The 225,095-nt window shown below is 38.2% G+C and overlaps 1 protein-coding gene and 2 pseudogenes across 4 annotated transcripts; 1 reads left to right on the forward strand and 2 right to left on the reverse strand.

Annotated features, from left to right (window-relative positions):
* Positions 1 to 13,202: 13,202 nt before the first annotated feature.
* PIK3CB (phosphatidylinositol-4,5-bisphosphate 3-kinase catalytic subunit beta) lies at positions 13,203 to 211,224 on the forward strand. 4 transcript variants are annotated; one of them, XM_067033692.1, is made up of 25 exons: positions 13,228 to 13,444; positions 67,140 to 67,244; positions 102,558 to 102,647; positions 108,798 to 108,984; positions 112,005 to 112,230; positions 120,779 to 121,002; positions 123,767 to 123,946; positions 126,121 to 126,291; positions 127,254 to 127,331; positions 150,636 to 150,887; positions 152,490 to 152,586; positions 156,199 to 156,329; positions 158,854 to 158,904; positions 167,879 to 168,067; positions 172,402 to 172,523; positions 176,240 to 176,383; positions 177,624 to 177,723; positions 186,986 to 187,164; positions 187,990 to 188,099; positions 189,043 to 189,121; positions 201,927 to 202,094; positions 203,467 to 203,590; positions 207,904 to 208,049; positions 209,203 to 209,335; positions 209,705 to 211,224. In XM_067033692.1, exons 4-25 carry the CDS (start codon positions 108,814 to 108,816, stop codon positions 209,840 to 209,842), a joined length of 3,213 nt encoding a protein of 1,070 aa, XP_066889793.1. In that variant the 5' UTR covers positions 13,228 to 13,444; positions 67,140 to 67,244; positions 102,558 to 102,647; positions 108,798 to 108,813; the 3' UTR covers positions 209,843 to 211,224. The 4 variants fall into 4 exon arrangements, with proteins under 4 accessions (XP_066889794.1, XP_058921142.1, XP_066889793.1 ...); XM_059065159.2 differs by lacking the exon at positions 102,558 to 102,647 and having other exon boundaries at positions 13,213 to 13,444; XM_059065160.2 differs by lacking the exons at positions 13,228 to 13,444; positions 102,558 to 102,647 and adding an exon at positions 13,562 to 13,680.
* LOC131757627 (small ribosomal subunit protein uS12-like) lies at positions 28,869 to 62,437 on the reverse strand (annotated as a pseudogene).
* Positions 98,702 to 98,796, reverse strand: LOC131757886 (small nucleolar RNA SNORA11; annotated as a pseudogene).
* Positions 211,225 to 225,095: the final 13,871 nt, after the last annotated feature.

Genomic DNA, 225,095 nt, shown 5'->3' on the forward strand with positions numbered 1-225,095 from the left:
GAGAGAAAGAAGGAAGGAAGGAAGGAAGGAAGGAAAAGAGGGAGGGGAGAAAATGACCTAAACTCATAAATCTGGAACTCTTGAAACCTGGCATATTCCAGGCAAATTTCCCATTCGTGGAAGTACTGTGTCTGTGACGCCACAAACATTTTTATTCTTCTTTTAAAAAAGAAATCAGTTGGTTTTCTACCCATCCTTTCACACTTGCAGTCAGTTGCAAATAGCAGAGAACCAACTAAAACCAGCGATAGGAAAGTATGGAGTTAATAGCTCAAACAATTTTGAAGTGTTGCTGGTCTGCTAGCTTGAGGCCAATCTGGACCCAGAGTTTCACTTGATGTTCTTTCTCCCTCTATTGCTTCTGCTTTTAGCACTCTCTTCTTCTGTATGTTGGTTTCATTTTTTTAACCCACTCTCTTCACACAATGACATAGAGCTCTGGCTTTACTTGATCTTACAGAGAAAAAGAGACCCTTTCCACATGCCAATTATAAAGGTGACCTCGATTGGTCCAGTTAGAGTCACCTGCTCAGACTTCCCTGGTGGCGCAGTGGTTAAGAATCCACCTGCCAGTGCAGGGGACACGGGTTCGAGCCCTGGTCCGGGAAGATCCCACATGCCGCAGAGCAACTAAGCCCGTGTGCCACAACTACTGAGACTGCGCTCTAGAGCCTGCAAGCCACAACTACTGAGTCCATGCGCTGCAACTACTGAAGCCCATGTGCCTAGGCCCCTTGCTCTGCAGCAAGAGAAACCACTGCAATAAGCCCACGCACCACAGCGAAGAGTAGCTCCTGTTCGTTCAGTGCAACTAGAGAAAGCCCGCACGCAGCAACGAAGACCCAACGCAGCCATAAATAAATACATTTATTTAAAAATTTAAAATAAAGTCACCTGCTCCTCCCTGAACTAATTACATTCATCACTGTTGTCAGGAAGGTGCAGAGCTCTGATTGGCTGGGCCCCAACTCATGCGTGTGGGATAAGCGCAAATCTCCCACAGAACAGTCCTACCAGGCCCATGTAGAATAATCGGTCAGGGCTTTCAAAGGAAAAGTTGGGACACAAACAACACAGGTCCAGGCCTCTTTTTGCAGAGTGGGTATGGGGAGGGATTTTACATGTGCCCAACTCTTTCTTGCCTCTGTTCATTGACATGAGTGCTCTTTCCTTTGCCTGGAATGCTCTTCCCACTCACGTCCTATGTACCTAACTTCTACATGGACTTACCTATATCTGACTGACATTCTCATAGCAATTTTTTTTTTTTTTTTTTTTTTGCGGTACGTGGGCCTCTCACTGCTGTGGCCTCTCCCGTTGCGGAGTACAGGCTCCGCATGGCTCACGGGCCCAGCCGCTCCGCAGCATGTGGGATCTTCCCGGACCGGGGCACGAACCCGTGTCCCCTGCTTCGGCAGGCGGACTCTCAACCACTGCACCACCAGGGAAGCCCATCTCACAGCAATTTTTTTAAAAATTATTATTAAAGGTCCTTTTTATATGTAAGACTCTGACTCTGAGTATTGAATACCCACATCATGGAAGACACTATACCCAATGTTGGCTTTTTTAAAAAAAATTTCTTATTTATTTATTTTATTTATTTTTGGCTGCGTTGGGTCAGTTGCAGCATGCGGGATCTTTGTTGAGGCACGTGGGATCTTTTTTTGTTGCAGCGCACAGGCTCTTCTCTGTGGCGTGCGGGCTTCTCTGTAGTTATGGAGTGCGGGTTTTCTCTTCTCTAGTTGTGGCACGCAGGCTCCAGGGCACATGAGCTCTATAAGTGTGGTGCGTGTAGGATCTTAGTTCCCTGGCCAAGCATCGAACCCATGTCGCCTGCATTGGAAGGCAGATTCGTTATCACTGGACCACCAGGGAATTCCCTAAAAGATTATTTTTAATTTAATTTCATTTTGGTTGAAAGTCTGTCTCCCTCAGTAAGCTCCACCAGGGCAAGGATTCCCTCAGCTTTGGCTCTTAGTTTGCTCGTGATTGCATTCCTAGCTCCTGGTTCAGTTGCACATGGTAGGTATTCACTCCTTCATTTATTCATAAATAAATAAATAATATAAAAGGGGGTGTGTGATAAGTGTTAAAGATTCAGGTAAATAAGATATATGTATCCCTGACTCAAGGAGTAGCAACTTCCATATTTGCATTAGACCAGTGTTTTTCTTTTTTTTTTAATTTAATTTTATTTATTTTTTTATATGGCAGGTTCTTATTAGTTATCTATTTTATACATATTACTATATATATGTCATTCCCAATCTCCCAGTTCATCCCACCCCACCCCACCGCCACTTTCCCCCCTTGGTGTCCATATGTTTGTTCGCTACATCTGTCTCTATTTCTGCCCTGCAACGTGGTTCATCTGTACTATTTTTCTATGTTCCACATATATGTGTTAATATGCGATATTTGATTTTCTTTTTCTGACTTACTTCACTCTGTATGACAGTCTCTAGATCCATCCACATCTCTACAAATGACCCAATTTCATTCCTTTTTATGGCTGAGTAATATTCCATTGTATATATGTACCACATCTTCTTTATGCATTCACCTGTCGATGGGCATTCAGGTTGCTTCCATGACCTGGCTGTTGTAAATAGTGCTGCAATGAACATTGGGGTGTGTGTGTCTTTTTGAATTATGGTTTTTCTCTGGGTATGTGCCTAGTAGTGGGATTGCTGGGTCATATGGTAATTCTATTTTTAGTTTTTTAAGGAAACTCCATACTGTTCTCCATAGTGGCTGTATCAATTTACATTCCCACCAACAGTGCAAGAGGGTCCCCTTTCTCCACACCCTCTCCAGCATTTGTCATTTGTAGATTTTCTGATGATGCCCATTCTAACTTAGACCAGCGTTTTCCAAATTGCAGGACTAAATGGATGGTGAAATTAACTTGGTGGATTGCAACTACAATTTTTAAAACATGAAACAGTATAGCATAGAAAATAGAAATGGCCTAGAAAACATCAGAGTGCATCACACGTGATAAGGTTGTTATTCCATCACAGTTTTATTTCAGCATATAATATAAATACACACACACCTACACACACCTCCTTATGTATTATTACTTACTGGGTTGCAGTAAAATGCTTCTTTTACTAGAGGGTGAGTCAAAAAGTTTTGGGAGACTTTCATGAAGCTGCTTGGACTGTAGTGTGATAAGATAGTATCTTTCCTGTTCAGATCAACCCAGAGCTCCAGATGTTGTCATGTCATCACTGGAAAATAACACATGGGAAGCTCATTCTCATTCAAAAACCCAGAGTGGAAGTAGAGACACAATTTCAGGATGCTCTTGTAGGGTGAACTTTGGGTTTCTATGCTTTGGTTGGCTTGTGTTACATCCTCAAGGCCATTTAATCATATGTACAGTTAAGTGTGTTTTCTCTATTCTTTCTTTTTCAAATAACAGATGACTTAATGGTTTTCAAAGTTGAATACAAAATTTAAAAACCTTTTTCTTGCTGCCACATGTGGTTGGGCCATAAACTGCATATTCCTAGGAATCACTGAATTAATTAAGATCCTGGAGGAATAGAACTCAGGGAGACTGAGGTGATGTGAGTGTGGTGTGGAAGGAACTGGGGCTATTGTCCTGAACAGATTGGGCTTGAATCCCTAGCTCAGGACTTGCTATGTAGATTTGGGTGAAGGGATCTAATATGCATTTGCTAAAGACTCATTCAGAGCAAGGCCCTGTGTCAACTGTGGGAAGTATAGAAATAAACACTATACCATCCACTGTCTCCAAGAAATATACAATCTGGTAGGAGATACAAGTACAACTGAGCCTCAGTTTTCTCATCTGGAAAATGCATATCATAATAGACCTTCATTCGGTCTACTGGAACGTGAAATGAACAAATTCAGATATTAAGCGTGGTGTTAATAGACAGTAGAGGGGCACGTGATAAATGTTTTCTATTCAGCTTTATAAAATGAAAAAAACAGTCTTCAATGTTTATGACATCATATAGAAAATCAGATGCTGCAAATCAGGTGCAGTTTTGAAAAGCTAGATATGGAAATTCATAACTGTATAAAGGTCTGTGAAAGCAGATGAGATGTAGATATAGTTGTAGGTTAAAGAAAGTGTGTAAATTTTGAATTATTTTAGTGGTCTTCCTTTGGGTTATGTGTTTCCTCTGTGGAGTTTCTCAAATTTGGGTCTATATCAGTAAGATACAGGTTTGCTGCAGTTACAAACAACTCCTAAATCTCAGTGGTTGGATATGGCGATGGTTTATTTCTAGTTCACGCTCAGTTGGCTCCTGTCAGCTCTCCAGGGTAGCCATCTTTCATGTGTTGTCTCCAAGATCCACAGCACTGATCCTTTCTTGTGGTACCTTTACATCAGCATGTGGGAAAGAAGATCTGGAGAAAAACACACTCCATTGCTCTCTCTCTTTTTTTTTTTTTTCCCCCAACCATGCTGCAGCTTATGGAATTTTAGTTCCCTGACCAGGGATTGAACTCGGGCCTTCAGTAGTGAGAGTGTAGAGTTCTAACCACTGGACTGCCAGGGAATTCCCTCACACTCCATCTCTTAAATGCTACCACTGAGAGGTAGCAGATGCCACTTCTGGTCACATTTCATTGGCCAAAGCAAGCCTTATGGCTCTGGTCAACTGTAAGGATTCCATCTAACTTCAAGGGAGCAGAGAAGTACAGTCCTCCCAAGTGCTCTGCAGGGGAAGAGAACTGGAAGTATTAGCAAGTGGTGGTAATCTCTCCTGAGGATCTCATACTGTTACCAAGGCTGTTGCCCCAGAATCATACTCCTGCCCCTCCCTCAAATGCAAACCAATTATTCTTATCTAAGTTTCAGGAGGGAGCTGTAAAGAGAAAAAAACAAGAACTGGTTAGGCCTAAGATGGTGTAAGATTCAACTTCCAGTAGATCTTGAGCCTCATTATATGCTCATTGTGATGCATTAGCATGCTCAACAACACAGCCACCAGGCCATGACAGTTGACAATTGCCATGACAACAACCAGAAAAGCCCATACAAGGACTGAAAAGGAGATCTGCATCAGTTCCAGGTCCAAACCACACCCCTGTTCTAGGATAACTCATGAATATTCGCCTACTCTTTCCAAATTCCTCCCTTTTACTTTGACCCTCCAATATATTTGGTGTCTCCACCAGAATTGGAATGAGAAGTTGATTTGGGAACTAGGTTCCTGCTTCTCCATTTTCTGGCTATTGAATAGAGTTTGTACTCTTCTAGTCTCAGTATAGGTTTCGTTATTGGTTGTGGGAATCTGGTTGGAAAAAGAACCTCCCTGTCTGAGACAAGGGGTCTCGGCCTGGGTTAGGACCCTGGAACAGGTTCAGTAGACCAGTTTGGCAAAAATACCATGCTTCCTGCACTCCAGCTGGTCTTTTTGGTTTTTTAAGTGGCCGTGCACAGGACCCTCGCCTTGGCTGTTTTTTTCTGATTGCGATACTCTGGGCCCCCACTCTTTGCCTGGTCTCATCTTCCTTCAGACTGAGGCAAGTTTTCCCTTCCTTAGAGAAACTTGCTTTCTCCTCTCAGTAAATTCCTTCGTTATTACTTACTTTCAAAGTGTCAGGTGCCCCCCCACCTTATGGCACTTAGCTGTAATTTGCAGTTAATCACGAGATGACTTCATTAATGACTTTCTTCCTTTGCAGCAGATGCTGTAGGAATCATGTTGTTTTGCTCACCCCCATATCACCACCATTTAAGCAGTGCCTGGGACTGTTGCTGGTGAATGAAGAAGTGAATATTCTCTTGGGCTTCCCTGGTGGCGCAGTGCTTAAGAGTCCGCCTGCTGATGCAGGGGACGCGGGTTCATGCCCCGGTCCGGGAGGATCCCACATGCCGCAGAGCGGCTGGGCCTGTGAGCCATGGCCGCTGAGCCTGCGCTCCGGAGCCTGTGCTTCGCAGCGGGAGAGACCTGCGTACCGCAAAAAAAAAAAAAAAAAAGAAGTGAATATTCTCAAGAGTCTGGGACAATTTTTTTTTTTAACCGTCCAAACAGTCTGTGTATTATTGGAATTTAAAAACACTGTCTTCTAGGAATTTCTCTCTGTATCTATTAAGGAGACACTTGACAAAAACTTGCTGATTTCATTGTGGAAGTTCTGGCCGGATGGAACATCCCTGAACCTCTGAATATGTAAATCTTTTTTTAAACATAAATTTATTTATTTATTTTTGGCTGCGTTGGGTCTTCATTGCTGTGCGCGGGCTTTCTCTAGTTGTGGTAAGCGGCGGGCTACTCTTTGTTATGGTGAGTGGGCTTCTCATTGACGTGGCTTCCCTTGTTGCAGAGCATAGGCTTTAGGAGTTTGGGCTTCAGTAGTTGTGTCATGCAGGCTCAGTAGTTGTGGCTCACTGGCTTAGTTGCTCTGTGGCATGTGGGATCTTTCCAGACAGGGCTTGAACCTGTGTCGCCTGCTTTGGCAGGAGGATTCTTAACCATTGTGCCACCAGGGAAGTCCCCAGAATGTGTAAATCTTGATCCTTGTAAGAGGAACATTTATCCACCCCTTGACCAATCTGGGAGATTGAGGACTAGAGGAGTCATTTCACATTTTACTCTTATCCCCAGTCTTTCAAATTGAGCAATCCAGTTTCTGTTTTCCAGAGCCATCCTGTACCTGCTATTTTCCCCATTCATTTGCATAGGTATTTCAAGACTGCTCTAGACATGTGAGCTCGACTTGATTGAAGTACCAAAATTTGCTACAGGGACTTCCCTGGTGGTCCAGTGGGTAAGACTGTGCTCCCAATGTAGGGGGCCCGGGTTCCATTCCTGGTCGGGGAACTAGATCACCCATGCTGCAACAAAGATCCCACATGCCGCAGCTAAGATCCAGAGTAGCCAAAATAAGTAAAGAAATAAATTAAATTAAATTTTTAAAAAAGTTGCTACAAAAAGTCAAACTGTCTCTTCTACTTACATTTTGAAATATAGACTTGATTAAGAAGCAGAAGTAAAGGGATTCCCAGGTGGCGCAGTGGTTGAGAATCCACCTGCCGATTCAGGGGACACGGGTTCATGCCCCGGTCCGGGAGGATCCCACATGCCGCGGAGCAGCTGGGACCGCGAGCCATGGCCGCTGAGCCTGCGCATCCGGAGCCTGTGCTCCGCAATGCGAGAGGCCACAACAGTGAGAGGCCCGAGTATCGAAAAAAAAAAAAAAAATTAATTAATTAAAAAAAGAAGCAGAAATAAAAACTCTTTGGTTTGGTGTTTGCTTAAAGGAAAAAAGGCTCTGGTGAAGCTCATTTTTTTTAGCTAAAGGAATTCCCTTTGAAGTTAGTGATTTACTTTGCAAATATAAGGTTCTGTGATCTACCAAAGGAGTTGAGTATAGGCTCTCCAATAAAATTTCAGTAGTGGGTGAATCAGGGTGAAACTGTAAATAGGTCACTGGCCAGTTTGAGACATTTCTGCCTCTGATGCCTTCTTAATGGGCCAGAAATTTCTGGATTCCAGCTCTTCAAGGTAGCAGGTTATTTAAAATGTTAATTTAATTACATTGCATACTCTTATAGAAACAGGTTAAACTGCAGTTTCAGGTGGCTTGTCCACAACAACAAACAGGGCAGAGCCTTTGTTGATAAAGAGCTCACATTCCACGAGGCAGAGTCACACCCAAACCCCTTGGGAACCAGAACTACAATCTTTGATCCAGCTAACCCTGCATACCAGAGCTAATTGGTTTTAAAAGTGCCTGATTTATTATTTTTCAACATTCAACTTATATTTCTTTCGCGAATGACACCATTCTAGACTTGCAAGTTAATAAGGCTGAAGAAAAAAAAAAGGCTGAAGACAAATTGTGCTTAACATACAGTGTGATCAGCATTCTCAGTTTGCAAGGCTAGTCCTTGAGTGTCCTTCCTGTCCTTCTAGTACACCCATGGCCTCACTGGCTCCCTTACTAGGGCTCCACCCCTTCCTTTCTTGTTTTTTGTCTCTCCTTACTCAATGATGGTCAAACTTCTGGCTAAATGACAACTCTTTTATATGCTTTCTCTATACATATATTTAACTATCTATATTTATATAATAGGTAATATGTGAGCATGATAAAATTTCAAATAGCATAAGAGACAATAACCATAAAAATTAATTCTCCCTTCCACTCTTGTTTCCCAGCCTCTAGTTCTCCTTTTCCCAGGCAACCACTGATAGTTTCTTCTGTCTTTCTGATAATATTCTATGCATATACAAATCGTAGCTGACTTTACTGTTCTGCATCTTGCCTATTTCATTAAATAATATTTTGGAGACTGTTCCAGATCAGTTCATATAGAAACACCTCATTATTATTATTTTTTAAAAATAAATTTATTTATTTTATTTATTTATTTTGCCTTGGGTCTTTGTTGCTGTGCGCAGGCTTTCTCTAGTTGCAGAGAGCGGGGGCTTCTCTTGTTGTGGTGCGCAGGCTTCAGCAGTTGTGGCTCACAGGCTCTAGAGCACAGGCTCAGTAGCTGTGGTGCACGGGCTTAGTTGCTTCACGACTTGTGGGATCTTCCTGGACCAGAGCTCGAACCCTTGTCCCGTGCATTGGCAGGCGGATTCTTAACCACTGCGCCACCAGGGACTCCCCTGCCTCATTATTTTTATAGTTGTATACAGTCACATAATTCAGTTATGACCCGTGTGTATGTATGTGTGTGCTCACCTGTGTGTGTAATTGTTTTATTGAATTTCCCTTCAAAGCCTTATATATATCTTACTTTCCTTTCCAGGAGAATGTGTCTGGTTCCCCCTGAGTCCCCTCTGTCCTCCACTGCCTTTCACTTTCTGTCTTCTTTCTCCCAAGGTTCATGGCCTTGATGTGTGTGTGTGCGCACGCACGCATGTGTGCATGTGTGTGTGTGTGTATGTCTGGGCCTTTTTGAAGTGGTCTTTGAAGGCAGTTGGGGAAGAGGAGGGGAGAGAGAGGCAGCATGCCAATAGCTGTGGCAGGACAGGATGTTTGAGGCTTTGTTGGCTCTCTCTGATACGGAGACCAGCATCCAGGCCTCCTCCTTCAGAATTTGGGTGTGGTAAGTAACTTGTTCTAGGACTTTGTGCAACTCTTTTCATTTTTAAGGGCTTAGATTTCTCCCTGTGTAAGATGAGTAGGCTATACAATGTAATTTCTAAGTCTCCAAGCTCCAAGCTCTAAAATTCTAAGAAAATAAGCTCTCAAGTATTCTGCTGGTAGGAGTGTAAAGGGTACATCCCAGAGAGAGGGCAATTTGGCAATATCCTTCAAAATTACAAATACCTATACCTATTGACCAAATAATTCTAATTCTAAGGATTTATTCTGTGGTTACACTTGCATATGCACAAAATGATATAAATTCAAGGTTATTCATTGCAGCATTGTTTGTATATCAAAAAATTGGAAATAGTCTAAAAATATTCATCAATAAGGGACCAGATACACATAGTATTTATATATGCTTACAGTGGAACATTATATAGCCAGAAAATAGAATGCAGATACAATGAAATACTGTATCACAATGAGAATGAGCAAAATACAGTTATATGCAGTAGTATATGAATATCAAAACAATGTAGAGGAAACGTAGGGCAAAAGAAGCCAAACTCAAAAAGAGCGCACTCTGTATGAATCTATTTAATTAAAGTTCAAAAACAGGAAGAAGGAATCTCTAGTGATAGAAGCTGGATTGTGGTTTCCCCTGGGGGCAGGGCAGTGACTGAAAGGGATCACAAGTAGGTTCTGAGATATTAGTCATGTTCTCTATCGATCTGAGAAGTAATTACACAGGTGTGTTGCGTTTGTGAAAATTTATGACGTGGGCAGTTTTTTCTATTCTGTATAGCAGTAACAATGTAAAAGAATCATAAACTCTATCAGCAGTGATATCAAACAACCTGATAGATATTATGTGAAAAAAAACCAAGCATGAATCAAACACTTCCATATGTGTTAAAAAATGGAGAAATATACCTGTACTTGCTCATATATGTATACAATACCTCTGGAAAGATGCTCAAGAGGCTGACAACTTTGGTTGTCTGTGAAGAGCGAGTAATAGCTGAGAGAGAGACTTTTACTGAACGTTCAGTTGTACATTTTGGATTTCAAATCATGAATATTTATTACTTATAAAATGAAGAGGAAGCACTCAAATTCTAAAAAGGAAAAATAAAAAATGTTTGTGAGCCTAGGAAATACTCAGAAGTACTCATAAATAAGAAGAAGGAAAAAAGGGGGGAAACACCCCCTAAAAAACACCAAAAGATTATGTATTGAATATATAACTCAGAACTCAGTAGTGGGGAAGTAGAGAACATTTGAATCTTCTAAAATTGAACAGATAGAACCTTTTCTTTATGTTCACCACTTTAATCATGATTTAAAAACTAGTCACAAGTTTTTCTTTTTCTTTTAAAGCTATGTTTATTAAAGGCATAAGATAATACAATTTTTTCCCACATCTTTATTGGAGTATAATTGCTTTACAATGTTGTGTTACTTTCTGCGGTACAACAAAGTGAATCAGCTGTATGTATACATATATCCTGATATCCCCCAAACAATGGTTTTAACAGTAAGATATAAAATATCTATAAAGACATTTCAGCCCTCTGAGCTATCCAATGTGATCAGCCTAGTGTAAATTCTTCAACACCTTTCTCTATGCCCCCATGGATATATCTATAAATGGTCAGCGATATACTAACAGGATCATACCACTCTTTATCCCTCTACAATTTGCATTTTCCACTTTAGCAATATATCAAGGACATCCCTCTTGGTCAATACAGATAGATCTAACTAATTTTCATCATTGATCGGTGTATAATATTGCAGAGTATGGAGGGAGTACAATTGGTTCATATATTCCATTACCTATGGACAATCACATTGTTGCTAGTTTGTTTGTGTTTGTTTTGCACTTCAGGTAACACAATAAGCATCTGTGTTAGTTTCCCGTGGCAACTTTAACAATTACCACAAACTGAGTGGCTTAAAGTAAGAGAAATTGATTGTTTCACGGATTTGGAGTTCCAAGTCTGAAATCAATGTGTTAGCAGGCTCTGCAAACCTGTTCTGTGGCCCCCTCCTAGCTTCTGGTAGCTGCCAGCAATCCTCGGCATTCTTTAGCTTGTACATGCATCATTCCCAACTCTGCCTCGTTCTTCACATCCGCTTTATCTCTGTGTCTCTATCTCAAATCTTTCTCTGCTTTTCTCTTGAAAGGATGCCTGTCATTGGATTTAGGGCCCACCCCAAATCTAGGATGATCTCATTTCAAGATCCTTAACTTAATTACGTCTGTTAAGATCCTTTTCCCAAATAAGGCTATGCTCACAGGTTCCAGGTGGACTTCTTTTGGAGGGCCAACATTCAACCCACCACAGCATCCTTGGGTCCATCCTCACAATTAGTATTTTCTTTAGTTTTTTTTATAGGGCAAAGTTAATGCATTTTTGGGTCAATGGATAGGTATATGTATTTTAAATGTAAACAGGTATTCCCAGATTACTCTTAGAAAGTTTGTGGCAATTTACACTCCCATCAGAGCTTGTTTCCTATGTATTGGTCTTGTTAATGTTTGCCAGTCTAATGAGTGAAAAATGGATTACTGTTTTAATTTGCTTTCCCATGACTATTAGTGAAATAAGCGTCTTTTTAATGAACCATTTGCATTTTCTCTTCCATTAATCTCCTGCTCATAGTCGTTGCCTGTATTCTAAAAACATTGAACTATGTGGAATTTTAAAAATCCATTTATAGGGCTTCCCTGGTGGTGCAGTGGTTGAGAGTCCACCTGCCGATGCAGGGGACACGGGTTCGTGCCCCGGTCCGGGAGGATCCCACATGCTGCGGAGCGGCTGGGCCCGAGAGCCATGGCCGCTGAGCCTGCGCGTCCGGAGCCTGTGGTCCGCAACGGGAGAGGCCACAACAGTGAGAGTCCCGCGTACCGCCAAAAAAAAAAAAAAAAAAAAAAAAATCCATTTATAGGGACTCTCTTATGTTAGAGATATAATGTGTTTGCCATATGTTTTGTGCAGTTCTATTCCGTCTATTGTTTTTTGTTTTAACTTGTCTTAGTGTGATGTTATGCAAAACTTTCAAAATATTTAGGTAGAAAATTATTTTTCTTTGATGATTCTGAGCTTCCTGTCTTGCTTAAAGTTTCCCCTCGCTAAAGTTATACTACTATTCTTTAAAAAATTTCCTCTAAGTCTTTGTTTTGTATATTTTTAAGTCTTTAACTCTCCTGGAACATAGTTTTGAATATGGTATGGCTCTAGATTTATTATGAATAGTCAATTAGATCAGGATCATTGATCAAATAAACTATTCTTTTATCACAGGCTTGTTTGCCACCTTTGCCTTATATTAGGTTTACTTGAGATTCCATCCCAGCCTACTCAACTGTTTGCCTGAGCTATTACAGTAGCAATAAGTTACAATAACCTTACAATATAGTAGCTTTACAATAAGTTAAATTTTTGGTTTTCGGTAAGTGAAATTGAAGGGTGCCATTAAGAAAGAGGACCATGAGATTTCCCGGTTGAGGTCAAAAGATAACAGGAGATAAGGTATGCGAAAAGGGCTGGGTAAACTGTAAGCCTCTGCTGATAAATGTTAGTTATCGCAAAAATGAACACACAGAAAAAGAATCTTGGCTTGGAATGCTGGACTTTTGCTTTATGACCAGTGCAGGGATTGAAGGGCCAGCTGTGGGGCAGCCGACCTAGCGGCCCCACCCCCAGAAGAGAAGTGACACAGGGGGAGAGGGAAAAGCAAAGTGTAGGGCCCAGGGACCGAGATATCAGTTCAGAGTCGCAGAACTGGGGAGAGTGACTGGGAAGAGAAGGCCGCCAAGGAACTACGAACAGAGAAATCTCTCGGAGGCGGCTACGAAGGCCGGGGCAGGTGGTGGGTCTCTCCTGAAAGCGGCTTGCTGGGGATTCCCGATTCCGAGTCCTCCGGAGCCTCAAAGAGGAGCAGAACTGCCGCACAGCAGCGCCGCTGCTGGGCGGGGAGCCGGAGAAAACTAGGCGGCGGTTTAGCCTCCTAGCAAGCACCAACAGGAGAGGACTGGGCGGCGGTTCCCCTCCCAGCCGGGACCGGCTCTGCCTCGCCCAGCCCGCAGGCCTGGGATTGGCCGGAGCGGCTCGAGGGGCGGGGCGAGGGCTGCTGGGAGGCGGGCCCATGAGGCTGGCGCGCGCGCGCGCGGACACGGCGGCGGCGCGCGCGTGCTCCGTCGGTCGGTGCGGCGGCGGCGGAGCTGGCTATGGCCGTGGGCGACGGGCTGGTGTAGCGCTGCGCAGGGCAGGCGGGTGGCGACTGAGAGAAACGGGCATGGTAGCGCCGCAGCTGGACGGTCGCGGTGGCCTTGGCTGCTAACCGCGCACCTGGAGCCGAGAGCCGGCGGCGGCGGCGGAGCGCCGGGCAGGTGAGTGCAGTGGAGCGGGACCCGGATGCGGCGCGGCTGAGGGGCGGCGCGGTCGCGGGGCGGCGCGGTCGCGGCGGGCCTCTGAGGTGCCCCCGCGCGGGCCGGCGGCGCGCTCTTACCCGCCACAGCCTGCCGCGCCGGCGACTGAGTGGCCGCTCCGCGCTTCCTGCCGGCGCCGAGGACGCCGGCCCGCGGGGGTGCCTCGCTCGCCTGAGGCCCTCCCGGGGTTCTACAAGGTGAGAGGCTCTCCCCGGCCTCCGGGAGGCAGGGACGCAGCCCTTTGGGTCGCGTTCCTGAGGGGCGTCTCGGGAGAGGCGACGTCCTCGCCCCGTGTCTGTGCGGACACCCGCGAGCTCCTGATCCTCAGATGCCTTTTTGCGCAGGGTGTATTGTAGGGGCGGGGATCCTGCACTGTTGGGATAGAGTCGTGTTTTCAAATCCCGACACCGCCACTGAGCAGCCTTGGGGCCTTGGGCCAGAGTATCCAGATTTGTTAGTGGGAATAATTATACGTACTTCACAGGGCTGTTGTGAAGCTAGGATAGGATGATGTACATGACCGAAAAGCGAGTGCTCGGTCAGTGGTAGGCTGTTAGGAGTAACTCTGCTGCAGCATCTTCTCTTGTTAGCTCTTACTGATTCCTGGCTGCGGGTGTACTTTTGGGGGGCACATTTATTTCCAAAGCGCTTTGATGTTGCAGTAACCTCCACTGGAGTTGCTTAATACAGGAGCCTCTTATCTTAACAGTGGCCAAAATACGAATCCTATAGCCTCATCCTAGAATGCTGGCTAAGGCTGCCTTGGAATACTTGTCTCAGGTACCGAGTGATTGGGAATTGCTGTTTAAATAAAACAGCGAGTTTAGGATTCGCTTCAGATGCAAGGTGGTGGGATACGTTAAACTTGAAGTGCTTTGCTGTTTAAATAATCTTAAGTGACACTTAAACTGTCACTTGTTACAGAGTATAAACAGAGAAGAATATGGAAACAGACTCCTTCTTTTGCATTGCTACATACGAAGGGAGTGACAAGTGCTTTTGTAAACATCATCGTGGGCAGTGTTACTGTCTGGTGAAGTCATCATAGTTAAATTAGATGAGTACTTATTTTGAAGCACTGAATGGGTGTTTGGAAATATTCCTGATAAAATCATCTCCAACGAGTCAGAATTCTCAGCAGTTCATTAATCATTTGGGGATTTTTAGGTTACACTGTAATATTTTTATGGTAAAAGCAGAACTGCTTAAGTCATGATAAAGTAGCATAGGAAAGGGTGGTCAGGATAAAGATCTTAACCTAATTCCAGAAGGCAAGTGTGGAACAAAGTAAAAATCTTAAGCTTTAAAACTGGGATTGTATTCACTAAAGCAAAAATGACTGAAATCAAAAAACTGTTTTGTACAACCCCTGATTCACATCCTGATGAGGGTCTTCTACCTTCAGAGTGGTTTTTTAAAAAAAAATTATTTATTTTTGGCTGCGTTGGATCTTCGTTGCTGTGTGCGGGCTTTCTCTAGTTGTGGCGAGTGGGGGCTACTCCACTTTGTGGTGCGTGGGCTTCTCTTGTGGTGGCTTCTCTTGTTGCGGAACTCAGGCTGTAGGTGCGTGGGCTTCAGCAGTTGTGGCGGGCAGGCTCAGTAGTTGTGGCTCTTGGGCTCTGGAGTGCAGGCTCAGTAGTTGTGGCCCACGGGCTTAGTTGCTCCGCGGCATGTGGGATCTTCCCGGACCAGGGCTCGAACCCATGTCGCCTGCATTGGCAGGCGGATTCTTAACCACTGCGCCACCGGGGAAGACCCAGAGTGTTTTTTAGAAGTGGTGAAAATCGAGTTGGGTTTTGATTTATTGCCTTTTTTCACCTCTTGTCTGTATTTCTTGCTTTTCTTAGAGACATCCATAAAGGCTTTTGATCCAACTTGCTCTGTGAATGTAAACAAAATACATAGAAAAAAATTAAAAATTAACCTTGTAATCTAAATTATCTTCTTCCTTATAGTCTAATTGTGTTCTTTCTAAATTATAACCTTCCCTGTTGTCTCACTGGTGAACCCAACAGTAGAAGCACTGCTAGCCACTGTGAAAAGTCTAGGGGTCAGAAGTCACATCTTGGCTCTTAGGCCTGGTCCTGGGTCCCAGATAGCTGGGACTTTGGGGATGTCACCCAGTCTTCCTGGGCCTCAGTTTTTTTTTTTGTTGTTTATAGAATTTGAGAGTGTGTGGCCAGCAGGATGGGAGGGTGGTGGTGGATTAGAGTATCATATTATATAAAGGAACCTTCCAGGATACTCCACTTTTATGGTTTTTCTTCTCTTCACTCTGTTTCTCTATCTCTTTTGTTGACTTTTCCTTCTCTTCATGAATTCAAAACATCCTAATGCCTCAGGGTGTCCAAGCCCATCCCTCTACTTTTTTCTACCTGTATTCTCTCTGAGTGATCTCATCAAGTCCTGTGGTTTAAATACTATCACCGTGTTGTTGACTCTCAGATTTTTATCTCCAGTTCTGAACTTCACATTTCTTTTACCTGCCTACATATCTTCACTTCGTTTGTCTATCTTAAACTTGACATGTTCAAAGTGGAGCTCTTGATTTCCATTCTTCAACCTGTTCCTTCCCCAGCAGTCTGCATTTCATAAGAGCACCCCTCTACCCCCCTCTTCCACCTACTTAAGTGAAAAATCTGGTGTTCATCCTTAATTCATCACCTTGCCTCACTGCTCCCTCACTGCCCCACACAACCAGTCCTTCAGCAAACCCTGTTGATTTTGCCTCCATAATGTATCCCAAATATATTTACTTCACTTTATTTTTTATTAAAAAAAATATTTATTTATTTTTTGGCTGTATCGGGTCTTAGTTGCGGCACATGGGCTCAATAGCTGCAGAGCGTGGGCTTAGCTGCCCAGTGGCATGTGGGATCTTAGTTCCCCTGACCACGGATTGAACCAGCGTCCCCTGCATTGCAAGATGGATTCTTTTTTTTTTTTTTTTTTTTTTTTGCGGTATGCGGGCCTCTCACTGCTGTGGCCTCTCCCGTTGCGGGGCACAGGCTCCGGACGCGCAGGCCCAGCGGCCATGGCTCACGGGCTTAGTTGCTCCGCGGCATGTGGGATCTTCCCGGACCAGGGCACGAACCCGTGTCTCCCGCATCGGCAGGCGGACTCCCAACCACCGCGCCACCAGGGAAGCCCGCAAGATGGATTCTTAACCACTGGACCACCAGGGAAGTCCCTACTTCACTTTATTTTTATTGTCACCACCCCAGTTGTTCCTAGGTAGTAGCTTCCTAACTAGTCTCCTTGCCTCTGGCCTTGCTCTCCTACAGTCCATTTTCAGACAGCAGTCAGAGTGATCTTTACTTACTCTTCTGCTCCAGGGGCTTTTTATTGCACTAAAAAGTAAGTCCAAACTCTACCTGCATTATCAGCTAATTATCTTGCTTATTTTCTTGTTTATTTGTTTGTGGTCTTTTCCCTCCAACATATTATAATCTCTCTGATGGAAGGGACTTGGTCTTCCCTGGGGTATTCTCAGTAACCAGAACAGTGTCTGGAAAATTTAACTAATGTTGCATGAATGAATGTGTGAAAGAAATACATTATAAAATCTTCCGATTCCAAGTATAACATGTACTGAACACACTTGATCCTTTTTTGGTCCCAGATTTGTGCAAATGAGGAAGTGATCACAGGGCCTAGAGTTATTCTATTAGGTATTCTTACTTTCTCAGTCTTCATTAAGGTACTGTACCTCCTGAAAAGGCTAAACATTTAGACGTCAAGCCATTAATAACAAAAACAAATGTGGATTTTGTTCATTGTATATTGGATCATTAGTATTTTTGCGAATAAGAAACCATACAAGTTTTCCAGCCTTGTTTTGTTCTTTGGAAGCATTGAATTTTGGTCTTGACTGGAGGGGACTGGTTCTGTAGAATGTGGTAGTTTAATCCAGTATTGCATACCAAATCCTATAGGGTAGCAGTTGCAATTTTTACAGAGAACAGGTGTATTTATTTATTTCAGTTTTACTATTTTTTAGAAATGAGCCCCCCCCTTGTGTGCATTTATGTAAATATCCTCTGAACCATTTGATTCAGTTATCATATCTTACCATATCTTGGAGAGATAAGTCCCTATCATTTGGCTTCTGTTAACTGCTCACTTGCAAGCTTTGTCATGTTGTAGAAAGAGACATGTAATTTAGGATTTTCCCCCTGCCTGAGACTGAAGCCCCAAAGACTGTCTAGTAGGTTTGTGAAGAAAGAAGGGTATGGAAAAATCAAGGTGTAGAATTCCATTGTCAGAGTAGATAATAGAAAAAGATATGTTGGAGAAGGAAATCCTAGACTAGAACAACAATACTGGAAATTTAGTAGAAGAGAAGAAGAAAAGGAAGATAAAGGAGAATATTATAGATTTTCAGGCTTGTGTGGGGCAACTTTGCTTCTCACTCCTTTTACCTTCTCATCTTCCTCTCCAAATTTTGACACTTTTTTTTTTCCCTCTGCCTTCTCTCCACTCCCTGATTTGTATGGGCTATTTAAGGAGTGCCTATGTGCCTTTGGTAGTCTGATGTCTGCTGGGACACCTTGTGTGAAAGGAACTATCCTTTCTTGAGGCCTTTCTGCTTTCTCATAATCAAAGTCTGACTTCCTGGATTTTTCAGCCACTGGGTCCAGCTTTACCCTTTGGAGTGATTCTAAACTGATGTACTTCCTTTTTAAGTTGTTCTCTCATGTATTCCATGGTAACCTTTATGTTATCATCTCCAGGTTAAATAATCCTGAGTCACAAGCTTCCAGTTGAGAGAGGAAAAATGAAAGGCATTAGATGTATGGTTGGGTGTGTATAGTGTGTTACCTGCCAGTTGCTCTGATAATGCAGATTGCGTATCTCTAATTTAGACCTTTCTTTTTCTGAGTTGATAGTTTTGTTTCTTTTTAATAAAAAAGGCATTTCTAAAAGGAGAGTGACATTGAATTTTAAAATTTTACAAAAACTTTTTCATGTACAGTCCTATGAGTTTTAACACATGCCTAGATTCTTGTAACTATCATCACCACTAACAGTGTACAGAATAATTCCAACACCCCAAAGAATTCCCTCATGTTACCCCTTTGCGGTCAGCCTCCCCTTCATTTTATTTTATTTTTTTTTTGCGGTACGCGGGCCTCTCACCGCTGCGCCCTCCGCCGCCTCAGAGCACAGGCTCCGGACGCGCAAGCTCAGCGGCCAATGGCTCACGGGCCCAGCCGCTCCGCGGCACGTGGGATCCTCCCAGACCGGGGCACGAACCCACGTCCCCTGCATTGGCAGGCGGACTCCCAACCACTGCACCACCAAAGAAGCCCTTCCCTTCATTTTTAACACTTGGAATTATTTTTTTATTTTTTATTTTTTTGGACACCACGCGGCTTGTAGGGTCTTAGTTTCCTGACCAACGGTTGAACCCAGGCCCTTGGCAGTGAAAGCGCAGAGTCCTAACCACTGGACCGCCAGCGAATTTCCTGGATTTATTTGTTTTTTTAAAGGGAAAATCTCTCATGCATATAATATGTTAGAACTTGGAATAAGTGGATAATTGATCAACCTAATTGTTGGTTTTCTTTTAGAAATATAAATGAAAGCATTCCAGTCTTCAACAAAACGGGTTTACATGTAATAAAGTAATAAACTTTGTAGATGGAGGAATGTTTAAAAGGCTTTAAATTAAAAAAAAATTATTGTGTAACTTCTGGAACGTGTCAAGTGAGGCAAATCCCATAATGTCAAGTTACAATAGGGAGCATCTAACAAAGAAATTTGGAGGCTAAGTCTGTGATAAAATCATAAAGGATGGCATAACATATCTTCTCATGTGTCTTTGATAAACCCAGAATCCCATTTACTGCAATCGCAGGGTAAGCTAAGGTAAACTGGAGATTAATTTTGCCAAGGATTATTTTATGAAGTCTCAGCTTTTCTCTCTTCTCTCTCTAGCATTGTCACCTCTGCTAGCCTATCCATTTTATTCCAGCACTTAGTTGTTTCAGATATTCAACTCTCCTAGGGTTTGAGGGAAAGATGTGCTGTCTTTAGAGCTATGGTGTTTTGCAAAGGTAGCTTTCCATTATTCGTTTAACTTGTTTCCAGCCTAAAGCAGTCAATAATTTAGAAATTCCCTCATTTCCTCAAAAAATTTACATATCCTTCCCCTGAGTCCTGGCTCCATGATCTGTCTTTCCCCCACTTCTTCACCAAGAATGTGTATTTCCTTATTTTCTTGGTTATTTAAATTAGGTCACCTGAGGTTATTATCTGTTGAGCCTTTAATAGGGGGAATTTACCACCAAAATAAAGAAAGTTAATCTGGCAGTCCCCCGTGTTTGGTATTGTTAGAGCACAGGTCAGCAGCTCACAATCCCCTACTGCAAACCCCGGAGGGACTGCTGCATCCCTGACCCTGTAGCTTGTCTCCTGCTGCTCTGGCTACTTGGGAGACCACCAGGCAAATGCTCATTTGCCTTCAATGGAAATGTGAACCTGATTATCCATGCCTTCAGGAGGAGGATTATGTGGATTAAAAGAAATCCATGGGTAATCCAGAAGCTTTATTTAAACTGCAGTTTAACCACATTCCTGACCATAGTTTTTCTTTGCATTTCTAATAACTAATTTATAATATTTACCAATTTCATGTTTACCTCTTTGTACCATTTAGAAGTAATGGTAGTTATGAAGTAGAGAATATGTGGGAAGGGACAAAGGAGTTAGATAAGATGCAGGCATTGCCCGACGTAACTTGGTGTTGACTGGATGGTTTAACCAGTAAGGTTTAGTAATGCTTACTAGACCTTGAAGCCCTGAATTCCATGAATTCCTTACCTGCTGAGCCACTGGAAGAAATTTGAGGTGACTGTCAACAAGAGGCCAAACTCCATTTTGAGACATTTGTACTTTACTAGCTTAAATGATTGAGCTTTTGTGATTTAAATGAGTATTGCAGATTGTCAGAATTATAAATTTACTGCAATTTGAAGTTCTCTTTAATGTTTATTTAATTACTTAACCTGTTAAACATTTTCATAGGAGTTAAAATGAAGACCTGCTATTTGAAATAGAGGTGCTCATTTCTTGTAGCCAGGCCACTGTTTACTACCTCTGACATGTTACTTACATGTAGTTACACAGTAACTAGTTTCTATTAAATAATTGAAATGTGGTCATTTAAAATTGCTTTTTCTTGAACTACTGATTTAGTCTAGATCTTGTATTTAGATATCATACTATTAAAATCAGTGTTTTCCTCTGACTTTATAAATCATTACAAATTGCTGCCCTTATGTTATCTGAACACAAATTTATTTAAAATTTATTTCTGCAGTTGTATATTTTCAAAAGTTAGGTTCCATGTTTATCAGCTACATGGACATCATTCCTCCATTGAGATTCATTGTAGTTAATTATTAGAGCCATGTCCTGGGGAAAACCAACTGGAGTTCTCTCTCTCTCTTTTTTTTTTTTTTTTTACATCTTTATTGGACTATAATTGCTTTACAATGGTGTGTTAGTTTCTGTTTTACAACAAAGTGAATCAGTTATACATATGTTCCCATATCTCTTCCCTTTTGCGTCTCCCTCTCTCCCACCCTCCCTATCCCACCCCTCTAGGTGGTCACAGAGCACTGAGCTGATCTCCCTGTGCCATGCGGCTGCTTCCCACTAGCTATCCACCCTACGTTTGGTAGTGTATATATGTCCATGCCACTCTCTCACTTCGTCCCAGCTTACCCTTCCCCCTCCCTGTGTCCTCAAGTCCATGCTCTAGTAGGTCTATGTTTTATTCCCATCCTACCCCTAGTCTCCTCATGACATTTTTTTTCTTAGATTCCATATATATGTGTTAGCATACAGTATTTGTTTTTCTCCTTCTGACTTACTTCACTCTGTATGACAGACTCCAGGTCTATCCACCTCATTACAAATAACTCAGTTTCATTTCTTTTTATGGCTGAGTAATATTCCATTGTATATATGTGCCACATCTTCTTTATCCATTCATCTGTCGATGGACACTTAGGTTGCTTCCATGTCCTGGCTATTGTAAATAGAGCTGCAGTGAACATTTTGGTACATGCCTCTTTTTGAATTATGGTTTTCTCAGGGTATATGCCCAGTAGTGGGATTGCTGGGTCATATGGTAGTTCTATTTGTAGCTTTTTAAGGAACCTCCATACTGTTCTCCATAGTGGCTGTATCAATTTACATTCCCACCAGCAGTGCAAGAGTGTTCCCTTTTCTCCACACCCTCTCCAGCATTTATTGTTTCTAGAGTTTTTGATGATGGCCATTCTGACCAGTGTGAGATGATATCTCATTGTAGTTTTGATTTGCATTTCTCTAATGATTAATGATGTTGAGCATTCTTTCATGTGTTTGTTGGCAATCTGTATATCTTCTTTGGAGAAATGTCTGTTTAGGTCTTCTGCCCACTTTTAGATTGGGTTGTTTGTTTTTTTGTTGTTGAGCTGCATGAGTTGCTTATGAATTTTGGAGATTAATCCTTTGTCAGTTGCTTCATTTGCAACTATTTTCTCCCATTCTGAGGGTTGTCTTTTGGTCTTGTTTATGGTATCCTTTGCTGTGCAAAAGCTTTTAAGTTTCATTAGGTCCCATTTGTTTATTTTTGTTTTTATTTCCATTTCTCTAGGAGATGGGTGAAAAAGGATCTTGCTGTGATTTATGTCATAGAGTGTTCTGCCTATGTTTTCCTCTAAGAGTTTGATAGTGTCTGGCCTTACATTTAGGTCTTTAACCCATTTTGAGTTTATTTTTGTGTGTGGTGTTAGGGAGTGTTCTAATTTCATACTTTTACATGTAGCTGTCCAGTTTTCCCAGCACCACTTATTGAAGAGGCTGTCTTTTCTCCACTGTATATCCTTCCCTCCTTTATCAAAGATAAGGTGACCATACGTGTGTGGGTTTATCTCTGGGCTTTCTATCCTGTTCCATTGATCTATATTTCTGTTTTTGTGCCAGTACCATACTGTCTTGATTACTGTAGCCTTGTAGTATAATCTGAAGTCAGGGAGCCTGATTCCTCCAGCTCCATTTTTTGTTCTCAAGATGCTTTGGCTATTCGGGGTCTTTTGTGTTTCCATACAAATTGTGAAATTTTTTGTTCTAGTTCTGTAAAAAATGCCAGTGGTAGTTTGATAGGGATTGCATTGAATCTGTAGATTGCTTTGGGTAGTAGAGTCATTTTCACAATGTTGATTCTTCCAATCCAAGAACATGGTATATTTCTCCACCTATTTGTATCATCTTTAATTTCTTTCATAAGTGTCTTATAGTTTTCTGCATACAAGTCTTTTGTCTCCTTAGGTAGGTTTATTCCTAGATATTTTATTCTTTTTGTTGCAGTGGTAAATGGGAGTGTTTTCTTAACTTCACTCTCAGATTTTTCATCATTAGTGTATAAGAATGCCAGAGATTTCTGTGCATTAATTTTGTATCCTGCTACTTTACCAAATTCATTGATTAGCTTTAGTAGTTTTCTGGTAGCATCCTTAGGATTCTCTATGTATAGTATCATGTCATCTGCAAACAGTGACAGCTTTACTTCTTCTTTTCCGATTTGGATTCCTTTTATTTCTTTTTCTTCTCTGATTGTTGTGGCTAGAACTTCCAAAACTATGCTGAATAAGAGTGGTGAGAGTGGGCAACCTTGTCTTGTTCCTGATCTTAGTGGAAATGATTTCAGTTTTTCACCATTGAGAACGATGCTGGCTGTGGGTTTGTTATATACGGCCTCTATTATGTTGAGGAAAGTTCCCTCTATGCCTACTTTCTGCAGGGTTTTTATCATAAATGGGTGTTAAATTTTGTCAAAAGCTTTCTCTGCATCTATTGAGATGATCATATGGTTTTTCTCCTTCATTTTGTTGATATGGTGTATCACGTTGATTGATTTGCGTATATTGCAGAATCCTTGCATTCCTGGAATAAACCCCACTTGATCGTGGTGTATGATCCTTTTAATGTGCTGTTGGATTCTGTTTGCTAGTATTTTGTAGAGGATCTTTGCATCTATATTCATCAGTGATATTGGCCTGTAGTTTTCTTTCTTTGTGACGTCTTTGTCTGGTTTTGGTATCAGGGTTATGGTGGCCTCATAGAATGAGTTTGGGAGTGTTCCTCCTTCTGCTGTCTTCTGGAAGAGCTTGAGAAGGATAGGTGTTAGCCCTTCTCTAAATGTTTGATAGAATTCGCATGTGAAGCCATCTGGTCCTGGGCTTTTGTTTGTTGGAAGATTTTATTTTATTTTATTTATTTTTATTTTTTATTTTTTTGGTGGTACGCGGGCCTCTCACTGTTGTGGCCTCTCCCATTGCGGAGCGCAGGCTCCGGACGCACAGGCTGAGCGGCCATGGCTCACGGGCCCAGCCGCTCTGCAGCATGTGGGATCTTCCCGGATCGGGGCACGAACCCGTGTCCCCTGCATCGGCAGGCGGATTCTCAACCACTGCGCCACCAGGGAAGCCCTGTTGGAAGATTTTAAATCACAGTTTCAATTTCAGTGCTTGTGATTGGTCTGTTCATATTTTCTATTTCTTCCTGGCTCAGTCTCGGCAGGTTGTGCATTTCTAAGAATTTGTCCATTTCTTCCAGATTGTCCATTTTATTGGCATACAGTTGCGTGTAGTAATCTCTAATAATCTTTTGTATTTCTGCAGTGTCCGTTGTTACTTCTCCTTTTTTATTTCTAATTCTATTGATTTGGGTCTTCTCCCTTTTTTTCTTGATGAGTCTGGCTAATGGTTTATCAATTTTGTTTATCTTCTCAAAGAACCAGCTTTTAGTTTTATTGATCTTTGCTGTCATTTCCTTCATTTCTTTTTCATTTATTTCTGATCTGATCTTTATGATTTCTTTCCTTCTGCTAAATTTGGTTTTTTTTTTTTGTTCTTCTTTCTCTAATTGCTTTAGGTGCAAAGTTAGGTTGTTTATTCGAGATGTTTCCTGTTTCTTAAGGTAGAATTGTATTGCTATAAACTTCCCTCTTAGAACTGCTTTTGCTGTATCCCATAGGTTTTGGGTTGTTGTGTCTTCATTGTCATTTGTTTCTAAGTATTTTTTGATTTCCTCTTTGATTTCTTTAGTGATCACTTCGTTATTAAGTAGCATATTGTCTAGTGTCCATGTGTTTGTAATTTTTACACATCTTTTCCTGTAATTAATATCTAGTCTCATAGCGTTGTGGTCAGAAAAGATACTTGATACGATTTCAATTTTCTTAAATTTACCAAGTCTAGATTTGTGACCCAAGATATGATCTATCCTGGAGAATGTTCCATGAGCACGTGAGAAAAATGTGTATTGTGTTGTTTTTGGATGGAATGTCATATAGATATCAATTAAGTCCATCTTGTGTAATGTATCATTTAAAGCTTGTGTTTCCTTATTTGTTTTCATTTTGGATGATCTGTCCATTGGTGAAAGTGGGGTGTTAAAGTCCCCTACTATGATTGTGTTACTGTTGATTTCCCCTTTTATGGCTGTTAGTATTTGCCTTATGTATTGAGGTGCTCCAATGTTGGGTGCATAAATATTTACAATTGTTATATCTTCTTCATGGATTGATCCCTTGATCATTATGTAGTGTCCTTCTTTGTTTCTTGTAATAGTTTTTAAAGTCTATTTTGTGTGATATGAGAATTGCTACTCCAGCTTTCTTCTGATTTCCATTTGCATGGAATATCTTTTTCCATCCCCTCTCTTTCAGTCTGTATGTGTCCCTGGGTCTGAAGTGGGTCTCTTGTAGACAGGATATGTATGGGTCTTGTTTTTGTATCCATTCAGCCAGTCTCTGTCTTTTGGTGGGAGCATTTAATGCATTTACATTTAAGGTAATTACAATATGTATGTTCCTATTACCATTTACTTAATTATTTTGAGTTTGTTCTTGTAGGTCTTTTCCTTCTCATGTGTTCCTTGCCTAGAGAAGTTCATTTAGCATTTGTTGTAAAGCTGGTTTGGTGGTGCTGAACTCTCTCAGCTTTTGCTTGTCTGTAAAGGTTTTAATTTCTCCATCAAATCTGAATGAGATCCTTGCTGGGTAGAGTAATCTTGGTTGTAGGTTTTTCTCCTTCATCACTTTAAATACGTCCTGCCACTCCCTTCTGGCTTGCAGAGTTTCTGCTGAAAGATCAGCTGTTAACCTTATGGGGATTCCCTTGTGTGTTGTTTGTTGTTTTTCCCTTGCTGCTTTTAATATGTTTTCTTTGTATTTAATTTTTGATAGTTTGATTAATGTGTGTCTTGGCGTGTTTCTCTTTGGATTTATCCTGTATGGGACTCTCTGTGCTTCCTGGACTTGATTGACTATTTCCTTTCCCATATTAGGGAAGTTTTCAACTATAATCTCTTCAAATATTTTCTCAGTCCCTTTCTTTTTCTCTTCTTCTTCTTTGACCCCTATAATTTGAATGTTGGTGCGTTTAATGTTGTCCCAGAGGTCTCTGAGACTGTCCTTAGTTCTTTTTATTCTTTTTTCTTTATTCTGCTCTGCAGTAGTTATTTCCACTATCTTATCCTCCAGGTCATTTATCCGTTCTTCTGCCTCAGTTATTCTGCTGTTGATCCCATCTTGAGTGTTTTTAACTTCATTTATTGTGTTGCTCATCGTTGCTTGCTTCCTCTTTATTTCTTCTAGGTCTTTGTTAAATGTTTCTTGCGTTTTGTCTATTCTATTTCCAAGATTTTGGATCATCTTTACTATCATTATTCTGAATTCTTTTTCAGGTAGACTGCCTATTTCCTCTTCATTTGTTAGGTCTGGGGGGTTTTTACCTTACTCCTTCATCTGCTGTGTGTTTTTCTGTCTTTTTATTTTGCTTAGTGTGTTTGGGGTCTCCTTTTTGCAGGCTGCAGGTTCATAGTTCCTGTTGTTTTTTGGTGTCTGTCCCCAGTGGCTAAGGTTGGTTCAGTGGGTTGAGTAGGTTTCCTGGTTGGGGGGACTAGTGCCTGTGTTCTGGTGGATGAGGCTGGATCTTGTCTTTTTGGTGGGCAGGTCCATGTCTGGTGGTGTGTTTTGGGATGGCGGTAGCCTTATTATGATTTTAGGCAGCCTCTCTGCTAATGGATGGGGTTGTAGTCCTGTCTTGCTAGTTGTTGGGCATAGGGTGTCCAGCACTGTAGCTTGCTGGTCGTTGAGTGAAGCTGGGTCTTGGTGATAAGATGGAGATCTCTGGGAGATTTTCGCCGTTTGATATTACGTGGAGCTGGGAGGTTTCTTGTGGACCAGTGTTCTGAAGTTGGTTCTCCCACCTCAGAGACAAAGCCCTGATGCCTGGCTGGAGCACCAAGAGCCTTTAATCCACGTGGCTCAGAATAAAAGGGAGAAAAAATAGAAAGGAATGGAAGGAAGGAAGGGAGGGAGGAAGACAGGAAGAAAGGAAGGAAGAAAGAAAGGAAGAAAGAAAAGATAAAATAAAGTCGGGGGCTTCCCTGGTGGCGCAGTGGTTGGGAGTCCGCCTGCCGATGCAGGGGACACGCGTTCGTGTCCCGGTCCGGGAAGATCCCACATGCCGCGGAGTGGCTGCGCCTGTGAGCCATGGCCGCTGAGCCTGCGCGTCCGGAGCCTGTGCTCCGCAACGGGAGAGGCCACAACAGTGAGAGGCCCACGTACCGCAAAAAAAAAAAAAAAAATAAAGTCGGATAAAATAAAGTTATTAAAATAAAAAATAATTATTAAGAAAAATTTTAAAAAGGAAAAAAACCCGAAAAAGGTTCGGTCAGAGCCCTAGGACAAATGGTGAAACCAAAGCTATACAGACAAAATCTCACACAGCAGTACACAGATATACACAAAAAGAAAAAAAGTGGAAAATAATAATATATCTTGCTCCCAAAGTTCACCTCCTCAATTTGGGATGATTTGCTGTCTATTCGGGTATTCCACAGATGCAGGGCACTTCAAGTTGATTGTGGAGATTTAATCCGCTGCTTCTGAGGCTGCTGGGAGAGACCTCCCCCTCTCCTCTTTGTTCGCACAGCTCTTGGGGTTCAGCTTTGGACTTGGCCCCGCCTCTACGTGTAGGTCATCCGAGGGCGTCTCCTCTTCTCTCAGACAGGACGGGGTTAAAGGAGCAGCTGATTCGGGGGCTCTGGCTCAGGCCGGGGGGAGGGAGGGGCATGGATGCGGGGTGAGCCTGCGGCGGCAGAGGCCGGCATGACACTGCACCAGCCTGAGGTGTGCCGTGCATTCTCCTGGGGAAGTTGTCCCTGGATCCCGGGACCCCGGCAGTGGCGGGCTGCACAGGCTCCCGGGAGGGGAGGTGTGGAGAGTGACCTGTGCTCGCACACAGCCTTCTTGGTGGAGGTAGCAGAAGCCTTAGCGTCTCACACCTGTCTCTGGTGTCTCTGGTGTCCGCGCTGATAGCCGCAGCTCACGCTGTCTCTGGAGCTCCTTTACGCAGCGCGCTTAATCCCGTCTCCTTGCCACCAGGAAGCAAAGAGGGAAGAAAGAGTCTCTTGTCTCTTTGGCAGGGCAGCTCCGGGCAGCTCCGAGCCCGTCTCTTTCTTATTTCATCTTGATATGGTGAGTATTCCAGTGGTTTTGCATTTCCAGAATACACGATGATTTGTTGGAGGCCCTTGGGAGTCAGGCTAGGAGGGAGATGATGGAAAGATTCTCTTGTGTTGCTCTTCATCCAAACTTCATCTTTTGAATATTGGCTTCAAATCCTTCCTCTCCCTCTTATCTATTCCATGTCCAGTAGTTCAAAGCTCTTCAGTGCACTCACATCAGCCAAGCTCAGGGAGAAGCTGGACCCCGGAGGGAGGCGAGAGCAGCTTGCGGAGTGTAAAGCTGCTGTTTTCTCGATCTACACCCTGGAGTTCTTTTAACACGCTTGTTTTTTTGCACTGTGAGCCTAAGGAAACATCCATAGAACATGGTTGTTGATTTTGGACAATGTCATGATCAATTATAATTATTTTTGTTCTTTTGATGGCTGTGAAAATTTCACATTTTCATTGGAAATCATTAGTTGTCTTAACTCTTGATCTACTTCACCCAACATTCCATTATTAAATTATTAAAATTTTCTCTAACTGAGAGGCTTCTGGGTTTTAGATTTTCATTCTGCCTACAAGGAATGTCTACTCTGTGTGTGTGTGTGTGTGTGTGCAGTAACAATTGTTTTACCTTTAACTTATGAAGAATTTTACTATCTTCTCCTTGAGAGCCAGGCAGTTAATTTTTAATCAATGACTTCTTTAATTCTATGTATTCTGTTGTTACCTGCCTTCTTTTATCAATATGTTCTTTTGTCATTTAAAGCTGTGACTTTCAATATAGCCTATTAGAAAAACTCCTCTGTGTGATTTACTATATAGGATTAAACTATAACCAAAGTTAACATTTTTTTGGGGGGGCATATGGAAATTTATTGCTATCCTGCTTTCACCATCAAAACTTATGATCTTGGTCTTTCCTTCTTGCCTTTGTATAAGGCCAAAAGAGACATTGGCTACTTTGACAACCTTAAAGCGGACTCCAGGAATGTCACCAACAGCATGACCTTTGCGACCAAATCCAGCAACCACAACTTCATCATTTTCCTCTATAAAATTCAAACAACCATCATTGGGTACAAAGGCGGTGATTTTTTTGGCATTCTTGATTAGTTGAACCCTGACACACTTCCTGATGGCAGAATTTGGCTGTTTGGCTTCAACCTCTACTTTTTCAAGCACAATTCCCTTGGCATCAGAAGCACCTCCAAAAGGGTTGGCCTTCAGGGCTGTGCCCAAATGGGCTTTCTTGTACTGCTTATCGTGCCACTTCTGGTCTCTTTGGTGGCTACGGAGCTTCCTGGCAGTATGAAGACCACGACACTTGCCCCGGCCCGGGACACCTCACCCATACTACCGGCACCCCAAAGTTAACGATATTGAATGCTTACCTATGTGTCAGGTTATGCTAACTCCTCTTTGTGCATTATTCATTTTATCTTCATAACAAACTTGTAATGAAGGTACTAATGATATCCTTATTTAAGAGATGAGGAGGGCTCCCCTGGTGGCGCAGTGGTTGAGAGTCTGCCAGCCAATGCAGGGGTTACAGGTTTGAGCCCTAGTCTGGGAAGATCCCACATGCCGTGGAGCAGGTAAGCCCGTGCGGCACAACTACTGTCCCCACGAACCACGGCTACTGGGCCCATGTGCCACAACTACTGAAGCCCGTGCCTAGAGCCTGTGCGCCGCAACAAGGGAGGCTACTGCAGTGAGAAGCCCATGCGCCGCAACGGAGTAGCCCTCTGCTTGCCACAACTAGAGAAAACCTGCACACAGTAATGAAGACCCAATGCAGCCAGAAATAAATAAATAAGTAAACAAACAAATAAATAAATAAATTTATTTATTTATTTAAAAAAAAAGAGAGATGAGGAAACTGAAGCTTTGGGAAGTTAACATGCCAGGTGGCACACAGCTTTTAAGTGGGAGAGTCAGGTTTCAAACTCAGGTCGGTATGACTCTAGAATTTATGATTTTGCTTATTTATTTATTTTTAAATTTATTTTTTTATCAAGGAATAGTTGATGTACAATATTATATAAGTTTCAGGTGTACAACGTAGTGATTCACAATTTTTAAAAGTTATACTCCATTTATAGTTATTATAAAATATTCCCTGTCTTGTACAATATACTCTTGTATCTTATTTATTTTATACATAGTAGTTTGTACCTCTTAATACCCTACACCAGGAGTCCCCAACCCCCAGGCCACAGATCAGTAGTGGTCCAAGGCCTGTTAGGAACTGGGCCGCACCTTAGGAGATGAGTGGCAGGTGAGCAAGCGAAGCTTCATCTGCCGCTCCTCGTGGCTTCCATTACTGATGCTTCATCTGCTGCTCCCCATGGCTTCCATTAATGCAACCATCTTTTGCATTATGACCTGAACCCCCTCCTGCCCTCCCCCGTCCCTCCCCTGGCCATGGAAAAATTGTCTTCCACGAAACTGGTGCCTGGTGCCAAAAAGGTTGGGGACCGCTGCCCTACCCCATCTTGCTCCTCTCCCCTTCCCTCTCCCTACTAGTAACCACTAGTTTGTTCTTTATATCTGTAAGTCTTTTTTCTTATATTCACTAGTTTGTTTTAATTTTTATATTCCACATATAAGTGTTATCATACAGTATTTGTCTTTCTCTTCTGACTTATTTCACTTAGCATAATATCCTCCATATCCATCCATGTTGTTACAAATGGCAACATTTTGTTCTTTTTATTTATGATGGAGTAGTAATCCATTGTGTATATATATATATGCATTGTATATATATATATATATATATATATATATATATATATATATATATATATATACACACCAGTCTTCTGTATCCGTTCATCTGTTGATGGACACTTAGGTTGCTTCCATATCTTGGCTACTGTAAATAATGTTGCTGTGAACACGGGGGTAGAATTTATGCTTATAATTGATTGCCTCAATAGTTTTTTTATTTGTTAGGTCCTTCAGAGGAAGGATGAAAGAGACTATATATATATATATATATATATATATATATATATATATATATATTTTTTTTTTTTTTTTTTTTAAGAGGGCTCTTTTCTATTTCATTTTTAAAATTTATTTTATTTATTTATTTTTGGCTGTGTTGGGTCTTTGTTGCTGTGCGCGGGCTTTCTCTAGTTGTGGTGAGCAGGGGCTACTCTTCATTGCAGTGCGTGGGCTTCTCATTGTGGTGGCTTCTCTTGTTTCAGAGCATGGGTTCTAGGCGTGTGGGCTTCAGTAGTTGTGGGTTGTGGGCTCTAGAGCACAGGCTCAATAGTTGTGGCGCATGGGCTTAGTTGCTCCGCGGCATGTGAGATCTTCCCAGACCAGGGCCCAAACCTGTGTCCCCTGCATTGGCAGGCAGATTCTTAACCACTGTGCCAACAAGGAAGCCCGAGACTATATAAGTTTAAAGTGTTGTTTTTTAGTGTAATAATCACCACCTTCATTTTACAGTACCTGGGTATTTGAAAACAGGAAGCAATTTTCTAATCATTTAACCATTAACTTTCACTCACTACTCTTAAACAAGTTTTTATGTGTATAGTTCTGTTTTATGGATTAGAGTTAAAAGTTAAACAATGAATTAGTTATGTGATATAGTGTACCCTTTTTTTTTAAAAAAAAAAAAATTATTTATTTATTTTGGTTGCACCGGGTCTTAGTTGCGGCATGCGGGATCTTTAGTTGGGGCGTGTGGGCTTCTTAGTTGCGTCATGTGAACTCTTAGTTGTGGCAGGCATGCAGGATCTAGTTCCCCAACCAGGGATCAAACCCCTGCCTGCTGCATTGGGATCGCTGAGTCTTACCCACTGAACCACCAGGGAAATCCCATACCTTTGTTTTGAATGTAAGATGAGCTTTTCCTTTTCCCTTGGCTTTACAGTTGGACTGTGGTTTTGTGGTTTGTCATATATGTGTAAGTAACAAAAATACTTAATGTATGACTTCGTGTAGATAATCTTTTCAGAGTTTTTAAATAAGAAAACACAAAGTTTTTTTTTCCTCTTCTGCTTAGTTAATTTGTTTGGGTGGTATGTTAAAACATGTTGCTAAGCTTGATCCTAAATTATTGGGAATAGAGGAAGTTAGACATAAATTTACTTTTTTTTTTTTCCATAAATTTGCTTTTGAATAAATGACCCAATAGGCTATAGTTGTTAATCCCTTAACTTAAAAAAATAGTGAATTGAGAAGCATTAATACTATTTGGCCTTTTTTTTCATATTCATATGAGAAAGGAATGTGAGCATTAACATTACAGCTACAATTAGTAGTATTCAGACACATAGAAGATGATGCATAGGACACAGTGGAGGTTTTCTTTCTAACTCTGGAGCCCAGTTAACTTGTTTCAGGCAAGTTTCTAGTTGTGATGCCATTATAAGCCATTATGACAGCACATCCAATCTGCAGATGGGGGATTTGTGATTATTTTCTTTACTGCTGAAGAGTTGAACTCTTACTGAGTATGCCTCTTCCCACAGACAAGCCGTGAGTGGGCTCAAATTGCGGCAGGTGGGTCACTTTTCCCTCTTAGAAGTCTGAACTTTTTTCTGTTGACAGTAATCTCAGTGACTCACAAATGTTATTTTAGTTACTTAGTTCGCCTTTAACATTATTTCCCAAACTGTGCATTATTTTACAAAATAAAAAGAAAGCACTTAGAACAGGAAAATCCTATCTTATAAATTCCATAATTATTTTGAGCTAATCACTATTTTGAATTCATTTATAAGCAGTGGTTTCTATAGATGAGAACTGTGTAGTTACAAAATTACAGGTATTCTTTCGTCGTTCCTGAGTGGGTGTGGAGACCTAAAGCTACCAATGTATTATCCATTTTGAAAATCAACTATTTAATAACTTAAGAGAAGTTTTGGACCGACTACATCTAGTTAGTTGTATGCTAAGTTTGGGATCTGATTTTAGTAAAGGAAAATAGTTTTAAGGAATACAATCCTTTTTGAAGTCTTCATATATTATTTATTTAATTATTTATTTTTTAAAAAAATTATTTATTTATTTTTGGCTGTGTTGGGTCTTTGTTTCTGTGTGAGGGCTTTCTCCAGTTGCGGTGAGCGGGGGCCACTCTTCATCGTGGTGCGCGGGCCTCTCACTGTTGCGGCCTCTCTCCCATTGCGGGGCACAGGCTCCAGACGCGCAGGCTCAGTGGTTGTGGCTCATGGGCTTAGTTGCTCTGCAGCATGTGGGATCTTCCCAGACCAGGGCTTGAACCCATGTCCCCTGCATTGGCAGGCAGATTCCCAACCACTGTGCCACCAGGGAAGCCCTTTGATATATTATTGACAGTGTCAGTAATGTTTGCCTTAAAATGTAATCTTAAAAGGTAGCAATTTTTTTTTTTTTTTAGAAAATTGCTAAGGTCATTTTATTTTATTTTTTAAATTAATTAATTAATTTTATTTTTGGCTGCATTGGTTCTTTGTTGCTGCACGCGGGCTTTCTCTAGTTGTGGCGAGCAGGGGCTACTCTTTGTTGTGGTGCGTGGGCTTCTCATTGTGGTGGCTTCTCTTGTTGTGGAGCACAGGCTCTAGGCACGTGGGCTTCAGTAGTTGTGGCATGTGGGCTTAGTAGTTGTGACCCACAGGCTCTAGAGTGCAGGCTCAGGAGTTGTGGCACATGGGCTTATTTGCTCCGTGACATGTGGGATCTTCCCGGACCAGGGCTTGAACCCGTGTCCCCTGCATTGGCAGGCAGACTCTTAAACACTGTACCACCAGGGAAGCCCTAAAAATTTTTTTTTAAATTTTTGGCTGTGCTACGCAGGTTGCGGGATCTTAGTTTCAGGATCAGGGATCAAACTTGCTCCCTTGGCAGTGAAAAGGGTAGAGTCTTAACTGGACCGCCAGGGAATTCCCTGCATTATTATTTAAAATGGAAAAATTCTTTATTTTTTAATGTACAAAGTTATTTTTTTCAGGAATTTAAAAATACATACCAATTTAAACTGAATATACATTAAGTTAGTGTTTTATTTCCTAACTATGCAGTTGATATTATCAGGAACTGCTCCATTCAGTTAAAACCTAAAGAATAACATCAACTTTATCTGGCTTACTTTTCTGAAGATAATTGGTACATAAACATATAATTTTCTCCATTTATATATATATATATATATATATATATATATATATATATATATATATATATATATATATATATGCCATGTCCTGTGGCTTGCAGGATCTCAGTTCCCCAGCCAGGGATTGAACCCAGACCATGGTAGTGAAAGCCCATAATCCTAACTACTAAGCCACAAGGGAACTCACTAGATGCAGTCTTTCTGAAAGGATACCCCAAAACTGCTATACATTCGTTGCCTTTGGGGAGTGTAACCTTGGATGCTGAGAGACATTTGTGGTAGGGAGACTTTATTGTATATCCTTTTGTACTTTTGAATTATGTGCCTTTGAATTTCCTTTTGTGATTTTGAATTTATGTAATCAATGCATGTAACTACAAAGTAGGGAAATTCAGCTATTTTGGTGACTAAAAAGGTAATTTTGTAAGGTATTACAAAATTAAACACAGTGGACACTATAATGTTTAGTTTAAGTGTCATTAAAGCTTAAGAAAATTGTATTTATTCTGTCTTCTACATTGACTTGTATTATACCTGTACAATTAATGCATAGGTGGGTAAGATGGAGGTCTAACCCTGTGTTAGGCATATTAATAATGATAGCCAAAGTTTATAGAATGCTTACAGTACAGCAGGCACTTTGCTAAATCCTTTATGGTGGCATTGCTTGTTTGCTGCTTTCCCTCTGAGGGAAGGGCTACTATCAAGAATATTAATTTTTCATTTCAGTTGTTACCTCTTTCCTATATTGAGTTGTCAGAAGCAGTTTTAGGGCTTCCCTGGTGGGGCAGTGGTTAAGAATCCTCCTGCCAATGCAGGGGACATGGGTTTGAGCCCTCCAGGAAGATCCCACGTACCGTGGAGCAACTAAGCCCATGTGCCACAACTACTGAGCCTGCACTCCAGAGCCTGCGAGCCACAACTGCTGAGCCCACATCCCACAACTACTGCAGCGCACGTGCCTAGAGCCTGTGCTCCGCACCAAGAGAAGCTACCACAATGAGAAGCCTGCACACTGCAACGAAGAGTAGCCCCCGCTCGTCACGACTAGAGAAAGCCCGCGTGCAGCAATGAAGACCCAGTGCAGCCAGAAATAAATAAATAAATAAAAATTTTTAAAAAGTAATTTTAATATCAAATCCTCATTGTTGGCAGTTCTCAGATATATTCACATTTTTCTACATACCAGGGTCCAAAGCTATTACTGTCTCTTTGAAGGAGATATCAAATTGATCCAGGATGAGCAGGATAATTATTTTAGTCGATAGTTTCTACTCCAAACACTTCAACCTTTTTATCAGACTGCTTTAGCAGCTACTAAAATTTGTCTGAAATTTAAAAAATAGATTAATTTGGTTGCCTCTAATCATCAGATTATTTGGAGAATTGCTCAACTGTCCTTTGATTGCCTTTGTACAAGTAGCCCAAGATCCTTGGAGTAGAATTATAAAATATACTTCTGTGATCTGAGGGCAGACTTGGAAGGATTCCCTTCAAAGGTAGGGAGACCAGGAGGGGAGGTATTACAATATATGCAGTACAGAAGAGCAGTGAGGGATGCTTAACTATGACAGTGGGTTTGAGAAGGGGAAATTTGCATTAGAGAGATATTGAGCATTTTTTTTTTCCTTTTTTTTTTTTTTTTTTGCGGTACGTGGGCCTCTCCCGTTGTGGAGCACAGGCTCGGGACGCGCAGGCTCAGCGGCCCAGCCACTCGCTCCGCGGCACGTGGGATCCTCCCGGACCAGGGCACGAACCCGTGTCCCCTGCATCAGCAGGCAGACTCTCAACCACTGCGCCACCAGGGAAGCCCGAGCATTTTAAAAAATATTTATTTATTTATTATATATTTATTTAATGTATTTTTGGCTGCATCGGGTCTTAGCCACGGCATGAGGGATCTTCGTTGTGTTGTGCGGGCTTCTCTTTAGTTGTGGCCTGCAGGTTTTTGCTTCTCTAGTTGTGGTGCACAGGCTCCAGGGTGCAGGCTCTGTAGTTGTGGCGGGTGGGTTCCAGAGCACGTGGGCTCTGTAGTTTGCAGCATGTGGGCTCTAGTTGAGGTTGTGAGCTCAGTAGTTGTGGCATGTGGGATTAGTTGCTCAGCGACATGTGGGATGTTAGTTCCCTGACTAGGGATTGAACCTGCGTCCTCTGCATTCATTGTAAGGCAGATTCTCCACCACTGGACCACCATGGAAGTCCCGATATTGAACATTTTGCAAGTTACTGGGTTTCTAGAAGGAATAGAAACATAAGGAGGAACAGGAAAGTTTCCTTAATTTTGTTTAACAGGACTGTGTTTAGGTGCATATATGTGTGTGGTGTGTAAGAGATTCACATTTTGGGTAATTTCTTCTGTTAGGAAAAGTAATGCTTTTAGAAAAAGATAACACTTCTGCTACTTTCAGGTTTTATTAAAAAAATAAAGTTAATGGGAATTAGCTTTTAGGTACATTTCACCTTTCCTGAGATGTCTCTAGTTATTCAGTAACCATATGCTAGTTGTAAAAAATTCAAATAAAGAAGGAAAATACAGGAGAAAGTGAAAGTCCCCTTTCAGACCTTTCTACTCCAACCTCCTCTGTTCTCCCCATTCCCATTGCCCTCCTCAGAGATAATTGTTTGTTTTTTTTTAACATCTTTATTGGAGTATAATTGCTTTACAATGGTGTGTTACTTTCTGCTTTATATAACAAAGTGAATCAGCTATACATATACATATGTCCCCATCTCTTCCCTCTTGTGGTCTCCCTCCCTTCCACCCTCCCTATCCCACCCCTCTATGTGGTCACAGAGCACTGAGCTGATCTCCCTGTGCTATGTGGCTGCTTCCCACTAGCTATCTGTTTTACATTTGGTAGTGTATATATGTCCATGCCACTCTCTCACTTCGTCACAGCTTACCCTTCCCCCTCCTCATGTCCTCAAGTCCATTCTCTAGTAGGTCTGTGTGTTTATTCCCATCTTACCTCTAGGTCCTTCATGACCTTTTTTCCCCCTTAGATTCCATATATATGTGTTAACATACGGTATTTGTTTTTCTCTTTCTGATTACTTCACTCTGTATGACAGTCTCTAGGTCCATCCACCTCACTACAAATAACTCAGTTTCGTTCCTTTTTATGGCTGAGTATATTCCATTGTATATATGTGCCACATCATCTTTATCCATTCATCTGTCAGTGGACACTTAGGTTGCTTCCATGTCCTGGCTATTGTAAATAGAGCTGCAATGAACATTTTGGTACATGACTCTTTTTTCAGAAGGTATATGCCCAGTAGTGGGATTGCTGGGTCATATGGTAGTTCTCTGTTTTAGTTTTTTAAGGAACCTCCATGCTGTTCTTCATAGTGGCTGTATCAATTTATATTCCCACCAGCAGTGCAAGAGGGTTCCATTTTCTCCGCACCCTCTCCAGCATTTATTGTTTGTAGATTTTTTGATGATGGTCATTCTGACTGGTGTGAGATGATAAGAGATAATTATTGTTATACTCAGGCATATAGCCTTCATTCCTTTCTCTGTACATTTTCATATATATTATCTATTTATCTATCTATCTGTCTATGTATCTATCTATATCTATCTGTTTTCCTGGGTTATCTTTCCTTTATTTCTTTGGCACAAAGTAGTAGATACATGTATATTTTCTTAGTTCCTCTTTACAAAGAGTAACATATTACAGATATATAATTTATTTTAAATAGGATCATTTTATATTTTCTATAAGTATCTTTTATATTTGATTGAAGTTTACCACGACAGTTATCATTTTTGACTTTAACACGTATTTTTCCAGTTTATTATTTTTTAAAATTATTTTTTGGCTGTGTTGGGTCTTTGTTGCTGCATGCAGGCTTTCTCTAGTTGCAGTGAGAGGGGCCTACTCTTCATTGTGGTGTGCGGGCTTCTCATTGTGGTGACTTCTCTTGTTGCAGAGCATGGGCTCTAGGCACGCGGGCTTCAGTAGTTGTGGCTTGTGAGCTCTAGAGTGCAGGCTCAGTAGTCATGGCACATGGGCTTAGTTGCTCCGCAGCATGTGGGATCTTCCTGGACCAGGGATCGAACCCGTGTCCTCCTGCATTGGCAGGCGGATCCTTAACCACTGTGCCACCAGGGAAGTCCCCACATATTTTTCTAACACCTATTTATGTTTTCAGATTTGTGCTACACAGACTTTTTGCTTAAAGAGATTCTTTGAAATCTCTTCAAATCGGGGAGGGGATATGTGAACAGGGGAAACCTAGAGACACATGTGGTTGGCTTTTGGATTGGAAGAATCAACATTGTGAAAGTGACTATACTATCCAAAGCAATCTACAGATTCAATGCAATCCCTATCAAACTACCAATGGCATTTTTCACAGAACTAGAACAAAAAATGTCACAATTTGTATGGAAACATAAAAGACCCTGAAAAGACAAAGCAATCTTGAGAAAGAAAAACGGAGCTGGAGGAATCAGGCTCCCTGACTTCAGACTATACTACAAATCTACAATAACCAAGACAGTATGGTACTGGCACAAAAACAGAAATATAGATCAAAGGAACAGGATAGAAAGCCCAGAGATAAACCCATGCACATATGGTCACCTTATCTTTGGTAAAGGAGGCAAGAATATACAGCAGGGAAAAGACAGCCTCTTCAGTAAGTGGTGCTGGGAAAACTGGACAGGTACATGTAAAAGAATGAAATTAGAACACTCCCTCACACCATACACAAATGTGGTTGGTGAAATATCATTTAATCTCATAGGTTCTCAGAATTTAAGAGAAGACTTAGGGATCACTTAGTTGCTAGACTAGGAAACTGGGTCTCTTGGGTTTACTGTTCAGGAGGAATATCTCCAGTGTTCTGTGTTTCCACTTACATAGAGTTTCACTCTCTGGAACTCTGGTGAGAAGATGGAGATAGAAGAACGGACAATAGTACCATTGCATGGCTTTAGGCATGTTTTTTAACCAAGCAGCTATAGAGTAGTTGCTTAATGGATCTGTGTCAAGCTGGAGGGCTATCAGACTCACAGAAAGATATTTTTTATTCAAATTCTTAACTGTTTTGGTTACATGATAGATACTACTTTCAAAATTTGAAAGTACCCAGAACACCCTTCCTCTCTTCCCTACAGGCAACCAAAGCCATCAGTTTCTCATATGCCCTTGAGGGAGATTTTGCTTTTTCTAGTATATACCTGTGTATGTATTCTACTTTTCACACAGTTTATGTAAATATCATATTCCTTTCTTTTAAATTACATAAATAATTAGTAGAGGTTGGAATTAGGGAGGGAAAGGGAAACTGATGTATATTGTACCATGAATGATAGTTAGCCTTGACCTACAGAGATATATGCATAGCTCTTTAGTGGATCTGTATAAGGTATTCTAAGACCAGTTATTACTTCCTTCATCCATTTCTGTACTCAGTAGACTTGGTTCAGTTTTGCTTCTGCATTTCTGTCACTAGGTATATGTGAAAAAATTCTGTACTTTTTTTTCTTTTTTCTATATAAGCATTTAATCCTTTCACTTCATTTCTTTTTTTTTTTTTTTTTTTTTTTTAATTTTACTTTTTGGCTGCACTGTGCAGCATGCGGGATCTTAGTTCCCTGACCAGGGATGGAACCTGTGCCCCCTGCAGTAGAATCTCAAGAAGTCTGTTAAGTGCTGGGCTGCCAGGGAAATCCCCTCACTTCATTTCTTTATTTTTTTGTTATATATTTAGTAAGCAGTTACTGTCTACTATCTGTGGAGTCTACTGCTGTTTCCTTTTCCCCCCATTTTTTTGGCAGCAGCTTTATTGATATATAATTTGCATATAATACAGTTCATCCATTTCAGTTGTACATTTCAATTTTTTTTGTATATTCAGAGTTGTGCAAACCTACCAAAATCAATTTTAGAAAAATTTTATCACCTCAAAAAGGAACCTTTTAGCTGTCATTTTCCAATTCCATCCTTGCTCCCAGCCCTATGCAATGAATAATTTATGTCTGTATAGATTTGCCTCTTCTGGATATGTCATATAAATGGAATCATATAATATGAGGTCATTGTGAATAGCTTCTTTATCATGTTTTCAAGGTTCATCCATACTGTGGTATGAGTACTTCCTTTTAATTACTGAATAATTCTGTTTCCTTTTTCAATTTCACTAATAAATGTGTTTTGCTAAGTATTAGGGCTGTTAATCAGGAGTATCCATGCCCTAGGTTTTCCTTCTGTGTATCACCTAGTTGTTAACATTTTGCTGTGTATTGATAAATCTCTAGTAGTATTGGCAAAGAGAGGGAAAAGAGTGAGCTATTTGTTAATATCATTGGCAAGCGTTTTATTTTAAAGAGTGTGAAACTTGGGAATTACTCTTAGATTTAATTTTTCATGTTTTTTCCCACAACCCCTAGTATTTGTTTATTTTTCTTGGGAGAAGGATTTATTACTTGCACAAGTAAGGAGAACACTGGGGGTCTTTTCCAAAGCAGTGTGTCTTCTATTATCTATTATTTAATAAATTTATCATTTATTTGAGCTAATAAATACTATCTATAATATCTCCACTTGAACTTAAATTAAGGTGGAAGATAGTCAGATGTAGAATTAGAGTGTTGGAAAAGAGACAGTTTCATATCTGGAGCACTCCTATTGTGAAACCCAGTACAGACTAGTCTCCCATAACGAGTTTCACAGAACACCTTGAGTTGCCTTAATTTAATCTCAGGTATTTTGTGGTGTTCTGCCCCCCCGGACCTCCCCCCTCATGGCTTGCAGGATCTTAGTTTCCCGACCAGATATTGAACCTGTGCCCTCAGCAGTTGAAAGCTGGAAGTCCTAACCATTGGGCCGCCAGGGAATTCCCAATATTTTATTTTATTTAATTAATTTATTTTTTGTGTGCAGTACGCGGGCCTCTCACCGCTGTGGCCTCTCCCGTTGCGGAGCACAGGCTCCGGATGCGCAGGCCCAGAGGCCATGGGTCACGGGCCCAGCCACTCCGCGGCACGTGGGATCCTCCCGGACCGGGGCACGAACCCGCGCCCCCCGCATCGGCAGGTAGACTCTCAACCACTGCGCCACCAGGGAAGCCTCCCCAATATTTTAAATAATGATTTGAGTTAATCTATCAGGCATCAAAGAACATTTAGCATATGTTGTTTTTTATAAAGAGATTGGTTCCTGGTTTTTTTTTTTTTTTGGCTCTGATGGGCTTTTTCATGAATAGACAGGAGGTTCCCCCCCCCCCTCCATAAGTATTTTAAGATCTTTTTCAAGAACATGAGAAGTATCTCTTTAGCCAGATGATGTCTCTGTTGAATTTTGAGGAGATGGAACTGGTGTACTGGTGTGGTAAGAACTCATGAGTAGGCTTAGTTGTCTTGATGCATCACCACTCCAAAGTGTGATCCCAGTGCCCATTGCCATGCCCACTGTTACAGCCTTCAGAAATCAAAAGTTAATAATAAGAAAATGTGGGTTTGTATTTTGTCTTCATTTTTCTATTAGTTCTTTTTATTGTATTTTAGGAAAGTATTGGATTGCTTCAATTGCGGGGGAACCCCACTAGTTCATGACTACTGACAGTTTGAAAAGCACAAGGAACTGTCAAATGTCTAAGCTCCAGCTTTCAGGGAGCCTCTGGTTACGTGGATTTAGGTTTTCAGGATTTTATTTTATTTTTTTCAGGATTTTATTTTTAATTGAAATTTTAATTGAGATAATTATAGATTCATATGCAGTTGTAAGAAGTAATAGAGGTCTTTGTATACTTGACCAGGTTTCCCCCAGTGGTGACATTTGTAGAACTATAGTATAGTATCATAACCAGAATATTGACATCTATACAATCTACTAACATTATTCATATTTCTCCAGTTTTACTTGTATGTGTGTGTAATAAGTTCTACACAATTTTATCACCTGTGTAGATTTTTGTGTGCACCACCACAGTCAAGGAACCTAATAGTTCCAACGCTATAAGGATCCCTTGTGTTGCATGTTTATAACCACATCTACCTCTAGCACCAACCCTGCCTACCTCCATTCTCCACTGTGGTTCTTTATGTAAATGGAATCATTCAGTATGTAACCTTTTGAGATTGGCTTTTTTCACCTGGCAAAGTTCCCTGAAGATTCATCCAAGTGTTGCATGTATTAGTAGTTTGTTCCTTTTTATTGCTGAGTAGAAGTCCATGATATGGATGAACCACAGTTTGTTTAACCATTCACCTGTTGAAAGATTTGGATTGTTTCCAGTTTTTGGCTGTTAAAAATAAAGCGAGTATGAACATTTGTTTCTTGTGCGAACATAAGTTTTCATTTCTTTGGGATAAATGCCCAAGAGTGCAGTTGCTGAATTGTATCATAAATGCATGTTTAGCTTTTTATAAGAAACCACCACAGTCCCTTTTATCATACAAGAACTAACAGAGAAGCCTTCTCTAAACAGATGCTAGCTGCAATATATAAAGAAATCCTAGCTGAGCTGCTGTTCTGGTTGAAGTAAGCTTAGAGTTTCACCTGCTTGATCACCACCCAGGGACTGTGCCAGCCTTGTCTGCTGTCTTCACCCAGGCTGGAACTCAGAGCTGGACAGGTGAAGTGACTTTAAAGAATTAAAAAAAAAATTCAGAAGTGATTTTAGGCTTGTTACTGGCAAAACTGGTATTGGAACTCAGGTTTCTTTCTTTTTTAAAAAAAAGTTTTATTTTTATTATTATTTTAAAAATACGTATTTATTTATTTATTTTGGCTGCACCGCCTCTTAGTTGCCGCATGCGATATCTTTAGTTGCAGCATGTGGGCTTCTTAGTTGTGGCATGCGTGTGGGATCTAGTTCCCTGATGAGGGATTGAACTTGGGCGCCCTGCATTGGGAGAGTGGAGTCTTACCTACTAGGCCACCAGGGAAGTCCCTGGAACTCAGGATTCTTGATACCTAGTTTTTGTTGTCTTTATAAATCAGTTATACTTTCATATGTATGTTTTGAAGGATCAAATAGTCCTCCAAGGTTTGTTATCAAAAACAATAGCATTTTTTGAGGGTCTATACAGTATCCAAACAGTGTTTGAAAGTAATGATACAGTCCTGTCCAGTTGGTTTAAAACTTGTGTCTAAATTGTCATCAATGGCACATTGTAAGCAACAACATTAATAAAAGTATAACTTCACAAAAGACAAACAAAAACAAATAAAAAATAACATTCTGCTGCTCCACTCCCATCTGAAGTAATTGTACCAGAACATTTACCATTAACACACACACATATATATAAATATATATATTTTAAACATATATATATTATTTGGTACTGAATTATGTTACTTTTATTTCTACTTTATAATACTTAGGACTCTTCCTAACCTATACATATTAAAAATTATGTTTAATTTGCATCATCTGTAAATTATGTTTCAGAATGATAAAGAGATATTATCAAATAATTGTTATTTTTAAAAAAGAGAGCACTGGGTCTGACGTGACTAAGAACCCGAGGATAGGTGGGATGTGGTGGTGTGCAGCACAGGGGAAAACTCTGGTGGCAGGGAGCCTAGCATCTTGGAGAAATGGAAAAGGAGGCCATATATAGCTTGAGAGGAGAGGGAAAGGGAGAGATGTGTAGAATAAGGGATGTATAGGATGAGTTCAAGAGAGAGGTAGAGTCTGTGTTGGACCTTGTAGGAAGAAGCTTGGGATTTGTTTGACTAGAACAAAAGCTGGGGTGTTGTGAGGTATAGAGTTGTTTGACCAAGAGAAATTATATCTGAAATGGACTTTAAAGATCATGTAATTTAACCATCCCATTTTACAAATAAGGAAATGAAAGTTAAGGGAACCTTCCCAAGGTAAAACAATTACCAGATGAGCGGGAGCTTGAACTTGATGGTGTTAGTTCATTAGTTTGGGAGCATTTCAGATTTTGAGCAAGAGAATTCCAAGATGGAGGAGATGGCTGGATGGCTGTGTGCAGGCTGAAGGTAGTGGGGAATGGGCATCCACAAAGTCAGGCCCATGATTTTATCCTTTGGTTAAACAGAATCACTAAGTACGAGTTCGATCTTGACTTATGCTCAGTTATTTAATAGTTTTGTGTGTTAGTGTGCTTGTCTCCCCTTCTAGATAGTATGCCCTCTACTTTTACTTCCCATACATGCTGGCTCAATAATTTATTTTTAAGTAATGAGTTTTACACGTATGTTCCCCCAGCATCAGGTTATAAATTGGGCCACCAGCGTACTAGAATCTTCATTTCATCTTCCTGCATTGACTTTTTACCTATATATTTTGGCTCAAAAGAATAATGGTTACCTGCAAAGATTAGTTCATGTTCTCTATAGCAAAGCTCTTCTCTAGCAACTGTACTTTAAAATAATTCTGAAAATCAGGAAATAGGAACTCTGTGGTTGAGATATTGTTCAGAAAATTATTTTTATTTTTAAAAATTTATTTATTTGGCTGTACCGCATGGCTTGTGGGATCATAGTTCCCTGACCAGGGATTCAACCTGGGCCCTTGGCAGTGAAAGCGTGGAGTTCTAACCCCTGGACTGCCAGGGAATTCCCCAGAAGATTATTTTTAAAAAAGAGTTTATGTATACTTAATTCTCTGTAGTATTAGCCATGTTTTGGTCCTACACTGGTGGCATTATGTGCTCACCCAGATTGGGTGAATAAGCTCTCAAGAATCCCTGGTACTATTTCGTGACTCAGAGTGAATGCAGGCCCATTGTTACTAAGCAAGTAAGTAATAGTCTCCAAGGAGACAACCACCTTCTGGCCTTTAACTTTTATTTATTTTTTAATTAAAATTTTATTTATTTTTATTTTCGTCTGCATTGGGTCTTTGTTGCTGTGTGCGGACTTTCTCTAGTTGCGGTGAGCAGGGGCCACTCTTCGTTGCAGTGTGTGCGCTTCTCAATGCCGTGGCTTCTCTTGTTGCAGAGCACGGGTTCTAGGCACGCGGCCTTCAGTAGTTGTGGCAGGTGGGCTCAGTAGTTGTGGCTTGCAGGCTCTAGAGTGCAGGCTCTGTAGTTGTGGCACACGGGCTTAGTTGCCCCATGGCACGTGGGATCTTCCCAGATCAGGGCTTGAACCCGTGTCCCCTGCATTGGCAGGCCGATTCTTAATCATTGTGCCACCAGGGAAGTCCCTATTTTTAAAATTTTTAACAAAATTTAAAAAAATGTGTTGAAGTATAGTCAATATACAATATTATATGTTATAGATGTACAGTATAGTGATTCATAATTTTTAAAGATTATATTCCATTTATAGTTATTATAAAATTTTGGCTATATTCCCTGTGTTGTACAATGTATCCTTGTAGCTTATTTTATACATGGTAGTTTGTACCGTTTAATCCCCTACCCCTATCTTGCCCCTCCCTACTTCCATCTCCCCTCTGGAAACTGCTAGGTTGTTCTCTATATCTGAGTCTGTTTCTTTTTCATTATATTCATTAGTTTGTTGTATTTTTTAGATTCCACTTATAGGTGATATCATACAATATTTGTCTTTCTCTGTCTGACTTATTTCACTTAACATTATGCCCTCCAAGTCCATTCATGTTGTTGCAAATATCAAGATTTCATTCTTTTTCATGGCTGAACAGTATTCCATTGTGTGTGTTAGGTTGCTTCCATATCTTGGCAATTGTAAATAATGCTGCTATGAACATTGGGTGTGTGTATCTTTTCAAATTAATGTTTTTGGTTTTTTTCTGATATATACTCAGGATTGGAATTTCTGGATCGTGTGGTAGTTCTGTTTCTATTTAACTATTTTATTTAGATACATATTTATTTTTAATAGTTGATACATGCATATCATATAAAATTTAAAACAAATACAGTGAAATGTAAGTCTTCTGCCTCTCCTCAGTCTCAGGAGGAAATCACTCTTTTAAGTTTTTGTGTGTTGTTCCTTAGATAACCCATGCCTTTTTGAATATACACACATGTAAACCCCCACCCTCACAAATGGTAGAGTGGCATACTCATTGTTCTTTGTGTCTTTTCTTATTACTTAAAAAGATATTTGATATTATGGATCTGTGGTTTCAGAACTGCTTTATTCTTTTTCATGGTTTCTTAGTATTCTGTTATCAATATAACAAATTTTCTCTATTTGTATATGAATTGACATTGAAATTGTTTCTAATCTTTTGCTATAGTTTTGACTAGTTTTGAAGTGGCCAGATTTGAAATCAAGGTTTGCAAGGTATGTGTGGGCACAGAGAGAGAGAAGGGCCATTGTAATGATTGAGACAAGGGAGGAGGATGAGTAGGAGAAAATCTAGAGAGCAAGGAGAAAGAAGGAAAAGAAAAAGTGAAGGAGAGAGGAATAAAGGATAGGAGTGAAATAGCCCAGGTCTTTCCAAGGCAGATACTAAAGCCAGACTCAACCTTTCTATTACTGTCTTGGAACCAAACGGTTCCAAGTTATTAGCCATGTGATCTTGGGCAAGTTATCTATTCTCTCTGTGCCTCCATTTCCTCATTTGCAAAATGGGATTATAACACCTCATTATATGTTAATAACACATACATCTGTTGATACAGCATCCATCCACATTGAGAAAGCTTTCTGCTCCCTCCATGCCCAGCTTTGCTCTTATTCAGCCTTTTATAGCTCAAGTGTACTCCTCTCCAAAACCATCTAGGTTGCACCAGGAGCCCCACTTCTGTATCCTGTACCTTTGTCTTAGATTTCACTTCATTCCTTTGAAATTCCCATATCTAATTATTTACCCCTGTCTGAGGGTGGGGAACCATCTCTTGTAGTGTCTTGTATAATTCAGTTTCACCCTGCAAACACCACTAAAATACTTAGCACAGTGCCTGGCGTATAGTAGGCACTTGATAATGTTTGACCTAAACTGAAGAAAGCCTTGGGCTTTAGGAACATTGAACCTAGAGAAATGCTAATCTTTGCACCTTTTCCCCAGCCGCCCAGTTTTCATTCCCTGAGGCAACCATTTTTCCTCGGTTTATATAAACAAATATATATATATATATATATATATATATATATATATATATATATATATATATATATACCCCCACACATATTTATATATCTCCCCTTTTAAAAAGTAAAACAATAGCATACTCTAAACATTGTTATGCACGTTGTAGTCATCCCAAAAAGGAATGAAGTTCAATTCTGTGGGGACTTCATCCAAATGAAATTGTAAGCATTTTTAGGTTTTTGTGTAAGACTCTTGCTGGAGCGTGGATAGGTGTGATTGGTAAGTCTACCATCTACCAGTTACAGTGAGATTGTAACAGCATTTTTTTGTGCACAACAAAGAAGCTTTGTAAATAAAATTTTAACATTTTGAAAAAAAATGGTAGGCACCATTTAATTTTTTTTAAATTTTGAGATAATTGTAGATTCACATGTTGTTGTAAGAAATAATATGGAAGAATCCTGGTTACCTTTTACTCATATTTCCCCAGTGTTAACATCTTGCATAACTATAGAAAAAAATCAAAGCCAGGAAATTGACTTCGATACAATCCATCCACCTTATTCAAAACTTGCCAGTTTTACATGTACTTATTTATGTGTGTATTTAGTTCTGTGCATTTTCATCACATGTATAGATTTGTGTGATCACCACCACAGTCAAGATACAACAGTTAAATCACAAGACTCTCCCATGCTACTTCCATCCCTCCCACCCTTTTTAACCTCTGGCAACCAATAGTCTGTTCTCCATCTCTGTGATTTTGTCATTTTTAAGAATGTTACGTAAGGAATTCCCTGGCGGTCCAGTGGTTAGGACCCGGCACTTTCACCGCCGTGGGCCCAGATTCCATCTCCCTGTTTGTGGAACTAAGATCCTGTAAGCCGAGTGGCGGGGCCAAAAAAAAAAAAAAAAAAGAATGCTATGTAAATTCTCTAGTATGTATGTGACCTTTGAGATCGGCTTTTTTTCATTCAGCATAATGCCCTGAAGATCCATCCAAGTTATTGTGCATTATCAGTAGACAGACATTCTCTTACATAGCCATATTATAGTTATCAAATTTAGGAAATATAACATTGATAAAATATTATTATCTATAATCCATATTCCAGTTATACCAGTTGTATTAATTATACTCTTTACACTATTGCCACCATTGCCCAGTCCAGTATCACATTATGAGTATGATTGTCAGGTCTCTGTAATTTTCCTTAACATGGAACAATTCCTTTTTTTTTGTCTCTAATAACTTTGATATATTTGGAAAATACAGATCAGTTTATGTTGTAGAATGTCCCTTTTTTGGGTTTGTTGTTCTTCATGGTTAGATCCAGATGATTCATTTTTGTCAGGAGAACCTGGAAATGATACTGTATATCCCTCAGCATATGCGTGATGGCAGTTCATTCCATTGTTGGTCATTTTAACTTTGATTACTTGATTAAAGTGATGTCAGCCTCATTTCTCCATTTAAAGTTATTAATTTTTGCTTTCGTCATTGATAAGTATTTTCATGGGAGGATACTTTGAGTCCAAGTAAAGACCCTGTTTCTCATCAAACTTTCACCAGTGTTAGCATCCCTTGAGGTTTTTTTTTTTTGTACCTGAATTATTATTATCATGGTTGCAAAACGGTGATAAACTTTTAATGGCCAGCAAAAAGGCAAAGCTGACTTCCACTTCAGCATTCCAGTTAACAAAGTAGAAAAAACAATTCTTTCTTATATATATGTTAATAATATAAAAGCAAGCCTAAAAAGGCAAGGGGTAAATTGTATAGAAAAGGATAATAAATTTAGATCCTCTCCAAGAGTATAATTTTTAGAGAAAAATGTTACAGTAAGGGGTAATTCTTTTATTTTTTAATTTTTAAATTTTATTTATTTTTGGCTGCGTTGGATCTTCGTTGCTGCATGCAGGCTTTCTCTAGTTGCAGCAAGTGGGGGCTACTCTTCGTTGTAGTGCATGGGCTTCCCATTGCGGTGGCTTTTCTTGTTGCTGAGCATGGGCTCTAGGCACGTGGGCTTCAGTAGTTGTAGCACACAGGCTTCAGTAGTTGTGGCTCATGGGCTCTAGAGCGCAGGCTTAGTAGTTGTGGCACACGGGCTTAGTTGCTCCACGGCATGTGGGATCTTCCTGGACCAGGGCTCGAGCCTGTGTCCCCTGCATTGCCAGGTGGATTCTTAACCACTGTGGCCACCAGGGAAGCCTAAGGGGTAATTCTTGAGAAGTTAAGATCGGATCGTGAATTACAGAATGATAAAAGCATGTTTGAGAATCTGAAGGCAGAGGTAGTTTAAAAAATTTTTTTAGGACAATGTTAGGTTTACAGAAAAATTACAAAGATTGTCCAGAGTTCCCATATACTCTGCATCCAGTTTCTCCTATTATCAACATTACTGTGGTACATTTGTTACATTTAACAAACCAGTGTTGATAAATTGTTATTAACTGAAGTCCATATTTTATTCAGATTTCTTTGGTTTTTACCTAATGTCTTTTTTCTGTTTTTCACATTTTGTCTGGGATACCACATTGCATTGCTGTATTTCTTTAAAGGTCCTCTTAGCTGACAGTTTCTCAGACGTTCTTTGTTTTTGAACACCTTGACAGTTCTGAGGAATACTGATCAGGTGTTTTTGCACAGTATCCTTCAATTGGATCTCTCTGATGATTTAAAAAAAATGATTAGACTGTAGTTATGACTTTTTGGGAGGAAGACTACAGAGATAAAGTGCATTTTCATCACATACTATCAACATGACTTACATTGTTGATGTTGAGGGTGATCACCTGGCTGATCTGGTGTTTGTCAGGTTTCTCCATTGTAAAGTTATTGTTTTCTTCCCCTTTTCATCTTATGCTCTTTGAGTGAAAGGCACTGTGTGCAGCCCACGCTTAAGGAGAGGGGAGGAGTTGTGCTCCATCTCTTTGAGGGGGGTGCGTATCTACATAAATTACTTGAAATTCTTCTGCATGGGATATACATCTCCTTCCCAACTTGCATTTATTTGTTTGTTTAGTCATTTATATTAGTGTGGACTTGTGGATTTTTATACTTACTTTTATACTTTAGGTTCTAATTCAATACTACTTAATTTTGTTGTTCAAAATGTTACAGCTTGGCCACTGAGAACTTTTTCAGTTGGCTTCTGTGTCCTTTTGATGATGTTGTTGTTTTAGCACTTTCTTACTTTCTTGTACCACAAGACGTTCAGGGCTTATCTTGTTTATTTCCTTCTTCACTCCTAGGATCAGTCATTTCTCCAAGGGGCCCTGGTTCCTTTCATTGGAGGATGGTATTTAGAAACTAAGATCTGAGCATTGTGTGCTTATTACTACTAGGGTATTGTTGCTTCTAGGCCTTCTTGGCTGACAGAGCGAGGAAATATGTGAATATCTGAACCTGTGAATATATAATTTCTATGGATATTTCTTTTATTTTGTTTATTAGTTTTTAATATTTAAATTTTTGGCCATGCTGCGTGGCATGTGGGGTCTTAGTTCCCCGATCCGGGATCAAACCCATGCCCCCTGCAGTGGAAGCATGGAATCTTAACCACTTGACCACCAGGGAAGTCCCTTGTTTTTAAAATTTTAGTTATTTAAAATTTTAAAACATTTAAAATAAATATTTTTATTTTTAACCATCTCATTCCATGTTAAACTAAACATGAGTTTCTACTAATGTTTCCAACTCTAAACCATCCCAGCTTCTTGTTGCTTAACTGTCCCACTGCAATGGTAAGTAACCTGGCTTTTGGTTTTCTTAACAGTGTTTTTTCACAGAAGTTTTTAATTTTAATTAGTCCAACTTACCATTTTCCCCCCAATGGATCGTACTTTGTTTTTCTTTCTTTCTTTTTAAACATTTTTTGGCCATGCCATGTAGCACGTGGGATCCTAGTTCCCCAACCTGGGATCGAAACCGTGCCCCCTGCATTGGAAGGGCGGAGTTCTAACCACTGTACCTCCAAGGAAGTCCCTGGATCCTGCTTTTGATGTTGGCTGGAAAACTCATAGTGAAACCCAAGGTCACGTAGATTTTCTCCTGGAAGTTTCATAGTTTTGCATTTTATATCAGAAATAGCTTTTTGAGCTTCTTTTAAGTGAGAGATTTTTACTAGTTGAATAAGTAATATATTTTGGCATTTTTTTTCTCCCTCTAATTTTTTGGATGAGATATAGATGTCAGTCTTAAGTTTCATGGTTAGAAATGGTGAAATGAAATTTTAGAACTTCTTTAGAGGTGAATAAAAAGTTCTAATAATTTCAGAATTGAAATGTCATACATCATATGGAGAAAATAAATCCATCTTTTCCCAGCCATTACTCTGATTGAGGGTACAAGACATATATAGTAAAAATCAACATTAAGAGACAACATATAGGGCCTTCCCTGGTGGCGCACTGGTTAGGAATCCTCCTGCCAATGCAGGGGACACAGGTTTGATCCCTGGTCCAGGAAGATCCCACATGCCGCGGAGCAACTAAGCTCGTGGCCACAACTACTGAGCCCACGCACCACAACTACTGAAGCCTGCGTGCCTAGAGCCCGTGCTCCACAAGAGAAGCCACCGCAGTGAGAAGCCCATGCACTGCAACGAAGAGTAGCCCCCACTTGCCGCAAGTAGAGAAAGCCCGCATGCAGCAGTAAAGACCCAAGGCAGCCAAAAATAAATAAATAAATTTATTTAAAAAAAAAAAAGAGAGACAACATATAGGGTAATGTTTAATTGTGTTTTAAAAAACCCTGAAATTCTGAGGAGCCTAAGGTCAATGTGAGCTAGACTAGTAAGGGAAAGCATCCTGGAAGCCAGACTTGAATTTGGTCTTGAAGGACTTGGCAGTAAAACTTTCTTACTTGAGGGGTTGGACAAAATGTAGATTGTAGGCAGTAAGGGAGCTAGTGGGGAAAGACAGATGGAGATAATCTTGGCTGATGAGGAAAGGAGAAAAAGGATGGAAGGAAAGAAAGGAGACACATGTGAGGTGTGTGTGTTTGCATTCAGAGGTGAAAGATCCGATTGGTAGAGGGGATTGAAAATGCCCTTTCCTGTACTTGGCAGGAATCAGATGCCTCAAGTATAGGAATTAGATGCCTCAAGGTGCTGGATTTTGTGGTTTTTTAAAAAAAATTTATTGTTTTTGAACAAGTAGTACACTCCTATGATTCAAAATTCAAAAGGAAACAAAGAGTGTACAGTGAAGTCTCCTTTCTGCCTGTCTCCCAGCTACCCAATTTGCATTCCTTGACGCAACCAGTGATTACAAATGCATTTTTCCTAAGTGCTGTATAAGCAAATATATTTGTATTTATATATCCCCCTTCCTTTATTTAAAGAAACAAAAACATAACATTCTCTAAACATTGTTCTGCACATTGCTTCCCCCCCCATGCTTAGTGTACCTCTACTTAATGTAATGTGTCAACTCATTCATTACTGGGGTGCCTCTTTCTGCTGAGCATGTATAGTTATCATGTGCTGAATGAATGAAACAGTGATAGTCCTCTGAATGTTTCTTTTCAAGCCTGAAAATCGTTGAAGATTTTATAAACAAACCACATATGTGCTTATAATTGTGTGTTAACATATCTATCTCTTAGTCTATATAGAAACTGTTGCCCTGCTGATCGAATTAAGGAAATCCTGATTCTTTTTGTAAGGGGAAGAATCATTTTGAAAGGGGAAGTGGACTTCCTAATGCTGATTTTAATACTTACTGAGTTTTCTTTCTTTCTTTCTCTCTCTCTCTCTCTCTCTCTCTCTCTCTCTCGGCTTCCCTGGTGGCACAGTGGTTGAGAGTCCCCACAAACCACAACTACTGAAGCCTGTGTGCCTAGAACCCGTACTCCGCAGTAAGAGAAGCCACTGCAATAAGCCCGTACACCACAACGAAGAGTAGCCCCCGCTCGCCACAACTAGAGAAAGCCTGCACACAGCAACAAAGACCCAAGGCAGCCAAAAATAAATACATAAATAAGTTTATTTTTTATAAACAAAGAACTGGCTCTGGAGTCAAACAGCCAAGCTTTTTAAAAAAGATTTATTAAATTTATTTTTTTGGCTGCATCGGGTCTTAGTTGCAGCAATCAGGATCTTTCATTGTGGTGGGTGGGCTTCTCTCTAGTTGTGGCGCGCAGGCTCCAGGGCGCGTGGGCTCCAGAGCACGTGGGCTCTGTAGTTTGCGGCATACAGGCTCTCTAGTTGAGGTGCATGAGCTCAGTAGTGTGGGGTGCGGGCTTATTTGCCCCGCGGCATGTGGGATCTTAGTTCCGTGACCAGGGATTGAACCCGCATCACTTGCATTGTAAGACGTATTCTTTACCACTGGACTACCAGGGAAGTTCCCTTACTGAGTTTTCTAAAGGCTGGTGCTCAAAGTATGCTAGGAAAGAAATTGCAGAAATTAAGAATTCTTAAGGAATTGTGTGTCATGCATTTAATGACCAGATTTTAGCTAATTTTATAGAGATACTCTTAACAGTTGGTGAGAATATCAAATGAGAATAATAATCATTGTTGTATCCACTTAATTTGAAGGCCATATGAGGCTTTTCTTTTTTTTGGGGGGGGGTGCGTCAGGTGGCAAGCGGGATCTTAGTTCCCCGACCAGGGATTGAACACATGCCCCCTGCATTGGGAGCTCGGAGTCTTGACCACTGAACCGCTAGGGAAGTCCATGAGGCTTTTTGAATAGGTCACATAAAAAATAAATAAAAATGAGAATATGGTGAAATTGTAGTGAACATAATGGATAATAGTTTCTCTCTCCTTCAGAAAAAAAAGCCTGTTTTCTTTTCTTTTTTTGGCCATGCCACGTGGCTTGCGAGATCTTAGTTCCCCAGCCAGCGATTGAACCCAGGCCCAGGCCATGGCAGTGAAAGCACGGAGTCCTAACCACTGGACCACCAGGGAACTCCTGGAAAAGTCTGTTTTCTAAACTATGCCATTATTATTGTTCTGTGAACCTTGTTCTAAGAGTATGCCAAAGTGAATGTCTTTTTTTAAGATTTTGGTAGCTATTTTATTTATTTATTTATTTATTTATTTATTTATTTATTTATGTCTGTGTTGGGTCTTCATTTCTGTGTGAGGGCTTTCTCTAGTTGGGGCGAGCGGGGGCCACTCTTCATCGTGGTGCGCGGGCCTCTCACTTTCGTGGCCTCTCTTGTTGTGGAGCACAGGCTTCAGACGCGCAGGCTCAGTTGTTGTGGTACACGGGCCTACTTGCTCCGTGGCATGTGTGATCTTCCCAGACCAGGGCTTGAACCCGTGTCCCCTGCATTGGCAGGCAGATTCCCAACCACTGTGCCACCAGGGAAGCCCAAGTGAATGTCTTTGTGTGATACCATATTTACAGGTTGTGGTGCCAGTGAAAAATATGTCGTGATTTTAACTACTAAAAGTTTAAGTGATCTGCTTTTATAAAACATAATAGGAACTGGGAAATTATTTTAATGACTCTTTTCTAAAATAGTCACATGCCTTTTTCTCTTTAAGAGGTCAAGTAATTTGTCTAGAAAATGTGGTAACAGTATTAACCTGTGTTGTAAGTGATTTAACAGTAATTGAATGCTTTGCTAATATGATGTGGAATACTGGTGAGCTGACTCTGGTCAAAATTCAGACCTTTGGAATGTCAGATTTGTTCTTCCAGGAGGTTGGGGCTTTCCTAGGCACGCAAGGTAGAGACTTCCTGAAAATTATGGCAGAGAGCCTCTGCATTTTAGAGCTTTATTTTACAGTTGAGAATTGAGACCTAGAGAAGGAGGCTGCTACCTCCAGGGTGTGCAGGCTGCAGTGGCTTCCCTAGGGCCACAGGCTCCTTTAGCTCTGCATTGAATTTACCCTTCATGTATGAGAATTGTTCCAGGAGCTTTTCTCATCGACTTGGTTAGTGTGACATCCCACCCTAACCCCATCCCAGGCCTTACTTTAAAAGGATTTCTTTTTCCCTGGCACAAGTACTTCTTCAGATACCCAGTTAATGAACAAACCTAGAGATGTTGGTTGAGCACTGAGGTATTGGGCTAGGTATAAGTGAGAGAGGCAAATATGTGTCCTATCTTCAATGATGTTATGATGTTGTTGTTTACTTGGATTGGGAGGGTGATGTTCATTCATAGAAATGTAAGGAGGCATTGATTTGAAATCAATGCGAATAAAGACAGGAAAATATGTTTTTCATATTCTAATTTGCTTGACAAAATTTTAAGAAATTCATAAGCTGAGAATACCTGTTTGATCCATAGTCATCCATCACTGGCAGTCTCCCTACCTTGACACCAACCCCACCTCCCCCATTTTTTTTTAATACAGTGGTTTAATTGTCTTGTTGCAGAGGTGATACTTTTATTTAGTCAGAAGGCTGGAGCAGTGGGTATTTGTTTATAGTCTAAGATGCTTTTTAGGATGTTCTTTTCTTTTTCCCTCAGGGCTGAACTTTGTAAAGTTCTAATCTAGTATGATTATGCCAGGTCTGAATGTATCCTTTATTCTACTTCTAGCATTGCTGTCAATTTATCATAAGATTTTTCTTTTATACACTTCTGTTAGCTGAAGAGTTGGCCATGGAAAATCTGCTTCATTCACATATACCTTTATCTATTAGAGTGTGTGAATATTTTCCTATATTTACCATTTATTCATGGAATGTTTATTGAGAAGATATATGCTCTATGCTGTATGAGGCACTGGGGATGCAAAGTTGAAGAAAGCTCACGGCTTGAAGGAACTTTAAGAGAGACAGACAAATGAACAGATAATTCTAATACTGTGTGTTACCTGCAAATGATAGAGCCTCTTCAGGGTATTGTGGGAGGCATAGAATGGAGCAGTGGTTCTCAAAGTACAGTCTGGGGACCTCTGGAGGTCCCTGAGCTCTTTCTCAGAGATCTGCAAGGTCAAAACTATTTTCATAGCTTAAGACATTATTTGCTTTTTTTTTGCCCTTGTTTATGAATATAAGAAGGAGTTTGCCAGAGGCAAAATAAATTGTGATATCTCAATAGATTGGGTGCAAAGCAGAGATGAGAATCTAGCTGTCTTCTATTAAGGCAGACGTTAAGGAGATTTGCAGAAGTGTAAAATTGTATCTTCTCACTAAAGGTTTTCTTTGAAAAATATGGTTTTTAAAACTAAAATATGTTTAAAAATAAAATGTTTTTCAGTAAACATTTAATAGGTTTACTATTTTTTACATGACTAAAAATTTAAAATCCTTGGATTTAATTTCAAATTCAGTAAATATTGGTAGATATAACCTACATAGACAAGAGCTTTTTTTTTTAAAAAAAATCTTTATTGGAGTATAACTGTTTTACAATAGTGTGTTAGTTTTTCCTTTACAACAAAGTGAATCAGTTATACATATACATATGTTCCCATATCTCTTCCCTCTTGCATCACCCTCTCTCCCACCCTCCCTATCCCACCCCTCTAGGTGGTCACAAAGCACAGAGGTGATCTCCCTGTGCTATGAGGCAGCTTCCCACTAGCTATATAATTTACATTTAGTAGTGTATATATGTCCCTGCCACTCTCTCAGTTCGTCACAGCTTACCCTTGCCCCTCCCCATATCCTCAAGTCCATGCTCTAGTAGGTCTGTGTCTTTATTCCCATCTTATCCCTAGGTTCTTCATGACTTTTTTTTTCTCTTAGATTCTGTATATATGTGTTAGCATACAGTATTTGTTTTTCTCTTTTGAGTCCTCAGTAATTTTTGAGTGTGAAGGGAAGCTGAAACCAAAAAGTTTAAGAACCACTGGAATAGAAATTTCTAAACTGGTCCTCAGGAGAGAGGTGGGCAAGGAAATAGTCCTGTGGGAGGTGATACCAGGGCTTAGTCACAGGTGTTTAAAAAACTGCCAGCTGTAATGTAAAGAGGGAGGGAGTTTCAGAAGATAGGCAGGAAGAGGTGGATCACAGAAGGCCTTGTATGCCAAACTTAGAAGTTTGTTTCTTCTCCCATAGTCAGAAATAATAGTTTCTAAAATATGTTAATTTCTAACCTTACGTATGAAGTGCTATTGGAAGCTGTTTTACTATATATGTATTTTTAAATATAAGGAGGTTAGAAGATTGTGTTTTTGATTTTATTTGCTAAATTGGCTGTCAGCATTTTGTATATCAGGGGTGTTCTTTGCTTACAATACTATTTAACATTGACAACAGATGAATAATCTGTGACTTCAAGTCCTTAAAGAAATTATTATATTTCCTATAAAATGTGGGTTTCAGGTAACCATTTGTCAGTGATACCAAATTCTTGTAAACTGTTTTTAATATGTCAGTTATGGTTGTAAGTTAATACTGACAGACTTTCTTCTGAACCTAGAGATTAAGTTAATAAGAAAACTCAGAGCCTAATGTTCAAATAGAGGGCCAATGAGAAAATATTAGAAAAGCATATATCTGATAAGGAATATATATAATAATATAAAGAACATTTACAACTCAATAATAAAAATTTAAATAATCCAACTTAAAAATGGGCAAATAGGGCTTCCCTGGTGGCGCAGTGGTTGAGAGTCCGCCTGCCGATGCAGGGGACATGGGTTCGTGCCCCGGTCCGGGAAGATCCCACATGCTGCGGAGCGGCTGGGCCCGTGAGCCATGGCCGTTGAGCCTGCACGTCCGGAGCTTGTGCTCCGCAATGGGAGAGGCCACAACAGTGAGAGGCGCGCGTACCACAAAAAAAAAAAAGAAAGAAAGAAAAGAAAAAAAAAGGGCAAATAAACTGGTTTGAATAAATGTTTTTCCAAGGAAGATATAAAAATGGCTAATAAGCACATGAACAATTGCTCAACATTATCAGTCATTAGGGAAATGTCAATTGAAACCATAATGAGATGCGCTTCACATTACAAGTATGGCTATAATCAAAAGATGGACAATAACAAATGTTGCATGTGGATTTGGAATCCTCATACATTGCTGGTTGGATTGTAAAGTAGTGCATCTGTTTTGGGAAAGCAGTTTGTCAGTTCCTTAAAAAGTTAAACAGGGGCTTCCCTGGTGGCGCAGTGGTTGAGAGTCCGTCTGCCGATGCAGGGGACACGGGCTCGTGTCCCGGTCCGGGAAGATCCCACATGCCGCGGAGGGGCTGGGCCCGTGACCCATGGTCACTGAGCCTGCGTGTCCGGAGCCGGTGCTACGCAACGGGAGAGGCCACAACAGTGAGAGGCCTGTGTAAAGCAAAAAAAAAAAAAAAAAAAAAAAAAGTTAAACAGAATTACCATATGACACGGCAATTCCACTGCTAGGTTTATAGCCAGGAGAATTGAAACACATGTTCATACAAAAACTTGTACATGAGTGTTCAAAGCAGTCTTATTCATAATATCCAAAAAGTGGAAACAACCGAAATGTCCACAGCTAATGAATGGATAAGCAAATGCATTTTATCTATACAATGGAATAGTATTCAGTCTTAAAAAGGAATGCAATTATTTTACATGCTGCAGTATGGATGTTCCTTGAAAACATTATGCTAAGTCAAAGAAGCCAGTCACAGAAGACTATGTATTGTATGATTCCGTTTATATAAAATGTCCAGAATAGGCAATTCCATGGAGAAATATTTGAAACAATTTCAGACTTAATAGAAAAGCTTAAAAAATAATAGAGAGTTAAAGTTATATGGATTACAAGCTATCCTCAAGACTTTTCGTATTTTCCTGTGGAAGAAAAAAACATGTAAATAATAAATGAGAATTGCAAGTACTATTAAGTATTATGAAGGTAGTAAAGTGGTAGGGAATGAACCAGGTTACAATCTTAATTGTGGTGGTACACAGGAAACTTCTTAGAAGAGGTAACTTTTGAATTGAGACATGGTTGTTAGAAGGTGGCAAATGGCCTGGGGCAGAACATTCTAAACTGAAAGAATAGCAAGTATAACAAAAGCACTAAGTTAGGAACAAAGTAAGTGTGAGAGGAACAAAAAGCAAATCATTATGACTAGAAAGAAGTCAATGAGGAAGAATGGAAGACGAGGTAGAGGTAGACAAGTACCAGATCATAAAAGGTCTTTGTAGTGCACAATTGCAACTCAGGTAGGGTTACAGTGGGAAGTTTTGGAAGGTTTTAAGCAAACAATTGGAGTAATCTGATTTCTGCTCTGTGAGGTACATTGTAGTTACTCTGACACAGACAAACTGTAGAGCAGCTAGAGTGGAGGCAGAGACTGATTAGGAGGATGTTGAAGCAGAACAGCCCAGAAATGCTGATAGTGGCTTAGACCAACGGTCCCCAACCTTTTTAGCACCAGGGACCGGTTACGTGGAAGACAATTTTTCCACGGAGGGTTGGGGAAGGGGGTGGTTTCAGGATGATTCAAGCTCATTACATTTATTGTGCACTTTTTTCTATTATTATTACATTGTAATATATAATGAAATAATTATACAACTCACCATAATGCAGAATCAGTGGGGCCTTGAGCTTGTTTTCACTTGCCACTCACTGATAGGGTTTTGATATGAATCTGCAAGCAATTGATTTATTATTGTCTCTGGGCAGTCAAACCTCTCTCTAATGATAATCTGTATTTGCAGCCAGCACTAGCATCACTGCCTCAGCTCCACCTCAGATCATCAGGCATTAGGTTCTCCTAAAGAGCGAGCAACCTAGATCCCTTGCATGTGCAGTTCACAGTAGGGTTTGCTCTACTATGAGAGTCTAATGCTGCTGCTGATCTGACAGGAGGCGGAGCTCATGCGGTAATGCGAGCGATGGGGAGTGGCTCTAAATACAGATGAAGCTTTGCTTGCTTGACCGCCTGCCAGTGTGCAGCCTGGTTCCTAACAGAGCATGGACTGGTACCGGTCCATGGCCTGGGGGTTGGGGACCCCTGGCTTACACTGAGGCTATGTCAGGGACAGTGGGAGTGTTGGTTGAGTTTGATATGTTTTGGCTGGTAGAGTCAGTTGTTTTTGTTTTTTTGTCTGAGATGTTGTTTGAGGCGGAGCAGAACAGGAGGATATCAATAGTTTACATTGTTAAAATATTGGAAACAATCTAAATACCCATAAACAGTGGTATATCTACACAGTGAAGTACAGTCCAGATGTAAAAAAAGAATCAGGAAGATCTCTATGAACTGATACAAGTAATTTCCAGGATTGTTAAAGAAAAAAAGCAGAGTACAAACGAATAACTTTTATGTTAACTAGGTTAACTAGGATGTATTTAAAAGACACCCTTAAGGTTTGCTTTTCTCCTTGTTTCCCAGCTTTTGCCAGTATTTGATAAAATTTGAAAACCCGTTTTGAATTGTAAACACCTGTCTGTCGCACAATTCTTAGGTGTATTTGAATAGTTGATTATTCTGTTCTCTGCTTCCTTTTCCTCAAGCCACATGGGACAACCGTTATTGGAGTGTCTGTATCAGTTAGTGTTTGAGACTCTGGGAGAAATGCTTGGTCCGTATAACGCTGTCTACCTTCTTAGAAAATGTTATATATACTTATTTCTTGTTATCATTATATCTCATAATTTCTTTAAAACAAAAAATGAATAAAAGTTCATAAAAATTTAGGACTCCAACGTCAGCTGTTTTTCTACTTTATTACCATTTTTTTTGGGGGGGGTCATGCCACGTGGCACGTAGGATCCTAGTTCCCCGACGAGGAATCAAACCTGTGCTCCCTGCAGTGGAAGCATGGATTCTTAACCACTGGACTGCCAGGGAAGTCCCTTTATTAACTTTTAATAGACATAGTTAACTTTTTACATAGTTTTATGTAACACTTCTAAAGTGATTGAGATGTTTTCTTAATATTTTCAGTGATTCTATATGTATGAAAGCTTTACATCTAAGATACTGATATATTTCAGTAAGGAAAAGTGTTATTGGAGTTGCTGTTTTCTTCAAAACAGGGGCTGAATGAAGTAAAATGCCTTTGGGGTTAAGCAGAAAAGTGGGATTTTAGCTACACGTGTAGTTTCTTTAATTCATTCAGTGAACATTTTTGATTACCTGCCCTAATCAAAGGCATTTTGCAGGTACTTGGATTGTAAATATGAATATGACTCTCTCCTTGCTCTGAGGGACCTACAGTCCTGCAGGAGAGATAAGCAAACTAATATTTGTAATGCACTGTAATAAATGAGTTACATGCAAGTCACAGCAGGATCTCATGGGAGTAAGCTTTTGGGGGGTCAGAAAGGGCTCTAGAGAAAATTCCACCTGAACTGGTGTAGGTGCATAGGAGCTGGCCTGATGGACAGACAGCATCATCTGCACAGAGGCTTGCACGCCAAACTCTCTCATACTTAATCTTGTTACCAGAATTTAGTCAAATAGTGTCTTGCATTTTAGGTAAATGAGAGATGGATGATATAATTCAGTATGGAGGACAATTCAGTATGTTTTAGTTTAAGGAGGAGATACTATTGGCGGCAAACACTAGATGCTTCCTTTTTGTACATTCCCTTATTTATTAGACCATAATTTAGTTGTTGGGGTGAATTACTGGTGAGTAGAAAAGACTAACCCCTGGACTTACAGGTGAGAGTGTGAGAATACTTAGGTGAGGCTTTTGTTCAGAAGAGACATGAGGCTTTATATAACTAGGGCAGAGGAGGTTGGAGGAGATACTATTGGCGGCAAACACTAGATGCTTCCTTTTTGTACATTCCCTTATTTATTAGACCATAATTTAGTTGTTGGGGTGAATTACTGGTGAGTAGAAAAGACTAACCCCTGGACTTACAGGTGAGAGTGTGAGAATACTTAGGTGAGGCTTTTGTTCAGAAGAGACATGAGGCTTTATATAACTAGGGCAGAGGAGGTTGACCCTGACTCTGAGAGAGGCAAAATGGAATTTTGGAGGAAACATACTTTCTCAAGGAAACTAGTATTAGAGATCTTGGGCTGATGACTTAGGCCAGATAGATGTGTTCATACTACAGACTTCAGTGAGATGGATAATGTTGTTGCCTCAGTTACAGAGACAGTAAAAGAATAGTTTTTGTCATTGTGTGTGTATGTTGATAGTATTTGGACCCTATTTTGGTTTATTAACTTACTAATCTATGTATAATAGTAATAGATTCCCATGGTATTAAAAACCTTTTCAATATAAGAAAGTTAAACAGTAGAAACTCTCCCACCTCTAGCCCTCAGCCACCCTGTTCCTATTTACTGCATTCCTCCAACACTCCACTCTGTCCTGGAAACTATTTATTAGCCTCTTATGTATTCTTCTAGAGTTTCTTTACATAAATAAAGGCAATAAAATTACAGACACTTTTTCCTATCCAAAAAACTCACCAACTCCAAAGGGTAGCATATTGTACCTGTTCTGCAGATTGGTCTTCTTACCCTCCCCTTTGTACATTGCGTTTTTACTTAACAGTGGAGATCTTTACCAAAGGTCTTTCCATAGAGTATATAGTTTTGTTTTGTTTCTTAACTTGTATGATTTCCCTTTGGATAATTTATTTAACCAATTCCCTGTTGGTAGACGTTTGGCTTGTTTCTATTTTTTTATTATTGTAACAGTATTGCAGTGAACTACCTTGTACATATGGCATTTTGCCCATATGCAAGTATATAATTATGGAATAAATTCAGATGTGGTATTACTAATAAAAGACCATATATCTTTGTAATTTTGATAGATATTGCTAAATTGCCCTTATGTTTGGACCCTGACTCTCCCACCAATGAAAAATGTGTTTCTCTCCCCCTTCCCCAGCTTTATTGAGATTTAATTGACATATAACATTGTGTAAATTTAAGGTGTACAATGTAATGATTTGATACAGGCATAAACTGCAAAATATTTACCATAATAAGGTTACATAATTCACATACTTAACATTATGTTGTTGTTATGTTGGATGACGTATATCTCTTCACAGCCTTGCCAACAATGTACCATGGTAAACAGGTTGAAAATTGTGTAGTTAAAAAAATTTTTTTTTTGGCTGTGTTGGGTCTTCGTTTCTGTGCGAGGGCTTTCTCTAGTTGAGGCAAGCGGGGGCCACTGTTCATCGCGGTGCGCCGGCCTCTCACTGTCGTGGCCTCTCATTGTGAAGCAAAGGCTCCAGACGCGCAGGCTCAGTAGTAGTGGCGCACGGGCTTAGTTGCTCCGCGGTATGTGGGATATTCCTGGACCAGGGCGTGAGCCCGTGTCTCCTGCATGGGCAGGCAGATTCTTAACCACTGCGCCACCAGGGAAGCCCCGTCCCCCCTTTTAAACAACTATTTATTTATTTATTTATCTAATTTTTGGGTTTGTTGGGTCTTCATTGCTGCACACAGGTTTTCTCTAGTTGCGGCAAGCAGGGGCTACTCTTCGTTGCGGTGCACGGGCTTCTCATTGCGGTGGCTTCTCTTTGTGGAGCACGGGCTCTAGGCGCGCGGGCTTCAGTAGTTGTGGCACGTGGGCTCAGTAGTTGTGGCTTGCGGGCTCTAGAGCACAGGCTCAGTAGTTGTGGTGCACGGGCTTAGCTGCTCCGCGGCATGTGGGATCTTCCTGGACCAGGGCTCGAACCTGTGTCCCCTGCATTGGCAGGTGGATTCTTTTTTTTTTTTTTTTTTTTTTTTTTTTGTGCTAGGCGGGCCTCTCACTGTTGTGGCCTCTCCCGTTGCGGAGCACAGCCTCCGGACGCGCAGGCTCAGCGGCCATGGCTCACGGGCCCAGCCGCTCCGCAGCACGTGGGATCTTCCCGGACCGGGGCACGAACCCGCGTCCCCTGCATCGGCAGGCGGACTCTCAACCACTGCGCCACCAGGAAAGCCCGGCAGGTGGATTCTTAACCACTGCACCACTAGGGAAGCCCTAGAAGAGTACTTTTGCTTGAACAGGGACCAGAGATAGAACCTGTGTAGGGGTTTTGGTTTCATCATGTGCTGTTCTCAGTGCTTGGATGAGCTTTTGAAGTTCTCCCCCCACCCCTTTAAAGTTTAATGGATATTTGTCTAGAACTTTTTTCTTCTAATAAATGCTACTTGCTTTCTTTTCACAGTGAAGTTGTGAGTGGATCTTCATGTGTAAGGTTGTTAATAACATTGTTTTTACCTAAAGGATGATTAGGAACTTGAGGAATAAAGTTTATTGAATTCTGTGTTTGAAGGAATCAGAGTAATTTTGTTGACTGTCCAAGAAGACTAAGCAGTATACTTACATTCATTATTAACCTATATTGTGTCAAATTGGTTATTATTTTTTGCTTTCCTTTTCTCTTTTCCCTTTTAGATAGACATTTTTTTAGAGCAGTTTTAGTTTTACAGTAAAATGGAATAGGAAGCACGTAGAGTTCCCATTTATCCCAGTCATCCCCCCGCCCCAGCCTCCTCAGCTGTCAACATATTGCACCAGCAAGTTGGTTATTTTTGAGTTGACTAATTACCTTACTTTTGGGAAAGTAAACAGTCTGATACATTTTGACATCGTTCTAAAATTTGTTTTATAACATTCCTTTCACTTTAAAAGCATGTTATTGACCTTATTTCAAAAGAAAGGAAGCCAAGACTAGAATTAAATTATTTGCTTCCTAGCCAAATTTTATTTTGAAGGTTCCAAATGAAAAAGATTTTCAACTTTAGTAACAAAAATCATGCTCTTTTGATTCCTACTAATTTAATGAAACTTGAAGATTTTTCAGCCTTTTCTCCTTTTTTTTTAAACATAAAATGTTCTAACCAGATGGTTGAAATTTTTTATTAAAATTTCTGACTTGGAGTATTACTGACAAATGTAAACAATTCCAGACTTGGCATGTGGCACAAGTTCCAGTCCAATTTGGTTTTTAAAAATTAATTAATTAATTAATTAGTTTGGCTGCGTTGGTCTTAGTTGCGGCACGTGGGATGTTCCTTGCGGTGCGTGGGCTCTTTGTTGTGGTGAACGGGCACCAGAGCATGTGGGCTCAGTAGTTGCGGCATGCCGGCTTAGTTGCCCTGCAGCATGTGGGATCTTAGTTCCCTGACCAGGGATCGAACCTGTTCCCCTGCATTGGAAAGGTGGATTCTTGACCACTGGACCACCATGGAAGTCCCTCCAATCCAATCTGAGTGGGCTTAACCAGAAATGAATTCAATGATAATGATTAGGACGCTACTATCACAAAGGTCATAAAGTCCTGAAATGTTATTTGTGAAGAATGGGACATAATGGCTGAGAGGAGAGAGCTGTGAGCTCACTGATCCTTGGAAAGCACTCATGAAAGGGCTCAGATGAAAAGGCAAAGCCATAAAGTTTTATGAAGGCTATAGGATTTTCTCAGTGAGCCAGAAAAGTGACTCCAAAAATGATTGATATTTTTGACTACATTAAAATTAATGTCCATCTAAAAACACCAAAAGGAAGATGAAAAGATAAACCACAAACTTGGGAGGAAAATTGTAATATATATAATAGAGAATTAGTGTCCTGAACAGGGCCACCTTTATGGATGTACAACCTGTGCAGTCATACAGGGCCCCACACTTATTTTAATGCTAAGCTGTTACTGTCTTGAAATTAATTTTTGAATAAGTGGCCCTGCTTTTTTATTTTGTACTGGGCACTGCAAATTATGTAGCCAGTCCTGTTCCTGAATATACAAAGCATATTATTTCATAAGAAAAAGACAATCCAATAAAATTGTCTAAAAACTGTGAACAAAAGAATGCAGAAAGGAACATGGATCATTAATAAACTTGTGAAAAGGTCTTCAACCTTATTAGATCTTCAACCTAATCATGTACAAACAGATTACAGTGTGATACCATTTTATGTGTTCTGTATTGCTACAAATTAAGAAATCTGACTCTACCAGGTATTGGAGAAGATGTGTTAGTGATTCATATACTGCTGGAGAATTGGTAAGGTGATTCAGTTGAAGACATGTTGGCATTTTTGGTAAACTTGGGAATTTGGAGGTCCTATGTATGACTCATCAATTTTCCGCTTCTAGGTTTAAAGCCTTAACCCTAAAGAAATTCTTCTGTAGGTGTATACCTGGAGACTTGTATAGTAATGTTGATAAAAGCAAAAAACTAAACCATCCAAATGTTTGTCAACAGAGTGGATAAATACACTGTGGCATATTTATATAGTGAAATACCATATAGAGCAATGAAAATGTAACATGGATAAAGCTTAGAAAAATATTGAGTGGAAAAATTCAAGTCCCTGAAGACTTCATTCACATTTAGAAAAATATTGAGTGAAAAAATTCAAGTGTCCGAAGACTTGGTATGCTATGATAACTTAGCATACCAAATTATCAAGCTGAAAAAGGGAGCAGGGGACACAGAACTAAACAAAATATTGTTTAAGGACATAATACATATGTGACAAAGTATGTTTTAAAAATTAGTGGAATAATAAATATTTAGGATAAAGGTTGGGAGGAGAGGAGCATGTAGGTAATGTTACTCATGTTCTATGTGGTGTGGTGATTTACAATTTACAGTGTTCATCTTAATGCTTGCTTACATTCATCTTTCCATATATTTTGTGTGTGTCAAATATTACATTAAAGAAGAAAAGGGGAAAAATGAAATAAGTTACTCGTGGTTAGCAGCTTATGATGCAGATGGAGGAATGGATTGGGAAATAGAAAGAAAACTAGCATATTACAGAAAAGAGGTTTCAAGAAAGAGGAGGTAATCTACATAAGAGAATTCAGATAGTTGCACAGGACGTCCACTTAACTCCCTTTCAGCTGTAACGTTCTGTAACTTAAATATTGTGGTTTATGTGTTTTCTATATTTTCCCCAGATTTAAAAATACAGTTATAGGGCTTCCCTGGTGGCGCAGTGGTTGAGAGTCCGCCTGCCGATGCAGGGGACATGGGTTCGTGCCCATGTCTGGTCCGGGAGGATCCCACGTGCCGCGCTGGGCCCGTGAGCCATGGCCGCTGAGCCTGCGCGTCTGGAACCTGTGCTCCGCAACGGGAGAGGCCACGGCAGTGAGAGGCCCGCATACCGCAAAAAAAACAAAAACAAAAACAGTTATAAGCAATTATGTCATATAAGTAGTAAAATTATTTTTAATTTAGTCCATTTAGGTGTTAATATCTTTTATCTTCACCCTTTTTGGCAGCGTATCTTCTAATCTGAAAAAGTCTTCCATGAAAACTTCACTTTAAAAAAATAAGTAATGCCATCTGTTTTCCTAAAAGACTGAAATGGGGGCTATCATTTCAAGGTAAGTATCCAATTTCTTATCTTTAATTACTTATATTATTTTTTCAGAAGTTAAGTATAGAAGGAAGATGTGAATCTTGCTTAGATCCTAAATCTTTTAGTTATTCTGGGGTGGGGATGTGAAGGAAGTCCTAGGCCTTGTTTTAAGATAGTCAGGTACTTAGGATTATGTTTACCACAGATTAAACCCAACTTCATGAAGGAGAGAGGAGGGGTCAGTAGTGTTTAAAGCTTTTTAGAGAGGTTAATTGAAAACTGAGAGCCTTTTGGATTTGGCAGTTAGGAGGTCATTGCTGACCCCAGCAGAGGCCATTTCAGGACAGTGTTTGTGGCTGAAAATAAGTTTGCAGTAGAGTCAAGAGTGAAGAGAAGGTGGTAAAGTGAATATTTTAGCTCTTAAATGATTTATTAAACCAATATATGGTATGTACTTAGGATGCAGCAGTCATTTCTCCAAGCACTGGAGTTATAGTATGACAATATATATCTTTGTTTAAGCCTGTTGTAGATAATTTAATGCCCAAATATTTTTTCTCCAACTTTATTTAGATATAATTGACATACAACATTGTGTAATTGCTCAACTATCTTATGCCATTTTTTACTCTTGTCTTCTGTGTGATAAATTACATGGTCTACCCTAGTTATACTGTTAACGAGGGCAGATATTCCCTGCCTGGAGAATGTTAACTTGTGTGTTAGACTGGACTGATAGTCTAGCAGGCAAGTTAGGTGCTTAGCGGCACTTGTCACTGTGATAAGTGATGCAAAAGTGAAATCGTGACTACCTGAATGAGTGGTGGGAGTGGAAGCTGGTGGTCTGTGAGTTCATTTGGCAGGATAGATTTCAAAGGCAGATTTGGCAGGGAATATGGAAGAAAGAAATCATATATATGAATCCAAGACTTTGAGTGGATAGAAGTATGATGGTACCATAACATAAGTAAGGAAACCACAAGGAAAGACTGGTTATTAGGGGGCAAGTGGGTGGGACTATAACATATGAATCCTGTGAGACACATTTTGATTTTGGAGGTACAGGTAGAACTTTCAGAATATCTCCTTAAATGTGGAAATATGAGACTAAAATTTAGAAAAAAGATAATTTAGGGCCTGAAGATACAGATTTTGGAGCAATTCACATAGAGTTTAAGCAGTGGAAGTAGATAACATTTCCAGTAATCCTAGCAGAGAGAAAAAGGTAAAGCACAGAACTTTAAATGTTGTTAAAAATAATCAGTAAAGGAAAAATAAGAGGAAGGGTATGAAGGTATTGTGTCTTTCTTTGAAGCATAATAAAGAATTTCAAGGAGAGGTTCTTGAGAGGGATGAGATGCTTAGAAAGGTTAAGGATTTTAGTACCCTAGAAGGGCATTAAATTTAATTAAATTCAAGAACCGCTCTAGGACATTAATATAACCTAATAATTAATAATTATTAGGTTTATTATGTAATAAAATAAGATAATAATTATTAAGAGGTTCTTGATAACTGAGAGAACAGATTGAGTAGACCAGGATGAATTATAAGAGGTTAAGTAAATGGTTTTACAAAATACAAAAAAGCATGAAGTGTAAAATAGAATGTTTTTCAAGAAGTTTGTGCAGGAAATGAGACAGTGATCATTTTGAAGAGTTAGCCACATAGAAGATATTTTAGCATTAGCACTTGGTATATTTTAGGTGAAAGGGAATGATCCATCAGAGTAGTTTAAATAGGTAGAATAGTTTAAATATTAGAGTGATTAATTGCCCGAAGGAGGTAAGAAGGTTTGAGATCAAGGAAGGACCTGGGCAAAGGGCTTAACTCTTACAAAATAGTAGCAGCCATTCTGCTTAGAAACCAGAGGAAGGGAAGAGGGGATGAATCAAGGAGATTTTAGGCAAAGAGGAAGAAAACTGTAGAATTTCTTATCCTGCTTTTCAAAATAAGATGGGGATTGAGGTTATCTACAAGGCAAATAGTTAATCAGTGTTGGGGTTGGGATTCTGGAAGGAGAAAACATTTAGGAAAAATGTTGTAGAGTAATTTCCAACTTCAGCAGATATTCATTGAACACCTGCTTTGTGCCAGGTGTGTTTGTTGTGTCGAGTCTTAGTTGCGGCTCGCTGGCTTCTTAGTTGTGGCATGTGAACTGTAGTTGCGGCATGCTTGTGGGATCTAGTTCCCAGACCAGGGATTGAAGTCGGGCCGCCTGCATTGGGAGCATGGAGTCTTAACCACTCCGCCACCAGGGAAGTCCCGATAAGTCTTCTCCTGAAGCCGATTGTTGAAACGAACAATAAAAATACCAAATTATAATGTGATCTGAGGAGGGCAGTTGATAAAGTGACTTATTGGCTACTTCTTAGGAGGTGACTTTAAGGTAAGGTATGAAAGACAAGGATTCAGTCACTTGAAAATAAAGCTAACATAAAAATCTCAAGGAGAAATGAGCTTGATGTCTTTGAGGAATGGAAAGAAACCCAGTGTTCTGGAACAGAGTGGATGAGGACCATAGAGCCATGAGATGAAGTTAAAGAAGTAGGCAGGGCCAGGCAATGTTGGTTCCTATGGCTATGGTAAAGAGTTTAGACTTAAGGAAATCTTTTAAGGAAATGTTTTACACAGAAAAGTATCATGATATGATATATGTTTTAAAGACTCCTCTGTCTGCTTTATTAAAGACGGACTGTAGGAGTACAGGGGAAACAAGGAGATCAGTTAAGAGACTGTTGGAATTGACCAGGCCAGAGACCATGGTGGAGGAACTTAATATGATCACCAGGATAGGATTGTTGACCAATCATAAAGGCTTAGTTCAACATAAACAACTTGACACGGCAGGCAGTGTGAATTTAGCTATAACCTTTAAGATGGAAATGAGAAATTTGGCATTGGTGGTTGGAATAACTGTCTATGGAGATATAGGCTTGGTAAAAGGTAATGCACAAGGGACTGGAGGCCGTGATTGGTTCAACACATATTTATTGAATAATATATTCACCTCCTAATATACCAAGAACTGTGCTAGCTGCTGGGGTTATAACAGTCAACAAAAACAGAGGCTCCTTTCTCCTGGAATTGATGTTCTAATGAGGGTGGGGAAGATAAACAATAAGTAAATATATACTGTGTTGGATGGTAATGAGTACCATTAAAAATATATTAGGGAAATGTATTAGGGAAAGGTAGATATTGATGGGGGAAGGTAGGCTTACTGTTTTATAAGGTGTGATTAGGGAAGCCCTCTCTAATTAGGTGACATTTGGGCTCACAGCTCTAAGTGAAGTTAAGGGAGCAGACCAGGTAGATATTTTGTTTAGGGGTGGGGGAGCTGAGGGTGCACTGTACTTGATGTGTTCTAGGAGCAGTAAGAGGGCCAGTGTGACTGGAATGGAGTAAGTGAGGCAGGAGAAAGTAGAAGCTGACATTGTGAAGGTAGAAGAGCTAGAGTCAGGTTGTAGACTTTGGGTTTTTTTCTTTTTGATGGTGGAGGTGCATATCCAGGGGTGAGGATACAGGAGGGGTGAAAGGCAAGGCTGTGACTGAGCAGTGTGGCTTGTGGCTAACCGTGAGGCCAGATGTTTGAAGTGTCTGAGGTGATGATAAGAGAAGGGGATATACAATAAAACAGATTTTTTAATCCCACAGGGAAGTAGGAAGAATAGAGAAAGGTGGATTGGATGCATGAAGGCCTTATAGTTCCTGATGAATAAGTTTATTTTGATTTGGGTTTTTAAAATTAATTAATTAATTAAAAAATATCTATCTGTCTGGCTGTGCTGGGTCTTAGTTGCAGCATGCGGGATCTTTTACTTGCAGCATGCGGTATCTAGTTCCCTGATCAGGGATCGAACCCTGGCTCCCTGCATTTGGAGCATGGAGTCTAACCACTGGACCATCAGGAAGTCCCTGGATTTGGGCTTTTTAAAATTGTAAAATGTGCATAACAAAATTGACCAGTTTGACTATTTTTATTTTTTTATGATAAGTTAACACTTGCTATACACGAATTAGGTAAGCTTCTTGATGTGTACAAAGCATCTGAATGTTCAGTTTCATCCGCACAGTATTGCTGACTTTTCTTTACTCAGAGCGGATATAGGGGGACTGAGATGGATTGAAAGAATAAGTTGGCTCATTTCACATTGTCAAGGGGGCCTTCTCTTGCTGTTGCTTCTATCTGTAAATTGAGAAATGAAATACCCAAGAGTACTCCCTTTTAAGAAACTTTAATAAAACGTGGATTTCCAAATCACATCATGATTGATTGAGAGATGGTGTCAGAAGTACAGAAGCAGCACTTATGATCAGTTAAAGATCTTTCCCTGGGAATTCCCTGGCAGTCCAGTGGTTAGGACTCCGAGCTTTAATTGCCGAGGGTCCAGGTTCAATCCCTGGTGGGGGAACTAATATCCTGCAAGCCAAGTAGTGCAGCCAGAAAATAAAATAAAATAAAGACTTTTTCCTCTAAATTGAAGGAGGAGGTCTGGTTACTTTGCTCATTGACATTGAAGACTAAGAAAAACCCCCCCACAGCTATAGAACTCCAAATTGTCTCTAAATCCAGTGCTCCTTAGCTGCCTAAAGCTAGTGAAGTAAAAATACATTAGCCTCACCCTTGACATTTTCAGATTTAACATATTCAGAGATCCTATGTCATCTCCAAAACACATGATTCCAAATTGTGTCCCAGTAAAATGGCATTTATTACTAGTGCATCATGACAAGCACTCAGCATGAGTGAGCTTAAATAAATGTTAAGTATCTACAACTCTATGTGACTTTATTGTTCTTATTTTATCATAATATTTCATCCTATCAGTAACTTCCCTCTGAAATAAGTAATAAAGGAATTTTATAAATTTCATAAATGAAGGAATCATTAAATTTGGGATATGTACAAATGTGGGCATTTGGAAAGAACTCAATGTGTTCTTCCTGAACATTGACCATTTTAACTTTTTTTTTTTTTTTTTTTTTCTTTTTTTGGTAATATGCGGGCCTCTCTCACTGTTGTGGCCTCTCCCGTTGCGGAGCACAGGCTCCGGACGCGCAGGCCCAGCGGCCATGGCTCACGGGCCCAGCCGCTCCGCGGCACGTGGGATCCTCCCGGACCGGGGCACGAACCCGTGTCCCCTGCATCGGCAGGCGGACTCTCAACCACTGCGCCACCAGGGAAGCCCCACCATTTTAACTTTTAATTTTTGTTTTTTTTACTTATTTTTTATTTTTATTTTAATTTTTTGGCCGCGTTGGGTCTTTGTTGCTACGCACGGGCTTTCTCTAGTTGTGGCGAGTGGGGGCTACTGTTTGTTGTGGTATGCGGGCTTCTCATTGCGGTGGCTTCTCTTGTTGCAGAACACGGGCTCTAGGCACGTGGGCTTCAGTAGTTGCAGCACGCGGGCTTAGTAGTTGTGGTTCGCGGGCTCTAGAGCACAGGCTCAGTAATTGTGGCGCACGGGCTTAATTGCTCTGCAGCATGTGGGATCTTCCCAGACCAGGGATCAAACCCATGTCCCCCTGCATTGGCAGGCGGACTCTTTAACCAGTGTGCCACCAGGGAAGTCCCTAAGGGTTTTTAAATGTACAATTTCCTGGCATAAATATATTCACAGTGTTGTGCAATCATCACCACTATCGCTCTCCACAACTTTTTTATCAGCCCAATCCCTGATAACCATTATTCTACTTTCCGTTTCTGTGAATTTGCCTATTCTGGGTAGCTCATATAAATGGAATCATACAATGTTTGTTCTTTCATGGCTGGTTTATTTCACTTAGCATGATGTCCTCAAGGTTCATCTGTGTTGTAGCGTGTATCACAGTGTCCTTTTAAAGCTTAATAATATTCCATTGTATGTACATACCATATTTTGTTTATCCGCCCATCTATTGAGGGAAATTTGAGTTGTTTCCACCTTATGTCTATTGTTAAGAATACTGCTATGAACATGGGTGTACAAATATCTGTGTGACTTCCTCCCTGCTTTTAATTCTTTTGGATATATACCCAGAAGTAGAATTACAGGATCATATGGTAATTTTGTTTAAATATTTTAAGAACTGCTATGTTTTCTTCCACAGTGGTTGCACCATTTTACATTCCCACCAGTAATAGACAAGGGTTACAATTTCTCCACATCTTTGCCTGGATTTGGTTTATAGATTGTTTTTGGTTTTGAACAGTGGAATGTTTTAAGTATATTTATTTCCTTCAAAGAAGGTTTATCTTAGCTCATTTTCTAGTAGGTTTATTTATTTATTTATTTATTTATTTATTTATTTTTAAAAAATTTATTTATTTTTTGCGGTACACGGGCCTCTCACTGTTGTGGCCTCTCCTGTTGCGGAGCACAGGCTCTGGATGCGCAAGCCCAGCGGCCCTGGCTCACGGGCCCAGCCGCTCTGAGGCATGTGGGATCTTCCTGGACCGGGGCACGAACCCATGTCCCCTGCATTGGCAGGTGGGCTCTCAACCACTGCGCCACCAGGGAAGCCCTCTAGTAGGTTTAGAAGTAACACATCCTCCTGCTCTGGTATAAGGTCAGAACTGGTAAAGAAAGTTGTCACCTGGTTAAATTTTAGTGAGAGATCCTCACAGGAATTAAAATTATGGACCTTGAAAAGAATTCATTGCCAAAAACTTATGGTTATTCTGTCTATGTAACCTGGCTGTGGTGTTTAATGTACCAAGTACCTTCACTTGGCTTAGGAGAAAGCTATGTGTTTTGATTACTGGGCAGGAGTAACTATGATCTCCCAGGATTGGACAAGGTGACTAAATGAGATAGAATGCTTCCCCGCCCCCCAAAGGATACACTTGAAAGTTGGAAATTTTATAAGGAGGTGGAGAAATTTTCATCGTGCTGTTGTCTGTGTAAACAGTTGGGAAAAGACATTCCTTGTTCAGATGGATAATAGACTTATAAAAGTTATTAAGGGGAAAAAAAAAGGTGCTGATGGGATTACAGCTCCTGCAGAGAGGATTTTGAAGCTTTGTACCTTGTTTGCAATTGTCATTAAGATTTGGAAATTTTGAAATAGATCATATTCATGGTTCAATATTGTTATAGTTGTGCTTTTCCTTGGTAAATCACGTTTTAATTTGAAAAAGTTTACTTTAGAAGCTTCTTATCATGTTATATGAATATTACAAATAAACTGAGTGGTTTAAACTTGCCTTCCAGTTTTTACTAGTTCCTTTTCCCCCAGTTCTTTGTCTTTGACTTAGGATTCTTTTTCTTTAATATGCACTGGATGTTTCTGCATTAGAAAAATGTTCATAAAGATTATATTGTTGAGTGCCTACTGTTTCTGGTTCTTTGATAACATGCTTTTTGCTTTTACTCAGAAAATAACTGTGGTTAGATTGTCATATAGTCTACCACAGACAGTAAGGATATTGTGAAAGAAATTCTGGCTATCTGTGTAGCATGACCTTTCAAAACTGTTTTCTTTGCTGTAAGCATCTCACTTAGCCTTTTGACTGCCACATGACAGGGGCAGTAGTATATAAAAGGCAATATAAATGGCTGCCTTGTTGATCTCAGTACAATTTTCCAATATAAGAGCTTGCTAAAACAGTCACATGTTATCAGATATCATCGTTTCGTTTATGTAGAGGATGAACTAGTTTTATGCATTATACATAGAGTACATTTTAAATGTAATTTTAATTTAATTTTATTTATTTATTTTTTTTGTGGTACGTGGGCCTCTCACTGCTGTGGCCTCTCTCCCGTTGCGGAGCACAGGCTCCGGACGCGCAGGCTCAGTGGCCATGGCTCACGGGCCCAGCCGCTCCGCGGCATGTGGGATCTTCCCGGACCGGGGCACGAACCCGTGTCCCCTGCATCGGCAGGTGGACTCTCAACCACTGCGCCACCAGGGAGGCCCTAAATGTAATTTTTAAAATAAAATAATAGTAAATTATAATTGTAAAAATTGAAATGGAAAATCATTTATGTTACTTTGAAGAAGGATCTAGATTTTTTATTCAGAGTTTTAAGAATTATTAATGAATGGAGATTATTATATATAGCCGATGACTACACATCTACTATTTTTGTGGGCAGAGATTTTAAAGCAACTTTGAAATTGTCTTTCTGTTGTTCCTGAGCAAGCAAGAGAGTCTTTAAAACTGTGAAAGGGCTTGGAGAACATGAGGAAGCACCAGCCTGATTTTAAACTTTAATCTTATTTTCACTAGTGGCTTAGCTCTGCAGTGTATTTATTTACTCATAAATCAGCAAATAGTTACTGAGGTACTGTATCAAGCACTGTGCAGAAAGAACTGCAGAGATGAAAGAGCCTATACCTGTCATTCAGGAACTCACTATCTAGGTTTCAGCAAGGGTGGCAGGAATGGAGATGAGCAGGATGACAATTCCTTGCTGTAGATGCTAATGTCACTTCCCTCCTAGAATCTAGAGTTAAAGACACAGGTGATAAGGAGAAGTAGTTAGGGGCGTGAGGATGGTCAGGATTCTTAGGTAGGAATAGAGGAGAAGAAGCAACTATGGGTGATAGCAAAAATCTAGAACTTAGGTTTATCATTAACACTGTGGTCATAGTCACAGTAAAATGGGGAGTGGGTTCCCATCAAATGGATTCTCCACGCCAGATGCTGCCGAGGGACTTTACATCTGTTATTGCTGTTAATCCATTTTTAAAAAGTGTGAAATTTAGCATCTATACAGAAGAGCACATGAGAACTTAAATTTATAGTTTAAAGAATGATGAAAAATGAACAACTCTGCATAACAGCCAGATCAGTAATAAGTGCCTTCTTCGATCGTATCTCCCTCCCTTTCCCCAGCCTATACTTTGCTGAATTTTTTGTTATTTTCTTAAGCTTTTCTTTATAACTTTACCATCTCTGTTTGCATCTCTGATGAACAATATTTGACTTTGTTTATGTTTAAGTAAATGGAATCAAATATTCTTTTTTGATTTTACATTGTTAGTACGGTTCATTCATGGTGATGTGTATAGCTGTATGAATTTCCTGTATTGTAAAATATATAATTTATTGATCCATTCTATTAATGCATATTTAGGTTGTGTCTAGTTTTTGGATACTGTGAAAAATTTCACATTGAATACCCATGTACGTGTGACAACCTTGGATAAGAGTTTTCCTAGGATGTATACCTAGTAATGGAATTTTTTTTTTCTAATTTTTTAAATTTTTGGCTGCATTGTGTCTTCGTTGCTGTGTGCGGGCTTTCTCTAGTTGCGGTGAGCAGGGGCTACTCTTTGTTGTGGGGCATAGGCTTCTCATTGCAGTGGCTTCTCTCCTTGTGGAGCACGGGCTCTAGGTGTGCGGTTCAGTAGTTGTGGCACCGGGCTTAGTTGCTCCATGACATTGTAGGATCTTCCTGGACCAGGGATGGAACCTGTGTCTCCTGCATTGGCAGGAGGATTCTTAACCACTCTGCCACCAGGGAAGTCCACTAATGGAATTTTTGATGCCAGACTTCTTGGAAGAGGTTGAATCAATTTATTCTCCCTTAAGCAATGATCTATGAAATGGCATCTCATTGTGATTTTAATTTACATTTCTTTGGTGACTCATAATGAGGTTGAATATTCCACCCCCGCCCCATATGTTTATGGGACTTTTGGCTCCTGTGAAATTTCTATTTAATTATTTTGCCCGTTTTTCTGTTGGGTTTGTGTTCTTTGCCTATTCATTTTCTCACTGTAGTGTATAAAAATTAATTTATTCGATCAATTTTTATTCACTTGTTTAACATTCTTCATTGAGTCTCCTCTTGTTTTTTGCATGAAGAGCAATTCCTTAATGTGGCCTGCCAGAATGGAGATTTGGCCAGCCCCTCCACTACCATTCTGCCTGTTTTCCATCTCTGTTCCAAAGCATAATCTTTGAATTCCTCAAATACTTAAGGTTTCTTAGGTCTTTGCATATGTTCTTTTTCCCTTTGCCTAGCCAATTTCCTCTTCAAGTCTGTGTTAAAATATCCCCTTCTCTTGGAAAGCGCTCTTGGCTCTACTTGCCTCAAATTCAACATACTTTGTGTCTCTATACTTACTTATGAAAAATACAGTAATTTTGGCCAGATGACTAGTCAGGAGGAGAAAGAGAGCTGTCAACATGTTCATTTCTACCAGGGGATTAAAAAATATATGTTTAAAGTGATAAGCAAGGATTAAAGCTGTTGAGTTTAAATAGTGAATGATTTGGGGACATCATAATGTTAGTCTCATCTATGTTGTTGCCCACTCCTCTTCATAATTCTGTTTTCTGTTTGGTTGGAGAAGGGTGGTAAGGAAAACACTGGTAGAGTACACAGAGCATTGGACTGAATGTAACTGAGGGAGCATATATGAGGTTTTTTTTTTTTTTTTTTCTTTTTTTTTAATTGAAACAGTTGATGTACAATATTATGTTAGTTTCAGGTGTACCACGTAGTGATTTGAAATATGCATACATTATGAAATGATCAAGATAAGTCTAATAAGCATCTATCCCTATACAAAGTTATTATTGACCCTATTCCTTATGCTGTATATTATATACCCATGACTTATTTATTATATAACTGCAGGTTTGTATCTTTTAATACCCTTCACTTATTTTGCCCATTCCTCACCCCCCTTTCTTCTGGCAAACACCTGTTTGCTGTCTGTATGTATGAGTCTGTTTTCATTTTGTTTTATTTGTTTGGTTTTTAGATTCCACTTGTGACGGAGATCATGCAGCATTTGTTGTTTCGTCTGACTTATTTTACTTAGCATAATGCCCTCTAGATCCAGTCATGTTGTCAAAAATGGCAAGATCCCCTCCCCCCTTTATGGCGGAGTAATATTCCACTATAGATATAGATATTACATCTTCTTATTGATTTGTCTATTGATGGACACTTAGGTTGCTTCCATATCTTGACTGTTGTAAATAATACTGCAGTAGACATTGGAGTGCATATATCTTTCTGAATTAATATTTTGATTATTTTCAGACAGATTACCCAGAAGTGAAATTGCTGGCTCATATGGCAGTTCTATTTTTAATTTTTTGAGGAGTCTCCATACTGTTTTCCAATAATGGCTGCACCAGTTTACAATCCCACCAACAATGCACAGTGTTCCCTTTTCTCCACATCCTCGCCAACACTTGTTACTTGGTTTTTTTGTTTGATGATAGCCATTCTGACAGATGGAGGTGGTGTCTCTTGTAGTTTTGGTTTACATTACCCTGATGATTAGTGATGTTAAGCATCTTTTTAATGTGTCTGTTGGCCATCAGTATGTCTTCTTTGGAAAAACATCTGTTCAGGTTCTCTGCCCATTTTGTAATTGGATTGTTTGTTTTTTGATGTTGAGTTGTATGGGTTTATATTTTGGGTGTTAACCCCTTATTGGATACCTTGTTTCTAGGTATCTTTTCCCATTCAGTGGGCTGCCTTTTCATTTTGTTGATAGTTTCCTTTGCAGTGCAAAAACCTTTTTAGTTTGACGTAGTCCCACTTGTTGGTTTTTTCTTCTTTTTTTTGTGGTACGCGGGCCTCTCACTGTTGTGGCCTCTCCCATTGCGGAGCACAGGCTCCGGACGCGCAGGCTCAGCGGCCATGGCTCACAGGCCCAGCCACTCCGCGGCATGTGGGATCCTCCCGGACTGGGGCACGAGCCCACGTCCCCTGCATGGGCAGGCGGACTCTCAACTACTGCACAACCAGGGAAGCCCCCACTTGTTTATTTTTGGTTTTGTTTCCCTTGTCCGAGGAGACATACCCCCCAGAATATCACCAAGACCAATGTCAAAGAGTGTGCAGCATGTGTTTTCTTGTATGAGTTTTATGGTTTCAGACATTTAAGTCTTTAATCCATTTTGAGTTTATTTTTGTATGCTATGTAAGAAAGTAGTTCAGTTTGATTCTTTTTCATGTAGCTGTCCAGTTTTCTGAACAGCATTTATTGAAGAGGCTCTCTTTTCCCCATTGTATATCCTTACCTTCATTGTCGTAGATTAATTGATGTATAAGTGTGGGTTCATTTCTGGATTCTCTGTTCTGTTCCTTTGATCTGTGTGTCTGTTTTTGTGCTAGTACTATACTGTTTTTTTGTTTGTTTGTTTTGTTTTGGCCATGCTACATGGCTAGTGGGATCTTAGTTCCCCATCCAGGGATCAAACTTGGGCCCTTGGCAGTGAAAGTGTGGAGTTCTAACCACTGGACGGCCACGAATTCCCCCATACTGGTTTTTTCTTTCATAAAAATATTTATTTATTTATTTGGCTGCACTGGATCTTAGCTGTGACATGCCTGATGTTCGTCGCGGTGTGTGGGGTCTTAGTTGCGGCATGCAAACTCTTAGTTGTGGCATGTGGGATCTAGTTCCCTGACCAGGGATTGGACCTGGGCTCCCTGCATTGGGAGTGTGGAGCCTTAGCCACTGGACCACCAGGGAGGTTCCCCCCCATGCTGTTTTGATTACTGTAGTTTTATAGTATATGTAGTTTTATTCCAGGGGGCATGATACTCCAGCTTTGTTCTTCCTCAAGATTGTTTTGGCTATTTGCAGTCTTTTGTGTTCATATGTGATTTAAAAAAAATATTTTTTAATTTAATTTATTGATTTTTGGCTACATTGGGTTTTCGTTGCTGTGTGCAGGCTTTCTCTAGTTGGGGCTACTCTTCATTGTGTTGCACTGGCTTCTCATTGTTGTGGCTTCTCTTGTTGTGGAGCACGGGCTCTAGGCACGTGGGCTCAGTACTTGTGGCTCGTGAGCTCTAGAGCGCAGGCTCAGTAGTTGTGGCTCATGGGCTTAGTTGCTCCGAGGCATGTGGGATCTTCCCGGACCGGGGCTCGAACCCGTGTCCCTTGCATTGGCAGGTGGATTCTCAACCACTGCGCCACCAGGGAAGCCCCATATGTGATTTTTAATCAAGACCTTGCAGCTACCTAAACTATGTGTTTGACTAAATTAGTGAAGTCCAAATTGCTATAACAGACTGGAAATGAATACTATCTCAAACATAATATATGTTTATTTCTTACTCATGGAACAGTCCAAAGTGGATGGTCCTCTTTGGTAGGTGGTTCTATTCCAGGTGGTTTCTTTCGTCTCATGACTCTTTGTTCCTTTGTGACCAGTGGAAGAGGAAAGAGGAGGTATAGGTGGCATACAAACTTTCTTAAACGCCCTAACGTGAATTGACACAGGTCATTTCCACTCAACATTCCACTAAAGAGAACTTAGTATATGATCATTCTTATTGCACAGGAGGTTGGAATATCTAGTGTGCCAAGTGCACAGCCACAGTCCCATAACTGTGGAAGGAGATAAGCAGTCTCTGCCATAGTGGTCTTCAGAAAGTCATCTTATTTCTGTTGGTCTTAGTTCTTAATGTATAAAATAAAAGATCTGTATTCAGAAGATTTATAACACACATATCCTGCTTCCTTAGTGATTCACATTAAAAGGCACAAGGAAAGTGTTTCCATTGTTCTCCATTCACCTTCCTTATTTATTTGGTTGCACCGGGTCTTAGTTTTGGCAGGTGGGCTCCTTAGTTGTGGCTCCAGGGCCTCTTAGTTGTGGCTCGCCAGCTCCTTAGTTGTGGCAGGCAGGCTCCTTAGTTGTGACATTTGAACTCCTGCTTGCAGCGTGTGTGTGGGATCTAGTTAGTTCCCTGACCAGGGATTGAACCCAGGCCCCCTGCATTGGGAGCGTGGAGTCTTATCCACTGCACCACCAGGGAAGTCCCTACGTTCACCTTCTTCAAATGCAAATTTTAAGGAATATGAGGTGATAAAGCTGCTTTTCATCACTGTTGGTTCCTTGTTATCACAGCCAGGCTGCTTATGGTTCTGTAACTTTATCCAGGTCCTGGGTACAAACCTCATCATGGTCCTATAGTGAATGGAAGCTTATTATGGGAGATGAAATAATTCTGAGGTTATGTGTTCGTGCCAAGTTGTAGACAAATATATTAGTTGGTTTTGAAATATTAAATTAAGAACTTGTTTAACTATTCTACATTTTCTTTGGAAAACATAAGAATTTTACATACAAACATCTAATTAAGGAAGCTGACTAGAGCTTGTATCTTCTGTTCATAAATTTGGATTCTACTTTTCAGTAGTTATGATTTCAAGAAAATTGTCTTCATAGTTTTTGTAACTGAAGTTTGATAGATCAAAGTTGAGTAATGGAAATATACCTCCTTTTTTTGAGGGAAATGACACTAGATTACTAGACAAGATTATAACTGGTAATTTAATTTTAGCTTTTATTTCTCAGTTGCATTTAAATATCAATAAGATTTTGGTCTGAGTGATTATAATTTCAGAGGTTAACTTATTTGCTAATATAATGAAGCTATTTGTATATAAGTAGAAAAGATTTCTTATGAGAAATGCCGTTGAGAAAAATATGTATTTAAGGAAGTGTGTGTGTGTGTGTGTGTGTGTGTGTGTGTGTGTGTGTGTGTGTGTTTCAAAAACAAATCAGGGCTTCCCTGGTGGTGCAGTGGTTAAGAATCCACCTGCCAATGCAGGGGACATGGGTTTGAGCCCTGGTCTGAGAAGATCCCACATGCCGTGGAGCAACTAAGCCCGTGCACCACAACTACTGAGCCTGTGCTCTAGAGCCCATGAGGCACAACTACTGAAGCCCGTGTGCCTAGAGCCCGTGCTCTGCAACAAGAGAAGCTGCCGCAATTAGAAGCCCGTGCACCACAACTAGAGAGTGCTTGCAGGCAGCAACGAAGACCCAACACAGCCAAAAATAAATAAATTTATTTTTTAAAAAAAGAAACAAATGAATCAATTTTTGGCTGTAGTATAATTTATTCTCTTAACCTAGTATATCCAATTATCTATTGCTGTAACAAACTATCACAAAACTTAGTGCTGTAAAACATCCATTTTGTTATGCCTTTGCACTGTGGTCAAGAACTTGAACAAAGCACAGCAGGGTAAGCTTGTCTCTGGTTCATGATGTCTGGGCCTCAGATGGAGAAACTCAAAGTCTGAGGGTCAGAGTTTTAAAGGCCTAGTCACTAAGAAGTCTGGTTTTGGTGCTGGCAGTCATTTGGGGTTGGTCAAAACACCTATACATGGCTCTTAAAATAAGCATCTCACAAAGAAGTGTTGGAATAGATAACAAGTGGAAGCTGCCGGTTTCTTAAACCTGGGTCTACTGGTGTATTACCTCTGCTTTATTTAATTGGTCAAGCAGTCACCAAATTCAGATTCAAGGGGAGGGAACATAGCCCTCACTATTTAATAGGAGGAAGGTAAAAGAATTTGGGGACTTGTTTTAAATTCATTCCAGGTCATTAGGCAGAACTCTTTATCATGTAATTATAAGTCTTTTTGAGCTAGTTTTCCATGTTCTGTTAGATAATTTGAATTCTTAAAGCTCTCTTTCATTGCGAATGTTTTAACCAATACATTTTTAAATTCTGTGAGAGTATTCCCTCAGTCTCCACATGATGTCAGTTTTGAAGCTGAGAAGTGAAGTCAAATGGACCTCTAATGGTAGCTTTTACTTAAAAATTAGACAGCCTAAAATAAATGGATAAATTTCTAGAAACATACAACCTTCCAAGACTGAATGATGAAGAAATAGAAAATCTAAACAGACTGATTACTAGTAAAGAGATTGATTTGTAACAAAAACCTCTCAACAAACAAAATTTCAGGACCAGGTAGCTTCACTGGTGAATTCTACCAAACATATGAAGAAGAATTACCAGTCTTTCTCAAATTCTTGCAAAAAATAGAAGAGGAGGAATACTTCCAAACTCATATTATGAGGTCAGCATTACCCTGATACCAAAACCAGACAAGGACACCACAACAAAGGAAAATTACAGGCCATTATCCCTGATGAACATAGATGCAGAAATCATCAGCGAAATAGTAACAAATCAAGTTCAGCAGTACGTTAAAAGAATCATACACCATGATCAAGTGGGATGTATTTCAGGTATGCAAGATGGTCCACATTTGTAAATCAGGCAATGTGATAACACCACACAGACAAAATGAAGGATGGAAATCATGTGATCATCTTAATAGGTGGAGAAATTTGATACAATTTAACATTCATTTATGATAAAAACTCAACAAACTGTGTATTTAGGGAACATACCTCAACATAATAAGGGCCATATAGGACAAGCCCACAGCTAACATCATACTCACTGGTGAAAAGAAAAAGATGAAAGCTTTTCCTTCAAGATCAGGGACCAAAGTTGCCCACTCTTCCCATTTTTATTCAACATAGTCTGGAAGTCCTAGCCAGAGTAATTAAGCAAGAAAAAAAAAGGCATCCAAATTGGAAAAGAAGTAAAACTGTCCCTATTTACATGACATGATAGTCTATATTGTATATGGAAAACCCTAAAGATTTCACCAAAAATATGTTAGAACTGATAAATGAATCTAGTAAAGTTGGCAGATACAAAAACCAATATACAAAAATCTGTTGCATTTCTATATGCTAACAATGAACTATTAGAAAGAAAAATTAAGAAAACAATCCCATTTAAAATTGCAAGAGAGTAAAATATCTAGGAATAAATTTAACTAAGGAGGTCAAAGACTGAAAACTTTAAGACATTGATGAAAGAAAGTGAAGAAGACACAAATAAATGGAAAGATATTCCATGCTCATGATTTGGAAGAATTAATATTGTTAAAATATCCATTCAGTCCAAAGCAATCTACAGATTCAATGCAATCCTTATCAAAATTCAAATGACATTTTTAACATAAATAGAACAAAGAACCTAAAATTTCTGTGGAACCACAAAAGGCTGCAAATAGCCAAAGCATTCTTGAGAAAGAACAAAGCTGGAGACACTACTTCCTGATTTCAAACTATGTCACAAGGTTATAGATATCATAATAGTATGGTATTGGCATTAAAAACAGACATATAGATCAATGGAAAATAATAGAGAGCCCAGAAATAAATCCATGCATGTATGGTCAATTAATTTATGACAAAGGAGCCAAGAATATACAGTGGAACATGGCAGCCTCTTCAATAAAAGGTGTTGGGAAAACTGAACAGCCACATGCAAGAGAACGAAACTGGACCACCATCTTACACCATACACAAAATAAAGTGAAAATGGACTGAAGACTTAAATGTTTTAGACATGGAACTATAAACTCCTAGAAGAAAACATAGGCTTGTAACCTCATTGTTGCTGGTCTCGGTGATGATTTTTTGTATTTGACATCAAAAGCAAAGGGAACAAAAAGCAAAAATAAACAAGTGGGACTACATCAAATTAAAAACCTTCTGCAGGGAGTTCCCTGCTGGTCTAGTGGTTAGGATTCGGCACTTTACTGCCACGGCCCAGGTTCAGTCCCTGCTTGGGGAACTGAGATCCCACAAGCCACATGGTGTGGCCAATAATAATAATGATGATGATGATAATAATAATAATAAAATAAAAAATAAAAAGCTTCTGCACAACAAAGGAAACCAACAAAAAGAAAAGGCAGCTTAGCAAATGGGAGAAAATCCTAAATGCAGAACGAGTGTTGTATGTGGAGAAAAGGGAACCCTTTTGCAGTGGTGGGAATGTAAATTGTTGTAGTTGCTATGAAAATAGTTGGAGGTTCCTCAAAAAATTAAAAATAGACCTATCATATGATTCAGCATTTCTTCTGTGTATTTGTCTGAAGGAAACAAAACCACTAAAACATATATGCGTCCCCATGTTCATTGTAGCATTATTTGCAATAGCCAATACATGGAAACAACGTAAGTGTCCATTGATGGATAAATAGATAAAGAAATCATGGTGTGTCTGCATCTATCTATAGATAGATAGATATGAATACACACACAAAGGAAAATTATTCAGTCATAAACAAAGGAAATCTTGCCTTTTGTGACGACCTGGACGGCCCTTGAAGGCATTGTGCTATGTGAAATAATTCAGACAGAGAAAGAGAAGTACTGTTTGATCTCACTTATATGTGAAATATAAAATAAGCAAACATACAATCAAAAAACCCCAAAGTCATAGATATGGAGAGCAGGTTGGTTGTTGGTTGCCAGAGGCAGGGGAGTGGTGGGGGATGGGCAGAATGGGTGAAGGGGATCAAAAGGTACAAACTTCTCATTATAAAATAAATAAGTTATGGGGATGTAATGTACAGCATGGTGACTATAGTAATAATACTGTTGTACATTTGAAAGTTAAGAGAGTAGATCTTAAAAGTTCTCATCATGGGCTTCCCTGGTGGTGCAGTGGTTGAGAGTCTGCCTGCCAATGCAGGGGACGTGGGTTTGTGCCCCGGTCCGGGAAGATCCCACATGCCGCGGAGCGGCTGGACCCGTGAGCCATGGCCGCTGAGCCTGCGCGTCCGGAGCCTGTGCTCTGCAACGGGAGAGGCCACAACAGTGAGAGGCCTGCGTACCGCAAAAAAAAAAAAAAAAAAAAAAAAAAAGTTCTCATCACAAGAAAAAAAATACTGCCATTTTAGAAAAAATGCTGTTTGACGTTTTGGAAACAAAATGTGATTTATTAGATTACCTACAATGTAGTCTAGTAAATTAAATACAGCACAGTATCCAAAAGCCGAGTTTGAAGCATAAATAGATGAAGATTTCAGATTTCTTTGGAACCTAGAAATAGTGACCTATGATGAATTATTATCCTCCAAGCCGCGTAACTCCCAGTAAGGCAATGAAGGGGTTTCATGACAGTGATACTGTGGTGCTACCTTATCATTTCAGGTGAGGTCTCCTGATCCCCAGCTAATACTACTTTTTGTACCACTTTGTGAAGTTTAAGCAGATACTCCATACTTCCCCTTTTCAATATTCCATCCTCATCTCCTGTGGTTGAGATTCTGTGTGCGTTGAGGTGGAAAACACTGCAAGCAGTCATGTAAGCTTCAGTATCGGTCTTTATTTTATATTCCCCAGTAGTCTGAGAAGGAGGACCTTCTGAATGAAACAGTACACATACCTCCTCCCACTAGTCTCTCTCAGCAGACCTCAGTGCTCTGGTACACACTGGGTTGCAAACTTCTCAGTTTTATTTGTTTGATCCCCTCCTCCCCCAGTCAAGTGTGTGATATGGCATCTTAAACAGAACAAGTACTTAGTAAATATTTGTTAACTTGCATTCCAATCATTTTTGCTCTCTTCTCTCTTGATTGAGGCCTAGCACTGACATGACACTATCAGCCTGCCTCTCCTGATGTGTTCTGTAGAGAGAATAGGCAGTGAAAGAAAAGTTGGTACCAGGGACAGATATCTCTTCAATTTTTCCTAGGGGTTTTTTTTTTTTTTTTTTTGTATTCCCTGTTTACTGTCGGTAGTAAAGGGGCTGTGAAAACTACACACAGAAGCATTTTGTCATTCATGGCTGAATAGTTTACGAGGAAAATTGGTCTCCAAGGAAGAGTTTTAAAACAGACAAACAAGTACCTGCATAGACCAAACTTACACAAGTGTGCAGAAGAGTAATCCTGAAATGGCTTGGGAGAAATGCTAGCATTTTAGGACTCTGTTTTAATTTTTACATGTTCAAAGTGACAGCAGACGGAAATAACTAAATGTTTCAGAGCCTGGGATAGTGCTTTTTCTACAGCTGTAAGTTATTTAACATTCTTCTCATGTTACTGTTTGCCATTCAGATGGCTTTCTGGCACTGGATCAGTTCCTAGATGTTGGTTAGTTACTCACCAGCATCACTACACACTTGTACAGTCTGGCTCATGACTCACTCTCACAGCACTTATATGTGGATACCCTTTGCTATATAGTCATTGCTGATTATTTGATGTCACTTGTTATAAACAAGTACCAGGATTGATTGAATACCATGTCTTGAATGGAGGTTTGTTGTCATTTAAAAAAAACAAAAAAACAAAAAAACCCCACCCTCGTTAGTCTGTTGGTTCCATTGCTACTGGATTGAAAAACAGAAGCAGTTGTCCAGACTATGAAACTTTTGTCTAAAATATGTATCCCATGATAGGTACAAAATTGTATCCAGTAAGCCAGAATTATTTGCTTCACTTTAGTACTATTACCTAAAATGATTAAAATGCGAAAATGGGCTACACAGAAGTCAGAATTGCTGAGAGATGAGGGAGGGGGTTGGTATCTGGAACAAACATCCAAGGAGTCTCTGAGGTGCTGGCAGTGTTCTAATTCTTGACCTGGCTGGTGGTTTGTTTTACAGGGCTTTGTTTGTTACTTTTCTGTTTATATATTATTTTAAACAAGAAAAATATTTTAAAATAGAAAGAAAGTACTTGCCCATCATGTAGAATTCCCTTGGCTGTATCTTCAATGGCTACAGAAGGTCACCATATTTTATAGTAGATACTAGTAGTAAGTCTTTGTATGGTATGGTACATGGTATATTTAGGAAAATAATCACCCTAAAACATGGTAACGGTCTACCAGTGATTGAAGTAGGTTTAACAGTTAGTTCCCATGCCGCAAATACTATTCATTTGGAAGTGGAAGAGAAGGGATAGGGTGAAGGGAGAACATTGTGGGGATGAAATATATCTTTCTTGGTAATATACATCCAATTAGAATAATTTATTATTTCTTTCTTGTTGGTAAGTGTGATTGAACATTTAGATTAGAATACTGGAGAGCAAACTGAAAACTAGGAACACTGAAAAAATTAATTAGCATTATTTAATAAAAATTAAATATTTGAATCAAAACCACTTAAATAATTTTAAATTGAGTATCTTAAAGAGGTTAGCAGTATACAATCTATTGGAATAGTGGGGTGATGTGACTTTTTAAAAAATAATCTTTGTAGGAAGATTGTTAACATTTTTTAGACCTGAGAATCTGCTGAATTAAATTTTTTCATTAGCCCATTTGGTCTGAAGAAATAATACCAATAATGTCCTGTCTCCACTCCCCATTGGAGGCATTGTTATGGATTATGTATCTAAATTTCATTTTATACTTTTTTTTTTTCTTTTCTTTTCTTTTTTTTTTTTTTGCGGTACGCGGGCCTCTCACTGTTGTGGCCTCTCCCGTTGCAGAGCACAGGCTCTGGACGTGAAGGCTCAGTGGCCATGGCTCACGGGCCCAGCCGCTCCGCGGCATGTGGGATCTTCCCGGACCAGGGCACGAACCCGTGTCGCCTGCATCGGCAGGCGGACTCTCAACCACTGCGCCACCAGGGAAGCCCCTCTATTTATACTTTAATCTGACAATAATGACTTAAAAAGTTGTTGGGAACGTGGGAGTTATTTAAAATTCTCTACTATCTTTTAAATAATTCTAATTTATATGGCTTGTTTCAAACCTTATTATTTGTTCAGAGATTATCAGTGGAAGGAGCAAGAAAAAGGTAGGGTAAAAAGTATGAATTGTAGAGCATGCTGTGGTTTGACGTTCCATATGCATTTTGATATTCACTGCATTTCTAAACCCGTCTTAAAGCATAGACTATTGCTCAGACTCTGCTGCTCTGTGTGACCTTCAGGATAGTAAGTTCTCAGACGATAGGCTTCTGGGATTAGCCTTGACTGATTTTGGAGAGGCCTAAATTCTTACCACAAAAAAATCCTCAATAGAGAAAGAGATACCATACCAGTTAGAAATGAAAAACACTGACACTCCAAAATGGGCCATGGGTGACAACAGTTAGTTTAATTTGATTTAATTTATTTTAAAAACACAATGTCTTTTATTTGAATACTGAATACATTATGTTAGTACACAGAGTACGCTGAGAATGGAATTTTTTAAGTAAAAAATAACAGCAGCAATACAATTAAAATGGAAAAAACATAGTTCCTAGTAACTTTTTAATATAACATGAATGACAAATAGACATGTCAGCATTCTGTGAAGTCCACTTAGGGCATTACATTATCTGATAAACTGTAGTTTAATTTAAATTTACTGTAGATGAATATTTGGAATTGGAATGTTTTTGGAATTTTTTTTTTTCCCTTGGAAAACAGGATTTTATTGTGGGGTGTTCTATTTTATCACAGTAAGAATTATTCTCAAAGCAAATAATCTCTAAGATACTGAAGTATTCAGTTTATTTGGATAGTAGACTTTAATATATTAAAAGTTTCAAAGCCTAAGGTAAGCAAGCAACAAGTCAATAAAATCACAACTCAGTTCTAACATTTTCATGAGGTATCATTCACTTTGAAATGCAAAAAGACAATGTTGAAGTGAAATGACCTCTAACATAAATTACATCAGTGTGATCAAACATATACAGAAATACAAATTCTAGTAAATATAAAAAATTTTTGATTTTTTTTTTTAACATCTCAGGCAAATTTTATTTATAAGCCACATGCCTAAAACCAAAATATGGAGAGATTGAAAATAACCCTCTTCTCTTTTCAGCAGTTGCCCACTGCTTTGAGTGTATAAGGACTTGGGAGAGGGAGAGGGAGTCACGATGTTGTGGGTGGTCCCAAGTAATGCTTCTGTTGGGTCTCCTTCTTTCTCCAGAAGAGCTCTGGGGCAGCCCTCATGTTATCTGTCCACTCACCCCTATAGTACTGGGCTCAGTGTGCTGTGTTATTATTATTATTTTTTAAAATTTTTGGCCGCGTTGGGTCTTCCTTGCTGTGTGAGGGCTTTCTCTAGTTGTGGCGATCAGGGCTACTTTTCGTTGTGGTGAGCAGGGGCTACTCTTCGTTGCAGTGTGCGGGCTTCTCATCGTGGTGGCTTCTCTTGTTGCGGAGCATGGGCTTTAGGCACTCAGGCATCAGTAGTTGGCAGCACGCGGGCTCAGTAGTTGTGGCTCACGGGCTCTAGAGCGCAAGCTCGGTAGTTGTGGCACACAGGCTTTGTTGCTCCGCGGCATGTGGGATCTTCCTGGACCAAGGATGGAACCTGTGTCCCCTGCATCGGCAGGCAGATTCTTTAACCACTGCGCCAGGGCTTCCCTGGTGGTGCAGTGGTTGAGAGTCTGCCTGCCGATGCAGGGGACACGGGTTCGTGCCCCAGTCTGGGAAGATCCCACATGCCATGGAGCGGCTGGGCCCGTGAGCCATGGCCGCTGAGCCTGCGTGTCTGGAGCCTGTGCTCCGCAACGGGAGAGGTCACAACAGTGAGGGGCCCACGTACTGCAAAAAAACCCAAACCAAACCAAACCAAAACAAACTACTGCACCACCAGGGAAGCCCTGCTGTGTTATTGTATACTGGAATACATCAACAGCAGCAAGGCAAAGAGCAAGGCCTCAACTCAGAAATCTGTTGTAATACAGTTATTTGGGAATGGTGTCTTACCCTCCTACACTCCGCCTGTTCTCTCCCTCCCCGTGGAGTTCTTGTAGTCTTTAAAAAATTTTTGATTTTATAAGTAATCAGAAATGCAGATTAACTCAGATAATTTTAAATAATTGACTAAGATTAAAAAGCTTTATTACAGTTCTGTTGATGGATACTGTGTACATCCATTAATGTAGTGGAGATACAAATTGGTAAAACCTTTCTTTTTTAAAAAATAAATTTATTTATTTATTTTTGGCTGTGCTGGGTCTTCCTTTCTGTGGGCAGTCTTCCCCTGGTTGGGGGCGAGCGGGGGCTACTCTTCATCGTGGTGCGTGGGCTTCTCATTGTCGTGGCTTCTCTTTTTTTTTTTTTTTTTGCGGTACGCGGGCCTCTCACTGTTGTGGCCTCTCCCGTTGCGGAGCACAGGCTCCGGACCCGCAGGCTCAGCGGCCATGGCTCATGGGCCTAGCCTCTCCACTGCATGTGGGATCTTCCCGGACCGGGGCACGAACCCATGTCCCCTGCATTGGCACGCGGACTCTCAACCATGCACCACCAGGGAAGCCCTGTGGCTTCTCTTGTTGTGGGGCACAGGCTCTACACGCGCAGGCTCAGTAGTTGTGGCTCACGGGCTTAGTTGCTCCGCGGCATGTGGGATCTTCCCAGACCAGGGCTCAAACCTGTGTCCTCTGCATTGGCAGGCAGATTCTTAAGCACTGCGCCACCAGGAAAGCCCAAACCTTTCTTGAAAGTACCTTTCTAGGAAGTTTTGCAATATGTATAAAGAATCTTTTTTTTTTTTTTTTGTATAAAGAATCTTAAAGAAGTTTATAATAAAGATTCTAAACCCTGTTAGACCCAATCCCCCTTTTGTAGTATGTTTTATAATATTTGTTTTACTATACTGAAAAGAAATTTATAGGTAATATAATCCACTTACACACATAAGAAAAATATGCTTTAACTATAATATAAAAGAAGTTCATTTGTTATAAAAAGTGTGCTATTTACATGCTAAAAAATATGTAAACCCTCAGGTACAACTGTAGTAGACTGTAGTCAGATGCTTGTATCTGAAGTTAGATCACTTGTGTAAAGACTGACACAGGGATGTTGTGTTGGTAACTTAAATTCCATGAGAAGTACATGCAGCTGCTATTTTTGATTCTACATCATGGCTCACAAAATAACAAACCAAATGAAAAATCCTTACTCTGGTTGCATGGCTTTTCATTCACAAACAGCACAAAAAGTCACTAAACACTTCTCTCTCAGGAGCCGTGATAGATACTCCAGTGGTTTTGGGCTTCATAAAGTAAAATGTCTACTAATGTACACACAAGGTAGGAATTGCTTTGTCACATTCTATGCCATTGATATTTTGCAGTGCCCAGTGTGTAGTTTGATGAAGGAATTTTCTTTTTTGTTGTTGTTTTGAATTTTAGAATTTTATTTTTTTATACAGCAGGTTCTTATTAGTTATCCATTTTATACATATTAGTGAATATATGTCAATCCCAATATCCCAGTTCATGCCACCACCCCCGCCCCCACCACTTTCCCCCCTTGGTGTCCATTCGTTTGTTCTCTACATCTGTGTCTCTATTTCTGCCCTGCAAACTGGTTCATCTGTACCATTTTTCTAGGTTCCACATATATGCCTTAATATACAATATTTGTTTTTCTCTTTCTGACTTATTTCACTCTGTATAACAGTGTCTAGATCCATCCACGTCTCTACAAATGACCCAATTTCGTTCCTTTTTATGGCTGAGTAATATTCCATTGCATATATGTACCAAATCTTCTTTTACCATTGATCTGTCGATGGGCATTTAGGTCGCTTCCATGACCTGCCTATATTGTAAATAGTGTCACATTGAACGTTGGGGTGCATGTGTCTTTTTGAAATATGGTTTTTCTCTGTGTATGTGCCCAGTAGTGGGATTGCTGTATCATATGGTAATTCTGTTTTTAGTTTTTTAAGGAACCTCCATACTGTTCTTCACAGTGGCTGTATCTATTTACATTCCCACCAACAATGCAAGAGGGTTCCCTTTTCTCCACACCCTCTCCAGCATTTATTGTTTTATAGATTTTCTGATGATGCCCATTCTAACTGGGGTGAGGTGATACCTCATTGTAGTTTTGATTTGCATTTCCTAATAGTGACGTTGAGCAGCTTTTCATGTGCTTCTTGGCCATCTGTATGTCTTCTTTGGAGAAATGTCTATGTCTTCTGCCCGTTTTTTGATTGGGTTGTGTGTTTTTTTAAAAAATATTGAGCTGTATGAGCTGTTTATATATTTTGGAGATTAATCATTTGTCCGTTGATTCATTTGCAAATATTTTCTCCCATTCTGCGGGTTGTCTTTTCGTCTTGTTTGTACTTTCCTTTGCTTTGCAAAAGCTTTTAAGTTTCATTAGGTCCCATTTGTTTATTTTTTATTTTTTAAAAACTCATTTATTTATTTTTGGCTGCATTAGGTCTTCGTTGCGGTGAGTGGGCTTCTCATTGTGGTGGCTTCTCTTGTTGCAGAGCACGGACTCTAGGCATATGGGTTTCAGTAGTTGTGTCATGCGGGCTCAGTAGTTGTGGCTTGCTGACTTACTAGTTGTGGCTCATTGACGTAGTTGTGGCTCGCTAGATCTAGAGCACAAGCTCAGTAATTGTGGCGCACGGGCTTAGTTGCTCCACGGTATGTGAGATCTTCCTGGACCAGGGATCGAACCCATGTCCCCTGCATTGGTAGGCAGATTCTCAACCACTATGCCACCAGGGAAGCCCCCATTTGTTTAGTTTGTTCTTATTTCCATTACTCTAGTAGGTGGATCAAAAAAGATCTTGCTGTGATTTATGTCAAAGAGTGTTCTTCTTATGTTTTCCTCTAAGAGTTTTATAGTGTCTGGTGTTACATTTAGGTCTCGAATCCATTTTGAGTTTATTTTTGTGTGTGGTGTGAGGGAGTGTTCCAATTTCATTCTTTTACATGTAGCTGTCCAGTTTTCCCATCACCACTTATTGAAGAGACTGTCTTTTCTCCATTGTATATCCTTGCCTCCTTTGTCATAGATTAGTTGACCATAGGTGTGTGAGTTTAATCTCTGGGTTTTCTGTCCTGTTCCATTGATCTATATTTCTGTTTTTGTGCCAGTACCATATTGTCTTGATTACTGTAGCTTTGTAATATAGTCTGAAGTCAGGGAGTCTGAGTCCTCCAACTCTTTTTTTCACTCAAGACTGCTTTGGCTATTTGGGGTCTTATGTGTCTCCATACAAATTTTAAGATTTTTTGTTCTAGTTCTGTAAAAAATGCCATTGGCAATTTGATAGGGATTGCATTGAATCTGTAGATTGCTTTGGTAGTGTAGTCATTTTCACAGTATTGATTCTTCTAATCCAAGAACATGGTATATCTCTCCATCTGTTGGTATCATCTTTATTGTGTGTGTGTGTGTGTGTGTGTGTGTGTGTGTGTGTGTGTGTGTGTGTGTGGTACATGGGCCTCTCGCTGCTGTGGCATTTGCCATTGTGGAGCACAGGCTCCGGATGTGCAGGCTCGGTGGCCATGGCTCATGGGCCCAGCCACTCCGCGGCATGTGGGATCTTCCTGGACCGGGGCACGAACCCGTGTCCCCTGCATTTGCAGGCAGATTCTCAACCACTGCGCCACCAGGGAAGCCCGGTATCCTCTTTAAATTTCTTTCATCAGTGTCTTATAGTTTTCTGCATACAGGTCTCTTGTTTCCCTAGGTAGGTTTATTCCTAGGTATTTTATTCTTTTTGTTGCAGTGGTAAATGGGAGTGTTTCCTTAATTTCTATTTCAGGTTTTTCATCATTAGTGTATAGGAATGCAAGAGATTTCTGTGCATTAATTTTGTATCCTGCAACTTTACCAAATTCATTGATTAGCTCTAGTAATTTTCTGGTGGCATCTTTAGGATTCTCTGTGTATAGTATCACGTTATCTGCAGACAGTGCAGTTTTACTTCTTCTTTTCCAAATTGGATTCCTTTTCTTTCTTTTTCTTCTCTGATTGCCGTGGCTAGGACTTCCAAAACTATGTTGAATAATAGTGGCGAGAGTGGACATCCTTGTCTTGTTCCTGATCTTAGAGGAAATGCTTTCAGTCTTTCACCATTGAATATGAAGTTTGCTGCAGATTGTCATATATGGCCTTTATTATATTGAGGTAGGTTCCCTCTATGCCCACTCTCTGGAGAGTTTTTATCATAAATGGGTGTTGAATTTTGTCAAAAGCTTTTTCTGCATCTTTTTCTGAGATGATCATATGGTTTTTATTCTTCAGTTTGTTAATATGGTGTATCACATTGATTGATTTGTGTATTTTGAAGAATTCTTGCATCCCTGGGATAAATCCCACTTGATCATGGTGTATGATCCTTTTAATTTGTTGTTGGATTCTGTTTGCTGGTATTTTGTTGAGGATTTTTGCATCTATATTCATCAGTGATATTGGTCTGTAAGTTTCTTTTTTTGTAGTATCTTTGTGTGGTTTTGGTATCAGGGTGATGGTGGCCTCATAGAATGAGTTTGGGAGTGTTCCTTCCTCTGCAATTTTTTGGAAGAGTTTGAGAAGGATGGGTGTTAGTTCTTCTTTAAATGTTTGATAGAATTCACTTGTGAAGCCATCTGGTCCTGGACTTTTATTTATTGGAAGATTTTAAATCACAGTTTCAATTTCATTACTTGTGATTGGTCTGTTCATATTTTCTATTTCTTCCTGGTTCAGTCTCGGAAGGTTATACCTTTCTAAGAATTTGTCCATTTCTTCCAGGTTGTCCATTTTATTGGCATAGAGTTGCTTGTAGTAGTCTCTTAGGATGCTTTATATTTCTGCAGTGTCTGTTGTAATTTCTCTTTTTTCATTTCTTTTTTTTTTTTTGCGGTACGCAGGCCTCTCAGTGTTGTGGCCTCTCCCGTTGCGGAGCACAGGTTCCGGACGCACAGGCCCAGCGGCCATGGCTCATGGGCCCAGCTGCTCCGTGGCATGTGGGATCTTCCCAGACAGGGGCACGAACCCCTGTCCCCTGCATCGGCAGGTGGACTCTCAACCACTGCGCCACCAGGGAAGCCCTCATTTCTCATTTTATTGATTTAAGTCCTCTCCTTCCGTTTCTTGATGAGTCTTGCTAAGTGTTTATCAATTTTGTTTATCTTCTCCAAGAACCAGCTTTTAGTTTTATTGATCTTTGCTATTGTTTTCTTTGTTTCTATTTCATTTATTTCTGCTCTGATCTTTATGATTTCTTTCCATCTGCTAACTTTGTGTTTTGTTTGTTCTCCTTTCTTTAGTTCCTTTAGGTGTAAGGTTAGATTTTTTATTTGAGATTTTTCTTATTTCTTGAGGTAGGCTTGTATTGCTATAAACTTCCCTCTTAGAACTGCTTTTGCTGCATCCCATAGGTTTTGGATCGTCGTGTTTACATTGTCATTTGTTTCTAGGTATTTTTTGATTTCCTGTTTGATTTCTTCAGTGATCTCTTGGTTATTTAGTAACGTATTGTTTAGCCTCCATGTGTTTGTGTTTTTTACGTTTTTTTTCCCCTGTAATTGATTTGTAATCTCTTAGCATTCTGGTCAGAAAAGATGCTTGATATGATTTCAATTTTCTTAAATTTACTGAGGCTTGATTTGTGACCCAAGATGTGATCTGTCCTGGAGAGTGTTCTGTGTGCACTTGAGGAGAAAGTGTAATCTGCTGTTTCTGGATGGAATGTCCTATAAATATCAATAAAGTCTATCTGGTCTGTTGTGTCATTTAAAGCTTGTGTTTCTGTATTAATTTTCTGTTTGGATGATCTGTCCATTGGTGTAAGTGAGCTGTTAAAGTCCCCCACTATTATTGTGTCACTCGATTTCCTCTTTTATAGCTGTTAGCAGTTGCCTTATGTCTTGAGGTTCTCCTATGTTGGGTACATATATATTTATAATTGTTATATCTTCTTCTTGGATTGATCCCTTGATCATTATGTAGTGTCCTTATTTGTCTCTTGTAACAGTCTTATTTTAAAGTCTATTTTATCTGATATGAGTATTGCTGCTCCAGCTTTCTTTTGAAGATATTTTCTTGGGTCCTTTCTCTGTCTCTTCTCCCTCTGGGACTCCCATAATGTGAATGTTGGTGCATTTAATGTTGTCGCAAAGTTCTCTTAGGCTGTCTTCAATTCTTTTCATTCTTTTTTCTTTATTCTGTTCTGTGGCAGTTAATTCCACCATTTTTTCTTCCAGGTCACTTATCCGTTCTTCTGCCTCAGTTATTCTGCTATTGATTCCTTCTATTGTATTTTTCATTTCAGTTATTGTATTATTCATCTGTTTTTCTTTAATTCTTCTAGGTCTTTGTTAAACATTTCTTGCATCTTCTTGATCTTTACCTCCATTGTTTTTCCGAGGTCCTGGATCATCTTCACTATCATTCTGAATTATTTTTCTGTCAGGTTTCCTATCTCCACTTCTTTTAGATGTTTTTCAGGGGTTTTATCTTGTTCCTTCATCTGGTACATAGCCCTTTGCCTTTTCATCTTGTCTATCTTTCTGTGAATGTGGTTTTTGTTCCACAGGCTGTAGGACTGTAGTTCTTCTTGCTTCTGCTCTCTCCCCTCTTGGTGAAGGAATTTTGCAGTAGCTCGTTCTGCTTTCTCTCTGAGTATTGTCATTAACATTATCATTGGAACCTTTTCTTGCAGTTGTGAAATTGTGTTTGTCTTGTTACAAGGAATGTATATTTAATTTTTACCCCTCTGATTTTTGTCTCTTTGAATTAATTTTGAGCCACTGATCCTAAGGTGAATGATGCAACATAATACTAACAATAAATACTTAACAAAAGTAAATGCTGTAGCAGAAGTGAAGTAAAAATACATTTGCTAAGATTTGGAAGCATCCCATTAACTCTTACCCAAGGGAAATTGAACAACACACCTCTGCTAGCATAGAGTTGGGTTGTGGGATTTTTGTAGAAAACGTTATTAATTTTGAGAAATGCATGTGAGCAAATCACCTGTAGGTCCCTAGAGACCACCTTTTAAGAAATACTGTTTTGGCTTCTCTGGTGGTGCAGTGGTTGAGAATCTGCCTGCCAATGCAGGGGACACAGGTTCGACCCCTGGTCTGGGAAGATCCCATATGCCGTGGAGCAGCTATACCGTGAGCCACAACTACTGAGCCTGCGCGTCTGGAGCCTGTGCTCCATAACAAGAGAGGCCGCAACAGTGAGAGGCCCGCGCACCGTGATGAAGAGTGGCCCCCACTTGCTGCAACTAGAGAAAGCCCTCACACAGAAACAAAGACCCAACACAGCCAAAAATAATAAATAAATAAATAATTTTTTTTTTTTAAAGAAATACTGTTTTACTTTCACATCAAGCAAACAAGACTGATGATTTTTTAAAAAAATTAATTAATTTATTTTTTGTCTGTGTTGAGTCTTCATTTCTGGGTGAGGGCTTTCTCTAGTGGCGGCAAGTGGGGGCCACTCTTCATCGTGGTGCGCGGGCCTCTCACTGTCACGGCCTCTGCTGTTGCAGAGCACAGGCTGCAGATGCGCAGGCTCAGTAGTTGTGGCTCACGCTCTAGTTGCTCCGCAGCATGTGGGATCTTCCCAGACCGTGGCTCAAACCCATGTCCCCTGCATTGGCAGGCAGATTCTCAACCACTGCGCCACCAGGGAATATAAGAGTGAAACAAAGGTTTTGCTATAAACGTCTACCCTGAGTGTTAATTCTTTTTAAGACTTTTTTTTTTTAACTAAGGCTGAGCTGCACTGACACATGATAATCACCAAAGTCCCTAGTTCATCTTAGGGTTCTCTTTATGAAGTGAATAGTGTTGCACTTTCTGTGGTTTTGGAGAAAAGTATGATGACATAAAATCATTATAATGTCATATAAAGTATTTTCATCGCTCATAAAAACTTCTGTATTCTATGTATTCATCTCCCCTCCCCCCCAAACTCCTGGCAACCACTGTTCTTTTTATTGTCGCCATTGTTTTGCCTTTTCCAGAATGGCATATAGAAGGAATCTGTTTTTCTTTTTTCCTTGAAGAGAGGGGTTCAAAGGCTTTATGCCTATAACACCACTCATGGCCCAGCTACACATGGACCAGACAGGCTACAGGTGGCAAACACCGCCACTAAATACTGTAGCTTTCCTTCCAGTACTGAGCCCTGTCCCACTGGTCCTGCCCAGCAGCCATGTGCAGGTGAATGGGTATCTGTTGGGTATCTGTTCATAGGAAGGCCACAAGTTTTGTGCCCCTTGTCACAATGAACCCTGATTCCTGTCAGGTGTGTTGTAAACAGACGAGGAGACTGATGATTTATGCTGTGAATAGGAGGCATGGCTGTTCCTTTTGTTGGAAAGAAACTGGTCTCACTGTAAATTAATATGTCATCAATTATTGACATTTTGTGTTTTGTTGTTGTTTGTTTTTGTTTTTTGCCACACGGCATGTGGGATCCTGGTTCCTCAAACAGGGATCAAACCCATGTCCCCTGCAGTGGAAGTGCAACGTCTTGACCACTGGACCGCCAGGGAAGTCCCTTGAGTGCTTTTTTATGTGAAGTGCTGTGCAAAGTTCTTTTCTGTATGTGCTGTTTTATTTAATCCTTTAACTTTGCAGGGTGGAAAGTTCTTATTCATAAATTAGTTATCCGGGCTTCCCTGGTGGTGCAGTGGTTGAGAGCCCGCCTGCCGGTGCAGGGGACACGGGTTCGTGCCCCGGTCCGGGAAGATCCCACATGCCGCGGAGCGGCTGGGCCTGTGAGCCGTGGCCGCTGAGCCGCACGCCCGGAGCCTGTGCTCCGCAACGGGAGAGGCCACCACAGTGAGAGGCCCGCGTACCGCAAAAAAAAAAAACAAAAACAAAAAACCATAAATTAGTTATCCAAGGTTATGAAATCCAAGCTATACAAAAAATATGTTGGTGAAACAATATTACAAAAAGGACTACTTAGTGTTTCAATAATAAATCTTTGTGGATCTGGATATTAATGAACTTTATACTTGATTAAGGAGAATGACAGAATGATGGGTTCAGTGACTTAAGATTAGACTTTATTTTAAATATCAAAATAGAAAAAGTAACATTTACATACTAGATAATTTTATGAAATGATTCCTTTATTGAATTTGAAATTTATACTTTGGAGCTATGTCTTTTAAGATCTTAGGATAGTAATCTGGTTTTTGGAGGGGAATTTAATAATATTATATATTTTATTTGTACAATTTTAAAATTTAAAAAGAAATTTTATTTTTGCCATGCTGCTTGGCTTGTGGGATCTTAGTTCCTCAGCCAGTGATCGAACCCGGGCCCCCTGCAGTGGAAGTGTGGTGTCCTAACCACTGGACTGACAGGGAATTCCCTGTACTATTTCAGTTTTAGATATATACTTTCCTCTTCAGGATATTTACTGTGATTACCAGCTGTTTGTGCATTATAGGTTGCTTGTTGGGAAAAGTTTTGAAAGAGAGGAATTGCTTAAGCAAGACAGGAGTTAATCTTGTCAGTGTCTAGGTTAGACACAGAAACCGTCTTGGTATGTTAAGTGTTGTAGTTTTAAAAAAATCGCTCTGCATTCATAGAGATTGAAATAAATCTGGCTTATAAGAAATATACTTGTTTTACAGAGGCATATTAAGTATTTATAAATGTATTCTGTTTATATTAACATTAACTACTAAGAATGAAAATCTGACGTTTGGAAATGTCAGGTTCCAAACTGAGGAACACTGACATATTAAGAATAGCTATCCTAGGTCTAACCTGAGTTCTTCCTTTGGACTATTGGACTATTCTAAGTGTCTTGAATAATAGAACTTTTAAAAAAAGTGTATAATCTGTATGCTCTCATTAATGAAACATTGAAAAAAGCAAATATTTATTTATAGTTTCTTTTGAACTATATTAGTATATTTCCTTCCATCTTTAATTTCTTTCTTTCTTTTGTTCTTTCAGTTTTGTTGAGATATAATTGACATCCAGCACTGTATAAGTTTAAGTCGTACAACATAATGATTTGACTTACATACATCATGGAATGATTACTACAACAGATTTAATGAAAATTTGTTATCTCATATTGACACAATATTAAAGAAATAGAAAAAATATACATTTTTTCCTTATGAGAATACTTAGGATTTACTCTCTTAACAACTTTCATATATAATGTATAGTAGTGTTGTACATTATATAACACTACTATATATATATATAGTAGTGTTAACTACTATATTAACTACTAATATATAGTAGTGTTAGTTATTTTCATCATGTGTACATTACATCTCTAGTACTTATTCATCTTATAACTGGGAGGTTATACTTTTGACTAACTTCATCTAATTCCCCCTTCCTCCCTTCCCCCCCCTCCCATCCTCTGGTTTTCCAGCCTAAGTTTCCATGCATTAGATTGTACTTACGATTTTTTCCTTTTTACAGTTAACAGAATTCTAATTATACTTTTTGTACTGCTTTACATTTTACTCTATCCATATCATCTATAAACATGTCCATAGTATTGTACACATATGACAAACTTCAGTATAAATAGCTGCTTAATATGCCATCAAATGGGTATATTATTGTTTGTCTATCTATTTCTTGATATTTGGACCATTAGGTTATTTGCACGTTTGTCACGTTTGTATGTTTTTGCTTTGTGTATGAAAATTTTCCTGAATTCAAGTTTTTAAATAGGTAAATTACTGGGTTAGTAGGTTTAAAAAGTTTTCAAGGCTCAGTGCATATTTGCAAATATTTTCTGAAGGCTATTTAGAGTGCCCTCCCCCCCCCCCCCCCGCACGGGGCATCCAGGATCTTAGTTCCCCAACCAGGGATCAAAAACATGCCCTCAAAAAAAAAAAAAACAAAACCATGCCCTCTGCAGTGGAAACGTGGATTCGTAACTACTGGATTGCCAGGGAAGCCCCCACCTTCTATTTTAAGAGGATAAATTTGAATGTTATTTCGATACAAATGATAAGGTATATAGTACTGTTTTAGCAGTTATTCTTTAATAATTTGTAGAATTGGGCTTCCCTGGTGGCGCAGTGGTTGAGAGTCCTGCCGATGCAGGGGACACAGGTTCGTGCCGCGGTCTGGGAAGATCCCACATGCTGCGGAGCGGCTGGGCCCGTGAGCCATGGCCGCTGAGCCTGAGCGTCCGGAGCCTGTGCTCCGCAATGGGAGAGGCCACAACAGTGAGAGGCTCGCGTACCGCAAAAAAAAAAAAAAAAAAAAAGAATTACTTTAGAGAGATCTTTTACATGGAATTACAATGTAATTGTAATCATTACAATGATTCAGGTAAAATAACGATCTTTAACAAATGGAGTTCTATACTGTTCAGTTTGCAGTGTTCAGTATAATGCATACTTCATTGTAAACAAATCAGCAAACAAGGTTGATTTGTTGTCTTTGAACAGTAGAAGTGGAGGGATGGGAAGGACAGAAACCCAGATAAATCAAAATCCCATCACTTAAATTGTCTGTGATTGAAGCCTGAAGGTTGAGATAATAAATGTGGTGTTCATGATAAGTGCACTGCCCCTTCCAGTTCTTTTATGAACATTAACCTATTAGCTATATCTTATAATAGTAAAGAAATAAATACTAGGTAAATACTATTCCATTTAATATTTTTAAAAAATTCACTTTGAATCTCTCTTAAATTTTTTTTCCATGATTTTCCAAAGAAGTTTTTGTGTGAACTACTTGTTCATTTGTCTAACAAGTTTATGTTGATTTCTACTTATCACTTGATTGAAAGAAGTAAAATCCTGTAGTTCTGCTGGCACATTGCTAGGGAAGCTGAGAATGTCTAAACCCTTTCCTCTCTTTCTGCTAGTGAACAATTGACAGGATATGGGTTTGTAATTACAGTCTAAGTGTTTAGTTGAGCTAATTGTCACTACTGAAGTTCCTGTGTCCTCTGATAGCTTCCTTGAAAAGTTGTTTTCATAAGTAGTTTCATGCTTGTCCTCAGTCTTTGATCATTTGCTTAATGCTCAAACAAAAGAGTGATACCAGACTGAGGTACGGTCTTGTGTTTGCTGTACTAGGTTAACCCTGTGCTAGAGTCACCCTGTGAAGGATTGTTGTGCTAAGGCAACCCTGTGAAGAACATTTCCTTTAAAGAAGAAAAAAAAAAGGTAAAGAAGAAATAATTATAGAGTATGTTAATTGCTTGGAAAAAAGTCTTACTTCCGTCCTGGCTCTGCTTTTGTGTTACCTGGGTAATTTACTTGATTTATCTGGGCCTTAGTTTCCTTATCTTTAAAATAGGAAGGGTCTGTCACTCCTAAGGTACCTTCCAACCTGAAACTCTGAGTTACTTCTCAGGCTGGACTCTCCTGTGTGATGCTCCCTATAAAATAAGGGTGACTAAGGGAAATAGGAACCAGAATATATTTATTTTCAATTATGTAGCAGTAATTTCATTTTCTTCAGAATATCTTTATAAAAGATTTATCTGTTACCACTTGATTTGTTACCTCCTTTGTTTAGCAACAGTGTCAGTTTTAGATCAGATAAAGGACATACTATTTTAATTGCAGCACAGCACATTTTGTGAGTATGCCCCCCTCTCAATACTTACCTTAAAAGTTATGTGTATAGGGGTGGGATAGGGAGGATGGGAGCGAGGCTCAGGAGGGAGGCTCAAGATATGGCTTGATCCACTTTGGTGTACAACAGAAACTAACAGTATTGTGAAGCAATTATACTCCAATAAAGATCTATTAAAAAAAGAAAATATTGTACAGTACAGAGAAATACAGTCATTATTTTGTAATAACTTCAAATAGAGTGTAATTGAGTATAATATATAAAACATTGAATCACTATGTTGCACACCTGAAACATTATATTGTAAATAAACTATACTTCAATTTAAAAAAATAAAATTAAAGGTTAAAAAAAAGAAAAAAATGTATACGTATAGTTGATTCACTTCTCTGTACAGTAGAAACTAACACAACATTGTAAAGCCACTATACTCCAATAAAATTTTTTAAAAAGTGTTATGCAGGAAGCTCTTAAGTGCTACAAGTTACCCTGTAGTTTTTTAAAGGAATTTTAAAATTAATTTTTGCCTGAGTTGGGTCTTCATTGCTGTGCGTGGGCTTTCTCTAGTTGCGGCGAGTGGGGGCTACTCTTTGTTGCGGTGCGCGGGCTTCTCATTGCGGTGGCTTCTCTTGTTGTGGAGCATGGGCTCTAGGCACGCAGACTTCAGTAGTTGTGGCACACGGGCTTAGTTGCTCCACGGCATGTGGGATCTTCCCGGAGCAGGGCTCGAACCCATGTCCCCTGCATTGGCAGGCAGATTCTTAACCACTGTGCCACCAGGGAAGCCCTGTTTCGTTTTGTTTTCTTTAAAACTATGGACTTCATTTAATAATAGTACATTGGTTCATCAGTTGTAACAAATGTGTTGCACTAATGTGAGGTAATAATAGGGGAAGCTGTGGGGGAGAACTATCTTACTTTCTGCTCAATTTTTCCATAAACCTAAAACTGCTCTACAAACAATTGTCTCAATTATTTTTTAAAAACTGTAAATCATCAAGACATAGAGGAATGAGGCATCTCTTAACTTGGGGGGCCATTTTTTCTTTCTAAAATGTTAGAACTGGTGCACCTCTCTTTCTTTACTGATTAGAAAGGAACTAGGAGGAATTGAGGAGAGAACCATTATTCTCCTGTATCAGACAGAAGTAAAAGTGAATTGTAGCCATCTGTTCCTTTATGCACACTCCAAGCTGGGAGATACAGGAGAAAAAAGATCCTTCTTTGACTCTTCTGCCGGGCAATAGATAGCTTATGTTCTTTCTTTTTTTTTAAATTAATTTTTATTGGAGTATGGTTGCTTTACATTGTTGTGTTAGCCTCCACTTCATAACAAAATGAATCAGCCATACACTCCCCTGTAGTTTTAGTTAGATTACCCCATCAGTATGTTTAGTAAGGGTCTTGAAAACTAAGAGCCAATTATACTGGCCTTACATTCCTCTGATTGGTTAGGGGGCTAAAGTTTTCTTGACTTAGAGCTTCTTTTACCCTTCAAGAATTAGCCAAAGACAACATAGCCAAATACAAGAAAATCTATTGATTGTCAAGTAGAAATGTATGGGAAATTATGTTCATTATTTTTTTAAGTACAGACTACAGTTAGGTCTAGATGAATTGTGGAGACCCCATTAATCCTTTGAGAAATAGTAGGAATTGTCCTAGAGCAGGGATTCTGAAACTGGACAGTGTGAAATCCCCCCCATAAGATGCTTTTGGGCTTCCCTGGTGGCGCAGTGGTTGAGAATCTGCCTGCCGATGCAGGGGACACGGGTTTGTGCCCCGGTCCGGGAAGATCCCACATGCCATGGAGCGGCTGGGCCTGTGAGCCATGGCTGCTGAGCCTGCGCGTCTGGATCCTGTGCTCCGCAACGGGAGAGGCCACAACAGTGAGAGGCCCACCTACCGCAAAAAAAAAAAAAAAAAAAAAAAAGATGCTTTTGAAATTTGTAGGAGGTGATACTGTTGTACCTGTTGCTGATACAGTGATTGGGGGAGGTGCTACTATTATGTAATGGTTAAAAGTTTTATTATTATCTGAGCCTAGATCTGAACTTTATTTATTTACATAAAAATATAATACACAGCATTTTTACATGATTTTATTATTATTATTTTTAAATAAATTTATTTATTTATTTTTTGGTGTGTTGGGTCTTCATTGCTGTGCGCGGGCTTTCTCTAGTTGAGGTGAGTGGGGGCTACTCTTTGTTGCAGTGCACGGGCTTCTCATTGCGGTGGCTTCTCTTGTTGTGGAGCATGGGCTCTAGGCGCGCAGGCTTCAGTAGTTGTGGCACGTGGACTCCGTAGTTGTGGCTTGCGGGCTCTAGAATGCAGGCTCAGTAGTTGTGGTGCACAGGCTTAGTTGCTCCGTGTCATGTGGGATCTTCCCGGGCCAGGGCGCGAACCTGTGTCCCTTGCATTGGCAGGCAGTTTTTTTTTTTTTTTTTTTTTTTTTTTTGCGGTATGTGGGCCTCTCACTGTTGTGGTCTCTCCCGTTGCAGAGCACAGGCTCCGGACGCACAGGCTCACGGGCCTATCCGCTCCGGGGCATGTGGGATCTTCCCGGACCGGGGCACAAACCCGTGTCCCCTGCATCGGCAGGCGGACTCTCAACCACTGCGCCACCTGGGAAGCCTGGCAGGCAGATTCTTAACCACTGCACCACCAGGGAAGCCCTTTACATGATTTTAATACATTAATTTTGGAAGATATAAACTTGGAAGATAAAGATTTGTAAAATCAATGGCACCAGTGGCTTTTATGGCATTTGATCAGTCTGCATTTGTAGTTGTCACTTCCATGGTAATTCTTTGTATAGATTCAAACCTCTGACTACTTCATTGTGTAGGGGTATGGTTATGTCCAAGTATTCACATACTAAAATATACAATCTTATTTTTTTATTGTCCCTTTATATTATAATTAGGACATTATGTGAGTATAGTTTGAAATTGGCTATATGTGTATGTAAATTATATGAATAATTTCATTTCAGATTTTTAAAGTATTTGTAAATACTTATTTAGAAAGAATATTGACTATGAAGATTGAAAACCAGTCTCTTAGGTAGTATTTAACTTAAAGTACTTTGAAAACCTTGAGAAGTGGTCTAATAAAAGTGCTTTTATTAAAGTGACACACAAGTACAGCCTATATATCAGGCTGTAATTACATGGTATATGTCTATTTGTAGTGTTTATAAAGTCTGACAACCATTCTAACTCAGTTATTAGTAACTTGTTAATATGATAATATCAAGGTAGAAATTTATGTACCTGGATGTAACCTTTCATTACAGTTCACTTTCAGTATCTACAGAGGTTTGGTTCCAGGAGCTCTCACAGATACCAAAATCTGCCGATGCTCAAGTCCCTCATATAAAATGGTGTAGTATAATGAATACAGTCATTATACTGTCTGTGAAATTTTGATACGTGGTTGGTTGAATCTGCGGATGTGAAAGCCATGGATACAGAGGGCCTACTGTATTCCCTTTCATAATTCACTCCTTTTTGAGAAAAACATTTCTAGGTCTCATTTAAACACAGTATTGCTTTTCAAACATCATCAATATTTTGATGAATCATTAGAATCTTTCTGATGATTTTATGTCAAAAAGTTGATATTTTCAATATGAGAATTTTATCCTTGAAATAGAAGATAGAGGGATTAACAACAAGGTCCTACTATATAGCACAGGGAACAATATTCAATATCCTATCATAAACCATAAAGGAAAAGAGTATGAAAAAGAATGTACATATATGTATAACTGAATCACTTTGCTGTACAGTCGAAATTTATACAACATTGTAAATCAACTATACTTCAATAAAATAACTTTTTAAAAAATATTAAAGGTAGGGGTATTGATTTTGGAGATTGGTGTGATGTTGGCTTTAGTAAGCAAAGAGCATGGTTAACTGTAAAGCTAAGGGATTAAACTTTACGATGCATTTTGAGATGGCAGGAGAGAAGTACTTGACCCTTGCAATTTACTTTGCCAGTTACTAATGCTATTTATCTATTTATTTTTAGCTGCGTCGGGTCTTTGTTGCAGCCTGCAGGTGTCTCTCTAGTTGTGGCGTGTGGGCTCTGTAGTTGTGGCACGTGGGATCTTAGTTCCCCGACCAGGGATCAAACCCACATCTCCTGCATTGGAAGGCAGATTCTTAACCACTGGACCACTTGGAAAGTCCCTAAATCACTTTTTTTTTTTTTTTTTTGGGCGGTTCGCGGGTCTCTCACTGTTGTGGCCTCTCCTGTTGCGGAGCACAGGCTCCAGACACGCAGGCTCAGCAGCCATGGCTCATGGGCCCAGCCACTCCATGGCATGTGGGATCTTCCTAGACCTGGGCACGAGAACCTGTGTCCCCTGCATCGGCAGGCGGACTGTCAACCACTGCGCCACCAGGGAAGCCCAAGTTTATAATTTTTGATGTGAGATATGGATTGAGCTTCATTTTCTTAACATATGGATGGATGTCTACTAATTCCAGTACCATTTGTTGAAACGACTTTATTTTTTCTCATAGAATTACCTTTACATCTTTGTTGAAATCAGCTGCCCATTCACATTTTAAAAAATGGAATAATTTAAAGCAAATGCCAAGCATAGTGTCATTTTATCCCTATATATACTTCATTATGTGTCTCTGACTGATAAAGACTGGTTTTTAGAAATATAACATTCCATTATTATACCTCACAAAATGAACAGTTTACTTAAAATTATCTGATATTTAAATTTCCCAGGTTGTTTCAAATTAGTCTCCAAAGTTGACCAATAAAGGGTTTTTCTCTATCATTATTGTCTCACATTTGTATATATTTGATGTGTTTCAATCCATGGATGTCATTATTGTTTTTGATGCCCCCAAATGCTTCAGATTGGCGCCTGTCTCTTTTGACACGATACTTGAATGTTTTGAGTAAATGGAATTTGAACCTTGTTTTGTTTTTTTTTAACTTCAGTGCCCATGTTCTTCCAGGATTATTGTGCTTTCTTGAAGGAACCCCTTACGGAATAGATGAGACTTAAATGGCCCAGTTGAAGAGTGCATTTGTTGGAATAGTGGTTTGGCACGGGCAGTGTCAACATATCTGTGAACATAGGTCTAGCAGCAGGAGGCAAAAGGCACTTGTGGCACAAGAGCCTGGATTGTGGAGTAGTCAGAGAAGCAAAGAAAAACAGGCCAGGGTCATAGCGTAAGCAGCCTTGCCAGCTGGTTTGGGGGATTTGGTCTTTTTAATACTTTGGTTGTGGGTCATGGGACTAAGTTTATGACATTTTGTTTCTCTCGTGAGCTTGATAGAAAATTATTTTTGAAGGAAGGCCCTCTTGATTGCCATTTTTCATGGAGTTTGCCAAGAAAAATTTGGTTGAAGAGGCGGATATCAGTTCTCTAAGTAAAGTCTGGAGAGAATCCCCTGTTGAGTGGTTGTTAACTGGATTTCTCAGGAGCCTGTACTCCTTAAACCTTTCATCTTTCACATGTCATATACTTACTATGTTGAATTTAAATCAGTGTGGTATGTATACATAATTTATGTAGTGATAACCAAAAATATTTTTAAGTTATGGTGGCTTACTCTTGCTTAACTTAATTGGCCTCCTGTTACATTGTTGGCTATATTGAAATCCAAGGACTAATTATGGATTGGTAAGCTTTATCATGTTTTAGTATAAAATTTGGCTAATTAATCACTAAGTTTTACTTACTGATTTCTAGAGCCCCATGGTTATGAATGTGCTACCGCTTCATAATGCCTCCTGCTATGGCAGACATCCTTGACATCTGGGCAGTGGATTCACAGATAGCATCTGATGGCTCCATACCTGTGGATTTCCTTTTGCCCACTGGGATTTATATCCAGTTGGAGGTACCTCGGGAAGCTACCATTTCCTATATTAAACAGGTATGTTATCAGGCTGAATTTCTATAAACATAGCTTACTTACGGTTTATATCACTTAGGGGAAAATGTTCCTCCATTTTAGAATGTTATTAATGTAAATCATATGGTAAATTTGAGAGAAGTTTATAAGTCATTACATTTTAAAGATTTTGATCCATACTGTGTCTTGGATCTTGTTATTGGCTATATAAAACATTCTCATTCTCACTCCCACTCACTTTTAATTTTTAAAAAAATCCACGTGTGATACCTGAATGAAGACAAATTAGCTTATGTTAGCTAGTTCGAAAGGTTTGTTCAGGTTATCAAAAGGAATTTGACAGTGTTCTAGAAAGTTTTATTTTGAGGTAAGATCTTTGAACTAATTGTCTTTGAGCTTTTCAAGTTTTTTTTCCTCAAGTAATTTTTCGTTGGTTGTCTCTTCTCTCCTTTTCCTTCCCTTTCTAATCCCCATTTTCTGTCCCCATCCCCACTATTTTTCATCGTCACTCTGGGGAAAAAACGGTTTTCTGCTGTTTAGTAGATTTTCCCCCCAGTGATGAATGCTATGTCCTCATTTGAAAGCAAATTCTTTCACATAACAAGGCTTGCATGTTTTGTTGGATGATTTTTTTCAAGGGAATTGGTGAGTACTATTGATTTTTGAAGATTATGACTTATAAGTAAAATTATTTTTCTAAACTTTCTCTTTAATGTTTTTCAAATAGCTGAACCCAATATGGAAATTGGGGTTTATGACATATTTAAGAAAAAGTATTTATGACAAACCTGTTTAAAGTGCTTGACTTTGGACAGCCTTTTAACTCTTTTCCAAGCTTCTTCATCAGGGAGACATAAGAATTCTAGAACTGCATAATCCCTTAAGTGAAAAGGGATCACTTTTTAATTGTTTTGGGCACCCTACAGGGGCAGATAGTACACTTATTTTTATAGTCACAAGTGACAGGTATGGATGCTTGTGGCTATAGCTGAAGCTGAATTAACCATTGAAACCTTCCTCCTTTAAAAAAAACTTATTGTTGTAAAATATGTATAACATAAAACTTACCGTAAGAGTCATTTTTAGGCACACAGTTTCTTGGTATTAAGTATATTCACAGTGTTGCCCAATCCATCACCACTATCCATTTCCAGCACTTTTCATCATCCTAAACAAAGACTCTGTACTTAGTAAATAATAAACTTCCCCTCTCCTAGTCCCTGGTAGTCTCTATTCTAGTTTCTGTCTATATGAATTTGTTTATTCGAGCTACCTCATGTAAGTGGAATCACACAGTAGTCGACCTTTTGTGTCTGGTTTTCTCAATTAGCATAGTATTTTAAAAGTTCATTCATGTTGTTACAGGTATCTAAATTTTATTCCTTTTTAAGACTGAATATTATTCCATTGTATGGATGTACTACATTTTATTTATTCATTCATCTTTTGATGGACATTTTGGTTATAATCATCTTTTGTCTTTTGTGAGTAATGCTGCTCTGAACATTGGTGCACAAGTATCTGTATGAATCCCTGCTCTCCATATGTTGGATCATATGGTAATTCTGTTTTAACTTTTTAAGAAACTGCTAACCATTTTTTTTTTTTTTTTTTTTAACAATAACTGTACCATTTTACTTTCCCACCAGCAATGCAAAAGGGTTCCAGTTTCTCAAAATGCTAGCCAACACTTGTTTTCCTTTTTTTTTTTAAAGTAATAACCATTCTTAGGCTATGAAGTGGTACCTCATTTTAGTTTTTATTTGCATTTCCCTAATGGCTAATGATTTCAAGCATCTTTTCATGTTCTTATGGACCATTTGTAGAATTGTCTGTTCAAGACCATTGCTTATTTTTTAATTCAATTGTTTTTTGTTGTTGAGTCATGGGAGTTCTTTAATGTATTCTGGATGGTAATCTCTTATCAAACATATAATTTGAAAATAATTTCTCCTATTCTGTAAGTTGCCTTTTCACTCTCATAATAATATCCTTTGATACAGAAAAGTTTCTAATTTTGATGAAGTCCAGTTTACCTTTTTTTGTTATTTTTTTTTTGCCTAGCGTCAGTTTCTCTTGTTTGTTTTATATAACTGAATCTGAGGATTGGTCACGATTTTTATCCCTCAGCTGTTGGCTTTTGTCCTGGTTGCAGTTAAAATATGTAATCCACCTTGTGTTTGTGTGGTGACCTTTTATATGATCTCATCCAGGAGACTTCAGGGGAGATCATGAGAAATTGATTCTGCTCATCCTCACAGGACAGTGCTAGTTAATGGAGATAACTGGTGAATGGAAAAGAATTCAGGACAAAAATAATGTAAATTTTGTATGGAGGTGATAGATGATACATACTTTAAATGTTCTTTTTTTAAATTAGAAATTATTTATATTCACAAGGATGCTAAATATGGAAGTCTTCAGTGATTCTTATTCTTCATATATTTTCACGTTTAATACTTTTGTTTATATAAATGCATTTTACCATTATATTACTTTACAAAAATGGGTTAAATACCATTCATATTCTCTTGCAATTTGCTATTTTTAAAAGAAACCAACCAGGCTTCCCTGGTGGAGCAGTGGTTGAAAATCTGCCTGCTGATGCAGGGGACACGGGTTCGTGCCCTGGTCTGGGAAGATCCCACCTGCCGTGGAGAGGCTAGGCCCTTGAGCCATGGCCGCTGAGCCTGTGCGTCCGGAGTCTGTGCTCCGCAATGGGAGAGACCACAACAGTGAGAGGCCCACGTACGGCAAAAAAAAGAATTAAAAAAAAAAAAAAAAACCAAACAAAAAAATAAAGGAAACCAACCTTAATATATCTCGTATAGCTTTCCATGTTACTGTGTTTTTCTGTTTTATTTTCACAGTTCTGTAATATTCTGTAATTCACTTAACTGATCCCTTATTGCCAAGCATTTTGCTTGTCCTCAGTTTTTGAGTTTTCCAAAGAGTGCTGCAGTGAGCATCCTTGTAGGTATACTTTGTACACTTGGCAAGTATTTCCATTTCAGAAAATGTCTTATTACTTTTTCCTGCAGATGTTATGGAAACAAGTTCATAATTACCCAATGTTTAACCTCCTTATGGAAATTGACTCCTATATGTTTGCATGTGTGAATCAAACTGCTGTATATGAGGAGCTTGAAGATGAAACAAGAAGGCTCTGTGATGTTAGACCTTTTCTTCCAGTTCTCAAATTAGTGACAAGAAGTTGTGACCCAGGGGAAAAATTAGACTCAAAAATTGGAGTCCTTATAGGAAGAGGTAATTTAAAAAATTCTTATTATGAATTTTTAACACGTTTGTTGCTATCTGTATAAACATGTAGTAAGTATGATCTAAGACATTGCTTTGCAAGGTGTGGTCCATGGATCAGTCCTGGTCTGTACATTGTTACCAGTCTGAGATAAAGTAAGTATAGAAATCGAGAATAAACTTCTCTAGCGATGTGATATTGCCACAACATCCAAGGGTGTGTGTATTTTTTATCTTTTTCTTTTCCAGTGACTTATTTTTTAAAAATTTATGTTATTGAAGTATAGTTGATTTACAATGTTGTGTTAATTTCTGCTGTATAAAGAAGTGATTCAGTTATGCATAAATATACATTCTTTTCCATTATGGTTTATCACAGGGTATTGTATATAGTTCCCTGTACTATATAGTAGGACTTGTTGTTTATCCATTCTATATATAATAGTTTGCATCTGCTAATTCCAAACCCCCAATCCACCATCCCCCTCCCCTCCCCCTTGAAAACCACATCTGTTCTGTATGTCTGTGAGTCTTTCTGTTTTTTAGATAAGTTTATTTGTGTCCTATTTTAGATTCCACATATAAGTGATATCATATGGTGTTTGTTTTTCTCTTTCTGACTTACTTCACTTAGTATGTTAATCTCTTGGTCCATCCATGTTGCTGCAAATGGCATTATTACATTATTTTTTATGGCTGAGTAGTATTCCATTGTGTCTATATACCACATTTTCTTTATTCATTCATCTGTCAATGGACATTTAGGCTGTTTCCATGTCTTGGCTATTGTGAATAGTGCAGCTATGAACATAGGGGTGCATGTATCTTTTTGAATTATAGTTTTGTTTGGATATATGCCCAGGAGTGGGATTGCTGTATCATGTGGCAACTCTATATTTAGTGTTCTGAGGAACACTATGAAGAACCTCCATATGTTGTTTTTCACGGTGGCTGAACCAAGTTACATTCCCACCAACAGTGTAGGAGGGTTCCCTTTTCTCCACACCCTCTCCAGCATTTGTTATTTATAGACTTTTTAATGATAGCCATTCTGACCAGTGTGAGGTGATATTTCATTATAGTTTTGATTGACATTTCTCTAATAGTTAGCAATGTTGAGCATCTTTTCATGTGCTTGTTGGCAATCTATATGTCTAGTGAATTATTTTTATTTTCTAAAAGTATTGGTTTTTTTCAAATTTGAAATAAAAAAGTTGTTCCTTTGCCTCAGGTACTTTGAGAAGCCGTTTTTTAGAGATACATCCTCAGTTTCTTGTGAACTACCCCTGTAGTATGAATGTAACTTATGCACAACTCTCTATGCTAACCGAGACTTTAAGCTGATTGATGTTTCCATAAATTTTACTCCATAAGTAAAATTATCTTTTAAGTAGAAGTTACTTTTATAGCAAGTCAAGATATATCATGCCCACATTATTCTTTGCATATTAATTTCAGGGAGAATTGTGAGCAACACAATAAACACGGAGCAGTCTCTCTTGCTGTAGTAATCTTAAATGTCTAAAGGGCCAATGGTATCCTGCCTTAGACAAGGTATTAACTTGAATTGCATACTTCAAGGGATTACTGAGGAGGAGGCTTTGAAGTTTAAGTACAAAACCAAAAAAATCTGAAGAGTGTTGGATCTGGATTGGCTACCTGTATTGATCACATTCACTCTTATAGGATAATATAGTACCATCCCCTTTAAGATAGTAAGTACCTTTACAGTACTATTCTTTGATCTTGACCTGTAGTTAATTCAGGCTACCTAATGATTACACAGTGGGACTAAACTCTTCCTTTTGAGTACTTAGAACAGAAGCTTGTTTATTTACTGAATGACACCCTGGTATTTAAAAATGTTTGATTATTTCAGATGATAGCTAGTTTGCTTTGGCAATGACTTTTTCCCCCATTAAATAGGCTTGTAATTGTATACCCTACAGATTTTTCAAGAATATATTAATAGCTTCAATAGAAAGCATTCCTTTCTATTTTTTTAGAGCTCCAAAGATTTTTTTAAAACTTTTAATTATTCTCCATTAGTAAAAATTTTTCCTTTGAATTAAAGAGTATATGTAAAAGTAGAAAGAATAAAAAAATCACTTATAGTCTTATCCAGGACAAGAATATCCACTGATTAATATTTTGATATAGTTCTTTTTAAGCAGTTTTGTGTGTGTGTTTGTGAAAATATTGTTTTTCTGTATTTTTCTGCTGATATTTAGGTAAGCTTAAATATTTGACAATTCAAAAAGGTTAGCATCACAGAGAGAGTTAACTTTTATGAGAATATAGGTGTCTTTTTGAGATTTACCATCTTTTCAAAACTTAGATCACTGTGCTCTCTTTGGGTCTCGATCTCCAAAGCATATGGAATCATTAGCCACCATTATCTGTACCTAAGCTTGTCAGATTTACCAAATAAAAATACAGTAGATCCATGGGATACTCTTTTTTTTTTTTTTTTTTTTTTTTGCGGTACACGGCCCTCTCACTGTTGTGGCCTCTCCCGTTGCGGAGCACAGGCTCCGGACGCGCAGGCTCAGTGGCCATGGCTCACGGGCCTAGCTGCTCCGTGGCATGTGGAATCTTCCCGGACCGGGGCATGAGCCCGTGTCCCCTGCATTGGCAGGAGGACTCTCAACTACTGCGCCACCAGGGAAGCCCCATGGGATACTCTTAATGCCAAAAAGTCATTCACTGTTTATCTAAAATTCAAATAGAACTGGACATACTGTGTTTTTTGTTTTTTTTGTTTTTTAATTTGACAACTCTAACTTTACCCTACTAACAGCACAGAGATCTAATATATGTTAGAATTGAATTTCTCTTTCTATAAACAGTGTACCATGTATTTCGTATTTCATTTAGTGTATAAAGCTTATTGTACAAAAATTTTTTTATGCAATGTGCCCTGCAATTTGAATGACTAAGAAAATGCCACAAGTGTTTTATTGCATTGAATTAAACAGTTTATAAGCTTTTAAAATTTATAAATTGTACTTTAGTTCCTCAGCAGTTTAGGAAAGCTGGCCTTATGATCATATACACAAATTCAAATGTTAACATTCATTTAGGAAGTTGAGTAAGTCTGTTTTGATGTTTTAGAATGAAATTTTACTTTAAATACCTAACAAGTCATTTTTTGCAGTTGCTGATTTGTGTGTGATGACTACAACCGGGACTTTGTGAGGTCATGCCTCCTGGGAAAACAATGAACAATTATTTCAATTTAACTTCAGGAACAAGTTTGCTGCCTCCTCCTCCCCAGTGAAAACAATAGAACCTTTACAGACATAACTGCCCTGACGGGTCTAAAAATACCTTTTCCTGAAAGACGATATGCCTAATTATTTCATTTTCTGTTTATTCTCAATAGTTATTTATAGAGCTACTGCTGGGGTTCTGATTATTCTCTGTAGTGAAGGTACTTGTTCCTCCTGCATTAATTTCTCCAAATACCCAGTAGTAAATCTTGATCAGAGGATTTTGTCAGCATCCTGAAAAAAGTATTTGAACACTTCCTTTTTCTCCTCACCTATCTAAAGCTGTGGCATACCTTAAAGTGAAAGAAATACATAGTCTGTAGGATTTTAACAGTATCTTTAATATGAAGAAATTGTTCATTCAGTACTTCTTTAATATCAAAAATTTTATATTTGACTGTAAACTATACAGTACTTTTATCTTAAAATTTAAGCTTTGCTATCAAATTTTCATACCACAAGACATATAGGCAATTAACTAGGCTTAAAACTAAATTCCTTAGCCTAACTTTTTATTTTTGGCAAAGTTTCTATTTTTAAGAGATCTTTATAGTAGTTAGTTCCCCAATTCAGGCTTCATCCATTTCTTCCTCTTTCTTTCTTTCTTTCTTTCTTTCTTTCTTTCTTTCTTTCTTTCTTTCTTTCTTTCTTTCTTTCTTTCTCTCTCTCTCTCTCTCTCTCTCTCTCTCTCTCTCTTCCTTCCTTCCTTCCTTCCTTCCTTCCTTTCCTCTCTTCCTTCCTTCCTTCCTTTCCTCTCTTCCTTCCTTTCTTTCTTTCTTTTTTTGTTTTAATTTTTATTGGAGTATAGTTGATTTACAATGTTGTATTAGTTTCAGGTGTACAGCAAAGTGAATCAGTTATACATACACATATATCCACTCTTTTTTTTTTTTAAGATTCTTTTCCCATATAGGCCATTTCTGAGTATTGAGTAGAGTTCCCTGTGCTATACAGCAGGTTCTTATTAGTTATCTAGTTTATATATAGTAGTGTGTATATGTCAATTATAATCTCCCAATTTATCCCTCCCCCGCTATATCCCCTGATAACCATAAGTTTGTTTTCTACATCCATGACTCTACTGAATTTTGTAAATAAGTTCATTTGTACCCTTTTTTTTTAAGATTCCACATATAAACAGTATGATATGATATTTGTCTTTCTGTGTCTGACTTACTTCAGTCACTATGACAATCTCTAGGTCCATCCATGTTGCTGCACATGGCATTATTTCATTCTTTTTTATGGCTGAGTAATATTTCAATGTACATATGTTCCACATCTTCTTTATCCATCCCTCTGTCCATGGATATTTAGGTTGCTTCCATGTCTTGGCTATTGTAAATAGTGCTACAGTGAACATTGGGGTGCATGTATCTTTTCAAATTATGGTTTTCTCTGGATATATGCCCAGGAGTGGGATTGCTAGGTCATATGGTAGTTCTATTTTTAGTTTTTTAAGGAACCTCCATACTGTTCTCCATAGTGGCTGTACCAGTTTACATTCCTACCAACAGTGTGGGATGGTTCCCTTTTCTCCACACCGTCTCCAGCATTTATTGTTTGTAGATTTTTTGATGGTGGCCATTCTGACTGGTGTGAGATGATAATGTCATTGTAGTTTTGACTGCATTTCTCTAATAATTAGTGATGTTGAGCATCTTTTCATGTACTTTTTGGCCATCTGTATGTCTTCTTTGGAGAAATGTCTGTTTAGGTCTTCTCATTTTTTGGTTGGGTTGTTTGTTTTTTTATTATTGAGCTGCATGAGCCATTTGTATATTTTGGACATTAATCCCTTGTTGGTTGCTTTGTTTGCAAATATTTTCTCCTATTCTGAGGGTTATCTTTTTCTTTTGTTTATGGTTTCCTTTGCTGTGCAAAAGCTTTTAAGTTTAATTAGATCCCATTTGTTTATTTTTGTTTTTATTTTCATTACTTTAGGAGGTGGATCAGAAAAGATCTTGCTTTGATTTATGTCAGAGAGTGTTCTGCCTCTGTTTTTAAGAGTTTTATAGTATCTGCCCTTACATTTAGGTCTTTAATCCATTTTGAGTTTATTTTTGTGTATGGTGTTAGGGAGTGTTCTAATTTTATTCTCTTTCATGTAACTGTCCAGTTTTCCCAGCACCACTTATTGAAGAGACTGTCTTGTTTACATTGTATATTCTTGCCTCCTTTGTTTTGTTGTTGTTTGTTGTTTAAAATATTTATTTACTTTGGCTGTGCTGTGTCTTAGTTGTGGCGCACGGGATATTTGTTGTGGCATGCGGGATCTTTAGTTGTGGTATGCAGACTTCTTAGTTGTGGATGCAGGCTTCTTAGTTGCAGCATGCAGACTGTTGGTTGTGGCATGCATGCAGGAACTAGTTCCCTGACCAGGAATCACGTCCTGGGCTCCCTGCATTGGGAGCGCAGAGTCTTATCCACTGGACCACTAAGTAAGTCCACTTGCCTCCTTTGTTATAGATTAGGTAACCATTCATCAGTTTCTTAAAAAGGAGATTGTCAGAGATTGGGATTTAGTGAGTCTGGGATGTATGAAAGAAATCTGTACTTTTCAGTTGACTCTCATAGTTATGTGAAAAGAGTCCCTTATTTATATTATATTGAAAAATATTACCAAAACAATTGCAATTCAACAGTTTATATTGAGTGTTTATACTGGAGAACCACAGCACTGAACTTGGGTGATGTGGTCTTTGTCTGCTTGGAGCTCACAATCCAGTGGGAAATAATGGATCAGTAAAGAGTTACAATACAATGTATAAGCTGCTATAAGTCAAGGAGGGTCACTTAAATCAACTGGGTGAATCAGGGACTTCCTCTTTGCAGACAAACAGCTAAACTGAGACCTAAGCGCTCATTAGGAGTTGAGTAGGTGAAAGGAGATGGAAGAAGGAAAAGCAAATGGGAATGGCATATAGGAAGGATGGCCTATTCAAGGAATAAAAGAAATTGACTATGATTTGCTTAAGGGGACAGCTAGGATAAGCAGGAAGTCCAGAGAGACAACCGGCTTCAGAGCATGCAGAGCCATCCAGGCCATGTAAAAAGTAGAGATTTAATTCGTAAGAGCAATTGGGAAGCTATTGGAGGGATTTAAGTAGGGGAGTAACATTATCAGATTTTCATTTTAGAAAAATTATTTAGGTTGGGGAATGGAAATGGATTCGAGGGATTAAGATTGTGAGTAGAGAAATTGATGAAAAACTGATTTAATAATTAATCCATGGGAGAGATGATGGTAGCTAGGATTAAGGTAATGGCTATAGGACCTAAGAGAACTAGACAGAGTTGAGAGACATTTAGAAAGTGGATCAGACATGACTTTCAGTAGATAAAGGGAGATAAAGAGTTTGATTTTTGTTAGATATATCTTTTATTAGGTATTCATTTCCATTTCCTTATCTATAGTACCGATGATCTGTGAATAGAAATAGTTTGAACAGTGCAAAGGAAGAAGCTCCAAGATACTTAAAGTAGTTTGCTTAAATTACAGTTCATTCACATAGCTGATTTAGAGTAATGTATTTTATTCCAGATCTAAAACTATCCAAGAAATCATATTTTACCCTCCAGATTTTACCTTTGTTGTGTTATGGAACTTAAACATTTTAATTTTTCTATATTTAATACCTCAAATCGATGCTAATAATTATTTTAGAAATAATGACTGTTTTAATAGACGTAAATAGACAATGCAGGTAAGTCTGCTATCAAGATAACACTCACTGACGTGCATATATTCAAATGATATAGTATTTATTTGGCTCTACAGAATGAAAAGTAACAGCTTGCCCCACTGTGCTTCCCTCTCCAACACTATGAAATGCTGTTAATATTATCTCAATTTTAAAGGCAAAAATTTATATGCATTCTATATTCTTTCTTTTGAATTTGCATAAAAGGAATCTTGTGAGACCCATTGTGTCCCTGCTTTATATATTTAATATATCTGGGACTTTTATCCTGACAACACAGATCTATTTCATTCATTTTAGCACTTGTACCACTCTATCATGGTATATGGATGTATCTTAATTTTTTTAACCAGGTCTTAATGATTATCTTTAGGTTATTTCCAGTTTTTTATTTATTATAAACAAAGCTACAGTGAACATGCTTGTACTGATAATCATGTTATCTGTACAATTATTTCAATAGATTTGTGGAAATAAACAATCATGCAAATTAGAACAGACTTTTTACTCAGAGCTTGCTATAATAAAGGAATTTTGTGTTTGGCAGTGACTCAAAGTCAGGCAGGGGAGTGATAAAGTTTTATGGTAGAGAAAGTGGGTGGCTTTCATGTATGCCTGATGGAAGTTGCTGGCAGGAGGAAGCTCATGGTGGGCTCACGAGAAGCTGGGCATCTTACGTGGTTGGTTTGGGGAACATATTTGACTTTCACTGGTTGGTCCTGAGTCTCTCAGGTTGGCGTTCCTGTTGGTGGAATACCAAGGTCAAAACGTGTGTGTGTGTGTGTGTGTGTGTGTGAGTGTGTGAGTTCTAATAAATATTAAATATGTCTATTTCTCTTTTGTCCCTTCCAGCTTAAGGTTGTGTCCAACTTTAAAATGTTTGCCAATCTGATAGGTAAAAATTAATGCACATATAAAAATTTATACATGTTCTTTTATTATTTTAGATGTCTAGAATTATTTATTAGAATAATTATAAGCTTATGAACAGGCTGTTACATAGTTATCTTCATGGCAGAAGTGGTTCATAATTCAGTACAACAAAAAATAGTTTTATGTTTATGAGATTTTTGACTAATTGACATACTATAACCATTGTTGAAAAATCACAGTAAACTGAAAATTTATAAAATTTGTTTACTGAATTTTAAGTTAAGTAATAACTTGAGTTTAAGACTTATTTGTAAAGTTTTCAGATTCTTAGCCTTTCTTAAATATTTTAAATGTGATTTACTTGATTTGTAAAGAAAAACTGTGGCTCTTTCATATGTGGTTTTAAAATAGTACTGTGAATTTCAGTGATTATCTTTTTAAAATTGGTAACCAACTGTATTTCTTTAAGAGGTTTCAAGTTTGTATTCTTTAGAAATCTAATTGTATGTACATCTTCTATACATGAAGTTTGTTATTTTATCTTGAATATTCTTTTTATCTTTCATAATATTCTCTTTATCTTTCATAATATTTCCCTGCTCAGTTTTGCTTGGCTTCATAAAAACCACGCATCCAAATTATCTTTTTTTGAGTATATTTTGTATTCTCTTAGCTACTCAAAATGACACGTTTAAAATTTTTGTTTAGGTCTGCATGAATTTGATGCCTTGAAGGATCCCGAGGTGAATGAATTCCGAATAAAAATGCGCAGATTCAGTGAGGAAAAGATTCAGTCTCTTGTGGGATTGTCTTGGATGGATTGGCTAAAGCAAACCTATCCACCAGAGCATGAACCATCCATTCCTGAAAATTTAGAAGACAAACTTTACGGAGGAAAGCTCATTGTGGCTGTTCATTTTGAAAATTGTCAGGTAGTATTATATTATTTTAAGAAATACTTTATAATAAATTTGTGAATTTTACCAGAATGTAGCACCAATGTTAGAGGATGCTGTTGCTCACCTAGTAAACACTGACAAAGAGCATTTTTAGATTTAAGACGGAAATATATATAGGATTATATGTGATAACCTAAAGTGACACATCCTTTGCACATATATGGTTTTTTGATGCATTTTTGTCTAGATCGGGGTCCACAAACTGCAGTGGTTTTGAATGGTTTTTATATTTTTAAAGGGATGTAAAAAACTCAAAGAATTTTGGAGGATGTTAAAAAGAAAAGAAAGAAGACTATGCGACAGATACTCATATGTTGTTAGCAAAGCCTAGTTCTTTAGAGAAAAAGTTTGCCAACCCCTGGTATAGATAATGTTGTTTAGTGTAGATATAATTTTATTTTCTCATGTGATTTTTCTCTTGTCTATAAAATGAAAGGTTTGATTAAAGAGCTCTTTTTTTCCCATTTTCTTACATTTGCATTCTGTGAATATGTGAACTAAGTGCCATATATGGAATTGGGCATTATGATAGAGTGTATATACAGTTAATCTGTATCTGAATGTTATAGCAATTTTAGAAACTAGATTATGTTACTGCCTTTGTATGAAGTGTGCTCATTTTATCATGTAGTCTCTGGCCTTGGAATTAGGGTTAGGAGTACGAGGATATTTTGTTTTGTTCTTCAATTACTGTGATAACAATAACAAAACCTTTATCAGTAGCCATTCTGTATTGAGCACTTTACTATGCCAGGAATTCTAAAAGGTATTTTTGAAATATATTCTCTACTTCTCACAACAACCCAATAAAGTGTCGTTATTTTATCCCCATTTTCTAGTGAAGAAACTGAAAGGTAGAGAAGTTTGAGTTCTTTTGTGCCCTGCTTCATAGCTGGTCAGTGGTAGAGCCAGCATCTTTTCCAGGTGTTTCTCATTTTATCAAGTCGGCCTCCTTTCCAAAAACATGTTATTAAGTATTTGTTAGGTCGCATGTAAAAAAAGGATCTGCATTCAGGCATTTTGTAAAGGAAGTTTGTCTAGAGAAAAAAAAAAAAGAAAACAATTTGCCACTCTATACTGAGAAATGTTGAGACTCAAGTTCAATTTAAGCCAAGAATTGGATATCATAAAGTGTAAAGATCAAATTTAAAATACTGTTTAGGGAATTCTGCATTGTTGAAAGAGCTGAAATAGGGAATTTTACTGTTAAAAGGTGATTAGAATTCAACTTGAAAATACCTGCTCTGGGCAATTTGTCCATCTAGGTCAGTTTGAATTTCATCACATATGGGTCAAACCTCTACTGGATATAGAAATTTTAATGTGATCATCATTGTAAAAAAGTATATGTGAAAAGAAGTGTTTTGAAGTTACAAGAGAAATATAGATTTAAAATCTTATTGGATTCAAGCAGTCATAGAACTTAACGGTGAAAGGAGTTTAGACATCATCTAGGCAGACTCTTTATATAACATAATAATTCTTTTCACCATCCTTTATATCCTGTGTCTCTAACCAAATATATCCAGTTGCTGTGGGAGCCCTCTGCCTACTGAAGTAGCATGTTTTCACTGTGAGCAAGCACACATTTAAATTTTGAATTTAAAAAATAAATTCAAACTAGCTTTCTGTGACTTCTGCTCATCTGGTTATACTTTCCTATTTAATAAGTATCCATTCAATCTCCCTTTATTCTACGTGCCAGATATTCAGATAATTGGAATATAGCTATCATATGTCTCCTTAGTCTCCTTTTCTTCTGGCTAAATACTTCCCAGGGATTAAACCAAAAATTCTTAGCATTTTTGATCATATAGAATAGTAAACTTTTAAGTTATGAAATAATTTTAGGAAGTCACATAGAGTTTATAGATTTTTAAAAAAATAAATTTATTTTATTTGTTTAATTTTGGCTGTGTTGGGTCTTTGTTGCTGGGCGCAGGCTTTCTCTAGTTGCAGTGATGGGGGGCTACTCTCCGTTGTGGTGCACGGGCTTCTTATTGCGGTGGCTTCTCTTGTTGTGGAGCACAGGCTCTAGGCACGTGAGCTTCAGTAGTTGTGGCGCATGGGCTCAGTAGTTGTGGCTCGTGGGCTCTGGAGCTCAGGCTCAGTAGTTGTGGCACACGGGCTAAGTTGCTCCGTGGCATGTGGGATCTTCCTGGACCAGGGCTCGAACCCGTGTCCCCTGCATTGGCAGGCGGATTCCTAACTACTGCACCACCAAGGAAGCCTGAGTTTATAGATTTTTATTTAGGCTATTATTGCTTTAAAAAAAACCCAAACCCCATACCATAATTTATTGCCAACACTATATCATAAGTGAATAAACATTTTACCATCAAAAAATAAGAATGACAAAATCTCAGAATAAGATGTTTGGAAACCTACTCCATCATACATGCATCTCCCCCCCCCCGCCCCATCAACTTCTATAAAATTCTCATTTGGCCATTTCACCATCACTGCTGATAAACAGCATTGGGAAGCAGCATGTGCGAACACTAAACTAAAAATGAGATGAACTGTAACAAGGTATTTATTTAGGTTAAAAAATGATTTTCCAGGATTGGTAGGGGGAAAGAAAATTTACTGGAAATTAAATGTAAAGGATGTACATGTGTAAACATTATGTATAGTTGTATACAGTGTAGTACTTGATAATAAGTACAAATGTAAAGAGTCATTTTTTTTTTCAGTGTAAATACAAAATTGCTTCTTTTTTCTACCCCCCTTTTAGGATGTGTTTAGCTTTCAAGTATCTCCTAATATGAATCCTATCAAAATAAATGAATTGGCAATCCAAAAACGTTTGACTATTCATGGGAAAGAAGATGAAGTTAGCCCCTATGACTATGTGTTGCAAGTCAGTGGGAGAGTAGAATATGTGTTTGGTGATCACCCACTAATTCAGTTCCAGGTATGTGTTTTAACTATCAATTTACCATTTATTTACATTTAGTCATGAATTCTTTGAGTAGATGTTTTATGCAGGGAATTGATGTGCCTCAGGTTATTTTTGGAGTATAGTGGAGTTTAAATAAGATATGTGCATTGCGACACCCCTTCCCCCAGCATAAGGTATGCTATTTAAAGAAGCTTTGCCTTCAAGGAACTTGAGGATATTTTTGTTGAAATTACATTTGGAGACTAAAAATGGTTGTTACATAAAGAATACTGGGTTAAGTGCCAACTTAGAGGTAAATAGTAACAGAATTTTAGGAAAATATGTGATTACGCTTTCTTTAAAAATTTTATTTATTTATTTTTGGCTGCATTGGGTCTTTGTTGCTGCGCTCAGGCTTTCTCTAGTTGTGGCGAGCGGGGGCTACTCTTCATTGTGGTGTGTTGGCTTCTCATTGCTGTGGCTTCTCTTGTTGTGGAGCACAGGCTCTAGGCGCACAGGCTTCAGTAGTTGTGGCACGCAGGCTCAGTAGTTGTGGCTCATGGGCTCTAGGCTCACGGACTTCAGTAGTTGTGGCGCATGGGCTTAGTTGCTCTGTGGCATGTGGGATCTTCCCTGACCAGGGCTTGAACCTGTGTCCCCTGCATTGGCAGGCGGATTCTTAACCACTGTGCCACCATGGAAACCTGTGATTACTCTTATTTGTGAGTTTTGTTGTTTGTTTTAAGCAAGAGAGATACAGGCATGCCAGTTATTAAGTGATGTCTGTTTGAGAAGGAGCTCTGATTTATTACCAGGTAACGAGATTTTGTATCCTCCCGTTGTTCTTTTTTCAGATTTCTAGTGTAGCCCTTAATCCTTGGTTTAGTAGGTAGAAAGTCTAGCAACAGTTATAACCTCTGTGCACAGCTTTGGGATCTGTGGCATTCTGACAGTAAGTGCTTGAACTCTAGCCCATGAGAGGAAGAAGGAAGATGAAAAGTGCTTGGTGGTAATATCTAAGTACTGACTTCTTCCCTTCATGTTCTGTCATCTTTTAAGTAGCCTCCTGCTTCTTTAATTTAACACTTTTTTTTAAACCTTAATAAGGGGAAAGTATATTGTTTTGCTCAAACTGGAATTTGTTATTACAAAGAAAACTAAAGATGTGTGTGTTTTTTGTACAAGGTCATGTGAGAAAGAAAATATACGATGAAGGTGAAGGAACCTGAAGGAAATGAAATGATACATCTTTCATAGTGAAAAGTTTTTGAATGAATATATTTATCATAGTATCATGTTAACTCCCGCTTATAGGCCATTCTGGAATTTTGGTTTTTTTTTTCCAAAAGTGTATTTTCAGTGGTTCTGAATTGAATACAATATACTGAGTCACACTTTATATCTGTATAGGAAATTTATTATAGTGAGGAGTACATTGGATTTCTATTCATTATGTTAGGAATATTTGGTAATGTGAATAACCACCCCTCTTTTTATATGCCTCTGAAGAATCATCCTGGTTTCATGGAAATGAAACAGAGCATCAAGCTCATATGGCCAGTAAGTTTTTGATGGAAAGGCAGTAATGGATGCCTGGAGCCCTGTGCTGAAAAGGTACCAGGTCTGCCTCAGGGATCCATGGAAATGTGGCCACCTCAGGACGTATAAAAAATGGCCACATGTGTACTACATATTCACCTTTTCTGACTTACTGGTCAGAGCTTGCAGTGTGGTATCACAGTCTATGACAGTCAAGTCCTGCCCCTGGAACGGTGTGCCAGTTGGTCATACTGTCAGGTATTAAGTGCAAAGAAGAGAAAACAAAACATCTGTACTGTGGCACGTATTTCTCCAAGGTTTAGCAAACAGAAAAGAAGTCAGACAGGTGGATTTAAATCCAGGTGTTAAAGATGCTAGCTGTATAACTTAGCCTTCTGATTTTCAGTTCTTTAATCTATTAAAAGGAGAAAATCTGTCTTTTAGAGTTATGAAGATTAGCTCTACCATATAAGTATCTAGTTCAGTTCTCAATTAATTGTAGCAATTTTATGTTGTGATTTTTATTTCTCATATTCTTGACATTGAGTTGTTGTTTAAGATACACTTTCACAGTGCATTTGTTCTAGTGTTGTTCAGCTTAATTTTATTATTCTGTTGATTTAAGTTTTCCTTGAAAATCCTTACCTTATTCTTTCTTGCCACTGTAGTATATCCGGAACTGTGTAATGAATAGGACCTTGCCCCATTTTATACTTGTGGAATGTTGCAAGATCAAGAAGCTGTATGAACAGGAAATGATTGCCATAGAGGCTGCCATAAACCGAAATTCATCTAACCTTCCTCTTCCTTTACCACCAAAGAAAACTCGAATTATTTCTGTAAGTTTCATGTGTGAACCTTTGGTAACCCCAAAAGGCACGTGATTTTTTTGGTTAGGTTGTATGCTTAAGCCTCACACACGTATATTCTTTGCTCAGTTTTCCTTCTGTGGAAAATGCATATTTTCCACAGAATATTAATATGAATTAATATTAATATTCCACAGAATATTAATGCATATTTGCCAAAGATCCATCACCATTTATTAGTCATTATCTTTTTAGCTACCCTTCTTTTTCCTTACTCAGGCTACATATGATTGTAAACAGGCCATTTATGTTTTCAGTTATCTTTTGGTGCTAAAGAAAAATGCCCTCAAATGTGAGATATTTTGAGATTAGAGCTAAATGTGGGACTTCAGAGAGCAAGTTGAGCATTCTAGTAGAAAAGTTAGATGTGCAGAGACAGTTGATTTTCTGGTATATCTCATTTCTGTCAGTTTATCTATAATAGTGTTTTGGTATAATTTGTTTGTTTTCTTCTTTCTTTCTTATTGAATACTTTTAGACTTTAAATGTAACAAAGGCATCATTTTTTTCTAGAATGTAATATATTTGTATAAAGCAAATCTTAAGTTTGTATTCATTAGAACACAACAGTTTTAAAATAGTTCTTCAGTCTTAAGAAATTGCATGTTTAACCATTCCTTGATGATTAAGTTATTATCTTTATATTAATTTATTGGTCAATTGTTAATTTATGCAAAACTTCTAATACTATTTTTTAATGGTGTTTAGTGAATTTCTTAGCAATACTGGAATGCTGCCTGTTTTGCCTTGAGAACTAAGTGCTAGTGGTTGTGATGGTTAATTTAATGTATGTGATTTTCAGTTGTTAGTTCAGAGGTGTATTTTCATTATTTTACCAATGGAAATGAGAACTGATAAGGCGATTTCATTGCTAGCATAGAATATTCATTTCTTTCATTAAAATACTCTGTGTTTATTTCATTTTTTTACAGCATGTTTGGGAAAATAACAACCCTTTCCAAATTGTCTTGGTTAAGGGAAATAAACTTAACACAGAAGAAACTGTAAAAGTGAGTACTTGTTAAGATTTGAATTTATCTTCTGCTCCGTTATTTGAATAAGTCAGTGATATGCTCAGTGAAAGTCACAGTGGAGACGAATTTTACCCATATTGGTTAACTACAGGAGATAGAGTACGGTATATAGGACAATTAAGAATTTTTGTTTTAAAATATTCTTTGAGTAGTTTGAGATGTACTGGATAGATTGACATTTTCCCAGTGTATATTATGGAAAATAAGTTGGTTTAGATCAAGAATTTAGCAAGTGAAATTTAAGCCAAACCTATAGGTCACATGTTTCTATGCAGCCTTACTCTCCTTTCTCAGCTTTGCTTACAGCTGCACAATAGCCTCTCTTACTCCCTCCCCCCCTTTTTTTTTTCCATTTAAACTTGCTGAAAACACAGAAAATGTAATATTATTTCCTGAAATAAATAGATGACTCCATTATAGATCACAACTTGTTAACACACGAGGATTTATTGCACCCACCCCTACAGTTAAGACTTAACAAGGCATTTTGTCTGAAAGTGTAAAGCATACATTTTCCTCTATTTTGCTTGGCAGGAAATTAAGTGAATAGTTTTGTGATCCAAGAAAGAGATTCAGTTAGTTTGAGATGTTTGCTGGCATGAGGATATATTCAGGAGCACCTTGCCAAAGATTACCAGTGGCTTGCTTTTATAAATGGACATTAAAGAATCTTTGGGAAGCTGTCATTAAAATAAGGGATTTTTTTCACTTATATTCTTAGCTAGATTTTAATTCTTAATGAGTATGCTTATGAACAATTAGCCTTTGTTTTCTATATTAGTAGTAATTTAATTTTTCCCTTTAATTTAAATTTTCTTTATTAATTTTTTCCAATGGCAAAAGTATAACATGATTGTTGCAACAGGCCAAAAAAAGTACAAACATGATTTGAGAAGAAAGTTGCTGATCTCTCCTCACCATCTCTTTGTGATCATATGGGATTTAAGGTCAACAGGCCTTCAGTGACCTCCATGTTTATACAAATATATATACACATATGGTTTATACAAATATATATAAACCTATGGTTGTGTTTATTTTGTTGATTGGTCGGTTTCTTAAAAGGGATGATGTTATATATATTATTCTATAATTTGATTTCTTCACTTTATATCTTGAATGGTCCTCTGGATTATTAAATATTTAGTAGAGTTCCTCGGGAATTATGTATCTTTTTTTTTTGTTTACTTTTTATTTTATTTTACTTTTATCATGCACACACACTGTATTAATAATTTTTTTACAGGAGATAAATAAACTGACACCAAGCATTGTAAATGGATGACCACAACAAAAGCAACAATGATTGCAATTACCAAACATAAAACACACTATGTCATAATATTGACATTCAGCCCAGTAATCCTCCACTGTAACAGCACCTTTACTTTGCAGTGAAACTTGATTTGTATATTTTTGCCTCTGAGTCCTGGTGGGATTTTTTTTTTTTTATTCAAACAAAGTCACAAAAATTATAATCATCCTCATCAGTTCACTCAGTCCCATGGAATTATTTTTTTTTCATTTTGGTCTTTTGTTAGCACTTTTATGAATTCATCAGTTTTCCATTAGAGTTCTGAAAATGCTTATTCATTCAGTTGAGCAGTACAGTCAGTTACCAGAAACCTGTACTTGTCAGAGTCTTTTCCATGAATTCCTTGAAGATGAGACCCCTTTATAGGAACATTTTTGCGAAAGCATCAGAGTATACCCAGAACTGTCTGTAAATGACAAAAAACTTAAAAATGACCACGGTTAAAGATTTGATGAAAGTTCATAATAATGCAATTGACAAGGAAATTTAGTTATTTCTGAGATATACATTTTAAAGTAATAACTAGAATTATGACTTTTAACATTATACCAGAACATATAAGATTTTTAGAAATTTCATGTAATATCTGAAACATTTATATTAACATATTTCCATACAAATAAGCCAAAGAAAGTTTAATATTATTTGTTGTTTGTTTTATACTGCAGGTTCTTATTAGTCATCAGTTTTATACACATCAGTGTATACATGTCAATCCCAATCGTCCAATTCAGCACACCGCCATCCCCACCCCACCACGGTTTCCCCCCTTGGTGTCCATACGTTTGTCCTCTACATCTGTGTTTCAACTTCTGCCCTGCAAACTGGTTTCATCTGTACCATTTTTCTAGGTTCCACATACATGTGTTAATATACGATATTTGTTTTTCTCTTTCTGACTTACTTCACTCTGTATGACAGTCTCTAGATCCATCGATGTCTCAACAAATGACTCAATTTCGTTCCTTTTTACAGCTACGTAATATTCCATTGTATATATGTACCACAACTTCTTTATCCATTCGTCTGTCAATGGGCATTTAGGTTGCTTCCATGACCTGGCTATTTTAAGTACTGCTGCAGTGAACATTAGGGTGCATGTGTCTTTTTGAATTATGGTTTTCTCTGGGTATATGCCCAGTAGTGGGATTGCTGGATCATATGGTAATTCTAGTTTTAGTTTTTTAAGGAACCTCCATACTGTTCTCCATGGTGGCTGTATCAATTTACATTCCCACCAACAGTGTAAGAGGGTTCCCTTTTCTCCACACCCTCTCCAGCATTTGTTGTTTGTATATTTCCTGATGATGCCCATTCTAACTGGTGTGAGGTGATACCTCATTGTAGTTTCGATTTGCTTTCTCTAATAATTAGTGATGTTGAGTAGCTTTTCATGTGCTTCTTGGCCATCTGTATGTCTTCTTTGGAGAAATGTCTCTTTAGGTCTTCTGCCCATTTTTGGATTGGGTTGTTTGTTCTTTAATATTGAGCTGCATGAGCTTTTTATATATTTTGGAGAGTAATCCTTTGTCCATTGATTCTTTTGCAAATATTTTCTCCCATTCTGATGGTTGTCTCTTCATCTGTTCATGGTTTCTTTTGCTGTGCAAAAGCTTTTAAGTTTCATTAGGACCCATTTGTTTATTTTTGTTTTTATTTCCATTACTCTAGGAGGTGGATAAAAAAAGATCTTGCTGTGATTTATGTCAAAGAGTGTTCTTCCTTCGTTTTCCTCTAAGAGTTTTATAGCGTTCGGTCTTACATTTAGGTCTCGAATCCATTTTGAATTTATTTTTGTGTATGGTATTAGGGAGTGTTCTAATTTCATTCTTTTACATGTAGGTGTCCAGTTTTCCCAGCACCACTTATTGAAGAGACTGTCTTTTCTCCGTTGTATATCTTTGCCTCCTTTGTCATAGATTAGTTGACCATAGGTGCGTGGGTTTATCTCTGGGCTTTCTATGCTGTTCCATTGATCTATGGTTCTGTTTTTGTGCCAGTACCATACTGTCTTGATTACTGTAGCTTTGTAGTGTACTCTGAAGTCAGGGAGTCTGATTCCTCCAGCTCCGTTTTTTTCCCTCAAGATTGCTTTGGCTATTCGGGGTCTTTTGTGTCTCCATACAAATTTTAAGTTGATTTGTTCTAGTTCCGTAAAAAATACCACTGGTAGTTTGATAGGGATTGCATTGAATCTGTAGATTGCTTTGGGTAGTATAGTCATTTTCACAATATTGATTCTTCCAATCCAATAACATGGTATATCTCTCCATCTTTTGGTATCATCTTCTTCCATCAGTGTCTTATAGTTTTCTGCATATAGGTCTCTTGTTTCCCTAGGTAGGTTTATTCCTAGGTATTTTATTCTTTTTGTTGCAATGGTAAATGGGAGTGTTTCCATAATTTCTCCTTCAGATTTTTCATCATTAGTGTATAGGAATGCAAGAGATTTCTGTGCATTAATTTTGTATCCTGCAACTTTACCAAATTCATTGATTAGCTCTAGTAGTTTTCTGGTGGCATCTTTAGGATTCTCTACGTATAGTATCATGTCATCTGCAAAAAGTGACAGTTCTGCTTCTTCTTTTCCACTTTGTATTCCTTTCATTTCTTTTTCTTCTCTGATTGCCGTAGCTAGGACTTCCAAAACTATGTTGAATAATAGTGGTGAGAATGGACATCCTTGTCTCGTTCCTGATCTTAGAGGAAATGCTTTCAGTTTTTCACCATTGAGAATGATGTTTGTCATGGGTTTGTTGTATATGGCCTTTATTATGTTGAGGTAGGTTCCCTCTATGCCCACTCTCTGGAGAGTTTTTATCATATATGGGTGTTGAATTTTGTCAAAAGCTTTTTCTGCATCTTTTTCTGAGATGATCATATGGTTTTTATTCTTCAGTTTGTTAATATGGTGTATCACATTGATTGATTTGCGTATATTGAAGAATCCTTGCATCCCTGGGATAAATCCCACTTGATCGTGGTGTATGATCCTTTTAATGTGCTGTTGGATTCTGTTTGCTGGTATTTTGTTGAGGATTTTTGCATCTATATTCATCAGTGATATTGGTCTGTAAGTTTCTTTTTTTTGTAGTATCTTTGTGTGGTTTTGGTGTCAGGGTGATGGTGGCCTCATAGAATGAGTTTGGGAGTGTTCCTTCCTCTGCAGTTTTTTGGAAGAGATTGAGAAGGATGGGTCTTAGCCCTTCTCTAAATGTTTGATAGAATTCACCTGTGAAGCCATCTGGTCCTGGACTTTTGTTTGTTGGAAGATTTTTAATCACAGTTTCAATTTCATTACTTGTGATTGGTCTGTTCATATTTTCTATTTCTTCCTGGTTCAGTCTCGGAAGGTTATACCTTTCTAAGAATTTGTCCATTTCTTCCAGGTTGTCCGTTTTATTGGCATAGAGTTGCTTGAGTAGTCTCTTAGGATGCTTTGTATTTCTACAGTGTCTGTTGTAACTTCTCCTTTTTCATTTCTAATTTTATTGATTTGAGTCCTCTCCCTCTTTTTCTTGATGAATCTGGCTAATGGTTTATCAATTTTGTTTATCTTCTCAAAGAACCAGCTTTTAGTTTTATTGATCTTTGCTATTGTTTTCTTTGTTTCTATTTCATTTATTTCTGCTCTGATCTTTATGATTTCTTTCCTTCTGCTAACTTTGGGTTTTGTTTGTTCTTCTTTCTTTAGTTCCTTTAGGTGTAAGCTTAGATTGTTTATTTGAGATTTTTCTTATTTCTTGAGGTAGGCTTGTATAGCTATAAACTTCCCTCTTAGAACTGCTTTTGCTGCATCCCATAGGTTTTGGATTGTCGTGTTTTCATTGTCATTTGTCTCTAGGTATTTTTTGATGTCCTCTTTGATTTCTTCAGTAATCTCTTGGTTATTTAGTAACGTATTGTTTAGCTTCCATGTGTTGGTGTTTTTTACGTTTTTTTCCTTGTAACTCATTTCTAATCTCATAGCATTGTGGTCAGAAAAGATGCTTGATACGATTTCAGTTTTCTTAAATTTACTGAGGCTTGATTTGTGATCCAGGAGGTAATCTATCCTGGAGAATGTTCCGTGCATGCTTGAGAAGAAAGTGTAATCTGTGTTTGGATGGAATGTCCTATAAATATCAATTAAATCTATCTGGTCTATTGTGTCATTTAAAGCTTCTGTTTCCTTATTTATTTTCATTTTGGATGATCAGTCCATTGGTGTAAGTGAGCTGTTAAAGTCCCCCACTAATATTGTGTCACTGTTGATTTCCTCTTTTTTTTTTTAAGGTGTTGAGGGTAGGAGTTTTTTAATTAATTAATTTATTTTTGCTGTGTTGGGTCTTCGTTTCTGTGCGAGGGCCCTCTCCAGTTGTGGCAAGTGGGGGCTACTCTTCATCGCGGTGTGTGGACCTCTCACTATCGCGGTGTCTCTTGTTGCGGAGCACAGGCTCCAGACGTGCAGGCTCAGTAGTTGTGGCTCATGGGCCTAGTTGCTCCGCGGCATGTGGGATCCTCCCAGACCAGTGCTCGAACCCGTGTCCCCTGCATTAGCAGGTAGATTCTCAACCACTGCGTGACCAGGGAAGCCTCAATTTCCTCTTTTATACCTGTTAGCAGTTGCCTTATATATTGAGGTGCTCCTATGTTGGGTGCATATATATTTATAATTGTTATGTCTTCTTCTTGGATTGATCCCTTGATCATTATATAGGGTCCTTCTTTGTCTCTTATAACATTCTTTATTTTAAAGTCTATTTTATCTGATATGAGTATAGCTACTCCAGCTTTCTTTTGATTTCCATTTTCATGGAATATCTTTTTCCATCCCCTCACTTTCAGTCTGTATGTGTCCCTAGGTCTGAAGTGGGTCTCTTGTAGACAGCATATATATGGGTCTTGTTTTTGTGTCCATTCAGCAAGCCTGTGTCTTTTGGTTGGAGCATTTAATCCATTTACTTTTAAGGTAATTATTGATATGTATGTTCCTATGACCATTTTGTTAATCGTTTTGGGCTTGTTTTTGTAGATCCTTTTCTTCTTTTGTGTTTCCCACTTAGATAAGTTCCTTTAGCATTTGTTGTAGAGCTGGTTTGGTAGTGCTGAATTCTCTTAGCTTTTGCTTGTTTGTAAAGCTTTTGATTTCTCCATCGAATCTGAATGAGATCCTTGCTGGGTAGAGTAATCTTGGTTGTAGGTTCTTCCCTTTCATCACTTTAAGTATTTCATGCCACTCCCTTCTGGCTTGTAGAGTTTCTGCTGAGAAATCAGCTGTTAACCCTATGGGAGTTCCCTTGTATGTTATTTTTCATTTTTCCCTTGCTGCTTTCAATAATTTTTCTTTGTCTTTAATTTTTGCCAGTTTGATTACTGTGTGTCTCGGCGTGTTTGTCCTTGGGTTTATCCTGTATGGGACTCGCTGCGCTTCCTGGACTTCGGTGGCTATTTCCTTTTCCATGTTAGGGAAGTTTTCAACTATAATCTCTTCACATATTTTCTCTGGTCCTTTTTCTCTGTCTTCTCCTTCTGGGACCCCTATAATGTGAATATTGTTGTGTTTAATGTTGTCCCAGAGGTCTTGTAGGCTGTCGTCATTTCTTTTCATTATTTTATCTTTATTCTGTTCTGCAGCAGTGAATTGTACCATTCTGTCTTCCAGGTCACTTATCCGTTCTTCTGCCTCAGTTATTCTACTATTGATTCCTTCTAGTGTAGTTTTCATTTCAGTTATTGTATTGTTCATCTCTGTTTGTGTGTTCTTTAATTCTTCTAGGTCTTTGTTAAACATTTCTTGCATCTTCTTGATCTTTGCTCTTTGCCTCCATTGTTTTTCCGAGGCCCTGGATTATCTTCACTATCATTATTCTGAATTCTTTCTCTGGAAGGTTGCTTATCTCCACTTCATTTAGTTGTTTTTCTGGGGTTTTATCTTGTTCCTTCATCTGGCACATAGCCCTCTGCCTTTTCATCTTGTTTCTCTTTCTGTGAATGTGGTTTTTGTTACACAGGCTGTAGGACTGTAGTTCTTCTTGCTTCTGCTGTCTGCCCTCTGGTGGATGAGGCTATCTAAGAGGCTGGATGGGAGGGACTGGTGGTGGGTAGAGCTGACTGTTGCTCTGGTGGGAAGAGCTCAGTAAAACCTTAATCCACTAGACTGTTGATGGGTGGGGCTGGGTTCCCTCCCTGTTGAGTGTTTGGCCTGAGGCAACCCAACACTGGAGCCTACCTGGGCTCTTTGGAGGGGCTAATGACAGACTCTGGGAGGGCTCAGGCCAAGGAGTACTTCCCATAACTTCTGCTGTCAGTGTCCTTGTCCCCACGGTGAGCCACAGCAGCCCCCCCCCCCCCCCACCTCTGCAGGAGACCCTCCAACACTAGCAGGTAGGTCTGGTTCAGTCTCCCCTGGGGTCACTGCTCTTTCCCCTGGGTCCCGATGCGCACACTACTTTGTGTCTGCCCTCGAAGAGTGGAGTCTGTTGCCCCCAGTCCTGTCGAAGTCCTGCAGTCAGTTCCCACTAGGCTTCAAAGTCTGATTCTCTAGGAATTCCTCCTCCCGTTGCCAGACCCCCAGGTTGGGAAGCCTGACGTGGGGCTCAGAACCTTCACTCCAGTGGGTGGACTTCTGTGGTATAAGTGTTCTCCAGTCTGTGAGTCACCCACCCAGCAGTTATGGGATTTGATTTTACTGTGATTTCGCCCCTTGTACCGCCTCACTGTGGCTTTTCCTTTGTCTTTGGATGTGGGGTATGTTTTTTGGTGAGTTTCAGTGTCTTCCTGTCGATGATTGTCCAGCAGCTAGTTGTGATTCTGGTGTTCTCGCAACAGGGAGTGAGAGCAGGTCCTTCTACTCTGCCATCTTGGTTCCTTCCTCGGGTATTATATTTCTAAAGGCAGAAATCACATATAGGCAAATATACCCTCAAGTCATATGGAGTGTTTTTTTTTAACATATATGTATGATTTTGCTTAGTAGTTTGTATGTATATATGTATAATCTACATTCTAAAAATGGGAATTCCTACTTGTTCTTCCCATTTTTTATGTTATTGTATTTATTACTTATCTAATGCTTTTGTAGTTATTATTTCTCTACAGCCTTTTGTTGTTACTTAGTTTCTTCTTGAAGGAGACCAAAGAAGCATTCACTACATGCTTTATTTTTCTTGAGCATTATAATTTATTTTTGTCATTGACAGATAATTTTGAGTGACATTTTATTTACATAGGTTTTAACAACTTCCATCAGCTGTTTCAAACTGGATTGATTTTAGTGTTTGTGATCATATATTTATAGGAATAATGGCTTATTTTTAAGTACCCTCCCCCCCACTCCATCTAATTGTCTAGTTCCCCTCCTCCACCTTTTTCTCTTTCCAGTGGGGTTACATAGTTGAATTTAAGTAAATTAATGCAGTTATGGCATGACTTTCTTGCAGGTACACCTCATTCTTTTTAATTGCTACACAGGTTAGGAGTTACATTACAATGTGGAAGAGAAATCTGGGGGGAAAAAAGGCGAGGGGTAGATGTGGAGCAGGGAACTTTCTTTCTTTCCAAACTTTTTCCTTTTCTTAATGTACTGGCTAGGACTTTCAGTATGATGTTGAATAGAACTGCTGACAGTAGATGTATTAGTCAGGATTCTCCAAAGGGGGGGAAAATAATAGGGTGTGTGTGTGCATGCATGTTTATGTTCATACACACACACAGAGATTTATTTAAGGAATTGGCTCACATAATTAGTTAGCAAACTGGAAATCCAGAAGAGCCGGTAGTTTAGTTCCAGTCTGAGTCTGAAGGCCTGAGAACCAGGAGGCACCTATCATGAAGTTCCTGTTGAAGTTCTGTATGCTCAAGACCCAGGAAGAGCTGATATTAGATAGTCAGGAAAAAGTTCTTTCTTACTCTAAGTAGGACCAGTGTTTTTGTTCTATTTATTTCTTCCACTGATTGGATTACCACCATCTACTCTAAGGAGGGTAATCTGCTTTAGTCAGTCTACCAGTTAAATGTTAATCTTATGGAGGGGGGACACTCTCACAGAAACACCCAGAATATCTGGATGCCCCAAGGCCCAGTCAATGGGGCAAATGAAATTAACCATCACAGTAGACATTTTTTGTTGTTGTTGTTCTTAAAGAAAAGCATTGTCTTTCAACTTTAAGTATAATATTACCTGTAGGTTTTTCGTACATGCCCTTTATTCAAGAAATTCTCCTCTGTTTCTACTTAGCCAAGAGATTTTATCCTGAAAGGGATAGAAAAAGTTGCACTTTGTCCACTGCTTTTTCTGTATTTATTGAGGTGATTGTGTAGTTTTTATATTTTGATCAGTTAATTTGATTGATTTTCAAAAGTTAAGACCAACCTTGCATTTCTGAAATATGCACCACACATTGAAGATGTAGTAGCCCTTTTATATATTGCTGGATTTGATTTATTAATATTTTGTTATGAAGTTTTATGTCTGTGTTCATGGGGAATATTGGTCTGCACTTTTCTTTTTGTGTAATGTCTTCCTCTGGTTTTGGAATCAGGAAAATGTTGACCTTATAAATTGAGTTGAGAAACCTTCCCCTCCTCAATTTTCTAAACAAGTTTATGTAGGATTGGTATCATTTCTTCCTTAAATATTTGGTAGGATTTACTCCTAGCCACCTGAGCCTGGGGTTTTTTTTAATGGGAAGGTTTTTAATTAGAAATTTTAATTTCTTTAATAGATATATAGATAGTCATATTTTCTGTTTCTTTTGTGTCAGCTTTGATAATGTTTGTCTTTTGAAGAATTTGTTTTAAATTGATAAACTTACTGGCATTAAGTTCATAATAACCCCTCAAATTAGTTTTATGTTGCTGTGTAACATTACCACAAACCTAGCAGCTTAAAACAACACCTATCTATTAGCTCATATATCTGTTGTTCAGAAGTCTGGGCATGGTGTGGCTGGGTTTTCTGCTTATGGTCTTACAGGGTTGAAATCCAGGTGTTAGTTGGGCTACATTCCTTCCTGAAGCTCTAGGGAAGAATCTGCTTCCAGGATGATTCAAGTTATTGGCCACATTCGGTCTTCTGCAGTTGTAGGCCTGAGGTTCTCCTTTGCTTGATGGCTTTTGGCTAGGGATTGCTCTCAGTTAGTAGAAGCACCTTTCAGGTCCTAGCTGTGTGGCTCTCTCTATTTTCAACTCTAGAAACAGAGAATTTCTTAAGCATTAAATCCTTTTCTTGCTTTGAATCTCTTGCTAGAAGATCCTGGTCCCTTTTAAGGGCTCACCTGTGGGTCAGGCCCATGAAGGATAATCTCCCTTCCTTTATTTTGTTTTGTTTTGGACATGGAGCTCAGCATGTGGGAACTTAGTTCCCAGACCAGGGATCAAACCGGTGCTCCCTGCAGTGGAAGCATAGAGTCTTAACCACTAGACCGCCAGGGAAATCCCTCCCTTCCTTAAAGTAACCTATGTTATGTAGTAAAACGTAATCACGGTAGTGAAATCCATTGTAATTGCAGTCGCAGAGATCTTACTGGGCACATGATTCTCTGGAGTCTGTAATGAAATCCGAGGTGTTCAGTGAAGATTCACTAGTCTGCCCGGCTGGCATTTGAATGTCTTTCACTATTAAAGTGCTTAGAATTCTGTAGTATACAGCTTCCTGGTTGATTTTTCCCTGCCTCGTGGCATTTCCCTTTTCAGGTCTGCATCTTAATATTCAGCAGAAGCCTTAAATCAGTGCTGCTCAAAATCTAGAAGATGGTATTAGTGCAGACAGAGAGAAGTCAGAAAGCCGTCTAATTATAGCCCTAGTTGGAATGGGTTCTTCTAACTCTCAGAGAGAGTGGGGATCTCCCCATTTTCTCCCTCTTTTTTTTGTTTTCTGTTCTTTTCTCTGTTCGTATTTGCCCTAGTCTCCCAAGAAGTCCTGTGGCAGCAGTAGCAGAGCAGCAGTGGCAGAAGCAACAGCATTGGGGATAGGCCTAAAATGCAGAGTTGAACCTTCCTCTTTGACTAGAGGAGTTGTAGCCCTAAGAGAATGGGACATATCCTGATTGGCCTCCCCCCTTTCCCTTTCTGTCCTTCTCTTTTTGGTGTAGTTGTAGGAAATGTGGGTGAATAAAGCCTCAGTTTTCTGGCTAGGTGACAAGGAGAGGCGAGCCCCAGGCAACCAAAAAATACTTGGATGATTTCAGAGTGGGACGAGCTCAGGAAACTTCTAGGTTTATTCCTGAGCTGTACATACATGGATCAGAGTCATAACTGCCTGTATACTTTGAGAACTGAACTGTGGCCTAAACCACCACCCAGTTCTCAGACTGGTCACTGTATGGTGCACATGCAGGACAGACCAAGATAGCCCTGCAAAGGATTTGAAAACTGAATTGGTGTTGAAACCACAACTTACAGAAGGTTTGTTGGAACTTGCAGCCTGAACCTAACCATTGTCTCCTAAAACAAACATCAACATTCTCTGTAGAATATAAACAAAACTGAGAGTCTTATAATAGTCAAAATGTGTGGGATATATTTCAAAATTAATTGGCATAGAAAGAACCAGGAAAATCTCAAATTGTATGGACCATGAGAATCAACAGATATCAGTGCTGAGATGACATAGATGTTGGAATTATTCACAAAGCTGTTAAAGTAGTTATTATAAAAATGCTCTAACAACTAAGGGCAGAACACAAACAATGAAAAGGAATGGAAAAATAGAAAGTCTCAGCCAAGATATACAGTTGTCCATCAATATCTGCAGGGGTTTGGTTCGAGGACCCCCACAGGACACCAAAAGCCACAGAAGTTCAAGTAAGTTCCGTATATAAAATGGCATAGTATTCTTATACAACCTATACACATCCTGTACTTTATTATTATTATTTTTAAGATTAACTTATTTTATTTTTGGCTGCATTGGGTCTTCGTTGCTGCACGTGGGCTTTCTCTAGTTGCGGCGAGCAGGGGCTGCTCTTCGTTGCAGTGTGTGTACTTCTCATTGGCTGGCTTCTCTTGTTGCGGAGCTCGGGCTGTAGGTGTGCAAGCTTCAGTACTTGTGGCTCATGGGCTCTAGAGCGCAGGCTCAATAGTTGTGGCACAGGCTCAGTTGCTCCGTGGCTTGTGGGATCCTCCCAGGCTAGGACTTGGACCCATGTCCCCTGCATTGGCAGGCGGATTCCCAACCACTGAGCCACCAGGGAAGTCCCACATCCTGTACTTTAAATCATCTGTAGATTACTTATAATACTCAATACAATGTAAATGCTACGTAAATAGTTACTGGAGTGCAGCAAATCAGTTTTTCTTTTTATCACTTTCTGGAAGTTTTTTTCCGAAAATTTTTGATCAGTGGTTGGTTTAATCGGTGGTTGCAGAACCTGTGGATCCTACTCACGGCCAGGCCATAATGATTATTACTGTTTTGCAATTTGAAATGTATTCTGCTTGTTCTTCTGAATATGAAGACTTATCAAATGAATTTTAGATTCTTCTCCAAAGGAGATTTCTTCCTTGCTCTTACCACCTTTTCCAACAGCATTCAGCTGTTCGTGGAGCTGAGATGGAGAAGGGGACACCTGTGTCTGTTTAACAGGTAGCTCATAACTGAGGCTAGAGAATATTCTCTTAAACTCATGGAGAGCCAGCAGATTCTTGCCTTAGTGAGGTCATTGCTGTGCCACATGCCCTGCCGCCTCTCTTCATGCAGAGAACGTGGAAACAGGGGCTGTGTAATCCCTCTCCTCCCCATGTTCTCCATCTGATCCTTCTACCCCTGTCAGGGGAAGAAGGGGGCCTGGCATCTCAGGCAGATTGTTGAATCCCCATCCTGTCCCCTCTCCATCCCACCCTGCCTTGATAGTAGGTTAGCTCATACCACGAGTAACTGTCTATATTAGACACCCCCAGCCAGTTTCCTGCTGCCTTTCTTTGCTGCCATGTTCTTTTTTACAAGAAGAAAAGAAACAATTCTTGCTATTTTTTTTCATAATTTACTATTTATGATGTATTTAAGTGTTTTATTCAGGACAGAGTTCTGTAAGGGGTGGGAGGGAATATTTGAGGGAGGGTGGGTCTTAGGGAAGGGAATGGGGGAATCAACATTTTTATGAAGTGTCACTATTTGCCTCTACTTTGTATTGTTCAGAAATGGCAAATACAATATAAAAGTGATAAATACCTGGTTTTAATGTATTAAACTTTCATCAGTTAGTTAAAAAAAAAGAACCTGTGGATAAGAAGGGCCAGCTAATTAAAAAACTCTTGGGGGAAAAAAAACCCCTCAATGGACTCAATAATGGAAGTAGTGTGAAAGGAAAGAGTAGTGAACTTGAAGATTAATCAATAAAATTTTCTAGTTTGAACGGAGAGAAAAATGGTTGGAGGAGAAAAAACATCACAGTCTCAGATACCTGTATGACAATATCAGAAGGTCTAACATGTGTGTAACCTGCATCTCAAAAGGAAAAGGGAAGGAATGAAGCTGAGAAAAACTAAACTAAAGAAATCATCACTGGGAGCTTTCCAAAGTTGGCAAAAGACATAAATATAACATGTTTAAGAAGCCCAGCGAACCCTAAGCATGATAAACCCAGAGAATTCCAAGCTCAGATATATTCCGTATCAAAAATCATAACTTGAGGGCTTCCCTGGTGGCGCAGTGGTTGAGAGTCTGCCTGCCGATGCAGGGGACACGGGTTCATGCCCCGGTCTGGGAAGATTCCACATGCCGCGGAGCGGCTGGGCCCGTGAGCCATGGCCACTGAGCCTGCGTGTCCGGAGCCTGTGCTCCGCAACGGGAGAGGCCACAACAGTGAGAGGCCCGCGTACCGAAAAAAAAAAAAAAAAAAAAAAAAAAATCATAACTTGACTCTTCCTAGTTAAAAATCAAAACACCTCATAAGCCTAGTTACATGGCTCTCACCACTCCTAACCTGTTAAAATAGATATAACCTCAGGAAAGAAAAAACTACCTTAATCTTTTTATCTTCTTATTTCAGTACCTAGAATACTCAATAAATATTTGTGCAATGAATGAATAAATTTTAATGTAACTGTCTCTAACATCTTTATATCCTTAGTTAAAGGTAGCACAGGACTCCTCCCACTAAGCCAGAACAAACCTGCCTTTTTATTGTGATATACTTCATGAAACCCTGGGAATTTCAGCCTATTCATGTTACTGATCTTTTTTGGGGTGTCTGATTCAGAAGGGTAAATGTAGTGGATTTTGGCCATATCGTTGAACAAGAAGGAAACTAGGTGTTGATGTTGGGAAAAAGTTTCATATCTTGGTCAACACAACATTTTTAATTGGTGAGTTCAGGAATGCGGTCTCTGCAGGCTTGGCACACCCTTGCTGTAGCACAGTGGAACGTCCTTTACATAACAAAGCCTGCCTTCTCTCCATCTCCAAGTATTCTGGGACTTGTGAAAAAGTGTCTTTGGAAGCTTACTGAAGTTGGACAATGAAACATGTGACTGTAATTAAATTAAACATGATGGTCCTTTAAAAGTCTCAACTTTTCAGAGCCTGAAGGTGATTCAGACAAAGCATCAGAAAATGTGACAATTTTGACAAAATTTCCCATGATATAAATTTAGAGAATGGTTTTTCTTACTGCTTTTTCTGAAAACAAAACCCTTTTTTAATGTCTTCTACTAGGGGAAATTCTAAGCTCAGAAAACACAGATTTTTTCACTTTATTCTAAATGTAGATAATTGTTTCTTCTCTTGTTTGTTTTTAACCATGTATGAATTTCAATCATTTTAGTGAATTACCAGGAGATTTCTCAATCAGACATAGTCCTAATGACTTGGTCTTAAATATATCACACTTTGACTATTAAAGAATGATTGATATTTCAACAGTTTTCTTCAGAATGTGCAGGATCATTTTTATTGTTACCACACCCAAGTTAGAATCATTCTTTATTGTTATTCTTTTCCACACCACACCCTTGGCTGTTGCTGTTTACAGCTAGTATATGACTTTCCTAGGTCTTTATACTTGAGTTCTTTTTTGAGCTTTGTATCCAACTGACCCATAATTTTACTGTGTTCCATATATCTGAATTTTGCCAGAAGTTGGTTGATAGAACTATAACCAGCATTTTTTGTTTTGGTTTTTTAAGTATTAACATTTATTGTACTTATAATGTAGTGGGCTCATTTGTTTTTATTTTTCAAAAACTGTCAAAAACCAAGAGACGCAAACGTTTTTAAGCTCAGCAATTTAAGTAGCTTATTTTTATCACAAAAACATGGAAAAATATTTATTTTTAAACTTGTGATTTTTCTGAATAAACTATTCTGTATACAAAAGGTGATAAATTCATAAGTCTTTAATGTCACTGAGAGTAAGAATTGAATATCATTTTTATTCTGAAATGCCTGTCTTCCATCCTATCATACAAAAGTTTTATGTATGTTTTGTTTTATTTATGATTTATCTAATCTCATTTCACAAATGGTTTGAGGTAAGCTTGCTTGCGTGTCCCCCCCGCCCACCCATGCACATCCAGTCTTTCATATATACACAAAAATATACAAAGTGTGACTTTTAAAAAACTAATCGAGGATATTTAATAGTTGAAAAAGCCAAGAGCAAGATTTGCAGTAGGTAGTTATATAATAAGATCCTGTATAACTGCTTGATGTGGACTACCGATTTCACTCTCTGCTGGCAATATAGATAGTAGCCAAAGCAAAGGAAGCATGATCAGTTATAATATTTAGAATCTCTTGAGATAAAAATAATTTAGTTATTCATATAGTTGTAGTTCATCCTTATGTTGGAAATGGAGAGATGTTTAGCAGTTCCTTATGAAGGAGACACAGTGGGTGATAAAGTGTGCACCAGACATCACCAACATCATTATAGTGGGTAAAATAATGTTTCACATATCTGTCTCTTATAATATCTTTCACTGGGTAGACTTCAAATATAATATTGACAGTGCAATTCAGAAAAAAATCATTCTGTATGATACCAAAGTCATTCTGTGTAATTCAGTCTAAGTACTATACTCAACCATGTGAGTATTTAGTTGAATGGTAATATTTGGACTTTCCGAAGAAATAAATATATTGCATTACTTTCTGGAAGTTCCGTATATGTATTTTTACTCAAAAATAAGTTTTGGATAAAGATTAGGCAGCAGAGACTTTGTTGTGGCCATTTAAGCTCAAATATATATATATATATATATATATATATCTATCTATATATCTATATATCTGATATTGATTTTTTTTAATATATATATATATATATATATATATATAAAAGATCAAAGCCTAGAGTAGAATTAAGGTAGTCTTATAGATATGAAGTTCCTACGTGTGGTTTATGTATGAATAGATGACAACCCTATCCCGTCAGCCATACACCTTTACATGGAGATCTGTGGAGTTTCAGGTGTCTATGAAGTAACCTGTATTTTTCAGGAAGAAAATACACTTTAAGCCTTCTACTTCATGTAACATACACCCTATCCTCAATCTGCCCCACCCACCTGACTTCAGAATTAGTAACAATGATCTATCTGTAGTTGGTAAGTATTGGATTCTGATTTTTATAGTCGGTACATAATTTGGTCTTCCTCATTTATTTGTTTTCCTTATAAATAATAGTTGTTTAGTATTTTATTGCCCTAATGTTGCATAACTTCTAAATAGAGTAGCTTGACAGATAGGACATATCCTTCAGAACATGTCACCTTCAAGTAATAGACAACCTGACAAACAAGTAGCTTAAATAGGGCTTTCAGAGGAGAGTAAATCTGTGGAAGTTCTCAGCAGTGAAGGAAAGGTAAGAAATAGTTCTTGTAGTGATGAAAGAATAATTTTACATTTGGCTTTGGTCGGTCATGGTGCTGGTCTGCCCAATAATATTTGGCATGGAGGAGAGGCAGGTAATCAGTTTTATCCAGGACATGGGCCTCAGATGATTATGGCAAAGGAGAGACAGGCACTGCTAGAGGGTTTTGGTGAGGGTGAAGGCAAACAAAGCTAATGGAGAAATGGGGAGGTGTTGATTATTGAAATGGAGGCCTTAGTGAGGGCAGGGAAGTGTTCCTTTGGGAGTGTTGGAGTGAGTTGGAAGGTGAGATAGTTGGAGAGTAAGATGTAGGAATTACTGATTTGGAGGTGCTAGGGTGTGGTAAAGTCAAATTCAGGGTGTGATCGTGGATTGTGTGGCTGAAGGGAGTGAGAGAAAGTACTGTGGAGATTTTGATGGCAAGGTCCTCAGAGGTCAGATGGATTGTTTGCTTCAGGCATGTGGACCCTGCCTCAGTACCTCTTATTGGTTTACCTCTCGCTCATATTCTTCAGATCTTGGAAAACAATAACTAATATCTTCTTTGTAAGAAAATTGAAAAAACTGTACTGCCTTTGCTTATGGTTCTCAAGACTTTGCTTCCAGCCCAGATATCTGTTCAGTTCCAGTCTCTATTTTCACATGGTACATATACATTTTTAAAGCCAACTTATGTTTAATTTCCCCATCTCATTCTCTTCCCCCTGAGACTGCCGTTCCTCTTATATTTGGTAAGGTAGCTAGAGTTGCCCTTCCCCCTTACCTACCATCTATAATCAATTGATCACATAGTGTTGATCCTACTTCATTAATATTCTTTACTATCTATTTCTTCCTCTTTGCCTTCCAGACCTTTTCATAGTCCAGGCCTTTACTCTCTCTCCCTGAATTACAACAACCACCTCACTGCTCTCCTTGCCTCTATTTTCACACCTTTCCTTATACCCAAGCATCTCTACCCACTGAAGACAAAGTAGACCTTTAACTGTTTAAGTTGTATTCTGCTTAGTGGTCTTAAGTGGCATGGACTTTGCTGCTAGCCTCTCTAGCTCAGGCACCTGCCATGGTCCTCATGTGTATCTAGCTGTACTAGGTTGTTTTTTGGTTCTTCAGGCATGCCAGGGGAGTTTGTCTTTGCACAGACAGTAGGTTTCTCTGTTTTTTTTTTTTCTCTGTCTGTTGAACTCCTTTTGATATAATGTTTGGTACAACAGTGGTGGAACCTTTTTTAACCTCCTGATAAATTAAGACCTCCCATCCATTGCCTGTCTTCCTGAGGTATATTAGAAAGGAAAAGAAAACTTAGAAATCCAGGTTTGGTGCTCTCTCTTCTTCCTACCTTTCATATAATTTTACTAACACTAAATGCCATTTATTGAGCATTTCATAATGGGACCATTTCTTAATTGCTTAGGAGAAAGTATTGTTTTATAGTTCTTACAGGCAACTAAAATTTTCTTTACAGAATAGAGTAATTATGAAAATGAGAAATCGTGTTTCAGTATGCTTTTGCTTATTCCTATTCTGTCTTGGCTGTTAAAAATACTAGTCTTGTCAGGTTCTCATAGTTTAGATACTTAGAGGATAGCATAAAGATAGACACAAAGGTTTCCTAAAAGTACTGTTATGTAAATCATTCTTTGTAATTATCCTTATTGTGTTTTTCACAAACTAAAAATGAAAGCCCCCAGACTACTTTGCCTAATTTCAGGATACACAGGGAAATATCATTTAAGGTAGTATAGAGCCATGGACTTAAACGAAGGTCGGTTAAGGCTACGACTACTAAATCTTGAAACTAGTGGTTTAAAAACAAAGAGAGAAACCTGAATGGTTGTTTTAAAAAAGTAATACCAAGAAAAATCATTTCCATTTTCATTCATACCTTCATTAAATTTAATGAGTTTTGGATTGATCGTGTGCATTTGGTGTTATGTTGGTGTTTAGGATCTGAAATTTAGAGCATCTGTCTATTTTATGTGATACTTTCTAGAATATTAATCTTAAAATATTTTAAGGATAAAATTATAAATTCCATATATAAGTGATATCATATTTGTCTTCCTCTTTCTGGCATACTTCACTTAGTATGATAATCTCTAGGTCTGTCCATGTTGCAAATGACATTATTTGATTCTTCTTTATGGCTGAGTAATATTCCATTGTGTATGTATGTACCACATCTTCATTATCCGTTCATTTGTCCATGGACATTTAGGTTGTCCAAAATACAAATGAACTTATTTACACAACAGAAAGAGTCTTACAGGCATAGGAAACAAGCTTATGGTTGCCATAGGGGAAAGGGGGTGTAAATTAGGAGGCTGGGATTAACACATACTACTGTATATAAAATAGATAAACGACAAGGACTGTATAGCACAGGGAACTGTACTCAATATTTTGTAATAACCTATAAGGGAAAAGAATCTGAAAAAGAATTTTATATATTATAATATACATATTCAGTTATATATAATATATATATATAACTGAATCACTATGTTGTACGCCTGAAACTAACACAACATTGTAAATCAACTATATTTCAATTTAAAAAAAGATACTGTATGTATGTCAATGCTACTCTCACTTTGCCCCAGCTTCCCCCTCCCCACCTGTGTCCTCAAGTCCATTCTCTACATCTACGTCTTTATTCCTGCCTTGCCACTAGGTTCATCAGTACCATTTTTAAAAAAAATAAATTTATTTATTTTTAGTTTTGGCTACGTTGGGTCTTTGTTGCTGCACGCAGCCTTTTCTCTAGTTGCGCTGAGCGGGGGCTACTCTTCATTGCAGTGCAGTGCGTGGGCCTCTGACTGCAGTGGCTTCACTTGTTGCGGAGCACGGCCTCTAGGCACAGGCTCAGTAGTTGTGGTGCACAGGCTTAGTAGCTTCGCGGCATGTGGGATCTTCCCGGACCAGGGCTTGAACCTGTGTCCCCTGCATTGGCAGGCGGATTCTTAACCACTGAGCCACCAGGGGATCCCCCATTTTTTTTTTTTTTTTTTTAGATTCCATATATATGTGTTAGCATATGATATTTGTTTTTCTTTCTGACTTACTTCACTCTGTATGACAGACGCTAGGTCCATCCACCTCACTACAAATAACTCAATTTCGTTTCTTTTTATGGCTGAGTAATATTCCATTGTATATATGTGCCACATCTTCTTTATCTGTTCATCTGTCAGTGGACATTTAGGTTGGTTCCATGTCCTGGCTATTGTAAATAGTGCTGCAATACACTACCAAATGTAAAATAGATAGCTAGTGGGAAGCAGCAGCATAGCACAGGGAGATCAGCTCGGTGCTTTGCGATGACCTAGAGAGGGTGGGAGGGAGGGGATATGAGGATATATGTATGCATATGGTTGATTCACTTTGTTGTGCAACAGAAACTAACACAATATTTTGAAGCAATTATACTCCAGTAAAGATCTATTAAAAAAAAATCCTGTGCCATGCATTCAGTCACCAACAAAAAAGAAAGATAAAATTATGAAATATAATCCAAGATCACTTAAGAGAATGACACATAACGCCAATATTCTTGGTATCCTACTATAAACTACTTTTATTTGTATTCGTCTCTGCACACTGTCAAAATGTGAATATGCTTTTAATGAGTATATATAGTATTTATTATTACTTTTTCATTTAAGATTATATCATAAATAATTTCCTCCTTGTATACAGTGTAGACTTCATGATGGATTGAATGTAGGAGACATAGAGTGTCTAAGCTGTTGATGCTATTCTCATTAAGATTAGTTAGGTTCTAGGGAAGTTTTTTGGTTTTTTTTGTTTGTTTGTTTGAGTTTGATATGAGAGAGACTTACATAGGTTCATTGCCTCCTGGGGAGGAAGATTATTTTTCAATGTAGAGGAGCAAAGGAGAAAGGTCTAAGTACTTGGGAAGTTGGAGCAAGATGGAACCAGGGACCTTGAGCAGAAGGAATACCCCTTTTCCTGTGAAGTTGAGGGGAATCAGCTGTGTATTTAGATAAAAATTCCTGGTGGCCTGAGAGTTTGGTGAAAGTTTTTTTAGTAGTCCTTTGTAACTCCTATACTTTAATCTTTAGTGTTACAATGATCTACCTGTATTTGGAGTAAATAATCAATTTTCTTCTTCTTCTTCTTCTTGTTTTAATATTTATTTATTTATTTGGCTGCACCAGGTCTTAGTTGTGGCACACGGGAATCTTCCTTGTGGCACGTGGGATCTTTTTAGTGTCTGCAGCCAGGATCTTTTAGTTGTGGCTTGCGGGTTCTTAGTTGCGGCATGCAGAATTTAATTCCCTGACCAGGGATCGAACCCGGGCCGCCTGCATTGGGAGCTCGGAGTCTTAACCCCTGGACCAGCAGGGAAATCCTACAGTTTTCTTCCTTTAGTTTAAAAATGTTTTTAAAGGAAAATTCAAACATACACAAAAATAGAATAGTATAATCGACTTCTATGAACCCAGCTTCAATGATTATTCTGATAGCTTTTAAAATATTTTTCTTTTTAATTTGCTTTTCTGTGATTTTAAAATATTTAACCATTAATCCATCTCTTTATTTTGCAGGAGTTAGATAAATGAGTACTATTTATTAAAGTAAGGTGTCCTTTCCTTGTCACATTATGAAGAGTGTAGTCTACTAACCTATAGTTTTATTTATGCCAGTAGAGCATCATTTTAATTATTTTATAGGTTTAAAACTCATACTTGTAATATATTATAAATATTTTTAATAATTAAAAAAATTAAAGGTATTATCAACATTTAAAATTTTATGTTACTATAGAATATGTTTTACTATCTAGACATTTTTTGGTATCTACCTTTTCAAAATTAGGACAGTAACTCTTAACAAGTCAAAATTCTTATTGATAAGGTTTTTTAAAAAAATAAATTTATTTTATTTATCTTTGGCTGCGTTGGGTCTTTGTTGCTGCATGCGGGCTTTCTCTAGTTGTGGCAAGTGGGGGCTACTATTCGTTGCGGTGTGCAGGCTTCTCATTGCAGTGGCTTCTTTCGTTGCGGAGCATGGACTCTAGGCGCGTGGGCTTCAGTAGTTGTGGCACAAGGGCTCAGTAGTTGTGGCTCGTGGGCTCTAGAGCGCAGGCTCAGTAGTTGTGGTGCATGGGCTTAGTTGCTCCACAGCATGTGGGATCTTCCCGGACCAGGGCTCGAACCCGTGCCCCCTGCATTGGCAGGCGGATTCTTAACCATTGCGCCACCAGGGAAGTCTGATAAGCTTTTTTTAAACTAAAGAAAGACAAACCTAAATAATTCCACATATGTGTTTATTTCATCCATAAATATTTATTGAGTACTACTGTGTGCTGATGTCACATCTTTAATTAATTGATTTTAAAAAGTTTGATCTTAAAGTATTTCATTTTGTTTTTTGTTTTTTTTTTCCTTTGGCCGTGATTTGCAGCTTGCGGGATCTTATTTCCCCGACCAGGGATCGAACCCATGCTCCCTGCAGTGGAAGCATGGAATTCTAACCATTGGACCATCAGGGGATTCCCAGTCTCTGTGTTTTAGTACTGTTTTTAGTTCTACTTTTACCACTCAGTTTAAAATCGGAGATAATGATGTCATGTTGTTTTAAAAAAACTATATAAATGACTGAAAAAAAATTTCTGGGACATTTTACCTGTGTCCTGCATCACTCTGGACCTGAGTCTTTAGGAGAAAAACGAAAGACCGTAGTGTGTAGGATAATCATAAATATGGTTAGATAACTTTAAGTTGACTTTTATACTGACCAATTCATAAATTATTTGGAAGTAGAAGGAGACCTTGGAGACATTTTATCCACCCCTTCCTTCCCAACTATACAGATAACTAAGACAAGGCCCCAAGTAAATGAATTGAGTGGAAGCATATGATAGTAGTTTTTATATTTATGGTCTTGGTTTCTTTAGACCCATTTATACCATTGAGACCTTTGGCATTTTTTAGCTGGTCTGCTTAGTAAGTGAAAAATAGGTTATACTAATAGTGTGGTGAATTATATGCTGATGAATTATAGTCTAATGGTTCTGTGGACGAATAGGCTTTCCTAGGGTTTGTCTGCTTCTGCCAGTATGTGCTTCTTCATTCTCCCAAATAAAGGTGTTTTAGTGGTGCAGTATTCATGATTCTGTATTTGTTTTTATCTCCATCATTACAGGTTCATGTCAGGGCTGGCCTTTTTCATGGTACCGAACTCCTGTGTAAAACCGTCGTAAGCTCAGAGATATCGGGGAAAAATGATCATATTTGGAATGAACCACTGGAATTTGATATCAATACTTGTGACCTGCCACGAATGGCTCGATTATGTTTTGCTGTTTATGCAGTTTTGGATAAAGTGAAAACGAAGAAATCAACTAAAGCTATTAATCCCTCTAAATATCAGACCATCAGGAAATCTGGAAAAGTGGTAATTATATACTAACTTCTGAAATTTTTTTTTTTTTTTTGCGGTACGTGGGCCTCTCACTGCTGTGGCCCCTCCCACCGCCGGAGCACAGGCTCCGGACACGCAGGCCCAGCGGCCATGGCTCATGGGTCCAGCCGCTCCACGGCATGTGGGATCTTCCTGGACCGGGGCACAAACCTGCATCCCCCGCATCGGCAGGCGGACTCTCAACCACTGCGCCACCAGGGAAGCCCTGAAAATTTTTTATAATGGACTAATAATAACATAATGGAATAATTTAAAAACTTTGAAATAATAGAGTAATATATATGAAATTATGTCATATAACTTTTGTCCCTAAGAACTGATTTCTAAAAAAGACAGTAAGTCTCCATTTTATGTCCTTGTCATTTTTCTTTTGGCAACTTTATTTTAGTATATGTCATACTATAAGTGTTCTATTATAAATGTAATCCTTTTTAGAAAATAGTTTAAAAAGAATGAAGAGATTTAAAATATTACAGGTCCACAGTCCTTTAATGAAGTTTCAGGTGCCAGATATGTTTGAGAATTCAAAATTTTATGCATTTTAGAAAGATCATAGATCACTCAACACACCTTGTAGGGTCTGGGACACAACTCTAATCAAACACATCAGTTTCTAGCAGTGAAATATATGAATATTCACACTAAATGAGACAAATGAAGGCTGTCATTTAGCTTCATGTTATTTCTGGTCATGTTTTACTGTTAAATGAGTTATGAACAAACCTTTAGTTGCCAGAGTTTCTTGGACTTTGAAATTGTGGATAAAGGATGGTGAATGTGTTCTTATGTTCTCATCTTCCATTTCATATTTTTATTTAAGTCTTTTTAATTTTCTTCTTACTTTATGGAAAGTTTTTTTTTGGAGGATGGAGACATGAATTTTATGCATTTTAAAAAGTCTGGTGACTATATTTATCTACATGAATTTGCATCCTTTTATTCTTAACATGAGAATATAAGCCTTTCCTCTGGTTATTATCATATAGTTTTTTAAAAAATGAATTTTGTCTAAAAAGTCACATAAGAGTTATTTCCTTAGTTTTTTTCCTCCACCGGTAGAGAATTTTACTCAGAGTGTTCAAGTATTTATAGTTTTTTCATAGACTGCGACCAGATTAATTAGTCTGAGTGTCTACATAAAAGTCCTATTAGCTTGGTGCTTCCTTTTTAGAAATATAAATAAATTCTACAATGCCTAGAGAAATTGCCTTCTGCTAAATTAAGATTTATATAGACTGAAAGATCTTAAAACATAAAATCTAACATCACACATATTTTCTTGAATCGTTAAAAATTCCTCATCATTTGCAATGGCTGCACAATAAATATTCTACTTTTTGGATACCGTGTTTTATTCTGAGACATTAATTGGCTTTTAGGATTTTCTTTAACCATTATAAATATGTTGAACATCTTTCCATGTACATCTTGTTTTTGTATTGGATGGTTTTGGGGGAAATCATCTAGAAAGCTAGAAACTTCTAGAACTAACATTATTGAAGCAAAGGGTATGTGCGTGTTCACACCTTAAAGTTTATTCTTAGTATATTTATGCAGTGGTATCTTTTTCAACAGGATTATCCTGTAGCCTGGGTAAATACGATGGTTTTTGACTTTAAAGGACAGTTGAGATCTGGAGATATAATATTGCACAGCTGGTCTTCATTTCCTGGTAAGATTTACATCCTAATCCTTAGTGTTAAAGAATAATTTTTGGCATGTGGACTAGTTAACATTTTTTTATGACTCACTCTTTTTTCAGTCCAGTAAAGAAACCATCTTTTCATATTTTTATTATTTATTCTGAAACAGATTTCCCAAGATTATTTTAATATACTTAAAAGTGATTTGTATCTGAATATATTTATTTTGATGACTATTTTCTCACTTTAAATGTTTTATTGTTACAGGTTTTTGAGACATTCTCCTAAGGAACAATGTCTTCTTTATAATCTGTATAATCTCTGTGGTTCCTAGTTGTAGTAAATTTCTGCTTCTGCACTATAAGGAACATTAACTAACATGGGAAGGATAGTAAAGACACTTCCTCTTTAGTTGGCGTTATCTTGAAATTTGAGCTAAGAGGAACACCTTCCACAAGCCTATATTTCTCAAATACTACTCAGAGTATCCCTGTGAGGTAGATGGCTTTGTCCCATTTTATAGATGAGAAGAGTGAAGTTCAGCCATAAGTCAGTCTTACATAACTGGTTCTTCAAACCTAGGATTTGTGCAAAAGATTGCTTGACTCTTTCCATTGTTCCTGCTGCTTTCCAAATGTGGGAAATTTTCAGTGTTATCTTTGCATTATAATAGTGAGGGGATTTTTTTGGTCTTCATAGTTGGTTAATATATATAGTAAAATTGTGCACGCACTTGCATTTAAAAATTCTTTTGTGGGTGACAGACTTTTAAAAATGTTCTATTTTAGTAGTTACTACCTGAGAAATTTTTTTTGGATAATCAGTTATCCATGAACATATTTATAAACTGCTCACATCCTAGCATTTTATTTGTATATATTCTTTTATTCCTACCCTTTCCTGCATATACCTCCAATAATTTTCACTAATCACATTATTCCCCAAATATAGGAGAGCAGTGTGCTCTTCTTAAGAGGAACTGTAGTTTCACAGTTAGAGTAAAAATTATTCATTTCAGCAGTAAACTTTTTTGAAAATCTTAATTTAGACTCACACATGTTCTCCAAAATCAGTAAGCAACTTAACTGATATTTTTAGAAAAATTGACAATTTTTTGCAATTAACTTGGCATATCATGGACCTGAATTTATCTGTAACAAAATGTTAGAGATGTTTGTTCTGCATGTTTGGTTCTAGAATGCACATTTATCCTAGTAGGAGCAAGCCAGAAACATAGGAACTACAAATACTCTAATTTCTAGAGTACCTACGTCATCATTAGAAGGTTTATAATCACATTTATTGGTTGCTTTTGTATTTCCAGAATTCTTCATGTATATAACAGAAAATACAAATATAAATTTCTACTTTTCTCCCTATTCTTAAATAAAATAGCATATTCTGTGCAGTGTTCTATTCTCCATATATTTGGGGCAGATAATACTAAATTGCTACACTTGACTTTAGATAGGTTGCATTTGATAGGACTAATAAATATAATGCTACTAGATAGCACAAATATAGTGTATTAATTTGCTGAGCAATCAGCTTCAGAAGTGTAAAAATTATGAGAATTCCTTCAGTCCAGGTCAAAATGGAATCTGTAAGATGTGAGAGTATTAAACAAGATAAGCAAAAGGTTGATTAAGGAGCTGAAACTTGTAAATATTGGATGGGTCAAAAAAGTGCCTTCAGTTTTTTAAGTAAAAATAAAAGACACATTTTTCATTTTCACCAAGAACTTTATTGAATAACATATTCACCTTTTTGTTCCACAACCTTCTGCCATTTTTCAGGCAACTTCATAATTCCATCTTCCCCTAACTTTTTATCTTTTTGAGAAAAGAACTGTGCCAGGTGCCTTTTATAGTCTTCCAGGGAATTGAAATTTTTTCCATTAAGAGAATTTTGTAAAGACCATAATCAATGGAAATTTGAAGGTGCAATGTCTGGCGAATACAGCCGGATGAATCAGAACTTTCCAGCCAAGCTGTAACAGTTTTTGCCTAGTCATCAAAGAAACATGCAGTCTTGTATTATCCTAACGGAAGATTATGCGTTTTAGATCAGTCTGTTGACTAATTCCAGACGCTTTTTGTCGAGTGCCGCTTTCACTTGGTCTAATTGGGAGCAGTATTGTTGGAATTAATTGTTTTGTTTTCCGGAAGGAGCTTATAATGGATGACTCCCTTCCAATCCCACCATATGCACAACATCACCTTCTTTGGATGAAGACCGGCCTTTGGTGTGGTTGGTGGTGGTTCATTTCGCTTGCCCTGCGATTTCTCCCATTCCACATTGTTGTACAGCATCCACTTTTCATCTCCTGTCACAATTTGTTTTAAAAACGGAATGCTTTCATTACGTTTCATTAGAGAATTGCATGCGGAAATATGGTCAAGAAGGGTTTTTTTTTGCTTATGTGGAACCCAAACAACAGAGCAATTCACATAACCAAGCTGGTGCAAATGATTTTCAGCACTTGATTTGGATAGTTTGAGTATGTCCTCTGTCTCCCATGTGGTATAACGTTGATTGTTCTCAATTGATGTCTCAATTTGATCGCTATCAACTTCCAACTGTTCCACCCGACCGTGGAGCATCGTCCAGCGAGAAATCTCCGACACAAAACTTCGCAAACCGCTTTTGACACATTCGAACAGTCATAGCACCTTCTCCATACACTGCACAAATCTTTTTGTGTTTCAGTTGCGTTTTTACCTTTCTTGAAATAATAAAGCATAACATGCCGAAAATGTTGCTTTTTTTCTTCCATCTTCAATATTAAAATGTCTACACAAAAATTTACCAAGTTTGATAAGTCTTTTTTTTAATGCACTCTGATATGACAGCTGTCACATACAATCTAACAAAATTGTTTCGAATGAAGTTAAAGACAACTAAGTGCTATTAGAACCATCTTACAGAAAAAACTGAACGAACCTTTTGGACCACCCAATTTTCTAGCTTTGGGAAATAATTCTCAGTGTGCATACTACCTGGACATTAGGCCTAGACAGAATGTACTTTTATCTTTTATTTCCTTAGGAAGTACAGAAGAACAACTGTGCAAAAACTCTTGTTTTCTCAGAGTTTAATGTCTCTTCAACAGTTTACTTCTCTGTGAAATGAGAAAGTTATATGAGCTCTAGGGTTTAAGATAACATTGAAATTCTGCTTCCCATGCCCAGTCTGTGAATGGAACACATTTAGGGTGGTAGAGAAGAGGAAGGAGTGCCTTGGAGAATGTCACAGTTGGTGAGGTTAAAGAAGTACTACTTGGATGGAATGTTTGAGAAACTACTGGAGAAGGTGTTTAACTACATCAGCAGTTATGAGATCATAGAGGAGCATTACCAACATTAGGTTTGTTAAAAGGAATGTTATTAATGACTCTCAAAATATCAGTTTGGGTACTGTGAGGTAGCTATTAATTTTTGTTAACTTTTTCATTTTAAAGATGTATATAAACTCATATTCAAATTTTGTGCCAAGCATTAAGAAAATTACAGGCTTACTGATACTGTCTGCCAAACTTCCTTAGGTGACACACTTTTAAAGTAATGGATTGAAATCCATTAAAGTTTTGTTTTAGTTTCAAAAACATTTTCCTAAGAATCAAAATTATTTGCATGTTTTAGATGAACTTGAAGAAATGTTGAATCCAATGGGAACTGTTCAAACAAATCCATATACTGAAAATGCAACAGCTTTGCACATCAGATTCTCAGAGAATAAAAAACAACCTTATTACTATCCTCCCTTTGATAAGGTAAGCTAATTATTTAAAGGGCCACTGTGTATGAAATAATTGGATTATTAGTTTTCGGCTCTATATGTTTATCATTTAAGCGATATATGTCTTTCTCTTTCAAGACATCATATACATTTACATCTTGGTTCAGTGGAAAGACCACTGAGCAGGAAGCCAACTGTATTTAGTACTGGCTTTATCACTGACCGAGTGAGACATGGCCCCTCTGGAGTTCAGATTCCTCATTTATAAAATGAGGAAATCATAATTGTTCTCTGAGGTCCTTTTCAATTACAAGGGCTATAAATGCATTCATATGTAACTCTAATAAACATGTGAAACGTGCAGTGGAACGTGCCCAGGATGTTGGTTCAGATTAAAGACAATCACTATTGTGTTAGAGTTGGTATTCAAAGAACAGATTATTTATGTTGAGTATTAATATAGTAGGACTTCCTAAGGTGCTATTATTTTTGTAGAATCTATAGCAAGGGCTTCTATTTCTCAACACATTTCCTTAGTCTACAAGCTGCATGTTTTGAGGATATGGAGAGTGTCTGGTGGGAGTTGAAAACTGGGCTGTGATCATTTACATGCTAAGAGAGCTGAGCTGTCATATGTTGTACCTTCAGGTTTGGCCTTTTTGTTTCAGGTATGATTGATGCTGATTTTCGTGAGAAAATCTTTGAGCAAATTCTCACATAATAAACAGGAATTTTATTTGATTTACTTAATCCATGTGAGACCAAGCTGCCTTTAAAAATTGGTATTATACTAAAATTTCAACTAATCTACCTATACACTTAATTGTATTTAACATTCAGCACTATCAGACCTATACAGAGTAGATTTAAAATATAGTATGTAAATTAAATTAATGTAACTCAAATGTTTCTTTACTTTCAATTTAGTTGAATTTTATCCATGTTAGAAGTAATTTTTCATTTCATTTTTTAAAAAAAATGTTCTTCCGATCAGTAATATACAGCAAAATTAAAATTTGATTATTACAACAGTAGAAATCTCACATGTCAAGAACCATATACCTTAGTGTTACACTGAGTAGAAGAAGGTACATTTTGATGCATCCATTACATTTCTGCTATGGCTTTATTCCTTAGAATAGGGATTTATCCATAAACTATAGCTACTTGTGATACAGTTAAAAGTCCAAGCTCTGACTTTTTTTTGTGTTCAATTATGGTATGTGTTCAACAGTCATTTTTAGTTTCTTTTGGATCAAATGAGTTGCTTTTTCAAGTGTTTTTACAAATATAACATCTTGGGCAAATTTAAGTATTTTTAATCTAATATTTCAAGATAAGTCCAGTTTCTTTAAAATGTTCTGTTTCAGCATAGTTGTCAACAGAGTCGTCTACAACTGGCCACTAAACTTTACTTTTGCCTTTCTGATCCCTTGGAAAGTCTGTCTTTGAAGATCTACTTGGGATGGAGATTTTCGTCTTTAAATATGTATAATATATTTATATTTATTGGTTTTCTTTTAATTGTACGATTTTATATATGATCATTAAAAAATATAATGCAGATATAAAAAGTGAAAGTTCCTTGTATTTTTATTTAGTGTTTTTTGCTGTACTTGTATACATTTTGCTTTTCAAATCAACTTTTATGGTTATTACTTAATTTTATTAAATATAATCTCATTTTATCACATAACAACCTTATGAAATAGGATGGAAATTACCAGTACATTTACACATAAGGATTCAATTAAATTATTTGTGGAGAATTAGTCAACTCAGTAACTGGACATGGATTTTCAGATTTTTTTACCTGCTGAACCTTCCCAATAGACTAGTGGGTTCCCCATCTTTTCAAAAATCAGAGCCTCTTTTTTTTTTTTTTTTTTGCGGTACTGCGGGACTCTCACTGCTGTGGCCTCTCCCTTTGCGGAGCACAGGCTCCAGACGCACAGGCTCAGCGGCCATGGCTCATGGGCCCAGCTGCTCCGCGGCATGTGGGATCTCCCCGGACCGGGGCACGAACCCATATCCCCTGCATCGAGGGGCGGACACTCAACCACTGCGCCACCAGGGAAGCCCCAGAGCCTCTTTTGAACTTAATGAATTTAAAAAATATTTTTAGGTTCTCCTTTGACATTACTTCTACTTTTGATATCTGTTAATTCAGAAGAAAACATGACAAATGACAAAAACGTGTTCTTTGTTTTGTAACTTACATAACTTTGCATTTTCTTAACCAGAAAATATTTACCTATATTAAAATTTTGTTCACATATACAAGCCACTGCTTATTTTATCTATAGACAATCCTAGTGTACCCTGGGAGTTAACAGTCCTTTATAGTAATACCATTGCTTCCTGGTTGTCAAGAGTTTGAAGACTGGGAGTCACTGCATAATACCATTTTGCATTTAAAATTCATGCTTACATTATAAACCATAGAAATGCCAGATCATATGTAGCTCCTTATAGTCTATGTACAAGTGTAGTAATTTGCACTTAAAATTTTACAAATACAAGAGCCAAATTTTAATTCTCTTAATTTTTTTAAACAGATTATTGAAAAGGCAGCTGAGATTGCAAGCAGTGATAGTGCTAATGTATCAGTAAGTATCAAGGTTTTAAAATAGCCCTTATTACAAAGTTGTGTTCATTATTAGTTACCTTCATGTCATACAGGAGACCATACTCATATGCAAGAACAGTCTGAGTGTGCGTGAGTAGGAACATGCTAATATTTTGTTAAATGGCAGCTGTTTGTGATTGGTGTGTGTTCACCTGGTAAGCCCTTTTCTGATACAAGCAAAGGTTCAGCAGGTAATCTGTAAGGGATGCTATGACACTTCATAGATTAACAATACCATGTTTTTAAATATTAGTTGAATGAGGAGGCTGTAGTTTTCTTTATTTCTCTGCTACAACAGAGCAGATATATTCAAGGCAGGTTTCGCAATGCTGGGGACCCAGGTTTCTCGCATCTTGGCGCTCTTTCATGTTAATGTGTAGTTTTTGTCTCATGTAATATTGGTGCTTCAGCTTCCTACATTACTACTTTCCAGCCCACAGGAACAGGAAAAGCAAGACTAGAGGCCGCACCCATTCTTTTTGAGGATATCATTAATATGCTTCATTTCTGCTCACGTCTCATTAGCCATAACTTAGTCATATGGCCATACCTAACTATAAGTGAGGCTTGTAAATGTAGTCCTTAGCTCGGCAGTCCTGTGCTTGGCTAAGAGTAAGAGATTGTAGTTAATAAAGTAAGAAGGGGAGAATGCATATTGAGAGACAAATAGCAGTCTCTGCTACATACATCATTCCCATAGTTTCTGCCCAAAGACTACAAAATAGATTACTTTGTTTATTTAGTTTACAATATATATAATATTTCTACCATCTATATTTTTTAATTTAATTTTTTGACTTTCACTTTAAGACTTTGCTGAGTTTTAATCTGTTTTTTTCTTTTCATGTCACCAGTTTATAACTTTCAAGTGACTTTAGTAATGCCATTCTGTATAGAATGGTAGGAGGCAAATGGAGATAATGTATATGCTTTTGTTATTTGCACAGAATGAAAGCCCCATTTAATGTTGGTTAGTTGGGGAAACATCTGGCCCAGGCTGTCTTCTTTTTTCGTTTGTTTCCCTTTTTGTTCTTTTCTTTTTAAGTTGAAGTATAGTTGATTTACAGTGTTTCAGGTGTACAGCAAACTGATTCGGTTTCATATATATTTATATATATTTTTTCACATTCTTTTCCATTATAGATTATTATGAGATTGAATATAGTTTCCTGTGCTATACACAGGAAACTATATTCAATAGTTTGAATATAGTTGATTATCTATTTTATATATAGTAGTGTGTATCTGTAATCCCAAACTCCTAGTTTATCACCTCCACCTTACCCCTTTGGTAACTGTATGTTTGTTTTCTATGTCTCTTTCTATGTCTATTTTATAGATAAGTTCATTTGTATTTTCACTTAGTATGATAATCTCTACGTTCATCCATGTTGCTGCAAATGGCATTATTTCATTTTTAAAAAAATTTATTTTATTGAAGTATAGTTGATTTACAATGTTGTGTTAATATCTACTGTACAGCAAACTGATTCAGTTATACATATATATACACATATTCTTTTCCATTATGGTTTATCACAGGATATTGAATGTAGTTCCCTGTGCTATACAATAGGAATTATTTCATTCTTTTATGACTAATATTCCATTGTAGCATGTGTGTATGTGTGTGTGTGTGTGTGTTTGTACATGCAAATACCACATCTTTATCCGTTTGTCTGTCCTTGGACATTTAGTTTGCTTCCATGTTTCGGCTATTGTAAATAGTGCTGCTATGAACATCGGTGTGCATGGGTATTTTCAAATTAGAGTTTTCATCTTTTCCTGATATATGCTCAGGAGTGGAATGGTTGGATCATATGGCCACTCTATTTTTAGTTTTTTAAGGAAACTCCATACTGTTTTCCATTGTGGCTGCACCAGTTTACATTCCCACCAACAGTGTAGTAAGGTTCCCTTTTCTCTACACCCTTTCCAGCATTTATTAATTGCAGACTTTTTGTTGATGGCCATTCTGACTGGTGTGAGGTAGTACCTCATTGTTGTTTTGATTTGCATTTCTTTAAAATTAGAGATGTCGATAATCTTTTCTTGTGCCTGTTTCCATCTGTACGTCTTCTTTGGAGAAATGTCTGTTTAGGTGTTCTGCCCATCTTTCTATTTGGTTGGTTGTTTGTTTTTGATATTGAGCTGTATAAGCTGTTTATATATTTTGGAAATTAATCCCTTGTTGCTTGCATCATTTGAAAATGTTTTCTCCCATTCTGTAGGTTGTCTTTTCATTTTGTTTACGATTTCCTTTGTGCAAAAGCTTTTAAGTTTAACTGTGTCCCATTTGTTTATTTTTGCTTTTGTTTCAGTTACTCTAGGAGACAGATCCAAAAAAATATTGCTCTGATTCATGTCAGAGTGTTTTGCCTATGTTTTCCACTAAGATATTTATAGTACCATTTTGAGTTTATTTTTGTATGTGGTGTTAGAGAATGTTCTGATTTCATTCTTTTACATGTAGCTGTCCAGTTTTCCCAGTGCAACTTATTGAAGAGCCTGTCTTTTCTCCATTGTGTATTCTTGCCTTCTTTGTTGTAGATTAATTGACCATAAGTGTGCGGATTTATTCCTGAGCTTTCTGTTCAGTTCCATTGATCTATGTGTCTGTTTTTGTGCCAGTACCATACTGTTTTGATTACTGTAGCTTTATAGCATAGTCTGAAGTCAGGGAGCGTGATTGCTCCAGTTCCATTCTTCTTTCTTAAGATTGTTTAGGCTATTCTGCAGGCTGTCTTCTGCTTTACCATTAGAGTTCTCAAAAATTTCAGTAGCCTTTCAGTGCAAGTTATCTGCTACTACAAATACTAACCAGAATCAATTCATAAAAATCAGGAAAATAATATTGATACAGTTCTGTTGTCTAATTCACACATTCCATTCACATTTAGCCAATTGTCTCAGTAATGTCCTTTATAGGTCCAGGATCCAACCCAGGATTACTTGTTGCATTTCTTTAACATGTGTCTTTAGTTTTCTTCATTCTAGAATAGTTCCTCAGTCTTTCCTTATCTTTAACGACTCTGATGTTTTTTACGAATACAAGCTGGTTACTTTGTAGAATGTCACTAAGTTTGGATTTGCCTAATGTTCTGTCATGATCAGATTCTAGCTACATATTTTTAGCATAAATAGATTGAAGTGGTAGTTTGTTCTTACTGCATTTTACTCAAAGGCAAACAATGTCAACTTGTTCCATTACTGTTGACGTTAATTATTATCACTTGGTTAGGATGGTGTCTACTAGGTTTTTCTACTGTGAAGTTAATAAGTAAGTAGTTTGTGGGCATATTTTGGGACTAAGTAAACATACTGTTTCACATCTAACTTTCACCCACTTGTTTTAATATTAATAGATCTTGCCTGAACCAGTATTATTACAGTGGTTTGCCATATGCTGATTTTCAAATTTATTTTCCTTTTGGATTTTTTAGTTGACTTATACCATAGGGTTGAGGTTTTTCTTCTCCTGCATTTATTTACTTACTTTAAAAAAATTATTGGATTTGTGATTTCTGTTTTATTTAATTACTTATAATTAGTAACTGTCATTAATTTTGATGTTCAGATTTTACCTAGATTTGGCCAGTGGCAACCCATTCATGTTCCATCTTGAGTCTTTTTGACATGTCTTTATCATTCTTTGAGCATTTCCTTCTTTCTGGTACAACAAAGTGTTCCAAGGCTCATTTGGTATTTTCTCTACCCTAGCTTTGGATTCAGTCATTTCTCCCAGGAGACCTGGTTCCTTTTACTTGTTAAAAGTATTTAGAATCCAAGTTCTGGGCACTGGGTATACTCATTACGCTTGGCATGCAATTGCATCTAGGCCTTTTCATGAAACAGAACTAGGTAGTATGTTTCGACTGCATAATATTTGAGCATATGTAAGCACAGAGATATATTTTTTTATCTGTCTGTTAAAAACTATGAGTTCTTATCAATGTCTCCAATTTGGATTCACCACCACAGGATTTTTTTCTAGCCTTTGCCTTAACATATTTTAAATTACCTTTTCTGTCAGTGAGAAATCTGGATTCCTGTGAACCTTAACATATTTACTTATTTGCTCAATCCTCTGTAATCAATCTCCCAATCGTATAAACATCTTCAGAACAGTCTCTTTCCCACCAGCCCTGACTACGTAGGCTGTCACATCCTCAGTTGTGTGTTGGTCAGTCTGGCCAACACATAGTTAATTCCATCCTTGACAAGCACACGGCTAACATGCTGTTTTGAGTTTCTAGCCCCTCTGAATATGACAGATGAGTTTTCCAGGCCCACCACCCCAGTAAAGAATGGGAAAGAGCCATAGTCTTTTTTTTCATTTGCTTATGGCAAGATATATATGTTGTGTTTTATTTTGATCAGTAATCACTATTATAATGTGTATATAATTATGAAAAAATCTAAACATAAAAACAAAGCAGAGAATATAGGTGTTAACTGTCATTGCTTTTTACCATTATTTTAATGCAAGCATTTTAACATGTGTGTAAGTTCATCAATTACACTACAGTGTAATTTTTCATTGCTGATTGTTTTGAGGTTTTTTTTTTTTTTTTTTTTTTTTTTTTTTTTTTTTTTTTGCGGTATGCGGGCCTCTCACTGTTGTGGCCTCTCCCGTTGCGGAGCACAGGCTCCAGACGCACAGGCTCAGCGGCCATGGCTCACGGGCTTAGTTGCTCCGCGGCATGTGGGATCTTCCCGGACCAGGGCACGAACCTGTGTCTCCTGCATCGGCAGGCGGATTCTCAACCACTGCGCCACCAGGGAAGCCCTGTTTTGAGTTTTGTAAAAGGATGTAAGATTCTGTGGGTTTTTTTGGCTTACTGCCACATTTCTGGTAGTTGTTTGTTTTTACCTTGGCTTTATCCAGTGCTGTGCTTTTCATAGCTCAGTAAACAGTCACACTACAATTATACAGCTAAACCCCGTGCTCTGCCCTCTTAATTTATTCCTAGGTCTTCAGGATATTTACTTACAGTAGGTCTGTAGCGTCTAATTTTGATCCATGGAATTACAGTAGTCTGCTAGGTTTTGTGCTATTTAACTTAACAGCAGTCTGCCTTTCTCAAGCATGAACAATTTATACTTTTTGTTGTTTGCAGTAACAGGTTTTATATGTAAGTGTAGGAGTTACATTTTCAAATTCTGATAACTTCTCATGATCATTTTGCAAAGAAAAAAGAAACTCAGTCAAGTTTGTAAAATAAAGCATTCCCTTTTTAGGTTGAGGCTCTGAATATAAAACTGTAATCATACATAGAGAGAGAGAGAGAGAGAGAGAGAGAGAGTGTGTGTGTGTGTGTGTAAGACTTTATTTTTGCTAAGAGCATTTTAGACTCAACAACAGAATTGGGAGGACTGTACAAAGATTTGCCATATATCCGTGCCCCTGCACATGTATAGCCTCCCTCATTATCAACATCACTCACCAGAATGGTACATTTATTACTAAGGATGAATCTACATTAATACATGATAACACTCAAATGTCCATAGTGTATCTTAGGTTTCATTCTTGCTGTTGTGCATTCCGTGGGTTTGGGCACATGTATAATGACATATATCCATCATTATAATATCATACCAAGTAATTTCTCTGCCTTGCAAATCTGTGCTCTGCCTATTCATTCCCTTACCCTACCTTCTATCCCTGGCAACCACTGATTTTTTATTGTCTCCATAGTTTTACCTTTTTCCAGAATGTTGTAGTCAGCATCATTTTACATGTAGCCTTTTCAGATTGGCTTCTTTCACGTAGTCATATGCATTTAAGGTTCCTCCATGTCTTTTTGTGGGATGATAGCTCATTTCTTTTAGTGTTAAATAATATTCCATTGTCTGTATGTATTTCAGTTTATCCTTCCACCTACTGAAGGACATCTTGGTTGGTTCCAAGTTTTGGCAATTTTGAATAAAGCCAAATAAACATCCATTTACAGGTTTTTGTGTGGGCATAAGTTTTCAACTCCTTTTGGTAAATAGCCAAGGGGCATGATTACTGGATTGTATGGTAAGAGTATGTTTAGTTTTGTAAGAAATCGCCAAATTGTCTTCCTAAGGGATTGTATTTTGCATTTCCACCAATAATGAATAAGAGTTGCTCCACATCCTTAGCAGCATTTGATGTTGTCAGTGTTCTGGATTCGGGCCATTCTAATAGGTATGCAGTCATATTTCATTTTTGTTTTAATTTGCATTTTCCTGCTGACATATGATACTAAGCATCATTTTATATATATATTTTTGCCAGCTGTATATCTTATTTGATGAGGTGTCTGTTCAGGTCTTTGATCCATATTTTTTTGTCTGGTTGTTTTCTTGTTGTTGAGTTGTAAGAGTTCTTTGTATATTTTGGATAACAGTCCTTTATCAGATATGTGTTTTTGCAAATATTTTCTCCCAGTCTGTGCCTTATCTTTTCATTCTCTTGACAGTGTCTTTTGCAGAGAAGATAATTTTAAATCTAATGAAGTCCAAGGTATCATTTCTTTCAATGATAGATCATGCATTTGGTGTTATATATTAAAAGTTATTGCCAAACCCAAGGTTATCTAGATTTTCTCCTGTGTTCTTCTAGGAGTTTTATAGCTTTGTTTTTCATGTTTATTTTTATCTAAGTCAGGTAGTGTCGGTCCTTCAACCTTGTTTTTGTTTGTTTTAAATAAATTTTATTTATTTATTCTTGGCTGTGTTGGGTCTTCGTTGCTGTGTGCAGTCTTTCTCCAGTTGTGGCGAGTGGGGGCTACTCGTCCTTGTAGTGCACAGGCTTCTCATTGCAGTGGCTTCTCTTGTTGCAAAGCATGGGCTCTAGGCGTGCGGGCATCAGTAGTTGTGGCATGTGGTCTCAGTAGTTGTGGCTCACGGGCTCCAGGGTGCAGGCTCAGTAGTTGTGGCGCACAGGCTTAGCTGCTCTGTGGCATGTGAGATCTTCCTGGGCCAGGGCTCGAACCCATGTCCCCTGCATTGGCAGGTGGATTCTTAACCACTGCAACACCAGGGAAGTCCCTGTAGTAAGTTGTAAAATAAGGAAATGTGAAACCACCACCAGGGAAGTCCTTCAACCTTGGTCTTTCTTCTTCCATGCTGTGTTGACTATTCTGGGTCTTTTGCCTTTCCATATAATTTTAGAATCAGTTTGTTGATATCCACATAATAACTTTCTGGGATTTAAATTGGGTTTGAATTGAATCTATTGATATTAAGTTGGGAAGAACTGACAATATTGTGATTGTCAGTTCATGGATAAGAATATTGACAATATTCTTATCCGTGAACATGGAATATATCTCCATTTGTTTAATTCCTTGATTACTTTCATAAGAGTTCTGTAGTTTTCTCATATAGATCTTGTACGTGTGTTGTTAATTTCATACCTGTTTCCTTATTTTGGGGTGCTACTGTAAATGTTATTGTGTTTTTCATTTCAAATTCCGCTTATTTATTGCTAATACATAAGAAAATGATTTACTTTTATATATTGACCTTGTATCCCAGAATTGCTGTAATTGCTTATTAGTTCCAATGGTGTTTTTGTTGATTCTTTCAGATTTTCTACATAGACAATCATGTCATCCTAATTATTTTTACATATGCATATACTATTTTGAAAATTAGTGATATGACTTTTATTTATTTTAATGTTTATATGATATCCCAGTTAAAATAATTTCAAGTACAAAATAATATGCTAATGGAATATAAATCCTTACAGAATCTTGTCAGATAATTCTGGAGATATTTTTGGTGGGGATAAGGAAGGGATATGCTTTCGCCTAAGTGGTTTAGTTTTTCTTTATGTATGGGGAAATGTACCTTTTTCTTTTCTTTATTTAATAAATTTATTTTATTTATTTATTTTTGGCTGCATTGGGTCTTCATTGCTGCGCATGGGTTTTCTCTGGTTGCAGCAAGCATGGGCTTCTCTTCATTGTGGTGCGCAGGCTTCTCATTGCAGTGGCTTCTCTTGTTGTGGAGCGCACACAGGCTCCAGGCACGCAGGCTTCAGTAGTTGTGGCACACAGGCTCAGTAGTTGTGGCTCACGGACTCTAGAGTGCAGGCTCAGTAGTAGTGGTGCACAGGCTTAGTTGCTCCACGGCATGTGGGATCTTCCCAGACCAGGGTTCGAACCAGTGTCCCCTGTATTGGTAGGCAGATTCTTAACCACTGCACCACCCCCTTTTTCTTTTGATGTTAGTGTAATTCAGAGTCTGGATCCAAAAAATAGTGTGGTCCGTTTTCTTTATTTTAATATATTCTTATAAGGATTGAGAAAGAAAATGGGATAACTGTATTTTTTTTATGTTCACTTTTAGCCAAGTTTCAGTCCTTACTCTAAATGTTTTAATGCCTCAGAGCCAAGAAGGCACCTATTAATTTTTTAAAAAACTTTATAAATTTGGTTCATCTTTGATTTTGTTTGTTTTTTTTCTTTATAGAAATTAAAAATTAAAAAAGGAAGATGAGAAACTCAGTTCAAATAATGACTTCTTTTTAATACAAATTACAATTCTGCCACCTAGTGTTTGCATACGGATTTTTTAACAGTATTCTTTTTTCTTCCTTTTAAAAAACTGAGAATAATTTTTTCCTTCATCCTTAGCTTACTAATTTAATATTCAGCTTAATAAAAACTTTAAAAGAATTACTTTTTACAGAATTAGATTAATATCTCAAATTTTAAAGCTCATAAGTTGTTGAAAAATTCATTGTGTAGTTAACCCTTGAACAACACGGGTTTGAACTGTGCAGATCCACTTACAAGTGGATTTTTTTCAGTAAACATGTACTGCAGTACTATGCGAACCGTGGTTGGTTGAATCTAAGAATTTAGGGATTTTCTCCTGCTTGAGGGTTGGTGCCTCTAACCCCTGTGTTCAAGGTTTGCCCGTGATGTTTACACAGTTTAGTTCTGTAATGAGTAATTTTACTTTTTTAGAGTCGAGGTGGAAAGAAGTTTCTTGCTGTACTGAAAGAAATCTTGGACAGGGATCCGTTGTCTCAACTGTGTGAGAATGAAATGGATCTTATTTGGACTTTGCGACAAGACTGCAGAGAGAATTTCCCACAGTCATTGCCAAAATTACTGCTGTCAATCAAGTGGAATAAACTTGAGGATGTTGCTCAGGTAACAAAAGATCATTTCTGTAACTCCATTCAGCAGTATATGTTACTTTGTTGATTTCATGTAAATTGTCCTTTCCTACATAGGTATGTTTCCATAGGTTGGGTAATTTTCTGCAGGAGAAATTTTGAGGTTTTAAACTCTTACATATTCTGGTCTAAATGGTAAACCAGAAAGTTTTAAGATTTCAAAATCCCAGATTCCGGGTAGGTTTTCTATATCTTTTATTAAAGATAATTAAGACTTAGGTCTTGGGGTAATCATCTGTAATTACTATCAGCATGTGGTAGGTTCTGGGCTACTTCTAACAGTTTCATCAATGAACTCCAAGGTTTTAATCTTAAAACCCTTTGCAGTGAGTGTCCTATAATGAATATGTATTGTTTGAAAATTACCTCTATTTGTAAAAGTTAACATTTTAGATCATAAGCTATTCAGATCAATTTTTACTGTATATTTAAAGTTGGTCAGTGTTGATGAATATTTGCCTTTAAGCAGAAAAGAAAAAGGGGAAAATATATTTGATCCAAAAAAGCCACTAAATTTTAGCTACTTGATTTAATTTTCAAGACTATGTGAAAAAGCACTGGCATTATTAAATTCACTTGGTTATCAGTGCTCTACAGAAAGATCCTTGAAATTATTTTTTAATCAGAATGAATACATTTGGCATATTAAAATAACAATATTCACCTTACTTGAATTCAACTGATCTTTTAAAAATTTTTCTTGTCTCATTAAATCTATAATGACTTTTAAAATTTAGTCAAGAAATGTATATTTCTTTTAATCAGGTGTATATTTTTAAATCTTTGATTTTATTGTTTTACTTCATAAATTAAGTTTAGAAAGGATTTCTTTTGAGTTTATTCCTAAGGTCTAACAATTTTTTTGGAATCATGTTACAAACTTATATGATGTACCTTGTTTAAACCGGTTACACAGACCACATGAAAATTACTTACTCTGAAAAGGAACTATTTTTGTCATCTAGATAGATTTTAATTGTTCTGACACAGTTGTCTTCTAACCATTTATTTATTTAAATTCAAGGTTAGTTTTCTGTGAACCCCCCTAATGGTTGAATATAAGCATTTTTAAACTTGCACATTTGCCTACTTCTCAATGAATAGCATTCAGTTCTAAGTGCCTATCCAAGAAATGCATCATATTATTATTTTGCATATAATTAGAATAGAAAAAAATTTCTTGCTGTACTCTTAAGATATCTGAGAGGGAGGTTTTATATGTCAACTGTCAGAAAATGGAATGAGACAATTCAGGCTTAATATTTCTTTCTTCGAACCCCAGAGGCAGAAATTTTTACACTGAGGAGTTTAGTTTAGTATACTTGTCTCATTTCCATGAGTAAATCTGAAGCATTGTTTTCAGATATAACTTAACTTCCTCCATTGTGGTAGAAGAAAGTCTGTAGTGCAACTTAATATTCTTATAGAAAAACCTAAATGTGTGTAAAGAAGTATAGGAAGGCATGAATTTCACGATCCTGATCCCCACTTTTAGTAGTCTAGAAAAGAAAATCAGCGGAATAACAAGTAATGTGTTTTGGCTTCTCCCCCAACCCTATCCCATTGCCAGTTACACTGAACTGGTACAAAAGAATATAAACTGTATTTTCAGTGAATTGACTACCTAAGAGAAGTGGAGAGTCAGAGCCTGGTGCACATATTCTGCAGGCATATGCCACGGGTGAAAATTCTATAGAAGGGTAGCCTCCCATTAATCCACAGGAAAACATTCTGTTGGCATACTGCAGAAGGGGTTTCAATAGTCTCTGCAGCAGACAGGTAATTAATTAGTCAGCACTGCTTTCACTATTTATATGGCTGAGTCAGATTTCCCGTCCCTATTTGCTTCCATAGCTTTCCCCAAACTGAACTGATGAGTTTTGGTAATTTATTTAATTTTATGTTTATATTATTGATTTAATAATTATAAACAATCTTAGCAAAAGTTATAACTTTTCAATAGTAGGGCTGTTTTTAACCTATACCATAGTTGAACCTCTGTTATTACATAACATTATCTATCCTTTACAGTATTGTTTTTGTGGAGCAGTGTATTCCATGTGTTAACTGGGGATGTTAGGAGGTTTTTTTTTTTTTTTTTTTTTTTTTTTGCGGTACGCGGGCCTCTCACCGTTGTGGCCTCTCCCGTTGTGGAGCACAGGCTCCGGACGTGCAGGCTCAGCGGCCATGGCTCACGGGCCCAGCCGCTCTGCGGCATGTGGGATCTTCCCAGACCGGGGCACGAACCTGTGTCCCCTGCATCGGCAGGTGGACACTCAACCACTGCGCCAACCAGGGAAGCCCAGGAGGTTTTTTTTAACTATCATTTCAGACCCTCAAGAAACAGTCTCCTTTATCCATAAGGAGGACTGCTAGTCCATTAGGGCCTTGGGGAAAGTGGGCAGGGAGCCCCATCAGTGATAAAACGTGGGGTGACGTAGGTGTTTCATATCTTTAAAGCAGTACTGCTCAAACTTTTGTTCATTATTACACTCCTTAGGACCCTTTTTACATATTTTCGCCTAATAGCCCATCCCCATGGGATTTTGATACCACAGATAAGTGTATGTCTGCCTATGTAGTGTATGCATATATGTACTTTATATGTTAAAAGAGCAAGTATAAGACAATCTTTTTATTCAGTACAAGTTTAAGAATAATTGAACCAAAATTTAAGGTAAAAGTTAAAATGTAAAAACTAACATTTTGTTGTATTTGTTGAATAACTGATATAATTCATTATGTAAATTGTAATGTATCACATTTCATATCCATGTTAGTAATTTATGTAAATGTATATTAAAAAAGCAATGCAGTCAACTTTTAAAAATTATTCAAAAGGGTTATTTTTTCTGCTAATGTAAAATAATTGAAAATTAATTAAAAAATTATCATTAGAGAACTTTTCAATTTGCTTCATGAGAAGATACCTTTTAACTTAGCTGCTAGATACTCATTTAGATATTGACTTTTTTTGAGCACTTGACAAGTTAATGAGAGGTTGAATAATTTGGAGAATTAAAATAATAAAATGTAAATAATTTTTATGTAATTTTCAAAGCTCAAGTCTCTCACAGATGCTCAAGTGACAAGAGACAAGGCAGGCAGCAGGTACTACAGGCCATCTCTTGCAACATGACTTTGAGATTGACCAGGCAATTGAGAGAAAAGCCTCCAACCATTGCCATCTGTTTGCCATATTCTTGTAGCTCTCATCTTGCATACATTTTGTGTTTCTTCCTTGGACTTGATGTCAGTGCTACATAAGTGATACCCAAGAAAACCCAACAATATAAATCAGATATTAAGGAATAAGATTTTGTCTGATAGGGTTGAGCTTTGGAGGGCCACAAATCATAATTATCAAAAAATGTTTCGCTTTCCTCCATAACCACTTTTCTTCCCACTTACCATCCCTGATAAGAATGTGAGCTATAAACATATCAAAACCATGAGGAGGAAGGGACTCTTTCTAAAATCGACCCTTAAAAAAAAAAATCAACCCTGATGAGTCTTACTGTGTTCTGATGGGAGGCAGGTAAGAATCCTTTCTAGAGATTTGGGTTTTCTGGAACTAGGGTTTCCAAAGATGTGGCCATGTCCACCTGAACCCACCCTTCACCAGTACTCCCAGCTCATTCCCCCATGGGATTCTTTTTTATCCTATATCTAGGTCATTTCTAAGTGGCATCTGTAAATGGGAAATTGGCTGTATTTATCTTGTGTATATAAAATAACTAGGTACTGTGATTTAATGGATTTAAACATGTTATAGTCAATAACATTTTGTAAAGTGATACTCTTAAAAATATTAAGAACTAAAAGTAAACTTCCTCAAGATAATTTTATGTTGTTATTAATGTACTTTTTTATATGTAAATTGCCTTTCATTAGTTTGAGCCTTGCAGCTTATTTTGTACTTTGAATTTGACCTTTAAGTATTTCTTGATTATTTCCCTCTGCTGTTTCCCCTCTCCCCTTCCTCTCACCTTCCCCCCCACCTTCTGCCCCCATCTTTTTTTCCTTTAAAAAATTATTTAATGGATAATAATTGTAGAATTCATATATTCAGTGTATCATTCTACTTCCAGGTAAGTACATAATAGCTTTTTTACTTGCTTACCCAATAGAATCTTTCAACAGAGACAATCTTTATTAATCTGTATTAACAACAGTGGATTTTTGAGGCGTTAGTAACTGCAAGTATGCTTCTCCTTTCTGTTGACCCATCTCTGCTCCTGTGTACCAAGGAAAAATAGATTACTTTTTTCTCCTGTAATTTCTGAACCAGTTTCAATTTTTAAACAGCTTCAGGCACTACTTCAGATTTGGCCTAAACTGCCCCCCCGGGAGGCCCTGGAGCTTCTAGATTTCAACTATCCAGATCAGTACGTGCGAGAATATGCTGTGGGCTGTCTGCAACAGATGAGGTATCTCCTGCAGGAGGCTTTTTTGGGTCAAGGAATAACTTGTGGGTGGGAAGAGAAGTTGATGTCTGCTTGAACGTCTTGTAAGAAAGGAAAAGGATAGGAATGATTGAGTTCAAAGCATTTGTTCCCTCCTTCCTCCCACTCTCTCCCACTCTGTCTCTCCTGTTTTGTCCCCACCCACCCCGTCCCATCTCCTCCTCCTATCCTTCCCCCCGCCCCCCCGCCCCCACGCTCGCTCTCTCTTTTTTTTTTTTTTTGGCCTGGCTGCCTGCTGCCTGGCATGCAGGATCTTAGTTCCTGACCAGCGATCGAACCTGCGCCCGCTGCAGTGGAAGTGTGGAGTCTTAACCATGGGCCACCAGGGAAGTCCCCACTCTATATGGTAAAACAAAAAAGCAAGCAAAAACTGCATCGGGTGGTCCCCAAGAACACCCTCAGGTTCCATGACTTACTAGGAGGACTCACAGGACTCAGCATATAGTCACTCTTGGCTAAGATTTATTACAGAAAAAGTATACAGAGCAGAACTGGCGAAGGAAAACAATTGATGGGGCAAAGTCTGGAGGAAACCAGGGAGATGCTTCTAAGAGTTCTTTCCCAGTGGAGTCACACTGAATACACTTACTTCCCCCAGCAACAAGTTGTGACAGCACACCTGAATACTGTCTACCAGGGAAGCTTGTTAGAGACTTGGTGGCCAGGGTTTTTTTTGCGGGGAGGGCAGTGCTAGTCACATAAGCACCCTCTGCCTAGCATATTCCCAAATTCTAGACTCCTGGAACAAAAATGGGTGTTGAGCATAAAACATACTGTTTGCAAAAACAGTTTAGGCACAGTAAGCCACTCTTATCTGTTAGGGTGGTGGGAAGCCTTCCGAATTCTACATTCCCAGATGCCAGTCAAGGGCTAACCTTGTAAGCATGCTTTATCAAAGGATAGCAGTCAGGCTTACTCCTCTATTAACTCTTTTCTGTCCACTACCCACAATTAAGAAATGTTAATTTTTTTTCTTTTGCGGTACGCGGGCCTCTCACTGTTGTGGCCTCTCCCGTTGCGGAGCACAAGCTCCGGACGCGCAGGCGCAGCGGCCATGGCTCACGGGCCTAGCCGCTCCGCGGCATGTGGGATCTTCCCGGACCAGGGCACGAACCCATGTGCCCTGCATCGGCAGGTGGACTCTCAACCACTGCGCCACCAGGGAAGCCCCTATTTTTTCTTTTTTAAAATGTTAATATTTTTGACTTTTTTTTTTTTAAAGAAGATGTTGGGTGCTGGAGTTTATTTATTTTTGCTGTGTTGGGTCTTCGTTTCTGTGCGAGGGCTTTCTCTAGTTGTGGCAAGCGGGGACCACTCTTCATTGCGGTGCGCGGGCCTCTCACTATCGTGGCCTCTCTTGTTGCGGAGCACAGGCTCCAGACGCGCAGGCTCAGTAGTTGTGGCTCACGGGCCTAGTTGCTCCGTGGCATGTGGGATCCTCCCAGACCAAGGCTCGAACACGTGTCCCCCCTGCAGATTCTCAACCACTGCGCCACCAGGGAAGCCCTATTTTTGACTTTTTTTAAGTTTGTATTTTATTTATTTTTTTAAACTTAAAAAAAAAGTTTTTGTTTTTTTTTTAAATTCTTTGGCTGCCTTGGGTCTTCGTTGCTGCGCACAGGCTTTCTCTAGTTGCGGCAAGCAGGGGCTACTCTTCATTGCAGTGCGCGGGCTTCTCATTATGGTGGCTTCTCTTGTTGCAGAGCACGGGCTCTAGGCACGCAGGCTTCAGTAGTTTTGGCAGGTAGGCTCAGTAGCTGTGGCTCGCAGGCTCTAGAGCACAGAGCACAGGCTCATAGTTGTTGCCCACGGGCTTAGTTGCCTCGTGGCACGTGCGATCTTCCCGGACCAGGGCTTGCACCTGTGTCCCCCACATTGGCAGACTGATTTAACCACTGCGCCACCAGGGAAGCCCTAAGTTTGTATTTTAAAGCAGTTAATGTTACAGTTAAAGTCCTCATAGTTTGCTTACTCAATCCTGATTACTTTCGCTTCCCAGAGGCAACTTTTATCACAAATTTGGTGTATATCCTTCTATACCATAATTTTCTGTTTTTACCACATTTATATATATATAAAATACAGATATGGGATGATATTGTACATTTAAAAATCACACACCTGTGTCTTGCCATATATATCATTTTACATAGTTTTTTTCCTTTATTCAACATTAGGTTTTTGAGGTCAGTCTCTCCTGTTACATATAAATGTAGTTTATTCTTTCACTACTGTGTAATATTCTTCCATAGAGATGTATCATATTTACTCTGTTTCTCTATTGAGGAACATTTTAAATTTTCTCAAAATTTCCCTCTTAACAAACAATGCTACAGTGAACATGCTTGTACAATCTCTTTAGGGTAGTACATGTGTGAGAATCTATGGGATTTATTGGATGAAATGTCATTATTGAGACAGTCTTAGACAATGGGCATTTTCAGGTTTATCCATTTTCTTACTAGCCTCAAAATGAGGGGTTATACCGTATGGTTATTTGAAAAACAAAAGTTCTCAGAAAATTATGGATACTGTGATACTTGTTTTTTCCTTTTCTTCTTTTTTAAAATAAATCATTTATGTTTTAAACTGTGTGATCTCCAAAACAAATTATATAAACTCTTCAACAGTGGTTATTTTGGGGGAGTGAAATAAGAAGTGTAAGGAAAGAGGAAGCCAGCCTCTTCTTTTCTATACTTCTATCTTTTACACTATTTTTAGATTTTATAGTGGGCATGGATTTTACAATAAACAAACTTAAGATGGTTTTATAGATAGTTTTAAAAAATGAGGCTCCCAGTTGTTCCTCAGTCTCTCTGTTTGCATTGGAGACCTGAAGGGGAGGGGCTACCTGGCCCCCCTTGGACTGAGCTAAGTGTTTTTCTTAAATATATTGATCCCTAGGAGGAGATTGCTGTGATCCCCATGTTCCATATAGGTAATTCTAATGTGTCTTCCTATGTTAAATTTTCTGATATGAGGTTCTTTTCTGGTGTATAGTATCCTAGGTTTCATTCCCAGGTCTGCTTTAGACTACTGCTTATCCATTTATTGTCCAAGACTATAGTCACCAAGTAGAGGACTTGGGATACATATCTTACCTGACTACTGGAATTGCCTTTGATGGGAGTGTGTTTACGTGTGAATGGTTTGGAGATGGATACAAAATAGAGAGCCCGAACATTAATTAATTCAGCTCATTTAATTACAATATTATGTCAATTCAATGAATCCATTCCCACTTACAAATACACTCTTTATCCTTCAAACTATTTGAAGATTTTAATTGTTCATTCATTTTCTGGGAGCAAAAATTACTTAATCGCAATGATATGAAAGGAAAATAAATTGAAGTACTGATGGAATTTGTATTTTAAAAAGCCGGTTGGTTGACTGAGTACGTAACTTTTTCAGCATGATGAGAAAACTATTACCTAATTTTATTATAACTCTCGGCTGATTGAAATACAATCGTCAGTTGTATAAACCTAGTTAACTTAATAAAAATGCCCCATATATCTGTTCTTTGCTCCTTTTCACTCTCTGCCCATCAGAAATTCTCAGCTTTTCTTACGTTATTGTAACAGTGAATGTAAGTGTGCCCCAAGCTTGACCCAGAAGAACCATTGTGTTTCAGCACCGATTTTTGAGTGACTTACTCTGTCTTTTGTTTCTTTCAGTGATGAAGAACTCTCTCAGTATCTTTTACAGTTGGTGCAAGTTTTAAAATATGAGCCTTTTCTTGATTGTGCCCTCTCGAGATTCCTACTAGAAAGAGCACTTGCTAATCGGAGGATAGGGCAGTTTTTATTTTGGCACCTTAGGTAAGTCTTTTATATTTCAAATCAAGTCCACCACGTGCTTTTGTAAATATTAACCAGCATAATACAGGGCATGTAGTAAAACAGTCTAGCTGCTTTAGTTGTTTCTGAGCCATCCATAACATTTATAATTTCTTGGTATCTACTCCTATTTCTTGATACCCAGACTCTCAATTTTCATGATTTGACAAAGTAACTGAGATAAGTGTCCCTTTATGCCTCCTTGATTTGTAACTGAAATTAATAATTTTATTATGATAATTATGATAATTAATAATTATTATAATGTATTGCTATTTTCCAGTAACATATACTTATTGTGTTAATATTTTGGACTAAAAACGTACTTATTGGGTAGTGGTATCATCATTGCTACTATTGCATAAATAAAGATTTTAAAGTTTTCCTGTAACAACAGCAACTTTATTTTTAGCTTCTTTATTAACTAGGTCATTTTGAGAAATACATGAATCTTATTAAAGCAGGTTTATATAGGAGTAAAATTGAAAGAAAACTAAAGTTCTTTTGTTTCCTAGGAAGGTTGTCAATTCCTCACTTCTGACTCTATACTTGGACATTTGTGGGTTTTTTTTTCCATCTGGACTTCAGAGTACTGAAGCTAATCATTAACAGAAAAAAATAACTTTTCTCCTTTTTGGCTAAGGTTCTTAAGGAAAATAAGCTGTATAGTATTTTGATGTTAATTTTAGGAGTTATATTTCTGAATCTTGATTTCTTTATTATTCATAGTTTTTCCTTTCTTGTTTTTAACTTGTCTTCTTTTCTCATCCATTTCAATCTTCTTATTTTTAAATCCCTCAAGGAAATAAGGTATTCCTTCCTTTTTCAAATGTGTACACCACTCTTTAAGTGAAAAAAAAATCACATAGAAGCTAATTGAGGGATTAGTCAATTGTGTGATCTGAGTCAGATCTGTGTTTCATCTGATTTGTCTGTAAATTGGTAATATTACCATTTCACTCCAAAAAACAAATAAGATGTGATAACTTTGGATTTCTTGGAGTAAACAATTAACTAATGATAAAATCACGTATCTTTTTGAACTATAGTGTTTAAAGAATTAAAAGTTGAGCATCCCATCTGTGATTGTGTACAAGATGATGTGTTCTCCCTTTCTTTGATTAGCATAATAAGTTAATTTCATAATAGAATAAAGAAGTCAGTATTTTTATTTGGTGACCTGAAGTGTTTGATAAATCTTCATAATATTAACTTTCTGCAGGTCAGAAGTGCACATTCCTGCTGTTTCAGTACAATTTGGTGTCATCCTTGAAGCGTACTGCAGGGGAAGCGTAGGTCACATGAAAGCGCTTTCCAAGCAGGTATCAGCTTATTTTAATCTTCATGTTACTTTGTCACACGGTAGTTGATAAATTGTGTCATATGCTAGTTCTCCTGTCACAGTATTTCATAGAAGTTTCAATAACTGAACCCAGTTAATACATTTTTTAATCAAAATGTAAGCCAAGAAATTAAATTTCAACAAATTCAGCAGAAAATTATTAATTGAATGCTATCTGAAAAATTAGGATTCCTCATAGTATTAACACCATGCCTTAAATTTTAGTAGGAAATAACTATTTAGACATGCTTAACAATGGATTTGATGGTAACAAAAGATTATGAAATCTTTAGATGCTGTTTTTCCATACCCCTGAGTTAGTCTTTCCAGTTAGCATAGTGTTTATGATTCATACGCTCTGCCATTTGTTTTAAACTGAGATATTTTGACACCTAAGTTTGTAGGTGTTACAGCTTCTAGAATTCAGAATCCTCAAGCTGCTTTTTCAAACTATATATACATACCTGAAATTGTGATGCTCTCCCACATTCCCTCATTTTCTTCCTAGGCCTTCATTTTCTAATCATTTTAGGTGATGAGTTACTAGTGATACTAATAGGTCAGATATTAAATGCTTACTGTATGCCAGGAAGTATACTAAGTGTTTAAAGTATGCTATTTTAGTCTCCTAATAATGTGCCACAGTATTTACTGTTACTGTCTGGATTTGACAAGGTGAAAAAAACAATCTCTCCAAGAGATTAAGTAACTTGCCTGAAAAGCCACAACTATTAAGTAAAAGAGTAAGTGTCAGACTTAACTCTGTCCAACTATAAAACTAAATCTCTTTTTATTATACTGGGAGTTTTCAAACCTTCTTAGCAAAACCTCTCTTTTTTAAATCAAAACTTAAAGATAGATCCATTTTACAAAATAGCAATGTCATTTTATCAGTATAAATGTATCTTTGAAGCTAAAATAAAACATAAGCCATTGAACAGAATCATGATGCTGTTTTATTGAACACAGAATTTCATCAGGCGTTATTGTTGACAGTTGTCTCAGTATCCAGTTATTTGTGTATTTTATTTTGGAGATAATCCTGACTTTATACCGCTAAGTAATTACAAATAGTAATGGTTTTTAAAGAGCTTTCTTGCAAATGAGAAACATAACCTTGGCCCAAGCTTGATTTCTTGGTGGCTTCTTGGTTCCCTGAAGGATGAGGTGAGAGCATTTCTGCCATCAGGTAAAGCAGCCCTATATTAGCTTCTTCATGCTGGAATCCTTCATTGACATATAGCAACAATATGCTCTTGTTCTCTAACAATAGTTTTTCCTAAACTGAGTATTATCTAACATAACACAAGAAGATTTTTTAAAATGGTTTAATATATACTTACTCAGAACCTGCTATATGCTAGGGTTTGTGTTGCTATTGGTGATGTGAAGTCATATTAGCTATGTTGCTGTCATCAAAGATTTTATATTCCACAGAGTAGGTATACAAATTAGCGATATTATGATGGCAGTGTTATTAATGGGAGTATTATGTATGGTAGCACAAAAAAGAGGCGCATATTCTAGCTTAGGGCATTCGGCAAGAGGTCACAGTGCAGGTGACACTTGTGGGTTTTGATGATCTAGGTAGCTAGTTGGAGAGTGTGATAGTCAGTGCTCTACAGAGAGACAGTTGTGTTTGTGTCTATATAGAGAATGAGTGAAGGGGGCTGGTGGGTGAGATTGAGATTTATTATAAAGAATTGGTGCATGTGATTATGGAGGCCAAGAAGTCCCAAGATCTGCAGTCAAGCAAGCTGGAAATCCAGGAGAGCTGGTGATGTAGTTCCAGCCTGAGTCTGAAGGCCTGAGAACCTGGACAGCCAATAGTATATGAGTACCAGTCTGAAAGCAGACAGACTTGACACCCAAGAAGAGCCATTGTTTCAGTTCAAGTCTGAAGGCAGGAAAAGAATAAAGTCCCAGCTCAAGGCAGTCAGGCAGGTGGAATTCCTTCTTTCTTGCAGGAGGGTCTGCCTTTTGTTCTATTCAAATGTTTGGATGAGGCCCACCCACATAAGGGAGGTCAATCAGCTATATTCAGTCTAACCTGTTCAAATGTTAATCTCATCCAGAAACACCTAGAATAATGTTGGCCCAAATATCTGAACACTCCGTGGCCCAGTCAAGTTGATATGTAAAATTAGCCATCACAGGTCAACTTGGCATCCATATGTACCTCCTTAAACCCTTACTTAATCTCTAAATAAAGCCAATAACAAGGTCAAAATTCCACCTAACATGATACAACAATGCTGAGTACCACCAATTACTCATTAACTTCTTTCTCAGAGGAGGAGGTAATATCCTTGAGTGGAATTTGTTCTTCTCAATTACCTGTAAATTAAATAGTATGTTGTAAAATTAATAATACTTAAATATTAAGATTTAAGTAATGATATAAAGTTAATGTATCTTATGTTACATGTTAAAGGAATAAGAGTGAGAGGGAAACAAAGTTATTTGTTATATATGTGTGTATATATGTGTGCATACACCCATATTCATAACAAAATAAGATATTCATGACAGTCCTCATTTCTGTAACTGATCACATGGTTATATCTGGTATTTATCACTACCATCTTCTAACCCATCCTGTATTCCCTTTGTCTTCGGCAAGCACCTCAGTTGGTTGTGTTCTTTACATGCTGGGATGACCTAAACCTTCATTCTTGAAGGGTCTAGGCCATTAGTAGTCCTACCTGGATTGACTTGGTAATTTCCCATTGATCTTAATCACAGGACATGGTAATACTAAGAGATCACCTATATTCTAGACATACTCTTCCCTAATTTCTGCTTTGTAGTCAGGATCAATCATTCTAGCCAGCACCATAGTGTACTTCTTTGCCTGTTGATCCAGAAGCATGAGGAGCCCAAAATGGCAGGGCAGGAGTCTTACCAACCAGTTCAATGGAATTGTTGTGTCTCCCAGTAGAATCATTCTTCTCTCTGTAACTAAGACCTCTGTGCCAACAGAGCATAAGATCTCAGGAACAGGAAGCAAAAATTTTGTTAGTGGGTCATTACGGGTAATAGTGAGTAGGTACTACTAACATTTTCACACCTTCATGGACCTGTGAATCCTGGCTATTGGAGACACAGCATCATATATTGGGTGCTGATTCAGAGCATATACAGCCTTCTAGAGAACCTTGCCCCAGCCCTGCAAGGTATTCACATCTAGCCAGCACTGTAATTGTCTTCAAAAGGCCATTCCACTGTTTTATCAAGGCAGCTACTTCAAAATGGTAGGGAACTTGGTAAGACTAGTGAATTCTATGAGCATGAGCCCATTGCTGTACTTTATTTGCTACGAAATGAGTTCCTTGATCAGAAGCAATGCTATGTGGAATGCCATGATGGTGGCTAAGGTGTTTTATAAGTCCATGGATGGTAGTTTTGGCAGAAACATTGTTTGTAGGCAAATTCATATCCAGAGTGTTTGTTCCAGTAAGAATAAGACACTGCCCTTTCCAAAAGGGAAGCAGTCCCATGTAATCAACCTGTCATTCCATAGCTGGCTGATCACCCCCAGGAAATGGTGCCGTATCGGGCGCTCAGTGTTGTTCTCTGGTGCTGGCACATCAGGCACTCAGCAGTGGCTGTAGCAGGTGGGCTTTGGTGAGTGGCGATTCATGTCACCGAGCACATATATAACCTCCATCCCTGCCACCGTTCTCCATTGGGTGATGACCGGGTTGGCTGAGGAAAGGCTGGGTGGTATACATGGAATGGGTCATCCTATCCACTTAATTATAAAAATCTTCCAAGGTTAAACTTTGGTGAGCATACAGTGGGGCAAAAATATCTTATTTTTTTGCCCATTCAGAGAGGTGTATCACATACCTCTTCCTTAAATTTCCTTGTCACTAGTTTTCCAATCATGTTCCTTCTAAGTCTCTGACCATCAGCTAAGTGTTGGTCACAGCTCGTGAATTGGTATATAATTGCACATATGGCCATTTCTCCTTCCAAGCAAAGTGAACAACCAGGTGCACTTTCCGAAGTTCTTCACATTGGGAGTATTTCCCTTCACCACTGTCCTTCAGGAATGTTCCAGAAGGGGGCTCTAGTACCACAGTTGACCACTTTTGTATGGTGCCTACATATTGTAATCCAATAATCTGTAAACCAGGGTTAAGTCTTTTCTTCCCGTGTCAACTGATCATAAGGAACTCCCCATGAGGCCATGCTGCAGGATAGGATAGAGAAGGTAGTATAACAGGAGTGAGAAACCACTGACATTTGGGCCACTTCTTCATGTCACTTGTGCCTTCAGGACCCCATTGGGCCCAGTCTCGTATATAACCACTTTCACTTGATGATGGAGTGCCGCTGTGCTTGCCCATCTTTATGTGTGTTGGGTCAGGTAACACCTGGTTCATGACAGGCAGCTCGCGTTGCATGGTTACTTCATGGCCAGTGGTTAAGCGTTCAGTCTCTACTAAAACCCAGAAACAAGCTAAGAGCTGTTTCTCAAAAGGAGAGTAGTTATCAGCAGGACATGGTAGATTTTGTTTTTCCCCAAAATCCTAAGGACCTGTGCTGTGACTCACCTATAGGAGCCTGCCAAAGGCTCCAAATAGCATCCCTATTTGTCACTGACAGATCAAGCACCATTAGGTCTGCTGGATCATGTGGCCACGACTTGCATGGCAGTTTGGGCCTGCTGCAGCGCATTCTCTTGTTCTGGGCCTCACTCAAAACCGGCACCTTTTGAGGTGCTGGGTCACTCAGTAAATAGGCCAAAGTGCATGAGGAATATGTTCCCTCCAAAATCCAAAGAGGCCCACTAGGTATTGTGCCTTATTTTTGGTTGTAAGCAAATAAATTATTCTTCACCTTAGAAGGGATATCTTGACATGCTCCATACCACTTGAACCCTAAAAGTTGCACTGAGATTGAAGGCCTCAAGTTTTTGTCGGATTTATTTCCCACCTTCTAACATACAAATTTCTTTAAGTCTAGAGTAGTTGCTACATGTTACTCACTAGGTTCAATCAGCATAATGTTATCACTGTAATGGATCAGCATGATATCTTATTGAACGGAAAGTCGATCAAGATTCCGGCAAACTAAACTATTACATAGAGCTGGAGAATTGATGTACCCTTGAGTTAGGACAATGAAAGTGTATTGTTGGCCTTGCTAACTTAAGCAAATTGCTTATGGGGGTCCATATTGACACATACGGAGAAAAAAAAGCACTTGTCAGATCAGCAGTTGCATACCACGTATCAGGGGGTGTGTTTATGCAATGAAACTACATCTGGTATACCACCTGGTTAATGTTGTAACAATCCACTATAATTCTCTAAGAGTCATCTATCTTTTGCACAGGCCAAATAGGCAAGATGAATGAGGATGTGATGGGAATCACCACCTTGCATCTTTCAAGTCCTTGATGATAACACTAATCTGTACAGTTACTCCAGGAATATTTTTTACTGTTTTCTTGGGAAGAGACAGTTGTAATAACTTCCACCTGGCCTTTCCCATCATAATAGCCCTCACTCCTCAGGTCAGGGAAACAACATAGGGATTCTGCCAGCTCCTGAGTATATCTATTTCAGTTATGCATTCCAGAACTAGAGAAATAACCACAAGATGGGTTTGGGACCCACTGGGCCCACCATGAGATAGATTTGTGCTAAAACTCCATTGTTAACTTGGCCTCCATATGCCCCTACTTTGGTGGACCTCAGTGATGTTTTGGGTCTCTTCAGATTAGTGTCAATTTAGAACCCGTGTCCAGAAGTCCCTGAAAGTTCTGATTATTTCCTTTCCCCCAGTATGCAGTTGCTATGGTAAAAGGCCATGGGTCCCTTTGGGGAAGCCAGGGGAAAGTCAGTTTCAGTCTGGTTTATATAGGAGAGTTCACAGGCATCATTCAGCATTGATGAAAGTATTGGGGGATTTATTAACTTTTTAATGTGTCTAAGCCTATGAGTACATGTTATAGAAATGAGATGTTTATTATTGTCATGGTGTAAACATAGACCATAAGTTGTATGTGACTGTAAGTATTACAGTATGTAAGCTGTAAGTATTAGCAGGGTAGTTTCATCTAGCTGATATAAACTGAAATCAGCATATTCAATCCACCTAACTGAAATTTTCTGTAGTATTAAATATTCTCTCCCAGACTTTACTTTTTGATACTACGTTGTTTTTTCCTTGTGCCAAAGACTCCCCTACCTTTTTGCCTTTTCTAACTTCTCTATCTCATTTGAAGGCCATTTGTTTCCCCACTCCTAACCTTCTGTTCATTCCTATACCTCTGTGGTATCACACCCTATTTTTATGTCAGCTCTCTGTAGTATTATAATTTCCAGTTCCACTACACTTCTTTTAACTCATTTGCATTGCCAGAGGAACTACCATAGGTTTTCATAGGTGATTTTAATATTTACGGTTTTTTATTCGTGTTAAAATAACTGTATCTGATCCCTCCTTTTTGGAAAGCCCTTTAATGATGGTAATAATAGCTAACATTTATTCACCACTTATGGGCCATTTATTTATTCTTCACAAGAATATGAGATAGATACTATTAGTCCCCTTAATTTTATAGTCCTTTTAAAGATATCTCATACCTATCAATTTCTCTTGTGTTCATGGCTACCATCCTTGTCCAACCACTGTCCTTTCTCACCTGGATGTCTTCATTAACCTCCTAAATTGTGCCCCTTGTTTCCATTCTTCTGCACGCACGCATGTGTGCACACACACACAAAGACACACACACACGTACCTTCATTCTCTACCCAGCAGATAAAATGATCTTTTTAAAATGTAGATGTATTCCCTTTTTAAAATCCCTGCAGTAATTTTCATTGCATAGAGAATAAAATCCAAATTTTAACGAAGTCTATTAAGACCCCACTTGATGAGTCCCTACTTCTTTGGCCTCATTCATATGAGCAGACAACACTGGACCTTTTCTTGGTTCTCTGGGAACCTCAGTTTGACTTTTATACCAGCAAACATATGACATATGTCTGATCATATTATTCTTACTCATTTCTTGATTGATGAACAGCCAGGGGAAGATTGTACCGTTTACATGGCTGTTCTTGTTATCACTGTAAACCTATAGTGTGACAAGGTGTTGAAACACTTAAAGTATTTGACTTATGGCCATGTGGGTATTCAGAACGCTGTTCCAGGAAATGGATATCAACATAATTAGGGTTAAGCCCTGAAAATTCACAACTGTACAAACATGGAAGAAATTCAAATTTGAAATACTTCAAAAAGTTCCTGTTTGCATAGCCCATTTTTCAGCAAGTTCCCTTTTCACCAGAGTTTGTACAGCTCCTGAAATTGTTGAAAAATGGGGTGTCTGTGGTTTTGACAGATGGCTAACTTGGCAAGCTTCAGCAATCTCAATTTTATCATCAAGCTACATAGAACCTTCCCAGTTTCCTGTGAGCAAGCCTGTCTGTAGAAACTGTAGAAACTATAGAAACTGCATGCCGAATTCACCTCCCTACAGAGTCTTAGTGGTTTCCTTGCATAGAAGCAAAGTTCAAAAATGAAAACATGGTGTAAAATAAATCTCCTGTTCATCAAAATGCAAGCCATGGTGTTTATAATGTTTGTTGCCTACATATTTTATATGCTTGTTATATACAATTCACATGTTGATATATGTATTCTGTTTTTATCATTTGTTGTTTCCAGTTTTAATGACATAATGATAAAATAAAATATTCCTTTTTATGTTTTATAGCTGGCTGAGGCTGGGTCTTACAGAATTTGACATAATATTACATGGAAAGACCTTGAGTTATTAAACAATAAAGTTGACTTTTCTTTCCTTCTTTTTTTAAAATAAATTTATTTATTTTATTTATATTTTTGACTGTGTCAGGTCTTCGTTGCTGTGTGCGGGCTTTCTCTAGTTGCGGCGAGCGGGGACTACTCTTTGTTGTGTTATGCGGGCTTCTCATTGCAGTGGCTTCTCGTTTCAGACCACGGGCTCTAGGTGTGTGGGCTTCAGTAGTTGTGGCACATGGGCTCAGTAGTGGTGACTTGCAGTCTCTAGAGCGCAGGCTCAGTAGTTGTGGCTCATGAGCTTCGTTGCTCCGTGGCATATGGGATCTTCCTGGACCAGGGCTCAAACCCATGTACCCTGCATTGGCAGGCGGATTCTCAACCACTGCACGACTAGGGAAGCCCAGTAAAGTTGACTTTTAAGCACATGGTTTTATTTATTTATTTATGGCTACACTAGGTCTTTGTTGCTGCATATGGGCTTTCTCTAGTTGCAGCGAGCGGGGGCTACTCTTCGTTGCAGTGCGTGGGCTTCTCATTGCGGTGACTTCTCTTGTTGTGGAGCACAGGGCTCTAGGCGCACGGGCTTCAGTAGTTATGGCACACAGGCTCAGTAGTTGTGGCTCGCGGGCTCTAGAGCGCAGGCTCAGTAGTTGTGGCGCATGGGCTTAGATGCTCCGCATCATGTGGGATCCTCCTGGACCAGGGCTCGAACCCGTGTCCGTTGCATTGGCAGGCAGATTCTTAACCACTGTGCCACCAGAGAAGTCCCAAACACATGGTTTTGATTCAGTTGGCCATTGTTGATTCCCCTTGTACTACTTGCATGATTTTTTTTTTTGCATAAGTTTTGATAGCCAGAGTTACCTCATTATAAAAACCACTTAATTTAGACTTGAACAATAGGTACTGTTGTCTATATTCATATCTATTTTACTGCACAAAAATTTACTTTATACTCTTAGTGGAAAGAGAATATACTGAAAAGATGTTATACAAGAGTGATGACAAAGATAGTAAGGTTGAATGTCAACTCCAGGGTTACTTGTACATAGATATTCCTTTCGTACTATGGAGTTGCCCAATTAGAGTGGTTCAGATTGTGTTTCAAATTCTATTACTCAGTTAGTTGCAGAGTTCTGAGTAAAGTTTCATACTTATCTTCTTACCTATAATCTATGTCTCTTTACTTTTCTGTAATTTATAAGATTTTATTTAAGAGAAGCGTTCAAGAACATTTGAAAAATGGTGCTTTAAGTAACAAGTGGTAACAATTAATTTATTTTGTTGTATCTAATATTTTTGTCATAAAGCAAGCACTGTTTTTACTTTAGCTGGTTGTCCTACGTGTGTATTGTGGGGAGGAGGGGGGTGAGGGAGTGGTATTGATTAATATTATCACATGATATTATTTTTAACATAAATGAATTTTGGTGGTGGGGAAACTTATTTTTCAGGTTGAAGCACTCAATAAATTAAAAACTTTAAATAGTTTAATCAAACTGAATGCAATGAAGCTAAATAGAGCCAAAGGGAAAGAAGCAATGCACACTTGTTTAAAACAGAATGCTTATCGGGAAGCCCTCTCTGACCTGCAATCACCTCTGAACCCATGTGTTATCCTCTCAGAACTCTAGTAAGTGACCTTCTGTACTGTGCTTAGTGAATCTCCCGTTAAATAGCAATGCAGAAGGGATTTCTGAGTGACTGCCTTAGGGGAGCAGTAGGGACAGCTGTTAGCCTCTGTAAGTGGAATATAATTTAAAAAGGAAAATGTTAAAGTTCTCAAAAGTTATTCTTATGTTAATAGGATGTATGCCTTCTAGCTAAATTTATCTGTGGGATTAGTGAAAGTTAATGCAAGTTCATTTCCTTTCAATTGTATGTAATTAAATTTGTTTTCTATATTACTGGTTTCTAAGAGTTGAAAATCCTATGTAAGCAAAATGTTGGCAGCCATCATAGCTTATTTACTAATTAAACTTTCCTATTTCAAAATGAGATTTTTGAATGAATTTAGAAAATTATTTCTCATTTTTACTTTTCTTACAAAAGTAATAATGGGAAAGTGATAATTATGTTCAGTATATCAGTATGCAAAATTGATCCCTCTTTAAGAAATCAAGAATGGACTTACAATCCAATGTTACATTCTGATTTTTATTGTTTATGTATAATAACATAAAGTTAAGGAAGAATAAGGGAAGAAAAGGATGAATTTTAAATGTAGCCATGAGAAGGGCAAATCTGGGTTTTCAGTCCAGCTCACCTGGCGTCACTACATGCCAGCCAAGGCTAGCATTGCGGTTGCTTTTCTGCCAAGAGGAAATGTTCTCGTTCTGACTTCTTTATACCTGGAACAGGTGAGGGGTTTTCCCAAGCCTAGTATATCATGGCAACGTTACAGTCTTGCCGTATCTTTAAATTGAAGTGGGCTAATTTTCCCCTTTCTTCCTTTCAGTATTGAAAAGTGTAAATACATGGATTCCAAAATGAAGCCTTTGTGGCTGGTGTACAACAACAAGGTGTTTGGTGAGGATTCAGTTGGAGTGATTTTTAAAAATGGTGATGGTATGTACGGAGGTTTTTACAGTGCCAAATTCCTTAGTACTTTTCATTTGCTGTCCATTTGCTTTATCTGAAAGGTGATGTGTAAATGTATAACAAACAGATGGCAGCCAAGAGGTAGCTATCAGTGGTCATAAATTTGAATTTGGCATGTCATAAATCCCCCTTTTTTTTTTCACTTTGGAGAATGATTTCTACAGCTTACTTACTTACATTGTTCTAATAAACCTTCATTTTTTCCTACAAAATACAAAGCTGTCTACTCCTTTGGTAAAAAGCTTCTGAAATGCAAGAGAATATTTTCAGTAATATATTCATACATCCTGTTTCAGTGATAGCAATTTTGATATTGCTGCCATAGTTTTGTGTTTTAATTAAAATATCTTACCCATACTTCATAAAGGAAATGCCTGTGAAGTAATCACACCAACCAGAAGGCAGTCATGACTGCTACTACCACTTGTTAGTTTTGTGATTGCAGGCAAATCACATAAAATTCATTGAGCTTCAGGATCTTCTTGTCCATGAGGATTATAGCATCTCTGTGTTGGGTTTATTAAATGGAATTAAGTGAGATAACATAAGTATATGTGCTTAGCATAGTATGTGCTTACAACTTTTTTTTTTGAATATAGTTGCTTTATAGTGCTGTGTCAGTTTCTGGTATACAGCAAAGTGAATCAGGTATACACATATCCATTCTTTTTTAGATTCTTTCCCAGTTAGGTCACCACACATCACTGAGTAGAGTTCTCTGTAGTATACAGTAGGTTCTCATTAGTTATCTGTTTTATACATAGTAGTGTATATATGTCAATAACAGAGCAGTTATTTGTCAGTGTCTTTTCCGAGACAGTTAATTCTGGTTGAATTAGCTAATCTTGAATAAATATTATAAGCATAAAGTGGAAAGTACTTATAACATAGCAGGGTTCTTTCCCCTTAGATTTACGGCAGGATATGTTGACACTTCAAATGCTGCGCTTGATGGATTTACTCTGGAAAGAAGCTGGTCTGGATCTTAGGTGAGATTTCTAGTGAATTTATTTTTATTTCATGTTGTAGTCCTTCTACAGTAGAATTTAAAAATTATAAAAACTTCTTGATTTCTTCCTGCTATTAATATTGGTCGTTCATAATTATTTATATAACGCTTTATAGTTTACAATGTGCTCTCAAATACATTATCTTACTGAAACCTCATCAAGTGTAAAACTATACATGTGACAGCAAGAGTCATATCCCAATCTGTGGTTTTGAAGGTGGTCTCAAGAAGGATGACTGGTGGTCATGGGAGTGGAAAGCCAGAGAAGGGCCTGCCTCTCTTCTTACTTAGCTTAGTAACATTGATTCTTCTAACCTTCCCGAAAGGGAAGTGTTTAGGTGAGCTTTCAGGGTTTTTTGCTGGCCACCATTGTTAGGGGTAGACATGAGCAGAACAGGTTTATGGAGACAAAGAAAGAGGAAACATAATGGATTTTAAAGTTTATTTATTATAAAATCTTCTAAGATAAAGAGCAGATGAAGATAATTGCAAACAAGACCACATAAAAATATAAGATTTGAATGTCAACAAACAAAAATCAAGCCTCTGGGCATTATATTCATAATGAACAGGACAGGGGGATAATAATTCTAAATATTTAAAGAGTTCATAGAAATAAATACATGGGGAGAAGATATGAAAAGGCCATTCAAGTTATAAAATAAATAAACTAATAATTATGCAAAGACTGTCAGTTCTAATGTCAAAGTATGAATTAAAAGAACAATTAGATAGCATTGATTTCCTTGCAAAAATTCTGTTAAGTGAAATGTAGTCTGGAACACGGTTGAAGTAACAAAAACACAAATATTGTCATATACCATTTGAGATGAATATAAACCTCTCTGAATCAAGTTTATTACTTATATCCAATATTTCCAGAATTTAATTTAAAATTAGAAATGTGAACAGAGACTTATGCACAGAGATATTCATCCTTGACTTATTTACAGTAAAAAATAACACTGGGTCACCCTTTTGAACATTTGCTCAATAGAATAACAGTTTAAAAGATGATTAGCTTTCACATATGACCAAATATCTCAGGTATTTAAAAGTATTGTTTATGGAGAATTGCTAACAATTTGGAGAAAGCACTGTCTTCAAATGTCAAATGAGATAAGTGAGATGCAAAAAAATATTTTTATAGAATGATTTCAACCATGTTAAAAATTCCGAAAAACGACACACTAAAATGTTGACAGAAACTAAAATGTATAGTAGACATTACTTCTGGGTGGTAGGATTAAAGGTGATACAATCTCTCCTCCCTGTCCCCCCTTTTGGTATACCGGTTTAGCTAGTTTTCTATGGTGTACTCCTTTTTTAATCAAGGGGGAAAAAACATTAAACATATTTCACAATACAATACAGGGCCATACAATTAAAAATTTTTTTTCTATTCTAGTTATTAATGAATAACTTCATCTTTTACCTAATTCTTTTTTTAATTGTGGAATATTTCAACCATGAAATATAGATGATAATTGACAACATGTTTTGTGTTCTTAAACCCAGACTTGAGTATACATTTAGCTATTAAATGACAGGTGTTAACATGTTTCCATATTTACTTCTTTAAAAAAGGAATTAAATATGCAGATAAAATTAATGCATTCTTATCCTCTTCTACTTTCTCACAACTCAGGATTTATCATTATTCTAAACTGTAATATATATGTTTTTGTGCTTTAACTATATATTATGTATCCAATTGAATGTTTTGAACTTCCAGTAAATACTGTTGTATCACATGTAACTTTTTGAAGTTTACTTTTTTTATTACATTTTTTGAGATATATCAAGATTAATATGTGAAGTTCTAATTTGTTGTTTTCACTTCTCTATTAATGTTTTGAGTAAATACAAAAATTTATCCATTCCCCTATTAGAAGCTACTTGTGTTCATTTGTTTTTATTTTTTATTTATTTTTTAAACCTTAAGTTTACACACTTCTCTTACGTTTGGAAGAGTTCTTCAGTTTATATAGCCAGAAGTGGAATTGCTGGGTCATAAGGCGTGCATATTTTCAACCCTACCACCATTGCCCAACTGGCTTCCAGAATGTTTGTACCAGTGTTATGTTTCTACCCAGAAATACCTCCTTGCCAATAAGACTTGTTAATATTTTGCAAATCTAATGGATATAACACAGTGTCTCATAGAATTTTAATTTGCATTTGTTTGGTTGAGTAATTTTTCAGTGTTTATAAGTATTGTGTTTTCTCTCTGCTATAAATTACCTAGGTTACTTCATGGTTTATGCTGTTTGTTATATTATTTTTAAAAAATCCTTCCCTGTACAGTTATCTTAAAGATGCTATCTTATATTTTATTTTCCAAATTTTAAACTTGATGTGCTTTCTTCTCTTCTGTCTCTGCAGAAGTTTGGTCCTGGTGTTGACTTTTTGGAATCTAGGTTTTTTGTTTTTTTTTTTTTTTGTTTGTTTTTTTTTTTTTGTGGTACGCGGGCCTCTCACTGCCGTGGCCTCTCCCGTTGCGGAGCACAGGCTCGGGACGGGCAGGCTCAGCGGCCATGGCTCACGGGCCCAGCCGCTCCGCGGCACGTGGGATCTTCCCGGACCGGGGCACGAACCCGCGTCCCCTGCATCGGCAGGCGGACTCTCAACCACTGCGCCACCAGGGAAGCCCGGAATCTAGGTTTTTTTGACTACTGATTTTCCTTAATGGTTATTGGACTCTTTGGGTTGTTTCCCCTCTTGAGTACCTTTGAGGGACTCAAAGTCCAGTTCATCATTGTCCAGTTCATCATTGTTTTTTAATTTATTACCATACTTTTTTTTATAACATCCTCTTATAATTTAAAAACCTCTGCTATGTTTAACTTTTTTCTCCTTTTGCATTTGTAAAATTATTTTGTATGCAATATTTTTTCCTTATTAGCCGTATTAGAGGTTTCCATCTTAGTATTTTAAAAGAGTGGCCTTATAGTTTTATGTTTTCATTTTCTGTTTTATCATTGATATCTTTATAGTTTCCTTCCTTTTACTTGTGTTAAGTCTGTTGTTCTGATTTTTTGAGATAAACACATAGAACATTAATTTCCATTTTTTTCATATATACAAATTAAAACCATTTTTCCTCTAACTACTGCCTTAGCTGCATCCCATAAATTTTAAAATGTACTTATTTATGCATTTTCATAATACATCACACTACATGGAATTCAGTTCTAAATGTTTTATTTCCATTTGTATTTCTTCAACTCCTGAACTAGTTTAAATTATTTTGACTCCCAAATTGCACTGGACTTTTGTTGTTGTTGTTGTCCCCATGACATCTAATTTTATTGTACCTGACTATTGTCAGATTATGTGGTGTGTATAAGATCAGGGTCATATTTCTTAAGATTATTTATGCCTTACCATATGTCTAGTTTTTCTATCACATTTGTGATTGAAAAGGTTCCAGATGCTGAAATTATTAACCATAAGATTGTAAACTGGTCCATTAGATCAGATTTGTTAATTATGCCCAAATCTTTATTCTCATCAAACTTTTACCTGTTTGTCATTTCAGAGATATGTTAAAACCACCCATTATAAGTGGCATTTGTCAGTTTCTGCTTGCAATTTTGTTAATTTTCTAATTGTGGTTTTAATTTGCATTTTCCTAATGACTAATAATGTTGGCCAGCTTTTCATGTGCTTGTCATTTGTATATCTTCTTTGGAGAAATATCTATTCAAGTTCTTTGCTCATTTTTGAATTGGATTATTTGTCTTTTGAGTTGTGAGTTCTTTATATATTTTGGATACTAGACTTATAGTAAATAAATTACTGGCAAATATTTTCTCCCATTCTGTGGGTTGTCTGTTCACTTTCTTGATAATGTCCTTTGATACACAAATTTTTTTACTTTGATGAAGTCCAGTTTATCTATTTTTTTCTTTAGCTGTATGTGTTTTTGGTGTCAGGTCTAAGAAACCATTGTCTAATCCAGTGTCATGAAGATTTATGCCTATCCTTTCTTCTGAAAATTTTAGTTTAGCCCTTATCTAGGAGGTCATTAATCCATTTTTAGTTAATTTTTATATGGTATGTGGTAGGAGTCCAGTTTCATTTTTTTGTATTGGTATCCAGTTGTCTCAGCACCATTGTTTAAAAGACTGTTCTTTCTCCATTGAATTATCTTGGCACTTGTGTCAAACATGGATTGACTGTAAATGTGAGGGTTTTTTCCTGGAGTCTAAATTCTGTTTCACTGACCTACATGTCTATCTCTGTACACAGTCTTGATTACTTTTAGTAAGTTTTGAAATTGAGAATTGTCTGCCTACATTTCTCTTATAGGAGTTCTATGGTTTCAGGTCTTACATTTAGGTCTTTAATCCATTTTAAGTTTGTTTTTATATATGGTGTGAGAAAATGTTCTGTTTTCATTCTTTTATATGTAGCCATCCATTTTTCCCAGCACCACTTATTGAAGAGACCATCTTTTCTCCATTATATATTCTTGCTTCCTTTGTTGTAGGCTCATTGATCATACATGCATGGGTTTACTTCTGGGCTCTCTATTCTGCACCATTGACCCGTGTGTCTGTTTTTGTGCCAGTACCATGTTGTTTTGATTACTGTAGCATTGTAGTATAGTCTGAAGTCTAGGATTGTGATACCTCCAGCTTTGTTCTTTTTTTCCTTAAGATTGCTTTTGCTATTTGGGGTCTTTCGTGGTTCCATATAAATTTTAGGATTATTTGTTCTAGTTCTGTGAAAAATGTCATGGTATTTGGTTCATTTAAATGATATCTATCTATAGTCTCTGGTAATTCATCATTCTTGTACTTCTCTTTTGTTCTTTAGACATTGTTCCTTTTACTTCTTTGAACATACTTAAAATAGGGGTTATAAATTTCACAACCCTGCAAATCAGATTCTCTCCCTTGTTCAGGATTTTTTGTTGTTGCTGTTTGTTGTTTGTTTTGTGACTTCTCAGCTAATTATGTAAGGTTTTTGTTCTTTGTCATGTGTGGTCACTGATTTCTCTGCCTGGTTAGTTTATTGGTCAGCTAATGATTAACCACAGATTTCCTTAAATGCCTGGAATTCTTAAGTCTTTCAGTCTTTACTGAGAGGTTCTGTGTGCATGTTGGGGCATTCCGTCAGGAGTCAGCCAGGTAGTTCAGAGCTGTGCCTTAGCCTTAACTTGTGTAAGCCTCAGAGTTAGTAGGAGGTGAGAGCTAGGGCCTTCTAGCTTCTTTCCTGTCCATTTGCACAGCCCCAGGAATGCATACAACCATCGCCATGCACATGACTTCTAGATTCCTATGGGAATGTTGTAGTGTTTCACTGTCCCCTGTGAACATCTCATTCCACAGTTTATTCAAGTTTTTTAGTTAGCTTATTGTTTGCCCCAACTATTATTTACCTCTAAGACAGCTGCAGTGTTAAACAATTGATTCAGATTATTTTTGAGGAACACCGCCAGCTAAAAGGCAGTTCACAGTAGGCACGGTCTGAGTCAGGTCAAAGAAACAGTGTGGGTGGGATCTTCCTGGAAGCTACTAGAGAGTTCAAAAAATGACAGTTACGTAGAAATGAGGCTTTGAAGGAGCTCCAACCCCGTTTTTGCCCCCTCTAGTGGCTACCAGATTGCTGTAGTCACAATGATTATGTGCCATTTGTTGCCAAGTCTACTGCAGAACTGGGAAGTAGGTAAGATTGGAATAAGTAATGGTAAAACTCAACTGAGATTCAGCCGTTTTCTTCAAGAAACACTCCCCAGATTGTTCAACCCATTTTTGTATTTCCATATTACTGAAATAGTTGATTCTTGACAATTTTTTGCCAGTGTTCTTGTTGTTTTTATGGAAGAGTGGATTTTCAAATGTCTTTAACTCCCTGTTTTTGCTGACATTACCTGGTTATACAGCTGCTTTCCAAAGAAACCTTGAAGATGTTATTCCATGGTATTCTGACCTCTGTTGTTATTTTTAAAAGTCTGCTGTCAGTCTAAACTGCCATTGCAGAAAAAAATTTCTCTTTGCCTTTCATTTCTGCAGTTTTATTGTAATTTGTCTGTGTATGGATTTCTTTTTATTTATTTTTACTTCCCCATTCTCATTGTATATTTTCAGTCAAAGAAAATCACCTCTTTTAGTTTCTACAGAATGTATCCATATTCTTCAACATTGCAGTTCTCTCACTCTCACAGTCTTCTCCTGCAACTTTAATAGATGTATATTGGTTTTCCTTGTTCTGTCTTGCATTTCTCTTAACCTCTTTCCTATTTCTCTCCTTTATGCAACATTTTTTTGTAGTTTCTTTTATTCTGTCTTCCATTTCACTAATTATCTCTTCAGTATTGTCTAATCTCTTGTGTATCAGTGTAGTATGTTTATTTCAATGACTGTTTTTATTTAGGAGTTGTATTTGATTTTGTTTTGTATACCTGTTCTTTTTTTAATACTGTACTCTCCTTATGCTTTCTATTCCTCTTCATGTCTTTCATCATTTTAGCATCTCTTTCATATTGTTCTGTTTTATCTCTTAGGGTGTTACCTTTTCATTTATCTGCTTAATCTTATTCATTTCCTTGTGTAGTTAATAATATTTGGCTTTGGATTCATTATTGGTGAGTTTTGTGTTTTCTGTAAGGGTCGTTTCCTCCTTAGGGTGTGAAAGTTTGCCCCCCAAAATGAATTTTGGTCTAGTTTATGCTTTTGCCCAAGCTCTTTATGCACGATCAATCAGTTTTTATGTTAATTCTTTGCCTTCAGGCTCTCATACCTCATAAGTATTTATATTATATTTGAATCTCATAAGAATATGGGAAGGCTTGGGGTTTTTTTGCACTTTCATGAGCCCCTCCCCCATTTTTATTGCCCACCCAGGGCCCAGGTTAGATGGCAGACTTTCATGGTATATCGTCTCATCAATGAGCAGACCTTTTCTAGTTCCCTTCATGCATTTGACAGCCCTTTTAGAGCCCCAGCTCCTGCCAAGTCCAGATCCTGCCTCTCATGGACTCAAGACTATGTCTCTTTTCTCATGGGCATTAAAATGTTAACCAAGTCAGTAACTTCCTGAGCCACTACTATGAATAATCTATATTTCTGAGATATAGAAGTCTCCTTTTTTTCTTTATTAATAATAACTTTTAAAAAACATTTTTACTTCATCTGTTATTTTTTAATGTGTTTTAGTATCTACAGCAACTTTGTCCACAAGGTTGCTAGAAACAGTTACACGTGGGATTGACTTTATCCCTACGAGATTATAAGTATTTCTTGATTTCATTTCAAGTTCATTAAAAACTTAAAACAGTTGATATTTATTGACTGAACCAGGTTTTGTATTAGGTTCTTCACATGTGTAATGACATGTAATTTACAACTTTAGTTGTGTTATTCCTTTTTAGCAGATGAGAAATTTAAACTTAAGGGACTTTAAACAGTTTGTCAAAGGTTACAAAAATAATAAGTGGTGGAGCTAGATTCAAATTGTGGTCTGTCAGACACTAAACTTGATTTCAGTTATGTTATTTTGGTAGTGTAAGTGAGAAAAATTGTGGTAAGACCTATCTAGTAACTATTTGTTTATCAAAGTATTCTGGTGCCCCAAATATGTAATTGTCCATTGATTTTTTTAAGAGGTTTTTAGTCTTTAGATTTTTTTTTTCCAGCATAAACTTTTCTAGTGCTATTGAGGTAGAAAGAACAATTTGCTGTGGGTTTTGTTCCTTGAATGGCACTTGTAGGAATACCTAATACAGAAGTATTGGAATACAGAAGTGAGATTATAGTTCATAAATAAAGGACCTTTGAGTACCATAAATGACAAAGAGTTTTGCTTTTAAACTAGCAGTGGTTTGTAATATAGCTGTGTAAAAATAGAAAAAAAATAGTTTTGAATAGGTAGCAAAATTTTTGGTCAGTCACTTACTCATAAGAAACACTATGTAGATAAGAGGAGAATGGGTGATTGTAAGAAACTCTCCCTGGGGAACACAAACCCAGAGGGGTCTGGCCTACCTTTTTTCTTTTTTCTTTTGGTTTTAGTGGCACACAGCCACAACCTGTTTGTTTACATATAGTCTGTGGCTGCTTTTATGCTATAACTGCAAAATTGAGTTAGTTACCTTATAGTCTACAGCACCTAAAATCAAAATATTTACCATCTGGTTCAGTCCAGTAAAAGTTTATTGACCCTTCTTTTTTTTTTTAAATTTATTTATTTTATTTATTTATTTTTGGCCACATTGGGTCTTCGTTGTGGTGCGCGGGCTTCTCACTGCAGTGGCTTCTCTTGTTGCAGAGCACGGGCTCTAGGCGCACAGGCTCAGTAGTTGTGGCTCGCGGGCTTAGTTGCTCCACGGCATGTGGGAATCTTCCTGGACCAGGGTTTGAACCCGTGTCCCCTGCATTGGCAGGCAGATTCTTTTTTTTTTTTTTTTTTTTTTTTTGCGGTATGCGGGCCTCTCACTGTTGTGGCCTCTCCCATTGCGGAGCACAGGCTCGGGACGCGCAGGCCTAGCGGCCATGGCTCACGGGCTTAGTTGCTCCGCGGCATGTGGGATCTTCCCGGACCGGGGCACGAACCCGTGTCCCCTGCATCGGCAGGCGGATTCTCAACCACTGCGCCACCAGGGAAGCCCGGCAGGCAGATTCTTAACCACTGCGCCACCAGGGAAGCCCCTGACCCTTCTTATAAAGTAAACCCCAATGAAAATTTTACTTCATTTGTCCATAAAAAATGGGGAAAACTTTTCAAGCATAGGCTCATAACTTGTTGGTTCTTTCCAAGGTCAGCACATAAGCTACATAGTGGTCTCCTTTGCTAAGAGCAGATTCTGGCCGTATGATGAGTCTTGTTAATTACGAAAGGCTGAGCTAAAGACTTTGTCCTCAGTTCAGTCAGACTAATAGAAAGCCTCAACTAAGTTCTTTTCTCTTAGTTTTTTTGTTTTACCCATTCTATTTAACTGCAAAGCACATTTAGCATCAAATAAAGTTCATTGTGACCTCAGGCAAAGGGAGGCAGTCACATGTGGGAGTGCTAGAAATAAACCTGGTATCTGTCTGAGGGGAAGCAATGTGTGTCTAACAAGCAAAAGGAACTTGTCTGTTCAGTGAGATCTTTGCTGACTTTTTGTACTCTGACCTCATGTTTAAAAAAATATGCAGGACTTCAATTCTTTTGAGTTCATTTTCAAACCAATACCTTTTTTTTCCCACCAAACATTTTTTACTGTTTCTATAAATATACATGCCCCAGTGTTCCTGTTGTACGTGTTTTTCTTTTGGCCAGCTGTTCAGGTTAAACCTGTTCATGTAGCACACACTCTTTTAAGTTCAGTGTCAAATCTTTATATACCTTCTACACATTACTATTTTGATCAGAATATTTTAGCACCTGCAAAAGTGCCATGTTAGCATGAATGAAAGTGCATATTTCTCATTTTCATTTTTCTCTGATGTCTCAAAATATTCTTTTGGTATCTTCCATGCCAAATTAGAACATTTGTAAGCCATCAGTATGTTAGAACACCCTGACCTTTGGTCAGCAAATAGGTAATTAGACTTTTCTGTCAAGTCTGATAGGTTGCATGTAAACCTACCTGGCATTTTGGTAGATTTGACAGTCCCATCTCGTGCCCCCGCCCCCCATACAGATTGTCTTCACTGTGACTTTATATTTGAGTTGCACTAATGGAGTTTACTTCCCTTTTAAGAGAGCTACACAGCAGTTCTAATGACACTGGTTTCGGTAGTTAGAAGGATGAAGGAAGAAGATGGAAGCAATGCAAGCCTTAGGTAAAAGAATTATACTTGCCTCCTTTTGAAGCAATGCGCTAAGGTACCACTGAGACTTGGAGTCAAGGCCAGAGAAAACTTTCTACGTACTCATTCAGAGTAGGGTGATGGGGCTGCCATCCCCACTGCTGTAGAATTTATCTCATTTTACAATTCTTGCTTTAATGGAAAGATAACAAATTGCTCCTTGGGTCAGAGACTCTGAGAAAGGAAGATAAACATTACTAAGCGTTGTCATGGCCTTTATAAGAAGTTGAGTGTAAAGGGTGCCCCCGTAAGGTGGTCAGGGCTCCGAGAGTTTGTCCCCAGCTTGACTTCTGTCAAACTGTCTCTATGAGAAGGATGTTTTTTCCTTCCCATTGTGAGCATTCCATCCTCAAGACACTAAATGCTTTCATCATTGTCTGCTTTTGAAGAGGAAACTGTTGGACTTTTGCCCAGTTTGACTGCAAGTGGGATAGGAGGAGATGTAGGAAAGTGAGCCAAAGTGCACTTTAACCAGACAGTGTTTACTTCACATGTGTTGTGTCACGATAAGGATAGGGGTATTGGTAAAAACTTTCATGCTCCATAGCTACCTTTTCTAGTGAAGCATAAACTTTAAAAAAGAGAAATAAATTAATAATGCATATGTAAAGCAGGCTATTGGTATATCAGGCTGTCAGCATGAAGTTTCACAATTTTGCTTCCAACCATATTTTGCTAGAACTAGGGAAGTGCTTAAAGAGGCATAAAATTAAACTGTTGGTTGGAAGGAAATTTAGGAACTATTAAATGAAACTCTCCTCTTTTATCTGATTATTACACACACTACCACACTCATTCATTCCCCCAGCGTGCACGCACACACACACACACACACACACACACTCACATATTTTCTCTTTGGTAAAGTCTTTATGTGGCAGATAGAGGTACGCGTGGTCTTTCCAACACTGACTCTTCTCCTCACCTGGCTTTTGTGCTCCCCCTGTACTTTCCTCTGTCCCTCATGTCCTTCCTCCTCACAGAGATCTTTCTTGACTATTGACATCTTCTACTGGTACTTCTCATTTATCCGTTGATCACATGCACATTGTGCATTTGTGGTTTGTCTGATCAGTGAGCGCAGGGACTACATTTTTGGCTCATTTCTGTGTCACCAGCAGCTAACACAATGCTTGGCACATAGCTGTACTCATATATGTATAGAACCTGTGAATTCTATACATTGCATTTTCTGTAGTCACCTGACTTTTATTTGAACTTGGCAAGGTATCTTATTCCATTTTGTATTTGCTCTAGTGATAATACCATTTTTAGAAAACTGAAGAAAATGTTGACAACCAAAATGAGAAAAGGATAATATTAATATATGAAGAACTCATATAAATCTCTAAGGAAAATGTTTAAAGCTCTAATAAATAGACCAAGTATGTGATTAGCTAATTCACAAAAGAAATTCTACATAAAATGGCTAAAAGAGACCTGAGAAAATGCTTATTTTCACTAGGGATCATATAAATGCAAAGCAAAGCAAAATCCTACCTATAGATTTAGCAAAAATTATTTGGCACAAGAAGCAGCCTGAGAGACCTCTTACACAGTGACTCTGTAGACTGTGTTAGGTTAAAAAGATAGCTTTAGAGCCACTCAGACCTAGTTTTAAGTCTTGGATCTTCCACTTGGTTAAATGTATGACTTCTTTGCAAATTAATTTTATGTCTCGTTTGTAAAATTGGGAATTTACCTATTTATAGGGATTTTGTTATTGTTTATTTAATTCATTCAGAAATACTTATTGAGTGCCTGCTTTGTGCCCAAACACATTCTCAGGTACTGAGGATACACAGGGAACAAATTATCCCTGGCTGATGGAATTTACATCCTAATGGTAGAGACAGACAATAAACAAACACATAAATAAAATGTACAGGATGTTGGATAGTGTTGAGGGCTATAGAGGAAAATAAAGCAGGGAAGAGATGGCAGGTAGTATGTCACTGTGTTGCTATTTTATATAGGATGATTCAGGAGTCCCTTACTGATAACGGTGACATTTCAGCAAAGATTTCAAAGTGGTAAGGGAGTAAACCATGTAGATGTCTTGGGGAAGAATGTTCCAAGCAGAGAAAATAACACAGATAAAGGAATGAGGGAATATTGTACCTGATATGTTTGGGGAATAGCAATGGAGCCAGTATAGTAAGAACAAGTGAGCAAGGGGAAGATACCAAGAGTGGTGAAGGGGGGACGAGATTGAAGGTCTTGTGAGCTACAACAAGCGGGTTGGCTTTCACTTAGGTGGGAAGTCATGGCTGAAATTTCAGCCAGGGGAGTGACATAATATGAGTATATTTTAAATGGATTATGTTGCTGTTGCATTTAGAACAGACTGTGCTGTGGAAGCAGGTAGACTAATTAGGAAACTTGAATTTTGAATAGGGGTTGATGGTGACCTGGTGGACTAGGGTGGTAGCTTAAGGAAGGGTGGAGACAGAGAACTACTTAGACTCTGTGCATTTTCAAGGTACGTAAATATTAGGCATGAGAGGAAAAGTGAAAGATTACAAGGTCTTGGGCTTGAACAACTGGAAGGATGGAGTTGTTGTTAACCAAGGTAATGTGTAGAGTGCTTAGCCTGCTGTGTGGCACCTACTAGGTGCCACATAAAGGGTGGTTCCTTTCCCCAAAATTTAGGGTAAAAATGAAAGACTTTTCCTTTTTCTGATGTGCTTGTGTCCACCTACACAAACAAATAGAATATTTCACCAGAATAATTAGATAACAAATTATACCTTTAGCTGGCACATTGGAATTTAGTAAATTACTCCATCTGTTCACCAAGATACTTACACTCTAATAGAAAGTGGAACTAATATTTTTCTATATGACTGATACAGTAATGGCAAGGGTATCAATAGTAATAAAACTTTTTTAAAAATCAAAGAGAAAACACACTCTGTCAGTGTTTCATTTTATGGATAACATACACATGTGACTCTTTATGCCCCTTTTTTTTCTTTTCAGGATGCTGCCTTATGGCTGTTTAGCAACAGGAGACCACTCTGGCCTCATTGAAGTTGTGAGCACCTCTGAAACAATTGCTGACATTCAGCTGAACAGTAGCAATGTGGCTGCAGCAGCAGCCTTCAACAAAGATGCCCTTCTGAACTGGCTTAAAGAATACAATTCTGGGTTAGTGTATTTTGTTTGATTAGCATTCTTCTGAACAAACTGCCAAACAAATAACTGTTCTCTCAATTAGAATCATCAGTGTCCTAGAGGAAATATTAGTGTTATTTATTGCTTCATTTCAGGTTAGATCAAAATGACAAATAGGCCTTCCTAAAATCTTACAGAAAATTAGCATTGAATTCTGCTTCATCTAGATCAAATCTCAGAGCTGGGCAGTAGTTTAAAAATCTAAGAATTTAAGTGTTTAACAAATAACATGTAACTTTTTAAGTGCATGAACTTGTGTAATTATGTGAATGTATGAACCTAAGTAAATTTTCAATAGATTTTTAAAATAGAAGTAAATGAGTTTGTAGACTTATCTCTCCAAACTAAAAAAATACAGTGCTAGGAATTGTGTTATTTACAATTATCGTGTTGGAAAAGCCCTAATACATAGGAAATTAAGAAATTTCAGAGTGAGGGGAAAACACTGCAAGTATTTTTGGCTGAAGATTTTGAAGTCAGACTTAAATGTTATCATTGGCAAAATCCAAGAACTTGGACTTCCCTGGTGGCGCAGTGGTTAAGAATCTGCCTGCCAATGCAGGGGACTTGGGTTCAAGCCCTGGTCTGGGACGATCCCACCCCACATGTTGTGGAGCAACTAAGCCTGTGTGCCACAACTGTGGAGCTTGCGTGCTGCAACGAATGAAGCCCACGCTCCTAGAGCCCGTGCTCCACAATTAGAGAAGTCCATGCACCGCAACGAAGAGTAGCCCCTGCTCGCCACAACTAGAGAGAGCCTGCATGCAGCAGTGAAGACCCAATGCAGCCAAAAATAAATAAATAAATGAATAAATAAATTTTTAAAAATCCAAGAACTTGTATGTGAGAATTAGTTTTCAAATTTTGATTTTAGGGCCTTGTCCCTGAAGGGTCTCTATTAGTTACTTCTGATTTTAAGTCAGTGATTTTAATGGTTGGAACTGTAATACTAAACTCTTAAATATGGTATTCTAGTCTTCAGTCAAAACTACAAAAATGTTCCAAAACCCAGAATCATTCAGCCAAGCTGATGGTCTCCTCTCATTACTATGCATATGAACCTACCCCCGTCCCCCACCGAAATGTGAGCCCCAGGACACAGCAGTTTGACTAGTTGATGTTCAGTAATCTGATGTCTTTGAGCAAGCCTGCTGACTCCTCCCTGCCCTGCTCCTCTGATCATCATCCTCACTCTCGGCTGATCCAGCATCTTCTTATATGGTTTTGGCAGCTCTGTGTTGCAGTTGTTCTCACATTAAAAAGGAAACAGAAGTGTGGATTGGCTCCATCCCACACATTTGGAGGCTGAAACCCTTCCTTGCTCCTATTTTTTTCTCTTATTCAGGGATGACCTGGACCGAGCCATTGAGGAGTTTACCCTGTCCTGTGCCGGCTACTGTGTAGCTTCTTATGTCCTTGGGATTGGTGACAGACATAGTGATAACATCATGGTCAAAAAAACTGGCCAGGTAAGCAACTTCCCAGAGTGCCAAGGGCCTCAGTGATGCTGTTAACTTATGTGCAGCACAATCTCTTGTGAAACTCAGATTCTCTATGAGTCTCAGTCATGCCTTTGTCTTTACTTTTATTTCCCACCCCTTGTTTCATATGCCATCTGCTTCATATATTGGTTTGTTTGCTTGAAGTTAGGTGATAAGCATTTATTTAAATGTTTAAAAAATTATTTAGGTTATTTACAAGTGACCTATTCCTTCAATATAAGAAATTGTATTTGGGACACATATGTACCTAAGAGTAGAAGGAGCAGATAATGTGAAGGATGTATTAACTTTAAAGAAGATAAGTGTTAAAAAAAGAAAACGTTGAGACAAACCCCACTTGAGGCATTTTTTCTTTTAGAATATCAGATATAATCATCTGTGGGAGTAAGGCGATATGGAGTATGACTCATATAATTTTGGGGTAGCTAGGGGGCTAGATCAGGTTATTTAATATAAAGAAGCTCTTAGTTTTTTTTTTTGTTGTTTATTTATTTATTTATTTTATTTTTATTGGAGTATAATTGCTTTACAATGGTGTGTTAGTTTCTGCTTTATAACAAAGTGAATCAGTTATACATATACATATGTTCCCATATCTCTTCCCTCTTGCATCTCCCTCCCTTCCACCCTCCCTATCCCACCCCTCTAGGTGGTCACAAAGCACGGAGCTGATCTCCCTGTGCTATGCGGCTGCTTCCCACTAGCTATCTATTTTAAGTTTGGTAGTGTATATATGTCCATGTCACTCTCTCACTTTGTCACAGCTTACCCTTCCCCCTCCCCACATCCTCAAGTCTGTGCTCTAGTAGGACTGTGTCTTTATTCCCATCTTATCCCTAGGTTCTTCATGACTTTTTTTTTTCTCTTAGATTCTGTATATATGTGTTAGCATACAGTATTTGTTTTTCTCTTTCTGACTTACTTCACTTTGTATGACAGACTCTAGGTCCATCCACCTCACTACAAATAACTCAATTTCGTTTCTTTTTATGGCTGAGTAATATTCCATTGTATATATGTGCCACATCTTCTTTATCCATTCATGCGATGATGGACACTTAGGTTGCTTCCATCTCCTGGCTATTGTAAATAGAAGCTCTTAGTTTTGAAGTGAAAATTTTCTCATTCTTCAGAGTGACTTTTGTTTGTAAATTCTTTAATATTAAGCAAAGACAGATGAAATAATTTGAGACTCTTTCAATTTAGCCACCCTTAGAATTCCCTGACACTAGGGGCATTCCAGAGTAAAGACTCTGAGTCACTCTGTGAACTCTGGCTGTAGGTGGGACCCAGAGTTTTATACCTCCTTGGAGATCTGGGTAGTTCTGGCTTGAGCTTTTGAGAGTTGAACCTTGTGTTCACACTTAAAAGGATTCCCTCCGACTTCTGGTTAATCAGGTTGAAACACAGGTTTTTCTCCATTCTTTCTTGATGCCCTTCTAATATATTGAGGAATAAGAAATATGTAAATCCAAGAAGTCAAAGATAATAGGAAAAGAGGCCAACAGTGGGTAAAAGACATCAACAGATTTGGGGATGAGCAAAAGCAAAATGGAAAAATAGCAATGACTCGGCGTAGCTGAGAAAATGGCTACTTGTGGAAGGGTGTGTCAGTCTGAGGAAAGCTCTGGAATCGGGACACTAGGTGATGCTGAAGGTGGGGAAAGGGGAAGAGGCTGAAAACAGGATTGATTGGCAGTTTATATTTGGAGCAATTAGGTGCTTATATCTCCTTCCCAACTCTAAGAAGGGCTAGAGGATTTATTCTCTGAAGAAACCAATTCTTCTGACTCAAGAACAAACAGGTTCTATGGAAGCTAAGGGTAAGGTGCCATATTAAAAATAGGGACGGAGTGAAAGTTGGCCTGATAAATGTATGATTCCCAGCCATTTCTGCTTGCTTTGCTCCAAGAACAGTAGCAACCAGGTATATATTCCCACTCTCGTAATAGACTAGATGGTTCTTCTCAAGAGAAACTGATCAGTTCCAGTGAAAAGGCTTACTTACACATGCTGACTTTTGAGGTCTCTCCCCAGATACTCTGCAAGGAAGCCCACTGATCAACAATCATACCATGTCCATAGATTTTTCATTCATCTTTTTAGTGACTCATTCTTAAATATGAATGGTCAACCAAAGATTATCAGACATTTGTTGAAAGCGTCCACCATGAAAGAGACCAAATCAAGCAAACTGAAGGGAGGGGGAAAGAAGTACTCTGAGAAAACAGTACCTGCAGTAAACAGAGGATGATTTAAGAAATAAAAACAGAAAAGATACTGCATCTATGAAGTAGTAAGATTCTAATTTTTAAAAATTAGAAAATAGAATTCTTAGAAATTAAAAAGAGGAACAAATAAAATTAAAATAGAAGAAGTATAAACTAAAGATCAACTAACATTTCTTGAACTCTTTAACTTGTGGAAAGCACAGTTCTTTAAGTTCTTTATATATGTTAACTCCTTTAATCCTTATGATAACCGTACAGAGTAAGTGGTAGTGTTATCCCCATTTACAGGTGAGAAGATTGACACAACAGAGTGTGGACATGACAGGATTTAAATCCTGGCAGTTTGGCCCAGATTCTGTTTTTTAGGCACCAGGCTATATATTGCCCTTTAATATCCCCCAAAGTACCAAGATATCTGATAAGTAGAAGAAAGAGGATCCAGAAAATGATAGAGGATCAGTCTAGGGAGGTTCACCATCTAGCCTAATAAAAGTTACAGAAAGAAGTAGCACACAAGAAGGAGGGAAGGAACTTACCCCAAAATAATACAAAAACATTTCCCAAAGCTGATGTTTGTGACTATCCAGTCAAAAGGGCACGAAAGTTCCCTTACAGTAGATGAGAAAACCCTTACGAAGGCCATTCACTGTGACATTTCAGTGCATCAGGCATAAAGTGATGGTCTTAAAACCTTCCCAGAGATACAGCAAGCCACTTACCAGGGCTCAGAAGTCAGAAGGACTTGACTTCTAAATAGCATTGGAAACTATATAAGACAGTGGGAATTAGCCTTCATGATTTTGAGTGAAAATGATTTCTAACCTAGAATTCTATACCAGACTTTCAGTATGAATGTAGAACAAAGACATTTTCAAACATAAGGTTTCAAAAGCTGTATCTCCTCTGAATCTTTTTTCGGGAGGATGCCAGAAAAAGGGCATCCATGAAAATAAGGGTCTCAACTGGGGTGCTTTTGCCCTTGGGGGACATTTGTCAATGCCTGAAGACAATTCTGGTTGTCAGGATGGGGGAGGGGGTATTCTACAGGCATCTGTGGGTAGAGGCTAGGGGTGTTGCCAAACATCTTATAGTGTATGTAAGATAGAACCTCACAACAAAGAATTTTAGGGCCTAAATGTCAGTAATGCCAAAAGCGAGAAAGCCTGGTCTACACCAAAAGAGAAAATGATGTGGAACCCAGGAAACAGGGACTGCAAATGGGAGGAGAGTGAAGGTTGAGCATGGGGTGATTGTTCTTTGGCAGGCTTAGAGAACAGCCAGCCCAGACAGGAGCTAACAGATTACCTGAGCATGTGGAAAACCATTGTGAAATGATTTTTAGATTTTTAAGATTTTGTGAAGAATTAATGACCAGATCATAGAACACTAAGACAAAAAATAGTTTTGTCAAGAAAAAAGATGGACAAAAAAAGGAAGTATAATCATAGTATACTATTACCACATGGCTTACATACTTTGAACAATATAAACACTGGATATTGATTTAACCAGAAATTATGATATAATGTGTTGCATTATGAGGCATGACATCAGCACAGAAGCACTAAATCTTTACCTTCCATAATAATCCAAAATTAGGAATTAAAAAATAATTATAAACATACTATTTAGAAAAATGGAGACATATATCAGGAAAAACATGTGGGGAGAAGTTACCTCTAAGTAGTAGTGCTTAAGGTGGTGAGGGAACTGGTGGGGCAAGGTTGTACTCTCTTTTTGTTTTGTTTCTGTGTGTAAAACTATTTGATTTTTAAAAATCAAACATGTTTATTATTTGGATGTATTTTTCTTTTTAAAGATTCATCTTTCCCACGTGTATATGCAGTTTAATATCAGGGTTATTATTGAATATAAAAGACCTTCAAATGTCAGAGCACTCTTTTCCCAAATGATCCAGGAGGCTGTGTAGTGTCTCTACTACTACTCCATTTGATGTAGTGCGTGGGGGTCTAGGACTGTTGAGGCCTTGCGTTTTTATTTGGAACCCACCAGAAAAAAAGGGGAAATTAAATCCCATTTGTTTTCCAGCTCTTCCACATTGACTTTGGACATATTCTTGGAAATTTCAAGTCTAAATTTGGCATTAAAAGGGAGAGAGTGCCTTTTATTCTTACCTATGATTTCATTCATGTAATTCAACAAGGAAAAACAGGAAACACGGAAAAGTTTGGCCGGTGAGTATTGTCCTCATGTCAGCGTAAACGCATCTAATGTTTTCTCAACTGACTAGCTAGACTAGCATTTCACAGGGAGGTATATTTAGATTGGGGAGATAGTCAGTCTGCTAACAGAAGGCTTTGGGGGAACTTGCCTGTCAGATCCTGTTCTGGTTCAAAGAAGAGAAAACAAATGCTAGAAATTTGAAATAAATTATTGTTTTATTCCAATAGTATACCACCTTTTACCTGTATTAGAAAATTCTCTGAAACTGTTAAGACATTTGATAGTGAGATGCTGAGAGGGACTGGCATTTTGCTGTCATTCTATGTGAAGTGCAGTAAGAGCGTCAGGGTTCAGGGAAAGACTTTGTATTCTCTGATCTATTCCTTGCTATTTGTAGGTTTCCAAGCACATTACTTGTCATCTTTACTTCTTCTTTTTAAATGGGGACAAAAATAATTATATTTCAGGGATATTTTGATAATGAGAGATATGTTACATGATGTGATCAACTCATCCATATACTTACCAAATGATTGCTATTATCATTTCCAGTTCCACATGGGTTTCTGTAGAATATAACTCTGGATCCATTTTCCTCTTCGGCAAAATTAGGGAGATAGGATTTGGTGGTCATTTTGAATGACCAGCTTGAAGAGGGGAGAGAGAAGGAAGGCAAGATGACAGGAAGGTACAATGCAAATTCATTGACACTGATTTGGGGGACATTAAAGAAATTAAGTCTCTGGGACTTAATTTCAAATCTAGAATCTAGAAGTATGGTCAGAAATCCTTATGGATTATAATCACCGCTTTTTAATAATTAATTTTTGTGACACATAGACTTAAAAAGCCTAGATTAAGTGTTAAATTGCCTTTTATTGTATAATTTCTATTTAATTTTAATTTTTCTATTTCTATCATATAATTTCTATTTAATTTTGTTTTTGAAAAAGATATGTGTGGTTTTAGAGAGCTTGATTTATTTTATGTAAATTCTAGTCCTGGGACAATTTTCAAAAGAGTAAAACTCAGAAATGAACCTTTAGTTGAGTAGAAATTTTCCAGCTCTTATGGAAAGTCTAGCTATATCTCTCATTTTCCTTTATGAAATTCGCTGTTTCCGTTCTAACATCATACTCTTGTGATTTGTTGCATCAACTAAAGGTTCCGCCAGTGTTGTGAGGATGCATATCTGATTTTACGACGGCATGGGAATCTCTTCATCACTCTCTTTGCACTGATGTTGACTGCAGGGCTTCCTGAGCTCACATCAGTCAAGGATATACAGTATCTTAAGGTATGAACCTCTTTTCTTTGTAAATTGGACTTCATGAGCATAGAGCTCAGCCATACCTACCTGTTTCATTCAGATGTTCAAAGGGAATGGAACAAAGTCATTTCCTGTGAGACAGTTTTACCCAGGAACGGTAGTGAAAAGCAGCTAAGTAGTTGTCTTGCAGTAATCATAAATTCACTTCATCTTCAAAAACCCTCTGGCAGAGGTCATATTATCACCATACCTTGGTGTTCATTCTCTCTCCCATAAGTGGTATTTGAATAAGGACATGGGGTATGCTGTGTGGCCAAGTCAGCCTCCTGCAGACTCTGAGGTTTGCACCTCACTACAGAGAATATATAAAATCAGATTTTTTTCCTTCATTTTCAGGACTCTCTTGCCTTAGGGAAGAGTGAAGAAGAAGCACTCAAGCAATTTAAGCAAAAATTTGATGAGGCACTCAGGGAAAGTTGGACTACTAAAGTGAACTGGATGGCCCACACAGTTCGGAAAGACTACAGATCTTAACGATCAGCCTTTGCTCCTAATGTATTTGTTGGTTTCGTTTAGTTTTCATTTTGCACTTGCACTAAATTGAACGTGACCCTGCCAGAGATGTTATAAAGGGAATGAAATCCTGGAACCCAGAGATAAATTTAAAACAATGGCATCCCACAGAAACCTAATCTGAACAATCCCTGATGACCACCCTCTGCTTTTGAATGCTTCCAAGATTCATCATGCAAACTGTCAACATTATGGATAATCATTTCCTGCTGACTTTGCACGCCAAGGAATGCTACTAGAGATTGTTTTTTGTCTTTCTGTTTTTTGTTTTTGTTTTTGTTTTTTAAGTATTTGGTACTTTTCTTGAAAGGTGTAAATACTTCTTTTTCATATTGTGACCAAGTGTTATCACTCAGCCAACTTATCCACACCTGGGGACTAGTAGCCGTTCTTACTTTCCAAATGAGGCTTAAAAGAAAGCTTTCTTTCTTCCCTTTTTAAATTGTGTAAACTACAAATTATAATATAATTTGAAATTATGATTATTTTTCGAAAGAAGTCTTTTAAACCTGTGGAAACGTTAATTCTTTTGTTGATACTTATCTACTGTGATAGCATCATCCCAGCCAGACTTGATGAAAATCTACTTGGTGAGGCAAATATAATTTATGCTGCATATATATTTATAAAATTTCTAGTGGGAGTTCTATATAAAAATGATGTTATTTTGATTTTCTTCAGCCTGTGTTTTAAAGTTTTACAAAAGCAGAGCTTTTTCCTAAGTTACTTTTGAGTTAACTATGTGATCCAGTTCTTCCAGCTGCTTCTATAATGAGGCACATATTAATACAGTTTTTACATGGTATCTATGAAAGAGTTCACTTCATAGAGCATAATACTTGAGCAAATGTATCCAAGACAGAAAGCAAATGAAAAGGAAACTATTTATGGAATAAACTCCAGGCCTAAAATTCAGTATTTTAGTAAAATGCCAGCTGTTCTTACCGTATTTATTAAAACTTGTAATAATGTGATTTTTCAAGGATATTAGTTCAAATTGAAATGTTTCATGCCACATGGAATTCTTTAATTTATTTGTTGAGGTACCATATATTTAGGGTGCTAGATGGCAGAAAAATGTTAATATGTGCAATAGGAACTACTGGTTTGAATGTGTAAATGGAGGCTCTTTCTGAGCACTGGCAACATCCAGCAAAACTACTGCTTATTCTCCAAAGACTATTGGGAGCTCTCAATCCTCAGTGACATGGGAAAGAGAACTGAGTATTTGCCCTGCGACTGAGTTTTCTATAGGAATTTTATTAAAGATTGTTTAATTTTGTTGTCTTCCTTAATGTTCTCAGTCAAATAAATGGGTGAGCTGGTTTTGGCTGCTCTTGGGATGTGTGGGCCTCTTCTTTATGGGCAGCACAGGACCTTGGCACTGGGACTCTTTAAGAAATGGTCAAGTCAATAGACAGACCAACCTCGGGGTAAACTAAGGCTCATGATCTCTTCCGTGACTTCTCTTCGTGTTTCCCAACCCCATCAAGCAGTATGGGAGGCCTTTTGGACTTTGGTTGGGAGCCTGAGGCAAGAGGGTGTCTTCACTGAGTTTCCACGCCTTTGGGAGGTATCCTGAGGTCTGGAAGAATGTCCCTTCAGTTACTCGGTACCCAAGGCCAGACTAGCCACTCTGTAGCTCTCTTCCATTGGGCAGGTGCTCAGAGCACAGTTTCTTGGAAATAACTCAGCTGATGGTGGGGATTGAACTCTGAACTGACCATTCCCAGGGCTGCTCTAGACTTGGTGAGAGTTGCAGAAATAGGACTGTAGGAGGACAGGTTTGTTCAGGGATCACTGTCTGATAGCAGTCCACCATTACATGTACCAGGTTACGGGTCAGGGGTTTGGAGAGTGGTGAGCATTGCCAGGCAGAAGTGGGCACCATTGTTTCCAGAGGGGTCTCCTCAGCCCATAGGTTCCTTGGTAAATATATGCTAAATCGGTGAATGTGAACGTCTTTAAGAGTAAGAAAGGGAAAGGAACCTCCCCAGGCAGTGCTGGACCTGAGGCCAGCTTGGCTCTTAACCACCTCTGCCGTAGACCCCCCCCATAGATAGCATGATAGCCCTCAGTAGCCGCTGAGCACTCCTACCAGGTGCTTCCTACACACTTGCTGACTTGCATGTCCCTGATTCTCAGGGGCTCTGCCTGAGCCAGAGAGATGGACGTGGCAGGCAGAGGATAGCCAACCAACAGAGCAGGTTAGGGGTCTGGACTGCAGGAATAGTTCCTTGCCTGGGGGCTGGTTACCCAATGCCTTGGCTCCCTGTCTTTTGGTTATTTCCCAAAACAAGATTTTGGAAGCTCTATACATTTCCATACTTGAGGACAGCATCTGTGTCTACCCTGGACTGGGAAGACAAAGGATGACTTTGTTGAACAAGTAATTCCTGAGTATTCTCCTCATGTCTGTATTCAAGACCCTGGGCTGCAGAAACTAGTATTTGCAATCCAGCTCTGCCTCTCTGACCTTGGAGTAAGGTATTTATTTTCTTTCTCAGGATCTGAGCTTCCTGTTTGTAAAGTGGGATTGGTAATAACTGCCCTACTCACTTCTGTGGGAGAGGCTAGTTTAAGACTGTGATTGGAACGTGTGCTGAGTCCCAACTCAGAGGCAATCTCATTTCTTTCCCTGCTTCCCCCTCCTGAAGGGAGGAATCTCAGGCAAGGGAAACCCCTTCCTGAGCTCTATGCTTGTCTCCTGTCTTCCAGTGTATTCTCAGTTCTGCCTTGTGCAGCCCATATCCCTGACTGTCAGCACCAGATCTTAGCCAGGCAGCCTGTAATGCAGGATTCACTTGTCTGCAGAAGGTGAAAGATTGGTCCATGACATGGAAAGCCGAGAGGTACCATGCCATGTGACCCTGACTATAGGGGACAAGCAGCTCTTAGGAGGGAGGAAGCAGGGTCTGTGGTTTCCCGGAGAAGTGGGCCTCTGAGCTGAGTCTTCAAGGACAGATAGGAGCTAGGTGAAGAGGTAATGGGAAGAGCATATTAGGCAGGAAGGTACAGCATATATAAAGCATGATTCATGGGCATTAACAGGATCAGCAGTTGCTTATTTCCACCTGCCTCTTCCCCTTCCTCCACACCAGAATGCTGCACCTCTTCCCAGGTAGGATCTAAACACCAGTCATGTCATCCTGGAGCCTCTTCCTCTTTCAGTAGCAGTAGCAGTTTTGTCCCCTTTTCCAATGGTGGAAAAACTGTCTGACAACACTTTCTTAGGTTATTCCTACATGAAAATGTATAACTAATAGATTTTTGGAACTCCTGATACCTTTCTACTTTTAGCAAAGCCCAGGTTTAACACTTAGAGGTCTGGCCTTTCAGATCTTCTCCACCTTCTTCTCTTCTACCTTTTTTAATTGTGAAAAAGACACATATAGAAAAGTGCATAAAACAATAACAAATAATATTAGCATATTATAGAGCAAACCTCCAAGTAACCACCACACAGGTCAAGAAAGAACATTGACAACACCTCAGAACCCTACAAATTCCCCTTCCTGGTGAAGACTCCCTCTCTGCCAAGGTAATCACCACCTCTTCTTTTATGGCAATCATCAGGATTCTTCCCCTCAACATCATGTTTTTAAGATTCAGCCATTTAGTTGCATGTATCTCCATTTCATTCTTTATCATCACTGTATAGTATTCCATGTTATGGATACCCTATAATTTACATATCCTCTCTACTGTTGGGACACATACAGGTTGATTCTAGTTTGAGGCTATTACAAATGATGCTGCTGTGATAATTATAATTTATCTCCTGTTTCACATATGTACATATTTCTTTGGATGTATATACTTAAGATTAAAATTGATGGGCCATAGAATTATGTAATCTATTTTTTTACCAAGTAATGCTAAAATGAGTAGTTGTACCAATTTATTTTTTCCTGGTACTTAATTCTTGTTGCTCTACACTCTCACCAACACCCGGTTAACCAATATATAAAAAATTTTAGCTGTTCTGGTGTTTATAGTGAGCTAGTTAGCATTTCCCTGATTGATAAGTAATGACATTGAATTGCTTTTTCATGTTTGTTTTGGCCATTTGGATTTTCTGCTTTGTGAAATGCCTTCTTAAGTCCTTTATCCATTTATTAATTTGGTTACCTGTCATTTTAGTTTTTTGTTTTAAGGAAGGATTTTTAAAATTTTGCTTTTGGGTTTCTGTTATGTGAAATTCTGTATATATTTGTCTACAAGCCTTATCTTTCTTCTAATAACACAAGATCTTAATTTTATGTCAAAATTATTATTATTTTCCTTTGTGGTTAATATCCTTTATGTGGTATTTAAGAAATCTTTCCCTATCCCAAGGTCATGAAGATATTCTCCTGGATTACCTTCTGAAAGCTTCATTTTTTTCCTAATCCATTTAGATCTGTAGTCTACCTGGAATTGCTTTTTACATATAGTGTGAAGTGTTTTTTCCTGGTATCTTTTATTTGGAAAGATAATCCTTCTTTCCCCACTGTTCTATATCCCCCTTGGTCATAAACCATCTGTCCATATATGCATGAGTCTGCTTCTGGACTCTAGAAGATATCCAGTAGATTTCATCTCCCTATTTTATTTTACTTAATTATTAAACTCATGCAAAGTACATATTATGTGCTAGGCATGCATTTAAACTATATATATTTAATCCTTTTAACAATGTTGTGTGATAGGTACAGTTGTTCTTTCCCACTTTGCAAATGAGAAAATGGAGGCACTTTGTCCACAAAGTAGGAGCCAGTATTCAAACTCAGGGAGTCTGTCTTAAGTGTCCATGCTCTTTATTCACAGTTATCAACGATGCCTCAGTATACATTTCAGAATCTGCTTGTCGAGATGCCCAGAATATGGAAATTTTAAATGGAATTGCACTAAGTTGTAGATTAGGTTGAGTCAAATTGACATCTTCAGAATATTGACTCTTACAATCCATGACAATGGAGTATCTTTTATTTAGATCCTCTTTATCCACTGTGATTTATAGTTTTCTATGGAGCGCCTTGTCTATATTTTGTTAGATTCCTGGGTAAGTGATTTTTTTTCTTAACATCTTTATTGGAGTATAATTACTTTACAGTGGTGTGTTAGTTTCTGCTGTATAACAAAGTGAATCAGCTATACATAAATATATATCCCCATATCTCCTTCCTCTTGCGTCTCCCTCCCACCCCTCTAGGTGGTCACAAAGCACCAAGCTGATCTCCCTGTGCTATGTGGCTGCTTCCCACTAGCTAGCTATTTTACATTTGGTAGTGTATATATGTCCATGCCACTCTCTCACTTCTTCCCAGCTTACCCTTCCCCCTCCCCGTGTCCTCAAGTGCATTCTCTACATCTGCATCTTTGTTCCTGTCCTGCCTGGGTAAGTGATTTTAAGTTTCCTTGTTGTTGATCTGTTATATAGCAATTGTTCTCAAAGTGTGGTCCCCTGACTGAGGAGTATTGGCATCACCTGGGAACTGATTAGAATGTAAATTCTTGACCACCACCCCAGACCTACTAAATCAGAAACTTGGGAGATGGCATACAGCAACCTGTATTTTCATAGTTTTAACTAAAGTTTCAGAGCAATCAATAGATATACAAATAATATTTCTATTTCTCAGACATACCAAACATTCTAATTAATCCTAACAATTTATTTACAGAAATTATTTTGATTTTGCATGTATCATCTACAAATGATTAGTAGCTTTCTTTCTTTCTTTCCATTCCCTTCAACATTTTATTTCTTTTTCTTGACCTTCTGCACTGGTTAGGAATTCCAAGAAAAGGTTGAATAGAAGCAGTATTCTACCTTTTGCTGATCTCAAAGGGAAAGTCTTCCATATTAGGTATGGTATTTGCTCTGGAATCTGGATCTTTTACTAGGTTAAGGAAGCATGTTTCAGTTCCCACTGGATTTGTTTCAAAAATCATGAAGTGATGCTGAATTTTGTCAAGTTATTTTCTGCATTTTACAAAGATGATCATGTGGTTTTACTCATTTGGTGAGTTATATTGATTGATGTTCAAATATTTAACCAAGTATTTACATTCCTTGAATGAGCCCAACTTGATTGTGATGTATTATCTTTTTAAAAATGTATTGCTGGATTTGATTCACCAATAATTCATTTGGGATTTTTGTGTCTATTTTCATCAGTGGGATTGGTCCATAAATTTCTTTTAAGGTCTGTTTCAGGTTTTGTTATCAAGGTTTTGATGACCTTATAACACAGGTAAGATTGGCATTATTTCTTACTTAAAAGTTTGATAGAATTTTGCTAGTGACTTTATGTCTGATGTTTCTTTGAGGTATGGATTTAATTTCTTTAATAGCTAGAGGAATATTCAGATTTTTATATCTTACTGTGTTTGTTTTGAAGAACTGTGATTTTCTAGGTATGTGTCCGTTTCATATACCTTTTCAAATTTATTTATTTATTTTTTTTTTGCGGTATGCGGGCCTCTCACTGCTGTGGCCTCTCCCGTTGCGGAGCACAGGCTCCGGATGCGCAGGCTCAGCGGCCATGGCTCACGGGCTTAGTTGCTCCGCGGCATGTGGGATATTCCCGGACCAGGGCACGAACCCGTGTCTCCCGCATCGGCAGGCGGATTCTCAACCACTGCGCCACCAGGGAAGCCCTCAAATTTATTTTTATAAAGTAATTCGTGTGTTAAGAGTTCATTAATGTTGCAGAATTGATAGTGATGTCCTCTTTTCATTCTTGGTTTTGCTTAGTGCTTTCTCTATTTTTAGTCTCACTAGAGGTTTTTCAATTGTATTGGTCTTTACAAAAATAAGCTTTTGGCCTTTTTGATCCTCTGTTGTATGTTTGTTTTCTACTCCGCTTTTACCCTTATTATTTCCTTCCTTCTACTTGATTTGTGTTAATTTTGCTGTTATTCCTCTCCTACAACTTTATAAAATGGTTGCTTAGCTGATCAATTTTAGCTTTTATAATAACAGTCTTTATCTGCATCCCATAAGTTTTGATATGAAGTCTTTTCATCACCATTCAATAGAAAATATTTTCTGATTATCATTTTGGTTTCTTTGTGATGTGCTGGTTACTTCAAAGTATTTATTAATTTCCAAATACAGATGGATTTTCTCATTTTTTAAATTGATTTCTAGATTGGATGGCATTCACAGAACTTATCTATGAGTTAAATTCTTTCAAATTTATGGGACTTATTTTTTTTTATGACTCACAGTATTGTCAAGTTTTATAAATGTTCAGTGTGCACATGAAAAAATCCATATTTTGCAGCTTTTGATCAGCTGTTTTACATATGTTCATTAGATCAATTCTGCTATGTTGTTTAAATTTATATATTTTTACTGAATTTTTGCCTAGCATTTATGAAAGCGATAAGTTAAAATACCCCACTATGATTTTGGGTTTGCTTATTCTAGTTATGTCAATTTTTATCTTACAGAGTTTGAAGCAATATAATTAGGTGCATCCAAATTTAGAGATGATTTATATCCTTGGTGAATTGAACCGTTTTAAAAAATTATCATAAAATGTTAAACCATTTCTGATAATGTGTTTTGCCTTAATGTCTGCTTAACTGATATCAATAGAGTTATATTAGCTTTCATTTGGTTTTTGTTTGCATGGTGTGTTCTTTTCTTGCAGCCTTTTGGAATCCTTATATTATAAATGTCTCTCTTGTAAATAGGATGTAGTTTTGTTTTGTTTTAATCCACTCTGACAATCTTTACCTGTGAATTGAAACATTTAGTCTATTTACATTTAATGTAATTGCCTATGTAGTTCGGGTTAAGTGAACCATCTTACTCTCTGTAGTTTTATTTTTCCTAGATTTTCTTTCTTTGTGTTCTTTTTTGAGTTTTCTTTCCCATTTTAATGGAATGCTGAAATAACTTTTCCCATTAATTTGGAAATCATACACTCTTTTACCATTCTTTTATTGATTACACTAGATGACAACTTGTGTATTAGACTTATCTGAGTCTAATGTTTATAGGTACTTTTATCATCTTCCCAGACAATACAAGAACCTGAGAACTCTTTAAATCTGTTTATTTCTCACCCAACCTATATGCTATCGTTGTTGGATTTTAATGATATATCCGTGTTAATTCCCACAAGAAAGTATTTTTTTGTACAGCCACTGTCATTAAATATACAATTAACCCTTGAACTACATGGGGGTTGAGGGGGCCAACCTCCTGCACAGTCAGAAATCTGAATATAACTTTACAGTCACCCCTCCCTATATGTGGTTCCATATCCACGGATTCAGTCAATTGTGAATTGTTTAGTACATATTTATTGGGAAAAAAGTTTATTATAAGTGGACCTGTGCAGTTCCAACCCATGTTGTTCAAGTGTCAACTGTATATACATTTTTACTCTTATCATTGCTTTTTATCTTTTTTCCTGCATTTTCAAGCTTTCATTTGGGATCATTTGTTTCTTAGACCAAGGAATGCCCTTTCATATTTCTTTAAGTTCTACTCTTGGTTGATTCCTTCAACTTTTGTCTGCCTGAGCACAGAAATTTAGGTTGGAAGTTGCTTATTTCAACACGTTGAAGGGATTTGTCCATTGTCCTCTTGTTTATATCATTTCTTTTAAAAAGTTAACAGTATTGGGCTTCCCTGGTGGCGCAGTGGTTGAGAATCCGCCTGCGGATGCAGGGGGCACGGGTTCATGCCCTGGTCTGGGAAGATCCCACATGCCGTGGAGCGGCTGGGCCGTGAGCCATGGCCGCTGAGCCTGCGCGTCCAGAGCCTGTGCTCCGCAAAGGGAGAGGCCACAACAGTGAGAGGCCCGCGTACCACCAAAAAAAAAAAAAAAAAAAAGTTAACAGTATTTTAATGTGTATTTTTTTTTTCTACTGGCCACTTTTAAAGATTTTGTTTGTCTTTTGTTTTTAGCAGTTTTCCTATGATATACTGAGGGCTGGTTTTCTTTCTATTCTTCCTGCTTGGTGTCTGCAGATCTTGAATCTATAGCTTGCTACCTTTCATCATTTGGGAAATTCTCTTCAAATCTGCTTTTGCATAATTCTCTGTCCTTTTGGAACTCCATTTACATGTATTTGACCTTTAATTATGTAGTCTATATTTTAATTACTCCCTTCTCTATAATCTCTTTGTATTTTTCTCCTAGATATTTTCTTTTCACCTATTTCCCAGTTTATTATTTCTCTGATTTTGAGTTATTAATTTCATTATTGTGTTTTTCAGTTCTACAGTTTCTATTTGGTTCTTTTTAAATTCTGCTGTGTCTTTTTATATTTTTCTGTTCTCTGTGAAATTCTCAGAGTTGTCTTTTTATTACCCTGAACATTTTAAACATAATTATGTTAAGCTTTACATCTAATGAATTCTTAATCTGCAGACCCTGTGGGCCTCTTTCTATTGTTGGTTATTTCTGTTGATGCCCATTCATGTTGTCCTGCCTTGTTTGCTCATTTATTTATTTATGCTGTATACTCACATCCAAGGTAACTCTTATTTCAAGAACAGATCAACTGTTTATTCTTTTAAAAATATATTTATTTATTTTTGGCTGCATCAGGTCTTAGTTGCAGCACGCAGGATCTTCATTGGGATCTTTTTTTTTTGGCCGTAAGCAGGCCTCTCACTGTTGTGGCCTCTCCCGTTGCGGAGCACAGGCTCTGGACAGCCGCTCCGCGGCATGTGGGATCTTCCCGGACCGGGGCACGAACCCTTGTCCCCTGCATCGGCAGGCAGATTCTCAACCACTGCGCCACCAGGGAAGCCCTCTTCATTGGGATCTTTGTTGCAGCATGCGGGCTCTCTAGTTGTGGCCTGTGTACTCAGTAGTTGCAGCGCATGGGCTTAGTTGCCCCACGGCATGTGGGATCTCAGTTCCACCAGGGATCAAACCCTTTTCCCCCACACTGGAAGGTGGATTCTTAACCACAGGACCACCAGGGAAGTTCCTCTTATTTCTTAAGTTATGGTCTTTGGGGTCCCAGCCCAGAATGTGGGAGTTTTGCTAGAGTCCCCCAACATTGGCATTCCTGGATCCCACATTCATCTCCCTAGCCCTACAAGGCTGTCCAAAGTGCTGTTTAGATGCCTGACCTCCTGTTGCAGAATCAGTAAACATTCCCAGGATTGCTAGTAATCCAAATGCCTGGATTACTACTCTGGTTTCTCTTTCCTCCTGCACCTTGGCATAGAAATTCATCACTGCCTTTTTTGCTTTCTGGTGCCTTCAAGAAGATATGTTTTATATTTTGACCAATTTTTCAGTTGTTGGCAAGAGATTTGTCAGCATTACCTTGTCCACCTTTACTCCTTTCTCTACTAACTCTTCATCCACTTTCATATGGCTTCTTCCTCATTTCATTGAGACCTATTTTATTAATTTTTTCACCAGCATCCTTGATGTTGCCAAATCAAATGGACACTTTTCAGTTCTCATGCTTCTCATCTTCTCAGCAGCAATTTGACATAGTTAACTTTTACTGTTTTGTAATACTTTGTACACCTTAGGATTTTCCACTGTCTCAAAACACTCCTCAGTCTGTTTTTCTAACACTTTCTCTTCTATACAATCTGTTTTTCCTTTGTACATTTCTTACAAAATTTTTTTAACAAATGCATAAATGTGATCATAAATGCTTGCTTGCTTTCTTTCTTTTTTTTTTCGGTACGGGGGCCTCTCACTGTTGTGGCCTCTCCCGTTGTGGAGCGCAGGCTTCGGACCCACAGGCTCAGCTGCCATGGCTCACAGGCCTAGCCGCTCCGCAGCATGTGGGATCTTCCCAGACCGGGGCACGAACCCACGTCCCCTGCATCGGCAGGCGGACTCTCAACCACTGCGCCACCAGGGAAGCCCAATGCTTTCTTTTTTAAAGTTGAAATCTTATTTTTTTTTTCTTGAATTTTGTTTGGTTATCCCCACCCCGCTGTCAGCCTCATTCTCTCTCCCCTTTAAGTAGCTCATGTCACCTCTTTCTAACCTTTCATATTTCTCTCCATGCTTGTATAATCATATACAGAGAAAGATATATACACACACACATTATACAAGGTGTCTATTTTTTTTCTTTTTTTTTTTTTACACAATTGGACTATATTATAATAGCCCACTTTTCTGCAGCTTGCTTTTTCTTTTTTTTTTTACTTTAAGTATTTTTATTCAAAAATGCTTTATGGCAATCTCTCCAGTTCATTCTTCTAAATGGCTGAATTGTAGTTAATGGTGTATAATAATTTATTCAATCATTTCTCTGTAGATAAGCCTTCACAATTTCTAGTTTTTTCCCCCCCACTATGCACAATGCTGCAGTAAACATCCTTGTAAAAATATCCTTATGCTGATACCAAAGGCTTTGTTTTTATGGGATAGATTCCCAAAGAGAAGGGTGTGTGAGAGCTGTGTGTGTGTGTGAGTTGTGTTTTAAAAAACTTTATAAGTATGCTTTAAAATCTTTACTGAAATTTAAGCATTCATACAGAACATAACATACAGACAGAAAGGTAAAAATCATATTGGTATATAGCTTCATTAATTTTCACAAAGTGAATACATCTTTGTAAATGGCATTCACATCAAAAATAGAAAATTACCTTCATCCCAGAAATTTCTCTCGTGCTCCTAGTTACTAACTACCCCCTAAAGTGAGCATTATGTGGACTTCTAAGATTATATATTAGTTTCTGCCTGTTTTTGAGCTTTATATAAATGGAACTTTTAATTTAATAAATGTCAGATTGCTTTCCTAAGAACTTACTTATTTTCATCACCAAAGTGTGAAGGGATACCCTTTCTTCCATATCTCAGTCAGTAATATGTCATTGCTCTTTTAAATATTTTTTGCTGTTTTCATTGTTAAAATAATACCCCTAGCTATAAATTATTTTGAGCATTTAAAAGATACATTTGTTGGCTATTTGGATTTCCTTTTCTGTAAATAGGCTATTAACATCCTTTTCATTTTACAATTAGCCTGACTTTTCTTATCAATTTTTAAAAGCTGTTTATATATATATATTGGACCTTGTCATCTACATTACAAGTGTCTTCCCCATATCTATTGTTTGTTTATTGACTTTGCTTATCGTATCTTTTACCATACAACTTTTAAACTTCTAGATAATCAAATAGGTTGTTGTTTGATAGCTTCAGGATTTCCTTACTTAATGAAGATCTCCCTTGCCTAAATGCTGTAGCCCTTCAGGGTTTAACCGTCCCTTCTTTTTTTTCTCTCTACAACCTTCCTAGCTGATGTTATTCATTTCCATTGCATGAAATCTCCTGTATATGTTAATGATGCTCACAGGTATATCTCCATCCCAGACCTCTCCTCTGAGCTGCAATAATACAGATCTCACTGCCTGCCATCTGTGAGGGGCGTGTTAGGTCCTGGGGGATACAGCAGTATGCTGTACCTGCCCTCAGAGCTTATTAGAGGATATATTTTGTGAAATGGAAGGGATGACTGGGAGACTTGCTGATCTACTGCACATTTTGTACTGCTTCGAGGGAAAGACTATGGTCAAAGGACTACATATCTATTAGAAAATGAAGACAACTCAACAGAAAAGTAGGCAAAAGAAATGAAAAGGTAATTCTTGGAAAAAGAAGCCTGAAGGATCAATCAACATGTAAGACACTCAACTAGTAATCAGACAAAATTCAAAAGATATACCATTTTATTTATTTAGGCCACACCCCACAGCTTTCGGGATCTTATTTCCCTGACCAGGGATTGAACCCGCACCCTCGGCAGTGAAAGCGTGGAGTCCTAACCACTGGACCACCAGGGAATTCCCATGACATACCATTTTTTAAAAAACGATTGGCTTGGCAAAACTCTGAAATCCTGACTGTATCAAGCTTTGAAGATTCGAGGTAAAGAATTCTGCTGGTCAAAGTTTATAATGGTACAACCACCTTTGAGAGCAGTTTGGCAAACCTTTAATATGATTTGCACTACTTTTTCATTCAGCAGTTCTATTGCTTAGCATACCTAAACCAGTGCTTCTCAATCCTTGATGTACATATAAATCACCATGGGATCTTATTAAAACCCGGATCCTGATTCGGTAGGAAAGATATGAGATTCTTAATTTCTAACAAACTCCTAGGTGATGTCATTGCTGCTGGTCCAGGGACACACTTTAAATAGCAAAGCCCTAGAGAAACTGGAGCATATTCTCAAGAGACACACAGAGACACACAAAGATATTCATTAGAGCTTTGATGGTATAATGATCATCTGAAAACTACTGAGGCGAGTGGATGGCTAAATTCATATGGTTGAATGCAAGAGTTAAAAGGAACTGGAGTTACATGTACCAACCTAGATCAATCTCAAAATCAATACTGAATGGAAAAAAAGCAAGTTGCAGGAAGGATCCATAGAATATAACATTTAAAATTTTAAGTAATACTATATTTTTTTAGGGATATATACCTACCCAGTTAAAGAATACAGACTTGCATGGAAATGGTAAACATCAAGTTCACGATAGTGATTACTTTGGCAAGGGAGGGGTATGGGAATAGCAAGGGTATATGGCTCTTCAGTTGTATTTTAATGCTTTACTTATTAAACTGGATGATAGGTAAACCCAGTTAAATAATACAAGTGTTTGTTTTATTATTTTCTATTTTTTGTACATTTAAAATATCTCATTAAGCAAAACAAAACAAATAGCCTTATTTTTTAGGTTGGAGAAACGGAGGCTCAAGAACTTAACCTTTGGTGCCGAACTTCAAACCCAGGCTGTACACCTTCCTCGTGACCCTGCTGGGTTTTTTGTTTGTTTGTTTGTTTGACTGCACCGCAAGGCTTGTGAGACCTTAATTCCCGACCAGGGATTGAACCCGGGCCCTCGGCAGTGAAAGTGCTGAGTCTTAACCACTGGACTGCCAGGGAATTCCCCCAAGCTGCTTTAAATTAACAAACCAAAAACATGGGTTCACCAAGTCAAAGGCAAACTACATTCTCAAGGTTTGGTCTCCAAAAGACTGAATCAAACTGTATCCCCACGTGTTTGCTGAGGTACATAATAACACACTGCAAAGTACAGTTCTGACTGCTAATAGCTAGAGTTCAAAACAAAGTGCCTAAAAATAATTGCTTTGCTTTTAGACATGGCACAAAACATTTTTTGTACCAGATAAAATATGGCCATTAAAAGTCGCCCTTTAGGGGCTTTACTGGTGGTGTAGCGGTTAAGAATCCGCCTGCCAATGCAGGAGACATGGGTTCGAGCCCTGGTCCGGGAAGATCCCACATGCCGTGGAGCAACTAAGCCCGTGCGCCACAACTACTGAGCCTGTGCTCTAGAGCCCGCGAGCCACAACTACTGAGCCCGTGCGCCACAACTACTGAAGACTGCGCGCCTAGAGCCCGTGCTCCGCAACGAGAAGCGACCGCAGTAAGAAGCCCGCGTACCGCAACGCCCCTGCTTGCCGCGACTAGAGAAAGCCCGCGCACAGCAACGAAGACCCAACACAGCCATTAAATCAATCAATCAGTAAATAAATAACGCCCTTTATTCAAGGGAAATGAAAACAACCACACCCAAACACTTGAAAGCCAACCCCAAAATGAGTTTAATAAGCCTCAGAAGAGTCCCTCTTAGTTCATTCATCTCCTAATCTTACAGTGGCAGTGAAGGAAGGCTGGGGGTGGCATGGGGAGAGCAGGGGGATGATTTCTATACATGTGGTATGTTAACCTTCCAGTCGTAAGACTTCAAATGAAACAAATGTCAGAGTAGGTAAGTCACAGACTAATTTTAATATGCTCTGCCACCACGCATGTTGCCTGCCGGGGCCCCGCCTGTCTGAGCCACATTCCCTCGCTGCTGTCCTGCCCCTCAGTTCCTCGTGCTTGATGTTAGAGCGTGGTTGTGCCTGTTCTGCCCCAAATCTCTTAGAAATACGTGAGCGGCAGGGAGATGGTAGTACAGCGCATGGGTTTTAGCGTCAGAAAAACCTGGGTCTAAATCCTGCCTGTTCCAGTACAGAACAGTTCCCTAAGCTTGAGACAGTGTCTCTAGGCCAGTGCTGTCCCATCAGACTTGGTATGATGATGGAAATGTTCTGTAACTGCACTGTCCAGTGTGGTGGCTGCTAGCCTCATGTGACTGCTGAGGACCTGAAATGTGGCTAGTGTGATAGAGGAATTATTAATTGTTTCATTTGAGTTAATTTAACTTAAATAGCTACATGACTAATGG

This window comes from Kogia breviceps, chromosome 5 (genome assembly GCF_026419965.1).
Source record: "Kogia breviceps isolate mKogBre1 chromosome 5, mKogBre1 haplotype 1, whole genome shotgun sequence".
Taxonomy (NCBI): Eukaryota; Metazoa; Chordata; class Mammalia; order Artiodactyla; family Physeteridae; genus Kogia; species Kogia breviceps.

Excerpts from the sequence above, each read along its gene's own strand:
- PIK3CB (XM_067033693.1), top strand. The coding sequence starts at position 108,814 with ATGTGCTACCGCTTCATAATGCCTCCTGCTATGGCAGACATCCTTGAC. Across the intron at positions 152,587-156,198 it reads CAGCTGGTCTTCATTTCCTG|ATGAACTTGAAGAAATGTTG; the intron begins GTAAGATTTACA and ends TGCATGTTTTAG. Across the intron at positions 176,384-177,623 it reads TTTTTATTTTGGCACCTTAG|GTCAGAAGTGCACATTCCTG; the intron begins GTAAGTCTTTTA and ends AACTTTCTGCAG.